Here is a 273,164-nt window from a genome sequence, read left to right as displayed (position 1 = left end):
AATTTGTTTTCCGTTTTCTGCTTTCTGTTTTTTGTTGGCGCGTGCCACTTTTACAGGCGCGAATTTTTTAAGTTTTTTCGTTTTTATTTTCCGTCCCTGCCACACCGCCTTTTTTATTTTTGACACTTTATAATGTTTACATTATGACGTCACGGCCAGTGCATCACTGCATATGCGAGTGTGTGTGTGTGAGGGGACTGTGTGTATGAGGGGGGACTGTGTGTGTGTCCTTTTGATGCAGGATTCTGGCAGCAGTCGAAAATCAGCTGTTTGTCAGCCGTTTAATTGACATTTAATCGATGATTACGATTACGTTGCATACGTTTCAGCAGCTGCAATGAAGGGTGGGGTGGGGAAGGGAGTGTTGACCCACCCACTCCACTGGGCAGGAAAGAGTACTCCAAGGGAGGGTCAGGATATAAAAAGGAGAGAGATGGAGTAAAGAGACGGCAGAAATGTGAAAGTGAAATGAAAGTACACCACAATTATAGTTTGCCTTATTATTTAGCGCATAGTTTAAGCGCCCAACCAACATTAGTAATGGCGAAATATAAGGTAAATCTACTGCAAATATTCCTACCAGAGAGACACCACTAGAAGTCTGATCAAAGCCACAGAGCTAGCGCACACACTTTATATGCAAATAATCCCAAGAAATATAAAGTGAAGAATGAGTGGGGATACGAGTTTGTGTATGTAGAAACCCCCCCTACCCAATTGTGCCGAGCTGAAATTGGAGCTAAATCTGAAGAGCCAGGCAGCTGGTGTGGCAAGTGCCAAGTGGCACAGCGTCAGGCGCGTACATCAAGTGGAAAACTTATTTGATGTTCGAGTGAAAATTGCGAAAATTTAACCAGACCAAAGCTGAAGCTTCCCCTGGGTGTTGGTGGCACTGCCTTCCACCTGGCCCCTGGCCACGCCAGGCTGCAGGCTTTTGCAAAAACAAAAAAAAAACCAAAAACAACACAAAATTTCCATCACACTTCAAAAAATGTTGAATTTCATTTTTCATTTTAATGAATTTTTGTTGTTGTTGTTGGTGCTGCTGGGCCGCTGCGGCCATGGCGTGGGCGTTCTGGTGCTGTTGCTGCTGCTGCTGATGTTGTTTTTCGTGTTGGTTTTTGTTTTTGTTGCTGGTTGCCCCATGGTTGCCCGCTGGGCTGCCGCTGGGCCGGCCGCACACACAAATTACCTTATTTAGTGCACACATCGCCGCATATAATATAATTTACTGTACGAGTACATAGACCTTTTTTTATACCCATCCCATCAAATGTATATATGTACAGGATATACAGGATATACATATATACATATATATATTTGCATAGGGGAGGGAGTGAGTGGGTTTGCATTACCGTTGCTGTTGCCACACAGTCATTACTGTTGTTGTTGCTGCTGTTGTTGCTGCTGTTGTTGTTGCTGCTGCTGTTGTTGTTTCTGCTGCTGCTGCTGTTGCCATTTTCTGTTGGCGTATATAATTTACTCAACTGGTTTTTGGGTTTGGCGCTTTTTTTTTTCATGTTTTGTTTTTGCCATTTGCGGCCATCAGTCCCGTCCCACGGCTGTTGCCACATTCCCTCAACCATTTCCTTTCCTCTGCCTCACTCTTTTTTTTTCGCTCGCTCTAACCTTTATCGGGGCTGTGTATTTGCTTGTGTGGGTGTGGGTGTGAGTGAGGCTTGCAATTGGGATCGGATATGCGCCCTACGTGAGAGTCAGGCAGGCATTGGGTATCAGCATTATCATTATGTCTGATGAGTAATTGAGGGTCCATGATATGGGGCAATCAAAGGGGCTGGGCACTTTGTAGAATTCTATTGCTTTGGGATAATTAAAAGTAGCCAAGGAAAGTACATTCAATTCTCCAAAAGAATTTGATCTGAATCTGAAATCTGCTCTCATTCTCATTCATAAGTAAATTATTGCCAGAAAAATGTCTAAAAAATTCCTATATTTCCTTCGTTTATCGACTGCAGGACTCCATTTGCTGCCTTGTAGGACTTTTTAGATTCGTTGTGGCTGGAACTTTGTGGGAAAACTTCTCCCCTACTACTTTTTGCGTCTCGGCTTAAACTAAAAATGGTAAAATTTTAGATTAACGACGAACACACGCACACGCACACACACCTATGCATAGAGAGAGATAGATGATAGAGTGAGAGCGAGGCATAGACAGAGCAGTGAGCAGAGAGAAGAGAGAGGCAGAGGGAGAGGGCGCGTATTTGCGTGGATATTTTATGTAATGTCGTCTGTAATTTGACGTTGAGGCTCGCCTCGTTCGCATACGCAACGTGCATTTAAAATGAATATATATATATATATATATCCCCCGCTGCTCCCCCTCCCTTCATCCATACCACACACACACACACATGGAGTTTTGCGGATAAATATGTGCTCCAAAGTGGACTTTTGTGCGGCGCTGAAGTATCTGATGGATAGATGAATGGACGTGATGAAAGCGAAGCCCTGCTGCTGCTGCTGCTGCTATGCAATATCCGCCATAGAAAATGCCATTCACATTAATCAAGGGCTTGCAATCGGTGGGCAAGAGGGAGGGAGTGGGAGGGAGAGGAGCATCCGTGTCCTATGCTGAAATTATATCCTCATTGACGGTCGCTCGATCCTTGACTTTGGCAGCTGCCTGCGAGGATCCATCCATCCGCTTTTATTATTTAAAGCTTTAAATAATTGCAGAAACGCAGCTGCCGAAAAGCAACCCTTTTCGCCCGAGGAGTGGGCTGTGCTTAGGCATTCCGCATGGGGCATGGGGTGGAAAGCTAAACAAACCCTTAAGCAGGCAGCAGGCGGCAGGAGGCAAGCACAAAAAAAAGGGGTAACTTCACTTCTTTGTGGCGGCCATTTTGGATTCCCAGAAGCAGTACAAAGGCTGGAAGGAACGACAGGGATAGGGCACCTTTTTTTTAGAGTAATTTTTGTTACTTTAAATTTAATTTCAATTTGTCAAAAAGCCACCAGAAATGAATGCAATCGCACACGAGTATCTGCGAGTATCTGTGTGTCCCTCTGTCTGTGTGTGTGCGATGCATGCGATTAAATGGCAAAAGGTATCAAAATTTGCCGCACATTTTGCTTTGTTTTGTGTTCTGCCAGCAGCTGCTCTACGGGTTCCCTCCTCATTTCGTATCTGTTAGATGCAGAGATACAAAAGGCCGCCGAAGCTGCATGCCCCCTACGGCATCTTCCTCCTCCTCTGCAGTAAACGCGTTTTAATGTCGCGGCTAATGCTGCTGTCTGTCTGTCTGTCTGGTCTGCCGTTGCAGTTAATGGCTTTTCCATTTTCCATTTGCCATTTCCTGGCGCTTGCCCCTGGATTGTGTGTGTGTGTGTGTGCGTTCAAGATGGGGCAGATTACCTGATTGCCATTATCTACACGCGAGTGTAGTGCCTCCTCCGATCCGTGTGTGCCCCAGTCGCCGGCAACAGCAGAGGCCACATCCGAGGCAGTGGCAGTGGCGATAATGATGACAATGTGAAACGGTGCAAACAAGAAAAACTTATTAATGTAATTAATTAAAACAAACAGCTTCAATTGAAAAGCTGACAGCGAAAGAGGGAAGGGAAGGAGGGGAGGCCACGCAGAGGCGTGCCAGCGGTGGCGGCAATTAAAGAAGGATGCGGCTGTCGCCTGTCTCCCGTTGTCCCCCTGCCTCATGGTGCTCCGCACATTAAAAGCAGCCACACACAGATACACAGATACTCCTCCTCCGCCAGCAGCAGGAGGAGCGGAGCGGAGCAGCGAAGGACTCTTGGTCTTCACACCACGCGCCTGAAATTTAAATCATAAATCATGAGCTTTTCCTCCTCGACATTTTTCATCCTTTTGTTCCCCTCCAACCGACCAACCAACCCAGCCATCTGCCCCTCCTCTCTCCACTCACCACTCTCCACTCCACTCTCCTTTCTCTGCTCTCTTTTGCTTCGCTCTTTTTTCCCCCCGTTCTTTTTTTTCTCTCTCTGCTTTTTGTTTTTCGCATTTTTCTTTGCTGCGAACTGTCGGACTGGGGCGCTTTTTAGTACGCATAAAAAGAGAAAAAAGAGCCGCCATTTTGTTTTTCTTTCCTTTTTCTGTTTTTCGCATTTTCCCCCACACACCGTTTTTCGACGCTTTTCTCTCGCATATAGAAAATAAAATGCCGCAACATGCAACAACAACAACAACAACAGCAACAACAACAAACGCAAAAATGGAAATTGCTGCATACAGAAAATGCCTCCCCCCCCAACCACCCCCCCCTGGTGGCTCATTTATTCTGCCCACTCAGCCGCGCCCCCCCCGCGCGCTGTCGTTCAACTTATTGTAAGCTCTATTTGGGCATTAAGGGTTCTGCCTTCCTTTCCTGCGTCCTTCCTTCCTCTCCTCTCCATTCCTTTCCTTTGCCATCCGAAGGGTTTTCGCTCCTGGGATGTTTGTCTGTTTTTCTGTTGCCTGCTTTTCGGGTTGTTTTTTGGTTCAAACGCCGCTCCAAAGATCCTAAATTATTCACGCTGTCCCACACCCCCACTGCCCTTCCCCCATCTCCTATCCCCCTGCCATGTGGAGGGGGAAGGGGCAAACTCTGACATGTAAAAATTTCGTAATTCAAAATTAACATTTAAGGATGACTTGGAGCTGGTGGCAGCCACCGCCATAGCCATCTCCTTCTCCATTGGCGTCGTCGTCGTCGTTGCCGTCATCGTCGCGTACGTCGTTGTGCGTCGTGGCGCGGCAGGGCAGCGGGCGCCGCAGGGGAATGCGAAAGGATGCGAATGTGTACACAAAAATTAACGAAAAAAGAGAAAAACAGCAGCGGCAGCGCCACACACGGCAAAAAGGATAAAAAGGCAGTACAGTTGCGACAAAATGCGATTTTTACTTTGCATTTTCGCTGCGAATTTACGCAGCATTTGGAGATTGTTTGTTGAGGTTTGGCGCTCTCTTTTTTTGCCTTGCCACCTTGCCAATGGGGCCAATGGGGATGTGTCTGAGAGCTGGAGTTGGCATCGAAGTGAAAGATGTCGTGGGGGGAATACTCCAGAAATAGTTCAAGCTGGAAGACGAGCAGTGGGTCATAGGGGGTGAAGGGATTTCGAGAGGAATTCTTTCATCTTTCCCTTTCGCTCCTCAATTCCCCTTCTAATTGGGGAATTTTCGATCAACTTTAATTCTTTAAATGTTTTATTCTGGCATTAGCGACAAAAGTCAATGCCTCTGCTGCTGCTCCCCTAAATGTATCCCCCTCTCCCCGCCTTCTATGTGACTATTATTGATTGTTCAATTAATTTAAATTGAAATCAATTAATTTATTCAAATATTTTGGTTTGTTTTTCCCTTCTTTTTCTGTTAAGTCTTCTCTTGCATTTCTCGCTCTCTCTCTCTCTCTCTCTCTCTCTCTTCATCTGCATCTTCAATTCACAAGCCAACAGTTTGCCATTGCAGTGTCTCGCCTCCCCTCCACCTGTGTCCCGATTGCATCCAGAAACACACACACAAAGAGACACAGAGAAAGAGAGAGAGAGACACAGAGAGAGAGAGAGAGAGACAGCCAGAAAGAGATCCAAAAAGAGAGCAAATGGCGAGAGTTTGAATAAAATAAAATCACATAAAATGCGCGGCCCAAAAGCAAAGCAAGAAAAGCGCCAACATCCTGCCCCACCAACTGCTTGCCCTGCCCCTGCTCCTGCCCCGTCCCATGCCTCCTCCTCATGTAGCGGCGAAGTCGCTCAGACGCAGGTCCTGTGGTCCTCAGGACTGCTGTACTCTGTACTCCACATTCGCCGCCTCGTCTGCAAGCCGGCTGCTTCGTATAGAAAAACGTGGCAAAAAGTCCACACAACACAACACAACATCCACCTGACCCTGCCCTCCCCCCAGTCCAGTCCAGTCCCTCCCGCCCTCTCTTCTCTGGCCACCCGCTCAAACAACATTTTTGCTTTTTTCGCTCGGGAAATTTTTTGTCTTTTTTTAAGCTCCACCTACTTGCTGCACTGCCATTGGCTGTTGCTGTTGCTGCTGCTGCTGCCGACGACGTTGTGGCAGCAGCAGCAGCAGAAGTGGCAGCATCACAGCAACGCCAGAAAACAGGCTAAAAGAGGGGGAAAAAAAGGCTAACTCGTAGCATACAAAAGCCCCCCAACACACACACACACACATAGACATCTCTGTGTATTTGTGTGTGTGTGTGTGTGTGTGGGGGGGATTTTTCCTGGTTTTTTCCTGCTGCTTGCTGCTGCTGCTTTCCTGCCTTTGATTTTGTGTTGTTTGCTTTTTCACATTTTATTTTTAACATTTATATTTTTGCGTGCTGCGTGTTTTATGAACACAGAGACACAGTGCGGGAGAGAGCACACACATAGAGAGAGAGAGAGAGAGAGAGAGAGAGAGAGAGAGAGAGACGGAGAGAGAGAAAGAGAGAGGGAGAGGGACAAAGATAGAGGATATATTTTATAGTTAACAGCATTATGAAAAATGAAAACGATTTCTCGCCCCCCGTTTTGCTCCTTTGCTCCTACTTCATCTACCTTCTCCGTCTTCCCGCCTGCCTGCACTCCTGACTAGACGCGTCTGTGGTGCGTCTCCTGCCTCTCCATTGCCCCATAGGGACGGTCCATGGCAGCATGGAGTGTGTGCTTTGGCTGTGTGTGTGTGTGTGTGTGTTGCCATTGCCATTGTTCTTTTTTGTATGGCTGCCTCTGCCGCACTTGGTCACGTTGCATCCGCATCCGCATCCTGCCACAGCATCAGCCGAGAACTACAGCAGCAACAACTACAGAGGCAGAGGGATTCTGCCTGGCTTCCATCGCAGAGTGTCCTGGCAGTCGTGGCAGTCGTTGAGTGTTTAGTAAGTGGTTTAGTAAACACATTTAGTTATTTGCCAAGCGGCGACCAGGCAAACAGAGGAGCATAATAGAAGAGAGAGCAGAGCAGAGCAGGGCAGGGCAGGGCAGGAGTTGGAGGGGTGGAGAGGTGCCTCAAAGGATGCGAGGATGTAAGGATGTGCGTATGCGGATGCACGCACTGAAGGCCATTGAAGCAGAGGCAGAAGGCCTCTGAACCTCTGAACCGGAGCACTTAATGACACTTAGTGATACTCAATTATCACTACAGCGCGGCTCCGCTCCTCCATCGTCTCCAGCGGCCGCTCCTTGTCCAATTACTTGATGAGGCAGCCATCGGCTCATCCCCTCGGGGGCAGGGACGCCCGCCTGGATGCCCTCCCCCTTGTGCAAATGTAATCCAAAAGTTGAGGCAAAACTTTTTGCTATGTTCCCCCCTGTGCAGTGTTCACTCCTGTCTCCACTGTCTCCCCTGTCTCCCCTGTCTCCCCTGTCTCCACTGTCTCCCCTGTCCCACTCTCCCTCTCTCCCTCCTTCGATCTGCTTGCTGTTGCAGTTTTTGGCACAACTTTTATTAGCTTTCCCACTAATTGCTTCTAATTTAATTAAATTAAAAAACTTTTCCACGCTTTTAGTTGGAAAATATTGTTGATGCGGAGGATTTTTTGGAGTCGCTACTCGAGGGGCAGGCCAGGGCAGGGCAGGCACTCCCGAAGGGTGCGGCAGCGGCAGCAGCAGCAGCAGCGTCCCTGTGTGTCGCATAATAGTTTAGCTATAAATTTTATGCGTCTGCTTGCATTTTGCAGTAAAATATTTTATAATTAAATATTTGTTTAATTAGTGCGAGTGGCTCGCCGCAGCAGTCGCAACGTTGCAACGTAGTCGCAGCCTCCTGGCAAGGGGAGGGGAGAGTGTGGGGTTGGGTAACTGCTGCGGTTCCCAAATATTTCCCATTTAATAAGTGTGCAAAATATTAAATTATTTTCACTGCAGCGTTCGTTCCGTTTCGTTGCCGCTCTCTGCAAATCCAATTTCAAATTAAAGTCTGAGAGGGCGAAAACTGATGCAGCCCCGCGGGCTAGGCAGCAACTTTTTTGCATTTGCTGCTACATTTCGTTGCATAATTTTAAGCGGCAAATTAATTTATCTTGGGGTACAAATTTTGTGAGATTTAAGGGGAACTCTATTGATTATAATCCAACAACAAATCAACTTTTAAATAAATAGAAAAATATAATAAAAGCCTGAAAGAACTTTTGAGAGATTCTAGGCATTTTTAGAGCGAATTTCCTTGATGTCTGGTTTCTGCCCAGAAAACATATTAATTGTGCGAATGCAATTTTCCCATTTTCCCCATTTTTTGTTGCTTTTGTTTTTCCATTTTTTCCATTAGCCGCTTTCCACTCTCTGTTTCTGATTTATGTGCAAAACAGAGCGCTTTCATTATTATCTTTGGGACTATTTGTTAATGTCGATAAACGCCATGAACACGGCACTAAGAAGCTGCGCGCCGAAGGAGGATCCTGCGCCCAAGGATAATTAATAAGCGAGGCCCCCATTCCCCCATCCATTCGCCGTCGCCCACTCGTTGTGTTGCATCAACTTTCAGCCATTTATCAGCTGTTGTCTGACCCCTGACCCTGGCCATATATCAGCTAGCAGCGACAGCGATGTGATGTGGAAAATACGCTAGAAAACCATTTTGGAGGCCAAAACAAATTGTGGAAAAACAGCACAGAAAACAGAGCAGAACAGGGAAGAGAGGAGAGGAGAGCCGAAGCAGAGGCGAACGAACAATAAGTAAAATTAATGAGCCAAATGTAATTTTATAAATTGTAAAAAGCTTCCGGCGCATCCATTATGCATCCCGTGGGTGGCAGCGGGGCGGTGGGGGGATGCCTAAAATGGAAAATGGAAAATGGCAGCTGCTGGACAGGGAAGAGGGCATGGGTCGTGGTTTAGGCGGCACAACAACGGAGCGGACCCAGCTGCCCGGACTGCCAGTGAAGAGGAGATTGAAAAGAGTTGAAGGGCAAATTATAGCAGCCATTTTGCAGGAGAAAGGGGAAGCAGGAGATGAGGCACGGCCAGCAGGCATGGCCAAGGAGGGAGCCAGGTGGAATGGGAATGCGAAACAAAGGGTGAAAGTGGATTTACTTTCGTCTACGTGACACGACCGAGTCCTTGCCCCGTTACGCCGTTGCGGTTGCCAACGCCGCCGCCTGATGCTGTTGCTGATGACTCCCGGACTCCCGGACTACCGGACTCCCCCAGGACCTTCATCTGCTCCTCCTACCCCTTGCAGCAGGAGTCAAGCAGGAGACACGCATCGCAGGGAACGTCTGCAAGCAGATTATCGTACACATACCCACCCACACGGGCACGGGCACGGGAACAGGCACAGGCTCGGGCACAGGCACAGCCACTCGCACGTCCTTGCGTCCTGTCAGTGGCAGGCAGCAACTCAAACATGGCAGTAGCCGGTGCGGTGTGTGCGGTGGGCACCCTTGGCAGCGGCCATGATTTTCGAAATTAATTCAACTTGATTTTGCTTTCTTTTGCTTTTTGTTTTGCTCACTCTCTTCGTCTGCCTGTCTGTCTGTTCATTCATGAGTGGGTGAGGGCAGGGGCAGGGGCAGGGGCAGGGGCAGGGGGAGGTAGCACCGCAGACAAGAAATTAAAATTCATTTCAAAAGCAAAAGCAAAATGGTGTGGGGGGGCAGGGACAGAGAAAGGTTTTCCCATTTGGAATATTTAAGGCGCAAGCCTAAAAGTATGCAAAGGGAAATGCGGCAATGGAAAATGGCAAATGGCAAATGTTGTGCGGCTTCTTGCAACCAAACCAACACCAAAGCAACACCAAAGCAACCCTTGCAAACAACCCTTCTTGGAGCTCAAGCTGCTGTGCAGGGGGGGGCTGCTTTTTTAGGGCGGCTGACTCTTTCACAATGGCCGCCATCGTATCCGTCCGTATTCGGTTTTGGTTTCCTTTTCCTTTTGTCTTTCCAAGCCCGAAATGCCGAAATGCCGAAAGCCTGAAAGCCTGAAAGCAGTTTTCTATTGTTTTTCAGCTGTCATGAACTTTTCCGTTGAACCTTTGTTCCGTTCGCATACTTTTGGCAACAAATTTCCGTAACCCCGTAACCCTCTTCACCTCTGTGAACAAACCCCTTCCCTGACATGCCTTCCCTGCCTTGACAATTGGCTCTGCACACACACACACACACACACACACACACACACACATATTTTATTCTGCTCGACTTAATGCGACGCCGATTGTCATTGCTCTCGACTGTTCTCTGTTCTTTGTTCTTCTTGTTGCGTGTCTGCCAGCTGTCGTCTTTATGGCACAGATCCATTAATATTCTCCGCTCCTCTGATTCTCTATGCCTCAGGTGCAAGCTCTGCTGCTGCCCCTTTGTGTGTTGTCTCTTTTGGTGTGCGTGTGCCCTGTTATCCTTGTCATTGTTTGAGACGCTGCCACATGAACTTGTTTTCTGTTGCTGTTGCTGTTTTCTGTGTCTGTTTGCTACCTGCACCAATTGAGCCGTAAGCTGTTCAATTGCGAGCGGCGCAGCCAAGAGGAAATCTGTAACAAATCATGGCCGCTTTTCCATGCCACTCTCCTCCGCCTCCGCTTTCTGCTCCTCCTCACCCATCCTCCATCCACTTGCTTGCCTCGTGTGCCTTGTGCCCCCTTTCTGTGTCTGCGAAAATTGTTGTGGCGTTTCCATTTTATTTGCATGTCTCCCCATTTTATGTGCACAAGTTTTTAACCCTGGCGAGTCATAAAATTAAAACCCTCACCAGGCCAGACTTGTTCTTCTCCAGGGGGTGCGACCCACGGTCCGTGGCCGTCTGCCTGGTTCCCTGGTCCTTTGAAAGCAGACCCCCCCCACCTCACCATTGGGGTTGCTTCTTTTACTACACCTGAACAGAGCCCAGCCCCATGCCTCCTACGCCGCCGCTGCCGCTGCTCCTGCTCCTGCAAGTGAAATCTGAATGCAAGCCTAACGACCTGGCATTGTCGTTGATAAGGTCCCAGGCCCCGAAAACTGCTTGTCTACCAACTTTTATTTTTTTTTGTACTCAGAGAATGCGAACGAGGATGAGGATGTGGATGTGGATGCGGTGGCTGGAATATCTGCTGCCTAATGTTTATGCAGCAGGAAGCCAGAGGCAGCAGACTCCTCCTGGGGTTCCTGGGCCACTACTCGGGCGGATTCACTCAGTCGAAAAGAAGGTGCTGCCCCCCCCCCCAGTCTCTTATTTATAAGCTAATCGCCCAAGCGAAATTCTTGCCTGGAACAGGCCCCCCCCCCCACGCTGAAGGATACCCACGCCCCAAGAAGTGCCCGCGAATTCTAATTAGCATTTTGCACACTTTTTCGGTCTCTTGAAAGCTCTGCGCTTAGAGCTTTCTGATTTGAAATGTTAGAAAGCATTCCACTGGCTGGCCACCCCTTTGCGTCTGTCGCGTGTGTGTGTGGCAAGGGTTGCCACGTGGTGCGAGCGACAGGCCACAGATGGCGCCACTCGTAAACTTTTCCCATGCATTAGGACAAATTTCTGGAGAGATTGAATGTAATTTTGAAGGGTAGAAAAATAAAGAGGGAGGGAAGGAACCAACCTGTGTTATAGTCTGGCTGCTGCTGCTGCTGCTCCTTGGATCCTTTGGTTCTTTGGGAATTAGCGCAACGATTAAAAAAAGCAACAACAAAAATCATAAAATTTTGCATTCAAATTTAAAGCATTTTATTCAAACGATTAATCATAGAAAGAAAGCATTAAATGTACTAAAGCCAAAAGCAGACTACAAATATCAAATATCTATTGGGTTTTCTATGAAGCATTTCTTAGGTCTAAGGGGGAGGGGGGTTAGTGTTGGAAATCCTCTCGCGGTGGCTGGCTGCGCGCTGGGAAATCTGCAATGAGATGAGAGAACAGACAAAAAGAAGATGAGTTGAGAAACAAGTTAAAAAAATAAAAAACAAAATGTGTTTTGTGTTTTGTGTGTTTCGTGTCCTTGCGACATCGAAGACAAAAAAGCCACAGGAGACGCGGAGCAGAACAGGGACGGGACGGCACGGAAAACCCTGACCAGGCCAGGACATCTCCGCTTTATCTACTTTCAGGTCCGAGGACATGAAAGTTTACAACAAATTAAACTCTTGTGTGCTTGTGGGCAGCAAAGTTGCAACAACATCAGTGGCAGTGGCAGTGGGGGGGCTCTGGGGTGCCATGGGGGAGAGGCAACATCGGGGCAAAGTTTTCGTTTCAGCGAAAAGTTTTAATAGAAAATTTTAGTTAATAGTTTTGTAACTTTGCCGCTGCGGTGGATTTGATAAGGGACCCCGTACTGACCTCCGCACACACCAACAGCAGCAGGAGGAGGAGCAGCACACAACACATGTACGAAACTTTTTGGGGGAAAAGACCACAGAAGAGCAGCAGCAGCAGCAGCAAAGTGGGGAAGGAGGCTAACCCCTAAGCTCGCTCTCACTCTCTCTCAATCTCTCCTCCTTCAGCTGCTGCTTCTCGCCCGTTCTCTGACGACCAGCGGACTGTCTCTAATTAATTAAAATCGCTTTTGTGATGTCGTCGCCGTCGCCTTCGAGCAAACAAATTTCCTGCCAAGCCAAAAGATAAGCAAAAATCCCATCCATATTGCCCTTCTGTGAACGATAATCCGTAATCCCTGAGCCACAGGGTATTGGGTGCTGTATTGGTCCTGCTGTGATTGAGGGATTGATGCTTGAGAGGTTCCTCCACCTCCACCGCCACCTCCTAACGAGGGAAGAGCAGGTCTGGGAGCTTCCTTTGCTCTTATTTGGGTAGAAGTAACTCTCGTGGCGATCCTTTGCTTTAGGATTGCTAATTTCCTGTTTGCTGATAAATAATGCCACCCCCTGCCACCCCAAGCAGCCATAAAGAAGGAAGGACATGGCCATGGACTCATCCTGGCGTGATGTAACTTTAAAGCACCTAAAATATTAAAACCACCCTCAAGTCCCTCAAATCCCACGTCCAGCCAGTAGAATCAGCATCAGGCAGGAGGCAGCAGGCAGGAGGCAGGTGGCAGGTGGCAGGAGGCAGGTGGCGGCAGACGGAGCGAGCTGGAGGAGCAGGCAGCGGTGGCGCTGAAGATAAGGCTGGAAGCAAAGCTGTAGCACGTTCCCTCGGCTGCCAGGATGCGCAGGATACACACACACACACACACGTTGCCAAAGAGCTTAAAATGTGGCCCTAAAATAACTTTGACTGACCCTCCCCCTGCGCCCTGCGCCCACACACCCCTCCCTCTGGGCAGGCAAACAAACCCACAGATTTTTGGAGCGCTCCTAGGATTTAGAGTACACGCCTCCGTCCCACTGGCTGCTGCTGCTGCTGCTGCTGCTGCATGCCACATTTTAACTGCTTGGGGCATACATCAAAACTTTGGCTTACGCTTAGGATTTATTTATTTTCATATTTACGGAGGGCCCCGCACACACACACACAACACACACACACAGGAACACGCGCCGCAAAATGAGTGGGAGGCAGTGGCAGGGGCAGGGGCAGGAGCAGACAAGGATCTCAAGGATTTGCACCTTGTGGCAGGAGCAGAAGCAGAAGCAGGGGGCTGGCAGTGGGAGTGTCCGCCTACATCTTATTCGGGTTTTGTGGCGCCACTGGCCGTAAAATGGACGCAGAACGACAGAGACACAGAGAGAGGGAGGGAGAGAGAGGGGGGCGTGGCGTGGGCATGGTGGCATGGTCTGTGTGTGTGTGTGTTTTTTAATGACTACGTGACCATCCGTACGCAGCAGCAGCAGCAGCAGCAGGAGCAGGAGGAGCATCCCAGGCGGCGTGTCCATCGCTCCACGAAGCGGCTTACGTGTCGTATGCGCGTTATCTGAGGGACGGCATCTTCTGGACAGAGTCCAGTGGCGTGGCGAGGCGTGGCGTCGCGTCGCCCTTCTCAGATTTTATATTTATTCGAAGCTATTAAGAAATGACATTAAAAAACGAAGCGCGCATCCCCCTTTGCATCCCTCCGCTTCGCACCGCTTCGCTCGTTTCTGTATTTAAATGCGCCATTTGCATATTTATTAGAAGGGCAGAGAGAGAGAGAGAGACCCGTGCCACGGCCCGCCTTTCGCTTGAAATTATTAAAATAAGACAGCGGCTACATAATTATTCTCCACCCTCGCATGGCCCTGCCACACACCCTTCGAGAACTCCACATTTATGGCAAGGCAAACAAAAGTTAATTTAGACGCTGCTTACATTTTACAAGCAATTTACCCGTACACCCACCCACACGCTCCCACACGTCCCTCTGGTCGACTCTTTTGCCTCCTGCGACTCTTGTGGATTTCGCCTTTGGCCCAGAGGATTCGCCTGCCACACTGCCACTGGCAACTGGAAACTGGCAGTCGTGTCACTGCTTTGTGCCGCTTCTGACTGCTGAATACTTTTCGTCCTTTTCACCAAACAAATTTGCACTTCCACGCATTCATTAATTTGCTTATTACGAGCGGAAAGGCGGAGAAAAAAAAGCACGGAATAAAAAGGATAAATATACAACTCGCTCGCTCGCTCTCTCTCCCTCTTTCTCCTTCTTTCTCCCTCTCTCTCTCTCTGTGGGGCGATTTGATCCTTATTCCGTTCTTAAAGCTCTCATGGGGGCGGGCCCCCTCAGCTTTAAGAAAAAGTTGATGTAGAAACGGCAGCTGCTGCAAAACTTATGCCAAGTGCCACAATAAATGCATATGACAGCATATCCTTTTGGCTGACAAGAAGCCGCTCTACCCTGCTGCTGCTGCTGCTGCTCCTGCTACTCCTGCTCGTGCTCCTGCTGTTATCCTGGCAGCCAAGTCATGTATAATAAAGTCCACTGCTGTACTGCTGCAGTTTTACATGTCGAGTGGCACAAACAGAGCAAGAACCAGCACCAGAGCAGAGCTAGTTGTGGAGGGAAGTTCTAGCAAGGAATTCCGACAGGAAATCGCCACAAATATAGAGGAAGATACGATGGCGAAGGGACACTCTATATGCAGGAAGAAAATTTAGCTAAAGATTAGAGCTTCCCGAAACAAAACTAAGAAAGTCCATGGCAGCTGGGGAGATGCGGTACCCTGAAAGAGAAGCCCTTTAAGGAGGAAATTCTCTGAATTTCGTAGCACCCGATTACACCCCGAAAAAGCTGCGAGTCTGCCGCTCTGGCAGGGCACACGATCTTAGCCTTTAGATAGCACCGAAATGGCAAATGGAATGCGAATCCTGGATGAACTCTTCGTATGTAGTGTGAGTGCGGATTGTAGCTGCGAGTGGGAGTACGAGTACGAGTACGAGGCATGGCTAAGTAAATGAAAGGCAGTTAAAACTACAACTAAAACGCCAATGGAAGAACTTACGCAGAGTACGCAGAGGAGGAGGAGAAGGAGGAGCAGGAGCAGGAATAGTAGAAGAAGGGGATGCTGATGCTGATGGAGATGGACAGAATACCAAAAAGAAGAGCAGAGAGAGAGGGGAGGGGAGGAGAGCAAAGGACAAGGCCAGTCGCAGAGGCATGTGGCAATTACAAAGCCAAAGGGTTGTGGCATGGAGCAGGGCGATGCGGCAGGGACACATAGAAACTTGCGAATATAAAATTGCACAATTTAAAACGCAGACAAAAGACGGAGTGGGCGGAGTGGGCGGAGCGGACTAGCAGTGGGCGGTGGATGGATGAGGGCGGGGGGAGGAGGTGGTGGTGCTACGTGCAAGAAGGAACAAGCCACCCAGAAGCCCAGAAGTGTCCCTGTGTGTGTGTGTGTCCTGGGTGTCCTGGGTGTCCTGTGCGCCATTTACAATTCACATTTCTAGTTTTCAGTTCAGTTGAGTCATTATTTTATTGCCAAGATACGGAGCGGGGCCGGCAGGGGGGCGAGTCCTTCGACTCTGCGTCGACTCTCCACTGGACTCCCATTCTGCACTGCGCCCTGACGAGGACAACGACAATGTCGAAGGACACACAAGGAGCAGGAGAAGCAGCAGGAGCAGCAGCAGGAGCAGCAGCAGGAGAAGGTGCTGTAGCTGTAGCTGGAGCTGGAGATGGAGAGGAACAGGGGCAACGTCTAGCAGCAACAACACTTTTGCTTTTGCATCATTTAGAAGGGTGGCAGGGGGCAGGTGGAGGGTTGGGAATGTAGTCCAGGAGGTGGTGTTCCTTTCGTTTTCGTCCTTTTTGGACATTTGCGGTGGGATTTTGTTCCCGTTCCCTGTAGCTCTGTAGCTCTGTATGGGTGTGCGTGTATATCTGTCTGTGTGTGTGTGTGTGTGTGTGTTATTAGATTGTTTCCACTGAAATGTTATTAGAAAATTTTAAATTCAAATTCAAATGACTTCATACTTCCTGCCGCATGCCGCTTGCCCCTTGCCGCACGCCCCCACCCCCTTTGGACACTCCTTTTGAGCACTGCAAAGGACGTGCACATCTTTTGTGCACTTGTGTGCATTGCTATCTGTCTGTCTGTGTGTGTTATGTGTGTGTGTGTTTCCTATGTGTGGGTGTGGGTGTGCGTCTGTCTCTTGCATAATAACATGGCGGAACGTACTCCAGTGGATGTGACTGCCGCCCGCCTTCTCCTCCATTAAGCGTAAAATGCTTGGAGTGCAATTTGCGTACGTTGCCGCAGAGTCCTGCTAGCAGCGGAAGGAGGAGCAGCTAGCAGGCAGGCAGGCAGGCAGGCAAGAAGGGGTGTGGCAGTCCATCCACAAGGGTGGATTACTCGGGCATCAAAGAAGGGAAGCTTCCAAGAAGCTGCCACAGGGCATGGGGATGCCAGCGGGTGCCTACCTTGAAGGAAGTTGGGCTATTCGAGGACTCTTTCAATTCGATTAGAACTGCCTCGCATCAGATCTCTCTCTCCTCTGCCCTCTGACCTCCTTGCTGCATTATACAATTTCGCAACCTGCAATCCTTGCCCCTTCCAGCCAGGAACCAACCAGACAGCAGCAGCAGCAGCAGCAGCAGCCGCAAGAGCAGGCGGCGCTGGGTGGCGGTAGGTGGATGGGAGAATTTCAAATATTTCCTTCCTACGTTTGTGGCCAAAGAAAAGTTTCAATAAAATCCAAGCACACAGCACACTGCTGTATCCCAAGCTTAGTCCTCCAGTCTCTCCTCCTGCACCGGTTCGGGCCATGGCCAACACCCACAACACCCACAGAAACCGCAGTCGTAACATGCCAAGAGGGGGCGGGCTTAGAGTGGTGGTGGGGGAGCAGAGATCCTGCAGCGTTGGCAAACTACTATCTGAACTGAGTTTTCAGTTGGAGGGTTCACTTCGTTCCATGGAACAGAAGGAGGGGGGGCAATAGAGGAATGTCGAGGAAACAGAGCGGCAGAGCGGCAGAGGAACTGCGGTAAAGTTGCTAACGTAATCATACAAAACCTTGCTAGAAGCGAGAAGAATCAAGGGGGGTAGCAGTGGGCTCTCCCTCTCTCTCTCTGTCTCACTCTTTGGTTCATTCAGACAAAAGACGACTTTTGTTGCAGTTGCTGCCTGCTGCCTGCTGCTGGTATAAGATGGAGGAGAATGGCAGAACATGGAGAAAGGAAGGAGAGACAGAGAGGCAGAGGCAGAAACAACAGAGGGAGAGAGAGGGAGAGGAGGATATTTTATATTCAAATAAAATGAAATTACATTGTTTTCAGCTGGCAAACAATTTGAATAGAATTTTAACTTTTTACTATTATTTTATTTCAATGCATACACAAAGCCAGAGACAGAGGCAGAGTCAAAGGCAGAGACAGAGGCAGAGTCAAAGGCAGAGGCACAGGCAGTGGCAGTAGCAGTGGCAATGGCAGGCCGAGAGTCCTCCTGCCTGGAGGAGGAACACAAGACGCTGCCGGGTATGAGGCGGCGGGTTCGGTGTGAGGGCAGTTGCTGGACGCAGGACCCTCTGCACACAGAACTTTGGCTTTGGCAAATGGCTGACGAGGTAAGGCAAGGCAAGGCGGCAGCAGCAGCAGCAGCCTCTGCTCTGCCCTGCTCCGTTCTGTTTGGATATTTCTTAATTAGAAAGATTTTCGCAAAAGGGTTGTTCGACAGTCACCAGTGCCCACTCCCCCTGGCTCTGCCTCTGCCACTCCCAACTCTTGTGGACTCTTTCTTAAACGTCATTAATTTCACTTGTAAATTTATGTTGCCCCTGGGTTGTCTGCCCCCCATCCTCATGCTCGTTGGAGAGGAGAGGAGAGCAGGATCATTTCTAATGCTCTGCCAAAACATTTCGGCGCGACCCTTTTTGACATTTTGGGGGTAACCTTTTGCTCTGCTTGGATTCGCATCTAATGCTTCAGGGTTGCCAATTCCTGGCCGCTCCTGCTGCCCCAAAACGTGACATTTCGGGCGATGATGAGGTCCATCCTGTGGCGACTCTGGGGATAATTTATCGCATCGCATGGAAATTTCGGGATTTGGGATTGGGATTTGGGATTGGGATTTTTTAGTTTCTGATGAAATTGTTCCGGTCAATTAATTGTGGAAATTGCGTGGGTCCAACGAACGTTGTTGCCGTTTAAAGCTTTAAGTTTCGAGAATTAGAGAAGCCCCAAAACTGAGAGCGAGCCACGCCCAGGAGGGTGGGGGGCGGCTTGTAATCCCTGCCAATCCATCTGCCATGCAACAAGAGAGGCCTGGCATGCAAGCGGGGGGGTGGGGGTGGGGGCAGACATGGAGACAGGAGGAGGAGGCGTGCAATAGGCAGAATGCAGACTGCAGACTGGCCGACTGGCCGACCTGCCCGACTGGGTTCGGTACCGAATGCATTTTCCCCAAACGAAAATTTCCCAGGCTTTGAAATTGCAAAATGCAGAAAATGTTTTGCCATCCTATTTGGCTTGGCACCGATGCCAGGCGATGGCTAAAAAATTTGCATTTTTCCAAACGAGAGGGAGAGAGCGACACGAGGGGAGGGAGCGCCCAAAATGAATGCACATTGGCACACGCACACAGAGAGACGTCTCCTACATGCTGCACATAGATGCAACTCCACAAAAAATACATAGATGCAGAGAGGGGGGGGGGAGTGGGGAGGGATCCATGTGAATATCCACTCCTCTTACTCTGCCGCTCGCCTTTGCCTTTGCCTTTGTGTTGCATTTTTGCCTAGATTGCAATTTTTTGTCAGCCCCCCCCAATTGAAACTGGAAAAACGCCTCGCAACCAGAGGCAGAGGCAGCACTAAAAATATTGTACATCAAATGTGTGTGTGCATGTGTGTGTGTGTGTCCTGAGTCCTGTGCTCCATCATCAGGACGAAACCAATGCATTTGTCGAGAGCCCGAGAGCCCCAGAGTCAGCAGCCAGAGTCGGAACCCACAGAGCCAGAGCCTAAAATGCAGTTTTTGGTCATGCAGCAGCAGCAAGAGGGGGCGATGGGCCTTAAGAGGAATGGAAATGGATGGTAGGACGGTAGGACGGAGGCAGGAGATGATGGGTGGTGCACCAGCCAACAGGACTGCAGAAGAAGTTGTGGAAAAAATTTTGAAATTGCATTTCAAATGAATAGACGAACGAAGGGGGAGAGAGAGAGAGAGACTCGAGCCCCCCTCCCTGAAGAGTGAATTGAGTAGGGGGTGTGGGGGTGCTACATACATATATACAGCGACAGTCGTCAGTCAGGGAGCAAGGGGAGTGGGGGAAGTGGAGGGTGGGCAGCTACTGGGTTCCATTCGCTGGTAGGTTCGCTTTGGCTTTGGCTTTGGTGCTGTGCCCAAAAAATGCCATTGAACAGCAAACGGATGCTGTGACGATAGATGGCCTCTGTGCTACAGCCCCATCCCAATCCAGGACACTCCAGGACTTCCCTCTGGTTATGTGAGTGTCATGCATGGCTAGCGAAGCATTGCGATGCGATGCGATGCGAGGAGCAGCCTCATCCAGGCAGCCATTTTGATGCAAATGCAACTCAAAGTTGTGGTGTGTTGGTTGTGTTGCAGTGAGGCAGGGTCAGTAGCCCAGCCCCTAAGATGCAGGAGCAGGAGTAGGAGCAGGAGTAGGAGCAGGAGTAGGAGCAGGAGCAGGAGTAGGAGCAGCAGCCAGTTGCTGTAGGAGTTGCTGCTGGGTGATTATTTTGCCTTAATGGCATGCAAATGCAAATGCAAAATGACTTTGCTCAGATTTCTTGCACGCCCCACAAGAAAATCTCTCCGCAAAATGTCTGCACTCTGTGGCCATGGGATCGGATTTCTTCTTGTGGCATGTGTGGCACAGCAGAGTGGGCTGCACAGCTGCAATTTCTTCAACGAAATAAACCCACAACTGGTTTTAATTTAAAGTTTTGCATGTGCTGTTGTTGCCCCATTGGCTGTGTATCTAATGCCTAAATACAATCCTCTGAGGCATGCCTCCTCTGTTGGTTGCAAATGCTGCATTCGTTGCCTGATTGTTGTTGTTTTTGTTTTTGTTTTTTTTTTGGCTCGTTTTTCGCTGGCAACTTTATTTGCTTTGCACTTTTCGTTGAATTGTTTTGCCATTGCGGGCGCTTCTCTATTTCCGCTATCCGCTTTCTGCTCTCTGTTTTCCCTTTCTGTTTTCTCTTCTCCCTCTTCCTTTTCTCTCTCTCCCTGTCTCTCCTCTCTCTCTCCCCCCTTTGTGTGCTGTTTATTTTGAGTGGCAAGTGGCAAGTGGGCATCGTGTGCCCGCACATTCATCGCATTTCTATTAGTTATTTGTTTTCTGTACGTTTTTGTAATTATTTGCCCGCCTGCCGCATGCTAAATTGCCTGAGTAAATATTTGACAATTTTTCATTTGGCTAAAGCGCAGCAGCAGCGCGCCCCACGCAGCAGTTGCCACAGCCTAATGACGGGAGGTGATGATTGGAGCGAGTGGCAGAGGAGTAGGCCTTGTGTGTACTTTGCTATTCGGTTCGATTAACCGACCGACCGCCCAAGCATTCAATTGACTTTGCAGTGCAGGGAAATCAATCTGCAGATCGATGGAGCATCGCTGGAGATTTGCCTCTCTAAGATCTAAGCTCTGTATGTAAAATATTTTGCAATTTGCATTTCAATTAAATGCTTCAACTCACCCAATGGCAGGGCGGGGCTGGGGCAGGGCCAGGGCAGGGCAGCATGAAATCTCTGTGAAATATCTGCAAACAGAAGAACAGTTTATTCCATTAAAATAATTGAATAACTTGGCAGCAGCAACAGCTGCCACATGAGAGACAGAGAGAGAGAGAGAGAGAGAGAGAGAGTAAGAGAGAGAGAGTAAGAGAGAGTGATAAAATATGGCTTAAGTAAATCCCCCATCAAAATGTGCAGCAGGAGGATGTGGGGCAAAGTTATTCCAACGTTAGAATTATATTCTCCATGTGTGTCCATGTGTGTGTGTGTCCATGTGTGTGCGTGTTTGGGTGTGCGTGTGTGTGTCTGTGTGGAGCGTGCAACTTTTTGTTTTGTTGCAGTTTTTTGATTGAGTGACTGAGCATAATGGAAATAATGGAAAATTTGCCATGCGAGTGCTTCCTGTTCCGTCCCCCTCCCCCCCACACACTTCTCAGCCGCACTGTTTCCGGTGGCGGGAGGAGAGTGCATTCGGCCGCCAGATTAGGGGTATGTGGCACTAACAAAAGGATATGCCACAGCAGCCCGGGGGCCGGCAGCAGCAGTTGCCTTTACCATCGAATCTATGGAGTCGCCTAAAAGCTGGCAACGCTTTTTTTCGCCCACGAATTTCTTTTCTTTTGCTTCGACGTCTCGTCTAGTGCTCCCTGCCCCTCTGCACCACTCGGTGGCAACTACATCAAAATGCATTTTGGCCAAAAATTGTTTCGGCTACGAGCCGCCTGCCGCCTGCCGCCTGCCTCCTCCTCCTCCTGCTCCTCCTGCTGCAGGAAGAATCCCAAACAAAGCATCGGGAAGCACTCGACAAAAATTGCAAATTTACAATGGAACGCGTGGAAGGGGGCAGCGGCAGCGGCAGCGGCATGGCTGAGTCCATGGATTCGTTCATTTCATCTTCTATCCGCGAATCCGGCAGCCCGTTGCCGCCCCCTCGCATAATTTGTATGCGCGAGCCGCATAACTGTCGTCCATTCCACTGCCACTGCCACGCCTGCCACGCCTGCCCACTGCTCCCCTTCTCCTTCTCCTTCTGCAGACTCCATGGGAATCAGTGCACTCTACCGCTGCCCTTCCTCGCCTGTCCACATGTCCCTGGCGAAATTACAATGAAGAAAAATTGCATTGCCGCGCGGAAAGGGGCACAGAAGACGGTGGGGGTGGTGGTGCGGGTGGGGGGAGGCAAGTCTCAAATCCCTCAAGGCAGACGTCTGAGTGAGCAGTTTTTTCCACGCTATGCGGCACACACGACACGGGCCATGCGGCACGTTACGGGCTAGACATCGTCACGTTAGCTGCTGCCCCCACCCCCCTCCCCACCCAAAATGTTCATCAAATCAACGTTGCAGTAGCAGCAGCCAGCCAGCCAGCCTGCCTGCCAGCCTGCCACTTCTTCTGCTTGCACCTGCCACTCCTACAGCTGCTGCTGCTGCTGCTGCCTGCCTGCCTGCTGCCACTTTTGTTGCAACGTTTTATGCATTTTTTCAGCGTCTGCAATGGGCAACGTCTGTTGTTTCAGGACTCGAAGACAAATGCCACAGTATTAAGGCCTCTGCCATGCCACCCCCCCCCGTTGCCGCTGCGCCCACTTCCCCGCCAGACGCCAGAGATGCTGCACACAAAAAATTGCCAAGCTTAACAATTCGCGTGGATTCTGGACTCGGGATTTCCATTTTTTGTGATCTGTCCCGCGTACGTGCCTCCTCCCCTCCCCCTCTCAGCCAGAGGCAACTGCAGCAGCAGCAGCAGGAGGAGGAGCAGGAGGAGCAGCAGCTTTCCTTTGCAACCACTCACGCATCCTATCCACCATTCGTGCCACACCATCGGCCCATGTGCCCATGCCCATGCCCCTGCCAGCGACTCGTTCGCAGGCCGCGCCTCTTGTGCAATAAATACAAAATGCAGAAATGCCAGGCATCTTCAAGTTGCCACCCCCTCGTCCTGTGCTGTGCCGGTCCGGGCCCCAACGGAGTCGCATTTTTTGCACTGTATGAATTGCATTTGCCACCCGCTTCACTGCCTCACTGCCTCGCCGCCTGCTCCTGCTCCATCTGAGGCAGGCGTCTCGACGACGACGAGTCTGTTGATTTGGCATCGCTGCAGCAGAGCAGAGCACAGCAGAGCCCAGTAGTTGGGGGGGGGGCAGTGGCAGTGGCAGTGTCCAATGTCCAATCCAATTCCATTGCCCGGGCCTAACAATGTGCATCCTGCGACTGGTACTGCGGGGTCTGCGGGGTCTGCGGGGTCCCTCCTCCCGCTGATTCGTCGTCCTTCTCTTGGTTGCTGGCTGCTGGCTGCTTGGTTTGTTTTGCTTTGTTTTTAGTTTTTTGGCCCTGGGATGAGTCCCAGTCGCAGTTGCTTTTGGCTTTTGTCCTTTTGTGCCATTTTTACTGCAGCCTCTGCTGCTGCTGCTGCCTTGCTGCATTTTTTCTTGCTGCCTTTCACTTGGAACTGAAGTAGAGAGCCCACCCTCCCACCCCCGCCCCGCTCACGCCTGCTCGTGCTGATCCCTTCATACAGCGTTGCTGCAGTTTTTGATTTCACTTTTTCCCATTCCCCGCCCGCGCCGTGCGAGTGCGAGAGTCCTCTTGGACTTGGGCTGCTGCTGCTGCACTGTGTTTCGATTCGTACCCGCCACGCCCCTTTGGCGTCATGCAACACTTTGGCGTATATGCTGCAGACTTTTTTTTTTGCCTGCCCCATGCATCCCCTTCTGCAGCAGCAGCAGTAGGCAAATAGCAACATTTTTTGCTCGCGACTTTCTATTTTCCAGAGCTGCAGAGTTTTTCGCTTTGTCGTGCCTCTCCTGCGCCACCCTGTTGGAGTCCTGCCTGCCTGCCTGGCAGTCGCTTCTGCAGCTACACTGGGCGACAAGCGACTGCACTTGCACTTGCACTTGCTCTTCCACTGAGCGAAATATCTAACAGAAGGAGGCAACCGCAGCAGAAGAAAGGCAGGAAGCAGCTTCTGGTCTCCTCCCTTGATTGGAACTCTTTGCTCTGCCGCTGTGCGGAAATCTTCAGTGGCAAGGATCGAGGCATGATCGAAACCAGTTGCAGTTCCATTTCCATTTCAAGTTCACAGTCCAAGGATTAGTTCATTCGTACGTGTCCTGGATTTGAGAACCAGAACGAGGCAGAACCAAGAGACAGTGGGGCAGGGGGAGTGCTGTGCCCAACAAAAGCAAAACACATTGCTGATTGCATTTGCTTTGTCTGCCCCATGCAGCCCCCCCTCCCCACCATGCACCATGCCCGAGTCTCAGTGTCTGCCTCGATGCCTTCCTCTGCCTCACTCTCTTTGCCTCTGCTGCGTGTGTTTGTGCCCCCAACTGCAGTGCCAAAAAGCAAACTTGTTGTTTGCGTTTTGTCGCATCTCATCCTCGTCCTCGTCCTCATTCTCGTCCTGGTGCTCATCCAGCGACTGCTGCTTTTGCGCCTACTGCCTCCTGATGCCTCCTGATGCCTGCCTCATGTGCAGTCTTATGATGCTGACAGTTGTCGCCATTGCTGCTGCTCCACACAGTCCCCCTACTGCTGCAGCAGCAGCAGCAGCAGCAGCAACGTTGCCATTTTGAAATGCAATGCAGGCGTGGGATGGGAGGGGAGGGGCTGGGCTGGGCTAGAGAGTGGTGGCAGGTGGAGAGGGTGCAGGACAGGCAGAGAGAGAGGGAGAGAGCCAGGACATTTCATTTCTGAAGAATTGCTTTGTCGGCCCGGCAACGTCCACGTCGTGGGGCTCATCCAAAACAACAGCAACAGCAATGGGGCAACAACAGGAGGCAGGAGGCAGCCACACATTGCATTTGCCTCTGGCCAGGGCTCCGCATCCTGAGGCAGCGAGTGTGGGGCGGAGCGTTGGTCCCTGCCAACTGCCAACTGGCAAAGGAGTGGCTCGCCTTGCTTGCCCCACGTTGCACAAATGAAATTTTGCATTTTCAATTTTTTGAAATAGGCTTTTCCTATGCCCCATGCCACATGCCCCACCCATCTCTTGCAGCTGCAGCACTCGGTCGTCGGTCGTCTGCCGTTGGTCGCTTGTCCTTGTGGCAGACACAAGCACGAATGTGGCAAGAAAAAAACTTCCCCCCCTCCCTGCCCCTTCTGCTGCTGCTGGAAAAACCTTCGACTTGTTGTGCCCCCCCCACCACTCTTCCTCTTTTTTTTTAGCTTTTCTTTTTCGGCATGAAATTTTATTTCTTCTCGGCATTTGATTTTGTCGTTTTGTCTCCCCTGCCACACAACCACCCTCCCCCCCCTGGAGGTGCTGCAGTTAGTGGAGGGGGTGCGGGGACTGGTGCTGGTGCTGGGGCAGGAAGCAACCAACGATGGCTGCAATTTTTTTCCTTGCCAACTGCACTCGGGGCCCCAATGCATTTCTCTTCCGCAGACTCTTTCATTTCTTTCTTTTGCAGCCCAAGCAGCAGCAGCAGCACAGGAGGGTGCATGCAACAGAGGAGGTGCAGAGGGGCAGTAGGGTTTGCTGTGTGCGCACTTGCTATTCAAAATGGTGGCCATGCCATGCATTTTGGATTTTTATTTTTATTTTTTCCTTTGCGTTTGCTTATGTTTTTTCCCAGTTTTTTCTCAGTTTTTTGTTCAGTTTGTTTCCATGGCTGCCCGCTGCTGCCCGCTGCCATTGCTGTGTTTGCTCTTTGGGCCCTGATTTGTTTGGTTTCTTTTGCCCTGTTTTGAGCTGCAGCTGCAACAAGGCAGGGGAAGGGGAGTGTGGGCTGCGGGCTGCGGTGTGCGGGGTGGTGCAAGCAATGCAGTTATATATAGCCAACACGACAAGGGAGCAGGCAGTGGGAGAGCAAGGAGCGAGGAGCGGCAGTTGCAAGTGCAGTTAGCGCACGATATTCTCACCATTTCTTTTTCTTTTTCTTATTTTTTGTTTTTTTTTTGGAGAGTTGCGCTCAAGGGACCGGCGCCTGCAATCGATAAATTGAAGAATGCCCCCATCTCTAACCCCCTGCCATGCCCACTCTCCCAAGAGACAGAGAGAGAGAGAGAGAGAGAGAGCGGGAGAGGGAGAGGGAGAGCAGCCACTGCATTCGCTTTTATTAGTTTCTCGGCTGAAGGACAAAAACTGCATTCTGGCTGGCATTTGGCGAGCGCTTTGTGAAAAAAGCGGATCACCATCACCATTCCCATGCCAACCCCTCCCTCCCTCCCGACCCCCTTTCAGCACAGAGTTCGTTAGCGCAGTGCATCCTTTGGAGCAGGTTTGGGTGCCCAATGGAGGTGCCTCTATCGACTTAAAGTTACATGCGGGCGAGGCCCAGGCCCAGGCCCAGTCCCAGGCCCCGTAGTTTGATTTTCAGTTTACTTTCGCAGAAACTTTGCCCAATGCTCTTCCACATTTCGGGATCGGAAAATGCTCATTATGGAAACAGTTTTGGCTGCCAGGAGGCAGCCTCTTCTATGTTCAAAGGATAATCTATTAAAGGTGCAGCGACAGGCAGTGGGCGCTTAGATAAATACGAAATATACAGGAGAGAAACGTGTGGCTGCCCACCCCTCCCCACCCGATATTAGAGTGTATTTTGGGTGTGTGTTTTGTTGTGCGGAAAATGCAGCAATTAAAGGCAGTTGGAATGTTTTGGGGACTCTACAGATATTCTCCCCGATACTCTATATAGCATGGGAAAATGTCAAGAATTTTGTTTGCCATCTAACAGAGCGAATCACAAGGAGGAACTTTGTGAAAATTGTGAAAATTCGTTGCTTCAAGTTGACATAAATACGAGCATACCTTTTCATGCCGCGAAATACCCTGTATAATTAAAGCAGCACGGACATGCTATCAACCCCAAAACGCAGCTGCAGCCTGCCCCCCCCCAAAACTTTGATTAGATAGAAGTGCATTGCACTGCTCTGGGGCATGGGCTGGCGGCGGCTGTGGTGGAATGTGGTACATGGGGTCGGGATCCCAGGATAACGGCTCCATGCTGCATGCTGCATGTGCGTGCCTGGGTGCTGGGTGGGGGAGTGGAGTCCTCTGTATGTGGAGTCCCGCATGGTACATGGGACGGCAGTCGAGAGTCGAGTGTAGGCCGCTGGGCGTTCTGTTTCTGGTTCTGGCTTACGTGGCGTATGAAAATGCATTTTGGCAAAAACATGAATACCCCCATGCTGAAGCAGCGTAGGGGGTGGGGGGTAGGCATGGAGTATCCAGAGGATGCACACAACAAAACCAAAGGGCAAACAGTGCAGCAGTGCAGCAGTGCAGCAGCCATCTCTCGTTCTGTGCTCTGTGCTCTGCCATCGTTTTCCATCGTCCGCTGGCCGACAATGCAAATAGAAAAGCCGGAAAAACGCAATGAACACACACACACACACACACACACACACACACACACACACACTCGGTCATAAATGTGTGGAGGAGGAGGCCTATAAATTGGCAGCAAAAAAGGATTTGCCAGCTCCATGTGGGTGCTAAAGGATTCTCGACTGCTGCTGCTAGTTGTTGGGGTGTTGGGTTGGGTGTGTTGTGTTTAGGTCCCTCGTTCGTGGCACAATGGACGCAGACGCAGCGCACAGATGACATGCATAAATTGCATATCAAAGGTGCATCAGGAGCAGCAGCAACAGCAGCAGCAGCAGCAGGAGGAGTCGAGTTACCTCCACTTGCAATCTATAGATTTATGCAGCGCCCAAACCTAGTCGTACCCCGCCCCAATACTTCCCCATAGTTATGATGCATAACCCAATGCGCCCTCCCGCTCTCTCGCTCCTGTTGCTGTTGCAGCTGCAGCTGAATGCTGCTATGCCCCATGGCTATGGCCGAAATGGTTTTTGTTTGTTTGCCGATATCGTCGTATCCCAAAAATGTTGATGAAAAATGATGCACTTGCCCGGGTGCGCCCCCATACCTCCCATACCCCCTCCCACTCGCACTGCCACTCCGCCTCGCGGGCAGAGTGCACTGTGCACTGTGTGCACCTTCTGTGCTGTGCCGTGCTGTGTTATGTTTTGTTTTGGCAAAATTTTCAATTTTCCGGCATCCAGCGGAGGCCCAAATTGGAAAAATGCCACGGCCAGAGGAGCACAGACTAGAGAGCGGTGGATAGAGCGGTGGATAGAGCGGAGGACATGGCCACAGAATATGCGGCGGCTGCACCAGAATATTATTAATGAAAATCAATACATAAATTCTCGCCATATTTAGATTGTTTCGGCTATGTGTTTATTTTGTATTATAGTTACGTTTATTATGGCAGCGAGACGCCACAGATTGGGGGGACAGAAACAATGCCGGTCATAGGGCAACGAGTTGCATATGCGTTGGGAGTGAAGTGAAGTGGAGTGGAGTGGAGTGGAGTGGAGTGGAGTGTGTTCTCGCTTTTAATCTGTCGCTGTGAATAGTCTTTAATTTATTTGGGAAATTAAATTGCATGCCATTCATTCACTCGCGGGCTTTCCATTCAACGCGGAACACACAATACATAGATCATGGCTGGAGGATTCCATTCTTTAAATTATGGAAAATATTCAAGGGGTATGCGTATGCTGTGGGAATGGACTGGGATGCTGTGGCACTAGGAGATTCACTTTTAATGTGGAGTGAGACTCTAGAGGAGTGGCTCTGATCAATGCCATCTTTTGGAGGGGAATCACAGGGTAAGATGTGCCCATTGTTCGGCGAGTTTAATCATTTTCATTCCTGCAGTTTAGCAGCTACAATTAAAGGTGTCTCCACGGAATTCTTCTACTTTTAGGAACTCTATCAGTTGTTCTGTTCTGTTCTAATGGAAATCATGGGATATCATTGGAATTTTCGCATGGAATTGGAAGGCGATGAATGTGCTGCGGCAAGTGCGTTATCCCTTTGGCTAAGACGCCCAGAAGACGCCCAAGGGTAAGGAGACAAATGAGAAACATCTCCCACATCTACACGACAAATAAATTATATCCTTTTATGTCTTTATGCTGCGTGTTTCTGTATGCATATGCCATAAAATGCGAGTAAAAAAAGGATAACGACAGAATTTGTGGAATTTTTGTTGTGTTTTGCGTTGGCTAATGTCCGGACGGGGCGTACGGGGGTACGGGCAGCCGAGTCGGAATCGCAATCGTAGGCCCGAGCCGAGTAGAGCCGAATGGCAAGCGGCAGGGAGCCTCGTGTACATAGAAAATAAAAGAGGACGAAAGACCAAAGAATAAGAAGCAGCTGTGGCAAGGGAAGGGGAGAGGACAGAGAGAGAGAGAGAGAGAGAGAGAGAGAGAGACTGAGAGAGAGAGATTCCAAAGTCTAACCTTAGTGACAGTCACTAGTAGCAGTACCAGAATATGATCTATTGAAAATCAATTCCCCTGGCCGGCCTTTGGATCGATTTAATGTGTCCCTCCCTTTGCCAGCACATACCCTGCCCTACCCTGTCTGCCTGCTGCCTGCCTGCCTGCCACAGTGCGTCTAAAAAGTCAGCTGCCACCCACTTAGAAGCTGTCAGTGTGTGTTCGTTCTGCTCTCCCTCTCTCTGTCTCTCTATTCGCTCTCTCTTATTCGCTACTGCTCGCTCTTTCGCCTGTTTTCTGCTCCTGCTGCTCCTGCTGCTGCTGCGCAAGGATGCTGCTCTCGTTCTCGCTCTCATTGCTCACCAATACCAATACCAATGGCAGTCAGTGTACATGTAGCGTTTTTCTAATATCTGTGCTTCTCTTTCTCGCGCATTAGTTTTTAGTGTTTTGCATCTCGCTTTTTTTCGTTCGTTTTTGCCAGGGACACACAGGGACATGGACATAATACGCACACAGCGAAGCTGCGCATCGCATGTAAAGGGCTGCCTGCCTGCCTGCCTGCCTTCCTTCAGCCTCCTACTGCTCCTTGCCCCCGCCCTCCTGCAGGACCACTTCTTGTACATAAAACATGGGCGTGTTTGTGCGACTGTCGATGCTGATGCTGCTGATGCTGCTGCTGCCTCTGCCAACGCTGGCTGCTCAGCTGGCGCATACAAATTTTGTGTACTTTTTTAGGATATCAAATAGGGATACGCCACACACACACACCCAAACACACACACACAGCGATACATTCGCTGCTATGTACAGGGTAAAGCATGTAGAAAAAGGGAGTAAAAATGCATTCTGCTTGCACCAACTAAAAATGCGCTCGACACCCCAATCCAACACCAACAACCCTCCCACCAAGGGAGTAGGGGATTGAAACTGCATACAGCAAGGGAAGGACGTGCTCTGCCCTCCCGTTTAGGAGGCATCTCCATCTGCAGCTCTGGCTCCTGGCTGCAGCTTCAACCTCAGCTCTAATGCAACCTCTGCTGCTGCTGCTGCTGGCGCTGCTGGCGCTGCCGCAGTTGCAGTCACTGCTGCCACTGCTGCCATTTGCCACACCCAGAAAAAGTGCATTTTTCTACAAAAGTTTTTGGGATTTTTGCTGCTTTCTGTTGTTGTTGTTTTTTGCCGCTTTTCCCGCTTTTCCCGCTCTGGTTTCTGGTTTCTGTCTCTGTTTTTGATTTCCCTTCGCCAGCCGAAACTGCTGCCCCATGCCACATGCCACTACCTATGCAACATCGCTATGTACAACAAATATTCACTTGCCACACACACGCACACACACACCTACACTACACTACACTCGCTTTTTTGCTGCTCTTTCTCCTTTCTCCGCGGTGTATTTAGCATGCGAGCGTGCATCCCTGTGTGTGTGTGTGTGTGTGTTGCATGGATGCTGCATACGTGTGTGTGTGTGTGTGTATCGGTGGGTGTTGCATGTGTGCGTGCAACTGCATTCGGTTGGTGCTAAAAGTTGCACTCTATATGCACATTTTGTGTGCGTGGCCAAAGCCAATCGGGTGCCGTCTGCTGCTGTCCGCCCGTCTGCCCGTCTGCCGACTGCCGTCTGCTGCTGGTGCAGTTTTGTTCTGCTTACTTTTTCCTCAAACTTTTATCTGGCCAGCCGCCCAACCGCCACCCGCCACCCGCCATCCGCCTGCTGCTTGCATGCACCCAACTCAGGCTTGGATTCGTGCAACTCAACTCAACTCAACCTCCTGCTGGCCTCCTTGACTTGCAGCAGCAGCAGCAGACAGTAGTGGCATTCCTTTGGTCAAATGCTTGGCCTGCAAAATATTTTCAAGCCTCTGAAGGGTGCGCCCCTCAAGCCCCGCTTCCAAGCTCTGTGCAGATTGCAATCTGTACATTATTTTATTAAGGCTTCAATTTAATTTTTCTTTCTGAGTGATTGGAATTTTGTCTTTCATTTGATTGATTAAATGATTCAATTGAAATTGAATAAAGGAAGTTGTTCCTCATTTTTAGCCCTCTTCTATTCTTTATCTTCCTGGATCAAGGGGGGCGGGGGGTAGGGCAAATGGTGTCAACACCCGCATTGACAACAAATCGCATCGACAGCAATTAATATCGAATTAAAAACTCCTGCCGGTAATCGACCCCAGGATTCTAATCAAACAAATACGAGCAGCAATACGAGACTTCGATAATGGGGATGCCCCCCCCCCGGGATGCCGCAACCCACAAGCAGACAGCAAAAAGGGGCATCCGTTTTCCTTTTGCTTCATCATTCACCATTAAAATATATATATGTATATATATTTTTTTTTTCTATATCCTATGGACTCACACACGTGCCGATTGTGTGGGGGGTCCTGCTGCTGATTTTTTCGCGTGACTTTTGTTGGTTGGGTAGGGGGGGAGGTTTGAATTTTTTTGTGCATGCTGAATGCTGGCTGCCATTTGTTTGTTTGGGTTGTTAGAAAATATATTTTTTGCGAAATTTACGACGGGGGCATGGAGCATGGCCAAAGCGGCAAAAAAATATGCGATATGCGATGCGGCAAGGGGCAAGTGGCATGGGGTACATGTGGGGCATGCCATGTGTGTGTGTGTGTGGCATGGAAGGAAAAGGAAAGCGGCAACCATTTTTTTTTCTATGCTGTTGCGTTTCGTGTTTTGTTTTGGTCTCTGTGGCTCTCTTCTCAGACTCTCGCTGTGGCTCTTCCCCTGGCTTTCGTTTTGGTTTTGGTTGTTTTTTTTTTTGTATTTTTAGGCGAAGGCGAAGGACGTTTGAGTAACCTTGTAACCCTTTTCTACCCCCACACACACACACACACTCTTTGTCTGCTTTCTCCGTGCATTCTTTCTCGTGCCGTTTCCGCTTTCCGCTTTCTGCTGCTGCGGTCTGCCCTCGAAAGTGTGTCCCTTAAACGGGCCCCACAACTTCCGGCTTTCACTTTAAACAGCGCTTAGTTGCGCTGGCTCTCACTCACCAGCAAAAGGATCCTCCATTGGCCATTCACTCCGGACTCTGTTGCGCTGCCGTTTGCGCCGCTCAGAGATCACAACGCGCTCGCCGTCAAATTCCAACTGATCCTCGCGGCGCGCCAGCAAAAGCTCAGAGCCAAGGAGTCCCAGAGTCTCTGTCTCTGGTGGCATCCTCATCCATGCAGTGGAGGGGAGTGGAGTGGAACCAGTTTCCAGCGGAACTGCGGATTTTGGGTGCAAAACATTCATTTTCATGAGGGAAAATTTTTGCTTTTGTTTTGGGCGCAACAATTGATGAGGCGACGCTAGGATCTTGGCCAGCAGCTTCGCGCTGTCTTCAAACTAGTTTCTGCCCATCGCAAAAAGCGCCTCACCTCCGACGACCCTTGCACCCTGTTGTTGACCAGCAGAACGAGCCCGTTCCCCCCCTCTTGCCCTGTTTTTCAACAAACGATTTCGGTTAATAACCTTGACAGGGGATGAATGGGTGCTAGGGGTAGGGGTTGGGGTTGGGGTTGGGGTTGGGCTTGGGTGGCTGCTGTGCTTTGTGCCTGGGAACCAAAATGCTGCCAAACGAGTTTACTGGATGCCTCAAAGGACGATGAAGAGCAGAGCATTTCCATAGAGTAAGCCAGCGAAGAGCCAGAGAACGATCGCTAGAACATTTAACTAACTTTAGGCTAAGTCCCGCTGCTTCGATCTGCTTGCCACTAATTGGGGGTAGGGGGTAGCATCATTCCATGCCGCATAGGGCTAAGGGAGTGACAAAAGTCATCGGAAGTCAGGGGTTAATTGCTGTGCACCCCTTTGTGGGATATCCTATATCCTCATTTGGGACACAACATCAACCCCTGTGCGTGTGTGGCATGCGCCCAGCACGCGTGCGCCCTCCGATCTTTGGCTATTCCAAAATGGGACCCGCTCTCAGGGCACAGCAATGGCAGAGGTCTAGAGTTGAGGGGAGAGATGTCTCCTGCTGCAAATGAACTCCACACAATGGAGGGAACCAACTGTGATTCGGCAATGGTAACTTTTGCCATTTATGCCAGAAGGCAGCCAGCCCCCTGCTGCATCCAGGATCCAGGATCCCCACTCCGGTGTCTAGTGGTCCATTCATTGGTTGTTTTGCATTTTAACATTTAAACATTTAGAGAACTATGCAAAACTCTGACTGCAGGCAGTCAGTCTCTTCCCCCCCCCCTTTTCCCATTCCCTGCAGCATATTCTAATTTCTAATGTAGAATCTCTGGGGGTATAAACTTCATCTGCAACGTGGACAGACTGGGCAGAGGGAGAGGGAGGAACAAGGCTTTTGGGTTGCAGCAAAGTTTTGGTTTACGCTTTCAAAAATAATAATTATGAATATGATTTGTTGGAGGTACTCCTCCTCCTCCTCCTCCTCCATATTATGAGCAACGCCTCACGGCCTGTCCTCCCACACGTAACTCGCTTCCCCACTGGCAGATTCAGTTTCCCTAGCTATACTCCTCCCACACCTCCCACACTGCAGGTTAGTTTTCATGTTATTAAAATTCTAAATATAAATTTTGCGCTCGTGCCACATCCTTTGGCAGACATCCCTTTTGGCGCTGGCTGGCTGGCTGGCTGGCTGGCTGGCTGCAGTTTCGGTTTCGGCGTAAAGGTAATTCACTAGAAAATTTACTTTGCAATTAGTGCAATTAAAAATGTTGTTGTGTGTGTGTGGAGCGAACGAACGAACGAACGAAAGGCGAAGGATTAAGCAGGGGGGGGGGGCGGCAAGCAGGCGGATGCACAGTCCAACAGTTTCACAGTTTGTGCTTCAGTTTTGTGCTTCAGTCTTGAGCTGCTTTAAAGGATTAAATAATGATGTTCCCACATCGAAATCGATCTGTTGTCCTTTCAAGGGTTGAAGTTAAACAAAGAACCAACAAAAACAACAATTAAAAAACATTAATAAGAAATGCGCCTCCTCCTGGCTACTGGCTACTGGCTACTGGCTCTGCCTTTGGTTGGCAATCGAATCGAATGGAATGGAATGAATTTTTCGTGTTGGTTTAGCAATTTGATCCGTGGGCGAGGGCAAGGGCAAGCCCCCAAGGACCCAACTTCTTAATGTCATTAATTTTTTAAGCTTACTCTTGGAATGCAAATGCGCTGTCCCCTCCGCCCCTCACCACTCACCCCCTTTGGCCGCATAAAAATGGCAGGCCATCAAGGAATCGCTGGGGCGCAAATGGAGCAGGCAACGGGATCGGATCGGAACGGAACAGAAAACGGAACGGAAAAGGGTTTAATTGTTTTGGGCGTCTAACGGAAGACCAGCAGCAAGTGGCATGGTGCAAGCAGAGCATGGCAGGGCAGGGGGCTTGTGGGGCAGGCAGCAGATTTAGTTTCAAAACACACACTTGAGCCTACGGAGGACGGTGTAATTAAAGGACTTGCTCTGTCTCTCTCTCTCTCTTTGCCAGGCGCCACCTCCTCACGGCCAGGCCCTGATGATTTATTGTTTGACAGACAGAAGTTTCGTGCCCCACCCACTCGCCGGCTACAGCTAAGGTTACGGCTACGGCTACGGCTTTGGCTTCAGCTTCAGCCTGTTTTGTGTTTTAGGCAAATTAGAAAGGGTTCTTAGCTGTCGGCGGCAGCTGGGGAAGGACACGCTCAGCCTAAGCAGCACCCGCAGAAACCAGGAGGCAGAAACCAGGCGGCAGGAGGCAAGAGGCAGAAGCAGCCTTTCGGTCTGTTTGCTGTCACGCTGTCTAGCTATTTATTTATATTTAGTGTAATGTTTAATTTAGTAATGGATTAGTGCTGCCGAAAGGAGGATTCGTTCATTATGGCCAGTCACGTACTGTCGTAGAGTCGCAGATGGAGGGATGCAGCCAGGGGTTCACGAGGGGGTCAGAGTCTCTCCCTTTGTCCTTTGGGGCCGAAGCTGAAGATTTATTGTGACAATTTCTTGGAATGCGCCAAATGTTGCGGCAATATGTTGATGCCGCAACCCCACAGAAAAGATGCAGTAGGACTGGACGCACCCAATCCTCCGGCAAATGCAAAACGGAAGCATAATGAAGCATCAAAAAAGGGTGGGCAGGGGAGCAGTAAGTGAAGGAGGACGAGAGCTCCATCTACCCTCCACATAGATTGCTTATTATGTTTGCAGTTCAGTGCATAACTTTTTCACTCTCCATGTAAATTGGATGCCACACGCCGCAGGAGCCACCGCACCGCTGCCACCGCTGCCACCGCTGCCACCGAAAAACCAGAGTTTTGCCAATGTTGCTGCTCCGTTGACTGCTCGCTGCCACCCCCTCGCTAGCTACATCCTTGCCCTACTGCTCCCCCCCCACTCTCCTTGCACATCCTTTCACCTTTCTGTTGAACAGTTTTTCGCTGAAATTATTTTATAATGAATGTTCGTATTTAGCTAAAGTTTTATGAATGGCTTTCATTATAGAATCGCTTGCCAGGGACCGCCCACCCACCCCCCACCCACCACTTCTGGCGCCAGAAACTACAACTACAGACAGCTGCCTGCCTGCCTGCCTGCCTGCTGGAGGATCCTGTGGATCCACTCGCAGCTCGGGGCCAGAGCCCAGCACTCACTGAAGTGAACCACAAAAATATGAAAACCACATTTATATTGTACATCGGGCAGCTGTTCCACAAAACTTTGTCTATCTCTGTAGCCCCACCCCCATACCCCTTCTGTGTGTGTGTGAGTGTGTGTGTGGTATTAGTGTAGCTCTCATATGGTAGTTCGCGGTGGCTGTAGTTCTGTTTGTGGGTGTCTGTGGGAGCTGCCAGCGCTTTTTGGGCCAACTGTAGCTGAAGCTGCCACCAAAAGTACGTGAAGTGAAGTGGAGTGGAGTGGAGACTGCTGCACTGATTTCCATTTGCCCCTGTTCGGGGGCTTTCCATCTAGAAAATGTAATGAAATGGTTTGGTTTGGTTTGGAATATGGAGCTCCCTCCCCCACCCACCTCGCCACAAAGAAACGAAAGTTCTGAATGCTTTTCGGGCCGCTATAAGCTGAGATGCGAATCCCAAAGTGAAGGAGGAACATGTGCCCGGAACATCTCCTCCTGCACATAAACCCAACGGCGAGCAGTGACGCAAAAGCGGAACGAATATTTCTACTTGAGGATGAGCAGGGTAAGGGGAGCGGCTGTGGGTGGGGATGGGGTGGGGGGCTGTGTTGCTGACAACCCTTTCACAGAATTTCAGAATTTCCGACTTGACAATTAAGTAAAATAAATGAGGAGCTTTCCTCTTTGGCAAGCAGACGGAGTTACGGAGGCTACGTGACGCAGAAGATGCGAGAAGAGCGAGAGAGAGAGAGAGAGAGAGAAAGGGAGAGCCCTCGCCTTGCCGCAACTTTGACACCCCACAAACAGGGGCACAAAGGGGCACAGGCAGTGGGAGTGTGCACTGAACGGGTAGTATTTGTGGCAGATTGTACCCCAAGGTACAAGCTAAGTGCCACACAGCATCCTCTGTGCTGCTGTTGCTGCTGCTGCCGTTGGCAGCCATTATGGATAAACTTATATTTGCACTAGAAACAAAACACACACACAACAAAGGAGTGGCTGCCACCCTGCCACTGCCCCCGCACCCACTGGGTGTCCTTCTGCTCCTCATGCTCCCTTTTGCCGCATGTTTTGTGCGCAGTTGCCGAGGTCACTAATGTCGTAAGATGAATCCTTTCGGCAAATGCCTTCAGGGTGCAAAAATAAAACATGCCAACGGTAAGCCCCCCCCCCCACCCACACATGCTTGTGCCACCCAGCAGCCACCCCACCAGGCCGCGCTTTAAATGTAGATTAGTTGTTGTTGCGGCAGACGGGCGTGGGGAGTCCGCATCCGCATCCGCATCCTTGGAGAGCAAAATAATGAAAACAGCAACTTTCATAATGAAGGTTGCTGCTGCTGCTGTCCTTCGTCCTGCGTCCTGCGTTACGTCTCCTCTGTGCCTTTGCCTCTGCCTTTGCCAGTGCCAGTGCTTCTGAACTCTCGGCTCAACTCAACCGTTTTGCATGTCCTTTCGTCTCTTTTGAAATTATAATCTGCGCCATGGCACCATATCCTGGGCCCCATCCACATCCCCCTTGCTGCTGGTTCATTCCGTTACTCTTCCTCCTGCTGCTGCTGCTCCTGCTGCTTCTCCTGCTCCTGCGTTTATTTAAGGACATGCGCTCGCTTTACACGCTTTTGCTTAGAGCACTCGAGGGTACCACGTCCAGATCCTGTTCCTCCTGGGGCTGGGGCTTTCGGCTGGGTACTTGGCTGCCCGCTGCTGCTTTTGTTTTTCCTGGGTTTCTCCCGTAAATAGCTTTTCAGTTTTCGGGCTTCTTCTTGGCAGCAGCAGCAACGCCACTCCCCGCACCATTGCCATTGCCTTCAATTTATTCAACAAATGTCCCGACCGAGTCGACTAATTTACATGCAGAAATCAAATAAGCTGCAAGTTCTCTCGTTCTCGTTCCTCTTCCACATAATGAACACACACAAATGGCCAGGAGACAGGAGATGGAAATGGAACTGAAAGCGGGCAGCAGGCAGGCAGGACCTGTACGTATATGTATATGTATGTCGGTATATCCTGCGCTCAAATGAGAAATGTGAAAGTACTTCAGAGTTTCACTAATTACTTTGATGAACAAAGCAGCTCTCGAAATTTGAGTGACGCAAACAATGGCCCATGGAAAATCAACATAAACGTGGAAATTGAAAAGTTGCAGAGAGAAGACAGAGGCACACACAGGCACACAGGATGCCTTCCCTTCCTTGCGCTCCCTTCTCTGCTCTTAGCCCTTTTCTCTTGGGCCAAATTATTTGCCAACTAACATGTGAAACTATTCAATTTCCTGGCGCCTGCCAGTGGCCCTGCCCAAACTAATTCAATTCCCACTCGAAGCAGCTCGCAAGTTTCGGCTTTTCGCTTTGAAGAGAGCGAAGTCTGGTAGGGGAAATAAGTTTCATTGCTGCTCACAGCCAATCGCAGGAGCGGCAGGAGCAGGAGCTGGAGCTGGAGCAGAAGCTGTGGCACTAGCTGTGGCTGGTTGCTTTGGTGGCAAAAGCCAATCCCGCAATCGTCTGAAGTCCGAGAGTCCCCGGATGGATGCCTGCGCAGACAAAAGTCACAACTATCCCAAGTGTGGCATGCGGCATGCGGGCCAGCCTTCAGCCTCCAGCCTCCAGCCTCCTGTTCATTGTCCCTTTTGCCTTATCCCTTCTCACCCTTCTTCGGGGGGGGCACTTGCGACTTTTTGGCCACACCGAAGACGCCATATTAGAATGGTTTTTCCCCACTCCAGAGGGAAATGGCAGAACAGAATGCGGGGACTGGGGCATGAATTCAATTTGCATTTTACTGCTAGTTGCAAATATTTGTCTGGGGCTCACTGGCCGCAGGGGCAGGGGGAATGAGTTATTGAATTAGTCAAGGGTTTTTCGGGGGTCTCAGGGGGAGTCTCAGGGGGAGTCTCAGGGGGAGTCTCAGGGGGAGTCTCAGGGGGAGTCTCAGTCCTTTTTCCACAGACAGAGAGAGTGAGATATTAATTTAAGGAAAAGAAATAAAAGGACTCCTCTGCTGAGTTTTTTGTTTGATGATCTTCAGAGCAAACTAAAACTAGAAATTCCATTAAATTTTCCTCTGCTTTTCCCAGGCTTGGGTTTGCAGCAACTTCAACTTTGAATGCTGCGCCCTTTGCTGCTCCTCTTGCCGCTCCTTCTGCTGCTCCTTCTGCCGCTCCTTTTGCCGCTCCTTCGATGTGTGCGTGGATTAACCCTCTTGCTTTGCCTTGGCATCGAAAGCGGAGTGAGGCAAAGCGGAGACTAATGTATGCACCGCAAATATTGCCTCAGACAGCCGCCTGAAACTCAAGGATACACAGCGGAGGAAGGCTGCTGGGAGGGGGGTAAAGCCAGACAAACATTCAGAGCAGAAAGAAGGATCGAAAACAGGCTAGACGACACGGGGAGGCTGCATGGACAGGCCGCCGCAGAAAAAAAATAGTGCAAAGCAAAGCAAAGAAAAGCAAAGAAGAAAACAGAACGAAAAGGAGACGCGACGCAAGAAGGGGTGCGCTGTGGTGCTGTTGCTGGGTTTTTTTGCTGTCTTTGGTTGCCCCTCTTTATGAGGTTTTCCCTTGCGTCTGTGGCTAGAAGTCTATTGGCCATCATCATCGTCGTCGGGACTCTATCAAGGTCCCATTTGAGAAGATTGTTTTGGCGCGTGCCACAGTGCTGTGCCACTGTGGCTGGATCAAAGGTGCATGAACTTGCTGCAGGCTGCAACAGCTACAGCAAAACCATAAATGCCGCCACCAAATGCAACCAGAAATATGCTAAAAATGGTAATTAGTGAGTGATTGAGGGAGTGAGCGGAGTGAGCGGAGTGAGTGGCAAATCCATAAATAATCCATAAAAAATGATTAATTACTGCCAACGCCACAGTGCCTGCCGATCAAATTCTGTGTGCTGTGTGCCCCACACAGCCACCCACAGTCACCCCCACTCCACCCCACAACCTCCCCCTGCCTGCAGTTGTTGTTGCATTTCGCAAAAATTTAGCAATTTATGATTATAGAATGTATCTATGAGATGTGTGTAGCTGCCGTCGGCAGAATTCGGCATCAGTTTCTGATTGCCACAGTCGCTGCCTTCCCTTCTACTCTAACGGCACATGCGCACTCCCTCTATGTGTGCTATGTATCTATGCAGCTGTGTGTGTGTGTGTGCGTGAGGCTAAACAATGAACACTACAGCAGCAGCAGCAGCATCAGCATCAGCGTCAGCCATGCCGCCTCTCGACACTGGCAACGTTCAGGTTTCCATTTTAGCATTGGCGGCCATGCCGTGCAGTCATCGCGCAGCACAGTCCGCAGCTGCTGCCCACGCCTCCCCTCCCCAGCCAACCACCACACACCCCCCCCCTGCTGCAGCATTTGCAACGAGTTGGCAACACACTCCCAGCCACCACCAGCCACCACCAGCCACCCCTTTAGCTGCAGCTTAAGAGCTGCCGCTGCCCTTAGAACTCTGGCCATGGGGCCCATAGTTTCTCTTCGTTTATCCGCTGCTCGTTACCCATTTCTCTTAATTTCTCCTCCCACCCTCCGGCAGCGCCATAGAGGCTTAGCTATGTAGCAATAGATGGCGCCAGAGTGATGGCAGAGAGAGAGCTAGGATAAATTATGTTAAGGGATTTTTTTTGTATCTGCTGCAAGCGGCAACCAAAGGGGAAGCGAACGAACGAACCAGGCCACTCTAGCATTAGTTTTTTCTGGGAATTTATCTATGGGGAAATTTTCAGAAATAAATTTACTCATTCCCTCAATCATAGGGATATTCCTTTTAATGATTCGCAGGAATTTGTGGGAGATATTTGATTGCACAAGAGCGTGCATCGTACAATAAAGTATTCTAAAGCATGTTTTATTTATAAAGTAATTTTTATATTTATTTATTTTATTATTTATATATTTATTTATTTATTATTATTATTTATTTTATTTATTTATTTTTATATATTTCTGTTTCTCATTCTCGCAGTGAGGGCTGTTTAATCAGCAGCTTCAGAAAGATATTGGAAGATTAATAAATGCGATTAGTTAACTAAGTTTTTATCATATTTCCATATTTCTTAATTTTAATTATTTATTTATTTATTATTAAACTTTTTGCAGAATTTCTTTCTTTCGCTGGTAAATAATATGCAGCATAAGTTTGAGCTGTGCAAAAGGTTGACTGGGGTTCCCCTAGTATAAAGTTTACTATACATTCTCTTTCCCATTCCCCCCCTTCTATAATCTTTGAGTACCAATTATTTGTATGCTCTCAATTATGGAATATATTTTCAAGAGACGATCCACAAGCTTGAAAGCCATAAATATTTCTATAAATATATTTTTATCAATCGATTCATTCAACCTGTACATACTCCAGCTCTCTACCCCTCTCTCAACCCCTTTCCCAGTCTCTTTTGCACTTCAATTGATTTTCATTGGCAAAATTTGTGCAATTTTCGCTTTTCTTCTGTGCTTTGGTATTTGTATTTTTTTGTTCGTATATTATTTTTCCTCTATTTACCCTGTCATTGTGTTTGTGTTTGACTTTCGACATTTTTTTTTCGATTAGTCCCGTGCCCCATGCCCGCAGTATCCTCCTGCATTATGTTTGTTCTTTTGCTATAATTCTCATTCTGCCGTCCATTGTCTCTGTCGCTGTCTCTGTCGCAGCAGCGGAACGGGAGAGGTGAGGAGTTTGAGTTTTGAACAATTGCAGCGCAGTGCCAGTGTTCGTTTACCTGGTGGGGGAGGATGTTTTTTGTGTCCTTTTTCGGTTTGCTAGTCAATTTGCTGTTGTTTTACGCGATTAATCCACCGCTTGGTTCCGTTGCCGTGGAATGTGTGTGGCCGCCACTTTGGCGCACATAATTGAGGTTACGTTCGGCTGCACAAATTGCCAACATTAATTGATTATGGGGCAGTTGGCAGAGGGGTGGGGGTGTGCAGAGTGCAGAGTGCAGGAAAAGCGCACAAAAAATGTAATAATCGGATTTTCATGGCTGCATTTTGAACCCCGTGTGTGTGTGTGTGGCACATTTATCGTTTGCGGCAAGGGTGCAGAATGTGTCTGGGGTGGAGGAGGTGGAGGAGGTGGCTACAATTTCGGTCAATCCTGACCCACGCAACACAAAGCAATTCCAAAGCCAAAGCCAAAGCGCGACATCCTGCAGCAGGAAATCAACCACCGAAAAAAAAAAAAGAAAAACTTTTGTGGCATGTGCCACACGCGCTCAGCTCATCTTTTTGTTAACACCTCTCTCCCTCCCTCCACCCTCAAATTGATGGGCCATTCGCGGGCATATCGTTAATTGTCTCTGCCCCAGCGACCCATCCCCCCCGGCGGCTTCATCTTTCGATCTATTGCCGCCGAATTTCGCTTCAAGGTTGCGGCTCAAGTTGCCACAGCAGTTGCAGCCACAGCTACATAAAAAGAACAAACCAGGGGAATGAGCCATGGGCATGGGCAGTTTGGGTGGGTGGGGGAACTGGATGTCCATTTTTTATGGCCAAGATGATGTCAAATTGGCCAATTAAACTTTTTTCATATTTGTTTCGCATTTTGTTTGGCGGCTTCTTAAGTTGCAACTTAATGACAAATGACACAGCCGCAAGGATGTTTTATAGGCCTGCCGTGACGCAGCTCACAGATTTAATTGTTGCTTGCCCCACCCCCACCCCACCCATCACAAAAAAACATTTGCTGTAAATTGTCGCTGATTTGACGTTTATTTATTTTTTGGTTTATTTCCCCGCAGCTGAACGGACGATGGACGATGGCTGCGATTAAAGAGGCCAGTTGATGGCTGGCCCATAAAAGCGTGAAAATGCAGACAGATGCCGCCACAAAGTGAGTAAATTCTATGAATCGAAGATAAAGTGGACTAGCTTTAAAATTATTCCATGCGGGAGACCCCGCTGGCATTGCTCATGCGACAGGTTGCACGGCAGGGGCAGCAGAGACAACAACGAAACGCACAAATTGCAAGTTGATTTAGCTCTGTGTGTGTGAGTTGCCTCGAGTATTTGCCTCAAGTGCAGCAGCAGCAGCAACAGCAGCAGAAGCAGCCATCTAAAAAGCGTCGAGTCCCAGCCGTGTCCCAGCGCATCCTATTTCAAAGAGTCGGCAGAGGAGGCAGCTGTGGCTGTGGCTGTGGCCCATTCCGTGGGTGTGAGCGCGTTTTCAATCAAAATTGCTCAGACTCTTGACAGGAGGAGGCAGTGGCAGCAGTGGAGGCGGCGACTCCATCAGATTGCACTCGTTGGGCAGCATTTTGGGGGCAAAACCCACTCGCAAAACTCTCGGGGGCTCACATGAGCGCATAAAACAAACAGTTAGATTTTGCTGCTGCTGCTGCTGCTGTGTGTGGCACTTGCCTCTTTATCTTCTTTTTGCCTATAAACGTCGCTCTGTGCCTTTCCCCCCCCACCATTGCGCGCCTTGGGTGCTGAATGCATTTTTGGTCAAGCGACTGCAGCGACGACGACTCTGAAGCTCTCGCGCCCGCCGCGACTGGCATTTTTTCTCGCTGCACTTTAAGTGCAGTTTACCTCTTTGCCATTTGCCAGAGAGTCCTGTTCGTCCTGTACGTCCTGTTCGTCCTATTTCCTGTTCCCGCCAGACGAGACGTCCCCCTACTGTACTGTACTCCCTACCCCCACCCACCACTGTGGAGTGTGTGGCGTTAGAAATTGGGAAAAAAAAGTTTCGCTGTGCAAATGAATTCTTACAAAGGACATGGGGCAGGCAGCAGGCACTCATACACTGAGGCCTGACCAACGCACACTCGACTGCATTTGCAGCACATGGTTGGTGGGGGAGGGGGAGGGGTGTGGGGGCGAATGGGGACAGGGTGCATTGCATTTTTGTGCGTCCTTTGGTTCGTTGACGACCAAGTGGCAGGTTGGATTATAGCGCTGTGTGGCAGCAGCAGGAGGAGGCAAAGGAGCAAGAGCTGGTCTGGGAGATGGAGTGCCGCTTAAGTGCCACTTCCTCCCTCTCCCCCTCCCACCGTCCCTGCCCTGACCCAACCCTCTCTGGGGGTCTGCCTTCTGGCTGCGTTTCTTTTTCATTTAATTAAAATTATTTGCCTTTGGCAGCGAGGCCGCGGGGCCGCGAGGCCGCTCCTCTTTGGCACTCTTGGGAACTGCACTCGGAATTTAGCCTGGCCACTGATTTTGGCCAGCCGACAGTCGCCATTCCGCGTCAGTCTTTGCCGCGTTAAGTGCGTGTCTGCTGCGGGGCGGGGGTTGGATTGGGTGGGGTGGGGTGCATTGTCAATTAGCCAGGATTCAGCAGTGCCCCCAGCCCCCTGCCACAGCCCCCTGCCGCTGTGGTGGCACTGCCAAATGCAGCGATGCATTCAAATGGCACTAACCAAAGCCCGAACCACGCACAAAAGTACGATGCGATACGTGTGTGTTTCAGTGCAATTATTTTGCATCAAACAGCACAAAAAGAGAGCCAAGAGGCAGGTACAAAAAAAAAACATAAAATAAAAATAAAAATAAAAAATATAAAAATCAGGCCCCCAAAACGGAAACAGAAACAAATTCTGAATCAGCAGCAGCATCGGAAACAATTGCTGGAAATGTTTTTCATGTGTTGCCAATTACAGCGAATGCTGCACGGACACGGACACTCATTGAAAGCCTTTGACGGTGGCATGCCACCTGTGTGAAGCACCTGTGGAGTGGCAGGAAGCAGGCAGTAGCAGCAGGCAGCAGCAGCAGCAGCAGCAGCAGCAGGGAGCAGGCAGCAGAAGCTTCCTTCTAGCAAATTACTATTATCCACACATTAGAAAGAAAGGCAGGAGCACAGCACAGGACGCTCTCCTGGCGCTCTCCTGGCGCTCTCCTGGCGCTCTCCTGGCGCTCTCCTGGCGCTCTCCTATTAATAATTTCCAAGATGCGTAATTATTGATTTTCCATTAACACTTTGAGGATGCGATAAAAACTGCAAAGCAAAGCAAAGCAAAGCAAAAAAAAAGGAACACATAAGAGGATAAGAGTGTCACACACGCAGGTACAGCACGCATGTGTGTGTGTGTGTGTGTGTGTGTGTGTGTGGTGTCCGCACTTTGAACTTAGGGCCACAGGGCCAGAGCCAGTCGTTGTCTCACAGCTGGAAAAACTCTTTGAGGCCTTGTCTGCGTTGCCTGCGTTGCCTGCCTGTCACCTTTTGTGACAATTAGTCGCCGCCGCGGAGGCGTGTGTTTATTTATTAATAAATATTTTACACTCGGACGCGTGGGCTTAATTGCTGCAGGATGAGCGTGAGTGTGGCAGGGGCTAGAGGGGCAGGAGCTGGAGCTGGAGCTACCCAAGTGAGATGAGATACTTTAAGCCTTTGGCCGCTGGCCTGACACAAGATACACTCACGTCTCCTGCCCTGCCCTCCCTCTCCCCCTCCCGCTCCCTCTCTCTCTCTACTTTCATCGGCAGCATTTCGTAATTAAAAACTGAAGCCCCCCGCTCCGCCTGCTGTGGATCTAGGAATGGTAATGGCTGTGGCTGTGGCAGTGGCAGTGGCGCTGCGTCTGCGTCTGCCTGTTGGCTTTGTTAGTAAACTTGGACGCAAATTAAAAGTCAAACTGTTTAAGACAATGTACAAACATACTTTAAGCAGAAGATTGACAAGGGTAGCGCGTACAGAGAGAGAGACACGGAGGCAGAGGCATGCTGCCTCATGCTGCGCTGGATCCACTCACAACCCTTGCCCGATGTCCAGCCCAGCCCAGCTATCCATCCAGCCATCAATCCATCCATCCAGCCATCCATCCAGCCATCCATCCAGCCATCCATCCATCCAGCCATCCATCCATCCATCCACACTCGCCACACGGCCGGCTGCACGCAACGTGGCGCTAATTTCTTTGATTACATGTACGCTGCAGGCAGAGACTCCCAGACGAAGGACGAGCTTGAGCTTGAGCTTCAGTCCGAGTCCGAGTCCGAGTGCGAGAGAATCCTTTGTGCTCGCGTCTTACGGGGGCTGCTGCACGGAAACGAACTGCCCGCTGCCCGCTGAATGACCAACTGAACTTCAAAACTTTGACTTGAACGCTGAACGCTGACCAGCCCTTAGGGCATTGGGCATCGGCACTTGCCTTGTATTGCCTTGCCTTGCCCTTAATTATTGAGCAGAAGCAGCGGATGCTGCCCCTGCCCACCACCCCTACTGCACACACAGCACCCCTTTATTCGATTCGTGCATCATCCACCAACGTTCGCTCGCATTTTCCTATTGCGAGGCAACTTTAAAATGTGTTAATTTCGAATTAGTAGACACTGCCCCGAGAGGTACGAGTGGGACCAAGTGGGGGGGGGGGCAAATGAATATCTTAATTAGGACCCTGAATGACCGAACGAACCCACCCACTGACCCATCCATCGGGCTGGTGGGGGGATGAATATCGCTAGGAAATCGAATCTTGACAGCCTTCGGCTGCGGCTGTGCAAATATGAAAACACTTCTCGAGCTGCAGCAAGGAACAAAAGACAAGCAGACAAGCAGACGCCGCCCAGAGGCCAGAGGCCATGATGATTGATGGCAGTCCCATAAGCAGGCAGCCGCCTCCTGAATTCATATTTATATCCTGTTTTTGCATATGCAAATGTGCCTCTCCGCCTCTGCCTCTCTGCATCTCTGCCTCTCGTAACTAGCTAAGCAGAACAAAAAGAACACAAAAACGAATGAATGGCCACAGAAAGGAAAGGAGAGCAGAGCTTTTGCTGCCTGCCACACACTGCACTGGCGGACTCTGCTTCTGCTTCTGCATCTGAATGAATGTCCCCCTGCCCAGTGCATGGCAGGGGGCAGTGGCAGGTGGCAGGTGGCATGTGGGGATTTGGAGGCCAGCTACTACTTTGCAGCTGCTTTTTGTACAGTGCAGAGTAGCGGAGCGGAGTGGGCGTGGCGTGGCGTGGAGCTGCTCCCATTCTCGCGTATGTGGAAAATGCGGAAAATGGGAATTCTTTGGTTTGATTTTTGTGTTTGTGCCTCCAGCAGCCATTCGCCACTCGCCACTCGCCATTCGTCATCGCTAAAAAGTTAATTGCACGAAAAATAAGTTAATACTCGACTTGCACAGCCACCATGCCACTGCCACTGCCCTAGTCCCTGCCACTGCCCCTGCCCTAGTCCCTGCCTCACTTTCGTGTCTCCACTTCGATGGTCGCTTCAGCCATCGCTGTTTAATTTAATTAGTCGCCGTCCTTCTCTGTGCCTCGCCTTCTCATGCATGTGTGTGTGTGTGCCTGCCCCCGTCGGCTCTCCTGTTGGCCCCTGCTTTCTGTTGGTTCCTCCTTTCTGTTGGCCCTCCTTTCTGCTGGTGCCTCCTTTCTGTTGGCCCTCCTTTCTGCTGGTGCCTCCTTTCTGTGTGTGTTTTCGACTGTTTGTCAATACGATTCCATCCTTCCATCCGACATCCTTCCACGGCCTGCAAGTCAATTAGCAAGTATTTTAATTGCTTTAAATTTGCATAATTTCTGTCAACAAGCGGCTCCTTCTGCTGCTGCTGCTGCTCCTGCTGCTCCTGGACAGCGACTTAATGGCTTGAAGCCAGCAGAAGATCCTGCGTATTAGTTTCAATTAGCAGTTGACCCCCGTGACAATGGTCAGAGGTCACAGGCCCAGGCCCAGGCCCAGGCCCAAGCCCAAGCCCAAGCCACGCCCTAACTCGGTCACTAATCCCACCATTTGAATGCCCCACATACATACGAGTATATCCTCACATATCCTGGGAGCCTGCTCTGCCTGCTCTGGGCATTTCAATTAACCCTGGACGCACCTTAAGCGCTTTCTGCCAGCACACAAGACACAATTCCACAATTCCACAATTCCACAATAGAATCCATGTGCCCCCTGCACACTCAGACGACGACAATCTGACCTCGTTTTGGATTCGTTTCATTTCAAGCAGAAGAAGACGTCGACGACGCACAACTAATTATGCCACATGCCACAGCGATGGACATTAGACACACACACACACTACATTTGTAGCTGTAGCTGTAGCTGTGTATCTGTGACTCTGACTCGTATCTCTGTCTCTCTGTCTGTCTGCCTGTCTCTGTGGCTGTGACTGCTTGACCGTACGCAAATTACTTGTGCCATAAATTCAACGCAAAGCAAAAAAGGCGACAAGAAAAGTCGAGCAGCAGCGGCAGCAGCAACCCGAAATAATACCCGAGGCTTACGAGCGCCCCACAAGTGGGTCGAAGGAACACGCGTCCAACGCGCAGCTTGGGCTTGGCCCTGTCGCTTCCACTGCCGCATTTAATGGCCACAAAGTTTCGATAACTCAAAGGAGAAGCGGAGGGTTGGAGCTGGAGGTGGTGGTGGTGGTGGAGCTGGAGGTACATAGTTATGGAGAGGAGCACACAACCTTCATAAAGATCTCAATCTTAACGATGACAATGCAAAAGTTTTCGCTTTTCAGGTTGTCCCGTCCCCCTGCGCCGCTCAAGATTCGACTGAAACTAACACTAGTGGCTGCCCCGTGCCGCTTGCCCTTTCCACACTGTTTGCCGCCTTTGTCTTTTTGGCTTAGAAAACCCCAAAAACCAAAGGGAATAACCAGCCAGCGCACCTTTACCCCCCCCCCGAAACCCACCCAGAAATCCGCCCGAAACCACTGGGAAAACTATAAACCGGTTGCTTATCGACGAAGAGTCCTTTCAATGCCGGACTGGGCCAAAGGATGGCCAACGATTGGCAACGGGGTTGAAGGCCGAGATGCAGGCGCTTGCCGGCGATAAGCCTAATATGCGTTTTCCTCGGCTGCTCATTACGCCCCAACCCCACACCCCCCACCACCAAGCACATGTGTGTTGGGGGCCAAGGACACGCCAGCAGCTGAGCAGCACTAAATTCATAAACACTTTTGTGGCTGTGGCAGCACAAAAGGGGATAATGCCATCCAACCTTCTGGGGAATATTTTCTTAATTTGCGCTACGTGACGGAGTGCACCCCCCACCCACCACCCCCCTGAAGTACCTTTTGTTGGCATTGTTTCTTAAAGATTAGCATCGCATCGAGCCAAATTTCTTGCATTGAGTTATGGCCAAACTTTGCAACGTGTCGAGGCGTCCTGTCCAGTCCTGGCCAGTCCAGGCCTGTGCTGCTCTCCTCCAGTCAATGAACTGACCTTCCGCCTGCTGCTCTGAATTAATGGCGTGCGGATTCATGAATGAAATTGCGTGAAAGTGGAGGCCACCGAAAAAAACAAAAAAAAACAAAAACAAAAAAAAAAAAAAAAAAGACGAGCGCGAGGGCCAACAATCGAAAGTGAAAGCGTGTGGAAAAATAATAACAATAACGGAAAACAACGAGCACAAAAAAAATCGCTGCGCAAAATGAATTATTTTCGCATATTGAGTAATCAATTAAAATTAACCGAAAAACAGAATAAAATGAAATAAAATGAAATGTATCTCTCTCTCTGTCTCTCGTATGCAGCGGATGTCAAATAAACTACAGCAGAGAAGGCGGCGGGGGCGGGGGGCTGGACATTGTTGTGGCGCCTGTGGGCGGGCTGGTGGCTGGCTGGCTGGCTGGCTGGCAGGCAGACAAACACTGCCCGTGACCCCATTCCAATGGGGTGCGTGTGCTTCATTAACCGGCACACACACACACACACACACACACACAGGCAGAGAGCAGCGAGCAGAAGGGGTGAAGTGGAAGGGGGAGAAGCGCGTACGCACAACTCATATACATAAGCATGCTCCTGCTGCTGCCCCTGCTTCTGCTCCTGCTGCTGGTTCCTCCTGCACTGCACTCTTCTTACTCCCTGCCATGCCATGCCCGTGTGGGTCACCGTCCTGTGTCCTGTGCTGTCCAGTCCTGGACACTGACTGGGGACCCCCGGCCAGCATTTTTATTTCATTTTATTTTCGCTCTCTCCCACACCATTACGCACACACACAGACACATCATAATAACAGCAACAATAATAGCGGGAATGGAATCCACCCACCAACTACCCATCCCCATGCAACCCAATGCCACACACGCTCCCAAGGTCAAACCATAATCGTTGATAATGAAAATTATTTGCATTTCGTGTTTCGTTTTTTTTCTTTCGTTTTTTCGGCTTTTTTCCCCATGCACTTTTCAGTTCTCTCAGGGTTTTTTTTTTTTGGTAGTCGCGCGTCTCATTTCACGGCCGCTTCGTCCTTGCATCGCGTTTCGGTTTTTGTCACTCGTTTTTGCTTCTTTAATTTCCATTTAATGCAATTCGCGGCTCATTGTCGCGTTCATGCCGCCCACACCCGCACCCACACCCAGCCGCCCCTGTGACCTTCTGCCACCTGCTGCTGCTGCTGCTGCTGCTGCTGCTGGGTGCTGTGGGGCGCCGCCCCACTCATTGTGTAAATTATTGCCAAAAAATAAAGAGCCCAACAAAAAAAAACAACAAGGAGCGAAAAAATCACGCGCGCCCCGAAAGTATGCAACATAATTAAAAATCAATGGCATACAAACAGATAAAGGCCATCGCGCCGCCATCGCCCATGCAACGTCACAGCGCGCGCGGTGTGGAGAGTGTGTGTGGGGCAGGGTGCCTGATTTCCACATTAACAGCGCGAACAGGCCCGAACAGCAGGCCCCCCTGCTACCCCCACCGCCCGCACCACACGCCCTGCTTGCCGGCTGCAATTTATTTTTGATTGTTTTTTAACTTATTTTTTATTTGGCTAAAAAAGCGCAAAAAAATTATGGAAAAAGAGAGAGCGGGCGAACAGACAGCAGAAATCAACGAAAATGCGGAGAGCGCGCGAAAAAAAATAAGCAATAAAAAATGGAAAATGGCAAACCGAAAGCCGAAAAAAGAGGAGGACAACAAAAAGGAGGCCAAACAACGCCGTGCGGTGCCATGCCGTGCTGTGCCGGTCAGCGGCAGCCAGGACCAGGACCAGGACCAGGACCAGGACGAGCCCACCACACGATATGCTCGCCCCTCTGCTGCTGCTGGTGCTGGTTCTGTGCATATTTTTGGCGGTGTGGCGGCCAATGAACAGTAAAACTGTTGCTGTTGCTGCTGCTGCTGCTGCCGTGTGACTGTGTTGCAACGTCAGCTGAAAAGCGCCGCAAATAAACACAGGCACCAAAAACAGAAAAAAGAAAAGAAAAGCAAAGTGTCGAAAATATAAAAAGGCCAGTGAAACGAATGAGTGGCAGAGTGGGGCAGGGGCACGTAGAGAGCAGAGATCCTGTGCATTTGAAAGGAGCTGTCAGGAGTGGGTAAACACATTTGTGGTGGCAAATAGATAAATCATGACACCCGCTGAGTAGCGGCAGCGCGGCCATTTATGCAGCCATCAGAACTGCCACAGATCTTCAGCAGCTACTTTCCCCAAGGGATTATTTTACTTTACGCACTTTACGCACTTTCTCGCTTATCTCTGACGCCTGGGTGGCGGGGCAGGAGGAGTCCTGCCAGCTGGTTGCAACTGCTCTCGCCTTGACTCTGACTTTTCTGTGGGCAATCAGCTTAAACACCTTCTCACGCGGCACGCAGCGGAGTGCAGAGTACAGAGTACAGAGTCCAGAGTCCAGAGTCGGAGCCTGAGCCGAAGTGCAGAGCTCAGAGCTCAGAGCACAGAGCCAGAGCTACGTAGCCGTAGCCGTAGCCAGAACCATGTGTTGCATGCTGCCGATAAAGAGGACACACCGAAAAAAAAAGGACACGCTGTTGCCTTTCCCATTTCCTTTTTTTTTTATTTGCTCTTATTTTTCGTTGGCGCCACACACAGACAGCCACACACCGAAGCGACGCTCGTCCTGCCCTGGCCACTGTGTCCTGTGCGCTGGGAAGTTCTCCTGCCCCCAGCCCCCAGCCCCCAGCCCACTGGCCACATTTTTATTGCCTCTTTTTTACCGGCTTGTAAAAATCACGTGAAATTTTTAAAATTGCAAAATAATGCCGGTCAAACTCATTATACATACGAGTATATATACTATATATATATATATTTAAATATATATGTATCTGACTGGCCCGCTCTCTCTCTCCCTCCCTCTCTCTCTCTCTATGGACAGTTTTGAATGGGTTTGGCAGTGGCATGCAACAGCTGGACGACCCCGAAAACAGGGGCAATGATTTTAAGGGGGCAGGGCATCCGATTCAACAGATTAAGATTAAGATTCAGCATTCTCTTTGGGATATTTCTCTGGGGGCCCAAAACTCTTTCTTTCTTTCTTGAGGTTTTCCTGTGGCACTATTAGACTTGCAGCACTGGTGGGTGGTGAAGGGTGGCGGCAACACTAATCAAATTGTTATCGGGTCGTTAGCCCCCACCCAACCTTAACACAGCCAAGCCCCCGCCACGCCCTTCCAACCAACTGCAGTGGGCTGTGAAATCAGGAAAATTACCAACCAAGAATCACCCGACAAGACCCGCTCCAACTCGGCAACTCTTCACCTGGCTGGCGGGCGTTCGTTCGTCCCTTTTTGTTTGTTTGCCATCAATGGAAGGAAGGAAGTTTTTAATTTGCTGCCCCGCCACTCCGTTTAGGCGGTGTGCAGGTGCAGGTGGAGGTGGAGGCCAAACTGCAGTTTTGGCCTGCATAATAAGTATGCACTTTGCTGCTGCTGCTGCAGCTGCTGCTGCTTGGTCCCAAGGGGTGGGTTGTTAGAGGCCTCTGGCCGCCTGCAACTGCTCGTTCTCGTGATTGTCTATGCCTCAGACGCATGCCAGGCCCCCGCAGCCCGCCAGAACGCAATTACCCGAAACAAAACTCTCACCGCCCTTTCCTAAGCAGCAAGCAAGGATGTGCAAGGGCTGGATGGGGTAGGGGTAGGGGGGCATGTGTGCAATTTTCGTGCAACTTTGTTTCGTTTCGTTATTTTGGCAAAAGTTTTGTAAATTGCATTTTGCGAAAAGAAATTTTCAGAAATTGCCTTTAAGATTAAAGTTTGCGGGGGGAGGGAGAGCTAAAGGTACAGTGGGGGCGGGGTAGGGGTAGGGATAGGGAATGACTGGGAATTAGTTTTGGGGGGCGCCAGGTGGGCGAGTCACTCGCATGTGTAATGTGTGCGATGTGCGCTGTGCGGAGCAGGGAGACGCCGCCAGTCATGACGCCACTTCTTGACCCCAAAAAGAATGCGAAACATTAAGTAAGTCATACGAGCAGAGCGAGCCCCAAGGAAGGTGTGTCCTTGATGACTTAAGGGTTTACGTACGTGTGTCTGTGTGCTGTGTGTGCTGTGTGTGTGTCCTGGCGACACTTGTAACCAAATTGACACTAAAACCTTGGCGCTGTAACTCCCCGTCCCACACCCCGTTCCACTCCCCACTCCCATTCCAGCCTCAAAGGCAACTCCCAAAGGCTTCGAAGACGGCAAAGGCCACGGCAACGGCGACGGCAACGGCGACGACAACTTGGTGCCGCACCTTTGTGTCCCGGGGCAGGCAGCACATGAATAGTGTCCGCTGTGTGTGTCCCGTCCTTGTATGCAAAGTAAATATTCCAGTCGCAAGGATTTCATTATCCTTATCACATGACAAGCGGAATTTTTCCACGCAGCCAACACACAAACACACACAAACACAACAAAAGAGCAAAAGCAAGGCGAAAGCAGGCGAAAGATGTCCTTTAAGTCCTGTTCAACTTTAATTACACTCCACGCCGCGCAGTGCGAGGTATGCGCTGGGGGTATATGTCCTGGTGCCTGAGTCTGCCACAGCATATCCTTGTGGCAGGATATGCAGCGCTTTCATTCGTGTGCCTCTCTGTGGCTTTGTAGTTTATGTTGCTGCTGTCTCTTGAGATATTCCAGCCCCCCCAACCCTCATTTGAGCCACTCCTCGCTGTGCTTATCCTTAACGGCGCTTCAGCCAGCAACTTAACTATTTGCATGTTTGTCCTTGTCGCCCCATTGTCCTGTTGTCCTGTCTGTCCCATTGTCTTTCGTCTGTTGTCTGTTGTCTGCTGGCGTTGTCGTTGTCGTTGCTGTGGTCTGCCGCCGTCGCTAGTTTAGTGGCCCCGCCAAGATGACGTCGTTCGGGGTGTCCTTGTAGGTAATTACTGTTGCAGGACCAAGGCGTAAAGGCGCCTCTCCCTGTGTGTGTGTGTGTGTGTGTGTGTGCGTGCGCTTAATTGAAATGAAGTGTTCGTCCCGCTAATGTCTTCATTAAAGAGCAGAGAAGGAAATGGAGATGGCGAGGAGTCCTCTATGGAGCGGAAGCAGGGGGCATGTGGTGGTGGCTGCTTCTTTCTTCTCAGGCATGTCCTTGCCTCCTCTAAGTGGCGTGGCAGAGTCAAAGCAAAGGCTGCACTGCCAGTGGCCAGTGGCCAGCGGCCAGCGGCCAATGCCAATTATTTGTCAATCAGTTTGCTGCTACTGCTGCTGTGGCGGCGGAAACGAAGTTCGCCTGCAAATTGTGGCTAAAAGCAACTGCCGCGCTCTGTCGCATAGACAACAACTGGCAGTAGGGGTAGGGGTAGGGGCGGGAATGGAGTCTGAGGCATGGCCAGTGGGCAGTGGGCGGCAGTGGCAGTGGCAACAATGACAGCGTACAACAAATTGATATATATGGACAAGTCCGCGGATTGACAAAGCAGCTGCAGCGTAAAAACCCAACCATGTTGCATGTCTCTGCACAAAGCCACCCCACCCCACCACCCACCCATGGAACATCCTCCAGCCATGGCCATGCCCGCTGCAGCCTCTCCCGCACAGAGCGAAACAACAAAATGTTGTAACATTTGATGCGGCTGCTGTTGCCGCTGCTGCTGCCCGCTGCTGCCGAAAAGTGCATTTTGTTGAACGTTGAAGGGGGGGGGAGGCGGTGGTGGGATGGGCGCATGGGGCGTATGAGCAACGCAACGCAACGCAACGCATCGCCTCTGTCGCAGTTGCATTCAATTTTTCGCCATTGCAGCGATGGCTGACAGACGCCAGCCATCAACGGAACTCCCCCTGAAAGCCGCCCACTGCCACTGCCACTCCCACTCCCACTCCCTCTTCCGCCTGCCTTTGCTTACGCGCAGTAGGCGGGGCATTTTTGTATATTTTTTTTTGCCGTTTTTCAAACGCAAGCGCGCATTTTTAAATGCAACAACAAAAACAAACACACAGCATAAAGTGCATGCCAGAGAGAGAGACAGAGACAGAGAGAGAGAGAGAGAGAGTGGGTGTGAGTGTAAGAGTGAGAGCGAGTTACAAAGAGAGTGAATCAATGGCAGCCCCCTCCACGGCACGACGACCACTGCAGCCAGCCAAATGCGGGCTTAGTATTTTGTTTTTGCCCTTGCCACCCCACTCGATGGATGGACGGATGATGCACATTTCTGCATATAGAATTGTGGCGCTGTGGGGGGTGGAGGGAGCTGCAAATATTACATATCGAAAGTTCAAAGTTCGGTTGTAGGGCATCCGTTTGCATGGCAATGGCATGTCCTTTGAGCATCGCGGCATGCACTCGGATCCGCTTTCGTTTCGTTTCGTTTCATTGCGATGCGATGCGATTCGCTTGATTAATTAAAAGCAAAATATGTTTATCGTCGTGCCAGCAGCAGTGGCAGTGGCAGTGGCCACCATGGCTATTCCTTGGGGGATTGGAGTGCGGAGTCCCCCAGCAGCAGCAGCAGCAAAAAATGAGTCGCATGAATTATGCAGATACTTCGGACAGACAGAGACACACATAGAGCGAGAGACAGAGAGTGAGAGAGGGGGAGAGAGAGTGCGCTGGTCGCTCGATTCCCTTTCAAGTGCGACCCTGCCACATGTCGCAGCCAAGTCCTGGGCCAACTGTACCGCTTGACACTTGGCGGAAACCTTTTGCTCGTTTGTCCGTTCTTCGCCTGCTTGCCCCCACGCCAAAGGGGCAGAACAAACAAAAAGCAACTCAGACCAAAGTGGTGGCATGCCCCATGCCCCATGCCCCTCTCCTGCTCTCTCTCTCTCTCTATCGGTGGCATCGCTGATTGCATTTGCTGCTACATTTTTTGTGCTTTGCTTTGTTTGTGCTTTGGTGGGGATTGGGGGGTTGGGTGGGAATTGGCTGCCGTCGTTGCAACTGCATTGGTGCACCATTGCTGCAATGTGGCTGAAATTCGAATGGACTTTTGTTGTCGCCCCAAACTGCAGCTGTCGCCAGTCCCCCCCCTCCCCCACTCACCACTCCCTGTACCCTTGCCTGCTGTGTGTGTGTGTGTGTGTGGCTTGTTTAGTTTTTCGCGCAATTTTCCGCGATGCCTTTGTCATTTTTGGGGGATTTTTCCTCCTCTGCTGCAGCTGCAGCCTCCTGTTATATAAAGCCCTGGACACGGGCCGGACCGTGCTCCATGTTCCATGGCCCATGCATCATGCTCTCAGGCCATGCAAATGCAACTGCAACTGCAGCAGCAGCAGCAGCAACTGCGCTTTGGGGAATATGCAAATCAGCCATCAGCAGCAACAGCAGCAGCTGCTGCGACAAAGGCTCTCCACTCAGCGACATAGGAACCGACCGACCGACCGACCGACCGACCAACAACAACCAACTAAAATGCACCACATATAGGTGATGCAGCAGGGGCAGGGGGAGAGGGACAGTGGCCACCTCGAGCGCATAATTAATGAATTTCGGGCCAGATCCCTGCTCCATTTGCCCACCAACAAATTGCAGCAGCAGCAGCAGCAGATTCAGCTGGATAATGCGTTTTTAATGAAGATCGGATATGGCAGGCAGCGTGAGTGGCAGGAGCAGGCAGGATGCAGGCTGATTAGCGGCCATCAGTCATCCCAAAGAAAAGAAAAAACCAAGAGCAGCAGATCTCTATTTGTTGGATGATTTGAATGCAGATTTATAGATACAATACTGCAGGTCTGCTGCTGTTGTTTCTGTTGCTGCTGCTGCTGCTCGTAGCTCATTAATTAATGATGAATCCAGTGCCAGACCGCAGCAGGTGGCCGTCAGCACTCGTCAGCCCCCGCCCTATCCGCACCCCGTGCACCTTTGGCTTTTGTGCATAACAACTTATGAATCGAATCCATAAGCTACGCGTATCTGGCAATCTCTTTATGCGCCTCACCGCGGCGCATTCATTCATTCCCAATTCCTGGCCGCCCAAACCGAAACGAAACGAAGCCAAACTCAAAGCAGTGCAAGAGGCAAGAGGCAGGGTGCAGTGGGCAGTGGGCAGGGGGCAGGGGGCAGGGGTGCAGGCAGCAGAAGCAAAGTCAATAGCCAATGCCATCGATAAAGCCATAAACATCCATATATCGCGGGAGGGTGGGGTCCGGCCTAAGCTGACTGCTGCCTCCCCCGCGGCGGAGTACGCGGCGTATGAGTAACGAGCGAGTGAGATGCGTATGTCGCTGGCCATAGGATTAAATGAACGGGCCCACGGACAGGCAAAGCAGGGCAGGGCAGGACAGGGCAGGGCAGGGCAGGGCAGGTCCGATTGCTGTGCCTAGTTTTGACTGACCATCGCTGCCCCGTGCCAGCCCCCCCTACGATAACAGTGTACATATATTCATGTGCATGTATCTTTCAGATACAGATACAGATACATATACACATTGCAGTGGCTGTGTGTCGCTGCATTTACCGCTGCCCACAAATTTTTCTCCGCTTTTTTGATGCGCTTTTCCCTGCATCTCCGCCCTCGATGACTGACCACTACACCCCATGCCATAGCCTCCCCCCCGAGTTAGTGAGGATTTGTTGCTGGTGCGACGAGGAAGGCTCTGCTCTGCTCTGCTTTGTTTTGTTGTTGCTAGAATGGGGGCGGGTGGCTGGCGCTCTATATTTTTTCCCAATGCACTTTTCTTTGCGTGGATATTTTAATGTGTGAGCTTTGGCGATTTTCCAATACACCAACACCAATACAACTGCAATACAAAAAAAAAGCGTTGAAATAAAATAGAAACAAACAACAAATACAACAACAACAACAAAAACGAACGTTGTTGCAGCGGCAACATAGAAAACTTTTACGTTTCGTTTCGTTTCGCTTGGGTTTTTTTTTTGTGTTTTGTTTTCGCTGCTTTTGCCTTTTTTTTTTGCATTTTGTTGCTTTGCTTTAGCAAATGAAAACGAAAAAATTGCATTTTCCAGTGTGTCTGTGTGCCTGTGTCAGTGTGTGTGTGTGTGTGTGTGTGTGTGTGTGAGAAAGTACGAAATCAAAACAAAACATGGCCACATGGCGCTGTCTGTGGGTTGGGATTGGGGCCAGTGCCCAGTGGCTGGTGGCTGGATGGTGGGGGGACAGTGGCTGGATGGGCATGTGTGGTGTGGCAATCGAAATGAGCGCGCGAGAAGAGGCCGCCGCCATCGCCATCGTCAGCAACAATGCGCAGCCAGGAGCAACAGCTCCCACAGCAACGTACGTGGATCTCTTTGCCCACTCCCCACTCTGACCGCCCTCCCTCCCTCTCTCCCTGTGTGTGTGTGTGTGTGGAAGGGGGGTTGTAGTGGGGGGATAGGCGAAGGGTTTTAGGTACACTTTTAGGCTCGATAGCTGCAGTTTTTTCCCAACGCAGCTGCAGCAGCAGCAGCAGCAGCAGCAGCAGAGCAGCAGCATCATCATCATCGCCAGCGTCTCCCTCCACCCCCTTTTTGCCACATGCATCATCCTTAATAGTCGTCGGGTGTGGGGGTGGAGTGGGGTTCGGGGTGTTGCATACTTTTTGGCGTTGTTTGATTTTTAGGCGCAGCAAAATGCGTTTTGCTCTTGATTGGACACCAAGGGGAGGTGTGGGTGGAGGGGGGCGGTTATGAGCGTGTGTGTGTGTCCCCTATGTGGCATGTGCATTATCTGTGTATGTGTGTGTGTGTGTGCTGCTGCTGCTGCTGTCGTTGCGCTTTGTTTTGATTTTTCGCGACTGAACGCGCGTTTTGCTGTCTGTTTCTCTGTTTCTCTATTTCTGTTTCTCTCAGTGTGTGTGTGTGTGTGTGTGTTTTTGGATTTGTCCAGCATTTCATATGTGTATGGGTGCACGAGTGTGTGTGTGTGTTGCATGTACATTAGCAGGAGTGACGCTGCCGCTGCCGCAGTCGCAGAAATTTTTTTTGCGCCAAAGCCAAACCAAAGCAAACCAAAAAAGGAAAAACGATGAGGATGAGGACAATTCTGTTGGCGCTGCTGACGCCACTGCCACTGACGTTGACGCTGCCGCTGCCGCTGCCGCGGATTTTTTTTCGCGTTTCGCGCCCAGCCACATCAACGCGCACGGCCAGCGGCCACTTTCATCCGGGGACAGCAGGACAGCAGCAGCAGCAGCAGGAGCAGGGACTTCATAATCAACGCGCTGCAGCGACATCGACAGCGACAGCAGCGACAGCGGCAGCGGCGACGGCGGCGGTGACTCTGGGGCCCGTCATCGTTAACAATTTTTGCAGAACATTGCAACAGAAAACTGCTAAACGCGAAACAAGCTGCGGCGTTTTTTCTGCTCCTCGGCTTCTTGTGTGCTCCTTGTGTCCCAGTGTCCTGTGTGTCCGGTGCTGCTGCGAGAAGGCATCACCAGCAGGCGGCAGCAGGCAGCAGGCATCTGGCAACTGGCGAGGCAAATTAGCAGGCGGCAGTGCTAGGCAGGCAGGCAGGCAGTCGGCAGGCAGGTCGTTCTCGCAGCTCTCGCAGTCTTCGCATCTGCATAAATCACCTAAAAAACCCAAGCCGAAGGCACAACCAGCCAAACAGAACTAGAAGCAGAAGCAGAAGCAGTTTCCCCACCCCACCCCACCAGGCACACCACTAAAAGAACTAGAAAAAGAGAAGAAACAGAAAGCAGAAAGCAGAGACAGAGACAGAAGAACGTGGGATCTGTGGGGGGAATAAGTGGCGTCCGAGTGCAAAGTGCAAAGTGAATGTGAAAGTGAAAGTGTGTGCAAAATGACTTGAAGTGCAACCAAAGAGTGGAACCACACACACACACACACACACACAGAGACACAGAGAGAGTGAGTGTGAAAGAGAGAGAGAGAGAGAGAGAGAGCGGTAGAGGTAGCGTAAGAACATTAGAGACAGCTACCTACCTACCTACCTCCCAGCTACTCCTACTCCACAGCTACCCCTCCTCCTTCTACCCCCTTCAAAATGCAGCCACCTGCGGGCGAGCCAAGGCCTTCTCCTCCCACTCCATACGCCCTGAGGGCCGCCGCCGCAACCGCCACCCGCACCGGCAGACTCGCGTCGGGGCTCGAGTCCGGCTCCGTCTCGATGCCGTCTTGAATGCAACACAAAGACAAAGAAAAATCGAAGTAACAAAAGACAATGTAAACGCCGGCACCAGAATGTAACGCAGTTTTTCCTCATTTCCCAAAACAACAAAACAACAAAACCAGCCAGCCAACAACAAATCAACAAAATAGACAGAGTTACATTTTTGCCACCAGTCGATCGTCATCGATAGATCGTCGATACAAATAATAATATCCATCATCTTGATAAACAAAGCAACGGCGCAACATTTCGTTTGTAAACAACAACTAAAACAACAAACAAGAGTCCAGATCCAACAAATCAACATATATATTATATATATATACAATATATATAGCTAATAATAATTGAAACAAATATAAGCAGGCATCAACAGATCAGCACAGCACAGCAGTCCGTCAGTCCAGAAATATAACAAAAAGATATACAAGCAAAAAATATTCGAAGAAGCCAAAATTAATTAACGAAAGGAAGGAAAGGAAAGGAAAGGAAAGGAAGAAAAGGAAGGAAAGGAAAGGAAAGGAAGTAAGCAGAACTCCAGTTTCAGTTTTTGAGTTTCGCATCGATTTCGATTTCGATTTAGCAAAATTAAAGCGTCTGAATTTGATTTCTCGATCGTCTCGTCTCGTCTCGTCACCGTTCCGTCGCATACCAAACGTCTCCAACGTCTCGGCCCAAAGGTTCGTCATCGTCTCGACTCTAGTTTTCTACTCAGTTTCTACAAATTCAGACGTAGATCTTCAGTTCATTATCATTATACGATTATTATATATTCATCATTAAATTGTGCATTTCGGCCACAACAACAACAACAACACACACACATTTTGGAAGAGCAACATAAAGAGAGATCGATCCAAAGCACATCCAAAGATCGATCGATCCATTCAAAAAAGAGAACAAAAGAAGAAGAAAAGAAAGGAAAAAAAAAACTACTACGAAATTACCTGAACATTTTTAAACAACAACCAAAAAGTCTACGAGAGCAACAACAACAAAAATTAAACGCTAAATTTTACAAGTGCAAAATTTTCTTATATTTATTTACCAAAAAAAAAAAAAACTAAGCAAAAAAAAATCGAAGAAAATTAGAAAAAAATTCCAAAAAAAATAAATAAAAACGGAGCCAGGGAGGAGGAAGAATAACGAGAGAACTGAAAGTGAAAGAGAGTGGCAAATTAAGCAAATTTTATAAGCAAAGCGAGAGAACTAAAAAATATGCAAAACGGAATATCAAAAAAAATTGTTGTGATGTGATATTTTTTCGATGTACTTTTATTTGCGGGTAAGTGCAACAAAAATACACTTGAAAGCCTTAATAATATTTAATTAGTCGGTAACCGATTTGCTAGCAGTATTTTTAAGCCATATAAAACGATCTTTATGGGTTCAAACAGTACTTGAAAAAGGGGGTGTGGTAAAGTTGTGCCTCAAAAGAGATTCTATGATCATTTCAGTTTAAATATTTTGAGAATTTTTCTTATGTTGTGCCCATTGGCTGAAATGTATGGGAATTTCTATGAGTTTTCTTTTATATGAGACCACTAAATATCGTAGCAGCATCAGTTTCCCAGTCCCCACTGCCATCCACGCTTAAACCCTTTGAAGATCACAAAAGGAGGCCGAGGCCCATCGGAGACAACTTCGATTCGTGTCGGTTTTCTTTTGCACTTCGTGGCAGCCAGCAGCCAGCAGCCAGCAGCCTCATCGTTGTGGCTCTGTTGTGGGGCGGCGGCGTTCAGCTGCAGTAGCAGCATGCAACAGAGCCACAGCAGCATTCCCGATGCTGCTGCTCCTGCTGCTGTATGTGTGTGTGTGTGTGTGTGTTTCCCTGGCTTAGTTGTAGTTGTAGACTTTTTGCTTTTCTACATCCACACACACACACAGAAAGTTGTACGGGGAGTTACTCCCACACACACACACACACACAATTGCAATGAGGCGCCGCTTTGGGGGGCCGTGCACATAATGTAAACAAGGACATGCGCAATGCAGCGGCAACAACCATCCAGGAGTAGCAGCAGCAGCAGCAGCAGGAGGAGTAGGAGCAGGAAGCAGCAGCAGCGTTTCCCCTAACAGGAGAAATGCAGTGCAAGGCAATGCAATTGCCAACTAGAAGATAGCAAGGCAGTGGCAGTGGCAGTGGCACAGGCAGGGGGCATATACTAGCGATTGCAGCACTAGTAAATAGCAGCAGCAGGCGGCAGCAGCAGCAGCATGCGTCTGCGTTGGCATCGCTGTCGACGCCACGACTTGCCACAGTTTAGATGGGAAAAAAGGAAAAACTCAGGGCTCCCCCAGCGCCCCACCGCCCCACCGCGAACTTCATGTGCAGCAACGCAGAGCGAGATGGAGCGAAAGGACAGAGAGGTAGATGCTGCGCATTTGAGCCAGAGAGAAAGAGTGACAGAGAGGAAGGGAGCGGGGGGAGAGCTAGAGCGAGAGAGCTGCGAGTGCAGCCCGAAAGGATGCAACGCTGCAAGGCAATGCACTTGAAGTGCGACAGCACGACGGCATGACAGCACGACGGCACGACGCTTGTGTTTCTCTTCTTTTTTGGTTGTGTTGTCTCTTTTCGGCTTATTTTTAGAAGTTGCACCAGCACCCACCCACCCACTCAGACCCCCCCTCACCGACCCTCGATGCATCTTATTTACTCGTAACTTTTACATGGCTGCTGGATGCTGGAGGAGCAGGAGCCAGGCTCCAGCCAGCAGCAGCTGTTCATGGAGGCCCAGCACGTGCAGCAAGCAACTGCCTGCTGCCTACTGCCACCCCCCTCCCCACCAGCCCTCGCATCTGCGTGATTTGTGCGTTGCAAGAACGATGATGAGAATGAGGATGATGCTGATGATGCTGGGAGTAGGCTGTTGTGTGGAGCAGCCAGTGGGCTGCTGTGGGTGTTGGAGCTCGGCTGCAGCTGCATTTTCTTTGTCGCTTTCGTTGTCGTTGCCGTTGTCGTCGTCGTCGCTGTGCGTGGTTGGTCGGCTCGAAAAAGGGGGGGAACGGGCTGTGTGTGTGGGCGCTGGGCCGGAAGTGTGGTCGCGTAGACATTGCGTAGAGAGTCAGAGCCAAGTTTTTTCTATTTCTTGGTGGGCAGTGCAGCCAGCCCACTCGAAACCATTCGAACCCATGCCCTGGCCGCCCTCCCCCCTTTGGCTGGCTGCGCTTCATTCGCACATCGAGTGTGGAGTACATAGACGACGACGCGTCGTGTCGGGTCGGGGATACATGGAGGGAGGATTCTCCAATGCTTCATGTTCCGCCTCCCCATCTCTATGTCTGTATGTGTGTGTGTGTGTGTGTGTTTTGCGCGCGCGAACTTTTGGGAAAGGAAAAAAACTTAAACCGAGGAGATGCTTTTACATACAACAGGGTGGAAGGTGTGGAAGGGGGTGGGTTAGAGTAGAGGGGGCAGGGGGGCAGGGCGCTGCATTTTGCGCGTCTGTAGCTTTTTTTGGCGGTTGTCAATGGGTCGGCGCTGGGGGTTGGGGGGGTGTGGTGGCTGGAGGCTGGAGGCTGGAATCCATGTACTGGAGCTCCATCCGCGATGATGGAACGCCGAACGAGTACGCAACGCAACGCAAACGCATCTATCGGGCATCGGGAAACGGCCGTGCACCGTAGTGTAGCATTGGCATACGGCTTTTGGACGTCTTTTGAGTAGAACATTGCTTTTTTATATTCTCGGCTCGACGCACCGCCGCAAAGCTCCGCACACACATCTCTCCTCTCCACCGAGCATCGAGCATCGAGCATCGAGAGCACCGAGCCAAAAAAAGGAAAAACGCACGCGGCGGCGGCTCAGTAGCCTGAGTTCGAGTAACGGTATCTGCCACGGCAACGGCAACGGCAACGGCAACAGAAACGGCAGCGTCAGACAGAGTTGGTTGCAAGTCGTCGACGGACGGTTCGGTTCATTTTCGGAGTTGCTTATTTTCTAAAAAATCAGCTGCAATCTCCTCCGGGAGCATCCCACACAACACGCACACACGCCTCCGCCTCCCGTATTTATTATATATATATATATATATAATATATATATTGCATATATATATATAGAATATATATATATATATATATATATATAAATGGGTGCAAAGTGCGCGCGCGTTTGCCCCCCACAAAGTCAAAGCCGTCGCCGCCTCCGCAACGCGTCATCGCCCGCGCCCATCGTGGGCGGCTGAAGCTGAGGCTGAGGCTCCGTGGCTCCGTGTGTTCGAGTGTCAAATACTATTTATATACAATAAATGAAATAAAATATATATGCACAAAAATATATATGTATATCTAATATATGTATATATCCCCTGCCTGACCCCCAACCCCCACTACAATGGGTGTGTGTGTGTGCCTGTGCGTGCTCCTGTGCGTTCGTTCGTGTGTGTTGCAATAACAACTCCTTCGATTAAAAGCAAATTAAACAACAACAAAATTCTAATCACAGAATCATTTGATGGATTTTTTTCGACATCTCGAATTGAATTTTTAATCGCCACTTAAACCCACAAAGACCGCACAAATTATAATCAGAAATTAATCGCACGCTTGCCATCGACTTCCACGACTGAATTCCCCCGGATATTCCCCGCCCAGTCGTCCGCGCGCCAGAGTCCACTCGTCTGCGTCGTCGTCCGCTGTCATCCATTCCCGCCACCCGAGATCCTCACGCACCCCTTCAGGATGGCTCCCCCAACGATCTACCGCCAGAGAAAAGGATTCCAAGGATAAAAACAAACAAAAAAAATAGATATAATTTTGAAGCAGGCAACCGAACACTAGCCGGCGGTTCGTGCTCTCTCATGTTTGCATTCCCACTGAGGCTGTCGCAATCCGATAAATACTTTGACGCACTGCAGCTGGCAGGGGATCCGCCCCACACGGAGGATCACTCGCATCGCTCCTCGTTCACGGCGACGGCGACGCAGACAACGATGCTCGAGTGGCACTACTCCTCCTCCTCGTCGTCAACCACAACAACGAACCGCAACTGCCTCAACCAACGACTGCCAGCACCAGTATCAGTACCAGTACCAGTACTAGCTGTAGCTGTGGACACGAGAGAGAACCTGAACACTGCTATGGATAAATAACATCAGTAAATTGTCCTGTACGTGATCGATCTACCCATTTTCCCCCACATATCTCCAGCATAAAATTATGTTTGAGGCTATCAACAATTGGGTATAGTCAGGTCAAGTCTCAGTTTTGGGGCATCCATTTATCTTGGTTTTAGCTGGGAAAAACTACTTGTTAGCATCTGCCAAGAACCAAACCAGCCACGTGTTTGCACACCAAAACATGTGCGAAAACTTGCCAAAAAAATAAATATAAAAAAAGATATAGCGCACGTTTTTGGCTCTCCCAATCGTGCATCTAAAACTGCAGCCTTTTTGCTCAGCATCTGAGCATTTCCCCAACATTCGCCGTGAATTTTGAAATGCCGACGGCATTCACCGCACTGAGAACTGTACGGAGAATCCCTTGTCAGCATCCCGCTCGAGAGTATCTGTGTGGGGCAGGGCAATCTTCGAGGGGCTTCGATTCGCTTGTGGGAATATCTTGAGTGCAGGAATCTTTGAAGGCTTGAAGGTGGCAAAAATGCTGGGGTTGCACACAAACACATACTGTGGCCTTTGCCTTACCAGACACACACACACACAAAACCTCATACTCCGTTCTCCATTTTGTTGAGGTTGCCCCAACCGGCAGCGCTGTCTACGTCGCTGTCGCTGTCGCTGCCAACGCAGGCTTGCTTGCCCCTCCATGTATTTGGAGAGTATTTGAAATGCGCACTAGCTCTAGCTCAAACGCAGAGAGACAGAGAGAAGAGCGAAAGAGAGAGAGAGAGAGAAAGCGAGCGAGAGTCCCTGTCCATGCCAATGCCAATGCTCCCCTCCATCGCCTGTGTGTGTGTGTGTGTGTGTGCGTGCATCCTGTTTTTGCATTCACATTCCCTTTTTCGTGTGTGGGTGGTCGCTGCGTCGCTGCCGTGGATTTTATTTGCAAAGCCCCATGTGGGGGAGCTGGCTGCGGCCTGCCGCCTGCTGTGTTTGCTGCTGCTGCTGCCTTTGGCTTTGCGCTGCCCTCTGCTCTGCCCTCTGCCACTGCCAGTGCCAAATCCCCTGCCATCCATGTCCTGCGTTCGCGTATTTTTTCGCGGCTGCGGCGGCGGCGGGCAAACATTTTTTTTCCTGCTGCTGTTCGCTCGCGTTGTTTCCCCGGCTGTTGCTGGTGTGGGACTGCTGCTACACATTCATCCTTTCATCCTGCCTGCCTGCCTGCTGCCAATACATGTATGCCCCACACACACACACAGAGAGCCCCCCCTACCGACCCACACACATGCATCGCATGCCGGGCGCTGGGGCAGAGAGTCGCGACAACGACACCGTCAGCGGTCGTCCTCACGGCCTATTCGCGGCGAAATAATTTTTCGCATTTTTAGTACAAAGCTTCACATCAACGTCGTCGTACAAACAAATTTTTATTTTCGGATTTTTCAATTACGTTTTCATTTATTTTTAAGTATTAAGTTTGCGTGCACTCAAAAACTCAACCAAAAACAACAACAAACCGAAAACAAACCAAAATCAGCAACTAAAACTAACAGCAAAAATTCCTCCCCCTAAGAAAACGAAAGCCATTCATATCGTAGATTAGATTTGATCGTCAATCGAATCGACTTTCCTCGCGAATCACCAAAACAAAAGTCTGGCAACGAAAATCGTACGAAAGAAACATTTACCCGGCTTTCCCGAAAACGAAACCAAAAACCGAAAAACCGAAAAACCAAAAAACCAGAAAAACCGAATACCGAAAAAAAAAAAAAAGCGAACTAAAAATTGAAATTCGAAACGATTCTCAAGTGTGTTTTTTATTCCAACAAAGTCTCGACCAACAAAAAAGAACTCTACCAGGAAGAACTCTCTCGAAGATTTCTCTCAGTTATGCGTTTCTCAGTTATAGTTTGAATATCCTGTTTGCCTTTGCCTTTGCCGCCTCCTACTCCTCCGTTTCCGTTGAACGTTCCGAAACGCTCGCAGTCATCAGCTCATTTTTAAGTTGTAAACGAAAAAAACTCGAATAAGCGAACAAAAAACTAAAAACGAACTAAAAAAGACACTCCAAGTAAACAGAAACAAAAACGAAAAAAAAGAAGAGACACAAATTACAAATTACAAAATTTAAATGTAAAATCAAAAGTACAAAGCAAAAAGATTGTTGGCAACATTTTTATAAGTATATATACGTATTATATTATTATTTGTATATATTTTTTATACGAAATCAAAATCGAAGAACAACACCACAAAAACAAAAACAAAACAACAAACAAACAAACAGAAAGCAAAGCAAAGCAAAGCAAAGCCAAACTCAATTTTGATACTCACGTGTGTGTGCTGGCTGGCTCTGACTTGACTCCTCCGAATCTTCCACGAATCCTCCGATTCCTCCGACGGGTAAGCAAAATGTGAATGTGTGTGTGTGCCTGCGAAGGAGAAGACGTTGGCAGAGAGAGAGAGAGAGAGCGAGAGAGAGCGAGAGATTGTGTTGGTAAAATGCAAGAGAGAATTCTACTTTCAGATGTTGCTTGCTGCCTGCTGGATTCCCTTTCCGTTTCCACTTCCGTTTCCGCCCACGAAGAATGCCTTCGGCCCTTCGGCCTGATGATTTTCGGCTGCTTCGTGTCTCGTGTCTCTGCTTTCTAATTGCGTCGTCGTCTCTCTGTTGGCGTCGTGTCTGTGTGTGTGTGCATTACATTATCATGAGGCAGAAGTATCAACAACACCTACGCCTGCCAGCAGCAGAGTCGGCAACAGCAGCAGCAGCAGCAGCATCACGTCGGCGCCATTCATCCTGCTTCGTGGTGCTTCGTGCTGCTTCGGCTGCTGCCTGCCTCTGCCTTTGGTTCGCTCTGTGTGAGTGCGTCTCTCTGTGGCAGCCAGCCTCCGCCTCGAAGCTCGGTGCAAGGCTGTCCTGTCGCTTGCTGCTGCCGCTGCCTGCCTGCTTCTTCTCTTCTAGTTCTTCTTAAGCTACGCGCGCGTACGGTCGCCTCGCCGCCTCGCCGCCACGTCTCGCCTTGCCCACCCACAATTCTCGTGCCCCAGCCGCCACCAGTGGCTGCTCGCGGACTCGGACTCGGCCTTCGGCTTTCGTACGTACTGAGGCTCCTTCCTTGGTGGATTTCTTCGTGTGGGTGTCTGTTTGTGTGTGTGTGAGTGTGTGCGTGTGTGTGTGCTGCTGTTTGAGTGTGTCTGTGAGCAGGCGCACACTTACTTGCACTTACTGCGACTCCTTCTGCTCCTTGATTCTGCTTCTGCTGCGTGTAGGAAATTATCTGCTGCCTCTGCTGCTCGTTGCCGTTGCCGTTGTCGCTGCCGGCGTCGCCTAATACATATATAAATAATATATATTATTATATGGGATATACATATATTTAAAAGAGCGAGCGCTCCCGTACGGAGAGTATATAGAAAAGGAGCTGCAGCTGCTCGTTATCGCTAGCTAGGTAGATGGTATGGGTAGATGGTGTTGCAAGTGGATTGGATTGGAGCTGGGGTTGGGTTGGGGTTGGGGCTGGGTTGGGGCATGGCTTGCCTTGCAAGAAAGTGTTGCATACTTACGGGGCATACGTTGACTGCAGCAGCAGCAGCAGCAAGCAGCAGCAAGCAGCAGCAAGCAGCAGCAGTGTGGCAGGCAGCGCCTTGGACATCTTTACTTTCGAATCCTAGAATACGAAATTCAGTACGTTTCTAGTCACGCGCGCTGGCAGAAGTTTTGCTTGCGTTTCTGCCTGTCTTCTCCCGACAACGCCGCCGACGACGACGACGAACGCCGTCTCTCGACTTGTGTAAAAATTACTAAATAAAAATAAATCCAATCCAGATTAAATTGCAATCAACAAAAAAAAAAAAAACCAAATAAATCAAATTGAATATCGAATATCGTTCATGAGTGAAGAATTAATTTCAATTTAAATTAAAATCAATTTAAATTAAAATAAAATCAACAATAAAAAAAAAAATATAAATAAATTAAAATAAAATAAAAATTAAATTATAATAAAATATATATTATATCATCATAATCAATTTTCAATCGCTATCGATCATCGTATTCCCATCGAAGGGCTGCCCACAGATCCTCCTCAATTAGAGTCTCCTCGAGTGCCTCGATTGTCGGCGCTCATTCGCTGCTGTCTTGTGGTACGTGGAATAGACGTGGGGCAGACTCGACTCTCTGTTAGGCGCTCGATTAGCCAACCAAAGTGGCAACCGCACACACAAACATACACATACACAAGGCGCCACTTGCTGCCTATTGCTGTGGCATTGGTGGCACACACAACACACAACATTGCGCATACGACAAGTTGGCCAGCAATTATCCTGCCTGCGCATTGGCTTCCACTGCCAACGCCATCGCCAACGCCACCGCCACCGCGTCTTGGGGCTTTGACGGGGAACAAACTTGGCAGGAAATTATCTAAAGCGCCCTAGGAGACGCCTCAGATTCGCCGCAGCGCTCTGACGCCCGACTTTGTCAGCAACTCACACACACACACACACACACACACACAGTCCATACGCCACACAGTCAGTCAGAGAGACAGGGAGTCAGGGGGCCAGAGTCGTGGTGGCAATACTTATATAGTTGAATACACACAGAGGCATGCCTCTAATTTTATATAAATACTCTCACACACACACGGCCACACGCGGAGCAGGGACTCGGAGCCGAATATAAAAGCTTTTGCTCTTCGTTTCTTGTGAGACATTTGATCGTCTTGGCCAGCCGCAGCAGCAGAAGTAGAAGCAGCAGCGACAGCAGCAGCAGCAGCGAGCGACCGAAGTAGCGGCAGCAGCAGCCAGTCAGAAGGTCCTTCGTCCTTAGTCAGTTGGTCACTCAGCCAGGGAAGAACACAGCCAACAAAACACGGCAGGCAGTCAGTTCTGGCCGTGTTGCCATTAATCAGAAGTATTTAGCATTTCATTCAGCGATGGTACCATGGTACGTCCGAGGATTGGGGGAAGGACTTCCAGGTCCATAGGTGTCTCTCCAGTCTACAGAATATTCAGTTGAAGAATCTACAAAAAATAATTAAACAAAATAAAGTGACAAAGTGATCCCCAAGCAACAAAAAAAAATGAAGCAAATTGAACTGTGAAACGAAATAAATCAAATTAATGAATTCTGTGAAGCAAAACAGTGAAGCAATAATCAAAAAATAAAAAAACAATACAAATATTATAAATTTAACCAACAAGAAATCAAGTTTTAATTTATTTCTAATAATATTTATTTTATTAGTTTTAATTTCTTTTTTATAATATTTATGGGTTTTTATATGAGGTTTTATTTTCACTACCATCCAAAAAAAAAAATAATTTATATAAATTTCTTAATTTTATTCATTGTTTAATTTTCTACTGCAAACGTGCAAAGAACAATTTAACATATATAAATTTCAATAATTTAAATTTATTTCATTATAATTAATAATCTATAATTTCTTTGTTTTATTTCATTTTAATGCCATTTAAGTTTATACATTTATGAAAATCAACTTAAATTATTTGTTAAATGTTATTAAATTAAATCTTGTATTTTTCTTCGATACTTCGAACAGAAATTCCAAATCAAAATCCAACGAAAAAAGAAACACAAACGAAAAGCACGGAAATAAGTTTTGACAACACAAAAAAATCACACAACGAAAATGCTCGAAATTCTAAATTAAACTCGCAACATGAAAAGCGCTGCGGCAACAAAACCTCATCTTTGGAAAATCCTAGAGGATGCAACAAATACGAATAATCGAATAATGCAATTAAAAATTAAAAAAAAATAACCAAAAAATATTAACTTAAACTTAAATGAAACTTAAATCCCAAACGGAAAACCAAAGCCTGAAACAGAGTGAAAAGTGAAGCATAACTTTAGGTGTGCGCCGGAATGTAGTGGCGGGCACTGTGCAACACATGTGGCATGCCACGCGGCTGTGCCTTAAATGAAATGAAAGCAGAAATTATTTGATTTGTTTTTGTACCCTCGCCCCCATGAAAAGTGCGTTTAGTGACCCCTGAAACACCCCACGACTCCCGTTGACCGCAGCGCTTCAGTGATTTGTGTTGTCCCCCATTTTCGAACCCACGACCCCTCGGACCCTTGTGCGAATGCCCCCCAAACGAAATTTCCCTTTGACAACGACTCGAAACGGCGCCAGAGAAATGCTCCGCCAACATCTGAATGTGAATCCGCATAAGCATACGCATCCCAAACTGCATCTGCATCACCCAGGAATGATGCCTCTGGCTCTGCCGCTGCATCTGCATCTGCCAGGTGGCGGAGCAGAGTCCAGTCCCTGGACTGCTGTTCCTGCTCTGTCATGAGCCCCGCACTCGCCCACTGATGGCTATGTAACTGTTAAATTAAGGGTAAAATATCGCAAATGGTATTGGTGCTCTCAAAAAGCATAACCAAAAAAAAACAAAACAAAAACAAAAACTTTAAAAAATCTTTAACGATTTCTGAACAATTTAAACCCAAAAAAAAAAAAAACATAAACAAAGCCTATCAATAATCCTATGCAGAGAAATTCAAGTTGAAAAGATAAACCTTTTATGTTTCTGTAGCGGAAAGATTACAAACTTTTTTAGTTCTCATTTAATATAGTTTTGAATTAGATGCCTAGACTATTTTGTTACCTCCCAGAGTTTCCGGGTGGTGGTTATGGCTCTCAAGTTACCGATTTAGTGAGCTTAATTTAGGGGAAAGTAGACTTAGTAGACTTCGCTTTCACTGCAGAGCTGCAGAACTTTATCCACCAATTTTTCCCACAGCTATTAAAAATTACTTCCAATAATTGCTCAGATTACTAATCACAAAATTACGTTGCCGTCCGTGCAATTGTTCTGCTTTTTGCTTGCAGGTTACACCATATCGAGAAGTTATCCAATGAGAAAGCCGCTTAAATTTTGGTAAGTAATCCGCATGCATCTGAACAATTCCTCCTTCTGTTTGCTCTGTTTTAACTTTAAGTCTGAGCTGAGTCCAGTCCCTTGGTCTAATGAAACGCCTTTGTGCTCGAGTGGACTTCATTTTTTAATTAGAAAGTCAACAGACACACACACACACACACACATAAGCACACTGAGACACACACTGAGACACAGACCAGCCGGCTGGTTCGGGGTGCATGGGGATGCAGGATCCTTAATCGAAAAGTGCCTGCCATATGGAGGAGGCGCCTTTGTGGGCTGGCCCTGCCGCTGCCTCTGTATCCCAGTGCTATGTGCTGCCTCGTCTGTTTGTTGGCTTTGCTTTTGTTTATTTGTGTGCTACTTAAGATGAAATGGCAAAGAAAAGTGACGGGCAGGAGCGGCTGCACTGCACTGCCCTGTGTCCGTTTCAATTTCTGCTGCTCTGCAAGCCAGCCCAAGCAGCAGCCCTCTTCACGCAACATTGCCCCGCACTGCTGCTGCTGCCGTCAGACACATTTTCTTTGCATTTTGCCACAGTCGTTAGAAGAAGGTGGATACAAAAATAGACAAGGATATGGAGACGGAGACGCAGACGCAGATGGAGATGCAGAGGATGAGATGAGATGAGAGGCAGTGCAACAGCAACAGCAACAGCAGCGGAAACGGAAATTGCTGAAGTTGCATGTGTGTGTGTGGGGGTGCGGGTGTCGTGTGTGTTTGTGGCTGTGTGTGTTTGTGTTTGTGTATAATGATGCGCCGTGTTATCCTTTTGCTGACAGCAGACGCCGCCGCGTTATGCCGCTAGTTACTGCCGCACTTACAATTGCCTGCTCCTCCTCCTCCTCCTGCTCCTGCTCCTGCTCCTCTCCTCCTGCTATGTTAGATGTACAAGCAACAAGCAGACGGAGGCTGCTGCTGCTGCTGCAGCTGCAATTATTTTCAGCTTAAGCGACAAAATACTCGCAGAAGGAAGCAAGTCTTAAGCATTTGCCATTCGCATTCGCCAGGCTCGTTATTATCCGATGCTCGATGCCGTGTAAATGAGTTTGTTGCTGCTTTAACCTGCTGCTACTGCTGTTTTTATAGGCCCTTCCTTCCCTTCCTACCCTTCCTCCCTCCCCCCCTTACTCTTGTTTCTTTATTTTGTTCTGCTGTTTTTTACTTTTTATTACCAACTTTTGTGCCGTTCTGCTGTTTGTTCTGCTGCACACACACACACACACACACACAGCCCCACACACATGCACATTTTCAGTGGGAACTTTGGCCTCTTGGCTGCTTGCGTCCTGTCGTGGGTGGATGGATGGATGCTCATGTGCCTCCCCCCTGTTGTGTTGCTGCTTTGCCAGTTTTCTTTTCACTCGGACGGACTGCTGTTCCTCCTCCTGCTGCTGCTGCTGCTCTTGTGCTTGGCATAAGTAAGTGCACCTAAGGCTACTTATGAAAAATGCAAAATTAAAGTTGACTTTTAGGCGCACAATGGGGCTCATTCCCACTCCCACTCCCACTGCCACTGCCTCCTCCTCAAGTTGTTTGCTTTGTTTCGTGGCTAAGAAAGTTTCATTTCATACGAGCCAATCCCCCATGCAACGTGAACGAAGCCCCAGCATTCCAGCATCCCAGCAGCCCATCAGCCAGGTGAAATTTCTAATGTAGAAAGTTTATTTGGAGCTACGTTTCGCCATGCACCGACAACTCCTCTGATGGCCCGATGGCCGATGGCCTAGCCGGAAATCGTTTTAAGAACGGAAGTGAAAATTTCTACCATGCAACGTAGCGCAACCATCTAAATGTACATCTAATAGCAGAATACCAGAACAGCCGCCCAGCTGGCTGGCCCTCAAATAATCTCTTATGGAGGAGCTGGACAATAAATACAAAAAAAAAAAAAAACATAGGCAGAGGCAGTGGCAGCCAACAGCGGCACCGAAACGCAAATTCATTCAATTGCAAAAAGAAAATTACCCTAAAAAGCAGCAGCACAGACACAGACACAGGCAGAGACACAGACAGAGACATCGGACATCGGACATCAGAGAGAGGCAACAAGTCGCAATGATTATCTGGAATTAAATAAAGCACTATATACTATATAGCCAGAACTGCTGTAGCTGGTAGCCTGTAGCTGGCAGCTCTTGCTATATCTGGCACTTGTGCCCAGCGCCGGCCAATGGCAATGCGCTACTCACTTGAGCGCCGGACAAAGTTGCACGCCTCGCTGAGCAATTGCCCCCGCCCCCGTACAGCAGTGATCCCCGATCCGAACCGATCATCAGCCCCAAGCCCCATCGCGACGAACGAGTCTGTTCTGCGCTGCTCTGCTCTGGAAATTAAGTCGCTAAATGACTTGTAGAACTTGTCATCAAAGCCGTGTGTTCAGGGTCTGTCTCTGCACCTCTCTCTCTCCTCTCTGTAGATAATAAATACACCAGAACATACATAGGTACAGCTAGTAATAGAATATATGATCCAATAGATTAATTAGAGCTATGAGGAAAGAAGATGGACTACCAGCAGCTGAAATGGTTCAAGTGAGAGAATCTTGCGAAGTTCTCTGGACAATTGTTGAGTGAAAAATATGCAAGCTGCAAGCTACAAATATCATTTAAATTCTGCAATAATTATTCAGTAATTTATTTAGCTACTAAGATCTATCACTAAATTTATAAACCTTCTCTGAGCCCCCTAGAGGGCATCTGATCTTCGTTTTGATGAGTCTGCGAGCGGGCGACATTTAATCTTTCTTTACTTTTGTTGTATTTCGGAAATTGGGCGGCAGAACGCTATTGCAGCAGCAGCCAGGCGGCGCGCAACAAGATAATCAAGTGTAATTTATTTCGTATTTGGTGCGCGGCATGCATGAGCTGAGCTGAGCTACAGCTACAGCTGTTGCTGGACGACAAGTACGAGTACGAGCATCTGTCTGTGCGATGCCATCTAATGTATCTAACTATCTAGTATTTAGTATCAGACAGAGAGAGAGAGCGACAGCCATTTAGCTGGTGACTTATATAAAAACAAGTAACAGGCGAATCAAGCCACAGCCCAACCCCCAGACCCCACCCCAGAACGAACCCAGAGACCCCCAGACCGGATGCACGAGCACTTGTCTGGGGATGTAGTCTCTGATCTCTCGAATCTCGTATGGTGCAAAATCATTCAAGCATCGCCCCCAGGTCGCGCTCCATTCTACGATCTATCTGCCACGCCACTCGCCCACTCGCTAATGCAATTTCCACTACGAAAACGGAAGCCTAATGGTCTCCTCTCCCTGCTGTACTGTACTGTACTCTTGTGCTGTTCTGCTGTTGCCTTCCATAGTGTGACAATCGAGCTGCATCGATAGCCACTTGCCACTTTCCCACGTGCTTTGGGCCAACAAGTGGTCGTCGAGACACACCCTCTTACTCCAAGCCCTCAACCTCACCCTGCCCCAATCCCTGGCCATATAGCACGCACCAAAATAACAGAACAGAACAGAACAGAAGAGCAAACAGAATGAACAGGCAGGCAGCCAGGCAGGCAGGCAGACGGGGGTAAAGGCAGCATAAATACGTATTAAAACGTTAATAATATGCGAGGGGCAACAACTCATGACAGACTCAGTCGCAGCCTCGCGTCAGTGCCAGTGCCAGGGAAGTTGCCACAGCCCCTGAAGCTGATGAAAAGCCACAGACAGCCGACAGGGAGACAGAGAGAAAGAGAGAGACAGGGAAAAAACCCAGAGGCAGCGACAGGTAAAGGTGGCCCACGGTGGCCCATGGTGTGCCAGTGGCTGTCCAACGCAAATCTTTCAAGAGTAGTTCCGCTTTTTTGTTATGCCACGGCGACACTTCCGCTTGTGGGTATGGTAGTGGGAGTGGGAGTCGAAGTCTGAGCTCTGAGGTCTGGGGCATGTGTCACGAAGAACGCGACACTCCACTGCTGCTGCTGCTGCTGCACCTGGAGCTGTAGCTGTTGCTGTTGCTGTAGTTGTTCTCCTCTTGTCCACGCACTGATTTCGGGCCTCTGATTATCTTTCATATTGTTTACAATTAAAACAATGATAGCAGCAGCAGAGCAGCAGCAGCACACTCGCTGGCAGGGGGCCTGCCACTGGGGGGTGTAGGCGTGAAATGTGCGGCACAGACCAACAACTTGAAGGTTGACTGAGCTCCGAGAGCTCCGAGAGCGAGCTGCTGCTGCTGCTGTTGCTGACTTCAGTAATTACTTTCGGGCCGGGCAGCGGAAGTGCTCACCATTTTGTTTCTCGTCTTTATTTCTTGCTGCGTATTGGCCAGGCCGAAACGCCACGGCACTGAAACGGCACGGAACAATAATAATTATAATGTAGTTGTACGAGCAGAGAGTACTTTCGTGGGGGGCCCCCCCGAAAAGTGGCAGAGTGGCAGACTGGCAGAGTGGGCTGGGTCCAAAGTTCTCCCGTTCTGCCCGCTGCACAGGGGGCGTGGGTGGGTGTATTTCTTTGCGCTTCCGTAAGCAGGCGAATCGGCTTGATTTTTCCTAGTCTTTCCAATTCCACTTTGGCCACACACAGAGAGAGAGAGAGAGAGAGTGAGAATTGATTTCGCCGCGCTTCGCATTTGTTGTTGGAAGTTGCCTCAACGCTTGGCTGCCCCTAAACGATTTAGTGGTGCCCCTCCAGGGAGAGGCAATGGCACGGGCACGGGCACTTATCTGCTGCTGCTCCACACGGAACACAACGCTCGACGCTGATTAACCTGCAAGTCGAGCGGAAGCCCCATTGGCTATCCACGGAGACGTACGTCTCTCTAGCTTTGTCTCGCTCTGTCTTTGAGGCGAAGAAGGCGGGTCGGCAAGTGGGTGGGGGAGTGTGGGACGGCGTCGAGGCGTCTGCGACCACAGAAAGTTTGACCAGGACCAGCATCAGGCAGCGGAGAGCAGGGACCTCCTCTAATCAATAAATCACTTCAAGGTTTTCTTAATTAAAAGTTTTGCCTGGCACCCAAACCACAAAAAGACTTGCTTGCCCCACCCCCAGCCTACTGCTGGCAGCGCCCGCAGCTTGGGGAACATATTTCTACTTGTAGCATAAAACTTTGCACACAATTCAGAAGGCCAAAAAAAAGAGGAGAAAAAAAATTGATTAACTGCCAGGCGACCACAAAAAACAAGAATCAGGAGGAGCAGGAGCAGGAGCCGCAGGAGCAGCAGCATCCGATACCCATAGACAGGACGAGCGTCGCAAAGTTTCGAATCCTCTTTCCAATAAGAAAAAGTTTCGGACTTGAGGAAGAAAAGTGCAAGGAAAAGACAAGGGAACACAGGGCACAGAAGGGGGGAGGGGAAACTATAGCAGACTATAGACAAAAACTGAAAACTTAAAACTATTAAGCGCTTAAGTCAGGCAGAAAATGAGACAAAATAGTTGCAAAACTAAAGCCAAGGCGAAGGCGGATGGGGTGGTGGAGGTGGAGCAAGAGGCAGGGCTGGAGCCATTAATTAAGGGTTGCGGCATAAGCAAGGAAAAACTCCAAGGATTTCGAGTGGTGGAATCACAGTGGGGAAAGGGGAGTAGCTAATTGGCAAGCGCGAAGAGAACCAAAACAAAAGAAGCAAAGATGAAAATACAAAAAAAAACGAAAAGAATAAGAAAGATGAAAAGATGAAAAGCCTGGGAAAATGTTTCTTAAGCGACCGCAAAAAAGGCAAACGACTGAGAAATCTGTGGGCAAAAATAAATCTGAAAAAAATCAAAAGAAGCTCAAAGCAGTCGTCGACCCCACTTGACCCTCCCAAGCCCCCGCCACCCCCACACACACAAAAGCCACGAATCGTTTTCAGTTTCTTGTTACACTTCTTGGGCCATAAAATATTTACCCAAAACAAACAATAAAAGCAACGCAGGGGAAGCAGGGGGGGGGGAGGGGGTGCAAGAAGGTGAAACGACGGCGGCGACAGTCAACAGAGACTACGGAGCAAAGCAACCTTTTGTCACTGCCAAATCTGTGCCGGCCCCCCCCCCAGCCTGGCTGGCCCCCCATAAAAACTTGGCTATTGACATAATTGTGGGTAGGCCGCCAGCAACCCAAGACCCAAGACCCAAGTCACACTCAAGGCGTTGCCGGCAGACACTTGAATGGCGGGCCAAGAAGCAGCAAGAAGACCAGTTCCAGTTCCAGTTCCTGATTCACATTCAGATCCAGTTGCACCCTCAATTAGATGTCAAGGGTCCCCCTGGCAAGACGCCGCCAGGATTACACTTCCACTTCCATGCCGCTGCCCTGGGTCTCACTTACAGTTACAGTTACATTGACAGTTACAATTACAATTACACTTGCAACAGTTAAACTTTCGTTTACATGCTCGTTACGAGTTGTTGCCGCAAATTAGCCCCCAGCCAGAGCCACAGCCACAGCCCTTAGCCCCCAGCCCTTGGCACTGGAACGAGGCCTGCCTTTTGTTTGTTCTCCAAGAAGGAGACGTCCGTCTCTGATTAGCCGTAGACGTTGGCCTTTCTTATTGGAACTTCCGCTCTGTGAAACTTTTGCCAGCATACTTTTGGGAGTTTAGCAGACAGAGAGTGTGTGTGTCGTGGCAGTGGGATAGGATATCTTATCGGAGGAGTGTGCCAGTCCTTGTCTACCGACTGTCGCTCGACTGTGTCGCCTCTATCTAATCGAGGGCTCTGCTATTTGCATAGGCACTTTTATTTGTGCTTCAAGTGCTTCATTTGGTTCGATTTATCAGCCAGCATATTCCATATTCTATTCTATATGTATCTGTTGCTATATCTATTTGTGTGGTTTGTGTGGGGTTTACTTTACCCTTTGGGCAAACAATCGAGGCACGTTAGGGGGCGGTCTCCATTGCTCTTCTAGTCCCATGCAAATAGGGAGAGAGCGCGCGCGAACAGTTTTGTTTGCATTTCGGTTGTGGCCCAATCTTATCAGGCAGCCACATAGCCACGGCAAGGGGGCAAGTAACCAGAGGATATGGGGTAGGGGTAGGCTAGGACTGGGTGGGTGCTTTGCTCACATTAATGCACTCTCATTTGCAACCAAATTTATGTGCGACCTGTTACTTTTGCTTTGCTTCGCGCTGTATCCGTTGTGGCCAGCATTCGTCTTCCGCCAGTTAACAAATTAAACGCTCGCCCCGTTCCACTTCCACTTCCGCCTGGGAGTCCGCCTGGGAGTCCAATCAGTCCACCTGAAGCCCACCCTTAAGCCCTCCTCTCAACCCTCTCTCTTGCCTATATTCTTGCACCCATTTTCCCTTCGTTTTGGTTCCCACCAGCGGCCCTTCTGCGGAATTTTCCCGTTTATTGGTTTCTTTCCGGATATTGTTCCTGGCTGCGGCGTGGGCTCTGTCGCTGTGTGTGTGGAACGCCTTTTCCTTCCGCCGTTCGACGCCTCCAGTTGCCAGTTGCTGCCTCGAAAAGTGCAAAATGATTGCGGTTTCGTGTTGCTCACACGGGCTCTGCACTCCCCACTCCGCACTCCCCACTCCGCACTCCGTTCCACCCACCCCACCTTGTGGCATGAAACCACTTAATGCCGAAGCAACACGCAAGCGGCAATTTAGTCGTTGTTTTAATCGTTGTTTTTTTTATTTTTAGTGCTGTTAATGCAGCCCCCTACCCCCCTCTGACTGGGCATGCCATACAAAAGTTGAGCGATCCATTTGATATTTCTGTTGGATTTTCTCTCCTGATCTCGATCACCTCTTACCTATACAGAATTAATCTACTTGCACTGATATTTGAATTGTTTTGTCATTGTTTATTTGTTATGCTTAAAATTTAAATTGAATATGTAAAAGATCCTAGCCTAAAGATCTACCCACAGAGACAATAAATCGGTGGTCCTTCTACTCTACTATCACTTCCATTCTTGGCAGTTTTGTGTTCACTTTGATGCAGTTTACAGTTTGATGTGCACACACCACCCACCCACCTACAGTTTGATGTCGGTTGGTTGGCTCGCTGTCTGGCTGGGTGGCTGGTGGCTGGGTGCATTGTCTGAAACTTTCTCCTAAACTTAAAGTATATTTTTTTTTTCAAAATTCGGCTACAGATTCTAGTCTGGTGCGATAAAAAAACGACACACATCTGATAACTGATCCGATCCGATCCGATCCGATCTGATGATCTGTTGATGGATCATGGATCATGGATCATGGATCTACTTGGTGAGGTTCTTGCGCTGCTCGGACACATCCTTCTCGTTCAGGTGGATCACCCTCCGGCCAAAGCGGGCCGTTAGCTTCGAGAAGAAACCCACGCGGGAGGCGGGCTTTGTGTCGTCTGCTGAGAGCGGTGGCAGCTGCTCCTCGTCCGCACCGTTGCCGCTGGCCACTCCCCTGCCGTTCTTCCCACTGCGCCCCTGGCCAAGTGGAAGGTGGCACGGGCCGCATTCTGGCGCGTGAAGGGCTTCTCGCTGGCCTCGAGCCGCTCCAGCAGACGACCGCCGATGGCTGGCGACTTGGGCACCACCATGGGCGTGTTGGCCGGGGGCGTGGCATGGTCTGCCTTCTCGTAGAGCGTGGTGGGGCGCCGTGCGGTGCCGGGCGTCTGCACCGGACTGTGCGTCTCCCTGAGATACTGAAAGCGGGGCGGCGTGGCGGCGGACATCTTCTGGGCCTGCGCCATCTGCCGCTGGGCGCTGAGCAGCGTTGGCTTCACGTCCACGGCTGCGGCCCCACGCTTGCTCGACTGCGTCGTGTGGGGCGAGCGGGTGCGGGCACTGATCTCGGAGCGGACGGCGGCCGTGGTGCCCTTTCGAGCGGGCGTCCGACGGGTGGGTTTGGCAGGTGCCACAGATCCTCCGGCGCCCGTGGCCGTTCGCGTCGCTGACTCCGCGCTGGGACTGGTCGCAGTCGTCAGAGAACTCAGAATATTGGCCATTCGCGGCGCCATGGGGCGAGTGGTGGCGCCCGCGGAGGATGACGGAGCCACCGATGGCGAGGGTGTGACGGCGGGCAGTGCCGGCTCCGTGCCGATGGAAGTCTCGGACCGAGAGCCCTGCCTGGAGGCCGTGGCCGAGGCCGAGGCACGCGGCTTGGCCACGTTCAGCAGCATGTAGCTGCAGTAGATGTCGTCGAAGAGCTGGCCCCGCACGGAGTGCTCCACGTCGCTCCTCTTGTGGCCCATGCCGGTGAGCAGGTCAACGCGGACGGGATCCTGCAGCTCCATGGGCTTCTCGCGGTAGACGCGCAGCTTGTCCGCCTCCTCGTACCCGAGGTTGATCCACTTGTCGCCCATCACAGCGTTGAGGGTGGTGCGCTTGGCGGGATTCAGCACGAGGAACTTGCGCATCAGATTCTCGCAGTCCATCGAGATGTAGTAGGGCACCCGGTACTTGCCGCGCAGCACGCGCTCCCGCAGCTCCTTGAGGGTGCCCCCGTCGAAGGGCAGCGAGCCGCTGACCAGCGTGTAGAGCACCACGCCCAGCGACCAGGCATCCACCTCGGGCCCCGCGTACTTTCTGCCCATGAAGAGCTCGGGCGCCGCGTACGGCGGACTGCCGCAGAACGTCTCCAGCTGCGCATTGGGATCGAAGGTGTTGCCGAACCCAAAGTCGGCGATCTTTATGTTCATGTGCTGGTCGAGCAGCAGGTTCTCCGCCTTGAGGTCGCGATGCACCACGAACTTGCTGTGGCAGTACTGAATGGCGGACACCAGCTGCCGGAAGATCACCCGCGCGTCCCGCTCCCGCATCCGGCCGTTCTTCACCAGATGATCGAAGAGCTCGCCCCGACTGGCGTACTCCATGACGAGGTACAGCGATCGCTCCGACTCGATCACCTGGAAGAGTCGCACGATATTCGGATGGTTCAACAGCTTCATGATCCGCACCTCGCGGTACAGCTTCTGGCGGGCGCTCGTGTTCAGCTGCGTCTTGTCGATCACCTTGATGGCCACCTCCCGGCCGGTGGGTATGTGCACGGCCAGCTTCACCTTGGCAAAGTTGCCCTTGCCGAGGGTCTTGACGATCTTGTAGACGCCGTTGCCGTTGCCATTCACATACGACTGGAACTTGAGATCCGTGCTGCTCATTCCATCGCCCACATCTTTGCCGCCAGCTTTAGCAGCAGTAGCAGCAGCTGTGGCATGGGATCTGCCGCCATTGGCACCCATCGTTGTGGGTGTGGCTGGCTGTGCCGTGGCTCCGGTGGTCACAATGCTGGCTGTGGCTGTGACTGTGTCGCCGCAGTTCTCCTTGTCCGACAATGTGTAGCAGCCTTTGGGCTGCTGTTGTGTCTGTGCTTCCCGTTCGGCCGCTGCTTTGGCTCCGGCAGCTTGCTCGCAAACCAAACTAAAATCTATAATTCCTAAACTATTTTCAACCGACATTGCAGCACTTGAAATTTAGTCGTTTTTTGTTTAGTAATTTTTGTGTATCTCTGAGTGGAGACGCCCAGGTGTTTGCTCACACCCCCTCCCGCCCTCCAGTCGCGGAAAGCTAACAGCAGCGGGAAAGAGTCCCTTGGCTAGGCATGCCGCGCACGCGTCCTCTAAATAGAAACTGCTCTGCCCCGTAATTGTGGGCTTCCCTGCTGCACATCTGCTCGTTTTTTTTTTGTTTTTTTTGGTTCCGATGGCAGGCACGGGCAGGCAGCACCCTCCTCTCTAGCCAGCCAGCCAGCCAGCCCAAGCTTTAAGATAAGAAGAGAACCGAATCCCCGACGACCCTTAATTCAGTGCAACCCTCCGGCCGACATGGCTGATAAGCGATAGTCCTACGCCTGCTCCTGCTTCTGCTGCTCCTGCTGCCTGGATCTCCTCACTGTGTCTCGACCCTCAGCAACCGCATGAATTGTGGAATCGGAATTGGAATTCCTTTAGGAGCGTCTCTCCCTATCAACAACAACCCCCCGGTGGCACTTATAGCGGCTTAATGCTTCATATGGCACGAGCCTTTTATGATCCTGCCTTCGTTCCTTGCTTCCTTGCCTCCTTCCCCCAATCCTCTGTGCGATCGTCTGCCTTGTGTGTTTGCCGTTCAGTTATTGGGGCGACTCTGTCGTTCGTTCGCTGCCTTTCAGCTTTGTAGATGGCATATTCAATTGGGTTCTTCGTTGGGTGAGAGAGCCGTCAGCAGCAGCTGCCTTCTGTAAGTGGAAAATGGAAAGAAAAAAAAATGAAAATTAATTGAAAGACTTAGCAAGTTTTCATGGGCGAAATGTCACAGCTGAAAACCTGTGATCTTGATCTGGGAACTTAAGAGAGGGAATTACCATAAGAAATTTAAATATTCATTTGGGATCTACATATCTATATTCTCAGTGTTAGAGATCGTTGGAAAGAATCTAAAGAGAGGAAGAAAATTTTAAATGAATAAAAATTTCACTCCACTAATAATCCTCCTTCTGATCTGATCTTTCGTGGCCATTTCGAAGAGACTTTAAACCACTGTGCACTTACCCTACCAAAACCCAACCCCCACCCCCTGCTGATGTTTCCCAACCCTGCCCCACCCCTCTGCCAGTAAACTCGAATCATTCCCTTTATTGCCGAATCATTTTCTTGTGTTCTCTGTACTCTCTTTTTCTCTGTTTTCTTCTTGTGTTAGTTTTTGCATGTCCCAGCCTGCTCGATCTGCTGCTGCCTGTGATCCTGCCTGCCTGTGGTCCTGCCTGCCTCTACCTGGTCGTGCACCTCAGCTCTGTTTATGCCTTTAGCTACCCTTATGGGCACCGCTCTCAATCTGCCTCTCGCCTGGCGGCTGCCTACCCAACAGGCTACAGGCACAACAAAAGGAACTGGTCCTTAATCTGCCTTTTCTTTGCGCTTCTCTTCGTCCCTGTTCGCGTTCGTGTAACAATTTCTGGTATTCGTATGGGTGGTGTGTGTGTGTGTGTGTGTGTCCTTGATCCTGTCCTTACTTGTTGTTGCAACTTTTTCTTCGTGCTCATCAGCAACATCAACATCATCATCCCCTGGCCTAGCCTGCCCTGCCCTGCTCCCTGCCTGACTGCCTGACTGCCTGCCTGTTCTGTTCTGTGGCATTGTCATCGCGTCTCTCCTTTTGTCTTCTTTTGCTTATTTTTTTCGCTTACTTTTCGGCTCCTTTCTTTCTCTCTTACCCGCTTACCATCTCTCTCTCACTCTCGCTGTTTTTTGCTCTCCCTCTTTGGTGTGTGTTTATGGCTGAAATAATTCAATTGCAGCTGCCACTTTTGTGCCTTTGTATGGGTATTATTTCTCCATCTGTGTGTTCGCTTCTTCTGCTGCTGCTGTTGCTGATGCTTCTTCTTGTGCCACACCAAAACAACAACAACAACAACACAGAAGTTGCACCAAAAATTAGCTGGAAAAACAGCAAAAAAAAAAAAGTAGCTGCTGGGTTTTTGGGCAATTTCCGGGAATCGAAAACTGAATTGAAAACTGAGCTATGATCTGGGATTTAGCTCATGCATATATCGAAGCTCGCTCTATTGCCCCCCGCCCCTTGTTCCATGCACCACCCCACACACAGAGTGGTGCAACCAACACCCAGTCTCTGTCCCTGTCGCTGCCCCCTCTAAAGACACATGTAAACACATGCGGGTCGGGGTCGTTCCTCCAGTGTGCCCTTCCCCCCTTTTTTTTCTGGTTTGCTTTGACTCTCCATGGGATCTTCTCTGCGTCTTTGTTTTACACTTCTTCTTCACTTCTTTGTGCCGCTGCTTCTTGATTCTCTATTTTGATTCTTGTTCTTGCTGCTGCTCCTCCTCCTCCTCTTTTTATTCTGCCTCTTCTTGAAGATCTTTATCGAGAGACAGAGAGAGAGAGAGAGATGGAGTGAGAAAGAGTGAGAGAGGGGGGAGAACAAACTCCACTGAGTCATCATTTGCCCATCGCAGCGGCGACTTTAGGGGAACTGGCCGCGGCGGCGCCTCATGTTTTCATGCCTCAGCATTTAATGTGCCCCACACACAACACACACACACAACACACACACACACTTGCACTTGCACTTGCATCACTGCTTGGACAAATATTTCTTCAACAAAAACTGCCGACTGAACTGAACTCAACTCTTGGGACTCTTGGGGATCGATCGGATCGGATCGGGTCGGTTTAATTAGTAAAACGCCTCTTGAATCACCAGAGAAGAACGCCCCCCACAGACACACTTGGAGACTCGTTCAGGCAGAGATTTAGATATCCGGCGAGAAGAAAATCGTAGGCCACAGATAAGGCACGACACAGAATCCAAAATCCCCATGGACTGTGCGGGTCCGCTGGGGTTCAACTACACTACACTACACTACACAGCATTACACTGAACTCTACTTACACTCGGCCTACGCCTGGTCGGTGCCGTACCGCCTGCGACCCCGTTCCACGATATGTTTTTGGGCCCCCTGGCGGCAATCAAAAACGAATTAGTGTTAATCCCGAAATGTATCTCGGCGTATCTTCTTCAACTTCAGCTGGAGCGTACAGCGAACAGCAAACTACAAGATACAAAGCGCGACGTGGAAATGAACCAACTGAACGCGTCCGTCGATCTGCCAGGCAGCAACAAGCACAGACGGCGGCTCTTTCTTGCCTCTTTCCTTGCCTTCCTCATTCTCATTCTTTTCTTGCAACACAGGTCTCAGAGAGCGCAAAGAGACACACGCAGAGAGAGAGAGAGAGAGAGAGAGAGAGCGTCTTCATTGCTCTTCTTCTTGTGTTACGCTCCTTCGCTCTTCTTTCGTTGCCTGCTCATTCGCTGTGTTCGTTCCCACTGTGGCTAAAGCAGGCCAAACTAACTTATATCTTACGAATAATTTTTTCGAATGAATTTTATTTTATTTTAATTTAATTCATTAATTTAGTATTAATTTTTGCCTCGAACCTTAAGTTTTTTCAGAATTCAGATAATTGGAATATGACTCTGAATAATATTTTACATTATGTTATTTGTCGTATTATTATTTAAAAAATTATACAAAAAATAGCCATCCACATAGCAATGACTTTCTATGATTATAGCTTATATTTTCGATTGAATTTCCTTCAATTTAATTCATTAATTTAGTTTCATTGTTTGCCTTAAAGCGTTCACTGCCAGAATTTAACAATCGTTAAATCGTTAGTCTGCTTTGGGTTTGGAATATAGAACCACAGCAACTAAAATTTGATGCTGAATTACATTTTATTGGTATATTTTTATTATTCTATACCAAATTTCTTGTATTCTATATTTTAGATTATTATTTAAAAAATAAAAAAATAAATCAAAATATATTACAATAAATAAAAAAATAATATGCCGTGCAGCTAAAAATTATATGATTTATATAATTCACATAGAGAAAAACATTTAGACTTTAGCCACTTTTTCGACTTTGAACGATTCATTTTTATATGCTAAATGGGCCGCTTTAGCCCACGGTGCGCATTCGAGTTCGCGTTCGTTCGATCTCCATGAAGGTCGTTTGCTTCCTTAAGCGTTTCTTGAGGCGTGACGTCACACGAAGCGATGACGTCGCCGTTTGGGAGGGGAAACAAACGAAACGAAGCCACAACAATGCTCGGCAAAGGTCTTCGTGGACGTTGTATCTTCGTTTTTGGCTTCGTCTTCGGCTCTTTGGCTGTTTGGCTGTTTGCCTCTTTGGTTCGTTGCCGCTCCAGTCGTAAGTTTTTGCGGCGAATTTATCTATCGGATTGGACGGACGCATTGGTGTGGGTTTTCTTAGGGTGGTTAGGCGCTCGTTGTTGTGGTTCGTTCCACTGCCGCTGCCACTGCCACTGCCGCTGCTGCTCTGCTGTTGCTTTCTCTTTCTGTCTGCTTTCCCCATTCGTCGTTCGAGTGTATCTGATGGATACGTATCTGTAGTGTAGGAGTATGTATCTGTGTCTGTGTCTGCCTCTGTCCGAGTGAGTGGTGGTGCACCAATAAGAGTCGTTCGGCCAGTGTTTCTTTCTTAAAGTGTTTTTTTATTCAAAAGGGAACGAACCTCAATCCACTCTCTAGGCGTGGGGCAGGGGCAGGGCAGGGGAATGATTAAAAAGTTACCACAACAAATAATAATAATACTCGTAATAATAAAATGCATTTCTTCTTTTGGGCCCTCTTGCTTCGTTTGGCCCTCCCCCCCCCCATGGCCCCATGGCCATAGCTACGGCAAAATCTGCAAAAGCTGAAAAGAAAAATTATAATGACAAAGTAGGCGACAAGCAAGCAAGACGGGTGGCCGGAGGAGGGGAGGAGTGGAGGATGGACACTTTGTAGACGATGATGATTATAATAACAGTTTTTCTGTGATTTTTCTCCTCGATTCCCGATTCAGTTTGTACCCTGCCAAGAGGGCCAAGGCAGAGGCTTAATTAAAAAGCTTTTGGCCGTTTGTGTCGGATGCCTCTTGGCTCCCGCTCTCCCGCTCTCTCCCGCTCTGCTTTTGAGTGGCGCCTCCGCTGTCCCCTGGCCAGCCCGTCTCCTGAGATGCCAGTCACTTGGGGGCTCCAAATGGAATTGGAAATGAAAGTGGAGCTTCAGCTCAGCTCAAGCTCAAGTCAGAGGCAGTGGCAGTGGCATAGGCATTTGCATGCAAGACACAGACAGAGGCTGGGGGGAGGAGGGGGGCAAATGTAGGCCAAATGTAGGCAGGCGACATGTTTATAATCAAGCGGGTAATTCCGCATTCAGACACCAATTCGAGGCAGCGAAGAGATAAACCGCTGAGCCAGAGACGCCGCATAGACACACGTGGCAACACGCAACAAAACGGAACAGAACGGAACAGATGACGAGGCTGCTGCCACCAGAGTAGACAACAGAGTAGACAATGTAGGAGGCGGCAGGCAAACAAAATCACAGTTGGCCACAAGCGGACACGCGCCACCTGACTAGGACTGGGACTGTGCGATGCGCGCAGGGGAAGAAAAAGTGAAAGACAATATTTCGGCAATATTTGATCGTGCTGCAAAACAGATTGCGACAGCAGCTGACTTCGGGGCGGAGAATGGGGCATGAGGCAGAATGAATCCAGCAGCAACAAAAAAAGAAAAGGAACGAGCTGCTGCTGCTGCTGCTGCTCCTGCTGCTGCATCTTTGGCAAACAATAAGGCCACAGGATATGCGATACAGGCACTTTTGCACATTGCCAATGCCCCGCCCGATGAGTTATGGCCACGAGGCTGCATCTTGACAGGGAGCGAGAGATAGAGAGAGAGATCCACACAGACTCTATGCGGGTGCATATCGATTACGAGCCTGCCTTGGAGCGGAGCGGAGTGACTGACTCCTTGGCCCATGATCTGCATTTTTGCGTTGCCGCATCGACACAAAAAGGTGCAAATCCGCAGGCAGGCAGGCACGCAAGAACGTGCGGTGGATGGTGTGTGGCGACTTAGGATTTAATTGGGTTTATGTCTCGCATCGATATTCAATAATGCCAGAGCCACAACCACAGCAAGAGCCACAGCCAGAGCCACAACACAGACTCAGATCTCAGATCTCAGCTGTCAGCTGTCGCTTTTCTTCTTTCAGCTAAATATACAAATTAACCCGTTCAAACAAAAACTGCCCCTGCCACTGCCACTGCCAAAGAGATGGCTCCTCTTAAAGTGTCAAATGCAAGTCCTGTTCCTATCAAGGAGCACAAACAATGGCCAGCCAAATGAGGGAAATGCATACATATGTGAATAGAAACCAAAACCCGAAACAGAATCAAAATCAGGCACCGCCGCCGAATCACACGGGATTGCTGCTGCTGGCATTTTTCAGCTGCTGCTGCCGAAAGGGGGCAAGGGAAAGTGACTCGCTTTTCATCAAGAAAATGCACGAATTTCTCACAGTTTTCCTCGGCATTTTCAACACAATCATTTGGCTAAGTCTGAAGTGTTCTGAAGCCTTCCCCCTCTTTGGCACTTACTTTGCATGGCTTGTGGGCCTGGGCTTCGGCTTGGGCATTCATTGGGCTGCAGATCGATTCATTCATTCATTCATTCCGCTGCTCGCTCCTTGCTCTGCCGCTCTCCGCTCTGATCCCTGGCCATGGGACATACCCACTACCTGCTTTTGCTATTGTCAAAGAGTTTTCCTTTTTCCTCCTTTCGATTTGGTCGCCGTTTCTGTTTCTATTTCTCGGTTTTTTTTGTTATATTTTTGCATAGTTTTTGGGCTTTGTTCTGTGCTGGGAAAGAAGAGGGTGAGGAGTGCCAGGAACTGCTGCTTAGGGATAAACAATATTAGCAGAGTGAGGGATTTGCATTCCGCTGGCATTGTTTCTCGTGCTCCCAAAGAATTGTCAATAATATTTTGCCCATGCGGCACTTGCAAGCGGAAAGGCTGTTTGGCTCTCCCTGCGACACCAGCGACACATAGATAATGATGGAACTAATCCTTTGCCTCCGCCCGCCTGTGCCTCTCATCCATGTATCGCGATGGCTTGGCCTAATTGAAAAAGCAGCCCCCAACCACCGGCCCTCAGACACTGTCGCGGCCGCGTGGCATGCCACAGCCAGCATATGGAAATGGAATGCATTTTTCGGCTATAAACTGACAAACGGAAATCCCTGCATAATGCAAGTGCATCTGGGGAGCCCATCTCAATCCCCTATCCGTAGCCGTAGCCGTTGCTGTGTAACTGAGATATGCCAGCAGAGTGGTCGGGCGGGGGAGGGCTGGGGGGGGATGTGCGGAGCAGCTTATTAGCAAAGATTGTCAGTCAACGAGCGAGCGAGCGAGCGGCTGCCACAGCAACAACAGAAATTGATTACCAAATGTGCTGCCACGGCTTTCGAGTGCCTCGAGTGGGTTCGGGCAGGAGGCAGGAGGCAGGAGGAGTGTTGCATGGTGCACGTTGCATGCTGCATGCTACATGCTGCATCCTGCAGATAGGCAGCAGCCTAATAAGCACAAAAATCCACATAGAGCAGCAATTCCTTTTAATTGAAAATCTCTCTCTCTCTCTCGCTTCCCCCCTTTTTCCCAATTTGCCACCCATTGCCCCATCTCCTGCCACGCCTCTCCTCACCACTTTTCTCTCTCTTTTTTTGTGTAGCAATTTCTTTGCGGCTGCAGTGCGTTTTAGTTGATACGCGCAGGATGGTTGGGGGGGTGGTGGGTGCATTCGATATTGCATTTTTGCCCGTCTGGCAACGGTGGGTGGTGGGTGGGTGGTGGTGGGCGGAAGGATAATAAGGACTTTAGCCGTAGCTGTAGGCTGGCTACAGGCTTCTGGCTTCTGGCTTTGCCTCGTTGTTGTATTTTGTTGTTGTTGTTGTTGCTGTTTTGTTTTTGTTTTTGGACTGATTGACTTGCGAAGCGTCCGCTTAACCATGCCACACAGCCCACACCGCCCACACAGCCCACACAGCCCACTCCTTCGCCCACTCCTTCGCCCTGTGTGGTGAGTCCTCCGCTGGCAAAGTTGATTGCAGCAAAGGACCTGCGTCTACATTGCGGCCCGAAAAAAATTGCATTGGATGCATTTGCTTGGCAAACAAACTGAGGCAGGCACAGGCACAGGAGCTTGGGGGAGGGGCAGGAGCTGTAGCCGTAGCTGGAACTGGAACTGGAGCCGAAACACTGCCGAAACAACAGTCATGAAAAAAGTTTCGCTGCGGCATCTCTACTCCTGCCACTGCCACTGCAGCACTGCCACTGCGCCTGCCTCTTCCTCTTAAGAGCCGCTGCTGCATGTGCAATGCATATTAGCCGCCGAGTTGCGCCTCTGTCCCGCCATATCCCGCCGTGTCCTGTGCTGCTCGTCCTGTGCTGCTCGTCCTGTGCATTGTCCTTTTGGTCGAGCGCCTTTCCCCATGCCCCCATGCCTCCTCCTCCATTGGGTTCTGTGTTTTTTCTGCGGCTGCCTTTTGTTTGATTTGCGAAATTGCAATATGCTGGCTGTCTGCTGTCTGCTCTCTGCTGGCTCTGGCACTCGTCGCATCTCAGATACGGTGCTCCCCCTGCTCCCTCTGCTGCTGCTCCTCCTGCCAAGGATCCTTGCCTGCAGCAAAACGCATGAGAACTGCAGTTAGACTGCATTTTGTTGGACTGTTTCCTTCAGCAGTGCTGGCCACTCTGCTGCACAGATTATCCCCCCCATTTATAATATTTTAATTTGATTCCAAAATCCACCCCCCAGCAGCAGCAGCAACAGTGCAGTCGCCCCTCCCCCTTGCCAGCCATACCCCCGCCCCAGTCGCTGCTGTCAGGTGGATGTCCGGCCAACCCCAAACGTCTCTCCCTCAAACGAAACCTTTTAATTCGAGTGCGTTTTTCATCATCATCATCGTCGTCGTCGTCATCGTCGTCTCTTCTCTGCCCACTCTTTCGGCCCGAACCCCCCCTCCAATCTGCCACGGCCCCTGCCACAGCCACAGCCTCAGCCAGATTTCCGTTTAGGTCGAGCCGCAATGAAAGTCTTGAGGCTACGCCGGAGACCCTTCAACGACTGCGCCAAAATGCAGCACAGCCTCCACTCTGCCCTCACTCTGCCCTCCATCTGCCTCCTCCACTGGACACTGAACACTGGACGCTGGTCACGACGTGGAGCAGAAATCAAACAATCAAACAAAATGAAATCGCCGTCCCCTGTACACCAGCTACCCCCCAACCCACTCGCTCCCCTTCTGCAGCCTCTTCTCGTTCTCTTCTCCACTTTTTGCTTTTTTTCTCCCTTTTTTCGCTCGCGAGTTTTTGTTGCCTTTGTTCTCCTGGAGGCTTTTGTGCCACACGCCACGCCACGGCACGCCCCCCTCAAAGTCCAGTTTTTGCAGTCATCAAGTTTTTGGATTCCTCCCCCCCACCACCCACTATACCAGTGGGCAGTGGGCAGTGGGTTTGGGCTTCCGCTGCTGCTGCTGCTGCCCCATGCTTCTTTGGCATGTCTTCGCATCCGTTGCATTCAGTTTTGGCCACGGGGCGCGGGCGGGCCTTACAGGGCGTCCATCTTGCCTCTGCTTCTTCGTCTGGCTGCAGCCCTTCCACCCTGCGTGGCCACCCCACTCTCAGCTCCACTCTGCCACCCCCTCTTCGCTCTCGCTCTCGCTCTTCCCTTCTCTCTCCCTGTCTCTATATATATTTTATTTTTAATTAATTAATGCGAATGCAAAGTACAATTTCTACAAGGAAAACTTGTTTTGCAACTCGCAACCCTTTTGGGCGCCCTTCTGCAGCCAGCTCAGCTCAGTCCAGCCCTTCTGCCGTCCTTCTGCAGCCACATACACAGCCACCTGGAGCCAGGCAGCCAGGCAGCCCTTCAGCCTGGCTATGGCGCCTCCAAATATGCAACGACGAGCAGCAGCAGGAGGAGCAGCCACTGAAGAAATGCAGTTAATTTACTCAGAAGTAGCAACGAATTGCAGCGGCTGTCGGCTAGGATGGGGGCTAGCAGTGGCTGGGGCTGGGGGCTGGGGAGGCTGAAGAAAATTGCTGCTGCAGAAAGTTGCTGCTGTTGCCGCTGCAGTTTCTTTTGTTTTTGTGTGCACGCCGTAATGTGTGCAACATAATTTTTGCGCTCTTAGCTGCCGCTGGATGAATTTTTGTTAGTACTCCAAGCCTCTCAGCGCTCCACCCCCCACCCAGCTGTGGGATATGCAGTCACCTCCTTTCAGGCATAGCCGAGATGTGAGCCGTAGATGTGTGTTCATTTTCTGAGGTAGTTGCTGCCGCTTGCAGTTGAAAAAATTTGCACCAATGTTGCAGGCCTGCTGGAAGGTGAAGAGTCGTCGTCGCAGCAGCAGGCAACTGCCAGGGGGGGGGCAGCGAGCAGAACTTTGGAACCCTTTTCTGCTGGCAGGCAGGCAGGCAGCAGCACTCGTTTTCTAGGCCTCCGAGTTACGGGGATTATTCTCCACTATGTTTGCATTTTTTTTTCCCTTTTTTTGGGCGCTGGAAAATGTAGCAAAAGTTATTTCTTCTGCTGCACTTAATGAAATATCTGTATGCAGTGTGTGTGTGTGTGTATTAGTGTGTGTGCGTGCCACACTGCAGTTGGCAGCAAAGTGGTCTCCATGGGTTACTTAATAGGCAGCTGGGATGCCAGCTTGGAGCATCCCATCCATCCATCCATCCATCCATCCACACACAGGCAATAGACTTCAGAACTTTGGGCTTTAAAAGTTCTTCCGCTGCTGCTGCTCCTGCTCCTGCCCCAGTAGTAACCTCTGTAGTTTTTGCCACGCCACACACAGAATGGTGCAGCCTTTCGTGCCACAGTTCAGCGACACGCAGCCTCAAAAGGAGGCGAACGCCGTGCGTCTTTCAATCCGTTTCCTCCCATATGCAAATAGACGCGACCCCTCCCCCTCGTGCCCCGTGCCGCGTTGCACGATGCACCTTGAGCAAAGTAGGATAAAAAGAAAATGCAGCAAAAGCTGCAGCAGCAGCTGTAGGGCTGGGTGGCAGGGGTGTAGAGGGGGGTGCTGCTGCAGACACATTTTAATGATGCATGCAACAGTAAACTGCAATCAGATATGCGCACATCGTTAGTCTTCAGCATCAGCCGCCGTTTGTTGATTATCTTAGAATGGAGAGCACGAGGCAGCACGAGGCAAGAAAGAAAGATAACTCATACGCCCAGTGGGCCGGCCCCCATCTATGTGTGTTCTTCCTATGCCACCACAGAGGCGCAGCACCTTCCCCCTACCACCCTCTCTGGAGGGAGCACACTGCCATTGCATGGAAATTTATTTGCCAAGCAAATAAACTGCAGTCAGAGCCGAGGCTCTGCTCTGCTCTGCTCTGCTCTCCTTTGCTCTCCTTTGCCTGTGCCCTGTGCCTGTGCCGTGTGTCCTGTTTGCCAGGAAAAGAAGCCAGTATTCTTCTCCTTGCTGCCTGCTCCTTGCTGCTGCTTGGCCTCCACTTTATCCCTAAGGACGGAGTGCACCGAGAGGAGTGCAGAGGAAACCCCTAACGGAGGCACTTTTTTATGCAACTTCTTCAGCTCGAGTGGTTTCCCAAGTTGACGTTTCAAATGTCAATTGTGTGCTTAACTGCATTCTTTTGACTCCCGAGTCGACGTCTCCGACGTTCCTTATTTGCTTTCGAGTGTGTGTGTGTGTGTGTGTGTGTGTGTGTGTGAGAGTAGGGCAACGGCAAACCCTACCCGACCCGAGTCGAGTCGAGTCTCGTCTCGAGCCCATTCCCCGAGTCTTTGTCTAATTTTGGTTTCTTTTTGTTGCCAATTGCGGCCTAAGCGCAGGCAGGCAGGCTGGGCAGGGCAGGGCAGGTCAAAGGGGGCACGGGCTAGCAGATCGTTTACGCTGCTAACACACATACAGCATTGATGGACCCGTTGATACCCTAGCATTCACACAGCAATTATGGGCAGCACTTTGCCCCGAGAACTTTTCTTCCAGGGATAAGAATTCCCTGAAGTCTCTTCAGCTTTTCCCTTCGCCGCACTCTTCTTTTATTTAATTCTGCTGCATATGCCAGCCCCTGCCTTATATGCCCCTTGCTCTGCCGCCTCGCCAGGGTGCTCCTCATAATTTCTTTTCTTTGGCTTTCACTTTGTTTGAGCAACGTTGCAGTGACTTTTGCCAAGTCGTTGGGAAAATATGCCGCATTCATATACACAGAGTGGGAGGGGGGAGTGGGAGTGGCAGAGGCAGAGGCAGATGGGAGATGGGAGAGGGGTGAAAGTCAGACTGCAATCTTGCCTTCAATTAAGCTTTGACAAGTGCATTGCACACGGAGATGGAGACGGAGATGGGAGACAGAGACGGAGACGGAGTCGGGGTTCTGAGACAAGAAACAGAAGACGGAGCAGCAGCAGCAGCAGCAGGCTCGCTCCACAAAGCGCATAAATATGAATGAGATGAGATGAGGCAGCTTCAGGGATGAGGGTGGCGGTGGGAAGGGATGCTCTGCTCCTTGCCTCGTTACCCAAAAAAAAAAAGAAAGAAAGAAGCAACAAAACAGAAGAGAAGAGTGTAGAAAAAAAGAGGCTGGAAGCGGCCCAAAAGAGTTGAAGCCCAGGATGGAAGGGGATGGGATGGGATGGGATGGGATTGGATGTTGCCAGGTGAAGACTGCCATTGGCACAACTGAAGAAGGAAACGCAAATAAATGAATTGCACTTTTCCTTTGCTCGAATTTTTCTACTTCTTCTGGGCCACGTTTCAATGGACTCGCTGGGCTCAATGGCAGTGGCAAGAGGCAAGTGGCAAGGGAAGGAAAACTTTGCATATTGTGTTTATTCTATGCCCAAAAGAGAGGAGAGGGAGAAAGAGAGAGAGAGAGACTCAGAGATAAAGAGCTGCCTGCAGAGGCAGCCTTTAATTAAGCGGGCCCAAGTCGCAGTCCGATGCCATTATGCTTAGATAATGGCAAGGCCGAGACGAGCCATAGAAGGCAGTGGGAAGTGGGGAGTGGCAGTGGGGGAGTCATGGAGCTGAATGGTGGGAGGGAGGTAGGGACTGACAGCAACAGATATGAAATGCAAATTATGCGGCGAATTGTGTGCTCATTAATTAAAATTGAACCAAATTGACAGCAGCAGAAGCTACGAGCAGCAGCAGCAGCTACGAGCAGCAAGAACCAGGTGAAGGAGCCTCTGGCCTCTGGCCTCTGACTCTGGCTCCATCTGCAGCCATCAAAGAGCTGCTGACTGCCGACTGCTGTCTGCTGCCATCATCATTAGAATGAGACGAGAGGCTGGCCAGCAGCAGCAGCAGCTTAGCCAACAGAATCCTCATCATCTCTCCAACATCTCTCCCTCTCTCTCTCTCTGGCCAGCCATCATCTCCCAGGCCCCCGGACGAGTGCTCACTGTCCACGCCAGTGCACTTTGAGGTGAACACTCAAAAGTTTTTTTTTTTCGTTACGGCAGAGCAGCAGTGGGCTGGGCAGGGCAGGGGGGAGTAGCAGTGGGGGGGGGCAGCAGTAAAATATTATACATATATTACATTTGGGTGTGGGGCACGAGGCATGCGGCATGCGGCATTGACGGCTGGTCTGAGTCAAAATGCAAATCTTGCAGATTTTTAATTTCTTTTCAACGAAAATTTTTGTATTTTCTGTTTGCATTTCTTGTTGTTCGCCGAAGGACGAGGCACAACCCCTTTTTGGCCCTTATTTGCTAGCTGCTAGCTGGCAAGGCTGCTGCTCCTTGTGCTGCTCCTTCAGCTGCTCCTTCAGCTGCTGCTCCTTCCGCTGCGACTCCATGCTGCTTTTAAGCTTTATTATTATGTATTATAGATTCATATTATGCACTTTTTAATTTCTTTTGTCTCCGCGAGACTCTCCTTACAGCCGACAGGCCCCAAAAGGGGTAACACCCCTGCCGCGGGGCTAACACCGAATCAGGGCACACTCTATGGCCAGCCAGTAGCTCAGCTTACGCGTCTGCTGCTTGTTGCCCCTCACTCGCTGCAGTGTATTATCCTGCAGCCAGGCTGCGTCGCCTGCCGCATGCCAGAGCCACCCTCTGTGTGTGGCATTTCAGGGCGCTGCAGCAGCAGTGTGGGCTGTCTTCTCTTCTCTGCCGGTTGCATTGCCACAAGTTGCTGCTTGCCACCCCACCCCACCCCAACCGCTTGCCGCTCCATCATCTTGTGCAATGCCTTTCAAGATGCTTTTTATATTTTTTTTGGTTTTTTTTTGCTCGATTTTCTTGGCTACATTTCGGGGGCTGCTGCTGCGGCTCCACTTTGGGGTTGCATCTGGGAGATACATTCGAGTAATGAATTCGGCCCGAGGGTGGCGACAATGAACTTGCATTTGATATCCAAAAAGTGCCAGGGCGTTGACACGCAACAAGGCAAACGGCAAGCAGCAGAAGGAAAAGCCAAAGCCAAAGCCAGTGAAGGAACAGAAACAGCAACGGGAACAGGAACAGGAACCGAAGCAACAACCAAACCTTAACTTCACGCTTTACTTACCATTCAGCGCCGTTCTCACAGGACCTCAGAAGGAGCACCAAGTAGGGAGGGGAGGGAGTCCCAAAGTAAGGGTGTTTAGGGAGGAAAGTTAGTTGGGCAGGCAGCGGGCAGCTGGGAACAAACGAAACCCGCCGAATCATGTAAAGCTATGCCGCATAGTGCACCTTGAGCCGCCCCCGGAAGGCGCCTTGAAGCAGAACCAATGCCCCGAAAGCAGACCAGAGGAAGCAATTTCCATTTCCATTTTCACAAAGATCACAGCTACCCGTATCCGGGGGGGTGGAGGAGAAGGCGAGGGTGCGCTTTTCACACGGCCAAAGGGTCGCTTGATCGCTTGGTCGCTGGGTAATAATTTTTAATAATTTCCTTTTGCGTTTAAATAGTTTTTCCTTTGAGGGGGGGAGGTAGACAAATTCCCACCGCTGTGGCTGTAGCTGAGGCTGCTGGACAATTGAAGTGTTAGATACAAAGATACAATTGCCAGCAAGTGGCTTGCAGCACTTGCAGCACTTGCAGATACGCACAAGATAAGTTGATTGCACTAATTTGAATGCAGCAGTAGCAGTAGCAGCAGCCGCAGCAGTGAGTAGTTCCCATGCCCCATCCATGCCACAAGTGACAGCAGCAGCTGCCCAAAGTTCTGTGTGTCGTGTCCATACATAGTTATAGTTCCGCATTCGACAATTGCTGGTTCCTTCTTCGATGGCTGCTGAGGCCTGAGGCTGAGGATTGCTCTGCTAGGGGCTGCTTCAATCAACATCTGACAAGAAGTGTTAAATCTGCATCGACTCGACTAGAGGAGGGTCCAGTCCAGTCCAGTGCAGTCCATCCACCGTACACAATTGCAGCAGCAGCCATGAGGCGGGAGGCGGGAGGCTAGAGGCTGCAACTGGAGGCTGATGGCTGCCTTTATTAGAATATCCGGCAGCTTAGACCGCAGCTCTGTAGACAGTCTGTCTGCAGCGGCAGCAGCAGCAGCAGCAGCGATCATCATTGCCATTATCCAGCGCTGCTCTCTGGTCCCGAGTGCTGCTCTACATTGTCATAATTCATAAATCAACTAATTCTGCTGGAGGAGTCCACTGTGCCACTGCCATAACAAATAGAGCCACCCTTCCTTCCTTCCTTCCTTCCCTTCTTCCTCCCTCTCGCTCTTTTCTCAGTGCCCGAAATCTGTGTCCAAACTCGGAAAAGTTCTCAGGCTGCCATCCATCCATCCGAAGAAGCAGCAGCAAAAGAAGGGGGCAAGCAGCAGGCAGGGAGCAGTGCGGGGGCAAGTAGAAAAGACAATTAAAGGGTTTCGAGTTGCCTTAATGAACCGCAACACAAACAAAAGGTCAAGTCGAAGCCGTAAGACAAACCCCCAGCCGAGAGCCAAGAGACAAAAGGCCAAAGCCAAAACCAAAACTCAAAAAGTGAAAAAGGTGCAAAGGGGCGAGTGGAGGGGGGGGCAAAGGTGCTGGCTGGTGGGGCGCGGGTTGGCAGCTACAAAAGGAGCGAAGAAGAACAAGGGAAACGTCACGGCGGTTGCCTGCACTTCCTGGAGAAGCAAACCGAGAGAAAAAAGAAAAAATAAAGGAGAAGACGCCAGCAGGGTTTCAATTACGTTCCAAAGATTCTTCTTCCACTGTCGCTCTCCAACTGCGACTCCGACTCCAAGATGCCTGCCGCGAACGAGTGACCTCTCCACTGCTCTGCTCGGCTCGGCTCTCCCCTCCCTTAATTGAGCATGAAGCGTCGCATTGCGTTGACACCTCACCTTGTGGGACAGCACAGAGCCAAGTCGATTGACATCCGAATCGACAGAAGCGACAGCGACAGCGACAGCAGCAGCAGCAACATCGACAGCCCAAATGGATATGGATATGGATGGCGGGCGGGGGGATGGGTTATGGGTTATGGGTTATGGACAACCCTAAGATATGGACGAACACTAATGAACATTAATGTTCTCGTTCGTACGAGTATTGTGTAATGTCGCGACTTTAATGTAAAGTGCAATGAAGCAATGCAAGGCCACTGCAATGGGCAGTGCAACGGGGCAACGGGGCGGAGTGCATCCACCGGATGTGCTCATTAAGTGCTGCAAGCAGCCTTCTGACTCTCACTGACTGCAGCCGTAAGAACCGAACCAAACAGAACCGAACTGGACTCGACTCGACTCGCCTCTTGCCACAAAATGCCAACTGAGTTATGATGCCAGCTGACGACGAGCTGTCACAGTGCCTGAAGCGGAGAGGAGTGGAGTGGAGTGGGGGAGGGGGAGGGGGAGGGAATCAGAGGCCCCTGCAGCAAGTGGTTGTTAAGGTTGAACCCAGCCCTCGCTCATGATGTACACTGCAGCACGTGGTGGCCATCGGCCACTCAACTTTCTATAGGAGACACGGCACGGCACTCCCTCTACCTCCCCCCCCCACCGACCCCTTCCTCACTCAATAACGATCTGAAACTGAAACTGAATCTGAATCCCTTTCTAGTTCCCCTTGCCACATAATGCAAAACCATTTTCCACAAATTTAATTCCATTAATGTCCTGCGAGTATCTGCGCGTTTTCCTTGCTTTGGCTCTGGCTGTAGCTCTGGCTGTGGCTGTAGCTGCTGCTCCTCTGGCTGGGGGCGGCTCTTCAGAGTTCTTCAAATGTCAAGCGGCGCGCAGCTTCTCCAGCAACTAAATTATCATAATGAATCCCCCGACCCGACCCAACGTCCACTGGACGACTTTTGCTCTTTGCTCTCTTTCGACTACTTGAGTTTTGTTTGCCCCACGAAGGGACTCTCTCTGGCTGTGACTCTGCGATTAAGCGGCTGCCTGCCTGCCTCTTAGCCCTATTCCTCTAAACGTATTTTTAATTGAAACTGTCACTTGTGGAGGAGCTGCCAGAAGACCTGCCAGAAGGCAGTCCTGTGGGGGCCATTCCAGCCATTGATTTTCAGCAGGCCCCTTCCTTGCTTGCCGAAGGTAGTTTTTTCATTGCAATTATGAGAAGTGCCAGCCAGCCAGCCAGTGGGGAAAAGGCTTCAAAAGTTTTCCAAGAATTTCATCTCCAATGCATAAATCAACAATTTGTGTGCCTCGCCCTCCCTCTCCCTCCCTCTGCCATCTCTCCGTCTGCAGCTATGGATAAAGAGTGTCCAGACGACATTTGCCATTGTTTGATCAAGAAAATCTTTTTGTCATTTAAAGCAAAAACACACACAAAGCAGGAGGGGCAGTGGAAGACTCTGCCTCTGGATGCCTGCAAGATGGGTGCTGGCTGCTGCTGCTGCTGCTGCTGGCTGAACAATTGAAATTGAATTTTATGCTTTACAAGATTTTATTGCGACTTTTTGACTCGCTGTCCCTCGGCCCTACACTGCCCCAGCCCTGTCCCAATTCCTTTTTGAACTCAATTTGTTATGAAAACGAAACCCATTCGACAGGAGAGGCTCCTTCCTTCCTTCCTTCCTTGCTCCGCTGCTGCTGCCTGTTCCGAATGCCATGCCGAATCGCAGTCCGCTTTTATTAGCAGCAAATTTCATTATTCAAGTCAATTTGGTGCCCCCTCCCGCCACCCAACCAGAGAAGTTCTCGCTCGCTCGCTCGCCCGCTCGATAGTGGGTGTTCCTCACTGTGTCTCTCCCTCTCTCTGTGTCTCTGCCTCTCAGTGTCTCTGCCTCTCAGTGTCTCTGCCTCTCTGTGTCTCTGCCTCTCTCTGTGTCTCTTCCTCTCTCTGTGTTGATGCCTTTCATTTGAGTGGACTCTTCACATGAGTTCAATTGAATTAAATACAATCAATTTGTTGATACGCAGATGAATTTAAACAAATTTAGTACGCCTCCGAGTCTGAGTCCGTGTCCCGAGTCCGAGCACTCGAAGGTGACTCAGCCTTAGTCACATCACAGCACTACAAAGTGGAGGCAAATGACACCCAAGCTGTGTCCAGCTCCAAGGTTCCAGACATGCAATGGCGGGATGTACCTCTGTGGCTCTCTCTCTACCTCTCACTCCCTCCCTGCTCTGCTCTGCTCTGCCAAAGAGAACACCAGATTTGTCCTCAGCGATAAGCAAAGCAAATTGGAATATGGGCAGATAGGGTGTTCAAAGCGGGGTGGGCTGTGGGTGCTGTGGGTGCTGTGGGTGCTGTGGGGCTCCACTGTAAGGTACAACCTCTAATTATCTCAAGGCATGACATGAAGTCATTTCTCTGTGGCAGGCAGGCAGGGCATACGATACTCGACTCGCACTCGCACTGCGACTATATGTATTCTATTAATGCGCGCCTCTCGCGCCTCTCTCCGCATGAAATTGAAACTTCAAATATTTGTACGCGCGAGCCTCAAGGACTCAAAGGACTCGCCACGCCGTGGGCCCCAGCTCTATGCCATGTGTGGGTAATTTCCTTAATAACCGACAGACAGACAGCCCGGCAGTCAGCCCGGCAGTCCGCCTATCGCATTAACATATCTCGCATTTGTCATAAAAATAAGTCAACCAACAGCACCACCCACACACAAAGGCACTGCCAGGTGGTTGCCTCGTAGGAGGAGGTGGGCTGGGGCGGAGGTGGGCTAAGGCTTAGGTGGGCTGAGGCGGAGGGAGGCGTTTTGTTAAGGAAGTTTCCCTCGGTTTGTGGGAAGGAAGTGTTTATGCCCGCTCTGGGGGCAAGCGTATGCCATACGCGTCTCTTAATGACCCCGACTAAATGGACACATTACGCACAGGACATTCACAGGACACACAGTGGACACACACAGGAGAAATTGAATTATTCAGAGCACAGGCAACCTTTGGAGGCGTCGCGCATTGCGTGCCAGCACTTACACTCCTTAAGCTCCTTCCACGCCCCCCTCTCCACCTACCCAAAGGTAAAAGTTAAGTAAGAAATAGACGCCATGAAATACGTTACAAAAAGCCAGAAGGAAAGAAGGCAGCGAAGGCAAGAAGCGAAGGCAAGAAGCGGCGGCACTAGAAGTGGGCATGGAATGGGCATGGGTTGGGTGGTTTTGGGCTCAAAGTCTCTGCTACTTCTGCAGTTCCACTGAGTGACTCCGTTTACGCTCCATGGCCATACAGCACACGCCATGCAGCAGGCCAGCTAGCGGCAGCAAACTCCTAAATATAACGGCCGAACGATCGACGACAGTTGGTTTCCCAGAGCGTCTTGAAGACGCTTGCACCACCACCACTCCACCACCACCACCAGCACCTCAGCCTCGAGAAAATGTGTGTTGCCGAGGGAGGGACCCATGGGGTGACTTATTAAGGAACGACGACGATGACGACGACGACATCTGCCAGCTGCATGAAGTCTACCTTTGATTGCAACGTTAATTTCAGCAGGGTAGGGTAGGGTAGGGTAGTGGTTAGGGGGTAGGGGTAAGGAGCTGCTGCCACGCACCAAAACGGAAGCGAAGAGAGAGAGGGGGCAAATCAGTGAGTGAGCCTCTGAAGGCAGAGCTAGAGCGAGCGATGGGACAGAGAATGTTAGCTGGCAGCGCGCGCGACTGTACACGAAATTAGCTGGAAGCGAGTGCAAAAAGCACTTACGATTAAGTTGTGGCGGGTGGGGGGTGTGGGCCGTGTACAAGTAGGTGGGTGGCAATAGGGTGCTAGGTGGTCAGGGGGCCAGGAGGAGGGTGGAGGAAGTATCATTTGGCTAACGCTTGAAATTGGCTTCGTGACGCTTATCGCGATCAATAAATAATATATGAGCGACGACGACGACTGCGACGAGAGACAGAGAGCCAGAGAGCCAGAGACGAGGCAGAAAACAAAAAGTATCTGGCAGATACATTTGAGTAATTTGCGTCGTTAGTGGCAGGACAGCAAGAGAGAGCGAGAGAGAGAGCGAGGGAGAGACAGAGAGAGAGAGGGAGAGGCAAAATAATAATAATAAAAGAAAGTACGCTTGATTACAATGAAAATGTTTTTAATGCACCCACACACACACAGAGCCACAGATACATAGATACACTGGGATACAGATACAGAGGAAGAGAAAGAGAAAGATATCTGCATAGATAGGAACCACCTCCAAAGGCAGGACACTGGACATGGGACATGGGACACGGACACACACGTTAGGCATGCATTCAGCACCAGCACCAGCACCCCCTCCCCACACTCTTCGTACGCTTTTTCCTTCTGTTGTTTTTTTTTTTTTTGTATTCCGTGATATTAAAAGCGCGATAAGCACTAGAGACACGAAGCTGGCTGAGGGGGTGGGGCAGTGGGTGCACAGGTGCCTGCCCTGCCCTGCCCTGCCTGACAAAAGCCTCACTCATCGACTCGACTCGCCTCGCCTCGACCGCTGGATGCATGTGAAAAAGCCAAAGGAAAACCAAGGCATCGGCCGTTGTCCAAACAAAACAAAAAAGTCCGAGGGCACAAAAATGAGCATGAGCGGGGGTGCAAGGTGGGAGGTAGTAGAGGGCCAGCAACTTGGCCACATATGGCCATTTTCTGTTGCTGTTCCTGCTGCCATTGCGTGCTTTCTGTCCTGTCCTGTCCATAGCCGTATCTGTAGCTATGCATGTCCCGGTGCCTGTGTATGTGTGTGTGCCTGTGCCTATGCCTGTGTATGTGTGTCTGTGTCTGCGGTGTATCTATGTGCTATCTAATCAAGCGCTGAAAGACAATAAAAAGCCAACAGAACTCAGCCACAGCCACAGCCACGACAAACAGCGACCACAAAATGTGCTTATGTCTGAAAAGCAACAGCACGACAAGAAAGCAAAAGGGGTAGACCAAAGGCATACCCTATGCACCATGCATTGCCACAATTTGTGCTCAGATCGGATATACCCCCCCACCCAGCAGCTACTTCAGTGTGGCGGCGGCGACGGCGGCGGCGGCTAAGTGCAGACCCAAAATGTCGTATCTATGGCCCGCCATATGGCGGGCAAAGCACCAGGCACAGCGCCCGCCGATATCTCTGAGAGTGTGTTTCCATGTATCGCACGAGTATCTCTGTATCTCTGTATCTGTATCTTATCTGGCAGTCGAGGGCTTAGCCAAAAGGAGCCTACTCCATGGCTCCATGACCGCATGCCTGCCTCCACATGCCTCATGCTCCTTTTGCAGCACATCGGCATTCATAGCCATAACGGAGGCTGCAATAGAATCATAATAATTCGAGTTTACTGCATTGCAAGCCCCAATGAATGCAAGGGGGTGGCCAAGGGGTGGCCAAGGGGTTGCCTTTTGGCAAGTGCCAGGCAAAAGTTTTCGCATAAAATCCTCGCCCTGAGCTGAGACACAGCCGGCGAACACCGAGAAGGACATTTTCTTTTAGCACAATTCTCTCTCGCTTCAGTTGCTCACAAAGTTGTGTGCTGCCAATTCTCATGGAATGGAAAACATGCAACGAACACACAGAAACGGCTGCCAGCAGAAAACTTTTGCGGGCAACATAGCAACAATTTTAATGTGTGTTGTGGCAGGATTATTAGAACACGCCACACAGTCCCCTGCCCCTCTGCCCCCCTGCTTCCCCTTCTCCTACTCCTTCTCTGTTGCTGCAACTGAGACTGCAATCTGCTGGCACTGCTGGCACTGCTGTGGCAGTGTGCAAATGAATGCCAAAACAAGTTGAAAGGTGTTTTCTCAAAACTTTATCGACTTCCACTTCCGACAACGCCACCATCACCCGTTAGGGTAAATATTCGCTACTAATGCTGCTAGCCAAAAAGGAAATGAGATCAGGTAAAAATCGGATCGTGCAGCGGGAGTGGAAATGGGAATACGAATGTTGGATGGATGGTTGGATGGATGGTTGGATGGATGGATGAATGTCAACCACCGCCGTCTAGAATGCAACGCCCTTTGGTTCTGGCGTCTGCCTGGGTGCCCCTCGCTTGCTCGCTTCCTCGATTCCTTGCCCCCACTCCACTCCTCCGATCGCCAGCTTGTGCGCACGCGCATTGAGGCATAGACGAGAGTCCAGGTGTGCTTGTGGCACGTTCCCTTTCCCCCTGTGTTCTCTCTCTCTCTCTCTCCCTGTCTCTCGGTTATCAGCTGTTGGCCCTGGCGATCGTCAATATAGGGGCCCATGGCGTTGGCCTGGCGGTCGCAGATTGAATTTCAGTTCCGTATTCGCATTCCTCGCTCCAATCTCCAATCGTGATTTGCCATTTGCCATTTCCATTGAAACTCTGCTGCTCTCTGGCATTATCTACCGAAATGGATCTGCAGAGCGCGGCATGGAATCATAATGCCTAATTGGTACAGGGACAGTAGGGAGGAAGGGAGGTAGCTAGAAATAGTTTTTTGTTTTAACGGATTTCCGAGTCACTTGACCGTAACGCAATTCCACTCTGCGCCCCCTCCTCCTACTCCTGCTGCTGCTACAACCCACTTTTTCATGTGGCCAGGTCCAAGTGTCGCCAGACTCGAGCTGGAGTCGAACTGTGTGGCTGTGGCTATGCGCCCAAAGCATATTTTAATGATGACACCCGTCTGCGACAGAGATACACAGAGATAGGCGGAGGGCACCATGAGGGGATAGAGTCATAGAGGGGGGGCAGAGAGAGAGAACGCGAATGCGAACACATGGCTGGCCGTGCCACACTTCGTTCAACGACGAGTACATTACCGTGTGCCGCGATCTGTGAAGGCACATTCCAAAGCACACTTTGAGATACACCCTGCCCCGTGCCCCGTGCCCCCTGCCCCCTGCGACTCATGCCTCATCCCCTTTTGGCATGCAAAGTACGAAGCAGCAGGAAAATGTGTTAAGGTCGTAATTATCTGCGCTGCTGCTGCTGCCGCTTGTAGGTGGAACTTCGCCTCAGCTGCAGTTGCCGTTGCCGTTGCAGTTGCAGGCAACTTTCTTTAGCTCCTTTTTGTTGTTTCTTGAACCACCGCCACCGCCACTGCCATATGCTGCCTCTCTCGCGAGGGGTTGCTGCTGCTGCTGCTGCTGCGCCTATTGATAACGCACTCCTAGACCCAAGACCCACGACCCATAGACCCATAGACCCAGCGGACCTTAAGTGCATTGAACTTGTGTCTCTATCGACGTATCTAAGGATATACTTGGCTGGGTAGCTATAGCTGTAACTGCAACTGTAAGGAAAGCATTCACTACGCTCTGCATTGAAGTCTTGCGAGAAGTATTCATCGAATGCCAACTGTCTATGCAGCGAAATCTTCAAGTGCGCTGGCATATGGCAGGGCTCGAATCAGAGCCTGGCACAGAGGCTCTCCCTTTAGCCATCTATAGCTACTCTTTTTATGCCCTCAAATCACTCTCCGACTAACTTTAATTTCTCTTCTCTTTGCAGGAGGATCTATGATGGACGACAGAGAAAAATAAGGCTTTGTTTGTGGTAAATTTGACATATTCAGAGAACCCAAAAAGATCGGCGCTCTCGATCCGAAATGCATTGGAATTCCGTCTACCTCCGTCTACCTCCCCAGCTTAATAAGTCCTGAATATATGCCCTAAATAGGGGTGGCTGTTGCCTGTTTCTTCCCTCTGGACGCTCCTTGCAAGCTGCAGGAGAACGAGAAAGTACAGTTGCCCAAAGGCAGGACCCGGCAGGGCAGGGCAGGGCAGGGCTCTTGGGCATAATAGGGGTGGAGTGGTGTGTCGCGGCGCGGCGCGGCGTGGCGTGGAGAGGCCCTTCTGTTGACATTGGCTTGGGCCTACGGGCGGGTTGCTCTCACCCGTCCTGCATTCCAATGCAATTGAAGTCGTCCCGAAAAAGTCGTCGCTTGCCCCGTCCAAGGGGAGGATTCTGTGCGGAGTGGCTGCAGTTCTTGGAAACTGCCCAAAATGGCAAATATTATTATGCGTAGCATTCGTAGCAGCTACAATTACAGCCAAGAGATACTCCTGCTTCTGCTTCTGCCTCTGCTCCTCTGGGCATGATCGATAGATAGTTAGGCCCTTCAGCAGATTGACGCATTTCGGTGCTGTGGGTTTTGTGGGTTCCAAAGTTCTCTTATTGATTATTTCCAGTGCTTACGCATTCGACTCCATTCGACTCCATTCGACCCATGGCCATATGCAAAGTATATACTATATCTATCTTTTTGTCTGTCCATCTATCCATCTGTCTGTTTGTCCATCTATCTGTCTGTCTGTCTGTCTGTCTGTGTGTATCTGTAACTGCTCTCTGTCCCTCTCTCTCTCTCTCTCGCTCCCCCTTGCTGCGTGCACGGAAAAGTAAGTCAAACTTGTTTATCAGCGAAAACGAAATGACTTATCTTTATTTGTTGCTGTTTGCTGTTTTGGGCATAGAAAAAGGGGGCGGGTATCTGGTGACAGAACACCCCCACCCACACACCCATACATACACAAACACCCACAAAAACAGACAGACAGACAGAGAGAGAGAGAGGGAGAGAGCTAGAGGGAGAGGGCGAAAATAAGCTCAAGTGGAGAAATTAGATAAAAACCTGTCTGGGGGGTTAGAGAGGGTTGGCTACTGCTGAATTAAGGACACAACACCCCACCACCCCACGCCCCAGCAGACCCAACCCACAAGCCAAGCCCTGCCACCCCTTCCATGGCAGCCTCACAGCCACCCAACCACCCACCCACCACCTTCTTCAGGCACCCCCCCAAACCGAGCACCAATCAAGTGGTGCACCCAAACCAAAAGCTTTTGGCCTGCCACTTTTACTTTCCATTTAAGAAGCAGCTCCTCCCCCCTGCCACCCTGCCACCCTGCCCACCGCCCATACATTCGCCCTTTTTTTATTACTGCTTATAACTGACTGAATCTTCCTCTACTTGAATTTGAATTTTGCAGAAAGATTTTTGAGCGCAAGCAAAGGATTATTAAACGAAAACCAAACCAAAAACAAAAAACCAAAAAAAACCAAACGAATAAAAACCACGAAAAACGACAAAAAATACGACAAAAAAAAAGACTCAAAATTTTCGAACCAAGCAGCATCGAAAAACACTTTTTGAGAATCTTTTGAGAAAATCGAAAACAACTGGAAGGGAAAACGGAGAAAGAGAGAAGACCAGGACCAGGACCAGGAAAAGGGAAGCAACAAACGGGAAATTAAAATCAAATCCAAATAAAAATTAAATGCAAAGGACATTCGCATGTGTGTGGTGGTGGAACGAAGAAAATTCAAAACAAAATTCACAATTAGAAAACGCAGAAAAAAACGTAGAAAACGCAGACGCAAAATCAAAGTGTCCGCCGAACTGTCGAGCGAACCGTCAACCGGTCAAGGAGGAGGCACTTTGAGCTGGAACATTTCGGCCAACAAGTTGAGCGAAAGCAAAATTTCAACGTTTTGGCGCACAAGGAAGCAAGGGGAAGCAGGGAAGGAATCTCTGGAAGGAAGGAGAAGGGCCAGGACTAGGACCAGAACCAGAACCAGAACCAGGACTGCCGCGAGCAGGAAAAGTTTTGAACCTGAAGCTAAGCACGACGCACACAGCGGAGAAACAGCAGATAAAGATACAAATACTCTAATACAGATACGTATACAGATACGTATACGTATACCAGCAAGTAAACCCCACTCGGACTAGACACAGATACAACAAAAACAGAGAGAGAGGCAAACGAGGCGAAAGATAGATCTATCTATCTATCTATCTATCTGTCCACAGACTTAAACTTGAAATCACGCATACGGCGACTCACTCGGAGGGGTACGACGAGCAGGCCAGCAAATCGCAGCAGAGGGTTGCTGAGGGGCAGAAACAACACCAACACAGAGAGTGAGAGAGAGAGTGAGAGAGAGCGAGAGACACAGAGACACACAGAGACAAAGAGCAGAGAGCTCGGAGAGCTGTGTGGCAAGAGAGAGAGCTGCTGCTGCTGTTTGGCATCATCTTATGATGTCATCAGAGGAGTACGACGCGGACTGTTTCGGTTTGTACAGCGATGAGAGCAACGTGCTGCTGAAGGCAGTCGTGGAGCCGCAACCACCACACTCAAGCAGCAACGGACATACGACACCAACACAGATACAGACACAGCCGACACAGCAGACACACGCACAGTCACAGATAAACGGCGACGGCAGCAGCAACACGGCGAATTCCGGCGAGAGCAAAAGCGCGGCGGAGAAGGAACAGAAAGAGAAGGAACAACTTCAGCAGCCGAACGACTGCGATTCGGACGACTCGGACGACGTCGTCGTCGTGCTCGAAGGCTGCGAAGGCAGCAGCAGCAACAGCAGCAGCGGAAAAGCCGCCGCCGTCGCCGCCGCCACAGCCACAGCCACGAAGGCAAACAGCAGCACCGCCAGCACTCGGAGCAGTCGCAACCATCGCAGCCCGCGCAGCAGTCGGCAAATCATTCAGTCATCGGCCGTCGGCAAGACAACAACGTGCGCGGCTAAAAAATTATTAGTGCCAGCGACAGCCACCTCGAAGACTTCAAACGCGAGCGTCGTATCCGTATCCGTATCCGGTAGTAGTGCCAGCAAAGTGAATCGTCGTTCGCGCCACAGATCCTTGAGCAAAGACAACCAGCAACAGACAACAAGCAACAGCAACAGCAACAGTAACAGCAATAACAATAATAACAATCATAATAGCAACAACGGCGGCACAACGGCAACCGCTGCTGGCTTCATGAGTAGCGCTGCTGCGGCCGCTGCGGGTGCCGCTGGTGGAGCCCTGTTCCAACCCCAACCGCAGGCCAACAGCACGGCCAACACGAGCCCCACGCTCAGCCTCAATCCCAGCCACCAGTCCGCTGCAGTGGGCGGTGGGCAACAGTCGCCGGTCGCCAGCAGCAATTCACCCGGTTCCGGTTCCGGATCCGTGTCGGGCTCCGGCTCCGGCTCCGCCTCGTCACTGCTGACGGCTGCCTTTGGCAACCTGTTCGGCGGCTCATCGGCCAAGATGCTGAACGAGCTCTTTGGCCGGCAAATGAAACAGGCACAGGACGCGACCAGCGGGTTGCCCCAGAGCCTGGACAACGCCATGCTGGCCGCCGCCATGGAGACGGCCACCAGTGCCGAGCTGCTGAGTGCCGCAGGCCTCGTCGGCAGCCTCAATGCCACCTCCAATGCCACATCCAAGCTGCTGCTGCACAACAACAACAGCATTCCGGGCAGCGGCGGCACGCCGCTGAGCAACGGCCTGAACGCCTCGATCTCGCCCGGATCCGCGCACAGTTCGAGCCACTCGCACCATGCCACCTCCTCGCCCAAGGGCGGCAGCAGTCGTCGGGTGTCGGCCTGCAGCGATCGCTCCCTGGATGGGGCGACCTCCGCTGCAGCCTCTGCCGCCGATGTGGCCGGAGGATCGCCGCCGCGAGCGGCTTCGGTGAGTTCGCTGAACGGCGGCGCCAGCAGCGGGGACCAGCAGCTGCAGCACGACCTGGTGGCCCATCACATGCTGCGCAACATACTGCAGGGCAAGAAGGAGCTGATGCAACTCGACCAGGAGCTGCGCACCGCCATGCAGCAGCAGCAGATGCAGCAGCAGGAGAAGGAGCAGCAGCAGCAGCAGCAGCTCCACACGAAGCTCAACAACAACAATAACAACAACAGTGTGGCAGCCACAAACAACAACAACAACATGGACTGCATCAACCTGATCGAGGACACGGAAATGGCGGACATCAAGATCAAGAGCGAGCCCCAAACGGTGCCCCAGCCGCAGCAGTCGCCGCACGGCAGCAGCCACAGCAGTCGCAGCGGAAGTGGCAGCCACAGCAGCAGCCACAGCCTGGCCAGCGATGGCAGCCTGCGACGCAAGTCCTCGGACTCGATGGACAGTTCGGGCCGCCCGCGAAGAGGCGGAGGCTGATGGCGAGGACGAGACGCCAGTCGGGGAGAGCAGCGCTGTGGAGGAGCAGCAGCAGAAGCTGCAGCAGCTGGCCACCAAAAAGGAGTCCATCGAGGACATGCTGGACGAGGCGGAGCTGCTGGGCATGCACTCGGCGCGCGGCTCGGACCTGGAGTCGCTGGCCTCGCCCTCGCACTCGGACATGATGCTGCTGGACAACAGCAAGGACGATGTGCTGGACGACGACGAGGACGACGACTGTGTGGAGCAGAAGCGCGACCAGGGCTGCCTCAAGAAGCCCGGCATGGAGCTGAAGCGCGCCCGCGTCGAGAACATTGTCTCGGGGATGCGCTGCAGTCCCTCCTCGATTGTCCAGGCGGGTCAGCTGCAGGTGAATGGCTGCAAGAAGCGCAAGCTCTACCAGCCGCAGCAGCACGCCATGGAGCGCTATGTGGCGGCCGCCGCCGGCCTCAACTTTGGCCTCAATCTGCAGAGCATGATGCTCGACCAGGACGACAGCGAGCAGTCGAATGAGCTGGAGTCGCCGCAGATCCAGCAGAAGCGCGTCGAGAAGAACGCCCTCAAGTCGCAGCTGCGGTCCATGCAGGAGCAGCTGGCCGAGATGCAGCAGAAGTACGTGCAGCTGTGCACCCGCATGGAGCAGGAGTCCGAGTGCCAGGAGCTGGACAACGACCAGGACGCAGAGCAGGACATAGACCCCGAACAGGAACAGGAGCAGGAACAGGAGCAGGAGCACGAACAGGAACAGGAACAGGAGCCAGAGCAGGACAATGGCAGCAGTGACAACATTGAGCTGTCGCCCTCCCCCACGCTCACCGGCGGCGACATCAGTCCCGCCCACAAGGAAGAGGCTGGCGGACAGGACGGGCGGGCGGGCTCCAGCTCACCGAAGCCCAAGACGGCGCTGAGCGAGAGTGGCGCCCCCAGCAACAGCACCAACATGCTCTCCCAAATGATGTCCAAGATGATGTCCAGCAAGCTGCACAATCCCCTGGTGGGGCATCCCGCCCTGCCGCAGGGCTTCCCTCCGCTGCTGCAGCACATGGGCGACATGTCGCATGCGGCGGCCATGTACCAGCAGTTCTTCTTCGAGCAGGAGGCACGCATGGCCAAGGAGGCGGCCGAGCAGCAGCAGCAACAGCAGCAGCAGCAGCAGCAACAACAGCAGCAACAGCAGCAGCAGGAGCAGCAGCGTCGCTTCGAGCAGGAGCAGCAGGAGCAACGCCGCAAGGAGGTGCAGGAGCAACAGCAGCAGATCCAGCGCCAGCAGCAGCACTTGCAGCAGCTGCAGCAACAGCAAATGGAGCAGCAGCAGCAGCAGCAACATGTGGCCACGGCGCCGAGGCCCCCACAGATGCACCATCCGGCACCGGCGAGACTGCCCACGCGACTGGGTGGAGCCGCCGCACACAGCGCCCTCAAGTCCGAGCTGTCGGAGAAATTCCAGATGCTGCGCAACAGCAACAACAACTCGATGATGCGCATGTCCGGCACGGACCTCGAGGGCTTGGCGGACGTCCTGAAGTCGGAGATAACCACCTCGCTGTCGGCGCTTGTGGACACGATCGTGACGCGGTTCGTCCACCAGCGGAGGCTGTTCAGCAAGCAGGGGGACTCGGTGACAGCCGCCGCCGAGCAGCTCAACAAGGATCTGCTGCTGGCATCGCAGATACTCGACCGCAAGTCGCCGCGCACAAAAGTGGCGGACAGAGGAGGACCCGGAGCCCAGAACGGCCCCACGCCGACCACACAATCAGGTAATAATGGTTCACTACTCCTAGCCCCTAGTCAAATGCCCCCCCAGCCGCCAATGCCACCAATGCCGCCAGCGGTGGTCAGCGTGGCCAATGCACAGCAGCAGCAGCAGCAGCAACAACAGCAGCAGCAGCAGCAGAACGTGCCACAGCAGCAGCAGCAGCCACCTCAACAGAATCCCCAGCAGCAGCAGCAACAGCCGCCGAATGTGCAACATCTCCATGCCATGCCCCCCAATTGCCAGCAGCTGATAGCCGCCCCCCGCCTCAATGGCAACCAGCTGTCGTTTGCCTCCCCAGCCGCTGCTGCGGCGGCAGCGATGGGTCTGCAGATGCACCATGCGGCCGCAGCGGCAGCAATGTCCGCCCAACAGCAGCAGCAGCAGCAGCACCAACAGCAACAGAATGTGCAACAGCAGCAGGCGGGGGAGAGTACTAGTACTAACCAGAGCCCGGGGAATCCGACTAACAACAGTAGCTTAAGTACCCTTAATATACCACCTCCTCACATTCGTCCTTCGCCCACAGCGGCTGCCATGTTCCAGGCGCCCAAGACGCCGCAGGGCATGAATCCGGTGGCCGCCGCCGCGCTCTACAACTCGATGACCGGACCCTTCTGCCTGCCACCCGATCCGCAGCAGCAGCAGGCCGCCCAGCAGCAACAGCAGCAGCAGCAACAGAGCTTGCAACAGCAGCAGCAGAGCGCACAGCAGACGCAGCAGCAGCTGGAGCAGAACGAGGCGCTCAGTCTGGTGGTGACGCCCAAGAAGAAGCGCCACAAGGTCACCGATACGCGCATCACACCGCGCACCGTCAGCCGCATCCTGGCCCAGGACGGCGTCGTCCCGCCCAACGGACAGCAGAACTCCACTCCCCTGCAACAGCAGCAACAGCAGCAGCAACAACAGCAGCAGCAGCAGCAGCAGCAGTCGAACGGAGGAGGCAACAGCAATGCCACGCCCGCCCAGAGCCCGACAGGCAGGAGTCAGAGCGGCGGAGGAGGAGGAGTGGCTGGAGGAGCCTACCATCAGCAGCCGCCGCCACCACCGCCGCCCATGATGCCAGTGTCCTTGCCCACATCGGTGGCCATTCCCAATCCCTCGCTGCACGAGTCCAAGGTCTTCTCGCCCTACAGTCCCTTCTTCAATCCGCACGCGGGCGGCCAGCCGACAGCCGCCCAGATGCACCAGCACCAGCACCACCACCAGCACCAGATGAAGCTCTCCTCCAGTCCGCCCGGCAGCCTCGGCGCGCTGATGGACTCGCGCGACTCCCCGCCGCTGCCCCATCCGCCATCGATGCTGCATCCCGCCCTCCTAGCTGCCGCCCATCACGGCGGATCGCCCGACTACAAGACCTGCCTGCGGGCCGTCATGGACGCCCAGGATCGCCAGTCCGAGTGCAACTCGGCGGACATGTCATTCGATGGCATGCAGCCTACTATATCCTTTTACAAACAGCAACAAGAGCAGTACGAGCAGCAGTCCATGCTGATGGTCAAGTGAGTTTTCCACTTAGTTCTATATTGTGTGTGTGTGGCATAGAACGAAAGAAAGAACACAGAGAGAGAGAGAGAGAGAGAGAGAACAGAGCAGAGTGGGCTAGAGATGGGGAGAAGGTACTTAACCCGTTCGACGGACAAAATGAAACCAATCAAGTGTCTTCTTCAGTTTATTTATTTTCCCCAACTAAATTCTTTTATAAAATGTAATCAAAACCTTATTTATTGGCAACCTGCGCCAGCAACCCCACTCTGGGGAGAGAGCGAGACCCTCAAGTCAGCCACATTCACATCCACATCATCGTCATCATCGTAGCCAGTAGCTGTAGCCAGTAGCCAGTAGCTAGTAGCAGTCATCGTCGTAGACCCTCTTCTGGGGTCTGGGGGCTTGAGTTGCATTTCGCAACAGCAGCAGAGCAAAGCAGAGAAATCGGAAAAACCAAACGGAAAAATCAATGATGAACAGGCCCAGGCCCAGACCCAAGCCGAAGCCCAAGCCAATCGACTGCACTCGTTACCCTCTTTTGGCTGGGCTCTTGGCTGTGTGTGTGCTTTCAATCAGTTTATAAGTCGGAGAACGGGCTGCACATTTGCCTACCTTCTGGCACCCTTAGACGTTCATTATTGGCACTCGAAAGTGCAGCGCCCCCCCGCCCCACACGTTAGACATTTGCCAATCGAAGCAGCAGAGCAGAGCACAGCACTCTGTGCCCCCTTCATCATCATCGTACTCAGCGTTCTTTCTGTCGTTCGCTGCCACACACGAACATGGAAATTTGGAAAGACAATCGACCATCATAACAACAACACACCCACCCTCTCCTCTATTCCCCCATTTACACACACAAATCTAGCAAGCATTGCGAATCCTTGACTCCCCTGCACTCTTCTACATTGACACCGATGCACCTGCGCAAGGCCAAACTGATGTTCTTCTGGGTGCGCTATCCGAGCTCCGCGGTGCTCAAGATGTACTTCCCGGACATCAAGTTCAACAAGAACAACACAGCACAATTGGTGAAATGGTTCTCGAATTTCCGGTAAGTAAGCTGCACCCCTGCCCCATGCCACCATGCCACCATGCCTTAACCTTAACCACATTATAACTACTTACTTAATTCTATATATATATTACCCAAAAAACAAAAAGAAGATATATCTATGAACAGCATTCATTTTTATGATTTCGTTTGTCTCTTGACTTCACTTTGAGTTTGAGTTTGATTTTTAGTTTGAGTTTCGAGTGTCGAATCAACTGTCGAAGCCCCAAGCCCCAGATCCCAGACCCCAGATCCCAGACCCCAGCTGTCATTCCTACACGTGCCCCCTCCTGGGCTGTCAGTTGTCTATGTCCATGAAATTGCGCAAGAAGTTGCCAAAAAGAGCACAAGGAGCAGCAGCAGCAGCAGCAGCAGCAGCAAGGGAAAACGACAGCTGCTCCTCCATTCACTTCATTCCTGATGTGAGGTAGGCCCAGGCCCGCATGCAGCAATTGCCGTGATTTTCGCGCCAAATCCATGCCACATCTGTCTCTCAAAAGACAGAGAGAGAGGGAGAGAGAGAGCGTGTGGCAGTGTGGCACAAAGGTTCACCTGGATTTTTTGGTTTTCACCCCTCTTTGAGGCGGCAGCTTAGCAGCTGTCCGTACGTCCGCAGTTGCTGCGTTACCGTCTCCGCTATGTCTAAGACATGCGCAACGTCTTAAGGAGTTGTGTGTGTGTCGTCCTCCCTTAACCTTAGCCTTAGTCCTTTTTCTGGGGTTTTTCCCTACCTGCGCACTGCGCAAGAGTACAATGCCAAAAGACAACAAATCATAGCGTGGCACGCTCGGGGTTCGGGCTCGGGAATGTTCCTCTGTCGGAATGTGCTTGCACCTTTTGTTGTGCTGTGCTGTGCTGTGCTGTGCGCTGCTCTCGGATTTTGAGCGGCGATTAAGGGATTGGAATGGGATTTCTTGGCAATTGGGGTAGCAACCCCTTTGGATTGTCCCCGAATCACGTAGGACTGACTACTTTGACTACTTTTGCATGGGAATAATCATCATCTTCGGCTGCGTTTGTCTTCGGTCTTCGGTCTTCGACTTTGCGGGCCTGGAGGTTAAAATGGGTGGGAATATTTTTTGATTTTGCTAGCGGCTTTCTGATTGTTTACTTCCTGCTTTTTTTGTTTGCCCCCACTCCCGGTTTGCTTTTAGGGTCGGTATTATTTTGTAACGGCTTTTCCTTTTCTTTCCCTTTCTTACATTTCCACTTACATTTCCATTTGTATTTTTGAGCTTGAGTTTCGTTTTAGTTATGAGATTTAGTTTTGAAACGCCTCTCTATATATCCGCCCCTATATATCCCTGCCAGCACCACCCAAGGAAACGAATACTTGCAACAGTTTTCAGCTCTCTCTTAGCCATAGTCACAGCATATAAAATATAGTTAACATTTATGAGTTTGCCCCACACACAAACACACAAAGACACAGACACAGATACAAATACAAGACACAGCTAAAGATACAGCAGATACACAGCCAGAGACAGAGAGAGAGACACAGACACTGGGCATGGAGTGGCCTCTAATAACATGTTGCTTGAAGAGGCTGCCACTTGAGTAAGATGCCTCTTGCCACACAGTTTTCCCCCGCACAGTCATGGGGAGGATGGATGATGAGCTGCCACTTGAGCTGGAGAGCTGGAGAGCTGGAAAAGTGTGAAACGGCGGCTAAGAAACTTGCAGCATGCATATTAAAAAGTGTTGCCTACTTAAGTGCTGCACCCATCCTCAGCACACAAACACACACAACACCCACACTCAGACATACAGACACATATGTGCTGCTGTTGCTGCTGCTGGCTAATTAACAAAAGTGCCTTTTGTTGGGCTTTGGTCCTCAAGCAGGCCACTTATATAATTGCATTAGCTGCAGTAACTTCTTTTTGTGTGTTGCTTTTGATGCAAATGCAAATAATGAAAAGAAAGCAGCCAAAGGACATGTATTCACACACACACACACACCACACACAAAGACACACTCCTGGCAGGCTAATTAGTTTGTTTGCCAGGCAGGATTCGAGCGAGCGAGCGGGGGCCCAGTGTTGGCTTTCTTTTGGGCCGCTTTTCAACGGCGGCAACACACAGCTACTTGAGAGTCGCGTCGAAGAGCCCCCGAAGAGCGGAGCGCCCTACTGCGAAAAAAGGCGCTCAAGGATGCAGGCAGCCCCACACACACACACACATACACACACACACACACACACACATACACATAGATACTGCTGTTCTTTTTACGTGTTTTGTGTTTCTCATCGAGCCTCTTCTCTTCTGTTTTTTTTTTGTTTTTGTTTTTTATGAGGTTAAGTGTCCTTTTGGCGCTCAAGCAGGCCACTTATAATTGCATTAGCTGGACCCCCCACACGGGCGAGCCACACGCGGCCCCAGGCCCCACACACAAAAAAAAAAAAAAAAAAAAAAAAAAAAAAAAAAAGGTTTTTTTTTGTGTTTTGGGGGTTTTTTTTTCGCGTCTCCCCTTTTTTTTTTTTTTTGTTTTTGTTTTTTATGAGGTTAAGTGTCCTTTTGGCGCTTCCCCCGTCCCTACCGTCCCCCCTGTAGCCGCGTGAAAAGATCTTGCTGACAAAACAACAACAACAACCACACATATACACTCTTACGGTACACACCACACTCTTATGACACTCCTCTACACATACATACATACATACATACAACAAAATATGTTCCATGTTCCTGTATGTATTTAGACGTATATGACTTATACCAGATGCCTCTATATATAGATACATATAAAGTGTTGTCAATTACTTCATTAATGTATGAGGTAGAGATGTCTGCATATGTGTGGGTGAGTATGTGTGAGCTTATTAATTTAAAAAAAAAAAAAAAAAAATGCAAAAAAAAAAAAAACATTCGTTCTACCGTTCGTTCGTTCGTTCTACTTGCTCTACTCGTATTTGTATCTGTAAATTGTACTTCCGAGTGGCACTTCTGAAGAAAGAAGGCGAAGGAGACGCGAAGAAGGAGAGACACATGCACACACACACACACCCACACACACACACACGCATACATACATAAAGAGATATTTGCCATGGCACCTAGCCCACATCCTGCCACACAACCATACACCCACCCATAGAGAGGGAAGCACCCTCGAAAGGGAAACGCTTGCCTGCCCCCCACAACGGGAGGGGGGCGGGGGCTCTCTGATGCATTCCTGCCATACCAAATAAATGGGCTACGAAAAAAGTAACATACGAGCATAAAACTAATTAGTTGCAAGCGCCAAGCACTTCCGTCAAGCCTCGACGCCATTTTCAGTTGCAATTGCAATTGCAGTTTCAGCTTATTATCTAAATTAAGTGGCGCATTCCATGTGGCAGCTTGTTGGCATATTGCTGCAGTGGAGATGCGCCAAAGCCAAAGCTAAAGCTAAAGCAAAAGCAAAAGCTTCCTTTTCCTGCCTCACGTGTGCTGTGGCAGCATCATCGCCTCAAGCTCTTATTCGCACCCGGCCACAAAGCTAATTGCATTAAAACAAACAAATTTTCAGCCCAGTCCCAACCCTCGAAACACTTATCCCCCTTCCACACACACACCCTTCCAAACAAAGAACTGAGGCTACGGAACGAGATGAGATGAGGGCAATCCCTAATAACTATGGACACAATCGCCCACCCCACCCCACCCCCTCGATGCTCGATCCAGAGACAATGAACTGTCACACAAAACTGTCACACAGCGATTCCTTTCTTTGGCCCGGCCAAGCCGTCATCGCCTCATTATGATGCCTCGCTTCAATTGTAGGAGCTCCAGCTCCCGCCTCAGCAACAGCAACAGCCCTAGCCCCAAACCCAAACCATAGCCAGAACCAACCCTTCTGCTCCTCTTCTACTCCTCGCCTGCTGTTCAAGTGCGCGTGGCTGCCGCCTCCGGGGAGCTGGCGACAGGGACTGGGGACCCTTGCCAGCAAACGGCAAAGATTTTCTATTTGCACATTTTCTGCGCTTATTGTTTGGAAAAATCAACACGAGCGCACTCGCACAACATGAGAAATGCATTTGCTACTGGGAAATCTTGAAATTAGCGCGATTATCGGAGCGTTGTCAAGTGCGGCCGGGACAGGGGCAGGAGCAGGAGCAGGGAAGCGCTGTAGCTGTGGCAGGACACCCGATGCCTCCTTTCCAGCAGAAAAAAAAAAAGACAACAATTAGTGCGAGGCACACAATGCAGTCGGAGTCGGGCGGCTGCCGGCAGGCATTAGGCAAAGACAAGCAATCACTTACAGTCTCCAAGCAAGGCAGCAGCACCACACCCCACCCCACCACCACCCTCTGTTGCGCCCACTCGCCTGACTATCCCCCTGCGAGTGGCAGGGCCCCGCCGCACACAAATCACTTGACTAAACAAGGCGACACAGAAGCAGCAGCGGCAGCAGTGGCAGCAGTGGCAGCACCAGCAGCACACTGCACTTGCTAATTAAATCCCCAACCCCCAGTAGAAGCCACCACTTCCCAAGGCACCCCCCCACCCACCTAGCCATCCTACTGCTCCAGCAGCGACCGCAATAAGAAGACGCCACTGCCTGCCTCGACTTGCAATTGTTATTGCACCACCACCACCACAGACTCCACCACTAGCCAAGGCTTCAGCTTCAGCTTTAGCCTCTGCTGCTGCTGCTGCCGCTGCACATTTGAGATTTATTAAAAATTCTTTACACACTCACACACACAGGCACAGAGACACAGAGACACAAGTACACAGCGACAGACAGCAGAGAGGAGTCTTTTGGGGCGCGCCTAAGAGTATGCAGCAAATTATTAATAATGTCATATTCAAGCAGCGATCCAATATAATGCATTAAGCCAGCAAAGATCAAGGACCACCCAGCCCCCCACCCTCTTAGAAAACAAAGTACTTGAGTGAGCGAAAGAGAGACAGAGAGATATATGTGGAGAGAGAGAGAGAGAGAGAGTTGTGTAAGAGAGAAAGAGAGATTTCCTTTGAATTTGGTTAACTAATTTAGGACTGTTTTTCCTGTGTTTCGCTCTTTTGTTCCGATACTTTTGGTTTATTTTTTTTTAATTTGATTTTTGAGTTTTGAGTACGATTTTGTAAATTTGAATGCTGACAAAAAATCCTCCCGCCCCTTGCTGAATAAAACCATCCACCCACCCAACGAAAAATACCAACCCACATCATAGAATAGAAAAAAAAAAAAAACAAAAAACAAAATTGTTGTTACAAACTCCAACAAGCTGATACCAGAATACTGACCAAAACCAAACATATTCCTCATCTACGCATCTGCAGAGAATTCTACTACATACAAATGGAGAAATATGCACGACAAGCTGTCACCGAAGGCATCAAGACACCCGATGATCTGTTGATTGCTGGAGATAGTGAATTGTATCGCGTGCTCAATTTGCACTACAATCGCAATAATCACATTGAGGTATGCCAATAACCACGCCTACACCCACACTAACTCTAACATTAACACAACGCCCCTATTGAATGCTGCGGGTAAACACTGTACAGTGGGTACACATCCCTTATAGAGTGTTTACCCCTAGAGTCAATCCCACACACTCACACACAAACACTCACACTAAAACTAAAGCCAAACACTAAAACCAATACACTTACATAACTGGGAGCAACGTTGCTAATCGTAATCCGTCCTTCGGCCATCCGACAGGTACCCCAAAACTTTCGCTTCGTCGTTGAACAGACACTGCGGGAGTTTTTCCGTGCAATACAGGGTGGCAAAGACACCGAGCAGTCGTGGAAGAAGTCCATATACAAGATAATATCGCGCATGGACGATCCCGTGCCCGAGTACTTCAAGTCGCCGAATTTTTTAGAGCAGCTGGAATAAGTGGAGGAGTTGGCTTTGCCAGCGCTGCCAACAACGCTGCCAATGCCCCTGGCAATGCCAATTCAAATGCCACCACCAACCACACATACCACGATCCCAGCTACTATGAATACTACAATATCTACAACAACATCAACAACTACAGCCACAACATCGAGGGCCGGCAGCAGCAATCCGAAGGCGAGACGCAGACCAAAGCTAAAAGGCTAAATCTGCGCAAGAAGTACCACTGGATATGACCACCAAACTACCCGAACGAAACAAAAACGAACAAAAACGAAAGAAAAAAACAAAAACCAACAACAAGCACAGAATAAGTTAGCAAAGAGAGAGAGCTTAGAGAAGCAGCTGAGAAGTTTACACGAGTCAAAACCGCGTTTAGGCCACGAGCAAATTCTGGGAAGCAGTCTCCCGAGCCGCAAAATATTTTTCAAAAAATTTCCAATACACCTACACCAACACACCAACACACACACACAGTACATACACTCAGCGAAAGAGAAGAAGAAATAAGAAATGAGAATAAAAGAAATGAAGAAGAAGATAAGATGCGAGCTTCGATCGCATCCAATGCTAAAACCAAAACTAAAAAACTAAAAAACTGAAAAACAGAAAAACTGAAAACAAAACATAGAGCAGCAAGTCTTAATCTAATGTGAAATAGTGAAAATTGAAACCTGAGCCACACCCACACACACACACACGCCGAGCGCGTACTTTGTAGGCAGTGTAAACTGTTGAGAAGCCTGTACTCGCCGTAGCCGTTGGTTTGTTAGATGAAATTTTTTTGAAAATATTTACAAAACATTTACGTATACAGATATTTAACAAAATAGTTGAGCCGTCTATTGATCTACCGAAAGTTGACACACAAACAACATTCCACACACACAAACAAACACACATTCCACCCACACACACACACAAATTACACACACACATCGGTACAAAGTGTGTGTTCATTTGAGAGCGAAGAGCGCTCTGCGAAAGCGGCCAGCCTGCTTGGCCTACTTGGCAGACCGCTCTTCGGTAAGCAGTTTCCCTGCAGTTGCGGCGTTCACTGCTTGCGCTCTGCTTTACAAAAGCAGGCGCTGCACTGACGCCGAAAGTATGGGAATATAAAGGAAATCCCCAATATAAAGAGGCCCCTCCCCACCCCTCACCCCTCACACACAATTCTTAACCCTTAAGCATATATTCGATGTCTATTAAGCGAAAAACTAAACGAAAACAAAAATTACCAAAAAAAACAAAGAAAGGTTAAGAAAAAGCAAAAACTATTTAGATTTATAGAAGATATATGCGGACAGCGGGCGTTAGGGTAGATAATTGATAATTTTATGGTTTACGTTATGCGAGAACCCCTTGACCAAAGTTAATTGTTAACACGAATCCCTTGAGTGCGGTTTATTTTTAATCAATTCTTTTACTTTAGTGCGCGCCCATTTCAGCACGCCTCTTAATTTTTATGGATCACCCCACACTCACTCACACCACACACACACACACACACACACACACACACACACTAGTCTGTTATTTATGTACATAATTTATGAATTTAGTTAAGTTAAAGTTTAGTTGAATTAATTTACTTTACATTACATTACTTGGCCTTGAGTTGCAACAAAAACAAAATATACACAAAACACCAAAAAATTCAATTAAAAAATATGCTTTTTTCTTTATTGTTATTCTCCAAATATTGTATGGTTATATTATCCCCACATTATACCCGGCTGGCTGGCAGTGATAAATGTCCTCGATCATGCACTCTCACTCATCAGCAGCACAGCAGACTCAACATGGAGAGTGGGCGGGTTAAGAGGGATATGTTTGCTCTCTCTTAGTCCTCATCTTCTGGCGCTAGGAGTGAGCAAACCTTACTGTTGCCACACCAGCGGCAAAACATCATCAATTACATCATCGAATCATCGAATGTTATTACATTTCAACATAAAGCAAATACCAAAAGAATATTCCTCAAACGAACGCACGACGAAAGAAGCGAAAAAGTAACCTTTTCGGCCCCATATTTGCTACGAGGACTGTCATCAGCCAGCCAGCCAGCAGTCAGTAAACCAACCTATATCGCAGCCCTATCGCCCCCTGTTGCAGGTTTAGATTAGATGGGAACACCGCCATGAGGCAAGTGAGAGAGATCGATGGAGATCGAGCACCCAGCAAACCTTTCGGCCACACCATGCATACGAAATTATTGAACAATAGATGAATTTTAGCTAAAACTAAATTGAAAACGAATAAACAAGTTTTTAGGCATAACCAGAGAAGAGTTTCCCCTTCCAGCAAAAGGGGAGCGGAGCGAAATTTGATTGCACTTTGGCGTAATTATGACAAAATTAGTCGAGTATAAGACGGTAGGTTCCTAGTCTGACGGGAGAGAATTTCCAATTGATTAGAATTGAAATTAAAAATTGAAAATTGAAATTTGGATACTTACGAGTAGAATGAACAAAAACAAAAATGCATTTGCAAAATTAGTGTTTAGGGAATCGTACAAAAAAAAAAAAACAAAACAAAAGCTAATCGAACTGCAGTTTAAGTTGAACCCAGCGCATTATCCATTTATCCATTGAGTAATTGAGTTATACTGATTTTCCTTATACATATAAAGCCCCCATCTGAGCAGACAGAAGTCGAAATTCCAGTCCGGAGATCGTTCGTTGATTGTTAATGCCTTTACGAAATTTATGGAGAAGCAACTTCTTTTTGGCAATGAAGTTGAAGTTTGATCTAAATCTAAATACAATTGTAACTGATTTTGTGATAAAAAAAAAAAACAAACAAGTAACTAACTAAAACAACATCTAACTAACTAACTAACTAACAAACAAACAAAAATCGAAGTAACTGCAATTATGTTTCGGATAAAACCCAATATGGAGGGTGTCCCCCTCCATACGAAATTATTGATTGATTGTAAAAATAGTTAATTGAGAAATGAGAAAAAATTGAAGCGAAATTGAGCGACAAAAAAACCCTTTAGGCAATTTAAGGCGTATTAACAATAAACGTTTGGCTAACCAAAAACTTTAGGCAAAATTTTCTAATTAAGCAAAATTCCAAAAACGAAAACGAGAAATATCGAGAGCAGAAAGAAAACAGCTTATTAAAATCAGAGTTAATGTTCTGTTGAGTTTCAGTTTGTATCCGTATCCAAATCCGTATCAGTATCTGTTTAAGCCCATCGCTTTCTTTCCTTTCCTTAACCAAGTGGATGGATCGATGGATCGTAGGAGGTGAATGAGAAATGAACCGAAATACATACATACATACTTGCGTACCACTTACACACACACACTTGAACACTTGAACACTTAAACACATTGAATACTTGCGTATATATAATGCAACATACAATACCTACATATTTCATACATTTATACATACTAACATTAACATTAACATTAACAAAAAACATACTTAAACTTAAGTCAAATCAAGTCAAAACTTAAACAAAAAAAAAAACACAAAACAAGAGACGCGTCTCTAACGATAATTGGTTAATAAAAGCGAAATTCATTGAGAAAACAGAAAACCACATGACGGCGCTTGGATTTTTCTTTACCAAAATTAAAAAAAAAAAAAATAAAACCCCCCACAACCCTTTGGCTATTTATGAAACCCCAAAAACTTTTACGTTCAACTTCCCCCCATCCCAACCAACCTCCGTCAGAAGCTTTCGGCAATTGTCACAGATCAGACACAAAATTGGAATTGATTGGCCACCCACTACACAACACACATCACTAACCGTTAACCAACACTACTACCAACCACAGCCCCAGCGAAAGCTGCAACAACTAATCGGTGGAGCGCTGAGACGAGAGAAAAGGGTAAGCAAAAGTAAGCAACTAAATTTTAATCACTTCCTGTTGAGCAGAGAACAAACCAAGAGCGACAAAGAGCGACCACTCCTGGCATATCCACACGGGCAGCAGCAACATTCACGCCCCCACAGGGGCAGCCACCAAAAGTTTGGCCCCGTCTTTCGAACAGCCGTAAAACAGTGTTTAGTTTCTACACAGCAATCTTTCGGTGTTGGTAAATTCCAAGAAAACAAACAGAGACCAGCCATAGTCCAAGAGCAAAGTTCGATTCTAGTTTCCAATTGCTGCCCTGTGGAGCGGCCAGGTACAGTTTACACCTGACCCAAAATCAAAGTCAAAGCACGGCAGAGGCCAGGACATAAGTTAGCCTAAGCATAGAGAATATTCTTACAGCCAGCCACCATCCAGCAGGATCAACCGGAATACGCACACAGACAGAGCCAAGCCGGAAGCGGAAGCGGAAGCATCCAGCACATCAACCCAATCAAAGATCAATGAATCGATATCATTCACTGATCAAACGAAAGCGAGAGAGAGAGAGAGAGAGCAAAGCACAGAAAACTAAACTTAAACCATAATGAAAACTACACGAAAACCGAAAAAGAAAATAAAAAACGAAACGAAACGATCAGACAGACAGACAGAATGATGATCGAAGCAGCAAATGCAGAAGCAGAAGCAGAAAAAGAAGCAGAAGATGGAAGCGAGATCGAGATCGAGATGAAAGAAGGAAGGCGAGGATAAGTATATACCTACTACACGTAAACCAATTACCAAATATAAATGCAGACGCAGCCATATGCAATTTTAACTAGATTTTAAAAGCATTAATACAGCAAAATACCAAGAAAACCAAAAAACCAAGAAAACCAAAAACAAAATACAAACAATTACCGATTACCGATTACTGATTACCGCATATACGAGAGAAAAACCGATACAGAAATTGATCAGAATTGTACATAGCGACATTTAAATACAACTACATACACGTAACTTAAATATTACTACAGTTTAAGCATAAGCAGATCCCTCTGAGAAACCCCCTCCCACCCCGCCCCACACCATATCGAAGTTACTCAAAGGCCAGGGCCAGGCGAGGCTTCGCCAATAGCTTTACAGCATTCAAAATGCGCGCAGGACGATTCTCAGAAAGAAAGATATAGCAAGAGAGAGAGAGAGAGTGTGCCAAACCCCCCTCAATCGGTATATATATCAAACAGACTCCCCCCAAAATACACACACACTCCAGAAAATACACACACACATATGTATGTAGTCAAGTCAAATGAAAATCAAATCTATTCGTAACTTCAACTTCAAAATAAATAAAAAATAAGTTAATTAAACATCCTTATTTAAGAAAACATCTGATCACAAGCGAAAGAATGAAACAACTAAAGCAAAACAACTAAATCGAAAATCAAACGAAAATTTGCAGTTTTGGTATAAAAGAAAAAACACACACAAAAACAAAAACAAAACGGAAACTAAAAAACTTAAAGAAAAAGAAAACATGAATAAATGATTGCGTTTTTTTAGTAGCAAACGCGATTCTCAAAATTCCCAATAACTTTTGGCCCGAAATCGAAAGAAAATCAAAATCAAAACAATGTTTGAAAGTAAAATTTTTATCACTTATTTGGCGTAGGAAAAATCACAGAAAGCTAAAGAGAAGAAGAGATAGAGAGAGACGAAGAGAGAGACATTTTATGGCGGTGCAGTGTCCCCTGCAGTGTCATCCATTAAAGTGGGGGGGACATATGTATCGCCATTTTTTGTTACAACAAACTGCAATAGAGCAGCGCACGGTGCCCATACACTTTCGGCCAGCACTGTGCGTCTGCACCAAACGGATTAAGTTCAACAATCAAAAATATTATTAAACATATATTAATACAACAAAGAAACAAACTTAAGCATCCTCAGTTTAGACGTTTATGAAGAAGAGGTTAAAACTTTTGGCTTATGACGTGTAACCCCAGCATTTCGGCAAAGCAAACGGCAAGCGGAAGCTGCCATCGGAAATTCCAAATTAAAAAAAATTGATATATATACCACAACAAAAACAACAACAACCAACAAAAAAAAGCACATGACAAAGTATAAAAATATAAAGTAAAAGTTGCATAAAACCCAAATAAAACCCCATAACAGAAATAAAAAAACAAATAAATAATAGAGATACCAGATAGCAGATACCAGATACCAGATATCGAAGCAGAAGCAGAAGCAGGATTACAATTTAGTTTTAACAGCCAACAATAGCCAGGGAAACATACACAACTCGTATGTGATATTTTTGAGTTAATCTCTCACAGTTTTTCACAAGTTTACAAACGAAAAAAAAAAAACCAAAAACAAAAAAAAAGAAAATAAGTAACAGAAACAGAAACAACAACAACAAGCCCAATTAGCAGCGACAATATACATAATTATATTCGATAGAAACAACAACAGCAACAGCAAACAACAACACAGAGCACTTCCAGCAGCAGCAAGCAGCAACTTTTTTTGGGTTGATTGTCTACACATATCAGAGATATCAGAGATATTGGTAGCCGAATGAATGGCTCTATATATACATATAGAGAGATCAGATCAGGCGGAGAGCGGAATGCGGAAGGGAGTGCAGTAGTACAGGAGTGAAGAGTGGGGAGAGAGAAACAGATTTTGTTTGTGTTGAGTCTTTAAGCCATCCTGAGTTCAAAGTTTACACTGAATAACTGAATATTTACCCATGATCAAATACGAATATAACAAATATATATATACACATAAAGCAATACAAATACCGATAACTAATCCATAAGTGTTTATAGTTGAATTTTGACAGACAGACAGCGAGAGAGAGAGAGAGAGAGAGACGAAGACGAATCAGATTTTATGCCACAGTTTCATTTGCAATAGTCAAGAGCGTGCCACGCACGCACCAGGATAATTTATAGTACAATACAATGCAACCAGCAGACAAACAACAAACAAACAACAAACAAACACAACAACAAAAGCAAAGCAACAAATAAACGAATAAACGAATAAGCAACCAATAACTTTTTACAAAACGATTTATATTTTTATACTCAAATGAAAATGAAAAACCAATCAACCGCCACAGCAACAACAATAGCCAATTAGCCAAATAAGCCAAAACTTTTAGTTCGTTCACAAGATATTTACGTTAACAATTAACAAACAACAGCAACATTTAAGTTTTTATTTAAGCAACAGCAACCGAAAGAGCTCCGAGCCACGAGCAACTGATTGATTGATAGACAGTGGAACCCCCCAGTCAAAATCCCATCCAGGCAGCCCGTACAGATCCGCGCATGCCACACAAGAAATTGCCAATAGTAACATATGTATGCAACCAAGTTGCACAGAAAACCAAGAGAAAGATATAGATGGAGATGAAGATGAAGACGAGGACCCAATGAAATGATGCCTGCCTGCTGAACCCAAGGGAACCTACGCCTGAGCCCACAAGAGGAGACACAATCCAAAAAACCATTCGCCAAACTCATGCAGGACTCTACGGGATCTGGATGGAACGCTGACGTGGCGGGGGCAATAGATCCATCAGACAGTCAGTCAGTCAGTCAGTCAGTCAGTCGGAACGGAGCCTTTCACATAGGCAACAAGAATAAGTGATAAAAACCTTTTGTTTCACAATTCTCTTACGAGCAACTCAATCAATCGAAGAACAACAACTAAATGAGCCACAAAACTTTGCGTGCGTTAAACTGGCTCCATCTCCGGCAGCTGCTGCAGCAACGGCAACAGCAACAGCAACAGCAACAACAGCAACAACAAGGACTCGTGGGGCATGCAACTGACTGCGAAATGAACTGCAAAACTCCTTTGGTTTACTCCAACACACACAATCAAACAAATAAACAAACAAACAGATACCGATAAACAGATGCAATAAACAAGAGAAAATTGACAAAGATTGGGGCGCCACCCCAGCACAATGGGGGGCGGCCCCAGACAATAGCCCAGTAATATTATTATTATTTCCAATAGGTCGCATCTTTGTAATCCCCCGAGGATTAAAGATGCGCCACAAGAACCGTCGTCAACAGAAGTACAACCAAAATGAATCGCACCCATTGGCACCACCAAGAATCAAGAATCGAGCAGCATCAGTTGCCACTGCCCTGCCCTGCCCTGCCCCGCCCCGCCCAATGTTACAGTTGCAGTTGCCGGAAAGGGAGCCAGACGTTTGTCAAAATTCTACACGAAATTTTATGTAAAACAGCTGTAGGAGCAAACGAAAAACGCAATTCCAAACGAGCCGCCCCCGAACACGCGAAACACGCGGGAAAACAATCGATTTTCAGTTTAAAGTTTTTCCTTCTCGGCGATCGGTCCAGTTTCGATCGGTCGCGTTCCTATGATTTATAGACGGAGAGAGAGGCATGCCCTGGGTTCCGCACCCCAGCCCCAGACCACGAGGGGGCAGCCAAAGGGGGTGGGTGCCCCGAGGCATGTGTAAGATATGTACTATAATAAAAGTAAAAAAAAAAAACGTAAACGAAAACGATAAGCAAACAAATGAAACAACAATATTTATACAGAGACTGCAAACAAATGTGATCAGATATTTTATAATATATAAGTTTACAGAGCAAGATACAGCAAGGAGCATATAGCCAGAATCAGAGCAAGAAACAGAATCAGAATCAGAACCAGAAAACTCTAGTTATATAGCCGAACGATCAAATCAAAAGCGAAACAACAGCAACACCAACCACAGTAACAGTAACCGTAACAGTAACAGTAAAAGAGTACAGTTAGCATAGAACGTAACGAGTAACGAGTAACGAGAGCAGTAAGATCGTGAGCAAGGACTCGCAACGAGTCGAGTAGTAACACGTAAGCAACCGAATAAAAACAAAACAAAACTATTTATAATAATATTTTTTACAATAGAATATACAACTAAATATAGCAAAACAACAAACAAACCGAGCGGGAGGCGCAGCAGAGCATGCAAGATCCTAGACCTTATCCAGTTCCAGACACCTTATCCCTGAACCATATACTCCACCATATACCCTCATCCATATTTGATCCACATGCACGTGCTGACGCCTCTACGCGCAACAGTTGCCTTTCACAGAAACAATTTACCATTTAAGTTTAACAATAGTGAAATAGACAAGCCAGAACGGTGCCACGCAGTCGCAGTGGTGCCGCCGTTTTCCCCACAGCCAGTTTTCAGTTGAGCATCTCTTTTGGTTATTTTCGAGTACTACAAAGCAGAGCAAAGCAGTGCAGTGCAGTGCAGTGCAGTGCAGTGCAGTGCAGACGATTTTTCATTTCACGGTTCATACAAAGGTTCTATTTAGTTCAAGGAGTAGCAGGAGTACAGAAGCAGAAACAGAAGCAGAAACAGAAGCAGAGAACTAACCAGTTATATAATACACACACACACACACACTATCAGATATCAGATATACTAAATGTTTGATATATAGTTTGATTTGAATCCGTTGAGTGAGTCAAGTTTATCAGTTGGATCAACAAAGTTTGGAGACATTATCGTATTGAGTTGAAGCATTCAAGCATTCAAGCATTATGCAAAATTAAGCAAACCCTTGAGTTCTGAACAATAGTGCCGGAAATATTTATAAGATAAGTGAAACTATATATATAAATACATAGAAATATATATATATATAAAATACATACTCTAGACGTCGTAATCCGTAATTTCAGCATAGCTAAAAAAATGTTCTAAATGTACACTGAATAAAATCCCCCAATAAAACAAGAAACAAGAAACAAAAAACAAGCAACAAACTGAAATAGCAAGAGAAAGTGAGAGGGAGAATCGCCTGCGCAGTGTTTTCCATGCCGAGATCGCAGATGGAGGGAGACTGCCTGTCCTTGAAGTGAGAGAGTAACTATACCCAAGACCCTGCCCCCGCCCCCAGCACACGAGCCACACTCTCAAACAACACATTACGATCCACTAACACACACACACACAACCTTATAAATATATATAACTTATTACTTACATAAGGGCATAAAACTCGAAGCAAAAGAAAAGCAAAACCAAATAATAATAAAATACAAATACAAGATAATGGTAGTTGCTATTTTAAATATTTAAACAAAACCCATAAAAAGAAAACCACAAAAAAAAATCAAACAAAACAAAAGCAAAAGCAGAAGAAACAGAAACAGAAAATCAATCGAAATAAACAAAAAGAATCTTCAAGTATGCAAAAGTCTCTAACTAAAACATTAAGCAGGACAGGAACCAAAAGCCAACCAAAAAAAAACAGAAGCAAAAAAACAGCAGTCAGACATACCCACATACTCGTATATACTACATATATAAACGCAGTATATATGCAGTTTGTTCCAAACCAAAATCATTACGGAAAATATATATGATATTTGTATGCTTTTTTACTCACACCATATAAGCCGAATGGAAAGTGGAAATTAGAAATTGGGATAGAAAACAGTTGGAGTTCCTCCAGCGTCGCCTTTAGGTTTAATTTACGCACTCAGACAGACAGACACACACACACACACACACACACACACAGAGAGACACACAGAGAAACACACAGATACAAAAAATGTCAGCAAAAGTATGAAGAAAACTAATCGTAAAAAAAAAAATACAGAAACAGAAAACAAAGAGAAGCAACTACAAATTTATAATCATAGTTTAGCAGCCGCCGTAATTGATTTTGTCAGCCACACACGAAGGATAATAAGTAAAAGGAGAACAAGAGAAAGAAAATCAAACCGCAGACGCAGACCGAACTAACTAAAAAACCAACTAAGCTAGATACAAAAGATACAACAAATACGCAGAAAAAGATACATAACATAGAACTCATCATCCGCCAAATGCAGTACTCAATGCCGTTCAATCAACAACCAACAGAGCAACCAACCAACCAACCAACTAACCAACAAACCAACCAACACCAGAAGATGAAGATCAGTTCACAGATGCATCAATCAGCTTACTTATAGTTTTCAAGATACACAGAGTCCAGTTCAAGATAAAGATAAATTAAGGATACATACATACACACCTCTAAGCATAATGATAACCAATTCAACCCCCCTCCCCCCAAGCCAGTTCAGTGACAGAAACAGAAACAAAATCAGAATCAGAGTAGAATTAGAGATGGAGGAGCTTAAGACAAGGAGACAAACATTTCGATTAGGAGCAGCTGGCTCGAGTGGTAGGGCATTTCGAAGAACGTTTGAATATTTCGGCTTAGATACGTATATATATGTAGATATGTGTATGACATATATACAAATATATGAGAAAATCAGAACTTTCGGCTCAAAAGCAACGCGCTGCATTTTGAAAACTCAAAACAAAAATAAAACACATAGGGAAAACACTTGCAAATGTGCAAAAACAAAAACAAATGAAGAAGAAAACCAACTCTCGGCCTAGACTTTGGCGTGAATTTCGGAATAAGAAAACCAAAGGGAAAAAACACACACACACAGACGGACAAACCAAAAAAAAAACCAAAAAGATGAAAATTCGGGAAAAGAAAACCAAATGTGACCAAAAAGACGCGCTGCAAGTGGCCCCGCATAACGCTTCTCATCGTCCCGAATCGAGCTTCGCAGACCCCCAAAAAAAAGAAACCAGTTTAGGTATAAGTGTAAAAATTAAATGTAAAAGTATTTCGGTAATGTTCCTATATAAACATAACACACACACACACACTGACACACACACACGCACACACTGACACCCACACAGGCGCATACGAGTAGTACATACATATGTGCATAGATGGGAAAAGACTGTACATATGTATAAGGGGAAATTTGAAGTTTCGGACACACACAAAGCAAATTCAGCATTTAGCATTTTGGCAAACTAAAGTAAAAAAATTAGAGTCGAAAAAATAGGAAAGAAAAAACTGGTCTGCAGGCTCGATTCAAGTGGCAGAAGAAGCGTCGGACCACTTGCAAAATAATACAAAAAATAATAATAACAAGAGAAAAGAGAAATTAACTTAATTTACAGGCAGCATTCTATGAGAACTATGAGAACAATTGCAGATTTCTTTCGATTCGATTTGATTTCCTTGTTTCCCATTGAGGAGAAGAAGATAATTGTACTTTTTAGTGAACACACACAACACAACGCGTTTGAAAACCCCAGGACAAAAAAAGGATAGCACAACAAAACCAAAAAAGAAAAAGAAACAAAAAATCAATGAAGTACTTCAACAAATGACGAAATGAACAAAATTGAAAATCTCTCGGCCATGTTTGGATAATTATCTCTCGGTGTAAACGTTCAGGACAAATTTACAAAAAAAAACAAAACCAAAAACAAAACAAAAAACTAAAAACTTTAGAGCAAAAAAAGAAACTTTAGGATTAAAAGCGGAAAATGGAAAAATTACGAATTCAAAATCCAAAAAATTATAAGCAAAATCACTAAATTTTGGAACAAAAAAATTTCGTATGTAAGAACGTAAATTGTAAGAGGAAGGAAGGATAGAGAACAAGCTGTGCTTGCCGCAGCAAGCAGTAGACGAGGAAGCAGTGCGAGCAGGCGGAACAGCAGGAGAACAGAACGGGGAATGGCAAAACTTTGAAAGAAATTTTGAAAACGTGTTGGAAAAATATCAGAAAAAGTACAAGCTTATTTTAAGCACCTTCGCGCCTTATCTTTAAGAACGTAAATAAATCAATGAAAAATACGAAAAAACGAAACAAAAATGAAAAACGTGAAAAAGAAAAAAAACCTAAAAAAAACATAAACTTAAATTTAAATAAATTTAATACGAAAGAAACACATTGTACATTTAGAAAATACGAGCAAAATTATGCGGGAAATTGCAACTTTCGATACAACTCCTGGTAGTTAACCTTATCTAACCTTAAGTTTCATCCGCACCGATCTGATCCGATCCGATCCGACTCAGATCAGACTCGGGCCCGGAGACCTGCAGAAAGCAAGTTTTTGTTTCCCTCAGTTCGGGTTTTGTGGATAGTCTGCCTATTATTGTAAAGCTCAAAACACAGCACACAAAGATGCAGAAGCAGAAGTAGAATTAGAAAATAAATAACGAGACAAGTCAACATGGAAAAAAAAACACTCCAGCGGATGCTCCAGTGTACGGGCTCCAGCTGAAAATGAAAAATTGAAACCCAACAAGCAACAAAAACCAAACAAAATTCAAAATCATTGCAGCAGCAGATTTCAAAATTACCTAAGAAGCGAAGCAAACGAAATTAAACAAAATTCTCAACTGCGGTTCGGAACAGAGAACCACAACAGACAGAAGCAGAAGCTGAAGCAGAAGCAAAGGTTTTCTAGAAAAGTAAGGAAAACCTATGTAACTTTATGTTCCCCCAAAACAAAACTCTGTAAATGTTTAGATATACGAAAATCCAAAAAGAATCAAAGTAAAACAAAACAAAGAAATGAAATGAAATGAAGACACTATTTAAGTTAGGTGTTGGTGTGGCTACGACCGATTTTCAGATAAGATGTGTATGTAAAAAAAATTACTATAAAATGAACTAGATGGCTCCTAGCCCATTTACCCAAGTGTTTAGTTTTAAAATTTGCTATGTATCCACCACTATCAGTATATATACCCGTACATATGTATATGTATGTGTGTAGTCCTGATCCCCTTCCCTGAGTTTGGCCGACAATCGATCCAAGGCGATCCCTTGGTTCGGACACTTGCCCATCCCAGCGTGTGAATGTGTGAGGGGCCAGAGCGTTGACAGTTCTCAAGCCTCGAAAATAAACCCAAATGCTCGGCCAGGCAGGGCCAGGAGATCGGTCCGGGCTGGCCGGGCACCTCCAGGACATCCAGAACCGTTTCGCACCATAGAACTCAAGGCAATACAAGCAATCCAGTAAGTACGAGAGAAAGAGAGAAAGAAGCAACAGCATAAGCAGAAGCAGAAACAGAAGCAGAAGCAAAGAAAGCAAGGCAAAGGACAAGTTTCGAATCAGAATTTCGGTGACATCTTTCGGCAGAGTTTCGACAACTTTCGATTAGGCTTTTGTTGTTAATTTGTTTTTTTGCGACCACGTCTCCATAGCACACGAGCAACATGCAGCAAGCGGCATGCCACATACAGAAGCAACAGTAGCAAACAGAAGCAGCAACCAGCCACGTGATAAACGAGTTGAGCAAAGTGAAAAGCAATTTTGAAATGGGGCCACAACGTCCGATCTAAAGTGCCTTCAAGTAACAATGAAAAACAAAAGAAACCAAAAAGGAAAAGTAAACAAAAGGAAAACGAAAACAAAAATACCAAAAAAAAATTAATAAAAAAATAAAAACTGTTAATTTTTTATGTAACTAAAGCAGCGCAGCGCGGAGGGGGGAAATTATAAATAAAAATTGTATAAAGAAATTAAACGTGTAAAAAGTATAAACAAATTTAAAGAACTAAGCGACGAATCGAAGAAGATATCGATGAGAAGCGAAAGCGAAAAGGGCTCCAAATAGACCGGAAAGCAAAGCAAATACCAAAACTGCCTCACACACTCTGGCCTGGACTCACACAATCCGCCCAATGCAAGCGATCCGAACCGAACGGGGGGGCACCGCACCGTACCGGAGATGTCGCTGCCAAAAGCTGCAACCACAGATCAGAGATCTGATCCCATCACATCCTCCCCTATCCAATATCCCTAGCAAAAGTTGTAATTGACTACCTAAGTAAGCGATAAATATGTATGTATTTAGTTATAGTATGTAAAACGAATGGAAATTAACATAAAATTAAACATACACACACACACTTTATGTATGGAGAAATTAATGATTTAGAGAAGAGAAGAAACATTGTGTGAACGGCAACAAAGGTTTGGACTTATGAGAGAAAGTATATGCATATACCCCCCATATGTATCCCCCTTTTAGCATACATACGCATACTATAGCGCTGAGTTGCTCATTTAACATACACACACACACACACACATTGAGACACACACACATTAACACTCACACAAAGCGAAGCGAAGCGAAGTGAACACTTGCATAAAAGTATGCAACATTTAATTTAGATATAGAGCGAAGCATAAGTATTCCATTCCACTCAAAAGTTAAGAGAGAAAAAAAGATGATTGCAACTGAAGAACTAAGAACGAGTACGAGTACGAGAACGGCATACTGAAGAGGCGGCAATTAGGTATTATAGAGAGCGAGTACTAACATTTAAGCAGAAATTCAGAGATGCATTGCGATATGCATAAGTGTGCGTGCTGGCTGGCACACACAGATACGTATACTCGATACACACACACACACACACCACACAGTCACACGCGTGCGTCTGCTCTGCGTGCAGAGTGATGATTAATGATGATGATTGATCGCGTATATAAAATAAACTATAAGACTTTCTGGAATCGGAGGAGGCAAGGAAACCTCTACCTACGTTTCCTACTTTCGTGCTCTTTCCTACCACCCCTAACACACACAGATGATACATACACACACGCACACAACAGATCTTTGAGTTGACAAACGTCGTAATCGTTTCTTTAGTCCATGATGGGAAAGAACTAGTAAAAATTAGCAAAATTTAAAATTTAAAATGACATCCACGGGATGTCAATTATGTAACACACAGACACGCACACACACACACACACACACACACACACACACCATTATGTATATATAAGTATGTAAATTCCTTTGAGCTGAAACATTGTATAACCAAAAGATTGCGATTACAAAGACACACACAAACCCACACACAAAAATAAAAACAAAACAATACAAAACAAAAGAAAAAGAGAGAGAGACACACACACACACATCCTGTAGAGGTGTGTAAAGGGTTCTTTGCTTACAACTTTTCAAACGTATTAAACAGTTTCGGCCAACCTTTAGGATTGATACAAGATCGCCCCCGAGCAAAGGGGCTGGCTGCATCGTTTCGGTTGATGGATGCAAAACGTTCAAACGTTCAAAATTACAACAACAACAAAACCCAAATCGAGCCTAGAAATTGATTTATGTTCCATTAAGCAAAAACTAAAAGAGAAAATTTGTGAAAACAAAAATAGGAAAAATGAATACTTTTGAGTTAAAATACAACAATAGACCGGAATGATTTCCAAGCAATAGTACAAACAACTTAAGAGATAACTTTTATAATGTAATTGTAAACTAAGTGGAAGAAGAGTGGAAGAAGCGGCTCTGATTCGAGGGGCAAGAAAGCCGAAAGCCAAAACCCAGTCCTCCCCTCCGCCCAGAGCCGAGAGATGAATTGTAAGAGAATGGAGATGAAAATAATCCCTCGAATGCATATATGTACGATTTCCCCTGAGTTCCCCTAAGTTAACAGATTTAACACACATTTAGTTGAACTTTGATGAGTGCGATGAGTAAGCGAAATTAATGGACCAGGAACAGAGCCACGGAACAGAGCCTGGTGCCATGGATATTTTCGGAGCATGTGCAACAAGACATTCCCTCCTACAGACAGAAGAAAGATGCATTGAAATTCGAGTCACTTCACACACACACACACACACACACACTACACACAGTTTAAATTTATAAGTATATGTAATAACAATAGGAGACAACACCCCCCGCCCCACAGACACACAAAACTCAAACATTACTATTTACCACAATATTGAAATGAAAAACCAAAAGCAAAAGCAAAAAGCAAAAGCATACTCGTACATACGAGAGAACATTTCGAAAACAATGACTATGTCGCGTATACCAACTAGCGATAGTACGATATACTAACTTTATATGATTAACTAAGCTCATTTCGAAATGAACCATAGCGATATATGTGTATGTGTAAGCTACGTTTTGGTTACGGTTTCGGTTTCGTTTCCGTTCTACGAGTATACTTTGGTTTGGTGTACCAACCGCCCAACCCCCACAAACCCCCCTTTTGGAAACTTCAAAAATGCATTCTGGCCCCCCAAAATGATGAGATTCAAATTGAATTTTGATTCAAGCAAATTTCGAGCAACAGCTAAATCGCACAAAATTGTACATTTCGCGCAAAAAAAAAAGAAGCAATTCACACCACTCCACCACCACATCACAACACATTACATCACAATGTCACAACACACGCCACGCAGAAAGCATGATACATGATATATGATATGATAAACCGAAAATGTGTAAGAGTAAATTTCAGTATTTGGACAGACATCGTAAGCGAATATAATTAAATAAAAAATTTATATTGCGATCGAAACAAAATCGAAAATACTAAAAAAAATGTGTAACGGGAATGGAGAAATGAACAAAACACTAAAACTACAATATGACATTTTTAATCGAAAACAAAAAAAACAAAACTTATTTTATTGAAAATTATGTAAAATTTACTAAGGAAAAAATACAAAAAAAAAAAACAACACACAATAAAAGTATATTATATTGTTTATTTTCATCTTTAAAAATAAAGTTTTAAAATCGTATAAAAATAGTAATTGCCAAAGTGGAATTGTCATTTTTTTGGGAAAGTCGGCGACTTTCTGGATCCTAACGGTCCAGCGAATGTATGGGAAATTAAGGCTTATTTGGCCGAGCTATAGCTATGCCAATCGATAGGCACTTGAAAAGAGGAAATCGTAGCCGATATTTTGATCATCGCAGTCCTGCGAAAGTATATCTTTCGCTGATCTGGCCATGATATAGCAAGCACTCATTCGATAGTTTTCTGAATCGACACGTTAACCTGCACTGGATGTCACTATCGACAATCGATAATTCGATGAACACTAATATCGATGATTGCGCACCTCTAATTTACACATTACGCAAAAGATAGATTTATTTTTGTTTTTATTAGAAAAATGTCGCTGTTCAGCGCCTTTGCCAGGTAAGTGAAGAGTCTCTAGCCCATCCCCTGACTGACGGTTCTTTCTGTCATAGATTAGGATTACAGAGAGGTGGCGCAGCCGGCACAGCCGTGGCGGCACGTTGCCTGCATACAACACCTGTGCTGTGTGCCGAACCGCTGAAGAAAAAGAAGAAGCTGGACCCGCAGGTTGTCAAGCAGAGGGAGGATCGCAGGAAAAAGAAGATTGAGAAGCAGATTCGCCGGCTCGAGAAGAATGCGCGCCAGCTGAAGCCGGTGGAGGAGCTGGAGGTGCCACTGGAGCTCATCGACGAAAAGGAGTAAGTGCCCCGCCGTTGATTGGAATCCACTGGTGGTACAACCTGTTCCCATTGCAGCAAACGGCAGCGAAAATTGACGCCCCTGGGCAGCGCAGAAGTGGAGGAGCGCGCCCTGCTGAAGAAGGAATGGGCCCGCTACAAGCACGACGAGAGGGTGGCCGACTTCCAAATCATTGACCGCCTGGTGCAGTCGCAGAACAAGGCCCTGGAAGAGCTCCGCCGCGAGTCCGAGGAGCTGTATCAGGCAGCCATCGAAGTTGACCTGCAGCTGCTGCCTGTATCGCTCAAGGGCCCCGTTGCCACCCCAGCCATCAAGAACTACGCGAGCCCTGATGGCGACTACATACACCAGTCTATGAAGTGGGAATGAGTCCCATTCCGTCCCGGCATGGCTGGGTGCTGTGCATATTAGGGTGTTAGGTCAAAGATTGTTGCTTACATCAGAAATACAAAGAATAGTTAATTAATCACCCAAAGCATTTCCTTTATCTGCTCCTAGAGTCAGCACTTTTCACGCACGGCACGGTGCTTGTTTACCTCAGTCGGCACTAGGTGGCTGGCAAGTTCCCGCGTACCTAACAATTTCCGTACTCTGTAAACAGATTCGCTGCCGGTCATGTCCGAGGCATACTGTTGGCTCTTGATTTGGCTTTATCTGTTGCCCAGAAAAGGAGGCATGTAAGTAGAGGGAAGGGCCAACCACAAAAATACAAGATAAAAGACAGACATCTGGACAGGTGTTCTCCCTGCAGCGAACAGGGTCCGGCCACAAGGCCGAATTGCTCGTCGTCCTTTGGAATCCGCTGCGGCAACAGTACAAGGTACTTCTGCCACCTCCAGCTGGGGGAATACTGCACGAGAGACAATGCGGAGGACCAATGCCTGCCAGGACTGACGTGCAGCTGCCACAAGTGCATGGGCTGCACCAGCTCGGGCATCTGCTTATTGGACCTGTGTCCCTACTATTGGATGTCCTGAGCAACACAAGCTTCATTGTTGGTTGTTGGTGTCGAGATAACTGGATGCGTTGTGTGGCGGATTTATTATTATCATCTGTGGAGAACATGAATAAAGCAGGCGAGAGACTGCAATCAGCTCCCGATAGCAAGCAGGGATCGCAATGCAAAGGATTGACCGGTTTTTTTTGGTGAAGTTTTGACATAAATAGTGGAGGTGTGAGACGTAGATGGATAGCCACAGTGTACTTGTCTTACTTGTGCCTGGGTTTAGGATGGCGTACTGCTGGCGGTGGTTTTAGCTGCGGCCTGCCTCTTTTTGACGCCCCAGTTGTACACTCGCGCCATGTTCACCTCCGTTGTGGTTATTTGATCACTGCGAAATAAAAGTCAAGAAGATAGCGAGTGTTATTTAGGCATTGCGAATAGAGGGGAATCTGCCACTGACCGTAGAAAGTCCTGGTCATGCTCCACCGACTTGAGATTGCCCACGGCTGATGTGACATTTTGCTTGAGCAAGGTCTCGGCCTCGTCCAGCGGATACTCCAGCATCACGCTGGCTCCGAGCCAGAGGTAGACTGTTTTCGTGGGCGGCACCAAGGTTTTGATGAACACCTGATCACTGAGCAGGAATTGTGTCTCGCGCTCCTCGTCCTCCTTCCGCAGCACATTAACCATCTCCAGCGAGCGCTCCAGGTCGGGAATCTGCGATTTCAGCTTCCGGCGACGCGCCTCGAGGTTGTACGCCATAAATCGGTACTTGCCGTGCTGCTCGTCCAAACGCTGCAGCACCTTCTCGCAGTTCTCGTTCTCGGGCTGGGTCATGAACGTATCGATCTCCTCCTGCGAACACCAACCCAGGCAAGGATTAATTCAGATTTTCCATCGCAGCTGCAGGTGCAGTCAAGTCATAGGCTGCAGCCCCAGCCAAGAGCTAGGTTAGAATACACCCACTCACCAGGAATACTGCCTCCGGTATGCCGGCAAAGGTCTTTTGGTTTTCCGGCAATTTGGGCATTTCCACCGAGTCCATGATGCCAGTCATCTTGTTCCGCTGCTCTGTATTCTTTCAATTTACAATTAAATTTACAGCAGGAGTGCGTGCTGTCTGATAAAATATACTGTCTGACTCAGAAACATACCGAAATATACCTTGTCACTTTCGGAATACACCGTAAATATACCGAGGAAAAATACGAACTTAACCCACTTAACACCGTTTTATTTGGACAGGTGAACAACTTTAACCGCGGAAGAGAATACTGTTTTACAGGCTCCTTGTAGCTCCATTTCTTCCTCTTCACCTAAAAAAAATATTACCACGATCACTTTCACCTGAACTGCAAAACAATTCTTCAAGTTTCATAATTTTCGTGTGAATATTTAAAACCCCCCTGGTCAAAAATGGGTTAATCGGTCTCTGTCCATGGTCGGAAATCATATTCGTTGATTTTGATGTTCGGTTTAATGTTTCTAGCTAGCTGGGACTCTCAGCCCTCAACATATAATTTTATCCGACTAATGAATCAATTTTCCCCACGACTGGCTAGTATTCAGAACTCCCCTTTGTTGGATAGCTCACAAAATAAGCTTCCAACTAAAAAGGTCAAATCAATCAGCTTTAAACCCGGTTTCCGCCATGATAATGGATATTTGTACAGTGCAAAATTTAAATTCTTATATATATGTTTATGAGTTTATTCATATTTAACGGGGTGGTATTCAAGAGAAAACAAAAGCAACCAACAAAAGGAACCCAGTTAGCATAATCTTCTTATGAATTAGCAATACTTATGACTAATACTTTTAATTTTAACATCAATTTACATCGTAACTCCTGGCTTCTGCGCCGGCAATCAAAGCCTCTATGCGCCTTACCATTCTGTCCTTGGTCGAAGACTTGGGCAACTGCACACCAAAGTGCTTTTCGAGAATCTTCTGCAGCTGGGCGACTGTGCAGCTGGATAGACGCTCCTCCGCGATCAAATACTCGACATATTGGTAGCTCTGGAGTTGCTCCGCATCGATTTTAGGCACCTTTGAAGAGCTGGCTCCATCCGCGGAGGATTTGGCCGGTCGCTTCTTAGCCGGCATCTGCTCTACTTCGAAGAGCCTCTCGTAGTCGGGCATATATTTCTCAATTCGTGTGTCCTGCACCGATTTATCCAGTAAGTCGTCGATTCCCTTCCTTTCGGTTGTAATGTCCAGGGACAAGGCCAGCAAATTGGCCTGCAGTTCGTCCAGACTGGGATCATTGATCAAGTTTGGCTGATAGTTTACGCGGAGCCTCTTGATGATCTTCTGGAAGAAGTCCACCTGCTCATCGCTACCCGAATTGGCAGTGTTGTTCCAATCGCACATGTCGATGTGGCGAATGTGCTTCGCTTCCGGCAGATAGACGATCTTGAAGCCATCCCCGCAGAGCTGCGAACGATAAGACTTCGACTCTGATTTTTCCACCTGAACAGGCACTAGAACCACATAGCGCGGAATCGACTTGCGCTTGGACATGAACAGGCACAGGATGATCTTCTCTCGCTGCAAGCAGCGCTCCCACAGCCCCCGGAACAAGCGCTTCGATCCGATGATACTCTCATCGTCGGGGTACATAAAGTTCGAGGGCTTGCTGTAGATAACCTCGGGCAGGGCTGAGCGGTGCTTGAAACCCAGGAGCATCATGTGGGGCTTGTGCATGTTGCGCACCCAGTCCATTCGATTCATGGAGATTGTCAACGGTTTCGCGCCCAAATCGAACTTGTACCAGCCCTCGTTCGCCTTTATCTGTTTCTCGTGCTTAATTTCGTTCTTCTCCTCGTCGTACTTTCGCACTATGATCTGCCGCTTGGTGCTCACCACGCTGTTGTCGCGCCGTATAATCTGCACCTTGCGCGGAAGGGCGCGACGCTGGAAGTAGTTGTAGTACTGCACCGACATGGCCAGATTGGGGCCCAGGTGGAAGGCGAAGTGGCCCAGGCAGCGCCGCAAGAAGTCCTGCTTCAGTTTGCGATCCGCCAGCATCTCGCGCAGCATTGAGGCATCGGGTTCAACGAACGCATCCAATTCGATGGCTGCAAGAAGATAAATGAATCGTTAGCCGACAGTAAGGGCGGGGGCAGGGGACAGGGGCATTCTGTTGCTGTGATTTGTGAGCAGATCCAAAACCACGTCCAAATTCAACTTCACTTGGACGCGGGTGAATGATGTGCTCCGATTGCTCTGCGAAGTCTTAAAACCTCCAAGGCGAACTCTGGACGCCAATGAGGGGAACAGACTTCGCATGGGACATGACAGTATGAGGTGCAGTCACTCACCTCGCGACAGGGTTATGAACTCCTTGTAAAAGGGCGCGTAGTCAAAGTCGTCGTTCATTGGTATGACATGGAACTCGAACTCCTTGCCCTCCAGATCGATGGCCTTCTGCAGAGCCGCCTGGAACTCGTTGCTCGAGGGCAGATGCGGCGTGTCCACATCCGTCACGTACACAATCTTTGCGTTGTTCAACTTTTTGCCACACTTCTCCAGCAGCTCGATGCACAGCCTGATCATGAGATCGAATTTTCCACGCCCGTCTGGCTCCGCCAGGCCATACTCGGTGGCGAACTGATCCTCCACCGTTCCCAAAAACTCCAAATAATGCTCCACAATGGGCTTGGTCAGCTGTCGCAGCGGCAGGAACACGGCACAGTTCTCGGGCACAACGATCGTCTCCACGCTGGAGGCCTCCAGCGGCAGCGGGCTGTGCTTGGTGTTGGCAAACACCAGGCCTATCAGGTCCTTGTCGTTGACCAGCATTCCCGATATGAATGCCGTGCGTATGATGGTCAGTGCCCCCTTCAAGCGGTCCATGCCGGCCGTCTGGAGATTAGCGTCCACCACGAACAGTATGGCCTCGCGCCCATGGTAGTCGCGCTTCATGGCAATGTCCTCCTCATCCTCGGAGGAGAGCAAGTCCAAATCGTTCTCTGGATTCCAGGTGCTCATCCTGAATTTAATATTCCGCGAATTTCACAAGCGGGATAAGAACTAATCGAAGCTAAATGTGCTATCGGTCATCGAAGGCGGAACAGTGTTTGTGAACCCAGTCTGAGCAGTGCTGCGAAGCGAGTGAAGATATCACATGTAGAAGGCCGCCGGTTTATGTTTTTTTGAGCATTAATATTGATATTATTTAGTAATTAACGTGTGATAGCATATAATGTCGCTTCAATTTCAAAACGACTGCGGCGATTCGGTCAAACTGGCCATCATCGAGGAGCTGCAGAACCTTCTCAGCGCGAACACCAATGTGCTGCAGCAGGCGGAGAAGCGAATAAAGCAGCTGGAATACACGGAAGGTGCGTAATTTGGCGGGCAGAGGGCTTGGGTTGGGTGGGGTGGGGTTGGGTTTCCTCGTGCTGTGCTCATGTGGACCGAATATGGCATTTCAGGGTATGGCGTCTACCTGTCCGAGATCATAATGAATCAGTCGCATGAGCTGCCGCTGCGACAGATAGCGATCGTCATGCTGACCCGCTACGTGGAGAACCACTGGACGGACGTGAACGCGGAGGGCCTGAAGAACGACAAGGCGAACAGCTGCATGGCCAGCGAGCAGGCGAAGCGCACCATTCGCAACATACTGCCCAACGGGCTGTACGATCCCAACTCCAAGATCCGCTCCTCTGTGGCGCACACAATATCCACCATAGCCTCCACCGACTATCCGCACGGCTGGTCGGAGCTGTTCGACATCATTGTCAAGTGTTTGGGCGGCAACGAGGACTCCATACACGGGGCCATGCAGGTTCTGCAGGACTTCAGCTACGACGTGGAGCAGATCAAGGAACTGGGCCCCGTGGTCATACCCGAGGTGTATCGCATCTTCGACTCTGAGCAGAACTACTCGATTAAGACGCGCGTCTCGGCCATTCGCATCCTGAAGCCCCTCTTCACGTCCATTGCGGCGCTGATCACCAACAAACAGGAGCAGGCCACCATGATGAACTCCATCCTCAACAACTTCATGGACAAGCTGCTCCACTACCTGAGCATGAACAGCGGGGCAGGCTCCAATTTCCTGCTACGCTCCGAGATCATCAAGGGTGAGCATCCCCGAGTGGTATCCCAGTCCGTAGCCCCTACGATTATCCTCTTGCCTCCCTTCTGTTGCAGTCTTCACGCACGTGGTTACCGATTGCTCGAAGTACATCAATCCGTTCATGGAGCGCATACTGCCCATCATCTGGCAGCTCCTCACGCAGATAGCCGAGTCCTATGTGAAGGTGTCGGTGAACCAGACCGAGCCCAATCCCCTGCCCAGCGGCGACAGCGAGGACGATGACGAGCAGACCAATTTCCAAACCCTAATCATTCAGATCCTCGAGTTCATCAACTGCATCGTCACCTGCACCAAGCTTCGGGGATGCATCAAAAACGTGTTGGCGGACCTCATCTACATCACGATCGTGTACATCCAATTGAGCGAGGAGCAGCTGGAGGACTGGCAGGAGGACCCCGAGAAGTTTGTCGACGACGAGGATGACGGCGGCGTGGAGCTGACGGTGCGCATGTGCGGCCGCGATGTCCTGCTGGCCATCAACGACGAGTTCGGAGCAAAGGCCATTCAGCCGCTGCAGGAGGCGCTGGGCAGGCACTTCAGCGTGGCCGAGGCGGAGAAGGCGGCCAACAATCCCAACTGGTGGAAGATCCAGGAGGCCTGCATGGACGCGGTGCACGGCTTTCGCGACATCATTCTCGAGAGCGACTCCAAGTTCGATCTGCTCAACTATCTGACCATCGTGCGGAATCTGCTGGTGCACCAGGAGTCGCCCCACCTGGTGGGACGCGCCCTCTGGACCCTCAGCACCTACTCCAAGTCAGACCTGTACAATCCTCAGATGGTGGCCGAGATCCTGGACGTCACCCTGTGCAGCCTGTCGCCGGAGAAGTCGCACATCCTGAGGATTAGTGCAGTGCGCACGCTGACCGGTTTCCTGCAGGCCAACGAAAAGACCGAGGGCGAGAAACGCACGCTGCTGGTGTCCAAGCTGCCGGGATTCTTTGATGGCATCATGGCTCTGGTCTCGGGCTGCAAGGCCACGGTCCTGGCCCTGCTCATGGAGGCACTGACGGTCATGGTTCAGGTAGGACCAGCGCACATCCATCGCGGATTCCTAATCCCATTTCTTCCGCTTTCTCGCAGTTTGATGCGGACTTTGCCTATGCCGCTAATGGCAAGATCACTCCGCTGGCCATCGCCGTCTTCCTCAAGTATGCCGAGGATCCGTACGTGTTGGAGAACGCGCAGGATCTAATCAGAGCGCTCTGCCAGCGAAAGCAGTGCCTGGTGCTGCTGCAGGAGAAGTTCATTCCCACAATCGTGAGCATCCTGGGGCTGCCAGAGCAGCACAACTCTGAGAAGCAGGACATTGCCCTGGACGTACTCAACACGATTGTGAAGTACACGGAGCCACCGCTGAGCTGTGCACTGCTGGAGACGGCCTTTCCGGCCGTCGTGAACTGCCTCCTGCACACGGACGATCACGCGGTGATGCTGGCAGGTGGGGAGTGCCTGCGCAGCTTCATCAACGTCTCGCCCGGCCAGATATGCAGCTACAAGAACGGCGAGGGAGTCAACTGCATCATGCAGGTGGTGGCCACTGTCCTGCTCAATCCCATGAACAGCGAGATGACCGCTGCCGGTCAGATCGGCCGGCTGGTCATCACGATCATCACCAAAATGGGCAGCATGCTCGGCCCGAATGTGGACATGCTGCTGAAGGCTGTGATCAGCAAGATGCAGAACCTCGAGTGCCTTAAGGTGATTATGAATCTGGTGCTGATCTTCGCCCATCTCTTCCTCACCCAAATGGACGCCGTGCTCAACTTTCTGTCCACTGTGCCGGGGCCAAACGGGGAGCCAGCCATGCAGTTCGTCCTCTCCAACTGGCTCTCGCGCCAGAACTCCTTCTTCGGCATGTACGAGCGCAAGGTCACCACCATGGCCCTCTGCAAGCTGTTCGAGTACGGCGTGGCCACGCAGGACAACCGCCTGACGAGCATCACCTACAAGGAGCTGGTGGAGGACCCCAACGATTCCCGCAGGCGCACCCGCTCCGTGACCGCTGCCAATCAGAAGTGGACCACGATTCCCGCTCTCGTGAAGATCTTCAAGGTGCTGATGTCCGAGTACCAGCACTTCCAGGAGAGCAAGACGGACGAGCCGCTCACCGAAAGCGATGAGGAGGATGCCGAGCCCGAAGATGAGGCGGCCAGCTCGGCCAAAACGCGTTTCATCTCTGACCTGTACGTGGTGGAAAGTGACCACGATAATGCCGAGGACGATCTGCTGCTGAAGGAGCTGCTCAAGGAGACCAACTACACGGGCGACATAGCCGAGAATCTGCAAAAATTCCTCACGAATTTCACTCAAAACGAACACTTTCCCAGCTTCTACGAGCATCTCAGCGAGGCGGAGCGACTCATTCTGCTCAACAAGGTGCAAGAGCAGCAGCAGCAGCAACAGCAGCAGCAGCAGAAGTAGTCGCTGCTGTGCACAGAGGAGGATCCATCACGGGGTACGCAGAGCAGCATTGTGTTAGTCGTATTTATATATTGTTACCTAATCCCTTTGATTAAACACAGTTGTATTTTTTCTACGCCAAGCACCAGCGCGAGTACGAGTTCGGGTGAATAGTTAAAAAATTCGTTTAATGATGGATTATCTACAATTGGATGCTGCGTGCGGTGTTCTCCAGGATGTATTATACTTCAGAGAGCCACCTCATCGTTGCGGAGCTTGCGCTGTAGTGGAATGTCGGGTTTGTAGGCATCCTAAAGCAGAGCAAAAACAACAGACGGCATTCAGCATTCGAATGAATATCAATCACAGCGGCTAAGAGGTGTGTGCTACTTGCCAGGGGCTTGTCGCAGCCAAAGCTGAAGAACCTTCGTATGCAGGGCGTCAGCAGTACGGGATCCACTTTGTTTGGATTGTTTCTGCCGAACGCCAGAGAGGCGATCAGTGCCACAATAATGGTGATGGAAGCGCCAAAGGTCGTGTACCACATGTACGAGATGCGGTACAGTGGAAAGATGTCCCTTTGGGCAGTAAGAAGTTAGAATGGAAGCAGCATATAATGGGGGAGAGGCCGAGACCCTTTGGCTTACTCTGTGGCCGATCCTGCCAGATGCAGGCTGCTGTTGGCCGCACTCGTCGTGGTGCTGGTGAGGTTGAATCTGTAGTCGCACTGCTCAATGTTGAGCGGCTTCGTGTGGTAGCTGATGGCACCCGAGGCGATGGCCCACTGGGCATTCAGGCTCACCCAGGACATGGCTATGACGCCCATGATGCCGCCCAAAAGTGCGCTCTGTGGCAAAGAATTGGAAATTATCGTAGCCTGGGGCCAGGGGGCACTCCACTCCACTCACATTCCCATTGATCCAAGGCAGAAACAGGCCAATGGTGAAGATGCCGAACAGGGGGCCGTTGGTGATGGCCTCCAGGCTCATGGTCAGCTGCAGGACAGTGCCCATGTGCTCCACCACATAGACCAGGCAGACGCACAGGGCACCCACACCGACGACCACCAGACGCATGATCCAGTTGGTGGACGAGCTGGAAAGCGGCTTCTTCACGTATGGCTTCACAAAGTCCTCCAGCACCACCGCCGACATGGAGTTGAGGCAGGTGGAGAGCGAGCTCAGGGCAGCACTGAAAACGCCGGCTATGAAGAGGCCCGTCATGCCGGGCATTTCGCCCAGCGTGTCCATCACGAACAGCGGCAGGAGCTGATCCCGAGCCTTGGCCAGCTGTAAAGGAGATCGGAGACTAGCAAGTGTGCACCCAGGAGGGGGGAGTAGGGCTGATCTTGCCTTGGTGGTGAGCGGGTCACAGTTCTGGTAGGTGGCATAGATGAGCAGTCCATTGTAGCCGCACAGGGCCATCAGGATGAGGACGCCCACGCAGAAGATGCACAACGCCTTGCGAGCGTCCGCGAGTGTGGGCAGTGCGAGGTATCTCTGGATCATGTTCTGGGAGACGGCATTCGTCTGTGTCCAGTACACGATTCCTCCGAAGAACAGGCACCAGAACGTGTGACGGACTGTGGGATCTATGCTGAGGCTGCAGCACAAAAGTGGAGTGAGATTGAGATTAGTGTTTGCAGCAGTCAATGTCAATCCTCCACTTACTCGGGCCCCTCCAGGCGATCAGAGTTCCAGGCACGCTCCAGGACAACGCTCACGCCGCCAATGTCAAGGCTACCCTTGATGGCCACCAGGCAGAGGGCTCCCAGCATGGAGACAGCCTGCACCACGTCCGTCCAGACCACCGCCTTGAGCCCGCCGAGGCTCGTATAGAACACACAAATGAGGCACACAATCGGCGTGATCGTGTGCACACCGATGCCAGTCACCTGGTTGAAGGCCAGCGCCGGCACATATATCACGATGGGCAGATAGGCGACCTGTTTGGATTGGCATTCAACGGCAACCTTTCAAACGGAATGCAACGCACATACTCACATTCATAACCGCAAACATAATGGCGCCGTACAGGCGCAGCCTACGATCGAAACGAACTTCCAGATACTGCAAGGATAAAGATTCATAAAAGATTCATTCTCTCTCTCTGTGTGTGTGTGTGTGTGTGTGTATCCTTGCCTCGTAGGTGGATGTTATGTTGAGATCGTGGAATACCGGCAGATAGAACACGCCCATCACAATGCCCATGCCAACGACGCCGCAGGCCACGTAGAGATACTGCACGCCGTAGGAATACACCTCGGTGGGCAGTCCCAGCAGCGTAATGCCCGATATGAAGCTGGCCACCAGGGAGAAGGCGATGGGAATCACCAGCATCTTGCGGCCGCCAAGCATGTAGTCCGCCTCCGAAACGGACTTGTTCATGAACCCAAAGTAGATGCCAATGCAGATGCATAGCAGGAACATGGCCACAAATGCCGCATAGTCGGGCCACGAGAACCGCTGCAGCTCCGCCAGGATCTGCTCAATGTTGTGCATTTTGTTTTGGGTTGCGCGCTTTGCTAACTAACGAGGAAAAAGGATGAGAGGAGGAGAGGAGTAGAGCAGGATATTGTATGTCCAACGCCTAGGTCTGTCTCCGATTAACTAAGCTCAAGCCCATCTAATGCACACACGGGCTGGCTCCTCTGGCTGTGATTCAATTCAATTTCGCTCAATTATCAATTGTCGAGCAATTTAGTTTTTGGACACAGGCACAGGCACAGTCACAGACATAGCCCCACAGCAGCACCACCAGCAGCAGCAGCAGCAGCACCCACACCAAAATCCGTGGCGCACATGTGCCGAGTAGCAGGCAGAATTACGACACTTCTGTCTCCAGTTGAATCATGGACCCGCCGACCCTAGAAACAAGCGCTGTGATTCCGGGAATAGTCAACATCAACATCAAACAGTGCTCCCAGCAGACACCGCGAATTGGCATAATCTTCACGAATTAAGATCTCCCAGAGATCCCACAATGACGTACAGCGATTCGCCTTGTAAACAATTATGTCACAGATTAATCTACTCTGAAGAACTGATCTTGAAGAAAAAGCACCCACACAGGACCCACTTAATGCACGGCCAAAATCAGAGATGACGACGAGCCACGCTGGCATCGACCTTCAACGTCATAGCGAAACACTTTCGGAATTATTGCCACTTTCGGGAATCGGAAAACGGAAATAGGAAATATGACTACGCTACGCTCTACGTTTGTCTGGTCATTGCCACCGCGTTGCACAAGAACTGAGCGTGGCGCACGCGGAGCATCCATTTTATAGTCATTCATTAAATGGCCCAACTGGCAGCGAGCCAGGGCAGCGCCAGAGCCGAGCAGAGTAGAGGAAGATCAAGTGCAAGATCAGCGAGAACAATGGCAATGCGAATCGTTTGATAACTTTAATACTCTTTCGCCTTACATTCTCTTTGATTACTTTGATTGGGTGCCCTCTTGCAGCTCGCTCTTCAGTATCCAGGATGCGGCACGCATAGCAATGGCGGCGATGACCGTATTGGGATTCCCCGAAACGGGACGAGGCAGCACGCTGGCATCCACCACTCGAATATTGGGCACACCCCGAAATCTGCAAAGGGGACATCACTAGAGAGAGAGAGACGAGACACTCCAGAGAGTGGAGACCCACCTGAGTTGCGAGTCCAGCACAGTGCCCAGGGCACAGCTGCCACCTGGATGGTGCGAGCTCAGGCCAATGTGACGCATTAGACACTCCAGATACACATCCGAGGGCTGGTGCTCGAGGAAATCCCGCTCAAAGGGCCCAAAGTTGGAGCACTCCTGCAGCTTTGGCCAGTGTATGAAGGGTCGCAGCTGGGCAAACGAGGATGAGGTGACCATCTGCCGTACACAATTCTCTGTTATTCCATTAGAATGTTCACTTCAATAGTCATTACTCGCCTTTACAGCACTTCGTATGGAGGCCATGGTGCAGGCCACATCATCGTCGTGGCTGAGATAGTTCGGATCGATCAGGGGATTCCTGCGCATGTGCTTGTTGAGGAGTCCCACCGAGCCCCTGGACTTTGGCTGCAGGCAGCTGGAAATCACCACGAATCCCTCCTGCGAGGCATTGTGGTACCGTGGAAAGAGCGCCCGAAAGGCGGCTGCTTTGAAATTGGAAATGGACATGAGCGCAGCCTCGTCTATCGCCCCCGCCCCAAAGAAGGCGATGCCAAAGGGCGAGGGCTCCTCGTGGCTGGCCACATGGCCCAGCACTCCAAAGTTGCCGAAAGGACCCGTGCCCGAGCTGAGGAAGTTGAGCACGCTCGTTGGACTGAGGAGCGTGCGCTGGTTGAGGCTCGGCCCGGTCACACCCATCGAGACGAAGAGCGGCAAATTCAAGTGGTCGTGCAGATTGCGACCCACCAGTGGGGAGTTGTGCAGCACAGGAATCCTCAGCTTAGCCAGCGTTGAGCCGTTACCAATGCCAGAGGCCTGGAGGAGCTGCGGTGTCTGGAAGGCCCCGGCGCAAAGGATCAGCTCGCGTCGCACCTCGATGCTGAATTCCAGCTCCTTGTTTTCGGCATCCTTCAAGCCCACCAGAACGGAGCTGGCACGAAGAGTGGGGCTGGACGAGAGCTGTATGCGCTTGACCAGCGCCTCGGGAAGCAGCCGGAGATTGCGATTCTGCAGCACGGGCTGCAGGAACTGCTGCACCACCGAGTGGCGGAGTCCGTTCCTGATGTTATAGCGCGAGCGACGGAACACCCAAGGCTTGTGCGTGAACTGGCGCTGGGCATCGTCGAGAGCCTCCGTAAGCTTCGAGTAGCCACTGGGTATTTCGAACATGTCGCAGGGCTTGGCTGTGGCGGCCGCCATGAAGGGGCGCATGTGCGCCCAGCTCCAGTCGCTCAGGTTGTGCAGCTGGTGCCAGGCGTCAAAGTCCGGGCCATGTCCGTCAAAGTGGAGCATGTAGTTCAGGTTGGCAGATCCCCCGAGGCCCTTGCCCCGCGGCAGACACTGCCGCTGGTCGATGAGACCCCTGGAGGAGTGCATCTGGGGCACTGAGAGGAATGACCAGTCGTTGATGCCCTTCTGCTGGAAGGTGGTCAGCAGCGGAATCCGGCTGAGCAGTCCAAAGGCGCTGCCGGCTTCAATGAGGAGAACGCTGCCATTGCTGTGCTTGGCCAGCAGCGAGGTGAGCGTACTGCCTCCAGTTCCAGCCCCAACTGGCGGAAAAGCAATCAAAACATAACACCCGGGGCAACGACTGTAATCCACTCACCAATCACGTAGTCAAACGCAAACTGTCGTTCCTCTGGCGCCAAAACATTCGGTATCGACTCCTTCAGCAAGCTGCCGACCAGCATGGCTAATCCGGAGAGGAGGCCTATCACGATGCTCCCAAGTAGCAGGATCTCTGCAACGGGAATCTGGTTAAAATCAATTTTTTTTTTTGCTTTTATTTTTGGCAATTACTTTGGGTATGCTGCCCCATGCTGTTGTTCGCTGTGGATGATGAAATTCAACTAGTTTAGCGGAGGAAACAACTGACTGACATCAGCGTTTGGTCTAATCCAATTACCGCGAGTTCTCACTTTGGGGAATGGGACGGGCGGCAAATTTGAATTGAAGTCAGCGAGGGCATCGGCTATCGGTTCGACGATAGCTTTGTCCCACTTTATAGCACTGGCTAGGTAGGCACCGGAACGGACCAAAATCCCATAAAAATAACAAACAAAAAGCGAACCATGCGGGCCGTTATACAGAGAGTGAGAGCCGCAAAGGTTACGGGTATTTATTGCGGCAGTGATTTCCATCTTTTGGGTGCGCTCACATTTGTCTTTCCCCAGTGCTGGATGAGCTGGTCTCCGCCATCGGGCCGGGACTGTGCGTGTTGATTGGAATTAAGGCTGATGACACAGCCACAGACGTGGAGTATATGTAGGTAATTCCCCGGATTGGATACCATTGTTTGAATACACTTTCATTATTGCCCCATCAGGGTGCGCAAGATACTCGCCCTGCGGCTGTTCGAGGACGAGGGCAAGCGGTGGCAGAAGTCGGCGAAGGACCTGCAGCTGGAGATTCTCTGCATCTCACAGTTTACACTGTATCACCGACTGAAAGGCAACAAGCCAGATTTTTCGGCGGCTATGAAAGGAGACGACGCCCAGAAGCTGTACAAACATTTTCTGGACCGCCTCAAGCAGTCGTACGACACCTGCAAAATTAAAGGTCTAGAATCTCTCCCAGTATGGTCTTACCCTGACTCACATTTCCCCAATTCATTTATCTGCAGATGGCAAATTCGGGGCGAACATGCAAGTGCAAATAGAAAACGACGGCCCCGTGACGATCAACCTGGAATCGCCCGACAGGAAGCAGCCGGACGACTGCGTGGACAAGTGAAGCACGAAGCATTTGACCAAAATATACACAAGAGCTACCATTTATGTGCCACGGGGTTTTCGTTAACTATATTCTCGTTAGCAGCTTAAATCTAAATCAGTGTACAAGTCCTTAGGCTTCTAACATTTCCAAATCGTCTATGCCCATTCCCTCCTCGAGACGCTTCTCCAACTCGCGCGCGTCCACATAGGTGATCTTCTCTTCGGGCAGATCGTCCTCGTCCATGAGAGCCGCCTCCTCGGCCTCTTCCTTGGCACGGCGCTCCTTGAGGCCGGCGGCGGGCGAACGAATCAGTGACATGTTACGTTGCACATTCTTGACATCCATCTGGATCTCAATCTCACGGCCCTTGCGCAGACGCTCCATGACAAAGTGATCCTGGCGACGCTGCTTGATCTCGGTAACCTTCTTGATGGCTTCCAGGGCCTTCTGCCAGGTCTCGCGGCTGTATTTGACGGGCACATTGCGACGCTTCTCGAACTCAAAACTGGGATCGATGGCCAGTTCCTTGCCAGCTGTCTTGCGATGTGCCTTAGTCCAGCCTACCTTGCGTGGGTTCTTCTTGCGCTTGAAGGCCTTGTGGCATTTTCCACGACAGAACTTGAAGATCTACACCAGCGCCAACACAAACAGAGAAAATGTCAGGTTTCATGTGTATACAAACATGGCTGCGCAATAGTCGAAAAACGCATCGAACTGGGCCTCACCTTGCAATCATTTCGTACGAAATCTACCCCATGGCCGGGATATATTTTGCTGGAGCAAAAGTAACACGTTTCGATGCGCATTTTCACAAATTAAAACAAATTTGCGAAAAACAAAGCGCAGTACTAGCACGTGTGCAGCTGAAGAAGAGTGTGACCGCGTATTTATTGATGAAATATGCCGTCTGACGCTCAAGAATATACCCAAATATACCTTCGCATTTCCAAAATATACCGTAAATATACCACGGAAAATCATATTCATCAAATTTGAGATTTAGTTTAATATTATGAAATGTTATACATATGTCGATGAATATCTGCAAGCGTATTGGCGGGTGTTTGGCATTTATTTCATTTGCGTTTTCCACTTTAACATTTGCAACATGTCTCCTCAAAAAAAAACGAAAAAGACGTCCAAGCCGAAGCCTAAAAGCAAGCAGTAAGTCTACCAACAAATTGTGGAAGTTCGCTTAGCTCGAGCAACAATACGAAAATGTATTCTCCCTGCAGGGATAAAATTAGTCAGCCAATATCATATCAGCAATTTGAAAAACTAATAGAGAACCTGCCGGACATTGCATTTGATGTTCAAAGCAACCAACGTGAGAATGATGTAGGACCCCAGAAAACTCTGGACGAGTGTGCATTATGGTATTACAATGCCTTCTACAGGGACGCCACTGTACGCGAGCGATACCCCTTCAAGCTGCGCGCGTGTCCCCAAAAAATCAGGGACAAGTTGCTGACTATGCCGGGAAAAGCAAAAAGCAGTGAGGATGTATCGCCCAAAGAGTGTGCGGATGAATCGCCCAAAGAGTGTGCGGATGAATCGCCCAAAGAGTGTGCGGATGCATCGCCCAAAGAGTGTGCGGATGAATCGCCCAAAGAGTGTGCGGATGAATCGCCCAAAGAGTGTGCGGATGAATCGCCCAAAGAGTGTGCGGATGGTGGTGTAAAGGTCGGGGTGGACAAGTGAGTACCGTACATTTTCGGATTTTCGGTTATCCGTGTTTGAGCGCTTGGTTGTGTGAGTGCATTTTTTCGTATGTATGTAGCAACAATGGAGTCAAACTTACTTATTAACGATAGGATGTCTCCTAAGCCCATGGCGCAGCGTACTTAGTGGCCGACTGCAAAGCGAAGTTTTAAGCGAGCTCAAGCCTCACTCGGTGCAAGTTGATTAAAATTAATTCTTTTTTTTTGTTTTGTTTTGCTCAGGCAAACATTTCCAGAATTGATTATACCATCGCCGGATCTGAAGCGACCCCGAAGCCCCAAAGTGGTCACAGAAAGGGCTGTTCCACCTGTACGCTTTGGCTTTTTCAAAAAGTACATGAAGAATCTGGATGCAATCAGCGATAAAATGCGGAGCTGCGACGAGTATAAGCATCTATCCAAAAAAGAGTGTGCCAGGGAGTACTTCTTGCAGTTCTACAGTTCGCGAGATATGCGAGAGCGATTTCCGATCATATTAAAGCCATGTCCTGGAGTGGTGCGCGAAAAATTGCTGAGTCCGCCGAACTGCTTATTGCCCGATGTCATTGCCGAGAGTCCTAGCGAACCCAAGGAACTGTATAGCTCTGGTCAACCAATTCCAAAGACCAAAGATCAAAGCCCATCGTTAGCCAGGTCGTCGAAAAAAGTTAAAAAGGCACCCGAACAGATTCGAACAGCTCCAATAGTGGCAGTCCCGTAAGTATTTCTGTTTTCCTAGTTTTTGTAGTTTTCGACTGTTTAATTACGTTTCTATTTATGTTTTTAGCGAGCCCAGGATATTGAAAGACAGGAAAGTGGCTGAAAGGTGTGTGGAGCCCGCAGTGCAGTCTGAAAACATCCCGCCTAAGAATTTGATGTAAGTATTTTAGCTAGCACACTGCTGGATTAGAGTTTGAACTTACATTACCTTCTTTTAGTGTCACATCCAGCCAGCCGACTTCGTTGAGCTCCGCGAACCAGTATGATGTGATTGTCAATTGGGAAAGGTAAGACTCACTCTCACACTCTTTCTGGTACACCTCTTGTGTGTGGGTAATAACTCTCATGTTTCACAGCAGTACCTGTAGCTTCCAGTATCCCGTGTCGTTTGAACTGTTCACGCGTTGTATAAATTACGACGAGCTCATCGTCACCTTGCTGAGACAATCGATCACAAACAAGTCGCGGCTGTCGGTCCTGATTGCAAAACCGAAACACCATCAGTGCAAACAAGTTTTCAATCTGTTTTATCACTCGTTCTACGTTTATCCCCGTACTCGAAGACAACACAAATACCGATTCGAGTGTGGGGGAGACAAAGAACTCCTGAAGAAGCTGTGCGAACATGCCAAGCCATTGACTGAGAGTGCTAAGCAGAAAATGGAAAAGACGTCGATGCGCCAAGGACTTCAAGCACCCAACAAGGCAGACAGCCAAAATAAAGATCTCTGCATCATCGTGGATGATATGGAGTACAAATTTCCTGTTACATTTTCTACCTTCCTGATGTGCATCAATTACGATGAGCTGAAGGTGCATGTGGTCAACGAATTCACCGAAAACGAGCAGCGAAGGGCTGAGATCCTGCAGGAACAAGATACCTGTTCGCGACTGATCCGTAGCTACTATCTTTCGTTCTATACCTCCAAGAAGTTCCGAGAAAAGTTCAATTATAATTTCAATAGAGCAACGCCAGAGCTTCGTGCCAAGTGTCTGGAGTTTGCACCAATCGCAACCGATTTGACAAGAACGAGAGAGTCGGCGGATTTGGAAAGATTGTATGCGGCCAGGGTAGCCGAGGTTGAGAGGTAGGTAACTTGAGTTTCCTGGCAATTGAGAGTATTTATCTCTCCTTCTTTCAGCAAACAAAGAATTAATGTAGTTCACTACGAGTCCCACGATCTGACCGCCCACTTAGCTCGTATGAGCATAATGAAAAAAAACAAGGACTTAAATGAGGCGGTGGCTATCAGCAGGAAAGAATCGGATACAGCCAGCCAGTTAAGGAAAACTACAGCACCGAATCGTGCAGAGCCTGCACAATGTCCAACAGGGACAACAACAGCTCAGGCAACAGCAAGCAGCACAGCAGAAAAAATCCATTCTGAGGAATCTGCACTCACATTGAGCAACCCGATTAGTTTTGAACAAATGATGGGAGTCTTTGAGGCGCCGAACATTCAGGTAGGATAGGCAAACAACTGCCATTGGGGCAAACCAATACTAATCCCGCTTGTCCCTTAATAGAAACACAATATCAAATATTTGATCTACGGTAGCCAAGGCCTAAGGAGGACGATTTGGCGCATACTCTTCCAGCTTAGCCAAGAAGAGTTCCGCACCTACACAAGCTTCTACAACGGCGAGGCTCTCTATGATAACGAGAGCTTTCTACAGCAATGTCATCATCTGGTTGTGGACCAAGGCCATTGGCCACTCAATTTGTACGTAAAGCTGACCATGTTGCGCTACCTGTTGCACATCAAGGGAGTGGAACTGCAGTCGCTCGAGCTGAGTCAGTTGTCGCCGATGATCTTGCACTGGCGAGATCTAATGCTGCACACCGATTTCGATGGAATAGTAACGCAAAATTACACGGATCGTACCGGCAGGAAGATCGATGATAATGAATTTCTGTCCCACGAACGTGAGGAGCTGTATGCTCGCTGCTGGACGCACGATCAATGGATACACCAAGTGCCGCAGATCACGAATCCAGCAATAAATGAGGCAGTCATTGCTGATGCTCCTGCTCTTGCAGAAGTAAAATTAAGTGAGTATTTTATATTTGGATATATATTAGTGGATATTTCAAGTGTTCATTTTCTTGCCAGAACCCCTCTGTGGTGTTCAGAGCCAGGACACGGACATAACTATTGAATCAGTCAGTATCACATCCTCACCATCTGGTAAGTTGTTTGTTTGCCCAATTTGCTTGCCCACGCACTCACTGTTCTGCACTTAGTTACCGTTGTGACCATTTGCCCGCCCACCGAACCCAACGCTCAATCTACCAGCTTTGTGGACATGGACGAAGTGGATCCGGCCTCCCAGATCCCAAACACACAGAACGATCCGCTTATGGAGAGCATGCGGGTTCAGGTCAAGCAGGAGCCAATCACGTTTCTCGACAAGATGCGCGGCAGCTGCCTCAACAGCGAGGATTTCCTGTGGGAAAGCATTAATACGGAAGATCAAATTATTAAATTGGACGACAGTCAGAAGTCGCTTTCGAACCTGGCCTGCTTTGCCATTCACACAGTTCCGACAGCAGTTCCGCCATTGAACGCAGTTACAACTCCACAGTTTCCAGAAAGTGATGAAGAGATCGCGGAGACACCGCCTGTTCCACCAGTTGTGGAAGTTAAACAAGAGGAAGAACTAGACACTCTGCCTGCAGCTATCCATACAGAATTGGATGCGGCGGCGCTGCCTCTACATGAGCCCACAAAACGCAAAAATATAATGCCAGTCGCAAACCCAGGTTGCATCAAGAAGCCGCGTCTGATAAAGGAGACGGTGCCACAGCTGCGACACGAATTCCGGGCCCTACCACTACACGCCGTGGTACGCATCGAATTGCCCGACTTTGATTTCGGCTCAGAGAATGAGCAGCCAACGACATCCTCGGCACAAGTTACTGAACAGCCAAGCACATCCTCGGCACAAGTTGCTGAACAGCCAAGCACATCCTCGGCACAAGTTACTGAACAGCCAAGCACATCCTCGGCACAAGTTGCTGAACAGCCAAGCACATCCTCGGCACAAGTTACTGAACAGCCAAGCACATCCTCGGCACAAGTTGCTGAACAGCCAAGCACATCCTCGGCACAAGTTGCTGAACAGCCAAGCACATCCTCGGCACAAGTTGCTGACCATGCCACGGAGATAACAGTAACCCCTTCGCAGGATTTTGCCTCGGGAAATTCTCTTCTAGCATCCTCCCAGCTCGACGCCCTGTTGGATGCTCCGAATGTGACGCATCGCAAGGTAAATACTGACAATGTAGCAGGTAGAGATACGGATAATATTATCGACAAGGGGCCCCCGCCCGTGCTGCAGTGCTGCATTATATTTCGCTGCGTGGAGCGGTATCGATGCTTTACGGCACTGAAAAAAGAAGAAATAATGAAGTACATGATCGAGGGGCATATCGAGGGCAGTTTGTATCAAGATGCTTTAATTAAAATCAACGGAAAGTTGTGCAACTTGCGGGGCCCGCTGATCGAAACGATCTTTCCACACATGTCCGCCCGACTGCGCTGTGATTTTCTGAAAATCCTCCGTGACCTGGGCTCATATGTCTACAATAGCCGCAGGAACACGTACAAGGATTGCACGGAGGACATTCGGGTTCGGGTTTTGTCCATTTTTATTGATGTGGCCCCCAAGTTTGTATACTTCTGCGCGCAATTCGAGAATGCGACCCGCGAGTGGGCCACCTGCCGCACAATGGATCGATGGGACCCGAACAACGTTCGACGATCGCCCAAGTGCGATGTAGCGGCGGCGATCAAGCCGGGCATACTCCAGCGCATGAAACAAATAAAGAAGCAGATTTGTTGATTTTTGTTTGTGCTTTGTTCTTAATAAAAATTGTTCTGCATTTACTTTAAGCCTAAAAAATTGTGTTTGTATCTTTTCAGAAACGCTAACGCCAGACTTAAAAAAAATGTTAAATTTTTCCAATTAAAAGTGCCTTTTTAGTTAATTTTAGAAAGTCGCGCCAATATATTTTGATAGCTGAGTATCGAAACATCAATGCGCTGCTCTAAATAAAACCAACTGTGTTTCTGTTGATTGTTTATGAGGTCCTTGATAGGGGCCGTCTACTTAGATCCTCCGCAAAGGAGCTTGGCCCAGAGGCGGAACGTGTCCTCGGGGCATGTCGCCTCTATACAAGTCCGCGCTAGCAGCAGAAGACGTTGAAGGTGAACTTTGTTTGGCATTTGCTAACCGCGGAATGGCACTGCAAGAATACGGCTACCACCAAGAGGTCTACGACGACTGCGCCAATGCCATGGAGTTCGTGTATCCCAGAAGACTGCAGCACAAGATAATTATACGGCAAGCTCACTGTGCCTCACTTTTTCTCAAACGGAGCGCCTCACAGTCATCAATCTACCCTATCTGTGGTAGCTAGGAGAGGGACGCTGGAATGCATTTAAAAGTTCTGCCGCACTCCGCACTTAATGTTTAGAAATTTAATTTCATTTATTTGGTTTAAAAATATGCTTGTAAAATATAATAATATACACCATGTGTGCACTCTGCCATTTGCTATACACTCATAATGTACTTGAAGTTCTCTTAGTATCGGCGAATGTGTGAATCCAACCCGCATCGTATCGCATCGAATCCATTCCTATATATATCCCTATTCCTAATACTATTTGTCCGGCAATGGTTCTAGACAACAACAGATAGCAACAATTAGGCGGTAGTTGGGGTGAAGCGACTAGAACTTAGAAGCTATCAAAAAAATCAGCGGAGCGGGAAGTTCAGCCAGCTTAAACCAAAGAAAACAAAAATAAGGGATTAACAGAAACGGCAGCCAGAGTACAGACTACAGGATACTATTTACATTTACTCCGGCAGCTGCACGGGCGGCAGCCAGGTGTAAAAGAGAATGTAGGCGGCACTCGAGACGACATTCGACGTGTCCAGCACCGAAACCACTTGATCGTCAAACTTATACCAGCGTCCGTAATTGACGCTCTTGCAGAAGGCCGTGTAGTGGCCGCCCTCCATGGTGCCGTAGTGATTCGAGACGGCATACAGCTGATAGGTCTTGGGCGTTACAGCACGCGACTCGGCGCGTGCAATATACGGATTCATTTCCAGGTTCTGCAGGGGAAAGCGCAGATAGTTTTGCTTCTTGACGTAGGCGCCCGTGTTGCTGGGATCCGCATAGAAGCTAAGGTGGAAAGATGCATGAATAGGGAATGGATCCATTGCCGCGGCGTCTACTTACCGTTTCAAATGCACCACCAGCACGGGCGGCAGCCTGGATATATCCAGCTTCTTGATTGCATCCCGCTTCGTCTTGCAATTGGGACAATTCCAGCCGTGGATGCGCTCCCCACTGAAGTACATGTCCATGCACTGGTTCAGCTGGCACTGGTTGGCGTTCGGCGGCAGCTCGAGGCTGAGATTCGAGAAGCACTCGTAGGTGGCCGACTCCTTGTGGCAGGCCACGCACTTGACGGTACTCTTCATTTGTCCATAGAATAAATGCAATATAATGCTCTCCTTGGCCTTGGTGAAGTCCAGCCAAGCCTTCTCTGCCGCGCCGATCGTTTCCCGCATTCGCGTCACATCGAGCGTCTGCAGGTCAGAGTGCAGCCAGTCCATCAGTATGGTGAGGAACTCGTGCGAATCCTGCTGATCAACGCCGCGAAAGATCTTCTGGTACTGCCCCACCACATACTACAAGAGCCAAGAAGTCGTGAGGTGGAGGTGTGATGTTTCCCAAAGTTTACCAAAGCTCACCCTCAGATCCCGACTGGCCACACACTTGTATTGGCCATTCCACAGCTCCTTGAGGAGAGCTGCCACCTCCTCGATGACCTGGCCATTCGTCTTGTTGCTGCGACTGATGTAGTTCTTGTATTGGTCCGATAAGCAGTACTCCGCCAGGTGGGGCGTGTTGCTCAGGCACTGCAGAATGCTGTTCATGTAGCAGGTATTCCCCAAGTTCTTCAATCCCGTGAGACCCCTTCCCTGCAAACACACAAGAAGAGGGATTAACGATTGGAAGGCCCAAAAACAAAGGGAAAACATTGTGTTACACGTCGAAGGGGAAAGATGGAGCTATAAATGCTGTAGGGAGGCAAAGCCTTTGGCCGCTGAAACTTGACGCCTGCCACGGAAATCATTCGGGGATTCCGATTCCGAATCCGAATCCGGGTATATGCTGCTGTTGCCAAACAGTTTCGCGATTGTACGTTGCTTTAGCTTGAACATGCTTCGAGTGCGGACAGCGAGCGACTGCTGTGGGGGGCTTTCGTTGGGCGTCTTCAAAACGTGACCCTTGGCTATTGATTTCCCCCTAGTAGGTGGGCGGGGCTATTTATAAGCCGCGAGTGAGTCAAGACACCCACAGCCACACACCCCCTTCTAGCGCTAGCCATATTCCTAGCCTAGTCCCATTTTCATCCCCCATTCGAACATTCTCCACACATGCAAATCACTCACCACATTGTGGCCTACAACGGGGGAGAAATCACGATCCCGTGACGCTGTCCTTTCCTCACTCCTGGGCCTTGCCGTCGGCTTCGTCGTCCGATCGAACGTGGGCTTGTCGGCCAGACTCCCTTCCAAGGCCAGATCCAAATCGGCATCCCCATCGGTGGGCGACTTGAGGAGAGATTCAATGCTTCTCGAAAGCTCCTGTGTCGGTGATGGCGGTGGCGACGGTGGCTTGTAATGCTTCTTGGCCGCGCGGGCAATGGCCAGCTGTTTCTCCCGCTCCTGCCGTTCGCGCTCGTGCTGTTCGTCCAGCCGCTGTCGCTGCAGAATCCCCAATTCGATGCGCCTGGTGGCCTCCGCCTCGTTGGGGGTCACCTGCTGCGGTGCCACCGTCTGGGACGTCTTTAAGCGCTCGACATCGTCGCGCAGGCGATTGTTTTCAATTTTCTGTCGAGCAAAGAAAGATTAAGACAAAGCGTCGATTCGCCCTGCGGCTTCACTCACATAATCCTCGGCTTGGTTTTCCAGCTGAAGGATCTTGTAGAGCAGCTGCTGCTCCGACTCGCTGAGGTCGCCCGAGGGACTCTTCCGCTGGATGAGGCGCTTCCACGACTTGGCCGCATCCTCCAGCTGCTCGTCGTTGTGCTGCGCCCGCTGCAGGAACTCCGCCTGGTCGCGCATGATCTCGGCTACGGGCTTGGCCTGATCGTAGGTGCGCAGAGCGGCCTGCTTGCTGGCCCGATTGATGTCCGGACGAGGCCTGAAGTCCCGCGGACTGATGTCCTCCTTCATGGTAATGTCATTGATCGAAGGATACTCGATGTCATCGATGGTTTCGATGTCGTTGTTGTTCTGCTGCGGCGCCTGTACACTGGGATTGGTGCAGTTCGCGGGATACATCATGATGAAGTACTCGTAGCCACCCTCGACGATTTGTATGGGCGAGCGGTAGGTGACATCGGGATCCCACTGCAAAGGAGAGCAAATCTCTGGTTACATCTTTCATTTTGGGATATTTTTTCCACATTTTTACATTTTTGAGTATGTCCAGGAGCGTGGCTATCGCTGTATTTGCCGCTGGCTGGGCATCCTTGCTGTTCCAGTCCATCAGCACCACCGATTCCTTGACAGAGCGCGACGCCCACGAGGCCTTGGCGCTGCTGCTAAGCCGAGCCTGCAATCTGCCAGCCGACATTCTGCACGGGATTACAGAGAATGAGAAGAGACGTCTTTTAGTGCATATTCAGCACTTACCCTGGCGCTATAAGATCTTCGGGCACATTGAATGCACAAAAGTAGGTGAGGTGCGAATCTTCGTAGTCGGCACTGGAACGGCAGTCCATCACCAGCACGGACTTCTCCTGCATTCGTCGGAACAGCTCCTTGCACGAGACCACGCCCAATCGAGCATAGTCAGCGGCATGTGTGGTCGCGGCGCCATTTCTGAGAGGCTCCGTCTGGTTGGGCAGGGGGTTCGACTGTTTCTGCAGCTGGCTGTAGCGCTTTGAGAGCGAGTCGGTTATCACCTCGAGGGAGTCCATAATTCGACGATTCGCTTCGGTGTCGCCCAGCGCCTCACGCACCTGCACTTTGTGGCTCTGATAGTCGGGCCTGTGGTGAATGGCCGATATCATGTTGAAGTACTTCACGTAGTTGATGTAGGCCAACTCCTCGTCGCCATCCAGTCGATTCTCCTCCGCCACCATAAACAGTTTGCGAGCAGTGCCGAGTAATCTAGGAACGGAAAATGGAAATCATTAATTTCATTGATGATGGAAGTCTTGACACTTACATTTTCATGCTCTTGCCGCGCAAGTCTATCTTTATGTCGGACAACTCCTCCAGGGTACCAAGGTTGTCGGTCATGTGCAATTTTTTCAATTGGGCCATCTTTGGGGTGTCTTTTTTTCCGTCTCTGTTTGTTGGTGTTGTGGTGGACGCTACGTGGAACTGGGAGTGGTGGACAATGACGCCGCTGTAGGGGTCATAGCAGCAGGAACTTTTTACGACCTGCGGGCTGGCTGGGCTGCATAAAACAATAAAAACCACTTGCTTCAGCAAAAAAAAATTCCCAGAAACTACAATCGGTGCAACTATCGAATGTAGCTATCGATTAGTTGCTATATTCGATGATTCGCCCACTCCAACAGCTGATTGGAAGATTGTTTATTTACAAACTTAATTCTAGTTTTTTAATTGTTTTCAATGGGCAAAGACATCGAAGGACAAACGTGATATATTCTACCGCCTGGCCAAGGAGCAGGGATGGCGGGCGAGAAGCGCTTTCAAGCTGCTGCAGGCCGAGGAAACCTTTCACCTGCTGGACGGTGCGTCGTAGCCTCGTGGTGAACAGACCGAATCTTGATTTTATTTATTTTCTAGGAGTCACACGTGCCGTGGACCTGTGCGCCGCTCCCGGCAGCTGGTCCCAGGTCCTCTCCAAGCACTTGTACGAGCCACGTTCGCCCGAAGAGCGGGAGAAGGTGAAAATCATTGCCGTCGATCTGCAGGGAATGGCGCCCATTGACGGCGTGCATCAGCTGCGGGCAGACATCACAAAAGAGTCCACTGCCGAGGCCATCATAGAGTACTTTGAGGGAAAGAAAGCCCAACTGGTGGTCTCTGACGGCGCCCCCGACTCCACGGGAATGCACGATTTCGATGTGTACATGCAGGGAGAGCTCGTCCTCTGCGCCTTGAGCATCTCCACATTCATTCTGGAAACGGGCGGCACTCTGGTGGCGAAAATCTATAGAGCAGACAACATCAGCCGCCTGTATGTGCAGCTGCAGCGCTTCTTCAAGGATGTGTGCGTGTTCAAGCCCTCGGCATCGCGCAACTCCAGCATCGAAGCCTTTGTGGTGGCGCGCCAGTTCTGCCTGCCAGAGGGCCACAAGCCCTGTAATCTGACCACAGAATGGCACCAACATCCCGAAACGTGGCTAGTACAGAGAACGGGGAACGAGCCAAAGCCCATTGTCCACGTACCCTTTGTGGCCTACAAGGGTGATATGGATCTGGATGCGGATCGCAGCTATGCATTGGTTCGTACATCTCGCACATCTCCCTACCGTTGGCACGTTTTATTATGTGTGTTTCCAGGATGAGGACTATGTCTATCAGGAACCTGTTCAACAGCCCCTGACTGCCGCGTATCAGGATGTGCGTAGGAAATTGGGCACCACATCCGTTAAATATAAACCCATCATTGTCATACACGATGAGCAACTGACAAAGGAATGGAGGGAGGAGCACAAGGAGCCTGCTGAGGAGCCTGCTAAGGAGCCTGCTGAGGAGCCTGCTGAGGAGTGACCCATGCTCTCAATAAATCAAATTCCATTTCATACATGTATATTTCTACTAGGAAACTAATTAACTATTTACAATTCCATTGGCAGGCGGACAGGCGGCTCTATAAATGCTGCGTACTCAGCTTTTCGGCTGGTTTAACGCCGTATTTATAAACCTTGTTGAGGCTCTCCGGGAAATCGGGCAGCAGATTGTTAAAGTTCTCCACATGATGGGTGTGCTGCTCCGTCCAGATGCCATCGCCGGTGAAGTGGAACTCCGATTCGATTAGATAGAGGATGAGCGTGAGAATCTCGTTGTTGCTCAGATCATAAACGTCGGACACAGGCAGCTGCAGTTCCTCCTGAATTTGGCCCGACAGCAGCAGCAAGAGCTTCTCCTCAATGCGTTTGCTAGGCGAGAATTTGCATAAGAAATGGTTTCCATTTGGAAGTATTCCCGAGCTTACATGGGATATAAGAGCAAGTGGATGTTGTCAAAGATCTCCGACAGCTTGAACTTCTTGCTCTTCAAGTACTCCAGGCACTGCTTCACATGCAGCAGGGGTATGTGGCACCAGTTGGGGTGGCGGGAAAGCAGATTGCGCAGCACGTGCTCTTCCTTGGACATAACATTGCCCAGGTAGACCACAATGTCACGACCCTTGGTGCGATCCGAGCCATCTCTAGCGAATCTGCACGGGACAGAGGTGGTACAAGTATGATTAGATTGGATGATTCTTCTCCACTTACTTGGCAAACGCTTCGGAGCCGCAGGAGAGGATGTGCAGGGAGGCGCAACGCACCTTCAGCTGCGTCAAGTAATCCAATCGAAGGCGAGCCTTGTTCTGGTAGTGGACCAAACGCAGTACGCGCGGATTGGTGCCCAGCACCTGGAACTCCTCGATCTCCTGTAGATCCCGCAAACGCTCCAGCACTGTGTCCGGCCCCAGGGTGAGCACCTCCAGGCAACGCAGCACTGCGCCCTCGTTGATGCCAAACGAGCGGACATTCTGGAGGGTCTGCTTCAGGCTGTCGCAGGTGGACATTAGGATCTTTGGCCGGCGGTAGCCAATGTCGCGTATGTCCTGCGAATCGATGGTGGGTATCTCCTGGATGATGCGACGCACATTATCCGCGTCCGCATGCAGCAGAAAACTGTTTTTCCGCAGACGTTCTGCGGAAAACTTCAGCTCTTTGGTCAGCAGCTCAATTGTGTCCTGCACTGAGCGGAAACTTTTGTGCCGCACACGGGAGTAGACCCTCCACAGCTTTACGAGATCGCCGTCGTCCATCTGCAGTCGCTCGCGAAGATAGGCGTTCAGCAGCGATTGGCGGAGGATCTTCAGGGTGAGACTCTCGCTTTCCAGCTCCAGCGTGGGCAGCGGTAGGCGGATGTCCGTGAAGAGGCCAGCCAGACGCTCAGGCACCTTCACGTCGAAGGGTATGAAGCCATGGGCCTTCAGTATGTCGATTGGCTTATTGACCACCGTCACATACTTGGCCAGCGTTTGGATGGTCACATTCTGGAAGCCGCACTCCAGCAGTACGCTGTGGCGATTGGACAGTGTCGTCGCTCCGTAATAGATGATCATGGGCTTGGTGATGATGTCGTCCACGCTGTACTGCAGCGATTTTAGTATATCGTAGGAGTTGAGCAAATCTTTGCGCTTCACCGTCTTCAGCTCGGGATGCTTCTCCAGTGCAACGGCCCAGGCCCGATAGTTGCTACCTATTCAATTAAATGATCATTACTGAACGATTCTGTATAAAGCACGGCATAAACTCACCCAGAGTCTTTGACAAATAGCTGGCATTTAGAGACTCTTCCATGGGCATTTCTATAGACGACGGAGACTTCAGTTTTGGCTTCTCCTTTTGACTGGTAGCCTTTTTCGCCGTGGCCGCTCCTCGCGATAGCTGGCCCAGGCTTCGCGCCAGCAGCTGCGTTTGATGCTTACCGTTCCTAAGCATTACTTCAGCATTGCCATAAAATAAACCTTTCAAAAACAATAAAGAGATAAAAATTAAAAACATGTAACTTTAACCCGTTGTTGACTAGTGGGTATTTAATTTAAAAAACTCAAATTATGGAACTTTAGCGCAGTTCAATTAAAAGATATTGCAGTTTTTTTTGGAAATAATGAGGATGGATAGGATTGATTTACAAGCTGGGTTTACATCAGTGCTATTTTCCGCGGTTTAACTCAAGATGTTCAACTGGTTTGCATAGAGGTAGTTAAGTGGGTTAAGTTCGTTTTTTCCACGGTATATTTACGGTATTTTGAACATGAAGGTATATTTCGGTTTATTTTTGAGGTTTGGACGGTATATTTTTTATTGATAGCCGCGGTCCTACTGTTCTACACGTGCGTTCTTCGGGTTTTTTCGAAATTGTAATTTTTTTCGTTTAGTTTTCAATAAAGAAAGCACTTAAAAATGTCGCTGTTACGCATCAGGTGAGCCTTAAATCATGAAATTTAAGAAAATAGTTAAATTCAACTAATGGAGCTTTCAGGAAACCCAAAACCCGCAAGGGAAAGAAAATATTAATGGCCCGGGAGCCGCAATTGATTGAGTCGGCCCGCACAATGCTCTTTGTGGATGGACGAAAATGCGGTGGCAATGTAAAGCAATGCATGAAGGATCTAAATCAATTGAAGAAGCCACTGGTGAAGGTCCTAAACCGCAAGAACGACATAACGCCCTTCGATGATCCTTCCTCCTTAGAGTTGTAAGTGAAATGTGCAGTAAAAAGTTAAAATTTCTCGTTTATCAAAAAATTCTTGCCTTTAACTTTAGCTTAACCATGAAAAACGATGCGGCACTGTTCGTGTTTGGTTCCACGTCCAAGAAGCGTCCCGACAACATTGTTCTGGGGCGACTCTTTGAGAACGAAGTCCTGGACATGTTCGAGTTGGGCATCAAGCGGTATCAGGCCATTTCCGAATTCAAAAACGAGAAGATCGGCGCCTGTGTGAAGCCCTGCCTGGTCTTTAATGGACCCCAATGGGCACAAACTGAGGAATTGAGGCGTCTACGCAATTTGTTCATCGACACGTTCCAGCGTGAGAAGGTGGAGTCCATACGCCTGCAGGGCGTGGAGCATGTGATGAGCTTCACGGTGACCGATGACATGAACATCTTGCTGCGCTCCTACAAGATCCTGCTGAAAAAGTCGGGCCAGAAGACGCCACGCATCGAGCTGGAGGAGATTGGACCCTCGGCCGACTTTGCCATACGCCGCACAAAGATTGCCTCCGAGGATCTGTACAAGCAGGCCCGCAAGCAGCCCAAGCAGCTGAAGGAGGGCAAGAAGAAGAACATCAGCAGGGACGCCTTGGGCAACAAGAAGGGACGCGTGCATATGGGCAAGCAGCTGACGGGCTCCATTCAGACGCGCCGCGTCAAGGCCCTGCGGAAGACGCCCGAGGAGAAGAAGGAGAATCGCCAGAAGAAGAAGGTGGCCCTGAAGGCTGCCGCCGCCGATGCTTTGGCGGCATCCCAATGAGCAACGAACGTAAGCCGCCCCCTGTCTATCTTCTAGTTAGCTTTAGTTGTAATAAATTGGTCCAGATTAAAGTAGCGTTAAAACTACTCCGAGTATTGGAAACTTCAATGAATGCCTTCGACAATGTTGCGGATGCGCCGCGTCTTCGACTCGGCCAGGGCGTCCTCCAGTGTTCTGATCATGTACAGCAGGCTACTGATGTCGGTCTGAACTAGCAGATCCTTGCGATGGCGTCGTTCATCCTCCTGCATGGCCGCCAGCTCCTGCTCGCTACGTCCTGATTCGTCTACCTCCAGCAGCTCGCGGTTCTCGTTCTTCGGCTCTCTGTGCAGGTAGAGCTTCATGGTGATCACCACACTGCACTGCTCGAGCAGGGTTCTTGATGCCGTGCGCACCTCCAGTCGCCAGTCCAGGTCGACCAGTCGATAGGATCGTATATTGGCCGACTTGATCGACCCCTCCACAAAGTTACGCTTGCTCGTCACAAACTGTTCCAGCACCTCCAACACATCGTCGCTGAGATCGGGGAATGTCTGACGCAAAACTGCCTGCATGTCCACGCCACTGCCACCCACGCGGGTGGTCACGCTGATCAACAGCGAAATCAGGGCTTCCACTGTCCGCTGTACTGCCTCCCTGTCGACGGCATCTGTCGAGTACTTCTTGGCCAGCGTTTCGTAGCGGGTGGCATTGGGTCCATTGATTAGGTAATCGAAGGCCGACTTGCACAGCTCCACGACATCGCTGGCTGGTCGCTGAAGCAGCGTCAGGTGATCCTTTTGATGCTGGGTCAGCCGCAGCGAGGACATTTGGCTTGAGTTAAACTGAAAGCAAGGGGAGTTTGGATCATTTCAGCACCACGGGGCACTGCGTAAATGCTTACCATCAATAGTTAAGATTCAGGACTATGTAAGGATTTAGGCACAGGCTCATGACGCAGCTAAATTAAACTACAAGTCAATGAATGAATACAAATACCACAAAAATGATTCTCATTTCTCACCTCTCTGCATCTGTTTGACCACTGGTCATGGAGATTCAGACAGACCTTGGCACTTGTGGAGATTGTTGGACACCCTGGCTCCTACTTAATTGTATTTCTTTGCCTTTATCTTGCAATTATATTATTTATCACTTTTATTATATTTAATTGTTGGAAACAAAAAGAAAAGATTGTGCGCCGGCTCACATAGGTTGGTGTTGGGCAACGTCTTTTGCGTTTCACGGACAAGAACGTAGTGCTGCGAAGTGTGCAAAAGTGGGCGCCCTCACCGCAGCAACACCAGCAGCAGCAGGCGACTGTTGCATTTCTTGTTTGTGTGTGGAAATTGTTTATTTATTGCAACAAATAGGAGGATATAAAAAATGGAATTCGATAGTCCTGAAGAGAAGGAGTTCCCGGGGCTGTATGCCGCCGAGGCAGCCGATTCCAAGTCCAAGAAGAGCAAGGAGGAGAGCGATTGTGAGTATGCTGCAATGCGTGGGTGCATCCAAAACGGCGGAAAATCAATTCCCGGGATCTTTGCAGTCGACGAGGACCATGAGCACAACAAAATGGACCTGCTTATAGGCAAGCGAAAGGACAAGAAAGATAAAGGCAAGGATCGTGGCTATGCAGCGCTCGAGGGCGAGAGTTCGCCCGAAGAAGAACTGGAAACAAAGTAAGGTAGTCGCCCAATCCCGACCAGAATGTAACTAACCCTTGGCATCCTCCTGCAGGAGTCCCTCGAAATCAAAGAAATCGAAAACATTCAAGTTCGTCAGCTCAAAGAGCAAGGAAAAGCGTGAAAAGTCGCGCGACAAGGAAAAGTCCGTGGAGGAGCCGGCGCACAAGGCGAAGGACACGGATAAGGACAAAGACAAGGAGCGAGAGCGTCACGATGAGAAGGAGCTCAAGAAAAAGGACAAGAAGAAAGACAAAAAGGACAAGAAGAACAAGCAACTGTCGCAGCAGCAGGACGAGGACGCCGAGGAGGAAGAGCTGGCCATGGGCTATCCGGTGTTCGGAGTATCCGTCAGCCTGGCCACCGAGAGATCGCGCTGCCACGACGGCATTGATCTGCCGATGGTAGTGCGGGACTGCATCGACTACTTGCAGGAGCAGACCCGAAACTTTGTCATCTACAAGGTGGAGCCCATCAAGGCGGAGCTCCTCAACTTGAAGCGACTCTACAACAACCGAGAGCACGATGCTGCGTTGGCTCTATTCAATGTGCCATTGGCCTGCAGTCTCCTGAAGCTGTTTCTCCGCGATCTGCCGGAGCCCATGCTGACCACCGATCTGATGTACGACTTTGAGGACGTTGCCAGAAATCGAAAGGGCAAGGAGCAGCGGATTGGACTGCAGCAGCTGATGGAGCAGGTGCCCAAGTGCAATCGAACGCTGGTCGGTTGGGTGCTGCTCCACTTGTATGCGGTGACCGACCAGGAAAGGTACAACAAACTGAACCACGAGTCGATTGCCGTGCTACTGAGCCCAACGCTCCAGATGTCGGCGCAACTGATGGTGGCGCTGCTCCGTCACTGTCGCACGCTCTTTGCGGACATTCAGCTGATACCGTAAGCAAACATACGCTTGGATTGAGATAAGATTCGCGGCAGCAGCAGCCTGGAGCAGCCGCGCATCTCCTCTGATTAGTTGGTTGACGAGCATGAGCTTGGTGCCCCATAAACGGAAGCGCTTGGCGCGCCTCGTCAGCTTCCTAAACAGGCAGAGACTCATTCCGAGAAGACTATACCATACCAACTAACTTGACTCTCTTGCAGATATGTACCGCCACTCACGGCTGCTTCCAAGCTGCCTGAATACCCGGAGGACATACAAACGGAGTTGCGGAAGCAGGACAGTCTTCTGACCCAAATACACAGCGAAATGAATGCGGGCTTCATCACCAAGCAGCGCGAGGAGCAGCTCTGGGAGGTGCAGCGCATCATCACCCAGTTGAAGCGAAAATTGCGCAGCTTCGAGAAGAAGCAGGAGAAATCCATCGAAGAGCTGGACGTCAGCGCTACGCAACCTGTACCTGCAACTGCACCTCCACCCGTTCCCATACCTGTTGGCGAAGACACCACCGACTCCGGTCAGCCACCCGCTCCCCCCAGTTCCACGGTGACAACCATCAGCACAGAAGAGCACAAGCCGGGCAGGCGGGCATCCAGTTCCAGTCCAGTCACACACAACATAGACGTGTCCGACTGCATCCAGGTGCACAGGAACGAGGAGGAGTCGTCGAGTCCCAGCCCACCGCTGTACACCATTGACGGAGAGTCTGGCTTTGTCCTGTTGCCCGAGACGAATCCCCACCGCGAGGAGCTGCTGCGCCTTCAAATTGAATACGATGAGCTGGTCGCCTTGCAGAATGAGCTCAAGGCGCGCATCATGACCGAACGCAACGAAGTGTATCGCTTGAATCGGCTGTGCGAGAAGCAGCTGGCCAAACCCCAAGCGGCCGCTGGTTCACAGCCTCCAAAGGAGGCCGACTACGAGCGAATAATCGAGCACTATAAGCGGGAGAATGCACTGCTGGAGCACAAAAAGCAAATGCTGGGCAAAGAGCTGAAGGAGGAGCGTCGAGGCGTGCATTGCCCTGCAAGTGGAGCTGCGACTGCAGCAGTTTTAAATTTATTAACCAGTCTAGTTTTACTCCTGTTCAATCTCAATGTGCGTTAAACGAACAAAAAGCTGAAAGAGGATAGGTGTGGTGAGGAGAGGAGAGGAGAGTAGAGCAGCGTTGGGGGCCTGCATAGCCCAGCAAGTGGATGGATGGATTATCATATGCAGCAATTTTAAATGTATTAACCATTGAAGTTTTACTTCATTTCAATCTCTATATGTGGCGTTAAACGAACAAAAAAGCTTACGTTCAAATAAAAGCTCAAATGTTTGAATGGCGCGTCGACTTAAGTTGGCAGGGCGAGAACCACCACCAGCAGAGAGAGAGCCAGCAGAAGCCGCTAATAGCCTTGCGTGCTTTGCTTGGCTTTTCGCGAAAGCTTCTTGCTCCATTGGCTCTTGGGATTTCGCTGGTGGCGTTGCTAATTTGATTGTGTTGTTTAATATATTTCATAAATAAATCATCCGAAAATGTTGAAGCAAGTAACCAGGCAATTGGCCCTCCAGGGAGTGCGCAACTTCTCGGTCAGCCAGCAGGTGAGAGCGCATTCCAAAGCCCACACACACACACAAAAAACAACCCAAAATCTGGCTGCAGCTGTTTACGTAACAGCAGAGAATGCATCACCGGAAAGGCAAACTGCAAAGCCTCTAATATTACAATAGTTTCCCCTGCCCCCACTGATTTTAATGCTCTTGTGGGCTTGATTTCTCTCCACCCCCGCAGAACAACTACAAAGTGACCGTCTGCGGTGCCTCCGGCGGCATTGGCCAGCCCCTGTCGCTGCTGCTCAAGCAGAATCCTCTGGTCACGGATCTGTCCCTGTACGACATTGTGCACACGCCCGGTGTTGCCGCCGATCTGTCCCACATCGATACCAGGAGCAAGGCTGTCGGATTCATGGGCGCTGACCAGCTGGGCGAATCCCTGAAGGGTGAGTAGAGGGCAGCAAGTGAGGTTATGTTCGATGGAAAATTTACATGAGCAGAGTGGGGGAGGGGTGTGGTATGCTTCTTGGATCTCCACTTGCATGGAGAGCGAAGAAATCATGCTCTGTGATAAGATAGTGGAAGCAGTGGAACCGTTATTGGTATATATGTACATACATATGTATGTATATAGCTACGTAATCAGATTCAGTCCACTGTCCGTCCACTTATCAGCAGTAGCCGCCTGCGTGGATTGCAGCCCATGAAAGCGCAAAGCTCAAAATGTCAGCAGATTATCAATAAGCACCTTTCCATATCTTATTCCCACACAGGCTCCGATGTGGTTGTCATTCCCGCTGGCGTTCCCCGCAAACCGGGCATGACTCGCGACGATCTGTTCAACGTGAACGCTGGCATCATCAGGGACATTGCCAACTCCATTGCCAAGAACTGCCCCAAGGCCCTGGTGGCCATCATCACGAACCCCGTGAACACCTGTGTGCCAATCGCTGCCGAGATCCTCAAGAAGGTAATGAGTATGATGACGGTTGCCCATCCATGACAGAACATTAGCTTATTCCAATACCCTTCTTTGTATTCCATCCCAGGCTGGTGTCTATGATCCCAAGCGTCTGTTCGGTGTCTCCACCCTGGATGTGGTGCGTGCCCGCGCCTTCATTGGCCACGCCCTGAACGTGGATCCCCAGACCGTGCAGATTCCCGTGATCGGCGGACACTCGGGCGTGACCATTCTGCCCGTGCTCTCCCAGAGCCAGCCCGTGTTCAAGAGCAGCCACGATGTCATCGAGAAGCTGACTGTGCGCATCCAGGAGGCCGGCACAGAGGTTGTGAAGGCCAAGGCTGGCGCTGGTTCAGCCACCCTCTCGATGGCCTATGCCGGCGCCCGTTTCGCTGGTTCCCTGCTGAAGGGCCTCAACGGCGAGAAGAACGTGATTGAGTGCTCCTACGTGCAGTCTTCCGTCACGGAGGCCACCTTCTTCTCCACCCCGCTGGTGCTGGGCAAGAGCGGTGTGCAGGAGAACCTGGGTCTGCCCAAGCTCAACGACTACGAGAAGAAGCTGCTGGAGGCCGCCATTCCCGAGCTGAAGAAGAACATCCAGAAGGGCATTGACTTTGCCAACGCCTAAGATGTTAGCATACCACCATCCCTCCATCCATCCATTCGCCCCACGAATTCCTCTTGATTGTGTACTTCATTAGCGCCTATGTCAAGTGTGGCCACATCCCCGGATTGGCATACTTCCAATTAGCAAATCTTTCATTTTAAGTCGGAAAAGTGTGCAACGCTTAGCGTGCCAGATCTGCGCTCTGTGTGTGGTAAACAATGCAACCTGTTGATATCTGAAATAAACAAACTATGAAATTGGATATAGCCATTAAATAATTTCTCTGGCAGGATCCAACTGTAAGCGCCTGCTCCAAGTCCTCTCGATAGAGACGCTTTCGATTAAAGTTCGATATCTTTCCTTACACTGCACGAAATGTTTATAAACTCTCATTAAAATCTGTCGATAGAGTCGCATTGCAACCGTTCGATATTGCCGAGTGTTGGCAATGCCCACTGATTTCTCTCTCTCTCTCAAACAAACAAACACAATGCTCTCACATACACACCCATACAGTTGCATTCAATTAAGCTTCGTTAAGATCAATTTAGAACTCTGCTGCCCGCATGTCATGCTCTCTCCCTCTCGTCCCTTCCAGCCCGGCTGCCCATGGCTGTGTCTCAGCCTCCGGCCAGTGCCAGTGCGTACGCATTTTGGAATTTCTTATTCGATTTGTCTATATGTATGTTCGGATGGGATGATTATTTTATGATAGACTTTAGATAATGGAATTTTTTGGACTTTAGTTGGAGCAAAAGTATATATGATATTTTCTTTGATATTGGATAACACGCTTTTGCTATTCAGCAAGTTTCAATCTATTTACACCTTTGGCTTGCATTAGCAAACAATAAATGGCTGGATTATGATGTCTTCTGGGAGTTTGATCGCAGATCAATGTTAAGTGATTCGAATAATAGCGGTAAGGGCGAGCTTTTATTTCTACAACCGTTTATCGATCATTTCTCAATCCCCAGTGGTTTTGTTAAATTGTTTACATTCCCTTAAACTACCTTTAAGCGATTGATTTGCATTGATTTGCCCCACGAATGTATCAATCGCCAGGCTTCAATTGAATGAAACACCCACTCCTCAATCGTTTGCACTTGTTTCATTCCATCAATTAAAATGCTTGGCCACCAATAACACAACTGAAATCAAGTCAATTGGATTACTATTAGACAATTTGATTTTGTTCATTAAGCCACAGAGCAGACGCAGACGCAGATGCGATGCAGACCGGCCCAGTTTCAATAATTCTAATCTATTTAGCCACCAACCAACAATAAACGAAAAGTCCCATAGAGGGAGGGGTGGGGAGGGGAGGAGACCAAACACACCCCCCACACTTAATTATCGACGATCAAAAGGCAACGATAACAAGACCAAAACAATCAATTGATACAATTCCCATTCATGAAATCAAATCAAACTGCAAGCGAAAATCACAGAGCAGAGCACTCAAATGGCCGCAGCGCAGAGACAATTGGATAGGCCAGGCGCAGAGCTTGGACTCGGAATTGGCTCTTCTTCTGGTCTGGTCTGGTCTGGCCAATTGGCAGAGAGCTGCTGCTGCTGCTGCTCTGCTCTGGTCTCTTAATGAAATAATGAGCAGGAATCAATTTCCAGACGCCACACGTACTACTCTCGTACGTACAATACAAATTAAATTGCCGGCCGGCATTTTATATTAAAACAAATTGGAATCCATGGATTTACCAGCGCCCAAGCGCCTGCCTGCCTGACTGACTGCCAGCCTGGCTGCCTGCCACTGTAATCGACCTTGAACAATTTTATTTAATTACAAACAATTAGGTCGGCGCACAGGCCGCAACGCCAAAAACGATAAGCGACGCCCACCACAATGCCACGGCCGACTGCAGCAATTAATTTATTAAATTTTAGCACACAAAAAGATTGACAAGTTCATGCATAAATTCAAATTTAAATTCCAATTGAATCTCCAGTGCAATCGTGTGTGCCTATCGATCGCCAGAGCGGCTTAAAGCTTAATCCAGCGAGTTGGCAGCACCGCTCGTACTAAGCCGCGCTTTGAGCCCAGACTCAAATGTTGTGGCCTGCCACAAGCATCGATTTCCATAAGCCCATAAATTGCACTCTGAAAATGATCTGACTGCCCCACCCCCACCCCAACTCTCTGATCCCGCGCTCTAGCCCCGTTTTGACTGCATTAAATGGCGCCTTTGCCTTAAATAAGTCACAATTGTCGGCAATTAATTTGAATTACGCGTACTGTGTTGCGATTTTTGTGAATCGACAAGACCCAGAGCCAATTACATGGCCCAAGCCCAGCGGTTGACATCTTCAGTTATCTCTGGTTGCGCTCTATACGAGAGTTACGGGTTGTATGTATGTACATACATATGTGTTATGTGGCGATAGCAATTGTCCGATTGTGATTGGCTTTAATTTATTGGCGTCTTTGCTCACTTTCACTTTGATTGCATTAAGCTTTTTGTGGGCTAATTGGTGGTGGGTGAAAGTGAGTGTGGATGTGGGTGGGACAGGGGGAAGGTATGATACGAGAGAAGGATTTAATACTCTAAATCAGTTTAAGAATCGATTAAAAATCGATTACAAATTAGGGAACGATCGATACTTTTGGAGAATCATCAAATACCTGCATTCCTTGCTTCTTGATTCTTGATTCTGATGATGATCACCAAATTCCTTGAGAATTACAGAGCCCAGAGTACGATTCTTGGATGCCAAGCATTTTGGTACAGTCAGTCCCAAATAAAATCTCATGTAAATGATGGCAAGAAATCATAAAGCAGCACAGAATGGAAAGCAAAATGCATAAAACAATTTGAGTCGACATTTTGTGATCGTCGCTCGTCGCTCGTCGCTCGTCGTCTGGGTCAGATGTCAGATACGACGTCTCCCCCACCCCACCCCACGCTAGTAAGTATCATCATCATCATCATGTAAAGGGGGTAAGTAGTAAGTAAGTACCAGGCAAGTGTGGACCCGGACCCGGGACCCCAAAGTGCCATGGAGAATTAACGAAACAACAAAAAACACTATAAAAATCGTCGTCAGGGTAGAGCCACAACCAGAGCCAGAGGCAGACAAGAGTCCGAATCCGAGTCCGAGTCCGGGTCTCGACTTGCAGACATTGTCTCGGGCTTGTGGGTTTGTGGGCAGTAGATTTCGAAATTGTGTGTGTGTGTGTGTGTTTCTTTTTGTTTCTACTGCTGCTGAAAGAGCGAGAACAAATAGCGGCGGCAGCAGGGGCAGAAATGGAACTAAAATACAAAAACTATTTGATATTTTATGCGGGATTTTAAATTGATCTTAACGAAGCTTAATTGGTTGCACTGGTATTGGTACTCCCAGCTGGACTCTGACACGATCTTCTGTGTGTGTGTGTGTGTGTGTGCGTGCGTGTCTGAGCTTGAGAGCGCACGCCATATTGGAATTCTGTTTGTAGCCGCAAGGCGAGGCGAGGCGAACCGAACGAGCAAGCAGATCACAATCGCCGAACCAAACCAAACCAAACCAAAAGCAAAAAGCAAACCGAATGGGCAGGGAAAAACATTGCAGATATATGTACAGATATATGCTATGCTGTATGTGTATGCTATGTGCATGTAGATATATAGAAATGCATAACAAAAAGTCGTGACTGTCTCCGTTCGTATCGTAATACAATGGTGATAATGTCGCCACTGTGGATGGGCAATGGGCAATGGGCATGGAATGGGATGAGAGAATATTTCTCGCTGGACTAGAGGATGGACTGTCACCACGAGACGATGATGCTGATGATGCTGATGATGATGGGTCTGAGTATCTGTCCCTCTGTGTGTTCGTGTGTGTTTTTTGTATATTTCTTAATGGTTATGGAAAAAATATGAACAAATATATTCAACAAAAGCTTAGGCGCTCACTTGGCTTGGGCAGCGACAACTGTACCAAGTACATTTCCAAGTATTTTCCACAGAGAGGATGCTAGCAAATCAAATGAAAGAAACACACACAAAATACACAGATTTGAGTGGCATGTAAAGGGTTTCGGGAAGGTTGCCTAACGAGCCCGATTGAAACCCCAACAAAAATGTTCCCTTACATTGCAAATCTTTTTCGGTTCGATTAAGATCCCTCGTCCTATCCCTCATATATGTATGCCCCGCCATCTACCTTTTGCCTTTCGATTACCTTGGATCGCAGATTTAAACCCATTCAAGTTCAAGAGTCAATCGTAATTAACTTTTGATCTTATCCGAGATGCCATCATCGTCGTTTGACTTCTTTGCACTGCGGGATCAAGACATCCCATCCCATCCCTTCCCCATTCCCGCTGCTCCCTGCATGTCCTGGCAGCCTCAAGTCCTCAAGCCCACATAATTGGCGCCGTGGCAGTGGCTAATGCAAAATATTGTCTGATTATTCACACGCAACAAGAGTTCCGTTCCCCCCACCCCACCGCACTGCACTACCCATCGCTTGCCACATCCCTCCCATGCCTGTCAGGGACGGGGACTTGGACTGGGTCGCGACCCACAGTATGGGGTGTATTTATTTGTTTTCATCTTGCGCTCTGATCGCGTGCCCTAAGTCCATTCCATTCTCTCATGACTCGCCTCGCCTCGCCTCGGCTCGGTTCCGTTTCCGTTGCCCGCATTTTCGAGACCTGCAAATCGACCAAAAAGTATCGAATTGTTCGGATTCGGATTCGGGTTCTGTCTCTGTCCCTGTCCCTGTGCCTGTCCCTGTGAGAGAGAGAATGAGATTTTTGTGTAGTTTCTGTTTGGAATTCGATGAGTTTTCTTCGTTATGATGGGAAAAAATTGGCTGATCCTTCAGAGGGGGGACCCTGGGAAGCAAGGAGGAAGTTCTTATGCTGCCAAGATCAATGCGGGTTCTGTTTGCTGGATGGATTTTAGCATTTTATTGGGTCAACAGCAGAACTACAGGGATCTGCAGCAGAGGAATCTGAAAGTTGATTAGTTTTATGATGTTAATAGGATCCATATTGGGGAGTAATTGTTCGAGGAATCGTAAACTTGTTAAGGATTTCTAGCAATTAAAGTCATATTTTAATTTTATTTTCTATTGTCTGTTTTCTCTGCCAAGATCTTTGTTCTATATATCTTCTTTCTATACCCCCACATGCATCCACCTTTTTGTCTCTTTGCCGCGTGCCTGCCCACATGATTCTACTGCTGCTTCGCTCTGTCCCATGCAAATTCCCCGTGAAATCTTTGCCCCTAACCTAACCAAATGACCCATAACTTAACGCTGACTAACTTAACCCCCTGGCCCAGCCCTGTGGCCGAGCCAAGTACCAGCATCTAGCCATCTAGCCAAAAGGTCGCACACGCAACACAACACGCAAAAGTGAGCCGGTCCTTCAGAGGGCAAACGAGTGAGATTGGCTCTGAGGGGTGACACGCGCAATTGGAATGAAGAAGGTCGCGTCGCGAGCGTGCCAGCCGATCCTTCACAGGGGTTGCAAGCCACTGTCTATGCTTCACCCCCATGCGTGCAACTCCAATTGGAATCTCTCTCTCTGTCTCCAGAGCCGTAGCTGTGGGCATTCCTCTGCAGGGAGAATGCGGTAATCCGTTGGTTGCAGGGGAAGTTAATTGTTGGCTCAACATGTGCGCACATGTAGGTGGATTGTTGATGGATGGATGGATGACCACAAGGCAATAAAGTGGCAGTTGGAAATGGGAAAAATAACACAACTATTGGGAATCTAGGAACCACAGGAATGTGCAAAGTTCTCTTTTTACGTATTCAGATGGTAGCAGAATGTAGAATTTAATTAAAGGAGTAATATGAGAGGAGAAATATCACCTTTCCAAAGCTTATACATATATGCAGCAAATATATAATGTCTATAGATATCACTTTCAAGAACTTTTTAATTCGGATACTGAATTCTAAGACACCTAGGAAAATCCCACACAATAAATATAAATGCACTTAGATAATACAATTTGGAATATTAAAAATATTTCGCTTAGTAGTTTCCTCATCCTCATGTTATGCCAGAGGATTCCCCATACTCTCACCTTCCACCATCCGTCATATCCATGGAAAACCCAATAAAATCCGTAAAGAAACCTTTCCAAGAGTAGTAGATCAGATCCTCTGTTCCCACTAAAAAAATCCCGTTCCCAGGACCTCCCATTACCCGTGCTGTCGAAGCTGTCGGAGATCTGCTGGTAGCAGTCCCAGAAACTGGACACAAGCAGCTATACCCAGTCCAGCGCAGCAGCAGCAGCAGCACGAGAACCAGCAGCAGCAGCAACAGCAGCAACAACAGCGGGTGGGAAGAGTAAACCACACCCCGAAAACCCAGCAAAGGCGCGCAAAAGTCACACGCGCCAGCATGAACATGCATCTCGCTCTGGCGGCAGGGGAACGTCGGCCATTGGCGGCACCGGATTGGTCGCTGCCGGCGCTGCGGCGGCGCTGCCAGTCGCGCCGGTATAAAAGGGCAATCATCGCCAGTAGCGGACTCAATTAAGGCCAAGACTTGAGCGGTTGACAACCGAGAGAGAGCAGGCTCAAGGAGTGTGACAAAAATAGAATAACAAAAAAAAGAACAGAAACCAAAGCGAAACGGAAAGAAATGTTGTAGCCAAAAGTTAAATAAACCCAAAAAAAAAACCAAATCAAAGCAAAGGCAAAGCAGCCATATTTGATTCGATCGAAGTTCGAAGTTCGAAAGTTCGGATTGCGAAAGCTTAAGCTGAGCTTGCAATACGCTGTTGTGTCTGTGTCTGTGTTCTAGTGTGCTAGTGTGTGTGTGATTCGTGTGAGCAGGATGGAGCATGACAGCTTTGATGATCCGATCTTCGGGGACTTTGGCGGGGGCCCCCTAAATCCGCTGGGTGCCAAGCCCCTGCTGCCCACCTCGACGGCCATGCATCCCGTCATGCTGGGCAGTGTCCACGAGCTGTGCAGCCAACAGCAGCCGCAGCAGCAGCAGCAGCGTCTGCCCGACTGCAACACCATACTGCCAAATGGCGGCGGTGGCGGCGGCAGCGGAGGATCCCCCAGCTATGTGCCGAAACTGGATTTTGGCAACAAGATTGGTTGCTACTCGCCCAGCCAGAAGTACGAGTACAAGCTGGTGGATCAGCATCAGCAGCACCAACAGCAGCAGCAGCAGCAGCACCACCATCACCACCAGCACTACGCCGTCACGCCACCGCCCAGCCACAACGGCATCCTGCACCACAAGCAGCAGGCATCCTCGAACCAACAGCAGCAGCAGCTGGTGGGCATCATGGACTACCATCCGCTAAACGGAAAACTCGACTACTCGCCCAAGGATCAGTACGAGCCGCAGCCGCAGCAGCATCCGCAATTGCAGCACCTCTACGGCGGCAGTCCGCACCACCACTTGGACCACCTGGAGCACGGCGATGGCTTGATCCAGGACTCCACGCCCGTTTTGATAAACGGCGGTCCTGGCTCGGCCGGAGGCAAGCTCAAGAAACCCGACGAAATGTGCGGCCAGATGCAGGATGCGGGTGGCTCGGGCGTCACACCACCAGCCACCACCTCGTCGGGCATCACCAATGGCGGGACGCCCAATGGCAGTGGCAGTGCCAGTGTCTCTGCTGGGGGCCAGGGCGCCGCCTCGGTCGCAGTTGTGGGCGCCGCTGGTGGCGTCGTTTCTGCCGCCGCTCCCAAGAAGGATGGCGGCAACAGCAGCAAGAAGAAGGGCGATCCCAATGGCATCAAGAAGAAGAAAACGAGGTAAGCATCCCCGCATCCCTGCATCCCCATCCATTCAGACATTTACTCGCTGATATCCTGCCATGCCAATTAATTTAACGACGGGAAATCAATGAAGTTATGTGGCACATGATAATAATTTCCTTTCACCATCTATGGGGCAGCGAGCCGGGGGGCGTATGCTTAATGGTGGATAAAAGAGAGCAGGAAATCTTTGGGGGGCTAATTATAGATAAAAACGTATTCCTGATGCCTGGGGATGAGCCCGAAGTAAATGTCCTCCAAGGATGTTAAGAGAGAATCAAATGCAGAATCCGGGACAGTTCTCGGAAGTATCTTTGCTTCCATAGAAGTATTAGAGGAAAATCTTTGGGATCCTCGGCCAAACGTCTTCCAACTGCCAGATATTTTGGGGGAACTTTTAGTTCTATAGTTCCCTAGGAGTTCTGTATGGAACCTAGGGAAAAGTAACACTAAGCTCTCATTTCAATGACTCATAGATCTTTGTTAGCAGATCCTTACCTGCTACTCCCACTTAGCTCCATTGCCTAATCCGCAAACCCTTCTTTGATTTGCAGAACCACCTTCACAGCCTACCAGCTGGAGGAGCTGGAGCGCGCCTTTGAGCGTGCCCCTTATCCGGATGTGTTTGCGCGCGAGGAGCTGGCCATCAAGCTGAACCTGAGCGAGTCCCGGGTGCAGGTGTGGTTCCAGAACCGACGCGCCAAGTGGCGGAAGCACGAGCCGCCACGCAAAACGGGCTTCATCAAGACGAGCACTCCGCCGACGGCAACGCTGAACAGCAGCCTGGCGCCGCCCTTCACCAGCTATCCGCAGACGACGACAGTGACGCCGCCGGGCAGCATGGACAGCTGGACCAGCTACCAGACGCCCTACGAGCTGACGCCACAGTTCAGCCTGCTCTCGCCGGCGGCCAGCCCCTATGGCACCTACTCCGGCCAGTACGGCACCTATGTGCACGAGAGCCAGCTCTTTCCCATGCGACACTTCGACTACGGCAGCAGCCCCAGTCGCATGGAAATGGGCGCCACCACGGGCTCCGTGGCGGGTGTGTCCGGCGGCGAGGAGGCAACGGGCAATGGCAGCCAGTACCAGCCAGCAGAGCTGCAGGCCACACAGCAGCAGATGGCCGACGGCACGCTGGTCACCCTCATACCCGATCACGCTGATCCGCACCAGCAGCAGCAGCAGCAGCAGCAGCAACAGCAGCAGCAGCAGGCGCAGGCGCAGCTCAATGGTAAATATCTGAGCGCGGAGCAGGCCAAGTATGTGCATCTGCAGTGCCATCAATCCTCGACGGGCCTCGAGCTGAGTCCCGGCTCCAACTGCCATTTGGTGGAGGCGCAGACGCAGCATTATGTGACAACGGGCGCGGGCTCTGGGGCGGGTGCAGGGGCAGGGGCAGGCAATGGTAGTGGCAGCAGCGATGACAACGACAGCGGCCTGCAGACTGTGATCAAGAGCGAGGAGTCAGCCCAGCAGCAGGCACAGAGCTATGTCCTGCCGCCTTTTTTGCACTAAGAGAAATGCTCTCACACCGTCGCCAGCAGCAGCAACAACGACGCTGGGCATCGCCCCAAACTCAAAGCGCAGCACGCAGCTTCCGGCGGCCATTTTGAATGTGGTGTGTGTGCAGCATTTCTAACTGTAAACTGGGTCGTCCCTAACCTAACACGTGGACAGCAGAAACTACCAAATACTAGTGGACTGAAAATACCAGAGTGCTGGTAATTTTTGTGGTTTTCTGAGGGTCCTAGCTAATGTTTTCAATCTATTTATGTACGCTATGCCATAGGTTCCTTTTTAGTCTTTAGTTTACGTAAGTTGCAACAACAACAGAATCAACAAGTCTTGCCAAAACTTAATGCGGTTTTTGTTCAGTCGTAAGTGTTAGGATTAGTTCCTGGGTAGGGTGCGCGAACCCGAACCGTACCCCCCAGCATGCATTCCAAATGTGCCTTACGGGCGACGGAGGAGCGCAAAGAGAGTGCTGCGTCCGTCCCCAAAACCAAATTTAGCTATAGTCAGCCTTCGTCTCTAAGTTAAACCATAAACTGTTGTGTAGTTAGACAATAAAATGCTTTTTATATTCAATTCTATTTTAGCTCATTTGGCTTTACAAAGTTTACTTTACTTACTGACTAATTTATACCCATAATCGTATTCGTATTCAAACAGCATTTTTGTATATCAAAATTATTACATAAATACGCCTGGATTCTAGCCTAAATTTTATATATTTGTAGGCAATACTTTAGAACATTTCGCAAATGTAAATAATAGATATTAAATAAAGCCTATTTTTTAACAAAACAAGCAACGAAAACTATAAAACAAACGATAAAGGATATATGCCATGCCCCCTACAAAGGATTTGTTCTATAAAATACTGGATTAAATAAGCAAAAAAAAAAGCACGGTAAATGATCAAAGAATATTTCGAATATTGAGAAGATTCATCAATAAAAAAAACGCCCCATCGTTGTTTTGTCTTGTCCTTAGATGCCGCTTTCCAGCACCACCTGCCAGTCGATGCCCTTGAAGAAGGGATGCCCCTGCAGCTGCTCATAGTCCAGACGCAGCTCCGGATTTAGCTGCAGCAGCTGCTCCAACAAGTCCCGGGCATTATCCGAGATGTCTAAGGTTTCGCTGGGATACTGGACACAACCGTAGAGCTCCAATTGGCCAGGATGCGTGGACTTGTAGGGCTAACAAAAGCAAAGGGCATGAGAGACAGAGAGATAGAGATTGACTAGAAGAAATGCCATTCCTTACCACTCCCAGCAGAAGCTGGTAGAGCACCACGCCATAGCTCCACCAATCGGAACGGAAGCTCAGTGGTCGCTCGGGTGCCACAAAATGATTGGATATAGCCTCCAGACTGAGAGCCTTGTGCACGTAGTTGTCGTCGGAGCTGAGGCCCTCGTTCTGGTAGAAATACGTGAGCAGCAGCTGTCCCTTGGAGCCCAGCAGAATGTTGTTCATGTGCAGATCCCGCAGAATCACACCCTTGCCGTGCAGACTGTGGATGGCTGTGGCCAGCTCACAGGCCCACTGCCGCAGGCACTGCTCGGGAAGGACACGGGCTTCAGTTGCAGCCGCCTTCTGTCGCCTGGGCGTAAGGACGCCAGCCTGCAGATTGCTGAGGGTCTGGGAAACCGATTTGAGCAGCTGCTGGGAGCTGCGCACCAGGTCGCTGACATCGCTGTCGGCGGTGAGGGGCTGCTCCACTGGCTCCTTCTCCGCTGGAAAGAGCTCGCCATAGTTGATGGTCTTGGTGCCCGTGGGAATGTAGCTCTGCAGGTAGTCGTACAGACGCCCGCCCTCGGCCTGCCTGAGCAGCAGGAAGATCTTCTGGTCCGACTGAAAGTAGGCCAACAACTGAGCCATGTAGGGTACCTGAGCGAGTGGCTGGCCGGCTTCTCGATGCCCTTCATGATGGCCGCCGGCTGCTGGGGCGTCGTGATGCACTGCACCTGCATCACGCGCTCGTCGAGCACTTGCACCACCTTGTACTTGGCCAGCTGGTTCCAGGAGCACTCCAGTTGCGCGACACTCGCGCTGTCCGCCATGTCCAGCGACAGCTGGAAGTGCAGCTTCTTGGCGGAGTTGGCCAGGAAGTTGGCGTGTATCTCCTCGGCGCGTGCCAGGTACTTTGATATCTTCGCTTTGGCTATGAACTTGCGCTCTTCGTTCGAGTCGTGCTTGGCCCCAACGAGCAGCAGATCCACGCCGTGCTTGTAGCGCTCGTGTGCCTCGGCGTACTCCAGATTCACCTCCGCCTGGACGGCGTGACTGAACTCCAAGGCCGCCTCGTAGATGTAGTCGCTGTCGTCACTCTCAATCGAAGCCATGGGCGTGAGCAGTCGCAGGTAGTCCCGTTTGGCCTGCCCCTCATCCGGACTTGTCTTTGGCTCAGCGTCTGTCTCGGCCTTGGCATCTGGTTCATCGTTGCAGCTTACGAGCTGCTGCAGCGGCTGCTCCTTATCGCATCGTGTATCCAGTGGCAAGATGCCACCAGCGCTGTGCGGGTCATAGGGCAGATCAAGTTTATCGCAAATGTCCGCTATGGCGCCTGCCCCCGTCCCAGTCACGCTGCCAGCCCCTGCGCCACTGCAGCTACCCTCAGAGTCTGGGCAGGTCTTCAGCTTCAGGGAGCGCTCCACATAGAGCTTCTTCAGCGGAGAACCATTCGGCGAGTGCGCCTCGCTGAAGAAGTGAGTAAAGGTGTTGCACTTGTATAGGGCCGGATGCTGGGCTGCAAAGTCCAGCAGCTGGAGGATGTACTCCTTGCGACGCTGGATGACGACCGCGTCGAAGCGCTTGAAGTAGCTGCTGTCTGTGGGCACGGGCAGCTTGCCGGGCAACTGGAGACTCTTGTGCCGGCGACTCAGCTCTCGATGCAGCCGCTTGATTTCGTGGAAGCGCTTCCACACAACCAGACACGTGAGAGCTTGGGGCACCGATCGTGGGAAGACCTAGCAATGAGAGGCTTTTCAGTAAAACCACAGTTTCTGCCACCCACCATGTTTCGTACTCACGATCGAGGTAATCTTGTAAATTGTGTATCCTCCTTTGTGCTGCTGCGTGTCCGTTACGGTGAAGCTGTGGATCCAGCCCCCCAGGTTGAGACTCATTGTGGCAGCTGCTGCGGTTATATTGCGTTATGTGATAACCATATTTCCTGTATTATTTATTGTTTTCCCCCCACTTTTTTCGCATATTATTACCAGCGGCACCAGTGTTGGCAAACTACCATTTCAAACGGGGCGCCATCTGTCGGCAGTTACGAAATACCGAGGATATTATGAAATTGAAGATATTTTTATTTTTATAATATGTTTATGTTCCAAACAATGGAACAATGGATTTTTATTGTTTAATAAATTAATTTTTTTGGTTTTTTAAATTCATAAAATTTTCCCGCTCTCCGTCTGGAATATACAAAAAAAAAACAAGTTGAACAAAAAAATACCAATGTGGTGTGGTTGAGCCGCATGTATCCTACGGGAAAAATAATGGAAGCTTTATTAATAATTAATTTATTAATTAACTGTGAGTTCGTCAGTGTCTCTTTAAAATGTAGATAAATATATATAGTTAATAGTTCCAAATGTGTAGTTAGCGTGTAGGTACCATGTAAAACATAGACTTTGCCATCAAAATACCATTTTCAAATGACCGCCAAACTCCATTTAGCGCACAAAAAATACCGACATTTTTCGCTCTCAAATCGTGGTGGTTTTTCGTGGTGAAGAAATAGCTTTCGTGGTGACATTCGCTCTTTTTCGTGGTGTGAGCCACATGTATCTAACGGGAACCGTAGCAACATGGGGAAATGAAATAGCAGCATTGTTGAGCAACTTTGGCACGGAATGAGCAACAATCTGCATACCTTGGGAAAATGGATATTATGGACCTGAGGTATTGTTTGTAATTTCAGGCTCCAATTAATGCAGAAACTACTCAGTCTCTGTTTTCAAGATATTAACGAAATTTGGCAGCTCACGGGTTCCAATAATAGGTATCAGAACCGGGATAAATGTATTTATAAAACACAAAACATATACATTAAGAGATAAAAAACATGTCAATCTAGGATAAAATCATAAATAATGTTTCAATGGAGCTTGGAACAAAACATTTAACACCAATTAAAAGAAATAAGGTATACAAAAGTACATACGCATAGAAGAAACTTGGTTGACCTGCAACATGTGACGTCACATTTAGTCAACATTTGGACGAATTTCATATCCAAAAACACGGTTTGGCGCCCGCCGGCGGGCGGCGCCGCCAAAGACGACAAACTTTTATCTTTTTGTTTGAACCTTAATATGTAAATAATCCAATAAAAAGGACTTCTAAAAACTTGCCAATCTCTTAAAAAATGTATGTATCTATCGGATAAAATTATTTGCTTAGGGCTGAGATGGCCAACTACCTTGTAATATTAAACGGAATATTAAAATTGATGAATATGATTTTCCTCGGTATGTTTAAGGTATATAATGAAAATGACGTTTCTGAGGTTCCAGTCACAATCGAAAAAACAAATCAAGTGAAATATTTATTTTTCCAAATATTAAGACACATTTCAAATTGACCGCCAAACTCAATTTAGCGCACCAAAAATACTGACATTTTTCGCTCTCAATTCGTGGAGAGTTTGCAAAAGTCGCTCTCAATTCGTGGAGAGTTTGCAAAATTTGCTCTCAATTCGTGGAGAGTGCTCTCTTTTCAGTGGAGAATAGAGTGTTTTTGTGGAGACTTTCCCCTCATTTTCGTGGTGTGGCAGCATGTTGCTGAAATTTTTCCCATACAAAATCAAATGTATCTTACGGGAACGCGTATGGAATAAAGATTCATTGTTGCGTCATTCCATACGCGTTCCCGTATGATACATTTGATTTGTATGGGAAAAATTTCAGCAACATGGGGAAATGAATTAGCAGCATTGCTGTGCAACTTTGGCACGGAATGAGCAACAATCTGCATACCTTGGGAAAATGGATATTATGGACTTGAGGTATTGTTTGTAATTTCAGGCTCCAATTAATGCAGAAACTACTCAGTCTCTGTTTTAAAGATATTAACGAAATTTGGCAGCTCACGGGTTCCAATAATAGGTATCAGAACCGGGATAAATGAATTTATAAAACACAAAACATTTGCATTAATATGTGAAAAACATCTGAATCTAAGAAAAACACAATATTAATGTTTCAATGCAGCTTGGAACAACAAATTTCACATTAATTAGAGGAAATAGGGTATACAAATGTCCATACGCATGCAGAAACTTGGTTGACTAGCAACAATGACGGAATGTGACCGGAGTTCACACTCACGTTTTATGCTTTGGCCGTTTTTCTTTGAACCTTTTTATGTAAGCAATGCAATGAAAAGGAGCTCTGAAAACTAGCCAATCCCGAACAAAATTTATTGAGGAATTGAATAAAATTATTTATTAAGGGAGGAATGGGCTAACTAGCTAGTAATATTATACCGAATATCAAAATCGAGGAATATCAATGCATATTGTCAAGACCGTCAGTATATTTGCGGTATATTTTGAAAATCATATAGTATATTTCGGTATATTTCTGACGGTCAGGCGGCAGATTTTATCATAAATCCCCGGTCACACTCAGAGTAAAAAAAAAAGGCGACGGCGACTGCAGCAAAAAATTTCGACGCCGCACGTACCGGGAGCATTTAAATAATTTTTTCTGTGGATTAATTTAACTAAAAAGGATTAAACATAATGACTGAACGCGAGAATAATGTCTACAAGGCAAAATTGGCCGAGCAGGCCGAGCGCTACGATGGTGAGTAGATGAAAAATGCAGAAAGAAAAAATTTTCTCGTCCGCGGAGCGCCAACGTTGGGGAGGGGTCCGTTCGGTTGCGTCGTCGCGTGGTCGCTGAAAAATCGCCCCGATTGTCCGCGTCTTGTCCAGAAACTGTCTCTCGCCAAATCAGCGCAGAATTGTTGGCTATAGCCGCAGACTGTGGAAAAATTGGAAATTTTCAATTTGGCAAAGACATTTGTGTAGGTGCAGCCGCTGAAACGACATAGCGTCGCGTCGCAGCGCCGCCGCTGCCCGCAGCCGATGAGTAGTATTTCTGCGAAAACGAAAGACCGAATCAAGAGAAACGGCAAGAAGAAGAGCGCGCAGCGCTGTAAGAATGGCCACAAGAAAGACGAGAAGAAATGGAGAAAAAAAAATGTTAAACCTGATTTTTACCGGCAAAATTTCGCGTGGTTTTCTCGCTGGCTTTTTGCGAAAAGAGAAAGATCAAATTGCGTATTAAAATTTACAGTAAGGTGGGCCAAATAGTATATAGTTGGGTATTCCCAGGTTCTCTGGAGTAGAGAGGGGCGCCCCCTCTTCCATTTCGAGTCGAAATTTTGTGTATTTAGTGTTGCGAGTGAGGGCTGCGCGGAGCGGCGCGTTGCTAAGGGCTGTTTGTAGTAGTAGTAGTCTGTCGGTCGGTCGTTCGTTCGTTGTTGTTGTCAAGGCGAATCTTTCTGGAAGGAAACGCAGCGTCGTCGTACACTTTATTAATTTTATATTTAAATGTCGGACGGCGGCCGCTCTCCACGCCCAAAATCAATGGTGGAAAAACATTTTGGGGGAAGGAGTGGGTCTGGTCTGCTGTCTCTTTTTTACCCCCCATCCCCCCATTTTATTCGTATTTTCTGCTCAAAATGTGCTTTTCATGCGCAGCAGCAGCGGCGTCGTCGTCGTCATCTGCGTCCGCCGTTGGGCTGCGAAAAATCGATGAATGAATCGATTGTGTTCCGTGCGACGCAGAGTTGTCGCCGGCTACTGCTTCTCCGACTCCCATTTTTCTCCCCTTTCCTTATTTATGCAAATTAGCTGCTGGGATAGTTTATTATATTTCTTTTTTGGCATCGTCGCTGAAATATTAGTCCAGCCAAGTGGCAACTCTGCCTGATAGTGCAGAGGGGAAGAAAAAAGATTTTTCTGTTGCCTTTTGCATTACTCATGCTCACGCGCATGTGTGTGTGTGGGGGTATGAGTGTTCGGCGGCGGGAGCTTTCATTCTGGCTGCTTATTTAATTAAAAATACTCCAATTAATTAAAACGCTGCTCAAAATGCAAAGAGAGTAGAGCAGGAAGAGAATAGCATAGCCCAAGCGGCAGGGGGGGAAGCGTTTGTGAAAAAGCGCGCGCTTGGCAATTCCCGAATGCTGCTGCATGCGTTAAAACGAGATAACTAGAGTGTCGGAGTGATGTCGGCGACGCTGCACAGTGCCTGGCAAAAGTTAGCAAACAATGTTCTCAGCCGTTTTGGCCAAGTACATTAGCAGTAATAATTGCAGCAAAGACAATGGCAATTCTGCTGATAATTGTCTGCAAAACTGACAACATTAACGGGCGGCGTCTCTTTATCGTGGTTGTAGCTGCCGTGTGGCTGTTGCCGCAAAGAAGTCAATCAACTATTAGCAGCCACTTCGCACACATACACATGGACGTTTTTGTGTCTGTATCACATGTTTGTCTTCTTATTTTCGCCTGCGTGCGCTCCAAGGCAGAGTATATGAGAGCTGCGACTGTGTATGTCAGTGCCTCTGTGTGTGTATGCATGGAGCACTTGGGGTTGGCCTTGTCGCACTCGGACAGTTTTGGCTGGGGTCTCTGGCTGGAACACCAATACAGGCGCAGGGAGCGCACAGGCTAATGCCGCCGCCAGCCGGCAATGTCTGCGCCCCCAATCTGAACTTGCCCGTTCCGCTCTACCCTCCCACCACTCCCCTCCTACTGCCCTTTCCATATACACATTAACGTCAGCCTTTAAGTGTGCTTTCTCAGGTGCTGCCGCTCCCGCTCCCACCCCCTGCATCTCGTCTTGTTCTATCTACATTTTTTTCGAGGTCGCGCACTGCTTTTTCAGTTGATGTTCTCTCGTCAATGTCGTCGATATGCGAAAAAAGAGCATACATAAAGTATAAAGTTGATAGATGAGCGGAGCGGTCATAGCTGTAGCAAGAAGTGGGGGGTGGTGTGGGGTGGGGGTGGAATAGGGGGAAAGGTGTGTTTTGTTTGTCTGCTTTTTGTTGTGTGCACCATTTAACCGCTGGTCAAATGGTCGTCGGCCAGCAGCCCGCTGATGCTCCACTCTGATGTTAGTTTTTCCTTTGTCTAATTACACGATTCTTTGTTGTAACGGTATGTGCGCATGTTTTTTCAACTGCCGCTGCTGCTGCGCCCTTATGTCACAAATAGACACACCCACAGGCCGTTGATAAGGGTGGGAGGAAGAGCGTGATAGAGGGTGGGAGAGAGGGAGTGGATCCAACAACCTCCTTCCTCTCTTTTATTCAAAACTTTCCTTCCTTTTGGTCCCTCCTTTGCCTTAATCTTTGAATACATTTCGCGTGACGCCTGCCGTTTTTTTTTTTAGGTGTGGGTAGATTGTATGTATGCGTGTGTGTGTGTGTGTGGGTTGATTGTGGGTGGCGGTTGGATTTATGTGGTTAGCTTTTCCTCCCGTTCTTTTTTTGGGCTGCATTTGATTTGTCATTTCATATTTTGGGCCGCCTTTATTGATTTTCGCTTTATACGCTACGCGATATTCTCTCCCTCGCGCATGTCTCCTAATTCGTAGTAGATTGAGTAGACTGAGCAACATGTGCTGCAGGAAGATGGATGGATTTCTCCCCCATCTACGAATGTATGCTGCCTGCCACCTCCCTTGCCCTTCCTCCGATTTCAAGTTCAATTTGCACGTTCTGTTCTGTCCGTGACAGCCTTGGCGTTGGCAGTGTTGTAAAGTGCAATGTGCACATATATATACACATGTAGAATGTACGATGTGCCAATGCCAACAACCGTTTTTGAAGTTCAACAGAAACATCAGCGGCAACGGCAAACGGCAGCAGCAACAGCAACTACAGACGGGACGCATGAATCATGCAGCCCAGCCATGCCAACATTAATTCCAATTTTCACATCTACGTGCCACACACAACAACAGCAAAATGTCCCGCTGCGTGTGAGTGTGCGTGCCTGTCTGCCTATTCTGTGACTTTGGGAGTGCGCGCTGCTGCCAGTGTGTGTGCGTGTGTATGTGGGGCGAAATACGTCAGCAGCTGACTGTGGGTAGCGGGAGCAAGGGAGAAGACACGAGGAGCGGAGCACACACCGTTGAAATGCAAGGCAAGCAAACGGCGACAAAAGCAACAAAAACGGTAAAATTACAATTTTGTAGCTCTGATTTTGTTTTGTTATCAACACTCACATAAACACTGGAATCAAAAGCAGCTTGCCAGCTGTCTTTCCCGGAGTTCCAGGCACGTGATTCATGACACGGTTTTAGGATATGATGATGGTGATGCAGGCAGGCAGGCGCGCAGGAAGAGGAGAGAGCCAGCAGGAAACCGTTATCACCATTGGCTGGTTCTGGTTGGCTTTGTGGTATGACAGAAGCGGCTAAAACAGTCCGAGTTATGCCTAAACACCTGACAAAGCCAGACAGAGGGAGGTGGGGTTGGGTGGGGTGGAGTAGAATAGCTACCCTAGAATGCTTCCTAGGTATTTTCCATCTCCTTGGACCACATAAGAATCGATATTAAGTAAAGATGCCACTTTTAACCGCCGCATTTCTTCCTTCCGTTAGAAATGGTCGAGGCCATGAAGAAGGTCGCTTCCATGGACGTCGAGCTGACTGTCGAGGAGCGCAACTTGCTGTCCGTCGCATACAAGAATGTGATTGGAGCCCGTCGTGCTTCGTGGCGCATCATCACCTCGATCGAACAGAAGGAGGAGAACAAGGGGGCCGAGGAGAAGCTGGAGATGATCAAAACCTACCGCGGCCAGGTGGAGAAAGAGCTGCGCGACATCTGTTCGGACATACTGAATGTGCTCGAGAAACATCTCATTCCATGCGCCACATCCGGCGAAAGCAAAGTATTCTACTATAAGATGAAGGGTGACTACCATCGCTATTTGGCCGAGTTCGCCACCGGCTCGGACCGCAAGGATGCGGCAGAGAACTCGCTGATCGCCTACAAGGCAGCCAGCGACATTGCCATGAACGATCTGCCCCCAACACACCCCATTCGCTTGGGCTTGGCATTGAACTTCTCGGTGAGATTTGGCCTTGCTATCTTATCTGAAATTCGACATTGCTAACTTGTGGTAACTTCTCTTGCTATTCCTCCAGGTGTTCTACTATGAGATTCTCAACTCGCCGGATCGTGCATGCCGCTTGGCGAAAGCCGCTTTCGACGATGCCATTGCCGAGTTGGATACACTGAGCGAAGAGAGCTACAAAGACTCGACACTCATCATGCAGCTGCTGCGGGACAACCTCACATTATGGACGTCCGATATGCAGGCAGAAGGTAAGCACCATAGCACCCCTCCCCCCCAATTTGAATAATTTAATTGACGATTTTAATTTTTATGCTAAGAAGTAGACCCCAACGCAGGTGATGGCGAGCCGAAGGAGCAGATTCAGGATGTCGAGGATCAGGATGTGTCGTAATTTAAGTAAACCCCCGCCCTTCCATTTAAAACACATAATATACCTTCTAAAGTAAATATAATACCATATAATATATATGCATACATCAAAACACAACAACACGACAACAGAACAACAACCAGAACCACAAAAGAGGTCGCAGAAACCACACTACGAAACAACAGCCGATCCTTTGGATGTTTGACTATCGAGAAAAACCGATCGATACTCTACGCTTGGAGCATTCAAATCCACAGAAACGGAAAAGCAACAGCTACAAGAATAACACTTAATCCCCCCAACCAGAAGCAGCCCCAACACGGACAAGCACAAACAAAAAAAAGAACACATTTGAGGCGTCGGCGGCCTGGTGGGCGGCGGCGTGGTTGTTTGCAACGCCATCTCCAAACACTCCTCGGTGAGCGGCAAGTGTGCTGGCAACCTCCCAACAGCAGCAGCAACATCAGCAAGAAACAACTCTACTAAATTTAACATTTTGCATTCGAGAAACAAGGCATTATATTATATTTAAATAAATATTATATTTAATTATGAGAAGCAAAAAACAAACAAATAAACTCATTTAAACCACACGAAAAACACACACGAAACAAAAACGATAACGAAAGCAAAAGCAAGAAGAAAAGATCGGAGAGTTGAGAAGCAACAATCAGAAAGTAAAGCAGAAAAGAAGGCAATTTCAACGAGCGGAGTGGCATGTGCGCATTCATTTCGAAACTAATTCACGAGTTGGCATGCATTAATTTTAACAAAACTAATACAGCAGCAAATCCACATCAAAAGAAGTTTAATAAAACACACAGAGAAAAACAGCAACACTTAAAATACAACTTTAATTTTAAGCCAATAATAAAACGAAAAAGGAAGAAAGTATAAAAAAAAAACAATTAATAAGCGCAAACGTAAAAGTAAAACATTAAAAAGTCGAAAATGTAAGGAAAAATACAGCAATTAATTTAAATTTAATACAAATAAAAAAAAAGTTTAAAATGAGAGAGGCAAAACAAACGGAATAAGAATAGAGAAGGAATGCGAAATAATGCTAAAAACTATATTAAACGAGAAAAGGGAATGTTAGTTAAGCGAAATTCAAAAAACGAATTCTTAAGCTTAAATTTGTATGTACGTAAGTGTATTGTTCAACACTGACACTGACACTCGCACACTCACCTCACCAACACACAACCGTACACACACACATACACACGCAAACTCACTCGCATACCGAACCGTTTGTTTTCTCTTTCTTACAACACTTATCGAACGGTACTTTAGTTGATTTCCGTTATTTGCCTTTGCTTCCTGTGTTTTTCCATTTGCAATCGCAACCAAAAGTTTTCTCATCTCTTTCCTTGCGCCACAAAGAAAACATATTAATAAATATAGAAAAGTATTTGTATTTGTAGTTGCTAAATACAAGAAAAAACAAAATACAAACAAAAAAACACAACGGTACATATATATATTGTATACATACATATATACTTGTATATTTTCTATGCCCTACCACTTATGTAATTTGTAGAGATTTCGAATTTTTCCAAAAGTCCCAAACAGCCCCGCCCCGCCCCCTTACCATACACACCCACTCCTGCTCCCTGCTCAGGCGATACAATGTCTGCAATTCAACAGAAACTCCTTATACAGAAAAAAAGCCGAAACAGATGAAATATCATTTTATTTAGCCAACAAATCGAAAAGAACAAAAACCATCATTATCTGTAGGGTGTTTTTGCGTGCTTAACGAATGAATGGCAAATAATAGCAAACCCAAAGCTAGAGGAAATATTTTCGCACGAGCTTTTTCACAGTTCATTTTATGATAAATGAGGCGCGCAGAAAGTGTGCGAGCGAGCGAGCGGGAAGACAGACAACAAATATTTCGCAGTCGCTAAAAAGAAAAGCCCGTGCAGAAAGTTAATTAAGCATAAATCAGGCAGCAACAAGAACAACAGCAACTACAGCAAACAAACATTCTTGAACGGAACAGCCAACACCAGAAAACCAGCAGCTAAACTGACATTCGTATTCATTTCAAATAAAAATCATAAGAAAAACAACAACCATTGCGCATCACAATTTATTATTAATTGAATTTTGGATAGCGGGGTGCTGAATGGGGAGGGGGGAGCAGGGTGCGGTGTCCAATCAAGGCGAGAGAGATATGATGAACAGATACTTGGTTTTATCAGGCCCAAATATATGATGTTGATTGCTTCCGAGGGGCACTTCTGAAGGTTAACCACAAACGATCCAACTGTTTTTTTTTTGTGTTTTACTTTCCACGAACTGTACGGTAAAGCTGCATTCCACATTCCACCCACTCTCCACCAACAGATCCAACTACATGATACTACAAGATTTGTGTGACGTCACGCTAAATAGAACTGTTTTCCCCTGTCGACCAATTAGGCATAACTATGTGACGTCACGCCGCACTCAATTCTTGTGCACACACTTGCCGGCACCTTAGTGCGTCCGCACCGTGCTGATAAAATGGCGGCAGCAGCTAGGAATTGTTGAGGAAACTAGGAATTGACAATGACGCCCAGCAAACTGTGGGTTGTGCCACACATTTTCTGCTGCTGCACAGCGGGCAGCAGAAAAGAACGAACACGATGACGACGCCTCTCTGCGTCAAATCACAAGTGTCCACTTAAGCTCAATGTCATTTTGCCAGCACTTTCATTGGCCCGGAAGCAACAACAAATGTGGGTCTAGTGGCCATTGTTTTGCATGCACTGCGGCGCACAATGGAAATACAAATGCTTAAATATCTATATTTGAAAATCTAGAAAGAAAATGGGGCAAAGACAGACGGGCAGAGACCGTAGCGTCCAAGCAAGGCTAGGCCCAGACCAAACCAGACCAGACCAGCGATTTAGTTGTGAAACGTTGCTCGAGTCTCGGAGATGGCACTGCAACTGCAAATCGAGAAGCTCAAAGGTTTGGACAACTATAAGGCCTGGTCGATGACGGTGCGGGCCTATCTGGAGTCCGAGGATTTGTGGTCAGTGGTGGACCAAGGTCCCGAGAACAACGAGGAGGTGAGTGTGGCCCGAAGCCCCTTTCTCAACTGCTGCATCTGCATCTCTGTTGCAGTCCCTGCTCAAGGACAAGCGCGCCAAGTTCATCATACTCTGCCTGATCGAGACGAAGCTGTGCCAGTTCATGGTCAGCATCCGCACGGCCCGGGATCTGTGGAATTATTTGCGTACCCAGCACTCGTTGCGCTAAAATCAAATCGATCGAATTCCAGTCCGTGTATTGCAAATATAGGAGTACAAGAGACGTTTCGTTTACATGCAAATGGGAGATTCCTGGGCTTCGGGAAGTTCTATGATGACTGGCTGCTCCTCGGGGTCCTCGTCAAGCAGTCCCTCGAAGTACCAGCCCAGCTTCTTCTCAAGCCGCTTCCTAAGACGCTCGGCACTGACGCTCAGTCCGCCCTCATGCAGATTCACCAGCAGCTCTCGCACATCCTTGAAGACGCTGTTGTGGGGGCTGGGAACCATCAGCTCCTCGGGAAGGTAGGGCAGCTGGTGGGCCAGCACCTCGCTGTACTTCATGTAGGTGAGTCTGTGCTTAGACACTGCCGCCTCCGAGTGGGCCAGCAGGCCAAGCAGCTTGCGCCAGTGGGCCAGCGACTCCACCGAGTAGCCGACCAGAAAGAACACGTAGGCCAGCTGCAGTTCCTCGATCAGTGCATCGGAAGAGCCGAAGCTGTCGATCAGGTCATCCACAGCTGCAATGCAGTCCATGGCGTGACGTGACACATCCGCTGGCAGAGCATCGTGTGGAACGCGCAGGGGAATCGCACTGAAACGAGGGGCTGTACCCTCCACGGGCTTGAGGTCGGGCAGGAGTTCGCTTTCGTCCAGGAGCAGCCTGACGGCGGCGTTGCGCTTGCTACCGCTGCTGGAGGCGGCTCCGGGTTCGCCTCGTGGCCTGTCGGCATCTGGGCAGGACTGGAGCTCAACGTTTGTGCGTATGGTGCCCAGGGTTGGGCGGCAACGATCCACGCACGGCTCCGTCACGCTGCCCGTGAGATCCTTCCACGGGCAGACATAGCGGTAGTCGTAGGCGGCCAGCATCTTCTCCAGCTGGCCCAAGTTCTTTCTTATGCGGTCCCGCTCCACCTCTGGCTCGGCAATCTGTCGCGGTCGCAGTTCCTCCAGGTCCTTGTCCCATTCGCGCACAAGAATCTCGTTGGGATGGAAGAAATGAACGAAACCGACACGTGGCGCCGCATCTCCATAGAGTCCCTGGGAGGCACACCACACATAGTGCACGCCGGGCGGTATCATCTTGACGCCTCTGAATTCCGGTCCAATCGTGTAGGCGCACAAATCTATGCCAAACTCTGTGCCCACTGGTACGCCGGCTATGACCAGGACGGCGCCATCCGCCAGCAGGCGCAGGGCCAGCTGCGGATCCATGTTCATGCTGCTATTGTCCTTGTTCATCCTGAAATCTGTGTCCGTGGCTTTTTTCAATTTAAAGAAACCAAAAAGCAAAACAGAGAACACAAAATTCGATTGCTGTTATCGATAAGGGCAGCTAGTGGTGGGACTGGGGCGATGTTTGTAGGCGCAAAAGCGGATTTTCGATTCGATTTTATTTTTCAGACAATTTTTATGATTAATTATGCTATAGTTAATTGTAATACGAATTAGTATTGCAAGCTACGTTTAGTGCCGATATCGTCCAGTATTTGGCGTAGCTCCTCATCCTCGAAACGACCCTCCAGCGACGGTATCAATGCCTTGGCCTCCTCGGGCGCCTCCGGGCAAAGATTACCCAAGGCAGCCAGCTCGAATTTGTGCAGTTTCTTCTGCATTAGCAAGCTGAGAATATAGAATATAATATAATACAATAAAAACAATTGTTAGGTATTAATGGTTACCTGCGAACGGACATGATGGTCTCCTTGTTCTTGAACTTGCGAAAACTGTCCGTATAGGCATAGGTTTTCATAAAAACCTCAGAGAACTCCTGCTCCTCGTCGGCGGACTCGTTTTGTCGCTTACGATGGTCGAGCAGCATATGCACCTCCGATATTAGCAGCGTTTCGGCATTCTCAAACTCTGAAAATAGCCAAAACCATGCGATTCATTAGGTCCTTGGATGGCAGGGGGGGACAGGCATTGTTGCTGGTTGGACAATTTACAAGTGAAACATTGGGGCAGAACTAAGGGCTAGCCATAGGACGGGGGCCTGCTGATGTGGCCATTCTCCAGCAGGAAATCATAGACCTGACGCGTCTTGTTCACGTCGATCTTGATGAGACGCCGCGCATCAGCCAGACGCAGATGCCCAAGCTTTGCCTGCTCCGAGATGAGTTGATTCTTAATGTCCAAATAAGACTGTGGCACCAGACGGACCACACTGCATAGCTTGCGCTCGGCATCGTCCAGCTTTGAGTAACCGGGAAGATCTGCAAGATAAACCAGAGTTAGATATCCTAATATCGTCGTATTATCACCGATATTTACCTCCAACCTCCATGGGACTGGCCTTCTTGCGCGTGTTCTGATAGATTTTGGAGCCGAGGCCCGCGGCCAACTGTTCGGCGTTCCCAAAGTTCCTGCAGTTCTGCACAATTTGCTGCAAGTCGAGGGCATTGCTTTGCCTTTGCCTGGCGTACTCTCGCTGCGACTCCTGGCGCTGTCTGAGCAGACGCGCATACCGTGCCCCCCCGGACAGTGTACGGACACCCTGCTGGCGCAGATCGTACAGTTTGTACAGGCGGTTGTGCAGTTCGCGAAAGTAGCGCAGCGACTCCACCAGCATGTCGAAGTGCATGGGCTCGCACAGCTGCATGAAGCCCAGGAAGCGCATGCAGCTGGCATCGCTGCTGAATGCGTGCACATATTTGGTGATCCAGCTCACAGTGCGATTGGGCATAATGAGACCGTTCTGCCGCATGATATTGTACCGACGCCTTCGCTCTCTGTGGGATGGGCGCAACATTAATCCAAGATTTTAGTTAAATAGGCGGGATTTTCTTACCTCAAGCGATTGTTGTAGGCACGCACCAGGCCCAAGTGCAGCACCTCGGTCAGCTGTCTTTCCCTGCTGCTTACCTCGTGCTGATCCTCGCTGCTGAAACTCTCCTCAGCCACCATAATGGAGAGAAGGCTCTCGGCGGACGTGTCGTAGGGCGTATCGAAGTCGCCGCGGGCACAGCGATAGCCTGCACTCAGCTTGAACTGCATGGAGGCGATGTCATCGTGACGCGGCGGGTCCAGGCTGCGCATCTTGAACACGTAAGGCATTCGCTCTGGCAGGTAGCTGTGCCGCGCGTGCTGCAGTCCCAGCAGACGCTCAAAGATCCCCCCAAAGTAGCAGTCGTGGTAGTGACGACGAATCTCTGCTTGGCTGTGCCGCTGGCCCAGAGCATGCGAGACCGCCTCCCAGTTGCCGTAGCCCTGCGTACGCAGCGTTTTCAGCAGGACACGCTCGTCCCGCGCCGTCCAGTCGGGCTCGTCGGCAAACACGCGAATGTCGTCGCGTACTATGATGTAGGCGTGGCAGTTACGATGCGTGGCTATCTCCCGACCTCGGGAAAAGCACTGCAGGCACAGCAACGTGTCCAGGCACTCGGAGCACTTGATGTACGGCTCGCTAATGTGGCAGCGACACGTGGCACAGCTGGGGCCGCCGGCGTCGGCAGGAGGAACACTACAGTTGCTACTCTGATCGCGCGCCCTTTCCTCCAGTTGATCCAGCTGCCTGTGCAGGGCATTCGCCTGGTAGTAGACGGTGGTGCACTTTGTCTGGCCATCGTGGCGGGCACGTGCAAACTTCACCGTCGCACGCTGGACCTGATCGGCTATGAGTTTGTCTAAAAAAAGGTCATTCAATTGGTAAACATGTGTGAGGGCGCCCACCCCGGTACTAGCATTTAGCTCTGCCTGCTTGTGTCACTTGTAATTTGGGAATGCGGTTAGTCGGAGGGGTGTATATTACCTTTGGGGAACTGCAGGTCGGCGGCATCCTCATCCACCATGTCCACGGGGTTCATAAACGACATTTTCTGATATTACTTGATAGAAAAGTTAACGAATTTAAGAAATGCCGCTGTTTTTGCTCGCAAGCACTTGGTGATGGGCGTCCACCGATAACTGTCGTGTCATCGCTCTTTGCCGATATGGCAGCACTTCCACTTTGTTTTATGCTCTGCACAACACTTTGCGCGCAGAGGGTCTTCTTCTTCCTTTTTCCGGAAAATGTTTTTGCGAAATGAGCCAAGAGCGCGAAGTTGCACCGTCGCCGCAATATACAAACTTCTTTGAGAGCCTGCTGGTTGAGGAATTGGTGCTGGAACCCAACTACCTGAAGCTACACTACGGTAAGTGCGCAGTTATTGGACGTCTCACCGTGTTGGCGGAAAGATACCGGCTCGAAAACGTGCGTGTAAAGAGCTTGCCACGGTAAGATATTGCACAGTTTATACGTGAATCTGTTGAGACTCCTCCATTGCACCCTTTCAGAGAGTGTTCTCTGCCCGGAGGCATTCTTTCCGTGCTTCTTTTGGGCCTAGACATCACCAAGGTTAGCAAATTGAACCTGATCAGCGGCTGCCATTGCATTGTGCGTGGCGAGGTGGTGCTGTGCTGTTTACAGTCCCCCAACAGCCCCACACTGACGTCCGGCGGTGTGTTCAATCTCCTGCAGGGCATGACCGATGATGAGGCTGCCTGCAAGCGTTACCTGGAAAAGCTGCATCAGACTCACATACCGGCCATCGACGTGTGGTTCGCGCATCCCATCGACAGTTTCGAGCAGCTTATAGACAGCAGGTTGCAGATTAAGCAACTGAGTTTTCACGACAGCCGCCAGTGAGATGCATACACACTACCTGACCTCATCGCGTACCAATCCACAATTCTACATATTCACACAGCTCTTTGAGGCTGAACACACTGATAGCTCGCCGTTCGATCTGACCAGCATACAGGAGGCGAGTTGGCTGGATTTCTGGCAGCGCGAGGGCCACCAGCTGCTGGAGGAGAAGTGGAACAAGAGGTTTCCCGAATACAAGGACATCGGCGAGGCTGGTGGGGACTGTGACGAGGCGGAGAGAGTCAGCTGGCAGGCGCTCTGGGAGGAGCATGCCAAAGAGCTGAGTGCTCGCTTTTGGCACATATTCAGCTGCGCCTTTGAGAACTATCAGCACGAGCTGCTGAAATCTCTATCTCCCATCGATACAGAGAATCTAGAGGAGGTTGAGCAGGAACTGGAGCAGCTGGAATTAAGCGGTAACCAGCCCAAGGGCAAGCGAAAGAAAAACAAAAAAATCGATGCAAAAGAGCCTTATTTGATTTCCAACGACGACCCCGAAGAGGCCTATTTGAGTGCCAACGACGATCCCGAAGATATGGGAGAGGCATGGCGGCGTAACCTCCACGGCCTGCCGGACTCCCTTGGCGCCAAGTCAAAAAACTCCACACAACGTCAGCCAAGAACAGAGTCCTGGTTTGAGCAGTATTCCAGTAGTTACTACGACCCCGAAGACATTGAAGAGGAAAAGCAGCGTAAACTCCTTGGCCTGCCAGCCTCCTTTGGCGCCCAGGCCAGTAACTCCAAGCGACGCAAGCCAAAAACAGAGTCGTGGGTTGAGCAGTACTCCAGCAGCTACTACGACTCCGAAGATATTGAGGAGGAGGAGGTGCAACGTAATCATCCCGCCCAAAAACTTCTCGCCTCCTTTGGAGCCCAGGCCAGTTACTCCACGCGTCGCCAGTCAAGAACAGAGTCGTGGCTTGAGCACGACAGCAGCTACTACGACTCGGACCTAGACATCATGACCAGCGACGAGGAAGCAGAGCCCCTGCATGGCGTGCGGCGCGGCTTCATCAAAAAGAACAAGCCAAAGAAGAAGAAGAAGCCCAACAAGAAACTCGTGGCCCAGATGCCGGAATTCATGTTAGAGAACAAAGGCAAGCTCTTCAAGTACTGGCTGAAGCGCTTCTCGCTGTTCTCCCGCTTCGATCAGGGCATCCGCCTGGATCGCGAGAGCTGGTTCTCGGTGACACCGGAGAAGATTGCGAAGCAGACGGCTCGTCGTTTGGCCTGCGACGTGATCCTGGACGCCTTCTGTGGCTGCGGCGGCAATGCCATCCAGTTTGCCGCCACCTGCGGCCGCGTCATTGCCGTGGACATCGATGCGGAGAAGCTGGCCATGGCCAAGCACAATGCTCGCATCTACGGTGTGGCTGATAAGATCGAGTTCATTCACGCCGACTTTTTGCAGTTCGCAGCCAGCACCAAGCTGCGTCCGGACGTGGTGTTCTTCAGCCCGCCCTGGGGCGGGCCCAGCTACATAAATCAGGCAACATTTGACATCGAACGGAGTCTGCTGCCTGTGGGCGCCAGCCATCTGATGCAGCTGGGCCGTCGGCTCGCCAACAGCGTCGGCATCTTTCTGCCCCGCAATGCCAACATGAGTCAGGTGATTGCCCTCAGCGGCGTTGGGCAGCAGTGCGAGGTGGAGCACAACTACCTGGATACGCGCCTGGTGGCCATTACGGCCTACTTTGGCAGTGGACTGATCAAAAATCAGCCAAAACTCAAAACTCAAACTGCAGCAGTAGGAAATTCGTTCCTATAATTAAGCAGGAACAAACCATAGAAGGAAAACAGAGTAAGCTGTTGCTTAAGTTAATCCTAAGGCATAATGCAATACAGATTGCACTTTTAGAAGAGCGAACTTCATGTTTATGGTTAGATCAAGTAGAGATCCAGATTTTCTTAGATGTAGCGACCATTCGATAGATAAATGAACGAGAGGAGAAATGAATACTGGCAGTGCGATTCAATTAAAGTATTTAGACTGTAAGTAATACTGAAACCACCTTCCCATATTGACATGGGCTGGTTTCAAAAGGTTACACGATTTGTAAGAAATATTTCTGAATATTTGCTAAGTTCTCGTGAATGTGAAAAAGCAGAAGGAGCAGAGAATACATCGAACAAGAAGTAGACTTAAATGTTGTCTTAGTTTATCTTTAGGGATAATGCAGTGCAGGCTGCACTTTTGGATGTAGGAATTTTATTTTGTTTGTTACTGAAAGCACAAATTATTGTTTTACTTTATTTAAATGTTGCGACCATCCAAAAGGATATTGGATGGTTCAAATTGTCGAGAGAACAGTCATACATTAACTGCGTATACCACGGTTTTTCCTTCAATGAGAAATTAATACTTGCAGTTTGATTAAATTTAAGTAGTTTGTAAGTCAATTATAGCTATGCTGAAACCACAATCCATATGGATATGGGCTGGTTACAAGATTTGTAAGAGATATTCCTGAATATTTCCTAATTTCTCTCACTACGAAAGTCCTTAATTTTTAGTTTGTCTACTTTCGGCTAAGAACTACTTCTAGCTAATCTAGATGTACCAAAGTCTTGTAATCCCTGACTTTTGTAAGCGCACCTGAAGCACAAAAAACTATTTCCTTTTTATTTGGTTTGCCACAACTGTACGTTTTTGCGTTTCTGTTTCTCTGCCACAGGCAGAGGATAAAACTTGACTAATGAATAAAGTCGTATCCTATGTAACACACACAGCACACACGATGTCCACTGTCCACCGCCCCCCGAGCTGGGCCCATCCGCACTGGGATTGTTGCCAAGTCACCGCCAATGTCAAAAGAGTCCCAAGCTCTTTAGCCAATTTAGAGAGCTTAACAAAAGCTCAACTGACCAATGGTCATAACCATAACGCACTCCATCCATACCATGCCAGACCCCACCCCCCCCCCCCCCCGCCCCATTTCCCTTTTGGACTTTTAATTAAAAAGCAAACGAAACAAAACGTGCGTCAATTTTTAAGAACTTTGTAAAACAAGTCTAAGCCGGAGACGGCGAAGGAGAGCAGAGCCGTCTGGTGGGACCCAACCAGAGACCAGAGTTGAATCCTGAATCCTGGCAACGCAGAGCGGTGGCAATTAACATGTTCCTGTCACAGCAGCTTCTCGCTTCTCCTGAATTCCAGCGCAGACACAAGAGAACCGAACGGATGGGGTGGGCACACACACAACAACACAACAACACAACTCACAACCCTTTTGCATGGCTAACAACATACTTAGGGACCAGGCCATGCCATGCCATGCCATGCCCAGCTGGAGTACGGTGGTACGGGGGGGCCGGTACGCATTTGCGGAATTTATAGCTGGAATATTTTGGCTCGTTGTTTCGGCTTGGCTTGTGGCAAGTGGCTCTGTCTGTCTGCTCCACCAAACTGCTGCAATTAGTTTGATTAACTTATTAGTGTGCGGCGTTCGGGGAGCGAACTTGAGCGAAATTTAGAGCATACTTTTCAGCGCTGATTTGTGGCCAACTTGAGGAAGGAGCGCAGAGCAGAGCTCTGTCCTTAGAGCTGGTAAAGGAATGGCTATAAAGATGTTTCTTGGGTGATTTGTTTTATAACCGAAGATGCGCGATGCGATGGGGATAGCTGGGTGCCCAGGGAAGTTCCCTGAGGGAAAAGATACAAAATGGAAGCTTGAGTTTCGCAGTGTTTTATTAACTCTACAGCCCTGCCATAGATTGCCATCGATTAGCAGCACTAGCAGCAACGCTTATCTATCAAAGGGTCAACTTATCCATGTACATCCCATTAATGGGAGAAACTTGTGTTCCCTGTGATTAAACGACAGCCCTTTTTATCGTGCAAATTGTTAATAAAATACCAGCAAATAGCCCGTCACGCGTCAACCCATGGATTATCAGCCACTTAAATCGAAGCTCTCCCTGGCTCAACGGGTCTCCGGTTTTCGACTCTAACTCCGTCGCCGTCGCCAGCTCTCCTGCCCTCCTTCTTCCTATATTATTAGATACGCGTAATTGTCGTTTTAACTGTCGCTAGCGCAAGCGGGACGGGGCGAGGCGGGGGTTGGTTGACAATGCCAACAATTTCAATATCCTCGACTGGCGGCCTATAAAAGGCAACGGGACGAAGCCCAAGCCCAAGCTCTTTAAATATATAGAAATATATATTTTATTGCAAGACAAACACGTGTTCGCAGCTCATCTCGATCCTGTGTGCGGGCAAGTGCTTTGCCTTGGGTTTGGCTCGAAATCGGGGGCGGGGGCGCAGGGGGAAAAAAAAACAAATTAAGTCACCCTTTTATGACGCTATTTAATTTGCAGCGTAATGTTGTCAACCTTCCTGACAAATGGTCACCCAAAACAACGGAGCAGCAGCCCAACCCCCATTCCCATTCCCATTCCCATTCGATGGCATGCCCCCTACCCTACCCCTGGAGTAGCTGCATGTTTGATCTGTAATTTGTGCCACTTGATGAGAGCAGGACGAGGAGGAGGACTTGCTAAGCGGCGGGGTGGTTTATTTGTGCCACAAGTAGCGACAATGCCGAAATGCGATTACGCCGTAAAGTCCATGGGAACACTGTGGAAAATGCGATTGTTCAGCTCCGGCTGCAGGTGCAGGTGCAGGGTGCTTCACAGCACATCTAATTAAGCGGGACGAGGGCACGAGGGGATGAGCGGGGATGAGGATGGGTGGTGCAGAGTGACGCCAGAATTTGCAATAATTGTCCAATGATTTATGATCGATTCTCTACGAATCAACCACTTTTGGGTTTAAAGTTTGACTCTGAAGCTGCGGCTGAACATGGAATGGGTTTGCTCAAGTGAATATATTTTATGCACAGGTATTTCTGGCAAACTTTTATCATTAAGCTGAAAGTTAAACCTGGCTGTAAGCACTCAAGACTAATAGTTCTAATGGAAGCAGAAGACTAATAGTTCTTATGGAAACAGAGGACTAATAGTGATGAAATAAACTTCATTTAAATAGTTTCTAGAATGAAATTCACTGGAAGTACACAATAAAGTGGAATACTTTTTATAGCTGCCCACAATCAGGTATGATTTTTCATACAGACACACAGACAGACAGTCGAATTTTGCCTCACTTCACAGAGAAACTTTCCCCCAAATGTATCCATCCCCCCCAAGTGCTGCTGCCCTTCTTCTTCATTTCGTTTCGCTTTGATTCGAACAAAATGGCGACACATTTAACTTATTGATTAACCGTTATTCATTTGGTGGCAGCCATTAAAATTAATAAACGCCACAAGGACACAAAACAGCGTTACAACAGCAACAGCAAGGACTCGTAACGGGGGGGACAAGCACCAGCAGGAAACAGAAAACAGCAAAGCAAAGGAAAGGACCAGCAGCAGCAGCAACAGCAGCAGCAGCAGCAGGAGAGAGAAGTGGAAGCGAGATACCAGTTATCCGCCCACTTTGCCCATTGATGGGGCAATAAAAAAAAGAAGCCAAGTAAAGCGCAAAATAAGAGCAATAATATTTAATAAATGTGCACATACACACACACACACACACACACACACACACGTGCACCCTTCAGAGGGCTGGAAGGGGATGGATACAATATTTATATGTACATATATGAATGTTCCATGGCTGAGCTGATATTGTGGTTGAATGCGAAAAAAAAACACACATAAATAAATATACACACATCCAGCAGCTCTGTGCACACCCACTCTTGCCCCTTTTGTATAGGTGGGCGCACAGGGTATAAAAAAGCTAAAGGTAAGACAGCCAGTAAGAAGTTGAATTGTTCTTTGTGTATCTGGTTACAAGCCCAGGATTGCCTTGCCTTATATTTAGCATAGACTATTGCCATAGTCGTGTCTCACCTTCCTTGCAGACACACCTTGGCACTGCCTGTGTGTAGGTGCTCTTGTTTGTGTGTGTGTGTGTGCCTTGCATTTTTGGTTGAATATTTCAGAGAGTGAGTGAGAGATAGCCGCAGAGTACAGCTAACTTACAGCGTACAACCCACTGTCCCACTCCAACCCACACTCCACTCCACTCCACAGCCATCCCCCTCCCCTCCCCTCCCCAACCACCCGCTGGGAGCAGCAGCAACATCATTCTTCATGGCATTTCGGTGCAAAAAGAATGCTTTTGATCTTCACAAGCGAATGATTTTTAATATGACTCTTTTTTGTTGTGCTGAGGTTGTTGCTGCTCAGCAGAGGCGGTGGGTGGGGGGCTACTGAAATATGCTTATCCACCCCGAGGGGTGGGAGGGGAGGGTGGAAAGTAAAGCAAAGTAAAGTGCGTTGGAAGTCAATCAAAAGCAGCTACAACAAAAAAATATGTTTTGCATTTTTATTGTAAATTTCGTAATTACCATGATAATTAATTAGCTTAATTAAATACCAATGAACAGTACACACACAGAGAGAAGAGAGAGGGAGATGGAGAGAGATGGTCAACCGCAGCGCCTAAAATTAGACAAAGTCAAAGCGTGGCGTGGCGTGGCGTGGAGCTCCATTTGAGTTTCGCAAAGGTCAGTCGGCAAACGAACCTCTGCGGTACGTACCCCAAGGAGAGACAGAGACAGGGCTAGGCAGAAAGAGAGCGAGATATATATGGAGTGCTGGCTGGGGGGGTGGGTGACTGCCACTGCCACCGCACACGCATAATGACGGTAATTTGTTGGTTTTGGCAAAAGAGCAGCAGCATCCTTGGAATTTCAATTAATTTCCATAATTTCCAACGCTTTATGAGCAGCAGAGCAAGACAGAGACACACAGTGAGAGCGAGACAGCGAAAGATGTTAGGCGATATCACACAGAGCAAGCGAGACAGAGAGAGAGAGGGAGAGAGAGAATAACGACCTCGCGAAAGGGGATGATTTTTGTGACCCACACTCCAAACGCTGCCTGTCATGGCGCTGATTCCTTGTTTGTGCGGGGGGCCCCTGCTGCTGCTGTCCTTTGTGTGTGTGTGTGTGTGTGTGTGTGGGTGGATTCAATGTCCTTTCCCTTTTAGGCAGAAACATTACTGGATTACTGGGAAGACGTGGCAGAGCCGCCGCGACCCAGCAAAGGTAAAAGAGGGAGGTGCTAGGCGCAGGAATTGAGGCAGGATAGTAGCAGATTGCTGAGCAACATAAGAGAAAGCTTTAAATATAAATCAAAGTCACATGCTTAGAAATAATAATTCTGCAGCAATTGTAGTGGGCATAAACCTGTAATTGAGATACTTAAGAGAGAGAATATTGCTCAGCATATTGTTTTTAGTGAAAGTTCCACTTGAATCTGACTCATAGAGAGAGGAATGCCTTTCAGCAAATGCCAGCACTTGGGCAATGACCACTCATAATCCCGCGAATGATTCAAATCTGCATTCCCAACGTCAAAATTTTTAATTAAAATCCAAACTAATCTAACCTTTTGGGTCGCCCTGGCTCCGCCCCGCTCCCCGGCAATATGCAATTAAAAACGCAGTTATTAGAGCCGCGAACATAACCAAATAAATTTCCAATTAAAACAATGACAGGACGGACCATCGCAACCTTCGGAGAGCGGACTGCCAGCGCGATGGAATCCTGTTTAGGTTTTTGCATTATTTTTGAAAATTAAAATTAATTTTCGGCTGCCCCGGAAACAACGGTGGAAACAACGTTTCGAGTGGCTCGCCAGCGGCGTAAAGTGCAGAAATTTGGCCAAAAAGCCAAAAACCAAACGAACGCAGCCAAAAACTCATTTTGAATATGATGGGGGGGGGGGAGGTGGGCAGAGGCACAGTCGGGTCTGTGTTGTGTGTCGGAGGGGAGTGGCACCACGCACTCAAGAGCCAGAGTCAGTGCCGTGTCCATGTCCGTGCTCGTGGCATGCCCCTCTCTCTGACGCATCTCTGGAGCACCGACTGGAATAACAGGATTTAATTAAAACCCAAAATGGCTGCCCTTTTACCTGATTTCCCATTTGTATTTTGCGGGCCAATTGAGAAATTTCTAATTTGCCTCTCATTATAAGTTTTGATTTTGTAATTAGTTTTCGGACCAACCATTCCGTGATCGGATTGGGTTTAATTTGGGGCTTGGCGCTTGGGCTTTTCGGGGACCTAAATCTTCTGTATCCATTTGTATCTGTATCGGTATACAAATCTTCTGTATCCCCAGGAAAAGTTCAACCAAAAGCCAGGCTGGGGTGGGGTGGGCCATAAAAAAGAGATTAACATTTCATTTATTTCGACCCATAAAAGGAATTCTCTGTGAATACATCAAAAAGAAAAAAAAGGAGCAGGAGAAAATGCGAGCAAAAAAAACAGGACGAGGAAATAAAATGGGAAAAATCAACATTATAAACAACATTATTAAAAACATGCCGCAAATGTTTTGCTCCTCTCAAATTTTTGAGTCCATTTTGTTGGCAGCCACTGACCGGGCAGAGGAGCGAACAGTAAGGAGGGGAGGGGAGGGGTCTGGTCTTGGCTGTGTGTTCAACCTCATGATGATGTTCCTCCGGCCCTGGCAAATGAATGCCTTCCAGCAGGGTGGGGTGGGGGCTTGGAGAAGTGGCAGCAGGAGGCTAATAAAATTAAGCTCTGTCAGGGAGCAAGAAGAGAGGCAGAGAAAAGGCAAACGAAAAAATATGACCAAGAGGGGAAGGCGGCCACTTAGGCACTTTGTGTACGTCGCTGTGTGCCTGTGGCATGCAACAACCTCATCCAGCTCAATAATAATAAAAATATTTTCATTAAATGAGAAAGGGAGGAGCCAAGCCAAGCCAAGCCAAGCCAAGGAGCGTTCCTGCAGGAACAGACCTCACTTTATAAGCCAGAAATGGCATACCAAAAGTGCTTTGCTGGGTATTCGAGGGAAATTTCGACTTATCCAACTTAAAGGTATAGAAATTTGGAAGTTTATAAATGTCAATGGCAGGAACACTACCATTATGCCAATTAATGTGCAGGAAATTATACCAAGAAGTCAATCGAATCGTTGGATCCTGTTGCATCCTTGCATCTTGTAATGAAACCCGCAATGCAGCCCTGGGCACGGCATGATGGGGCAAACAACGGTAATTTCGTTTGGCATTTTGCCCAGCCTTCTGGCCTGCTCCCCCCAGCCACCCATTCCTTATGCCTTCAGCGTAATAATTCATAATGAAAAAAGTTTTCTCCCCGCTTGTTTGGGCTTTTATTTATTATATTTTATGTGTGTTTAAAAATAAATAAATATTATGGCTATGGCTATGGTTATGGTTATGGGCAGGGCGAAGGGACATCATCATCATTATGCCGGGAGCAGTGGGAACAGAAGGAGCAACAGCAGCATAAGGAGCAGGACTTGTGGCAACCGGCCACCATTCTCCATCCTCTATTCTCCATTTCTTCTCTGCAGAGCAGCAACGACGATGACGACGAAGTTTATCAAAAGGCCAGCAGCAACAAAAAGCAACAATGGCGCTGGCAGGGTATATTTCAGAGAGGGTAAGGCGCTGCCAGAGAGCGGCCTCCATGGCGGAAGCTTTAAGCGGCTGCGAGTGAGTGATAGAGAGAGTGGCACAGAAACAACGGCACCTTTCCATTTATTTTCACTTTGCTGCTGGCAGCAGCGACGCCGGCAGAGCTGCTAACCTCACTCCCTCTCTTGAAGAACATGCGCAGAAGAGAGCAAAGAGACACACACACGTATCACAATGTAAGCGGCTGTGTGTGGGTGGGTTGTAGCGGGGATTTGGTTGTGTTACCGTTAACTCGTTGGCCCAGGCAGCAAAAGTTATGCAAAAATATTAAAATTGTGGTAAATAAATAAAAAATAAATGGTGTACATAAAAAATACTTGTACATATGTATGCTTGTATGTACCTCCTATATATAATGGAGACAGACCAGACTTTAGTCTCTGAAAGCGCCGCCTCCCACCGCCTATATCTCTCTGCCGCTGCCCCTGCCCTGCCTCTGCTCTCTTTTCGCTGCTGCTGCTCCCGCTGCTGCTCTCTCTTTCTCTCTGTCGCTCTCTGCGGCCATCGTCATTGCGATGCCAAGTGGCGCCCAATTCCTGTGGGTACATTAGGACTAATGATGATTGAAACGACAAACGTGACGCCCGAAGCAGCACCCGAAAGGATCCTCCGTTTGCTGCTGGCTGCTGCTGCTGGCTGCTGGGTAGTGCCTCCCTCCTCCTACCCACACACTCTCTCCCCTCCACTCGTTCTGCCTGCAAATTCCTGACTTTGATTTTTGAATTTGTCTCTCTTTTGTAGTCTGACTGGGCGGGGGGAACGAACGGCGAACGCATGCTCTTCCTCTCCTCTCCAGTTACCCACAACGATTCATTTCATTCCCTTTTGGGGTTTCGTTTCTCTGCTGCTTACTTTCGTCTCGTCTCATCTCGTCTCGTCTCCTTTCGGTGCCGTTCCATTCTCCTGCATTGATTTACTTTGATGACCCGCTAATTGTGTGGGTAGGGTGCCTGCCGCCGCTCCCGTAATGATCGTTGGCATTCCGCGTAGTTTATCAAACGGTAAATTGAAGACGAGCAGCGGGGAATTTCCCCCATTAGCGGAGAGTGGGTGCTAATTAGGGTTTAGTTGGGGTTTTGTCTGTGGCCAGGGATAGTTTGCTCCTCTGGTTAGGATTTTAAGCAGCGCAGCTCCGTGCACATCTCAATGGGATATCAAAGTAAGCACAAGGCAGGCAAGAAACTAGTGAGTGTTTATGGATCAATGAGGGATCGCTTGTGCATAGTTCTATCTCTATTTTGTTCCTTTAAATGCACATCAGGGGAGCACCTTGGAACACACTTAATTGGGGTTAAGCGAAAATCCTTTCTAGCGAGATCTTTGGCATAATCTCGCAGCCCAATCCCCGCACTTCTTTCCCATATTATTGTACAGGAATTTAATTTGCTTATTGCTTCATTAATTATGTCTGCCTCCACACCTATCCCCCCACCCCGAACCCATGCAATAACCCAGCGCGCACTTAATCACAAATTATTATTAATCCTGAAGCGCCATATTGTTTGAGTTTTATTCTTTTATTTTTTTCATTTTGCTGAGCACGAACCGCCCCCTTTTAGAGGGAGAAAGCGAACGGAAGAGAGATAGAGAGAGAGAGAGAGAACCAGCCAATTATCCATTTATATCATAATTTCAATAACTTTTCATACACTCGCCCTCAGAGTGGCGGCACACGCGGCGTCCAGGAATGGCACTGGTGGCTCTGATAGGTGGGTGGATCGGGTGGTTCGGGTGGTTCGGGTGGGTGATTCAGTTTTTATGTAACTGCCCGCCCGCACCATGTCATGTCCTTCCTGCCCCCGGGTTGCTCCTGGCTTCTGAATGACAATGATCATAATGAGGTTTCCGCTGGAGGATGATGACGTTGCCGTTGCCGTTGCTGTTGACGATGTTGTTATGCCGGAAGGCTGTAAGGGAGGGATGGGTGGTGAAAAGAGGCAAATCCAAGGCAGGATGAGCAGAAAAATCACAGAGAGAAAGAATCAGTTGCTGCGCTGCCAGCGTCAACGTCTGCTGTTGCTGCTGCTGCTTCTGCTGCTGCTAGTTCCGACGCTGCTGCTGCTGGCTGTCTGCTGGCTGGGGATATTGTAAAAATTTACAGCCACGAACTTTTCATTCGAGTTTGCAACACGTCCGCGTTCGCATGCGTCTCCAGCGAGCGCCTCTTTCAGCCCACAAAAGCTCTGATTCGATTCGATTCGAGTCGGTTTCGATTCCGTGTTACATCCGCCCCGGAAGGCGCCGCACTGTAGGCAACACTTTGTAGTGCCGTCGGCAAAACGGAAGTAGCGCAAAATCAACTACCGGATGTGCAAAGCGGAAGTGCCAGTGCATTAAGGGCAGCAGAAGAATTGAGGATTACGCGTTGAGCAGAAAACTATTGGCAACGAATTCGATGCACTGAGCAGCTCACAGATCAAGAGGTGGGTCTCGGGGGCTTTTGTTTTTGTTATTGGAAACTATTCAAAGAACACAGCCCATAACGTTTGTCTCCATCTCTGTTACCTGTGCGGGCCACGCTTCAGTGCGGTGGTAGCCTTTGGAGAGGTTCATTTTCCCAGAGATCTGTGCATAAACTAATATTGAGCGAACATTTCTTTTATTATGTGAAAGTATAAACAATTTGGGGACTATCCAGGAAGGGGGCAACACGCTTGAAGAGCAATCTTGAGAATACTTCTTGTTAAAGATGTTGCATTGAGTTCAGAACTTTAGCACTCTTGCCAGACCATTCATAAACGAGTAAAATGCACATGGAGCGAATAACCTCATTTAAAGTCATTGCTACAAGTTGTTTAACAAGGGGATTCAGTGATAAAAATAGACTATACATAGAAGGGAGACTCTCTTTAATGGTTAATCATAATGATAGGTATAAAATTTGGGCATTGAAAGTAACTTCCATTGAGTGAAAGTGCGAGATTCGTTTCTTAAAACAAAACCATCGCTTCAAATAATTTTACCTTAAAAAAACACAAGCTTCGAGCTTCCTACTATGATAAATACTTAGTCTTTAATTTGAATTTAGTCACTCCAAAGGTTTAGGGGAGTATAAGCCTGGCCCGTATGAGGAACACTTTGTACAAACAACTGGCTTAAAGGAGCCACAGCTGAAATCAGGCCAGCCAGATATATTTTCTATATTTGACAAATTAACAAAAATTCCTCTGATGGTGGGTACTTTATGGGCTGATTAGGCTGGGCTGGCAGAAGGTGTCACCAGAGAGATGGCGTCCAGGAATCCACTTGTTACACCAAAATTTGCATATTTCGAATGCTTCATTAGGGCAAGGGGGAATGAAAATGAAGCTCATTGGTGAGCTACGACAAAATGTCAGCAATTTAGTTAAATGTGTTTATAAGCAGCTAAAGATACTCGGACACTTGGACACTCGGATGCAAATTTAGCCAACAAGAGACGACCACAGAGAGAGTTGATTGTGTGTGTGTGTGTGTGTGCTGCCACACATGGGGGCAGCTGATAGTTCACGCACCTGGGACTGGGAGGGCAGCAGAGTGAGAGCTGCCACAATGAGGCAGGCAGGCTGGCAGGCAGGCAGGCAGCAGCTAACTGTGACAAAGTCTCAATTAGGCTATCACATTGCCTGCCACTGAGCGACAGAGATAGACAGAGAGATAGATGGCCCGGAGTGCATTGCGTTGCGTGTGAAAGAGAGGGAGTGCAATTAGCCGAGGAATGGCAGGAGAGTGCAGAGGGGCACGGGGCAGCAGCCTTAACCTGTTGTCGTCCCATGGTCCACTCAATTGCCTGCTCTGTCGAGCGCGTCACGGTAGAGCAACTGCACAGCTCGCAGGGATCGCATTTCACTTAATTGTGGGTATAATCAGGGAGTCGGGAGTCGTTGACACTTGGATTGTGGGGAGGAGCAGTGGCAGTAGCAGTAGCAGGAGCAGGAGGAGAGGCATGCGACAGACACAACAATTAAGCTCAAGCATTTCTCTCCTTTGCAGCAGCAGCAGCAGCAGCAACGACAACTCGGAGACAGCACAGCGTTGGCACAAATATCTCTAAGCATGTTGCAGAATCCTTCCAAATATCACGCAAATCCCTTGTCACACTTCCTGGCATTGCATAACACACAGGCAGGAGGTGCCGCTGCAGCAGCAGCAGCAGCCACTGCCGGTGCAGGAGTGGGCTTGGGTGTGGGTGTGGGAGGTGGCATCCCTGCACATGGTCAACCGCATCATGCATTGCCCACAGCAGCTTTGGCGGCGGCTGCTGCTGCGGCGGCCGCCGTCTCGGCAGGTCAGAGTTCGTACCAAATGGAGCAACAGCAACAGCAGCAGCAACACCATCATCAACATCATCAGCATCATCATCAGCAGCACCAGCAGCACCAGCAGCACCAGCAGCAAGTGCAACAGCAACACCAACTACCCCACCCAGACAGCCACCACCCACCGACAACAGGCAACAACAGCAGCAACAGCAACAGCAACAACCACCGGGAACAGTTGGCGGCAGCCACTGCGACGTCGCACGCGCAGCTCTTCGAGGCGGCAGCGGCGCATTCCTCCCTCGACGTGGGCAAGTCCTTTACAATAGCCGCCATTTTGGGGCTGCAGAGCCAGGGTCGCAAGGACTACAACAATGCCATCAATCTGTCTCTCAATGGCGCCGCACGCGATGCCATTGACCAGGACAACAGCCACAACCACAACAGCAACAACAGCAACAACAACAACAACAACAACAACAACAACAGCCAGAGTGTAAAGAACTTCAATTGTGATAGCAGCAGCGGCGGCAGCAGCATGGCAGTGGGTCGCTACCAGCCCCCCGCACCATCATCCACCTGGATTTGCGGCCGCTGCCGCCGTGGCAGCTGCCGTTGGGGCAGCAGCGCCCTCGGCCCTGCAGAGCCTGCAGCAGCTCCACCAGCAGCATCACGCCCAGCAGCAGGCCACGCTCAGCTTCCAGCGGGAGAAGCTCAAGTCGGGTAAGATCCCCAGATCCTGCTGCACTTCCTCCATTACAGCTAAGACAATCGAACCGAACCGAATCCCCTTTTCTCCGCCACACAGACTCCCACAAGAAGAGCTCGCTGAAGAACAAGCGCGTGCGAACGATTTTCACGCCGGAGCAGCTGGAGTGCCTGGAGGCGGAGTTCGAGCGGCAGCAGTACATGGTGGGACCGGAGCGGCTGTATCTCGCCCACACGCTCAAGCTGACGGAGGCGCAGGTGAAGGTGTGGTTCCAGAATCGTCGCATCAAGTGGCGCAAACACCACCTGGAGCTCACCCAGCAGCGACTGGCACTGATCCGGCAGACCCAGCTGCCGGGCACGGTAATGGGCCCCGGCTCCGTGTCAGTCGGCGGCAATGCCGGAAACTCTGGGTCCACGGATCTCACTGCCGGATGCAGTGCAACCTCGCCCAGTCTGCAGGAGGATGACAACGAGGACAGCAAGCAGTCGTTGTCGCTGACCATACCGCCGCTGAGTCGAGCCCAGTCCGAGTCCGATCTGTCCATTTGCAACGACTCTCTGGACGGCGACAGCCTCATGGATGGCAGCGAGGAGGCCTAAAGTATGCCTGTGCGCAGCAATTTTCTGTAAATATAGCCAAATAAATATGTACAATATGGGTTTTCTTTAGTTCTCTGCGTCTGTGTGTCCTGCGGATCGGCAATATATAGCATTTGAGAATTTTAAATGGCAGCGGTGTATAATAATATCTACATGATACATGCAGTGGCGTCATCTTTAAGAGTTTAACAACACTGCCAGCGGCTGCAAATGGTTGCCAGACCACATAAAAATCTGTTGCATTTAAAAATCAAATCAACAAACAAAATAATTAAAATCATATTTATTAAACTTTTGATTAGGTATATCACAAAATAGTACATATATATATATTATTGCTGGGCGGCTGCCCGCGCAATGCGATCGTGGCAGGAGAGATGCACAATCTGGCCGTTGGGATAGCGCACAAAGGCGGATTGGCTGGGAAATCGCTTCTTGCACTCGGGACACACGCTATTCTCGTTCAGCTCGAAGCTGATGGCTCGCTGCGCCTGCAGCGCGGCCTCCAGCCGATTGGACTCTGCCTCCAGCAGGCCGCACATTATTTGCATATGGTGTTTATCCGACAGCTTTTGGCGCACGGCCTTCTCCATGTACTTTTCCAGCTGGGACATGGGCATGTCATCGGGAAGGAACTGGAAGTAGACGAAAGATACTTAGCTTAAGGGGGTGCATGGAAAAAGGACTTCCGGCTCACCTCAAAGATTTCAATGGGATCGATTTTGACGGCGTAGGTGTTGAGCAGCTCCAGAAGCACCTCCCGATTGACTTCGGGACTGAAATCCGGATGCAGGGCCACACCCTCATAGATCGGCTCTGTGGGAGGCACCATTATGGTCTTGACCAGTGTTTGGAATATGGTTGTGTCGGTCTCGTAGTTGGCCTCTGCATAGGCCCTGGCCTTGGCCACATCCCCCAGCACTTGGATGTAGATGGCGAGGACCTTTTCGTGCTTCTTGAGACGGCCCAGGATGAGGGCACGCTCCTCCAGCAGCATATTGGTGGGAAACTCTTCCAGCACACGATCCGGCGAATAGACATTGGACTCCTCCAGCATCTTGTAGAGCTTGGCCCGCAGCGGCTTGAGTTCAGGCACTTCCTCGCTGCAAAGGGCAAGGCAAGGATTGTTTTTAAAGCCAAAGGAAAGACTTTGCTCACTCACCCCTTTTGTTGCTGGAGCAGGAGACGCTGCACCTGTTCGCGGTACTGCTTGATGAGGACATTGTGGCGCAGGGTGTTCGTATCTGACCACTCGGAGATCACGTGCTCCAGATACGGAATGATCAAGGACTTGTGCTTGGTTATGAGAAAGTCCAGGACCTTGGCGCGCGGCAAGGACTCCACCTCGATAAGTTCATCGGTGAAGATGGACAGGCCCTCCTCAGGGTGTTCCATGATCACCCAGTCGGCAAACTCAAAGATCAGCGGCAGATGATCCGTTCCCAGCTCTTGCAGATAGCGGATGGTTCGCTTGCGGCCCTGCAGCACGGATCCCTCGATGCCCGCCTGCTCCTGGAGCAGCTTCAGAGCCTCCTTGTGCTTACCCTTCATCTGGTACAGTATGATGAGCTCTGAGATCTTGTTGTGCTTCTTCAGAGTCTTCTCCGACTCCTCCAAGTGGCACTGGTTGAGACGCAGCAGCGGGGCCACCAGGGAATCATTCGTCTGCAGGTAGCACTTGAGCAGCGTGGTGTCTATGATCTCGAGCAGCGACTTGGAGCTGCTCTTGGTGTCGCGCAGCTTGACCACCTCCCGCTGCCGGGCCAGCGCCAGGAACTCAATCAGCGCCAGGTAGGCGTTTTCCAGGTCGTCATCGTCCAGCTGGGGGGCAGTGGACACAGGCACAGTGGTGTCCTCGGTGCCCGGCTTGGGCTCTGGCACCAGATTCGGAAACAGTCGGATCACATCGTATGGATCGATGGCCGCTCTCTCGAACTCTTTCATGGCCGCTGAGTACTCCTTGTTGGTGAAGAGCTCCTTGGCGTAGAGCATGTGTATTTGGCGTATGGTCTGGGCCTTGTCCTCTGCAGGTTCGTCGGAGATTTGCTGCCGGATAAGCACAGGTAAGAGAGTAGCAGGAGAGGAGGGGGAAGAGACTCTGCGAGACTCACCGTCACCTCGATGGCCAGTTGAAATTTCTTCAGTTGCAGCAGCTGCTGCCGCTGGATCGGGATCTCCACCTGCCGGATGCACCACAGCTCCGAGGTGGCGGCCGCAAAGATGGTTCCCTTGTCGGCGTGCACCAAGAACCTGGTCTTCTCCAGCTCTGGAATGCTCTGGACCAGCGTATCCTTGCCCACCAAGCTCCTCACTTCGATGGCATTGTTTACACGTCCCACGACAAAGGGATCGTCCCAGACTGCAATCAGAATGGCGATTAGCTGGGCAAAAGACTCGGAAGAGCTAACAAATTACCCAAATTCAGCAGGGGACTTGACCAGAGCAGCGGTGGCAGGGAGTTCTGGCTCTCCATGCCCCCAGGATGCACCTCGTCCACGGAGGTGGCGCCGCCATCATTGTCCTTCGACTTGTACTGGCCGGGATCCACAATCACCAAATACTTGTCCTTGGATATTCCCAGCATGTTATTGCGTATGAGACAGATGCAGGGATCCCTGCTGACGGAGGAGGAGGTGAGGAAAAGGTTGTGTTTCTTGGGCGTATTGCAGGATATCTAAAAGAATCCATGATCAGTAGAGCTAATGATACGCTACGCATATTCCAGTGTAGATCTCACATCGTAGACAACATATTCATCCTTGTAGCCCACACAGACGGCATGGCCCACCCAGCAGAGGGTCTTGGGCACGTCACTCAGCTCGATGCTCAGCTGGAGCGAGTCCAGCTTGTCTTTCTTCCAGAAGAAGAACACCAAACGACGCTTGATGGCGCAGCAAACTCGTATGAAGGTAGCCACCTCGCCCGTGGTAGACTTTTGCGAGTCCACGTCCATGGTGAACAAGGTGCAGCCCTTGGTGTCCGCCGAGCTGTGCAGAAATGCAAAGTTGCTCTCCAGCCGCCCGATGTCGCACACCTGTACCAAGTTGTCGGTGAGGACAAAGAGTAGGTTCTCCGCGGCAATCACCTCCATCTGCGTGATGGGCTTGCGGCTGAAGTTCTTGTTGAACATGCGCATGTCCACGCCGCGCTCGTCCACGGAGTACATGATGAGCTGTCCGCTCCGCGTGCCCAAGATGACATGGTTGCCTGGAACACATAGAACCTGCTTAGGACGGGACACAATGGAGGATCTATAGCCTTACCATATGCGGCTATCGACTCTATTTGCACGCCCTGCTTCAATATGGAGTGCACATTGTACGCCTGGTGCATCTTGGATGCTTAATTAGGACACAAATTGCGCTTTATGTTTGGATTGGCTGCTATAAAATACGAAGACACATCTTTTTTTAATAATTATTTCAGCCCGATACTATCATGATAGTATCGATTGTTTTTTTCAAAACATTCAAGGCTATCGATGGATCAACTAGGCTAGCAGCAAAGTATCGATACTATCGATAGTGCCCTCTTTGGTTTGACACCTCTATTAGCGAGGCAGAATTGTCACATTTTTTGACAAAATTGTAAGTTTTTGCTTAAATTGTTCCCTTGAAATGATTGCTGTTACTCTTAACGTTTAGTGCAGTTTGTGATTCACGCTAGAACATTTGAATTCGTGTGGCCCAGGCAGCGCCATAAGCAACAACACCCCAGACAGCAGCAGAGACTCGGCAAAGCAGCAGCAAAATGCCCAAGAATAAAGGTAAAGGTGGCAAAAATCGTCGTCGTGGAAAGAACGAGAATGAATTCGAGAAGCGCGAGCTGATCTTCAAGGAGGATCAACAGGAGTACGCACAGGTGACCAAAATGCTGGGCAATGGTCGGTTGGAGGCAATGTGCTTTGATGGCGTCAAACGCCTGTGTCACATTCGGGGGAAACTTCGCAAGAAGGTAAGTACAACGTTGAAAGTGCCTCTCTTTGTCTGGTTCTCTTAATCTCTTTTTTTTTTGGCATGTGTCATGTGTGTGTGCGCGCTCTCTTAAAAGTGCACGCTATTTAGCATTTGGCATTGATTGCCAACAAATGCGCTATATATGCTATTTAATTATTGTTGCTGTGCATCGTATTCGCAATATATATGTGACTTTAGGTGGCAAAAATGTGTTTATTATAAACATTTAAAGCCCATTTTGGTGGCGACCAAGTACAATGTGCCGTTATGATGGTCTTCTCTTTTGCCAGCTCGCAAGCAGTTCCATTGTGTGGGAGGGAGGTGGAATGCAGTGCATTCGTTGTCCTTGTCTAAGATAACAAAGGAAACGCGTGGGTCGGGGGCAGCCATTGATTAACTATGTATGTGCATGTACCAAGAGGTGTGTGCGCCCCTCAGCAGTTTACTCTTTCCTGATGCCAGCCATGCCTGTATTTCTTAATCATCCCGCGAGTATTCCGTCTTTAATCACAGCGGACCACTATCATATGATAGCCATAGACCATCAGATTTTAGTTCACATCTACATATATTCCAGGGTATTTTCCGTCTGCACCCCTGTGGATAGTCCTATTTTGCTTCCATCTTCCTGGAATTCAATGAAGTTTCTTGTACAGTCTTCTCAAAGCAGAATGTTAACGGGAATTGCCAGGATTTGCATTGCAGCTGCAGTACCGCAGTTCATAGCCACGATACTACCTGCCTTGGTTTGGCCTTTCCATGGCCTTGCGAATGGGATTGTCCATAAACCGATTAGATCTACCTATTCCTACTATACCTAGTCGTAGTATGAGCGGCAGGTTGTCTTGAATTGTGCTTCACACGGACAGCGAGAGGTCGTCATAAATAAGATTTCGAATCAGTAGCTACGTCAAGATTTCTGGAGTTAGTACGTCAGCACCAGTTCCGTCGTAGATGTCAGGGCAAAATACCCACAAGCACCCGAACAAGTATCCAATCAATGGGGACAAATCAGACAAGGTGCCATTTGCCATATAAATAGAGAGAGAGACAGCAACCTAACCGAAAAATAAACAGTCTAAAAAGTGGGGGGACGAAAGGGCGGGACTTGTCCACGTCTAATTGATTGATATGGAAAGTAAACCAAAAATGCAAATGTAAATCAAAAACAGAATCTGCCATTTCAATTCACATGAAATTCAAAGACATTCAAAGCACGTGCTCTGGTGCCCATAAATGGGCCAAATACTCCAGCAACATCCTGACTTGGCACTAATTTGCTTGTCCTCAATGCTCAGAGTGGGGGCGCCTATGGCATCCACATTTATCTAATCTACAATGGAAAATTGAAAGAAAGCGTTGCGTATATTTTGCAGGCTGGCTACGACGCAGTTTTCCTCATACCGAAATGCGTTTTAATCCCTGTAAATGGATTTGTAATACCACCCACCGCCCACTCCACACACGCGGCATGAACACAAGTTACACAAGGCCGTCTGGGGGATGCACTGCTTGAATGCGGAACCCTTTATCATTTACTTGAACTCTAATCTCTCAAGTAGTTTCCCTAAGGAATTTATATTCGATTGCACAGGTGGATCTATGGCGGGAGCGGAGAGTCTTGGAGTGCCTCCGTGTGGCCTAGACAATTGAGCATTTTTCACGGGACATTGCACGGGACCACAAATGCTTCAGTAGCGTACTAATAGCTCTTGGCACATCTTCATTTTACCATATAAAAAACCCCAAAAGTCCTTATCATATAATGGGCAACCCTCTGCCCAAATTTGAATGCCATCAGTGTTGGGGTTTCACCCTTCCTTCCTATCTGGGTCATCTGTTGTCACATGTTAGCGCAGTTCCTGGAAATTAGGAATTACATGCGAATTAGCTCCAGAGTTTGTTTTTGGAGGCAGCTCAAGGTGCAGACAATCGAGACTCAAAGTTCAACGAGTTCTGTTCTCTGATGTCTAGACCTAAATTCGCGAGGGCCGTAAAACACAGAGCTACAAATATTCTGCACAGACGACAGAGTCTGTCAGTCAGTTAACAAAAAAAAACTCTCTTGTCAATCATACGGCAGTCAGCTGATCCACGTAATCTGCGGCTCCTAATCGGCACGACGTGGACACGCCTCCCATGCTCCATCCGTGCTCCAGGCATACTTTCTATGCCCTTTGCTTTTGGCCAGACGTTGACTTTCTGGGCATGACTAATGCGTGTGGTTGGGCGCCAGCCCCAGGCCAAGGTGTGTGCCCGCCCGTTCGTTCCCCCCTTTCAGCCCGGCAACAGGCGCGCCGGAATATGGAGCGAATCTTATCTCCAGCTCAGCAGCTTATTTCACAATTAAAGACGGTAGTTGTTGGTTCTTTCTAATCACATTCGAATATTTTATTCATGTTCTCTCTTTTGTACTTAAAACTATAGCCTATATTGGAATGATCTGGGCAGTAGTATATTCTTTTTCTTATGCTTAATCCTAGTGAGATTTTATAGAGAATTTTTGATATATTTTTTCTTTGGAAATTGATGATTTTTTTTGGTCTGATTTTTGGGTATATTTGATTTTCGTTTTTCTTTCGATTTTTTCACATTCGAGCTCTTTGGTGGGGTAGTCCTCTCTCTCTCTGCGTGGCTGTGGCGTGGCCGGCCTCAGCTTACATGATGTGTGTGGCCGAACTGATGACCTGATGGATCCAGTCGGTGAAGGCCGAAACCCGCACAAAGACGGAGGGCGCGTTCTTCTGGCCGCAGGGCATCTTGCCCCAGGAGACGATGCCGATGACGATGTTGCCCTGCTCGAAGGACTCCTCGCAGCACTGCTGGATGAGCGGACCGCCAGAGTCGGCGGTGCAGATGCTGACGCCGCCGGTGAGCGGGCCCGTGCAGAGGTTCGTCTCGTGCAGCTGGAGGCCGGAGAGGGCGAGAATCTGTTCGCACAGTTCCATGTCCAGGATGGGCATGTTGGCCTCCTGCAGCTTGTGCGGATAGTTGGGCACGGCGGTCATCGAGACGTTGCCCCAGCCGTACAGAGTGCCGTAGCCCTCGGGCAGGGCATCCTGCTCGGGCAGCACGGCTGGCTGGACGTACTCGTCGAAGACCAGGGGCCTCTTCATGTAGATGAGCGCGATGTCGTAGGGATTGACGCCTCCGAGGTAGAGCTCGTGACGGACGTAGTGGTCGATGTGTCGCATCTGGATGTTGGCTGCCTCGCCGCGATGGTCGTGGATGTCGTGGCTGCCGGCAACAATCACCGAGCTCTCGACGGTCTGCGGCGAGTTGAGGCAGTGGGCGGCTGTGAGGATCCAGTGCTCGTTGATCACAGTGCCGGCACAGTAGTGGACCAGGCCCTGGTCGGGGGTCATCATCTGAATGCTGACCACGTAGGGCGCCGTGTGGGGCGTTGCCTCGCGCTTGGCCAGAAACTTCTTGCTCCAGTGCGTCTGTCGCGGTGCTTCCAGTGTGCTAATCCGATTCTCCAGCAGCCCGTAGGCCGCCAGATTCATGGCCATTGTGTGGGCCGATGATCCCATCACGCTGGTGGCACCTCCGCACTTGCGGACGGTGGGCAGCAGGGAACTCGGGGAGGCACTGCTGCTGAGCACGACCATAATGCTGGCTATGGTCGTCAGCAGCATCGAGTATATGCATCGGTAGGATAACAGCATAATGTCCTCGTTCTGGTAGCACGCGCCGCACGTATTCGTCGAGTAGTAGGTAGGAATTTTGACACTTGATGGGTCTGTGGACGGGACACGCGAATCGCGGCGTCTCGATTTGATTTTGATTTTGCTTTTGCTTTCGCCTTGGCTCTGGCTCTGCCTCTGGCGTATCTGTGGTAACACTTCACTTGTATTCCGTTTGGATCGTTCATGGAACACACGTTTATTTCTCAGCGGTTTCTCCGGGCTGGCTGTTGCTTGCTTGATTGCGATTTTAAATTTGCAGAATACGCCGGAATGTTGGCTGTATTTATAGGGAGAGAGAGAGAGAGGGAGAGTCGGTGCCAGTGCCTACCTTATCACAGACACAGAGAGAGAGAGAGAGCCCAATCTAATCAGTGACGAGTAACGAGATAAGGCCCGAATTTGGCGAGTGCCATTCCGATTGCCAAGGTTCTGGGCCCCACAGGGAATGCCCTTACTCTGTTGCTCCTATCCCTGTCACAGGAGGGGTAGGGTGGAGGAAGTTGTCCCTCTTTGCTGAAACATAATACCTGCCTACACCCGCCTGCCGTGTGTGATGTAATGTGCCCGATGATAACAGCTAACTGTCGTGGGAAGAAAGTTCTCCAGTACTCCGTCTCGCCTTTCATGGGACATATCTGGGGTGTCACGAACTGCCTGCAGCCTGAGGAATTTTTTGTGACGCATTGGCATTGGATTTATATTACAGCGAAATAAGTCAATCAGAAGCACTTTCTGTGATTCAGTTTATAAAAATGCAATGAATCAAACGCCTCAGAGAACCCCCAGGGAATTTCTGTATGCAGAAACTTCTCCTTTTTGGGCCACAACCAGAGCAAACCAGCGCCAACTGCTGTGCCATTAATGATGATGATATTGCGATAAGAATATCTGTTTTAGTTCGGTTCGGTTCAGTGATGCCTGTGGCTATATATAGTATTCCAAGAGACCTGCTGCCTCAAATACCAAACCTCTGACGGAGCGTACCAACTTACTCACCCGCACTCCTGGGGAGGAGCACCTCCCGCCTGCCCACGTACAGGTGCTCGCAATCAGTGGGTTGTGCGATCGATCGGGGGCTTCCCACTGGCCTCCAAGTAAAGGTGGCGGTGGCGTTGGAGTGTGCCGCCTGCCTGCCCCAGGGGTTCGTTCGCTCGCTTATCTCTCGTCTGCCTTGGGGTAATGGTAATAGCCAATTTCGATTCGATTTAGTCACAACTTTTGTGTATCTCTGCCTTCACGGTGTTTGCCTGCATGATCTATCGTGTTCGTTCGCGTTCCCTCAGGCAGGGAATCCAAGTGTGCGGCACCACGCCATCGCCATATTTGGGCCGTATGATAAATGCTCCAAAGTTCAGGGGAAGAGGGTTTATTTAAAGCGAAAGACGTAATGTGGCGCGTCTCTGATTTTTGTTTAATGCATTTTTAAGCCGAACCCCTGCTATCGGGTCTTATCGACGTGGCGACGTGGCTGGTCAAGCACTAAGCATACGTACATACGTATACGTATGTATGATATATGTACATATGTGTCATCTGAAATCGGAAGGGGAATGGAATTTATATTGCAGCTAGTACAACCGACAGGAAATAGAGTTCTGCTGCTGCTGCTGCCATCGAGGGAAATAAATTTATGAATGGGCTTTGAATCATTCATCGAATTGGAATCAAGTGCAGCTTGTCCTAGGTCGTTGACTCTCTCCCTCTCTCTCGGTTGAGTAATAAAACAAACACCTATGGGGGCCTATGGGGGGTTTCTCTCTCTCTGTAGTTTTACTGCATTCATATCGTTTCGTATCGTATCGTAGCGTATAGTACATAATACATTCCACATAATCTTCCTATGTTTCCGTTGACGTCATGGGGGGTGTGTAGAAATCTCTCAATCTGTAGTCAGGCATTCGCTGCTGCTGCTCCTCCTGGAATCTGAAATCTGGCATCTGATTAGGCAAATATTTGCTCAAGAGCATTGTTATTGCTCGTTTGCGGTTGTGAGATATCTCGATATAGCAGCCTTGCCTTATCGCAGCCTAAACGCGCATTATTTCCTGGAACTAAGAGCTCAGGTTTACCCAATTTTTGGCTTGCACATTATCACTGATACGAGTATGTGACTCGCGACAAGTTTGTGCCTGTTCTCCTCTGCTGCTGCTGCTGCTTCTGCTGCTGCTGCCCAGCTCTAATCTACATTCCTTTGGCTGCTCTACGCGCTGGCTATCAATGTTTTGTGATGACAGTTCAAGTGCTTTCGAACTGATTGCGATCCATGAGAAGTTAATTACGATAAAGCCCTCACGTGAGTAAGTTTGAGGAGCTGCTGGCTTGCTGGCTGCTCCTCCTACTCCACAGATAGGCAATTCCTATGGGCTCCTTGTGAAATGGTGTGCCCAAAAGTTAGCCAAGAATGGAACCTTCTTGTTGTAGGCAATCCCTGCCTTCTGTTGCGCGTGTTTGTGAAATACCCAAGAAATTTTAGAGAGGCACGGGGCCTGCCCCAAAAGATCAGTTATCTTTTATCTCTTACACGGAATACAAGACTGCAAATTGTGTTTGCTGTTTGCTATTTCTGCCGCAAGAATTACTCATAGCACAAAGAGAGAGAGTAGACAGACAAGGAGAAGGAGAAGGAGATTGTGTTTTGGGCTTTTCCCAATTGAATGATGAGATAAATGATTAAATGTGTTGCTTTCTTTTACAGGTCTGGATCAATCAGGGCGATATTATATTGGTCGGCTTGCGCGACTATCAGGACTCGAAGGCCGATGTCATTCTGAAGTACACGCCCGATGAGGCCAGGAATCTGAAGACATACGGCGAGTTCCCCGAGTCGGTGCGCATCAACGAGACAGTCACATTCGTGGAGGATGGCTTCGACGAGGACATTGAGTTCGGCGATGAGATCAGCTCAGAGGACGATGCTGATTCCGTGGACAACATCTGATTGACAAGAAAACAAAGGAAGATGTTATCTGGAGCAGCAGCAGCAGCTGCAGCATCAGGAGGGGGAGGGACGGCGGGTGCGGCAGGAACGTCCGGCGGAGCAAAGTCAGTTAAAAAGTTAGGGAATTAAACAAATTGTAAAAAGCAAAGCAAACCCCGCCCACAGATACACAGATCCACATTCAGCAATCAGCAATCAGCAACCAATCCAGCATGCTCCCCCAACCATTCACAGAGCGCGCGACGGGCCAACACTAGCAACAACAACAACAAACAACCGACAGACAGCCAACAAAAACAACAATTACAGAAATAGCCCACAGTTTATCAACAACTTCCAATGTTCAACAATATTCTTCGCTGTAACCTTTTCTATCTAACCTTTTGGTAATTTTCTTCGACTAGGTTCCAAATTCAAATTGTCTAATTTAATGCTCGCGTCTCAAGCGGCACAACAAAACTAAATATGATCTATGTATGTAATAGCTACAGTTAGTAGAAACTATTGCGCTGAGCAGCAAGTAACATGCCACACAGTGAAGCAAAGTGAACACTAAACACTCTTTATGCAATTAAACGAAACAACAGAAAACAACAACAAAAGAAATCCCACAACCAATGGATACTAGTTATTATTCCAACCCAACAAATTCACCCCAAAAACTAAATGAGAAAATCGCAAAAAAAAAAAAGAAAAAAAAAGCAAAGAGAATAATAAAGTAAATTCATAAATCATAAATAATAGAATAGGAGTTTAGCAAAACATTTATGTGTAAATGAGAAAGCGGACCGTAGACGGACGGTATAGCAGAGGAGTTTCCATTGTAGCTAGCGAGTAAGCCAAAAATCCAAAACAAATTCTACAGTTTTTGCCCATCCCCATCCCCCCCAAATGTGTTCCTTTCCCGTCTCTATCTCTATCTATATACTTGATACTTGTGTGTTATTTTTGATGGTCTTCATAGCGATATATCATATACTCTATACCCAACGCCCCTTTTGTTTTTGCTGTCGATGCATTCAGCTCCCTTCGTTACCCATTTAGTTGTAATTTAATTCGAGCCTAACGAACGTGTAAAAACTAAAGATTGATCATTGATTCTTTGTACTGAGTTGAACTCCAATAAATGGCGTTGATTAACCCGAATGCAAAACAGCAAATCCATCCCCCCACCAAGGCGTTTCTTCTCGTCCTTTTTGCAATTCAAACTACGTATTTTTTGTATTATTAAATGCATAATTGTAATACACTGTTTAGATGGATAGAGAGCATTGCCGTGCCATGGCAGCTTACAGCTCCTCGTGCTTTGAGGGGAACTTCTTGAGTATGGCATGGTAGAGATTGTAGAAGGCGTACACCGAAACCGTGATGATCACCAGCAGGGCACCGCCAAAGGCGATGCTCAGGAAGTTGCCATCGATAATGCCCTCGGAGCGTTGTCGCTTGGTGGAGAAGATTTCCTCGGTGGATGCAGGATTATTCTGCTGCTGGGCCGTGCGCTCGGCCATCAGGCGCTTCATGGTGCTCAGCCGCTCCCGCAGTACTTCTACGGATTCTGTGTCCAAGTCCGATGCTCCTGTTCCTGTCAGGTGCAATAAATCGTTATTTTTTTCACTGAGAATTCAAATGAATTGAAAGCATCTCTTTTACCAGTGGGCTGGCTGGTGGAAGTACTTGAGTAGGCGGACATTGTTTGTTGTTTAATACACTATTAATTGAGCAGAAAATGCAGCAGGAGCTAGTTTAAGTGTATATTCTATTCCTGTGTGGGGTGGTATAATAAATACACCGAGCAGCGCCTGCGCAGAACCGCCATCAAGTAGCCCTGCCAGAGTGACCGCTTACGGTATATTTTGAAATTGTGACGGTATATTTCTGCGGGTCAGGCGGGGTATATTTTATCGACAAGTCCGCGGTCACACTGGGCTAACACGTGAAACGCGCTCTTTGATTTTGTTGATTTTTAAATGTTAGAATGGGTTTAACTAAACAATATTTAGCGTATCGGGCTATAGACAGCTTTAATATAATCACATCGGGTCGCGCCAATGTGAACTTTGCCATCGTTGACAAAACCGAGGGGCGGTACGTGGCCGCACCTGCTGCCGAGAATGTCATCATCTGGGATTTGCGGTGAGTTTTGACCGCTCTGGGCTCTGGACACCAAAACAGAGTTTAACTAATGTTTATCCTTCAGCATGGGCGATCGCAAGCTGACGCTGCGCCGGGAGAAGTTCGAGGTGACCTGCCTGCGTGTGTCGCCGGATCATCTACACATTGCCGTGGGCTACACCGATGGCATGGTCCAGATCTTTGATCTCAGCTCGGAGAGGTACTACGAGGCCATCTGCACGTTGGCCCTGCACAAGAATGCCGTGAGCATTCTGCGGTACGACCAGCAGGGCATGCGCCTGGTCAGTGGAGGCTTGGACACAGAGCTGGTGGTCGTGGATGTGGTGGAGCAGGCGGGTCGGGCGAGGCTGAGCGGACACAATGCTGCCATCACGGATGCCCACTTTCTGCAGCGTGTGGTGGACCAGAGCATTGTGGTGAGCTGCTCGAAGGACACACAGATCAAATTCTGGAACCTGGAGACGCAATTCTGCTTCAAAACCGTCGTGGACAATCGCACAGAGGTTTGGGCACTGGCCTTCATCGGCGACCTGATGGTGGCGGGAGCCAGCGAGAGTGGCATGAATGTCTATCGCTTGAAGAAACACGACGGCGCTGCCAGCGAGCCCCTGGAGTCGGCCGTTGAGGGCCTAAGCATAGATGATGAGGATACGATAAGTCCCATAAGCGTCAGCAATTGTGGGATTATCCAGCGAGCCGGCAAGGGCCGCACTGTCAACCTGGTCACGGACAGCAGCGAGCGCGTCTTGAGCTGCCACGGCACCAACGATCTGATTGAGAACTTTTACATATGCACGGCCGAGGAGGTAAAGCAGCGCCTGGCCAAGCGCCTGAAGAAGGAGAAAAAGGCGGCCGGCGAGGATGACAGCGCGGAGGCGCAACTGTCCAAGCAGCAATCGCTGAGCGATGAAATCAAGCGACTAGAGAGCATCCGAACCAAGCAGAAAATCAAGTCCATCGATGTGGTCCTGGGCCAGAGCAAGGAGATGCGTGTGCTGGTCAGTCTGGCTAACAACAGTCTTGTGCTGCACTCCCTCGAGGCCTCGCCCAAGACCCGCAAAGCAGCCGATCCTAGTGTGAAAGTTCTTCGTTCCCTTACGCGCCTGGGCCACCAGTCCGAGGTGCGTTCCGTATGCTTCAGCAATGACTCGCTGGCGGTTGGCTCCGGCGCTGGCGAATCCTTCAAGTTCTGGGACCGCGACGCCATGCAGTGCCTGCGCACAGTCCCAACGGACTACATTCTGTGCTCCAAGTTCGTGCCCGGCGATCACTATGTGCTGCTGGGCATGAAGAGCGGCAAGCTGCTCATTGTGGACGTGGGCGCAGCGGACATTGTCGAGGAGATTCCAGCCCACGAGAGCGAGCTCTGGTCCATTGCCATGCTGCCGGATCAGAAGGGATGCATCACGGGCAGCGGTGATCAGACTCTCAAGATCTGGACCTTCGAGCTGATCGATGCCGCGGAGGGAGCGGGCGAGACCAAGGTGCTGTCCCTGCTGCACAAGAACACCCTGAAGCTGGAGGAGACTGTACTCTGTGTGGGCGTCAGTCCGGACATGAAGTATCTGGCCGTGGGCCTGCTGGATGCCACCGTCAAGGTCTTCTTCCTGGACACCTTCAAGTTCTACCTGTCGCTGTACGGCCACAAGCTGCCCGTGCTCTGCCTGGACATCTCGTACGACTCGAATTTGATCGTCACTGGGTCGGCAGACCGCAACATCAAGGTCTGGGGCCTCAACTTTGGCGACTGTCATCGCTCAATCTTCGCCCACGACGACTCGGTGATGTCCGTGCAGTTCATACCCAAGACGCACATGTTCTTCAGCTGCGGCAAGGACGGCAAGGTGAAGCAGTGGGACGGCGACTCCTTCGAGAAGATCCTCACATTGCCGGGGCACATAGGCGAGGCCTATTGCCTGGCAGTGTCGCCCAATGGCCGCTTCCTGGTCACCTGCGGCTCGGATCGCACACTGCGAATGTACGAGCGCACGGACGAGACAATCGTGCTGAAGGACGTCCAGGAGGAGGAGCGCGAACAGATGGAGAATGAGCAGCTGGCCACGGGGGAAGACAACAGCGTGCCGCTGCTGCCCAGCCTGAAGATGGCCTCGCGCAAGACGGTGGGCTCGGAGAAGGCGGCCGAGTCCATTCTGGAGTGCCTGGAGATATCGAAGCAGTTCGAGCTGGAGGCCGAGGAGAAACCGGAACTCCACCCCCTTATGCACGCGCTGCAGGTGAAGAATCCCGTTGACTTTCTGGTCAACACATTCATGCGGATACGCGCATCCGATCTGGAGGAGGCGCTGCTCCTGCTGCCCTTTTCCGTTGTCTGCGAGCTGCTCGAACGCCTGCCCATCCTGCTCACCCAGCGACCCGATCAACTGGAGCTGCTCTGCCGCGTCACCATATTCCTCTTCAAGGTGCACATGAAGCCCATTTCGTCGACCAAGAGCATGAAGCCTCTGCTGCTGAAACTGCTCACAATGCTCAAGCGGGATGTCGGCCAGCTGCGGGACATTCTCGGCTGGAACCTGCACGGCCTGGCGCTGCTGCAAACCGAAGTGGAGCAACGCGAGGGCGTCCAGCTGTTCAGGGACGCGACACAGGCTCGTCGCAAACGCGACAAGAAGCGACGGGAGGCGAGCAAGCGGCGACTACAGATCCAAATGGTCTGAGACGTCGCCCCCTGCATGGAATCCTTTAGGCTTAGGTGTATGACTCCAAATAAACAATTTTAGTTATTTTATGATACTAAGTACAAGGAAGGCCGATCCTTTCTATGTATCTTGGGGGATCGGGGAGAGTCCTGCCCATCGATTGGCAGCCGACAAGCAGCAGGCATGTACCCACATCCCATTGAAACGAGAAAGATGTCTCTTTGGCTGCACCCATGGCATTTATTCTACAACTCTTCAGATCCGCCACGTGGCTCTATCTTGACCATTTCCACATCGAAGACCAGCACGGAGTTTGGCGGTATCTTTCCGCCACCGGCACCACTTGCTCCATAGCCCAGCTCGGGGGGAATGGTCAACGTGCGCTTCTCACTCTCGCACATGCCCAACAGTCCTTGGTCCCAGCCCTTGATCACTTGCCGGGCACCCAGTGTAAACGAAAATGGAGTGGAGCGGGTGTAGCTGCTGTCGAACTCTGTGCCATCCTGCAGCGAACCCTAAATGCAGACATTTTATGGGTTAGATCAAGCCGGCCGACAAGCAAGATGCGATGCTTGTTCCTACCTTGTAGTGCACCTGGACCAGATCGCCACTTTTGGCCTTTCTGGTGCAATTCTCGACGCGCTTCTTGATGCCGATTTTCACCTTGGCCGAATCGTTGGCCACTGCTGTGGCCAGAAAAGCGAACAACACAAAATAAGCTAATTTCATCTTTAAAAAATCAATTCGAGTTGTAGAGGTGTCAACCGGGGGCACTATCGATAGTATCGATATTTTACTGCTAGCTTCTACTATCGCGGGTTTTGCGACTATCATGATAGTATCGAGCTACAGTCGTTGCGCTTTTGATATGTTTGGATTGGCTGCTTTAAAATACGAAGACAAATTTGTAAGAAAATAGACAGGTGGCATCTAATTTTTACAGTAGACAAGTTCTTAAAAGGTTTCAATGGTTTTTTAATAATTATTTGAGCCCGATACTATTACGATAGTATCGATTGTTTTTTTCAAAATATTCAACGTAGATATTCCTCGAATTTGGTATTCCGTTTAATATTACTAGCTAGTTGGCCCTCTCAGCCCTAACCAAATAATGTTATCCAATTTCTCAATGAGTTTTTTTCAGGATTTGGCTAGTTTTCAGTACTATTTTTTATTGGATTGTTTACATAAGGTTCAAACAAAAAAAACATAAAACGAATGTGACGTCGTTTTTGTGGCGCTGCCAGACTCGTGCAATTCGTAGTTTCGGGCTGCCACCATGATATTTTTCTATCGGTTTCATTACCGATTCGCTTTGAACCGTTGAACCGAAAAGGCCCGCGCACATTTAAAAGATTTTGATGCTTCGATCGATTGGTTCTTTTTCTTTGTATTTCGCAATAATATGAGTGTTCAATACAGGTTTTCGCTTACTTAAGTTATAACTTATGTACATTAAAGCTCGTTTAAAATAGATACATACAATAGATTGATTACATAATGACTTTCTACAAATAAAATATGGAAAAATTCCAATTACAAATTTGCCTGCATCGCATATACACATACACACGATCCAGTGCAAAAACAAACAAAATGTACATTATAAATATGCAACAGATTATCAAGAGATATACGAAAATGTACGATTATATCACAATAATAAAGGAATACATACATTTTTTTTTGAAATGATATTCAAAGCCCGACAAAATAGCTACGACGACGATAAATCAGGTGCAAAAACATTCAACGTACGATACGGTAGATACGATACGATAGATACGAGAGTAATACTAAACTAGAATCATATTTCTGCATACATATATGTATATATATATATACTCTATAGATAAAGTTGTGTTTTGCTCCTCAATTATCATTGGATAAATTTGTGATCTTTGTGGCGTACATGTTGGCCACCTTGTAGATAAATTCATACTGCTCCTTGGTCTGAACGGCGCTGGCACGTCCCCGTCGCACATAGTACACCAGCTGTGGTATGTCCACGGACCGCTTGGGCGTCTCCAGGCTGCGAATGGCCATGTCCGAGGCGATGATGGTGCCGGTACGTCCCGTACCTGGAGAACAATGAACGGTTAGCGGTCTAAAGGGGGGATGGGACAAAGAAACGAAACAATTAACAAGCCATGCAAGACGCCACATCCCACACTTACCCCTGCTGGCTGCGTGTGCCTGTGCCTGTGCCGCTGTTGCCCCTGCTGTTGCCCACATTGCCATTAATCTGCTCCGCCTTGGCTGCCGATGCAGCTGCCTCCGCATCCACCGATGACTCCACCGTTGAGGATTTCTCCTTCAGATCGCTGGCCTGCTGCTCCAGGCAATACGACTTGAGGGAGGAGCGCGCCTCCAGCAGCATGGCAATGATGGGCGCCTCCTCGGCGGGCACGCCCGCCTCTGGCCACTTGTACCAGTAGTGCGTCAGCTCGCGGCACTCCTCGCCATCGACACGCTTCAGCATGAGCGTGGAAATGGCATACTTGTCCTTGACCTCGCGGTTCTTGAGCGTCACCTGGTAGTCGCCATAGCTGCTGTGATTGTCCAGCGTGGCCGAGGGCGGCAGATACTCGGCACACTTTTCGATGCCGTTCTCGCTGAGATCCGTGGCCTGGATGATCACACGCGACTGCTGCTCCCAGATCATGCGCCAAAAGTCGCTCGTTGTGCTCTCCATGGGTGCCTGGCAGGCTATGTAGTAGTTGGGTGCGTCTCGTGGGCCCTGTGTGGTGTAGAAGGGGGTGAAATGACATAACCATTGATTAAAACGTATTCCCCCTACTACTCCACCTCACACACACACACACACAAGCAGCTAGCAGCTGCTGTGCTCGCGCATTTCTGATAAAAGGCGGCTATAAAATCGCACAACTGCCGCCGACTGGCTGGCCATATAAATCTCGACTGTGGCCATTGCCAGGTGCATTAGGTGTCGCCTCATTGCACTTCAGCTGGTCGCGCGTGAGTGCGATTAAAAAGCGATTCCCAAGAGCAATTCAATTCACTCCCCCTTGGACAGCAGCATCTAAGTGTGGTGTGTGTCCTGCCCTCAACGGCTGAGAGCTTCGAGCTTCGAGCCTCGAGGTTTCGTGATGTAAGGGCATTTTACTGTACACTTCGCTGGCACAACTTTCGCTTCTTTTCTTGCAATTATCGCTCATGATCATTACCTTTCGCTTCAAAGCCCAAGCCAGAGCCCAAGCCAGAGCCCAAGCCAAAGCCCAAGCCAGAGCCCAAGCACAGAGCCCAAGCCAAAGCCCAAGCCAGAGCCAAAGCCTATTTGCTTGCACCCAGAGTGGCAAAGCGGCAGAGCGGCAGACTGGAGTGGTGGCCTCTTGCAACAAAAGAAAGACTTGCTGGCTTGCTTGCCTGGCTGCTTGGCTGCTAAATCTACGAATATTTCACAGTCATGGCCAGGTCTCTCGCTGCAGTCTCATGAGGCGTGTAATTATTGGGGGGTGGGGTGGGTGGCGCCATGTTTAATAGGCCCTCCGCGAGAGTCAGAGGCATCCGAGGCACTCGTCATGCAAGGCTCGTTCCCGTAGCGTAGCAGAAACATTGCAAGATGACAAGCCACCCACCCAACCCCAACTTCAGCCCCAGCCTCATGTGTGTTGTGTGTGGAAGAAAGGGCATGGCCTGCTCCCCCCCACTCGCGAGCTGATTGTTTTGGCGACGCCTTCGCTTTGTGTGTTGCGTTACTTACCCGCACATAATTGGCATTAATGTATTCCGTTTTGTCATCATCGCTGCGACGCTGAAGCACCACACGCGTCTCAGGAAGCGGAATCACGTTGGCGTAGCTGCGGTGCGAACAGTTGCCCAGTTGAGTCACCCATTTCGAGTTTATATGTATTATATGTATGGAAAAGATATGTCAGATCAGTAATTAATCCAACAATGATGGGAACCGAAGCCAAAGTCAATTAATTATGAACTTTGTTGGGTACTCACCGATTCCTATCCTCACAGCCCGCTGGCACCTCGTCCGCCCGTGCTATGATCTGCGGCACATCCCTGAATTCCTCGAATATGCTGGAACGTCGCTCCACAAACCTGCCCAGCTCCGCGGCGGACAGCAGGTTGTGCCGCAGCGAGGGATCGTCGAAGGCCGCGTTCCCGTAGGTGCGCTTCGAGGCGCGCAAATCCCTGCCCTTGCGCCGCACACTGCCCAGCACCGAGACATTGTCCAGGGAGTAGGCATCGAGGCTGACGGGCCGACACCGCTGGCCATAGGACATCTGCTTCTGACGCTTCCGCATCAGGTAGAGGAACGCCACCAGCAGTATCAGGGCCACCACCCCAATGACGCTCACTGTGATGGCAATGATCACGTTGACGTCCGTGCCACCGCCCTGGGCTGGCAGATCGTTGGGAAACGCAGCCATAATGATGGGCGGAGGAGCAGTGGCTGCTGGTTCACTGGGCAGGATCGAAGGCAGAAAAGAGTCTTCGGTGGTGCTGCTGCTGCTGGCGCCCGGTGGAGCATAGGCCAGGGTTGTGTTCTCTGGCAGCATGCTGCTGCTGCTGCTGCTGCTGCTGACTTCTGTTGGCGTGGGGAGAGTCGTGGTTTTGGTTGTTGATATTGTTGTGGTATCATCCAGCAGGGATATCAGTGGAGGTTGCATTTCAGTCGTTGTTTTTGCCGTTGTGCTGCTGCTGCTGCTGCTGCTCCTGGTGGCTGCTTCTTCTGTTGTGCTGCTTGTGCCGTTTCCTGCCATATTTTTGGCTAACGTTTGCTTTGGCTGTGGCTGCTGCTCCTCAATAATAACTTGTTTTCCATGCACTTCATCCACCTGTTGTTGGCCTTTGCCCGTGTCGTTCTCCTCATCGTAATGCTCATCCGATGACGCAGAGGACGACGACAGTGGCGGTCCCTTTGCACCTGTTGCTGTTTTTCCTGTTTCCCTCTCGTCCAAAGCATTTAGGGCAGGAGCTTCTGGCCCTGCTGCTGGCCCTGCTGCTGCTGTTGTTGCTGTTGTTGCTGTTGCTGTTGCCAGTCCCTGGCTTGTGGTTGTGGCCGCCGTCGCTTCCTCTGCTGCCTCCCCAATGTTATTCGTTTCCAGCGACGATTCGTGTTCGTTATTTTCCTGCTTCGTGCCGAGGTCACTGAACAGCGGTGTAGCCTGTGTGCTGTCCTCTTTAACCTCCGGCTGCCTGCTAGCTGTGGCAGGTCTAGAGCTGGAGCTGGAGGTGGCAGCGTCTGCCTCTGTGGCCGCCTCTGTTATGCTTTGGGCCACACTATTATTCACAAAGTTGTTCCCACTCGTATCGGTTTTCGTTTTAATTCTGGCACTGCTGTCATCAGTCGTTCCAGTGGCCTCCTCCTTCTCCTTCTCCTCCTTCTGCTCCTCCTTTGATTTGCTCACTGGCTCTGCTGTTGCTCCCGCTGGAGCTGGAGGAGCTGGCACTGTGGCCGTTTCTAAGTTCACTTCATTGCTAATTTGGACAATTTCCGTTGGGTTTTGCGTTGGCGTTGCCCCCTCAGTTGTTGCCCCCTCAGTTGTTGCCTCCTCAGCTGCTGCTGCTGCTGCTGCTGTGCTGTTGTTGTTGCCAATGTTGTTGTACTCGTACTCGTAGTTGTTGTTGCTGCCGCTTCTGTTGTTGTTGTTGTTGTGGCAATAACAATTTCGGTTTTCTGTTCACTTAACTTTGACTGCTGCGGCACCGTCGCCGTCGCCGTTGTTGCTGTGCTTGCGCTCTCCTCGACAGTCGCTCGAATACTAACTGCCGTTGTCGTGGGGTTCGTCGCTTGCTGCTGTTGCTGTTGCTGCTGCTCCCTCTCTGGAGGCCTCTCTGACTGGGGGGCGCCTGGGGAGACCACATTGATGACGTCGTCGCTTTCGTTCGCTGCTTTCATTGCCATTTCAGTTGTGTTGGGGCTGGGACTGGGGCTGGAATTGGCTTCGTTCCGAGCACTTAAAACCCCATCGATGCTGCTCGTTATTGCAGTCGTAGTCATCTCTGGATCTGGATCTGGCTGTGGATCTGGCTGTGGATCTGCCGCCCCCACAGGTGACACATGTTGAACGGCTGACGACTCTGTTGTTGCTGCAGTGGCAGCTGCAGCTGCAATTGCCATTGCAGCTGTTGTTAGCTCCAGTTCTTCCCCTGGCTCTCCTGCTGTTGTCTTCGGAATGGCGGCGACTGTTGCAGGGGCTTCTGTCTTCTGTTCCTGTCTTAAGTTCGCTTCGGTTGTTGACTCTGCCTCAAGCTCCGCTGAACGGACACTGGTTGAGGTCTGCGCCCTGGCAGTGGATGTGAGCACCTCACCTCCTGCTCCATGGATTCCCTGGCCACAGTTGTGGTTTCCATGACACGAGCAGGCGCTGCTGACGTTGTCAGATTGAGTCCTCCCCCGCCCCCTCCAGCAGCCACTGTCGTCGTCTCCTTTTTCTCAGGAGTCGCAGACGACTCCTCCAAGGACTCTGTGGTGCCCTGCATGGCCTCTTCGGTGGCGTCCAGTGTGGTGCTGACTGCAAATTCTGGTTCGATTCTCGGCTGCTTGCGTTGCGGCTGGAGCTGGGGCTGCAGCTGGGGCTGGGGCTTGCATCAGTGCAATCTGCTGCCAGTCCAGCAGATTCTTCTCCTGGTGCAGCTCCGTTTGGTTCTGTGGCGGCTCCTCGATGTCGTTGGTGAGCTCTGCAGCCGAGCTGTTTGCGTGCAGAAAGGGTGCAACAAATATCGTTGTTGAATTCTCCGTGGCTGTGGCTCTGGCTGTGGCATGCTCTGGGCTGGGAGTAGCGATGTCCAGGGCTAGCGTAGGACTCTTTGGCACCGACTTCATGCCCGCCAGACTCCACACCTCCGCCGTGTTGGGCAGCAGCAGCTGCTGCGCATTGGTGGAGTTTTCGCTGATGAATTTTGCTCGCTTCTCCGGCATTTGGCGGATCGTCGAAGTGGACTCTTCAATGGCATTCTCGTTGGAGGCGAAGGGCAGTGGCGTCGTGCTCTTGGCCAGTGCTCGCAGCTTCATGGGCGTCACCGAAGGGGGCGGCTGTGCTTCTGTGCTGGATGCCAACTGCATGGCCCGTCCATGCTCCGTGGATCGACTGGCATTAGCGACTGCTTCTGCTGCCGCTGCTGCTGCTCCTTCCTCTGTGCCTTCTGTTGTTGCGGCAGGATTTTCCTTGGCTGGAGGTTCTTCTTCATGCTTCAGCGCCTCCACAGCTTGTGTCTCTGGCGCCGCTGCTGCTGCTGCTGTTGCTTCCTCGCTAACAATGTCAGGGTCACGGGAAGCAGCTGTGGCACTGCCAATCGAAATATTGGCAGTCGCAGTGGTCGCCTCTATGCCACCCGCCAGGCGTTTCTCTTTTCGCAATGAAACGTGCCTGCGTTACGGCCAAAAGCAAGACGGCGACCAGCACTAAGCCATCGTTTAGCCAACGGCCCGCACGCATTTTGTCTCTGTCTCTAGCTCTGTCTCTGTTGCACTCTCACTCGCGCTGTTGCTTGGCCCCTTCTGTCGTGTCTGTCTGTCTGTGTCTGTGGGTCAAGTGAACAATTCTAATTTGGGCCCTTAAACGCGCTCTTTCTGTTTCTCTTTCTGTGTTGTGAGTTCAGTGGCTTAAAAGTCCATTTTCATTGCCATTCCTTGGGGTTTTCCTCGCTGCCATGTTGTGCAACCTGCAAGAAAAGAGAGCAAAGAGCGAATTCTATTTAGTTTATTTGTGTGAAATGGAATCTACATGGAATATCGATGGATATCGATTCCCATATATTGCTATATATATGTATATTCCCCATATATTCCATTCCTACGTTGAATTATTTCCCATGTGGCAGGAAAGTTTCCCTTTCTATAATGGGCGATGGGTTTCCGTATCTGTTTTCTGTTTCTGTTTCTGTGTCTGTAATTATTGTCGCATTGAGACACGTTCGTTGACATTCCCCTCAGCGGCTCGGGCTGCACCCCTCCCTCCATCAAGTTCAAGGTCGAGTATTGGTTCAGATTGTTCCAGAGGGGGAGGTGATTATATATAGACTCAATGACGTTCAAATATAGATTCTGAAGTTGCAGGCTGTGGCTCTTCTCGCCCGCCGCCCACCGCATAAACTTCATTGAAGCGGAGCCCAAGCAAAAGTTCATTCCACTCGAGTGTCAAAAATATATCAGAGTAACGGCGTGTCAGAGTGTTTTCGCCCGCCCACAGCGGAGAGGCGATGCCATGGCCCCCACCACATCGATGTCAGGGGAGGGGAACGACGAAGCGCAGCGCAGCGCCGTGTTGGGGTTCATTCAACTGCGGGGCTCAGTTCATGGCATTTGGCATTGTACTGCACCATGGCCGCCACAGAGCGACTCCCAATAATAACTATTATGCCACGAGCACACACACAAAAATACACCGAATATAAATAGGTGCGGGCATGTACATACGAGTGGGAGGTGTGTGGCAGGGTGTGTGGCAGTGGGAGTGGGAGTGGGACTCCCGTCCATTCACCATGGTTATCTGGGCTGTTGGTGGGGTTGAGTTGCTGAGTTGCTGAGTTGTTATCTACCGATTCGCCCGATGCCATGTCAATAATGCATGCAAGCCCCTCCACCCAACCACCCAACCCTCCCCTCGCTCCCTTGTGGCACCTTCTTCCAGCCCCATGATGGCAATTAACGCTAAAAGCCTCCCGTTTTGGTGGTTGCTGCCTGCCTGCCTGCCCGCCCTCCTGCCTGCCATTAATGACATTTCCCTTTTTGGGTGTCAGGGAGGAGTGTGTGGGGGCTGGGCCGGTGCAGGTGTGGCGCCTCCATCCCTAGGGGCGGCAGGGGGTTATTTTTGCTCAATGAAGTTTTCGTTTGGGGCCAGAAATATGAACAGAATCTTAGCGCTCAGGTTCTTCGCGTTCAGGTGACTAATAAATTCTGATAAATATACCAGACAATACTCTCTGTGTGTGTGTGTGTGTGTGCGTGCCACTGATAAGATTTGTTTAAGCAACAAAACAGAGCACACAAAAGGAGCAAAGCAGAGAAGAACAGAGCGGGGGGCAGAGCGGGTTGGAGTGGAGGGCAAAATCAACGCAGCAAGTAAAATATTTTGTAATTCTTTTTTTTTTTTTTTTTTGAATGTCAACGTTGCTGCCGCTGCTTCTGCTGCTGCTGCTGATAAGAGGCAAAACGTTAAAGGTAAATCGTTGTCAGGTGGAGGCCAGAAGTAAGTCATAAATTGTGCCATAATAATTATTGCCCCTCGACCACCACTGAAGCAGATGCGGCTGCGGAATGAGCATAAGCGTCAGAACATGTGCTGCAGACTACCGCCCCCAGCTACCCCCTGCAGCAGAGCAGTCAGCATCAAATTAAAAAATATCGCAGCTTTTCCGCGTCTTTTCCCTATGATATTTTGCTAAAATGAATGCCAATCGATTGAGAAGCTTTAAGTTTTGAGTTTAACCGTTCAAGGGCATGGCCCTTTCATGCCCATGGACAGATCAGGAATATCTATGGGTCCGAATGCTCTACATGTCACAGAAATGTCAATTATACATGCATTTCTACATGCTACAGCTGAGACACCCTGAAAAGTAGGCAATGAAGTGGGCACCAAGAGATTTGCGATCCCAAAAAGTATGCTATGGAATATTTAAATTAAATAAAAAGTTAAATTAAATAATTAATATTAATTTAAATCATAGATCATAAATATAGATGTAAATATAAATTATTAATAATAAATATTAATTTACATTGATATTGGAGGAGTGAAGAGGTTCTCCTCCACACCTGTGCTTCTGCCATTAATGAAAAAAACTGCAGACGGGAAACTCGTAACCAATATCGTGTGCTACAGCCAGCGGCAGGGGAGGGTTGGGGAGCACCTTGGATAAGCTGAACCCTCCACTTAACCCAAATGAAGCCCGCAGTAGTGCCCGCAGGTTGTGCTGTGGGTTTGGGGCTGGAAACGTGACTCTCCTCAGAGATGGAGAGAGAGAGAGAGAGGCAGCCATGGCAAGTGCAACATTTCATAGCCATGCAAAGGGAGGGGTGGGGCTAATGGGAGAAGATGCAGGCGGTGTAGAAACCAGGCAATAGGCTGCTGAGGGGCAGTGTGGCAGCAGAGTTGTGGCTGCAGAGCAGTAGAATCATTTCCGCTTCAGCAGCACGCACTGAGGATGAACGAATGGCTCAGAATGGAGAATGGAGAATGCAGAACGGAGAATGGAATGGTCTGTTGGTCTGTTGCTCTGTTGAATGGGCGCTTAGCAAAGACCCCCAAAGAATGATGACGATGACGATGACGAGTCGATGATCGTCTGCTGGGAATCGCCGAGGATTATGGCAGATCGGCATCAGAATGTTGAACCAGTTGCTGCGGCCCAATAAAGTTGCAAGCGGAGCGGAGCGGAGAGCCTCGCTTCGAATTCGATTTGCAATTATGATTTGCACTTGCCGTGCAATTGCCGCAAAAAGTGGCCTGCAAACGGCAGATGGGCGTAGCTGTGGGGCAGCTTAATGGTTCTGTGATAATCACAGTAATCTGCACAGTGGCGGGGGGCGTTCACCTCTCCTCGTTTGATGGATGAGTGAAAAGATGCTGGACCCTCATCAGATGAGGGGGTGTGTCTCCTCTCCCCCCACCCCCAATTAAAAGCCAATTCCGATTCCAACTTAACCCAAATCTGTGGATTACACACGCAGCTTGCCAGCAGATTACCAGCAATGGAATTTCAGAGAATTCTAATTGGAAGTCTCTTCTGGGATGTTGGAGATTCGCGCTACGTTGCGTACACAGTGCCAGGGGAAGAGTACTTGGAGGAGGAGTAGCAGCAGCTGATGAGATGCTTATCAATAATAAATAGCAAGCGGCTCTTGTGGTGCTCCAGAATCAACCAAGTGGAAGAGCAAAGACACGAGACGCCTGCCACTGCCTCTGCTTGTGGCACTCCGTTTTTGTGTGTGATTTACCGCAAGAGACACACACATAAACTGTCTGCCTGCTCGCCTCTCCTCTTCTCTCTATAAATGAAGACCCATCCCACCAACTCCATGAAGTGCCAGCCGAATGGCAGTTGCGAATTTGATCTTCATTATTTTTCTATTTATGGCACATACAGCCTCCCTCCGCCCCCCTGCCATGCTCCTCCTTTCACTGATCTCTCCCTGCACTCCACTCCACTCCATTCGAAATTCTTTTGTGATTTGAAATTCCCTGCCATCGAAGGCCTTTTGTTGGGTGGCGGTTGCTTATATCATGTTCATGTGTGTGTGTTTCTTATGTACTGCCCATCCACAAATATTTATACAAATTTCTTTCATTTCTTTTGGGCCAAAAATCGATTTAAGATCCGTTACTTTGCCCCGCAGCTGAACTTTCGGTGCTGCGGCAGCGGATCGGATCGGATCGGATCGCAAAAGAAATCGAAATTTCCAGCTCAAAATCGAAGTTCAGTCAGCAGTTTGAAGTCCCAAAAATTAATCAATCGGAAACTACATTCAGCGGCTATGGCTGTTGCGTACCACTTGAAAACACTGCCAAATGCCGCAGCTACAGATACAGATACATTTACAGATTCATCATCATTCATCGATTGCTGACCTTGCTGGGGCCATTGCTTTTGGCGTTTATTGAACCGAACAGCAGCAGCAGCAGCAGCAGCAGCCCCTCCGTATGTATGTATGTACATGTTGATATTCCGCTGGATGTTGCCTAATGAAATCCCAAAAGTAGTTTTTGGCTTCATTAATTTTCTGTGGGAAAATAAAACATCATTTTGGCTCTTTCTTTGCTGTTTCAACTGCTGCCCTGCCTGCCTTCCCCTTCTTAGCTGCCACCCCAAAGAGCCACCCACTCCCATCCCACACCCCCTAGGCTGGTGGTCATTAGATTCCGCGCTCATAAATCGTTCAGATATGTATGTCCAGATAGCAGTCCTGGCCACGCAACCCGCAAGTTAGCCCAAATAAATCCACCAACTGGCCAAACAATTTGTGTGCGTTGTCTCCGTCGCTTAACTGCCTGCAATTACCTGCAGGGCAGATACCTTAGGCTATGCAGCAGACTTGTGCTGCATAATTGCTGCCTGGCTAATGCAATTGAACGAACAATTAAGGAGGAGGCAGGCAGGCAGGCAAGCAGGCAGGCAGTGAATGCCACACGACACACGGCACATGTTGTTGTAGCAGATGCAAATGGACAGATAGTTATCCCCATCTAATGTTGTGGCCATATTTTATGCTCCCATTCTGTCTCTGTGTGTGTGTCTGTGTGCGCCCCCTTTTTGGGTCGCGCTTTGTGCCTCAATTCGTTTCCCTGCAGTTGTGAAATTTGTCAGCTTTGAGCGTGCCACAGCCCCAACAGCCAGCCCCAGACCCAACCCCAGCATGTCTCGGAGCTGACAAATTTGCTTGGTTTACTTTTAATTTGTGCTCCTTTGTTGGAGAAAATTGCAATCGCGATCTCGGGCGTTGGATAGGCGGGGTAAGAGCAATAAGCAATAAGAAATAAGCGAGTAAGCGGTAAGCGGTTTATGGATGTGTCTCTCTCCAATTCGTTTCCATTTCTATGGCTCGATTTGATTGCTTGAGGCAGCGGCAGGTGGGGGGTGCAGGAGCAGACAAATCTGGAGCATGGTAAATCCATTTGGGGAAATTCCTCGCTGCTCTGTCTGCGGCCTGCCCTTTCGCCATCAAAATTGAACGATTTGAATGTCACGAAAAATTAACCGAAAAGAGCAGCAACGTTTCAGCGTTCGTTCGACAAATTGGGGAGCTGCCTGGCTGGCTGGCTGGCTGGCTGGCTGGCTGGCTACTGTCGCCGGACGTGGCTCTGAATGTGGCCGAAACAAAAAAAAGAGCAAGGTAATTCCACGATCCATGGCTGTGTGTTGGCCATTGCTGGCTATTGCTGGCTGTAACGTGTACTAGTTTGGCTGTTTGGCTGTTTGGCTGGTTGTTTTGTTGTCTTTTTGTTCGTTTTTTTGTTAATTGCGGGCGGGCACAGGGGGCAGGGGGCCAGAGGTACGAGGCGCTAGAGTTACAGCCACAGCAACAGCGCAGCCGCAAAGTGAACCGAATTGAGGTTACTCCATCACCAGGCAGGCAGGGCAGGGCAGGGCAGGCGGACGGAGACCAGCAGATGAGTTAACATTTCACGCATGCCCCTCGCACGCCAGTTGGGAGGGGGATGGGGGGCTTTGGTAATGCATTAGACAGACATGACTCATGGTGTCGTGGAGTTCATTGTTTTGGGGCTTGTGCGGGGGTATGGATGGATCCAACTTCTTCTCTTGCAGTTACGTATGAAACCCACACATGGGCAAAAAGGGCAAAGCAGGCAGGCAGCTGAACGGTTGGCACAATGCAAATGTTGCAGCAGCAGTGGCAGTGGCAGCAGCAGCAGCAGCAGCAGCAACGGCGCAGTTTTTGCGCAAGCTAAGCGATCTCTGCAGCAGAACTACACCGCAACGACACCTGCCACTGCCACTGCCCCCTCAGCACCTCCAGCTGCTCAATGGAGCTCAAAAGAAAGCAAAAGTGGGTGCAACCAAAGCACTTTTACTTTTCGCTCTAGCAGCAACAGCAGCAGCAACTGAGCGGAGTATCTCACAGATACATTTCCAATTTTCACAGTGGCAGATCGTTTTTCGAGACAAGTTTTCCCTTCCTCTGCTGCTGTTGCTGCTGCTGCTTCTAGCACTAAACGGGTTGCTGCTCCACGCTCCACGCTCCATTCGCTTGGGAGAGTGTCACTGATTGAGTGGCTCTCAGTCTCTCCCTCTCTCGCTCTCTCTCTCCCCGTCGCTGTCACTAGTGGGCGTTGCCGCCTTCAAGGCACAGATCGTTATATAATGCGCCCACTCGGCGACTTTCAATCGAAAGATCTTTCCCTCTCACTCTCTCGGGGGAGATTTCTCCCACGCTCCCATCCGATATATTCGTTTTTTTTTGTTGTTGTTTTTGTTGTTTGGCACTTTTTCTTTCCGGCATTCATAATTATTACTTTTCACAAATTAGCCGCACAACAAATGGCACTTTCCCCCATCTCCATTCGCCATTCTCCATCTACAACTGTGCCCCCGCTACCCCTTCTCTTTCCCATCTACCTCTATGCCCACTCTTCTCTTCCACCTCCCAGAGAGAGAGAGAGAGAGAGTGACTTATCGGAAATTAGTTTTTTCATTTTTATTTTTGTGGGTCAAGTCTTCTGCCGCTCCGCTTCTCCGCTCTTCTCTTCTCTGCTCCTCATGCGAATCTGCCATCTGCCATCAGGCATCCCATGACGAGTGCTAATTGCAGATGAGGATGGAGCTGGGAGTCTCCGCTCAAGGGTTCAAGGTCTGTGGCTCTGTGGAGTTGATTGATTAACACTTCCACGCTAACTGCCAGCCCAGGGACTCCGCTCCTCGCTCCTTCTTTTTCCCCCCATCCCCCATCCATTAGCCGTGTATAGTGGGGGGTTTATTTGTGTGTCTGGAGTGTCCAGATAATCGAATTCATATAAATCAATTTGCATATTGTAAAACAAAGCGTAAGCCGTGCGGGGAATGCCCCCGGAGAGCAGGTTTTGAGGCACTAGAAACGGGTTTTTCACTCGAGACGAGAACTTTGCACGCGCTGTGGGCTGGTGGGCTGGTGGGATGGTGGGGTGGTGTGCTGGTGGGCTGGTGGGCTGGTGGGTTGGTAGGGGGGAGTGGCCAAAGCGCAATAGAAATCTCGAGTTCATTTGCCAAATTAAAGAAAATACAACAATAAATAAATACGAAGCGGAGCCCTCGTATCTGTATGCAAATTGCAGCAAGCGATGCAAGAGTCAGTCTCTGTCGCCCGCCCCCCTTCGAATGATGATGAAATATGGCACTCACTTTGCTTCGAGCACAAGCAGAAGTACAAGTAGGTATCTGTGGCACACTGTGGCAGCTCGGAGGCAGTGTAAACAAATGGAGGCAAGAGGCAACTGCAACAAATAACTCGTACGACCCCGGGCCATGCGAAAGGTAAACAAAAGGCAAAACACATTGGGAATGCATAAGGTGCAAACATTCGTATTGCATGTGGTGGCTCTCGTTTGTGGCAAGACAACATCTGTGTGGCATAAGAAACCAAATACAGAATTTTGAATGCAGCCAAATGGCTTTCAAGCGGCGAAAACTAGTTCAGAGGCTGCCTTCAGGGCGACGCACAGAGAGAGAGAGAGAGGGAGAGAGAGATCTGCTCTGCATGAACCCAAAACGAGGTTGACTTCCTGCACACACATACACACACACACACACACACATTTAACCCTCCCCTGGCCCAACCAGAGACGAACCCCAAGATGTAACTGCGCTGGGCAAATGCTGGTCTTAATTCAATTACGTCCAATCAGTGCCCCCGCCCAAGTGTCTGCCTGCCTGGCGATTGTTTGCTTGTTATTTGTTGCTGTTGCTGTTGTTGCTGTTGTTGCAAGTGGCAAGTGTCGTTTCTAGAATGGAATTAATATTACAATGGGAAAAGCTTTGACTGCAGGCAAAAGTTCCCTCCGCCGCACCTGCCTGGGATTTGCAGATAAGGAATGCAACTTCCTGGAGATGCCACAAAAGTTGAGGCAAGTGCAGGCCAGTGGACACTCGACACCTGTGACTAAAACTAAATTAAAGATTTAATTAAATTAAGTCCAAGGGAGAGAACAGAAACGGAATGAAAAAGGAGAGAGCAGCAAGTGGGAGGGACACCACTGTAGCTCTAATGGAACGGAATGGAATGGAATCGAACGGAAGAAACGCTGCTTTAGCTGTGGGAGGGGTAAGGTAGCGTAGCTGGTGCTCTCTCCCCTCTCATCTTTTACTGTTTACTTCTGTGGATTACTAAGAAAAAGATTTCAAACGAAAAGAAAGAAAAGAAAATAAAAAGCACCAAAAAGTAAGCACAGCGCACAGAATCGAACCACAAGATAAGCGATGAAGCGATGAAAGACGAGAGGCAGCAACCAGAAAACACAAAGCAAAAGCAAAAGCCAAGAACGGAGAGCAGCGAATGCGAAACCAAAGACAAAAGCAAAGCAAATGGCAGAGAGACGAACAGACAGACAGACCGACGGAAAAAAAAGCTCATAGGTCAGGTCTCAGGTGATGCCGCAGGGGGCAAGCACTGTTGTTGGAAGCTCTCTTTGCCCTGCCACTCGATTCTTTGTGAAGAAGAGAGGCGAGGCGAGGCATGCATCAAGTATTTATGTTAGTAGTATGTGCGCCCCTACCCCACCGGTGGACGGACTGCAGCTTTACCCTAATGACAAGATATCGTGGCGGGGTGGGCTGTGGAGGGGAGGGGAGGGAGTCGTCAGGTCAGCGAGTCATCAAGGTGTGTGCAATTAGGGGCAAGAGGCAGCAGAAGAAAGAGTGTGAAAGTGGAGCGAGCGCATCCCAACCAGATACCAGATGCCATTTGCCCATTAAAGTGTGATTGAGCACGGATCAAGATCATCTTTCAGCGTATTAGAGAACGATTTGATTTGTGTGGAAGCTGTGGATAAGATCCAAACACTGGTACGTGTGCATGGGGACTTACCCTCGGGCAATCGGTATTCTAAGAAGCTTTCCATTATCTCCACACTATACTCTACTCTCTGCTATGCACTGCAGCGACATGTTACCCAATGATTCTCCTCCGATTCTCCGATTCGCCACACACAAAGCCAGGCCCAGGCACGTCTCTCGAAACTCAAACAGACAAACAGCCAAACAGTCGTCGTGTCGTTCCACACACAAATTCTGGCCACGAAACGTGACTCACTCACAGCCAGCGATCTCTTCGTGCAAGCGACAAGCGAATAGGGCACCGGCATGGGACAGCAGGAGACCATCCATCCATCCATCGACCGACCGGTTTCCTCGATTCTCTGTGGTCTGTGGCAACATTCCAGCGTACTCCTCCGCCTGCGCCTCTGCCGCCGCTACCTGAAAATCATTTTCGTTTCGTCATCGACTGACTCTCTGCCTCATTTGGCATTCAAAACGTTTATTTATTAGCTTAGCCCCTCAAGACCCAAGACCCAAGACCCAGCCCATTATCCAGCGATTTATGCTGGAAAAACCCCCGCCGCCGCCGCCGCCGCCACATACTGCATAATGCATTCTCCTCCACTCGCATTTGTTGCAGTTGCAGCCATTGTTGCTGTTGCCGTTGCTGCCTTTCGGCTCTTGCCTGCTAATGCTAAGTAACCTCTAATTAAATTGTTGTCTGTGGCAGTAGCAGCAGCGACTCCGGCCCGAGCCCGGCCTTGGCTTGCAGCTTTCGATGCTGCCTTTGCTGGGGGTTTTCCACTGCAACTCCCCGAGAGTCTTTGTTGCATGAATGACAGCACGTTAACAACACATTGCAAGATCGAAAATATGGCGTCATCACAGAGAGATTCTAGCTAGAGATCCTTCGCGCCAAGGAGCTCCAAATCATATTTGTTTTTGTCTATTTTTGGAAACACCAATGCCATGGCATTGAAGTGCGCCATAAAGAGAACTAATTTAGTTTTTTAACGCTCAAAATGCTGTTGCAGCGAACGTGCCACATGGGTTTCAAATATAAATAAAATGTGTGCAGGCAGCAGGCAGTCAGTCAGGCAATATGTTCGGTTCCACGTTTCGCAATGGACAAAATTATGGCATATTTAATAATAATTGCTCCAGCTCTAGCAGTCTTTCCACACATGTGCGAAAACTTAGTACGGATATTATATTTATTTCTGGCGCGCATAAAAATGGAATCCGAATTATAACAAAGCGCAGAAAGGAAAAGCAACAGCAGCAGCAACAACAAAAGAAGTAATTAAAAAAAAAATATCCAAGAGAGAACGGTATTGGTATTACCCAGCAGAGGGGCTGTGCATATGTGTATTGAATGCTAAAAATGACTGTTTCTTGCCAACAAAAGGTTTGATAGGGCGCGGGACATGCAACAGGAGCACGGGGTACAGAACCCTCCCCTGCCTGCTCTGACTTAGCAAGCTTTAATTGTAAATGTACACTTAAACAATATACCCTTTGTATGGGTACTGGGTATTAAAACAGCACAGATGTTGAAAGTCGTTTTGCGGGTTTGACCACTGGCCCCCGTGCTGCGCTCTCTCGCGCTGCTGATCTCTCACCCAAAAGCCGAGCTCTGCTTGCTGCCGAGAGAGGGCTTAAGCTGCCAGATTGTCAACCGCAAGCCCAGAGAGTAGGATAGAAAGAGAGGGCAGTAGTAGGAGTAGGAGAGGCTCTGATAGACTCACTCACCAAAATGTTTTTTACAGACTTCTGGAGAGTAGTGCTCCCCCCTGCCCACTCCGTTTAGCAGCAGCCGCAGGTAGCTCCAATTGTAAATGAACTATTTCAGCACTTTTGTTAACGGTTTAATGGCTTATTGTTGTTGAAACACACTTTATTTTTTTTGGCTTTATTTACTTCGAACTTTGGAGCGACTTCCGCGTTGCCAACAACAATAGAATGGGATGGAGTGTTCTTGTTGTTGTTTTATTTAGTTTGCAATTCTCCGATTTACTCTCTCAGCAGGTATTAAACACTTGTGACTCGCGCGATTTCTAATGCTAATGGCTGGAAATTGCCATCCAATTGCAACTAATGGCAATTTTAATTAACATATTTCACTGGAATAACATACACTTTCAGCAGGCGACTCTTTTTCCTATTTCTTTCCTCCTGCGCCCCCGCCAAACACACACGCGCGCTTTTTCCGGTCGTCTGTTGCTTTTTGCTTTTGTTTTGCGGGCTTTTTATTCTCACTTTACGGGACTTGGACTGCACTTCACTCGATTTCCGTATAATAGAACACACTTCGCATTAATTTTAATTTTTTGTTTGTGCCTCGTCTCTGCTAAACACTTGTATATTTATTCAACAACAAAACACACACCAAATATCCATGTACGAAGCCCCGACAGCAGCAGCAGAGAGCACACACGTCCGTCTCGTTCGATGGCCAAACACGCTTTGGTGCTGCGGTGCCTCTGCCGCTGCCACGGAGCAAAGAGAGAGCCCCAACACGCACACAGCCAGCAGAGAGAATGGCGCTGCTCTGAGTAGGCGGCGCTGACGCCGACAGCAGCAGCATTGCTGCGCATGTCTGCAAGCAGAATGCAGGTCCCTTATCGCTGCTCTCCTGTGACGAGTCCTTTAGGAATGTGTTGCCAGGCAATAACCTGACCTGTGTGTGTGTGCTACCTGTGCGCCCACAACAAATCTCAGACTTGTGGCCGGGGGCAGGCAGAACAGGTTCCACACATCTCCAGTTTCCTTCTACGCCTCTCCCCCGCTGCTGCTGCTGCTGCTGAGGTTTGTGTTTGTTTGCCAAACAAAACGCATGACTGCAGCTGAGAGAGACGAGACGAGACGCCTCCTCCAACAGGCCGGAAATCGCCAGACAGACATAAGCACGGAACGGAATGTTTGCTTTACGGAAACATTTGAAGGGCGTTCCTCGCCCGATAAGCATGGATTGGGATGGACGCCCCTCGAATTACTCGAAACTAAATGATATCCCACCCATTTTTGCCAGCTGGCGACTGGCACCCATCCAATCCCGTCCCACTTCGTTTCGTTTCGTTTTGTTTTGTTTTAAATAAATTCAATTAGCAATGCAACATTTAATTTCAGCACAAGAGTGAAAGTAAATCGAAAGCCAAGCCAAGCCAAGGCAGATCCTCTCCTGCCCTGCACGCAAATCATCGATGATTGGCTTATTGGAGAATCTCGTGCTGCCAGTCGACGGCATTCAGCTGCGGCTTGAAGCGCTTCAGGGGACCTGCAAAAGGGGTGGGGCAAATTAATCGGAGCTAGAGCAGAATTTCCCTGGATTCACCCACTTATCAAGGCATAGCGCTGCTCCTTTTGCAGGGCCATGTAGTCCACATTTGGGCCCGTCAGATGCTGCGCCAGTGTTCCGCTGCTGCCCACCAGTTCGGGTATCCAGATCTCGTCCAGGGCCGACTCCACTGTCTGCAGCAACGTCTTGAATTCACGCTGCAATGCCTGCGCCAGCGTGTCCTCGCCCCCGCCCAGCTGCAGCAGCGCTTTGCATGTGTCACGCACAACCTGCTGCTGCTGGCCGATCTTCGTGACGTGCTGGTGCAGCGCATCGATGAGCGCAATGTCTTCGAAGGGGTTGCCCGGCTTCAGGCTGAGCAACTTGCGTTCGTGCTTGCGTCGATTTTTGCTCGAGCGGAATGTCTTGCTACACCCGCGAGGAGGGAGGAGGAAGAGGAGCAAAAAGTGAAACCATGTTCGGTACTGTGGCTTTGGCCTGGCGCCTTACCCTGTGCCGCGGGATGTGCCGCTGAAGCGGGAGGAGTGCATACTGGTCGTGTCCGACAGCAGATCCACCTCGTCAATGTCCACATCGCCATCGTCAGCCTCCGCGTCAGCGCCATTCGCACGTCGCTGTCGTATGTCCAGGAGCCGTTGCTTGTAGTCCAGAAAGAGCTGCAGGTCCGACTTCAGGGAGCTGTGCATCTGTTCCGCATGGGCCACCAAAGCGGGGGCAATCTTCGCATCTGCACAGGAAACACAGGGAATTCAGGGCCGTTTCAAGCAGAAAAAGATTCCCTTTGCTTACCCAAAATGTCTCCCCCCTGGAGACCCGCCTCGTAGATGGCCTTGCCATAGAGATGTCCTTCGAGCAGCACCTCCAGTTGCTTCTCCTTATCCTGGACATGCTCCTTAACCAACTCTGATGCCTCCAGATGTCTGCCCTGCTGCTGCAGCGGCCCCACCAGCGACAGAGCCACCTGCTCCAAGGGCTGTTCGCCGAGCGCCTTGGCCAGCACCAGCACCCGCTCCCAGTCGAGGGTGTGTCGCGCGCTGAGCAGCGCCTGCTGCAGCTCCCCGCCACGCTCGTACATGAGACTGGCATTCTCCAGCTTGGCATTCGCCCTCAGCTGATCCGCATAGGCCACGCACAGCCGACGATGGAACTCCGGATGAGCCTTGTACGAGGCCAAGGCCACCGTGTAGAGGCCGTGCTTCCGTATAAACTCCATAGCCTCCTCGTGGTGCTCCTCGCCGCAGCGAGCGAGATGCTGCACCGCTGATGAGTAGCGCTTCAGATGATCGTCGATCCGGAACTTGCGATAGTCCTCGGGCAGGGCCCTCAGCTCGTTCAGATACTGCAGGAACTCCTTGGGATCTTTTTGGGATTTCTGCGCCACAAACAGGGCCATGCCGAGGTCATAGCTGCCCAGGGCCACGTTGTACAGCTCGTTGATGTCCACGAGGTACATCAGGTACTTCAAGAACTGATCCTCTTGCGCGGGACTCTCCAGATCCTTTCGTATGAGCTTCAGGGCCGCATTCACATCTCCCAGCCGCACACACACCGTCACCAAGGGCAGGCGGAAGCGACTGCGGTCCTTGGCGCTTGAGGTCTCCGTCATGCGGTCACTCAGCAAGCCGCAGATGTAGGCCACCTTCTGCTCAAACTTGAAGCCAGGCGGCAGGCACTGTGCTGCCTCATTGGCCCGTCGCGGGTACATGGCGGTGGTGTCTTCGTTCTGCAGCTCGTTGATGAAAAGGCACAGCCACTGGCTCTCCTGGATGTCGCGCAGAAAGTCATCCACATGGGCCACAAACTTCTCCACGTTCGTGTCGCAGATGATGTTCAGATTGATGCGATGCTTCCGCAACAGCTTCATGGCCGCCAGGTAGCTGCCGCGCCTGTCGTTCAGCAGGACTCTGACCTGATCCAGGACGAGTAGTCGCGGATGAATGGCCTCCAGGTTGCCACGCGGCAGCTGCAACACCAAGCGCGCCTCCTCGTCTATGGCTGTGACCAGCTTCGCTCCCCTTTCGATATTGCGCGTGGCCAAATGCTGCCGGTTGGCGGTGTCCACAAAGTGCAGAGTGTTCAGTTGGGTGTAGGCCAGATAGGTGCCAAAGAAGAGAAACGAAGTGACATCCTCGGCAATCCGATGGGGCGCCGCCCCGCCCAGTTGCAGCAGCTGCTGACGGCGCAGTGTGATGAGTCCCCCTAAAAGTATACAAAATGGGTCAATAGGAACTCGAATTCAAGGGTTGGCTCCTGTGATATACGCACCTTCGAGGGACGTCTCAAACTGTTTGGCCTGTGCCTGAGCCACGGAGAAAGTTTTGTCCGCTTTGAGGCTGACATCGTAGGTCTTTCCGCTGTCCAGTGTGTGGGCATAGATATGCCTGCAATTGTGGGTGGCCCTTGACAGGGCATTCACCAGGCCATTCATCCTCAGGGAGTTCAGCATGGAGTAGCAGAGTTCGACCTTCTGAAAGCACAGGAGGCGTGTGTTTCCCTGGACGCTAGTCGTGGCCAGCAGCTGGCCATCGCTGGCGTAGTACGTTAAGTTTGCCAGCTGGAACAGCTGCTCATCGGCTGGCAGCAAATCAAAGGAACCCCTGGGCTCTGGCTGCTGCTGCAGGCGCTGCTTGAGCTCGTAGCAGTGGAACCTTCGATCGCAAGTGAACACACACAGCTGCTGATCGTCCCAGGCCAAGGCATTGATGTAGTTGTCCAGCTGGAGCACGCGCTGGGACATGGGCGGCGGCACCACGGCACGGGCACAGTCTGTGAGGAGCAGCCGCTTGCCATCGATCACGGCGACAATGCCGTGGGGGGCATAGGGCTCCACATCGAAGGCCCAGCAGTAGACGAGCTGTTTGCCGCTCTCGAGGAGCACATGGAGCGTCTGCTCCGCACCCATGCGGGTGTCCCAGTGCAGCACAGCCACCGGATCGGTGTCTGCGTAGACCAGGACCTGCTTGAGGTACCAGTGATAGTTTCCTATCGTGTACAGGTAGACCCGCTGCTGCTGGTCCTGCTCCCTCGCCGTTCGGATGGCCAGAATGTCCGAGTCCTCGCTCCACTTGAGCTGCAGTATGGGCTCCTCCTGCAGGTCGAAGGGCAGCACGAGCTCCCGATGCCGCAGGCCGTTCTTCTCGAACAGCGAAATGGTCGACTTGTTGGGAAAGCACTGGGGCACGGCAATCCAGTTGCCCGATGGCCGCCATGCGATAATTTCCCTCAGATTGCTGCTCTTTTCGGCCGTGTGCTGCAGCTTACCCTCGCTGTCGTACACCTTGAAGGTGCGTCCGCCCGACACATAGGACACCACAAAGCAGGCGCCATCCCCTCGCCAGGCAATGTTCACCTCCTGATTGAGCAGCTGCTGCGAGTCCTGAGCGTTCGGCTGATCCGTCGACTGCTTGGCAGCCTGCTTGCCAGCGGAGCCTTGGAACTGCGTCTCCTTCTTGCCCCATCCCACGTTGATGAACTGCTGGTCGGCGGGCAGTTCCGCCTCCAGTGGCTGCTCAGCGATCACATCGAAGGTGGAGTTCATCACCACCACATTGTGGGAGCTGGTGATGAAGGCCACCACCTCCTGGTTGGGCGACCATGCCATCCGTTCGATGCCCACGTCGCAGTAGGTGCCTTCGCTGGTGGCCAGCGTATCCGGATCGATGAGCAGCACCTCACCGGCTCGCGTGGCCACACAGATGACATTATTCAGTTGCAGGAACTCTGCCGCCACGATGTCGGGCAGATCCGCGATGACTTTTGGTGGAGCATCGCCGGTCGCCGTCACGGCGTACACATGGCTGTCGGTGGCTATGTAGCTGGTCTCCAGACTGATCTCCGGGTCCTGCAGCATCTGCCGGGGCTTGGGCACCTTTGTCTCCCGCTCATTGCAGTATAGCAGCTTCAAATTGCGCATATTTCCAAAATATTGCACGTGCGGCAGTGTGACCGCGGATTTATCGATGGAAATCTACCGCCTGACCCTCGGAAAATATACGTTCTCATTTTCAAAACATACCGTATGTATACTTACGGTATATACCGGAAGGTATTTGGGATATTTCATCCATTTTTTGTTGGTATATTACGGTGTATTTGTGAGGGTCCCACTAGCGCAAGATGGCTGCTCTCGTGTGAATTTTTTGTTTTAAAAATCAAATTATTGTGCTCAAAATATTGTTTGTCCCAAAAGAAATGGCCGTGCGTGGGCTCCACTCAGATTAGATGCAAGTGCTCGGAATGCATCAGCAGACGGACAGCGAACCCAGCGAACAGTCGTGAAAAAAGCAATAGAAAATTCCATAAAACCAGCAGCCAGTTGCTGTTGCTGGCCTGGTCGTCGTCGTCGTCGTCTAGTGTATATGTATGTGGAAGTGGAAGTGGAAAAAGGCAGGAGGAAACACACCAACATCGGAAAGATCGGGAAGGTGGGAAGGTGCGTGTTATCCCTGCATCAGTGTGCGTGTCTGTGTGTGTGTTGTGCAAATGCTTATAAATATGCATAATATTGTTAAATATACATAGCGCAGGGCCATCTAGTGAAATAATGTGCATGTGTCCGATTGCTTGATGCGCCAGCAGCAGCAACATCATCAGCATCGTCGCAGACGTCAGCAGTGGCAGTGGCAGCAGCAGCAGCAGCGTTGGAGGCATTCTGGAATGTAGCAGCGCCCCCCTCCCCCATCCACACTGAGAATTGGGTAAGCTATCACACAGCAAGGTGCAGAAATGTCTGTGTTGCCTGTTGTCTGTGTGTAAATGGAGATATTTTGTTTTGTGGCACGAAACTGAAGCTTTTTGCGTCCCGAGCGAGGATTGCCCAACGCCCTTTTCAAGCGTCGCGCTGTCTGCTTCCTTAATACCCTTGTGCATGTGTGTGTGAGTGGTGTGTCTGTGGGTGAAAGTGACGAGAGCGTGCGAAAAAAGGATAACACTACTCAGCAGGACTGTGCTGTGCTGTGGTGCCCAATAAGCCAAGAGAGGCGTGGAATTTCCCTGTTAAATTTCATTGCATAAATGTTTTGCTTGCCTTGCCTCATCATTACGATGAGGATGATAATTATAAATATATATAGGAGGCAAAATTGGCAACCATTTGGCAAACAGCAAACAAAAAAATATATGTATATAAAGAGTGTTTGCTGGTTTTTGGGTCACACACTGCATCCATCGGACCCCCATTGATGACAACCAAAACACGCTCTTTTCAATATCTGCTTTACGGCCTGGGACTGGGCCTGTTGTCTGAGGTCAACTAGTTTATTCCGTAGTAGTATCATAATGCCCGATGTGGGCAAAAAACGAAAGCAAAAACTACGCATTTTTGTTCAATCATAATACGGGCAAAACAAAAACACGTTTTACAACTCCAGCGACGGCTCCGCTCCCCACCAGCGGTGCGGTGCGGCGAGGCGCGGCGCGAAATTTCGTATCTCTTGTTGTTGTCCATAGCTCCACACAACACAACACACACACTCTTGCACGTACACATTTACATATATGTATATATGCACAGCAATCGTGCCATGAATGACTACTAGTGGGGATGACAGGCGGCCAGAAAGACCAGGCAGGCCAGGCCAAGCCAGGCCGATAAATGCGTACGACAGGCAGCTCCAGCTCCAGCTCCACCTACAACAAAAACAATAATTAAAGGCAATAACCGAAGCGTAACCGCATCGTAGTTTTGTTATGGATTTCCGTTCGTAGTAATAGTGTTTGTTGTTCTGCTGGTCAGTTGGCTTCTGCGTCGTCGGCACAAATTTTCGTGCGCTGACGTCACGTACAGGCGCACCATGGTGTACTCAAACAAGGTGAGCCAGCTTCCACACTGCGCTCTCAGTACAGTTTTGGTGTCTCTTGTGCGGAGAGATAGTGAGAGCGTGTAAAGAGAATAAGTAACTGGAAGGCGGAACCCCACTTGCATACACCTTGTTGGCAGCAACCGTCATCACGGTCGGCGCCACAAAGCTCCATCTCCATCTCGCTCTCGTTATTTGTTTGTGTATTGCAACATGCGTGGGCGTTGTACCCGTTTCATTTGGTGCCTCTTCCTGGGCGTGTGTGTGTGTGTGCGTGAGGTCAGTATTGCGTGAACTTTTTGCTCTGGATTGAGTGGTGCGAGTGCGACGTATCTCATTTGGTTGGATTCGGTGGCGGGGGTGGCGGCGTCGTCTCATTATCGCTGCCATCTTCACTTTGCGCTAATTGGACTTTTGCATGCGCATTACACTCTTGTCGGTGTGTGTGTGTGTGTGTGTGTGAGGGAGGCGGAGGGTTTATATTGAATGCCAATTGGGGGTATTTATTATTCCTATTGGCTTACATCATTCTGGAATTAAACGGGGGGGTTCGATTCTTATCTGCGTTCTTTTTGTGTGCCATTATGACAGGTGGACACAGGTGGAGCAGGTAGGCAATAAATGTTGTTGCTATCTGCTCGGTTCGTGTGGTGCGGGGGGGCAGATGGCACTGCAGCACCTGCTGATTCCGTTATCGTCTTGTGCCTTGCCCACTGATACGGCATTCTGTTCATTTCCACTGTTCCCCCTTTTTTGGGTTCTGTTCTCCTTTCTGCTCCTTTGTTTGTTTTTATGCTGCTTTCGCACACATTTTAAGCGCTTGCTTGGGCTATTTTTAGCCCACGTAGGCTGCCTGGTCCCTTCCTCCTCATTCGCTTCCCTCTCTTTGTGTGTGTGTTTTCCTGATGCGAAATTCCATTTGGGAGAGAGCTGATGACGTCAAGAGATGTTCTCGTTCTGCTCCGAGTTTTCGCTATTCACGTTTTACTGTTAATGCAGTGCGGGGTGAGTGGTGATCGGGGATTGGGGGAGTCCGACTCCAATGCGCGATGCTAATTGTACTTCAAATATGCAAAAATTGCAGCGAAAAAAATCGCAAAATATCACGAACTGCAGCTGCAGAGGCAGAGGCAGCAGCCGAAACCAAAGAAACTAAAAACAACAATAAACATTTTGATGTCTACATTCCGGCATAGCCATCTCTTTCTCCCCCCTCACACAGTGGCAACAAATTGCCATTTCCAATGGAAATGGATATGAAATTGTAAACATGCAAAAATGGCAAACCAATGGCAGCCGTAGGCCTGTAATTAGAAAGGGAAATCGATCCGAACTGGCAAATACTCTGCCCCCCTGTAAGCGTTTGTAAATCTCCCATGAGACAGCAACCGCAGCTTGGCTTACTTTCAGCGAATATGTCCAAAAAGTGTGTCCAAAAACCACTGGCAACACCAAAATTGGCCCAAAGTGTGTGGGGCAACATGTGTTTGATTTCATTAGTACGTCGCTGTGCACCTGAGCTGCAGCAGAGGGGGGCAAAGCGAGAGAGAGAGATCTAAGCTTTTAAAAGGCATGCAACAAGTCGACAAATATCGCATGCGATAAAAGCAAGCCATACAGAGAGAGCAATAGAGAGAGAGCCGGCATGCACACAGTAACTGAGAGAGAGAGCAGAAAAGCAAAGCTCGCGCTCTCTGACTTTTGGCGCTTTGGGGCTCTGGCTTCAATCTTTCAGCTTTCAAACCAAAACTCGCAATCGAAGCGCGCGGTCACGAGCGAAAGAAATCTCTCAAGTCACGCATGCGCAGACTCTCCCGACACTCGTCTCTCCCCCAGGCGCATCGCCTCGTATATGTTTGTGTGTGTCCCAGTGTGTGTGTGTGTGGTCAATAATCAACTGCAATCCGCTTTTTGCAATACATAATAACAATTAATTAATTTGCGGCGGTATGCAAAGCGGCGTGATAATTGATTCAGCTATCGGCTGAGGCTTAAAGCTCAAATGTGCAAACAAAAAAATAAATAAAAGTGCAACAAAAGGTGGCAGAAGCGCTCGCGCGTGTGTGATGTAACCCCCTCGCCCGTTAATCGGTTAACAAAGCAAAATCGTTCGCTCTCCAAAGTAATAACTAATTATACAAAACGCAAAACGAATGTTCGATAGTGATCGGTGTGGTGGGGACAGGGGGGTGGGTTTCAGCCCCAAAGGAAGAGTGTGAAATGGGGGGGGCTTCCTGGGTTTGAACTTTCCAGCTGTTTTATGGATACATCCGATCTGTCGGATCATGCTATTTGGTGGCGCAATGACCTCTTCTTCTTTGGTTTGCTTTTGATTTGCTTCTCCTCTCTTTTTATTCGGGCTGGGGGGATGTCCATTTAATTATGGGGCTTGGGTCACAGATTTATTACAAATGAATGAATGATTGCCCATCCATCTCAGTCGTTCGTATGTACGAATTAAATATTGCCAAAGGCATAATCTGCTGGAAATGAAAGTGACCTCCCATAACCCAGTCTCTCTCTCTCTCTCTTGAGCCTCCCATCTTCGTCCCTTGGGAGTCTCTTCTCCCTCTCTTGCTCCCTTTTGGAACCTTTTCTTCTTCTTGGCTCTTCCTCCACTTATCCTCCTTTCCCTGCGATTTGCATGAATCATTCAGGCTGGTGGAAAAACCCTTCCTTCAATTGATTTCCACGCTAATTTCCACTCGACGTGCCTGCCACTCGCCACTCGACAGAGCGACAGATCGTGGGCTTATATATATATGTATATATTTTTTTTTTTTGTGTCGAGCTGCGAAAAGCGATTTTCAATTTTCCAGCGCATTAGTCATCGGCCAGCCTAATCGTTCCAAGCGGACTGGCGGCCTAAACTGTAACTAGTTTTTTCGCCAACGCAGCGACAGAGACGACTTGAGCTTGGGGCATGACTCCTGGAGCGGGGAGGGGGTAGTGTAGTCCGTGTCTCTTGCTGGCTGGACCACAGAGTGAAAGTGGACAATGAGCATGGGAGAGTTAGCGCTGTTGCCTGAAGACGCAGAAAATGCTGTTAGCTTTAGTTTTAGCTTTAGCTTCAAACTCTTCAATTTGAAAGACGCGTGAAACAATTTTGTAGCTTTTCTTGGCTGCCCCTCCTCTCCACTTATTCAATTTGCCATTCACTGCACACACCAAACCACCACCACACCACCACCACACCACACGCCTTCGAGGCGAATAAGAAGACGCGGCTTTAACCCCTCCCCTCCCCCCACTGCACTTTCCTCGGCCAAAGCCAATGGCGCATTTCATTTCTCATTTCTTATTTCTCAATTAATTTGGTTTATTGCGTGCCAGGCACGTTCAAAATAATTATTAAACTCTGCTTAGACTTTGATTATTAATTGAATGTTAAATGCAGAGAGCAGAGCAGCCAGAGAGAGAGAGAGAGGTCCCTCTCTCTGTTTTGACTGAGAGTGCAGTCACCTCTCTCTCTCTCCCTCACTCTGTCTTCTGGCAGGCGGCACAGGAGGGTATGGGAGTGAAAGTTTTACTGTCCGCTTGCCAAAATGATAAATGCAACCGACCAGACAGTCAGCAGCCCCGGCGGCTATCAAAACAAATGCGATCCTACCCCCCGTACCCCCTACAGTCGCCAAAGCACCCGAGGATATCCGGCGGAGTAACAGAGACAGAGAGAGCGAGGGAGAGACTCACGCATTTTGGACATTGGCCCATTCCCATTGTCTCTTTGGTGTTTCTTTCGTTTCTGTTTTGTTTCGTGACTTCTTTCGAGGAGTGTTGGTGAGGGGGGAGGCGGCGGAAAGGTGGATTGGGCCTCTCTTATTGCCACTTTGTTTTAGTCAACTTTTATGATGATTTTGCTTTTCATTTTGCAGCCAGAAAGAGCGACCAAGGCAGAGAGAGGGGAGAGACACAGTGTTGTTGTGTCATACATAATTCTGTTATTGTTTTCTTTAATTGGTTTTTTTTTTGTGCTTTCGTTGAGTTTTCTGGTGTTGACTTTCTGTGGCCCCACAGCTCTCCTCTCCGCTCCTATCTGCACCGCACACTTTTCCCCCTTCAGGTTTCCGTGCTGAGAATTTCATTTTGTGCCCCCCCACGCCCCTTCAGCCCTACACCACCTGTTTTGTGGGTCGCCCGATAAGAAATCACTTTCCACGCGCTTGCTCGGAGCTCGGCTGGCTCTCTCGATTCTTTTGCTCATTTGCATTATTAATTGTGTCGTCGCTGCTGTTCTCCAGGGGGAAAGTGAAAAGCGGGCAGAAGATGCACTCCCCTCCCCATGCGACGAACGCATGCCCTGCCCCCTCTTGGCTGCCCCAATACCCAATTCGCAATGGATTCTCCCTGCCCAAACTTTCCCAAACGCACAATGCCACAGTGGGGAAAAACAATGGCATGGGTCTGGGTCTCCTCCTGCTACTCGATGACTGTGGCATTCCCACGCCCAAATTATTTGCACAATATGTGGCCAAAAGCAGAGCTCCAGCTCCCCAGCTCCCAGCTACAGCTACAGCTCCAGTAAATTCCAATTCAATTCGTGTTCGTGTTTTCCCAACCCAAAGACAGGGACAGAGACAGAGAGAGAGAAAGAGAGAGCAATAGGGTAGTGGCATGGCATTTCGAGCAGCAGTTAGTGGAGCACTCTTTTGGCCCATTGTCGGCCTGCCTGGCTGCCTGCTGCCTGCCTGTTGACGGCTTCGAGTGTAAGCCCGTAAGCCCCATAAGAAGCAGTAACCGTTAATGTGGCAAATTGACTTGTCGAGCAGAGCCACAAAAGCAGTTGTTATTACGAGTATATACATATGTATGTGCATATATGTACATATGTATATAGTGGAGCTATCTATGTAGTATATCTATCCCTGCCTTACTATCTAGAGTTAACCCCCCCCACTCCTACTCCGTTCTACGGCGGATTCAAAGTCAATTTTCTGCTTCTGTTTCATGTCTGCTTTTTTTTCACTCTGTTTCCCCCCCCCCCTTCGATTCAAACTATTATTCCGCCTGGCTTTTTGTTTTGTTTGTTTGTATCTAGAGTTTTCTCTTTAGAAATTTCCCATTTGCACTTCTTTTTTTTTTATCCATTATTTGCACTGCCTGACGGTCTGTCTGACGGTCTGCTGGCTCTGCCTTCTGGCCTTCTCCATTGATTCCATTGGACAACGGACGACGGACGATACGATCCATTGTGTGGCATGAGGCAGACAAGAGAGAGAGGGAGAGAGAGAGAGAGCGAGAGCAAATCGAAGAGTGGCTAAGAAGAAGAACCTTAATTAGTATTATTACTGAAATGAAAACAATTTGTACCTGGACAAAAGGTCTACCCCCCACCCCACCCCCATTCACTCTGGTTCTGGGGATTAGCCTCGTTTCGAGTGAGTGCCACTAAATGGGATGTGTCTACCCCCCTCCCTGCACCACCACAGTGACTCCAAATGTTGCGCCACCACAAGCAGATACCCAAGAAAAGTAAAACCAAATGAAGGCTTCCACATCCATGGAAGGAACATGGTGACAACAATTAAGATAACCTGCGATGGGATCTTCATTCAATCCGCATCGAATACAGATCTCATGCCCACGGCAGCGGCAGCAGCAGGAACAGAAACAGGACCCAGACCAAGGGGAGAATCATCATCACCAAGACTACGAGCAGCTGCTGCTGGATCCCTTGGATCGGATCACAATCTAAACGAAAGCGACAATTCGCAGACGAGCAGCGGCAGCCAGAGCGCCTCCAGCCACAGCAGGCGAACCCATCGATCGGCAGGCGGAACGGGAGGGCGCCAGGATCCACGCAGACGTTACTATTTCGGAAGCAAGGACATCTACTGGTGCAAGCAGAGCCTGGTGCCTGGCGGGGGCGGACTGACGCGCAGTTCGAGCAGCGTCACCCACAAGGAATCGAAGTCCACGAACGGCACCCTTTCGGGCGGCCAGGTGATAGCCAAGGCACGCCGCAAGCCGATCCTCCTCTGCAGCAGCCTCAGCGCCGCCTATGCACCGCCGCGCCGCAAGGAGTTTTACTTTTGCGACAAGTATGCGCCCACGAGCGGCGGAAGAGGCGCAACCGGAACCCACACCAAGAGTACAGCAACAGCCGTGCCCCAAGCTACAGCTGCAGCTGCAGCAACAGCCCCAACGCCCCAGCCCATCGATGCCCGTTTGCTGAACTTCCTGCGGAGCGCCCATCGAAAGTTCCAGGCGGCCAAAAGCAGAACGGAGCACCAGCAGCAGCAGCAGCAGAGCAGCAGCAGCCACACCAAAGAGAGATCTTCAGAGAGAGCCAGAGGAAGGGGCCAGTCCCAGTCCCAGACGCAGACGCAGACCCATCGCTCCCTTCCGCCCATCGTGAGGACCGATGATTGGTTCGGTTAGTATGCCCCTCTCTGCCTCCCTCTCTACCTCCCCTGGACTGCAGTTCGTTGACTGTCCGCCCTGCCCCTGCTCCCAATTGCGGTTCTCGTGCGGATTTAGTTACCTGCCAAGCGGCTCGCCAGCCTCATTCTCTTTCCGCTCGCCGGCATTGGGCTGGCGTATTGGGTGTTGGCCAAAGTAGAGCCAGGGTGCAGAGTCTCTGGGGTGTCCAGTTGCATCGTTGCATTGAGAATTGAGATTGGAGATTGGAGATTGGAGATTGGCTGGGGCCAAGTTAAGTCTGTCAAAATAATTGGGAAATTAGTTCTACTCTTTTTGGGGCGCCAACCGCAGCAGCAGCAGGAGAGGCTAACGTAAGACCTCGCCCCGCTATGGCTATGGCTGGCTACTATCCGTGTGATTTGCGTGGGGTGGGGGGTATGGGGGAACAAGTGCATGTATTTATTTTTGTCTGCCACTTGGCGGCTTCCTTCTTCCTGCTGCTTCGCTGCTTTGCGGTTTTCCTGCTGTGCTGCTCATCGGCACTTCGCATGCGATATGCAAATTTCCAACCCCCCTACCCCCAACCCCCTAACCCATCCATTCCGTTCCGTCCGCACGCCACACACACACCATTCATGGACGGTGGTTCCATTCATGGCTTTTGTTTTCCCATTCCCATCATTCCCCATCCCTGCTTCTGCTGAGTCGACTCTAAGGTTACCTTTCTTTTGCAGTGGAGGGGGGGAGTAGGAACTGTTGACTGACTTTCAGCAGCAACGAAGGGTATTTACATGTCTCCTTTGTCTTCCCACCCTTCCCATTTGTATAATGTATACATGTGTGTGTGTGTGCGAGGGCAACAACAACTGTTGGATGACTTTTAGCAGAAACAGAATTAAACTCCCTTCCTCTGGTTGCTCTTGTCTCTCTCTCTTTTCTTCTCTGATATGTGTGTGTGTGTGTACAATAGATTCTCACGTATTCATTACCTCTATAGGTGTTGAACTGTTTATTGGATCCTCCTTTGAGCGCGTCCCCTGCACTTCAGTCTCAGTGCTCCGCTTTGCTTCATGGCGCGAGACGTTGCCCTGCCGCTGCCTGGCTGCTCTCTGGCTGTCAGCTGTTGGCCCATTTCGTTGCAGACAGTCACAGAGAGAGCTTTCAGAGGGGAATATAAGATTGGAGAGTGAGGAACGGGGAACGAGGAATGAAGTGAAGAATGAACCCATTAGCGTAAAGCAGAATGCAGAATGCAAAAGAAAGAGAAGAATTGGACTGGAAAATAGCTAATAGGCAAAGCATTCTACAAATTGTGCTCTTCCTCGATCCCTCCCACCGAGTGATGATGGGGTGGGGTGGGGTGTCGTGTGGCGATAGCTGGCTTGCCTAATTAGTATTACCTCATCCATTTGGCGTGGCATGGCAGCGCCGTCGAACGGGGCTTACTGCGCATTTCGCATTCGCATTCGATTTTTGTTGTTTTTTTTTTGTTTTGCCTGAACATTGAACACAACTCCCACCCGCGTCTGTGGACAGTGCAGTACAAAAGTGTAGGTACAATGAACTGCCAAATGAATCATTCACTGCAATTAGTTGTTGATTTTTGTTGCTTTATTGTACTCGCACTTTGGCACTCATGTCCGGCAGGCAGGGCAGCAGAGATCGTTGTCGTTAATTTCATATTTTGTGTGTGCATTTTTTACGATTATTATTATTATTATTACATTTGGAATTTTGTATTCCATTTTCCATACTATATGTATTCATATTTACGGCCATTTGTGGCGTCTCGGTTACTCCGTTCCATAACAAAAACAATTGTTTATTGAATGATTTATATTTGAGGAACGTGCGGTGTTGCCTGCCCTGCCCCCCTGTCTCCCTGCCTGTGCCTGCTCATTTGTTTACGAACTTCCAAAAGGAATGCCACCCCACCCTAAGTGCGCTCGCTCGTCTCGCTCGTCTCGCATCCGTGGCGCTAGAGTGAGGAATTCTTGAATTCCGATTTGCCAATCCGCCCCCGCACAACTTTATTATTAATTATGTTTTGATTATGTTGCAAGAGCTGTTGTTGTTTCCACTTCGACGGCAGCGGCAGTTTGGCAATAATGCAGCGCACCTGTCGAAGCGTACTGCACACACCTTCCATGGCCACTTCCAGTAAGAGTGAGAGTGGGAGAGCAGTGCATAGCATAAGCAGTCAAAGCAGTCGATTACAGTGTCATCATTCCCCCCTCCAGCCGATGACAGTTCGAGTGGGATTTGCTCTCTGACTCACATTATGTTCTCAGTATGAAGCTGTGACTCCGTTTCCCCATGCTGTTCCCAGAGTCAAGGTCAAGTCAAGGAGATTGAAACCGAGATAGATATATGTACATCCATATGAGGATCTCAGACCTTGTCTGTCCCATTCCACTGTTCCACAGACAGCTCACAGTTGCGTGAGTGAGTGAGTGAGCAAGAAAGAGCAAAACAAAGTCCAGGTTCGATTTATCTTCGCACAATTGAAACAATAAAAAGCAGTGGAAGAACGGGGTACGGGGTACAAGGTACGGGAGGCACGTTGTATTGTTATAAGTGGATTGGAGTGGCAGGAAGCCGCCGCCCCGCCCCTAACGATGACTATTGCTCTGGCTATGACTGGAACGATGATTGAATGCAATTTGCAGAGCAAAATCGAACAGTCATGGCAAACCAATTTGGTGCGGATAGCCGAAAAGCCCGAGCAGCACGAGCGGATGGCTGGCGGAAGTTACTGCCGAAGGTCAGGCGGGGGGGTTGCAGGCCCTGCCCACCCCCCGACAACCTGTCGCAATTAAAACAATGCCCACGCTGCCACACGGACGACTCACTCCCACGATAAATCCAGCCACGAATGACTGCTCAAAGAATGAGAATTTAATATGCAAAAAGCGTTTCCGTCACAGAGAGCGAACGAGCCAGAGCGAGCGAGTTTCGCCAAATGAAATTTGCATTTGCATATAAAATTAAGAAAAAACTTAGGCCTGGAAGAGCACACGAGCAGGCATCTATGGCCTCATAAGATCCCCCCTTGTGAGTCATCCAAAGTCCGTTACGGCATACGATTTGGAGTCCGAACAGTAGCAGTAGCCACAAAAAAAAACCGCTCACAAAGTGCGCCATAAAATGGTGTTTCAATGTTGTTTTATTACGGATGCATGTCACATGCAAAATGTTTTTACATTTTGGCAGATTGTCTTTGCCCCTCTCACTTACTCGATTAACATGCCATTTGTGTGTGGTATTATGGTGTGGTGTGGTGTGGTGTGGTGTGGTGTGGGGTGGTGTGTTGTCTGTTGGCCAACAATTAGCCATGGCGCATCTTCAATGGCTTTTATGTAATCTGCAGATCGATGTGTGCGCAGTGGAGTGGAGTGTGTGCGGAATGACTTACTGATTAAATAGACGTGCGGTTTGTCCATCAAACGAACACGCAAGAGTCCGACCCTACCCCCTCCCCCTCTCGGGGGGCCATCTGGAAATCAACGTGAAATGTGTGTGGAAATGCAGCATTTTCTACGCCAAAGCGTATCTGCAGAACACGTACGGAATCTGATCTGTTTTTATGCATTTTTACAATGGCAATTTATTTGTGATAATTAATATTTAACGAGCATTAATTAATGTGTGTGTCTGTGTGGGCGGGAGGCGGTGGATGGCTCTCGGTTTATCTAAGAGCAAAGATAACGCGTGAGAGGGAGAGATAAGATTATTACAGTTAATTACGGGCGGGGTTTATCAGGCAAAAAAATGTCCAAATAAAACGCTAACCATTTCTCGTATTTGTTTTGCAGACGAGGACGAAGCCGTAGAGAAGGAGAACTGCAGAGAGGGAAAGCCGCATCAGAGGAAATCCAAGGGGCAGCCAACGATCCAGCACTCGAGGACGTCGTCTTCCAGCGAGGGCCAGGACCTCATCACAGTTGAGATCAAGCAAGGACATTTGAGGAAGCATTCAAAGGCCAAAGATACCGTAGATACAGCAGCAGCAACAACTGGAACGCCAACGCCACAAGCAGCGTCAACGGCTATGAACAGTCACGCGACCGCCACACAGAACGGACAAACAACGGTCGTCGGACACCATCGCGGATTCTCGCAGCCATCGGTGACGGTGGCCGCCGCAGCAACGGCCACGGGCAGCACATCGGGGGATCCATGGTTCCTGCAGACAACCGGGCACCAGATGCCGCCCACAGCACCGCTGCGTCACAACAAGCGGCCGGCGCCACAGCCGAATGCAGTTGCAGGCGGCGGTACAGCAGGCACGGCCGTCGGCGCTGTGCTGCTCCACCAGCAGCAGCTGAGCCAATCGCAGCCGCACATTGTGCCGCCAAGCATACCGCCCCACCATCATCATCATCGCGAGAACAATGTGGTAATTGAGTGACCCTCAGCCGCGCCTCTGTGCCTCTCCTCTATCTATTCTAATTCTGAACCCACCTTCTCCTTGTTGTTGCTCTCGTTACAGCATCCCAGCCAGGCCGGAGCAGCGGTCGCCTTGCATTTGTCATCGCATGCGCTTAATAGTCATAATTTAATCAGCAGCAGCAGCAACAGCAGCGCCAGCAATCACCAATCGCCCAAATCCCCCAGCCAGACACAGCAGCAGCTCCAGACGACGCAACAGCAACAGCAGCAGCAGCAGCCACATAGTATACTTTCCACATTTGCTCCTGTGGCTGCCACACAACCGCCTGTCCAGCAGCAGCAACAGCAGCCAGCTGGCGCGGGGATAACCGCCGCAGCCGTGGCCGCTGTTGCCCAGCAACAGCAGCAGCAGCATCTCCAGCTGCTGGCCAACTGTGCTGCCGCGTCGTCCGGCGGCAATCTGATGTCCTCCTCGATGAATGCCGCACAGATGGCGGCACTGCATGCCGCCGAGCGGGCGCTGCCACCAAAGAGCCTTGCGCTGAGTGGAAGCCAACACGGCAGCAGCATGCTGCTGCACACTGTGGCACCTGCCGCGGGCACACAAGTACCACCACTGCCATCAGCTGGTTCGAGTGGCCAGCAGACGGCGGGCATGTCCACTTCCCTGCACAGCTTCGACATCAACGGGGCAGGAGCGGGCTGCGGCGGAGTGGGCGTGAATGTGAATGCGGCAAGCTCGTGGTCGAGCGGCTCCACCACAGCCATGAACCATGCAGCCTCCCTGTCGCCCACAGCGCTGGCACCGCAGCAGCTGCGAAAGTGCGAGGTGAAGCTGAATGCCATGCCGTAAGTTATCCCTGCAGGGAGTGCCGGACTGAATCAGTCGGATTAATGGAGATTCTGATCTGTTTTTAGTTGGTTCCATGGCAGCATAACGCGCGACGAGGCGGAGCATCTGCTGCAGCCGCGCGAGGATGGCCTCTTTCTGGTGCGCGAGTCCACAAACTTTCCGGGCGACTACACGCTCTGTGTCTGCTTTCAGTCGAAGGTGGAGCACTATCGCGTCAAGTATCTGGAGAATAAGCTAACAATCGATGACGAGGAGTACTTTGAGAATCTGGGACAGCTCGTGGCGGTAAGAAATGCCACAAATATATCCCCAATCTATGGCTAATTCTCGCTCTCTCTCTCCCTCGCCCGTTTGCTTTGCAGCACTATGAAGCGGATGCGGATGGCCTGTGCACACAGCTAATCAAATGCCTGCCAAAGCTGGGGAAGCAAGAGTTTTGCATCAATTCCAAGGATTTCGTGGACAAGGGCTGGGTCATACCCGAAGCGGAGCTCCAGCTGCGCGAGAGCATTGGCAAGGGCGAGTTCGGGGATGTGCTGCTGGGCATTCTGCGCAACGAGAAGGTGGCCGTCAAGATGCTCAAGGACGAGGGCGCCGTGCAAAAGTTTCTGGCAGAGGCATCCGTCATGACGTAAGGGCTACAAAATACTCTGCCGCTGCATGGAACTCCAACTAAATTGTGTATCCTTTCTGTTTGGCAGCACCCTGGAGCACGATAACCTGGTGAAGTTTATCGGCCTGGTGTTCACCAGCAAGCATCTGTATCTGGTTACGGAGTACATGAGCAAGGGATCACTGGTTGATTACCTACGTTCGCGCGGACGACAGCACATAACCAAAAAGGATCAAATTATATTTGCCTTGTAAGCCACAAAATACTTTAATTCACTGAGCTGCAGCTGCTTAACAGTTGTGCCCTTTGCCCTTGCAGCGACACTGCCTCTGGCATGGAGTATCTGGAAGCCAAAAAGGTTGTGCATCGCGATCTGGCTGCACGCAATGTCCTCATATCCGAGGACTGTGTGGCCAAGGTATCCGATTTCGGTTTGGCACGCGAGGAATGCTACAATCTCGATGTTGGCAAGCTGCCCATCAAATGGACAGCACCCGAGGCGCTCAAGAATGGGGTAAGTGTCGCCACACAGCTGCTGCTGCCTGCCTGATGCCTGTTGCCTGTTGCCACTGCCTAACACCCTTGACCCTCTTTTCTGTAGCGCTTCTCCAACAAATCGGACATGTGGAGCTTTGGCATACTGCTATGGGAAATCTACTCCTTTGGGCGTGTGCCTTATCCCAGAATTGTATGTAATCAATGAATCAAATGAATCCTCAAAGCTCATTCTGTATATATTTGTGTGTGTGTGTTTTCTTTTAGCCCCTGGCCGATGTGGTCAAGCACGTGGAAGTGGGCTACAAAATGGAGGCGCCCGAGGGCTGTCCACCCGAAATCTATGAGATGATGCGCCAGGCCTGGGATCTGAATCCGGCCAAGCGACCCACATTCGCGGAGCTGAAAGTGAAGCTGCAGCTGCTGAACAATGCCACAGCGTGAGGAGATACAGATACGCCGTTTCCACACAAAAAAAAGCGAACTACAAGCAGCACTAAAAGCGGTAGGGGCTGCGCACCCGCACCCAGGGAGCACACAGCCCGGGCCCTACGATCCGGTGGAACACTGGACCCTGGACACTGGACATGACACTGAACGCAACAATTTTTCGTACGATTATATACATAAATGGAATATATATATATGTGTATATATATACATATATGTGTAACAACTAATTTACCACAAAATTTATTTACATATATAATTTATGGCGTAAGTTTTGTAAGCGTAAACGTAGGCCTAAGCGAAAGAGGAAGTAGAAGAAGAAGGAGAACCCAAACACACACACAATCAAACAATCATCCAGAATGTTAGTGAGAGTCCCCAGGCCGCAAGCCCCAAGCCCCCCACAGCTTCCGACATATACAATACAACGTTGTACGCGCGACTCAATAAATTTTGAAGCATAAATTAACCAACAGAGAAGGGAGAGGAAGGAGTTTGAAGAGGCACTCGCACTCCAACTACTACTACCTTTTAATTGCAACATTAATTACATTTACATTTATTCTATATATGTTATGTGGGGGGGGTGCACACTCAACGTTTCTGCTCTACTCTGATTATTCGTGAATTCGTGAAATTGTATCATTTATGTTATAGAATACGCATACATATGAGTGCCCGCACCTCCCGCCTGAGCTGGTGCGGCAGGAGGGGGGGAGGCTGTGGGCGCATGTCTAAACCAATTGTTTATAGAATGTTTCTTCACTTAAGTTTTATATTCTACGACTCACTCTAGTTCTTTACGCAACTAAAACTACTTTTCTGTTGACCATTTCTGTTTGTAGCACAAAAAAAAAAATGATGATGATAAGCGAGTGGGAGAGGCAGGAGGAGGAGTAGGAGGAACTTGTCCAACAAGTTGGTTGGGGTGGCCAAGCAGAGCAATCAGAAAGTTAGTTAAATTTAGTTACATTTATTTGTATGGAAAATAGCGAGAGAAAAAAGAAAAAGAAAATGGAAAAAAACCAACAAAAATTATGCAATGGAAAAGGATAAACAACAGCAACAACAACAAAAAACAAAAACACTTGTGAAAATATGCATTAAAATTAATACAATACACACACACATAATTCACTTAATCGTACATAAACTATTTAATTAGCATATGAAACGGATTAATTCATTAATTAATTATCGATATACAAATACTATTCAATTAATGCAAGGCAAGCGCAAATTAAATTCCTTAATTTGTACGGTCCTACCTACATACCTACCTACATACACATGCATACATATGTCCAAGGAATCTCTCCTTCTCTGTAGTCTAGAACTCAAACTAGAACGCGATGCAGCTAGCGGAAAGGCAAAGGAATAAACAAAACAAAAACAAATTGTAATTTATTTTTTTTAAATAATACATAATAATTTACTTAACACCCGTACACCCACGTACACGTAATGTTTACGTTTATGTTTATGTTTACGGCGCATCTTCTTGTACATTTTGTATTTGCTTTTTAATTTCCTTTTAAACCCCCGCCCACACACTTTGCTTTAACACTTACATTTATATAGTTCTATATTTTATATACACAACACAAACAAACACACACACATTAATTAATTAATTACCAATTAATTAATTTTAAAGTTATTATTTTTTTAAAAACAAATCAATCAATCAATCAATTGTGAAGCGCAATGCCCCGGAGT

The 273,164-nt window shown here is 49.4% G+C and overlaps 36 protein-coding genes and 1 long non-coding RNA gene across 42 annotated transcripts; 18 read left to right on the top strand and 19 right to left on the bottom strand.

Moving 5' to 3' along the window:
• Positions 1 to 11,632: 11,632 nt before the first annotated feature.
• Positions 11,633 to 32,233, bottom strand: LOC111070236. Its single transcript, XR_002607333.2, has 3 exons — positions 32,192 to 32,233; positions 20,910 to 20,972; positions 11,633 to 11,768 (listed from the first exon to the last, which is right to left on the bottom strand). It is a non-coding gene; the product is annotated as an uncharacterized LOC111070236 (long non-coding RNA).
• Positions 32,234 to 79,605: 47,372 nt separating this feature from the next.
• On the bottom strand, positions 79,606 to 82,400 carry LOC111070186 (MAP/microtubule affinity-regulating kinase 4). Its single transcript, XM_022360555.2, is given in 2 exon segments — positions 79,606 to 80,241; positions 80,244 to 82,400. Coding segments are annotated over 2 exon segments (2,169 nt in total). The 5' UTR covers positions 82,204 to 82,400; the 3' UTR covers positions 79,606 to 80,032.
• A 25,802-nt stretch (positions 82,401 to 108,202) lies between these two features.
• LOC111070184 (homeobox protein prospero) lies at positions 108,203 to 123,952 on the top strand. Its single transcript, XM_041594924.1, is given in 5 exon segments — positions 108,203 to 110,357; positions 110,359 to 113,577; positions 114,522 to 114,676; positions 119,954 to 120,098; positions 120,345 to 123,952. Coding segments are annotated over 5 exon segments (5,604 nt in total). The 5' UTR covers positions 108,203 to 108,452; the 3' UTR covers positions 120,525 to 123,952.
• A 14,177-nt stretch (positions 123,953 to 138,129) lies between these two features.
• On the top strand, positions 138,130 to 139,007 carry LOC111070182 (39S ribosomal protein L40, mitochondrial). Its single transcript, XM_041594930.1, has 3 exons — positions 138,130 to 138,241; positions 138,295 to 138,538; positions 138,596 to 139,007. The coding sequence occupies exons 1-3, from the start codon at positions 138,216 to 138,218 to the stop codon at positions 138,908 to 138,910; spliced, it is 585 nt and encodes a 194-aa protein (XP_041450864.1). The 5' UTR covers positions 138,130 to 138,215; the 3' UTR covers positions 138,911 to 139,007.
• Positions 139,008 to 139,072: 65 nt separating this feature from the next.
• LOC111070183 lies at positions 139,073 to 139,867 on the top strand. The gene is made up of 2 exons (XM_022360549.2): positions 139,073 to 139,218; positions 139,278 to 139,867. The coding sequence occupies exons 1-2, from the start codon at positions 139,157 to 139,159 to the stop codon at positions 139,516 to 139,518; spliced, it is 303 nt and encodes a 100-aa protein (XP_022216241.2). The 5' UTR covers positions 139,073 to 139,156; the 3' UTR covers positions 139,519 to 139,867.
• Positions 139,564 to 140,630, bottom strand: LOC111070181 (prefoldin subunit 3). Its single transcript, XM_022360547.2, has 3 exons — positions 140,455 to 140,630; positions 139,945 to 140,339; positions 139,564 to 139,872 (listed from the first exon to the last, which is right to left on the bottom strand). Exons 1-3 carry the CDS (start codon positions 140,539 to 140,541, stop codon positions 139,767 to 139,769), a joined length of 588 nt encoding a protein of 195 aa, XP_022216239.1. The 5' UTR covers positions 140,542 to 140,630; the 3' UTR covers positions 139,564 to 139,766.
• Positions 140,631 to 141,182: 552 nt separating this feature from the next.
• Positions 141,183 to 143,641, bottom strand: LOC111070287 (ATP-dependent DNA helicase 2 subunit 1). The gene is made up of 2 exons (XM_022360737.2): positions 142,808 to 143,641; positions 141,183 to 142,564 (listed from the first exon to the last, which is right to left on the bottom strand). Exons 1-2 carry the CDS (start codon positions 143,475 to 143,477, stop codon positions 141,315 to 141,317), a joined length of 1,920 nt encoding a protein of 639 aa, XP_022216429.2. The 5' UTR covers positions 143,478 to 143,641; the 3' UTR covers positions 141,183 to 141,314.
• On the top strand, positions 143,586 to 147,139 carry LOC111070284 (importin-9). The gene is made up of 4 exons (XM_022360733.2): positions 143,586 to 143,830; positions 143,924 to 144,577; positions 144,648 to 145,618; positions 145,678 to 147,139. The coding sequence occupies exons 1-4, from the start codon at positions 143,692 to 143,694 to the stop codon at positions 147,016 to 147,018; spliced, it is 3,105 nt and encodes a 1,034-aa protein (XP_022216425.1). The 5' UTR covers positions 143,586 to 143,691; the 3' UTR covers positions 147,019 to 147,139.
• A 19-nt stretch (positions 147,140 to 147,158) lies between these two features.
• Positions 147,159 to 149,507, bottom strand: LOC111070289 (sodium-coupled monocarboxylate transporter 1). Its single transcript, XM_022360740.2, has 8 exons — positions 149,139 to 149,507; positions 149,001 to 149,066; positions 148,668 to 148,942; positions 148,350 to 148,599; positions 147,906 to 148,286; positions 147,645 to 147,844; positions 147,392 to 147,575; positions 147,159 to 147,308 (listed from the first exon to the last, which is right to left on the bottom strand). The coding sequence occupies exons 1-8, from the start codon at positions 149,496 to 149,498 to the stop codon at positions 147,246 to 147,248; spliced, it is 1,779 nt and encodes a 592-aa protein (XP_022216432.1). The 5' UTR covers positions 149,499 to 149,507; the 3' UTR covers positions 147,159 to 147,245.
• Positions 149,508 to 150,378: 871 nt separating this feature from the next.
• Positions 150,379 to 152,552, bottom strand: LOC111070288 (neither inactivation nor afterpotential protein G). The gene is made up of 5 exons (XM_022360738.2): positions 152,443 to 152,552; positions 152,249 to 152,383; positions 150,922 to 152,192; positions 150,650 to 150,861; positions 150,379 to 150,589 (listed from the first exon to the last, which is right to left on the bottom strand). Exons 1-5 carry the CDS (start codon positions 152,459 to 152,461, stop codon positions 150,436 to 150,438), a joined length of 1,791 nt encoding a protein of 596 aa, XP_022216430.2. The 5' UTR covers positions 152,462 to 152,552; the 3' UTR covers positions 150,379 to 150,435.
• Positions 152,553 to 152,644: 92 nt separating this feature from the next.
• Positions 152,645 to 153,446, top strand: LOC111070296 (D-aminoacyl-tRNA deacylase). The gene is made up of 4 exons (XM_022360748.2): positions 152,645 to 152,757; positions 152,817 to 152,907; positions 152,969 to 153,201; positions 153,266 to 153,446. Exons 1-4 carry the CDS (start codon positions 152,715 to 152,717, stop codon positions 153,373 to 153,375), a joined length of 477 nt encoding a protein of 158 aa, XP_022216440.1. The 5' UTR covers positions 152,645 to 152,714; the 3' UTR covers positions 153,376 to 153,446.
• On the bottom strand, positions 153,416 to 154,244 carry LOC111070295 (probable ribosome biogenesis protein RLP24). Its single transcript, XM_022360746.2, has 2 exons — positions 154,083 to 154,244; positions 153,416 to 153,984 (listed from the first exon to the last, which is right to left on the bottom strand). Exons 1-2 carry the CDS (start codon positions 154,161 to 154,163, stop codon positions 153,487 to 153,489), a joined length of 579 nt encoding a protein of 192 aa, XP_022216438.1. The 5' UTR covers positions 154,164 to 154,244; the 3' UTR covers positions 153,416 to 153,486.
• A 139-nt stretch (positions 154,245 to 154,383) lies between these two features.
• On the top strand, positions 154,384 to 159,697 carry LOC111070283 (protein telomere ends associated-like). Its single transcript, XM_041594974.1, has 10 exons — positions 154,384 to 154,521; positions 154,593 to 155,054; positions 155,301 to 155,774; positions 155,845 to 155,934; positions 155,996 to 156,064; positions 156,134 to 156,865; positions 156,920 to 157,241; positions 157,305 to 157,830; positions 157,892 to 157,966; positions 158,023 to 159,697. The coding sequence occupies exons 1-10, from the start codon at positions 154,466 to 154,468 to the stop codon at positions 159,621 to 159,623; spliced, it is 4,407 nt and encodes a 1,468-aa protein (XP_041450908.1). The 5' UTR covers positions 154,384 to 154,465; the 3' UTR covers positions 159,624 to 159,697.
• A 549-nt stretch (positions 159,698 to 160,246) lies between these two features.
• Positions 160,247 to 164,349, bottom strand: LOC111070285 (ubiquitin carboxyl-terminal hydrolase 8). 2 transcript variants are annotated; one of them, XM_022360734.2, is made up of 9 exons: positions 164,041 to 164,349; positions 163,503 to 163,982; positions 163,282 to 163,444; positions 162,753 to 163,217; positions 162,255 to 162,695; positions 161,550 to 161,780; positions 161,032 to 161,486; positions 160,642 to 160,974; positions 160,247 to 160,566 (listed from the first exon to the last, which is right to left on the bottom strand). In XM_022360734.2, the coding sequence occupies exons 1-8, from the start codon at positions 164,136 to 164,138 to the stop codon at positions 160,644 to 160,646; spliced, it is 2,664 nt and encodes an 887-aa protein (XP_022216426.2). In that variant the 5' UTR covers positions 164,139 to 164,349; the 3' UTR covers positions 160,247 to 160,566; positions 160,642 to 160,643. The 2 variants fall into 2 exon arrangements, with proteins under 2 accessions (XP_022216426.2, XP_022216427.1); XM_022360735.2 differs by lacking the exons at positions 162,255 to 162,695; positions 162,753 to 163,217; positions 163,282 to 163,444; positions 163,503 to 163,982; positions 164,041 to 164,349 and adding an exon at positions 161,849 to 162,038 and having other exon boundaries at positions 160,247 to 160,974.
• Positions 164,350 to 164,445: 96 nt separating this feature from the next.
• Positions 164,446 to 165,575, top strand: LOC111070292 (putative tRNA (cytidine(32)/guanosine(34)-2'-O)-methyltransferase 2; the record flags this gene model as incomplete). Its single annotated transcript, XM_022360743.2, has 3 exons — positions 164,446 to 164,575; positions 164,631 to 165,292; positions 165,351 to 165,575. Coding segments are annotated over 3 exons (1,002 nt in total), but the record flags the coding sequence as incomplete, so codon positions are not given.
• A 7-nt stretch (positions 165,576 to 165,582) lies between these two features.
• LOC111070290 (transcription termination factor 5, mitochondrial) lies at positions 165,583 to 167,606 on the bottom strand. Its single transcript, XM_022360741.2, has 4 exons — positions 167,326 to 167,606; positions 166,289 to 167,267; positions 166,006 to 166,230; positions 165,583 to 165,949 (listed from the first exon to the last, which is right to left on the bottom strand). The coding sequence occupies exons 1-4, from the start codon at positions 167,570 to 167,572 to the stop codon at positions 165,661 to 165,663; spliced, it is 1,740 nt and encodes a 579-aa protein (XP_022216433.2). The 5' UTR covers positions 167,573 to 167,606; the 3' UTR covers positions 165,583 to 165,660.
• A 362-nt stretch (positions 167,607 to 167,968) lies between these two features.
• On the top strand, positions 167,969 to 169,150 carry LOC111070293 (ribosome production factor 2 homolog). Its single transcript, XM_022360744.2, has 3 exons — positions 167,969 to 167,994; positions 168,054 to 168,269; positions 168,338 to 169,150. Exons 1-3 carry the CDS (start codon positions 167,975 to 167,977, stop codon positions 169,044 to 169,046), a joined length of 945 nt encoding a protein of 314 aa, XP_022216436.1. The 5' UTR covers positions 167,969 to 167,974; the 3' UTR covers positions 169,047 to 169,150.
• On the bottom strand, positions 169,073 to 170,241 carry LOC111070294. The gene is made up of 3 exons (XM_022360745.2): positions 170,050 to 170,241; positions 169,930 to 169,996; positions 169,073 to 169,870 (listed from the first exon to the last, which is right to left on the bottom strand). Exons 2-3 carry the CDS (start codon positions 169,930 to 169,932, stop codon positions 169,151 to 169,153), a joined length of 723 nt encoding a protein of 240 aa, XP_022216437.1. The 5' UTR covers positions 169,933 to 169,996; positions 170,050 to 170,241; the 3' UTR covers positions 169,073 to 169,150.
• Positions 170,242 to 170,298: 57 nt separating this feature from the next.
• Positions 170,299 to 173,196, top strand: LOC111070286 (ralA-binding protein 1). The gene is given in 5 exon segments (XM_022360736.2): positions 170,299 to 170,508; positions 170,575 to 170,707; positions 170,766 to 171,605; positions 171,813 to 172,620; positions 172,622 to 173,196. Coding segments are annotated over 5 exon segments (1,923 nt in total). The 5' UTR covers positions 170,299 to 170,411; the 3' UTR covers positions 172,667 to 173,196.
• On the top strand, positions 173,046 to 174,978 carry LOC111070291 (malate dehydrogenase, mitochondrial). The gene is made up of 4 exons (XM_022360742.2): positions 173,046 to 173,196; positions 173,387 to 173,594; positions 173,922 to 174,118; positions 174,198 to 174,978. The coding sequence occupies exons 1-4, from the start codon at positions 173,131 to 173,133 to the stop codon at positions 174,735 to 174,737; spliced, it is 1,011 nt and encodes a 336-aa protein (XP_022216434.1). The 5' UTR covers positions 173,046 to 173,130; the 3' UTR covers positions 174,738 to 174,978.
• Positions 174,979 to 181,226: 6,248 nt separating this feature from the next.
• LOC111070103 (AF4/FMR2 family member lilli) lies at positions 181,227 to 184,902 on the top strand. The gene is made up of 2 exons (XM_022360422.2): positions 181,227 to 182,459; positions 183,017 to 184,902. The coding sequence occupies exons 1-2, from the start codon at positions 181,519 to 181,521 to the stop codon at positions 183,978 to 183,980; spliced, it is 1,905 nt and encodes a 634-aa protein (XP_022216114.2). The 5' UTR covers positions 181,227 to 181,518; the 3' UTR covers positions 183,981 to 184,902.
• Positions 184,526 to 187,217, bottom strand: LOC111070102 (ribosomal protein S6 kinase delta-1). Its single transcript, XM_022360421.2, is given in 4 exon segments — positions 184,526 to 185,167; positions 185,235 to 185,863; positions 185,866 to 186,937; positions 187,001 to 187,217. Coding segments are annotated over 4 exon segments (2,007 nt in total). The 5' UTR covers positions 187,097 to 187,217; the 3' UTR covers positions 184,526 to 184,957.
• Positions 187,218 to 189,612: 2,395 nt separating this feature from the next.
• Positions 189,613 to 194,725, top strand: LOC111070098 (14-3-3 protein epsilon). Of its 3 annotated transcripts, XR_002607317.2 has the most exons (5): positions 189,614 to 189,790; positions 193,610 to 194,079; positions 194,156 to 194,336; positions 194,406 to 194,530; positions 194,590 to 194,725. XR_002607317.2 is itself a non-coding variant. In XM_022360418.2 (4 exons), exons 1-4 carry the CDS (start codon positions 189,727 to 189,729, stop codon positions 194,477 to 194,479), a joined length of 786 nt encoding a protein of 261 aa, XP_022216110.1. In that variant the 5' UTR covers positions 189,613 to 189,726; the 3' UTR covers positions 194,480 to 194,725. The 3 variants fall into 3 exon arrangements, 2 of the variants coding, with proteins under 2 accessions (XP_022216110.1, XP_022216108.1); XM_022360418.2 differs by having other exon boundaries at positions 189,613 to 189,790; positions 194,409 to 194,725; XM_022360416.2 differs by having other exon boundaries at positions 194,406 to 194,725.
• Positions 194,726 to 197,560: 2,835 nt separating this feature from the next.
• Positions 197,561 to 199,039, bottom strand: LOC111069929 (protein AAR2 homolog). The gene is made up of 2 exons (XM_022360166.2): positions 197,783 to 199,039; positions 197,561 to 197,712 (listed from the first exon to the last, which is right to left on the bottom strand). The coding sequence occupies exons 1-2, from the start codon at positions 198,943 to 198,945 to the stop codon at positions 197,655 to 197,657; spliced, it is 1,221 nt and encodes a 406-aa protein (XP_022215858.2). The 5' UTR covers positions 198,946 to 199,039; the 3' UTR covers positions 197,561 to 197,654.
• Positions 199,040 to 199,069: 30 nt separating this feature from the next.
• On the bottom strand, positions 199,070 to 202,012 carry LOC111069931 (DNA-directed RNA polymerase II subunit Rpb4). 2 transcript variants are annotated; one of them, XM_022360170.2, is made up of 4 exons: positions 201,452 to 202,012; positions 200,492 to 201,392; positions 199,975 to 200,432; positions 199,594 to 199,916 (listed from the first exon to the last, which is right to left on the bottom strand). In XM_022360170.2, exons 1-4 carry the CDS (start codon positions 201,513 to 201,515, stop codon positions 199,678 to 199,680), a joined length of 1,662 nt encoding a protein of 553 aa, XP_022215862.2. In that variant the 5' UTR covers positions 201,516 to 202,012; the 3' UTR covers positions 199,594 to 199,677. The 2 variants fall into 2 exon arrangements, with proteins under 2 accessions (XP_022215861.1, XP_022215862.2); XM_022360169.2 differs by lacking the exons at positions 199,594 to 199,916; positions 199,975 to 200,432; positions 200,492 to 201,392 and adding exons at positions 199,070 to 199,326; positions 199,386 to 199,566 and having other exon boundaries at positions 201,452 to 201,614.
• LOC111069930 lies at positions 201,689 to 202,327 on the top strand. The gene is made up of 2 exons (XM_022360167.2): positions 201,689 to 201,915; positions 201,976 to 202,327. The coding sequence occupies exons 1-2, from the start codon at positions 201,725 to 201,727 to the stop codon at positions 202,325 to 202,327; spliced, it is 543 nt and encodes a 180-aa protein (XP_022215859.2). The 5' UTR covers positions 201,689 to 201,724.
• Position 202,328: 1 nt separating this feature from the next.
• On the top strand, positions 202,329 to 204,095 carry LOC111069928 (trimethylguanosine synthase). The gene has a single exon (XM_022360165.2). It carries the CDS (start codon positions 202,329 to 202,331, stop codon positions 204,093 to 204,095), a length of 1,767 nt encoding a protein of 588 aa, XP_022215857.2.
• Positions 204,096 to 213,946: 9,851 nt separating this feature from the next.
• On the top strand, positions 213,947 to 217,407 carry LOC111070119 (homeobox protein B-H2). The gene is given in 4 exon segments (XM_022360442.2): positions 213,947 to 214,235; positions 215,785 to 216,609; positions 216,611 to 216,773; positions 216,859 to 217,407. Coding segments are annotated over 3 exon segments (1,428 nt in total). The 5' UTR covers positions 213,947 to 214,235; positions 215,785 to 215,847; the 3' UTR covers positions 217,362 to 217,407.
• A 255-nt stretch (positions 217,408 to 217,662) lies between these two features.
• LOC111070118 (vam6/Vps39-like protein) lies at positions 217,663 to 220,756 on the bottom strand. The gene is made up of 7 exons (XM_022360441.2): positions 220,625 to 220,756; positions 220,099 to 220,568; positions 219,777 to 220,035; positions 219,473 to 219,720; positions 218,524 to 219,407; positions 218,059 to 218,464; positions 217,663 to 217,996 (listed from the first exon to the last, which is right to left on the bottom strand). The coding sequence occupies exons 1-7, from the start codon at positions 220,692 to 220,694 to the stop codon at positions 217,694 to 217,696; spliced, it is 2,640 nt and encodes an 879-aa protein (XP_022216133.2). The 5' UTR covers positions 220,695 to 220,756; the 3' UTR covers positions 217,663 to 217,693.
• Positions 220,757 to 220,841: 85 nt separating this feature from the next.
• LOC111069956 (eukaryotic translation initiation factor 1A, X-chromosomal) lies at positions 220,842 to 228,681 on the top strand. 2 transcript variants are annotated; one of them, XM_022360224.2, is made up of 3 exons: positions 220,842 to 220,948; positions 221,006 to 221,315; positions 227,702 to 228,681. In XM_022360224.2, exons 2-3 carry the CDS (start codon positions 221,112 to 221,114, stop codon positions 227,942 to 227,944), a joined length of 447 nt encoding a protein of 148 aa, XP_022215916.1. In that variant the 5' UTR covers positions 220,842 to 220,948; positions 221,006 to 221,111; the 3' UTR covers positions 227,945 to 228,681. The 2 variants fall into 2 exon arrangements, with proteins under 2 accessions (XP_022215916.1, XP_022215917.1); XM_022360225.2 differs by having other exon boundaries at positions 220,859 to 220,948; positions 221,011 to 221,315.
• LOC111069955 (transmembrane protease serine 9) lies at positions 223,684 to 225,249 on the bottom strand. The gene has a single exon (XM_022360223.2). It carries the CDS (start codon positions 224,983 to 224,985, stop codon positions 223,975 to 223,977), a length of 1,011 nt encoding a protein of 336 aa, XP_022215915.1. The 5' UTR covers positions 224,986 to 225,249; the 3' UTR covers positions 223,684 to 223,974.
• Positions 228,682 to 229,147: 466 nt separating the features above from the next.
• Positions 229,148 to 229,743, bottom strand: LOC111069957. Its single transcript, XM_022360227.2, has 2 exons — positions 229,595 to 229,743; positions 229,148 to 229,526 (listed from the first exon to the last, which is right to left on the bottom strand). Exons 1-2 carry the CDS (start codon positions 229,632 to 229,634, stop codon positions 229,234 to 229,236), a joined length of 333 nt encoding a protein of 110 aa, XP_022215919.1. The 5' UTR covers positions 229,635 to 229,743; the 3' UTR covers positions 229,148 to 229,233.
• A 107-nt stretch (positions 229,744 to 229,850) lies between these two features.
• Positions 229,851 to 232,835, top strand: LOC111069953 (WD repeat-containing protein 3). The gene is made up of 2 exons (XM_022360222.2): positions 229,851 to 230,077; positions 230,142 to 232,835. Exons 1-2 carry the CDS (start codon positions 229,920 to 229,922, stop codon positions 232,750 to 232,752), a joined length of 2,769 nt encoding a protein of 922 aa, XP_022215914.1. The 5' UTR covers positions 229,851 to 229,919; the 3' UTR covers positions 232,753 to 232,835.
• A 115-nt stretch (positions 232,836 to 232,950) lies between these two features.
• LOC111070078 (FK506-binding protein 2) lies at positions 232,951 to 233,512 on the bottom strand. The gene is made up of 2 exons (XM_022360382.2): positions 233,317 to 233,512; positions 232,951 to 233,249 (listed from the first exon to the last, which is right to left on the bottom strand). Exons 1-2 carry the CDS (start codon positions 233,461 to 233,463, stop codon positions 232,980 to 232,982), a joined length of 417 nt encoding a protein of 138 aa, XP_022216074.2. The 5' UTR covers positions 233,464 to 233,512; the 3' UTR covers positions 232,951 to 232,979.
• A 592-nt stretch (positions 233,513 to 234,104) lies between these two features.
• LOC111070039 (flocculation protein FLO11) lies at positions 234,105 to 251,654 on the bottom strand. The gene is made up of 8 exons (XM_041594973.1): positions 250,936 to 251,654; positions 239,294 to 240,378; positions 238,956 to 239,253; positions 238,399 to 238,821; positions 236,707 to 238,288; positions 236,459 to 236,555; positions 234,912 to 235,474; positions 234,105 to 234,841 (listed from the first exon to the last, which is right to left on the bottom strand). The coding sequence occupies exons 2-8, from the start codon at positions 239,777 to 239,779 to the stop codon at positions 234,607 to 234,609; spliced, it is 3,684 nt and encodes a 1,227-aa protein (XP_041450907.1). The 5' UTR covers positions 239,780 to 240,378; positions 250,936 to 251,654; the 3' UTR covers positions 234,105 to 234,606.
• Positions 251,655 to 252,276: 622 nt separating this feature from the next.
• LOC111070232 (putative elongator complex protein 1) lies at positions 252,277 to 256,445 on the bottom strand. Its single transcript, XM_022360624.2, has 5 exons — positions 254,747 to 256,445; positions 253,271 to 254,680; positions 252,971 to 253,208; positions 252,522 to 252,889; positions 252,277 to 252,460 (listed from the first exon to the last, which is right to left on the bottom strand). The coding sequence occupies exons 1-5, from the start codon at positions 256,392 to 256,394 to the stop codon at positions 252,396 to 252,398; spliced, it is 3,729 nt and encodes a 1,242-aa protein (XP_022216316.2). The 5' UTR covers positions 256,395 to 256,445; the 3' UTR covers positions 252,277 to 252,395.
• Positions 256,446 to 260,051: 3,606 nt separating this feature from the next.
• LOC111070233 (tyrosine-protein kinase Abl) lies at positions 260,052 to 271,882 on the top strand. The gene is made up of 10 exons (XM_022360626.2): positions 260,052 to 260,401; positions 263,709 to 264,655; positions 268,458 to 269,041; positions 269,135 to 269,883; positions 269,953 to 270,172; positions 270,250 to 270,518; positions 270,589 to 270,750; positions 270,819 to 271,014; positions 271,102 to 271,188; positions 271,263 to 271,882. Exons 2-10 carry the CDS (start codon positions 263,791 to 263,793, stop codon positions 271,437 to 271,439), a joined length of 3,309 nt encoding a protein of 1,102 aa, XP_022216318.2. The 5' UTR covers positions 260,052 to 260,401; positions 263,709 to 263,790; the 3' UTR covers positions 271,440 to 271,882.
• The last annotated feature ends 1,282 nt before the right edge of the window (positions 271,883 to 273,164 follow it).

The sequence above is a fragment of the Drosophila obscura genome, unplaced genomic scaffold, assembly GCF_018151105.1.
Source record: "Drosophila obscura isolate BZ-5 IFL unplaced genomic scaffold, ASM1815110v1 contig_4, whole genome shotgun sequence".
Lineage (NCBI taxonomy): Eukaryota > Metazoa > Arthropoda > Insecta > Diptera > Drosophilidae > Drosophila > Drosophila obscura.
This window is presented reverse-complemented; position numbering and strand designations above follow the sequence as displayed.

Coding starts and splice junctions, on each gene's coding strand:
- LOC111070182 (XM_041594930.1), top strand. CDS start 138,216: ATGTCGCTGTTCAGCGCCTTTGCCAG. Junction 138,242..138,294: donor CTGTTCAGCGCCTTTGCCAG/GTAAGTGAAGAG, acceptor TTTCTGTCATAG/ATTAGGATTACAGAGAGGTG. Junction 138,539..138,595: donor TGGAGCTCATCGACGAAAAG/GAGTAAGTGCCC, acceptor TGTTCCCATTGC/AGCAAACGGCAGCGAAAATT.
- LOC111070183 (XM_022360549.2), top strand. CDS start 139,157: ATGTCCGAGGCATACTGTTGGCTCTTGATTTGGCTTTATCTGTTGCCC. Junction 139,219..139,277: donor TTGCCCAGAAAAGGAGGCAT/GTAAGTAGAGGG, acceptor ACATCTGGACAG/GTGTTCTCCCTGCAGCGAAC.
- LOC111070181 (XM_022360547.2), bottom strand. CDS start 140,541: ATGACTGGCATCATGGACTCGGTGGAAATGCCCAAATTGCCGGAAAAC. Junction 140,340..140,454: donor TACCGGAGGCAGTATTCCTG/GTGAGTGGGTGT, acceptor TGGTGTTCGCAG/GAGGAGATCGATACGTTCAT. Junction 139,873..139,944: donor CATGACCAGGACTTTCTACG/GTCAGTGGCAGA, acceptor TTTATTTCGCAG/TGATCAAATAACCACAACGG.
- LOC111070287 (XM_022360737.2), bottom strand. CDS start 143,477: ATGAGCACCTGGAATCCAGAGAACGATTTGGACTTGCTCTCCTCCGAG. Junction 142,565..142,807: donor GTTCATAACCCTGTCGCGAG/GTGAGTGACTGC, acceptor ATCTTCTTGCAG/CCATCGAATTGGATGCGTTC.
- LOC111070284 (XM_022360733.2), top strand. CDS start 143,692: ATGTCGCTTCAATTTCAAAACGACTGCGGCGATTCGGTCAAACTGGCC. Junction 143,831..143,923: donor GCAGCTGGAATACACGGAAG/GTGCGTAATTTG, acceptor ATGGCATTTCAG/GGTATGGCGTCTACCTGTCC. Junction 144,578..144,647: donor ACGCTCCGAGATCATCAAGG/GTGAGCATCCCC, acceptor CTTCTGTTGCAG/TCTTCACGCACGTGGTTACC.
- LOC111070289 (XM_022360740.2), bottom strand. CDS start 149,498: ATGCACAACATTGAGCAGATCCTGGCGGAGCTGCAGCGGTTCTCGTGG. Junction 148,600..148,667: donor GATCGCCTGGAGGGGCCCGA/GTAAGTGGAGGA, acceptor TTTGTGCTGCAG/CCTCAGCATAGATCCCACAG. Junction 148,287..148,349: donor GTGACCCGCTCACCACCAAG/GCAAGATCAGCC, acceptor TCTCCTTTACAG/CTGGCCAAGGCTCGGGATCA.
- LOC111070288 (XM_022360738.2), bottom strand. Junction 152,193..152,248: donor TGCGTTTGACTACGTGATTG/GTGAGTGGATTA, acceptor CTTTTCCGCCAG/TTGGGGCTGGAACTGGAGGC. Junction 150,590..150,649: donor GTGCTGGACTCGCAACTCAG/GTGGGTCTCCAC, acceptor TCCCCTTTGCAG/ATTTCGGGGTGTGCCCAATA.
- LOC111070296 (XM_022360748.2), top strand. CDS start 152,715: ATGCGGGCCGTTATACAGAGAGTGAGAGCCGCAAAGGTTACGG. Junction 152,758..152,816: donor GAGAGCCGCAAAGGTTACGG/GTATTTATTGCG, acceptor GTCTTTCCCCAG/TGCTGGATGAGCTGGTCTCC. Junction 153,202..153,265: donor CGACACCTGCAAAATTAAAG/GTCTAGAATCTC, acceptor ATTTATCTGCAG/ATGGCAAATTCGGGGCGAAC.
- LOC111070295 (XM_022360746.2), bottom strand. CDS start 154,163: ATGCGCATCGAAACGTGTTACTTTTGCTCCAGCAAAATATATCCCGGC. Junction 153,985..154,082: donor TCGTACGAAATGATTGCAAG/GTGAGGCCCAGT, acceptor GCGCTGGTGTAG/ATCTTCAAGTTCTGTCGTGG.
- LOC111070283 (XM_041594974.1), top strand. CDS start 154,466: ATGTCTCCTCAAAAAAAAACGAAAAAGACGTCCAAGCCGAAGCCTAAA. Junction 155,935..155,995: donor ATCCCGCCTAAGAATTTGAT/GTAAGTATTTTA, acceptor ACCTTCTTTTAG/TGTCACATCCAGCCAGCCGA. Junction 157,242..157,304: donor TTGAGGCGCCGAACATTCAG/GTAGGATAGGCA, acceptor GTCCCTTAATAG/AAACACAATATCAAATATTT.
- LOC111070285 (XM_022360734.2), bottom strand. CDS start 164,138: ATGGCCCAATTGAAAAAATTGCACATGACCGACAACCTTGGTACCCTG. Junction 163,983..164,040: donor CGCGGCAAGAGCATGAAAAT/GTAAGTGTCAAG, acceptor TTCCGTTCCTAG/ATTACTCGGCACTGCTCGCA. Junction 162,696..162,752: donor AAAACCAAGCCGAGGATTAT/GTGAGTGAAGCC, acceptor TTTGCTCGACAG/AAAATTGAAAACAATCGCCT.
- LOC111070290 (XM_022360741.2), bottom strand. CDS start 167,572: ATGTTTTTAATTTTTATCTCTTTATTGTTTTTGAAAGGTTTATTTTAT. Junction 167,268..167,325: donor CTATTTGTCAAAGACTCTGG/GTGAGTTTATGC, acceptor TTAATTGAATAG/GTAGCAACTATCGGGCCTGG. Junction 166,231..166,288: donor GGCTCCGAAGCGTTTGCCAA/GTAAGTGGAGAA, acceptor TGTCCCGTGCAG/ATTCGCTAGAGATGGCTCGG.
- LOC111070293 (XM_022360744.2), top strand. CDS start 167,975: ATGTCGCTGTTACGCATCAG. Junction 167,995..168,053: donor ATGTCGCTGTTACGCATCAG/GTGAGCCTTAAA, acceptor TGGAGCTTTCAG/GAAACCCAAAACCCGCAAGG. Junction 168,270..168,337: donor GATCCTTCCTCCTTAGAGTT/GTAAGTGAAATG, acceptor CTTTAACTTTAG/CTTAACCATGAAAAACGATG.
- LOC111070291 (XM_022360742.2), top strand. CDS start 173,131: ATGTTGAAGCAAGTAACCAGGCAATTGGCCCTCCAGGGAGTGCGCAAC. Junction 173,595..173,921: donor GCTGGGCGAATCCCTGAAGG/GTGAGTAGAGGG, acceptor ATTCCCACACAG/GCTCCGATGTGGTTGTCATT. Junction 174,119..174,197: donor CTGCCGAGATCCTCAAGAAG/GTAATGAGTATG, acceptor ATTCCATCCCAG/GCTGGTGTCTATGATCCCAA.
- LOC111070103 (XM_022360422.2), top strand. CDS start 181,519: ATGGAGCATGACAGCTTTGATGATCCGATCTTCGGGGACTTTGGCGGG. Junction 182,460..183,016: donor ATCAAGAAGAAGAAAACGAG/GTAAGCATCCCC, acceptor TTTGATTTGCAG/AACCACCTTCACAGCCTACC.
- LOC111070098 (XM_022360416.2), top strand. CDS start 189,727: ATGACTGAACGCGAGAATAATGTCTACAAGGCAAAATTGGCCGAGCAG. Junction 189,791..193,609: donor GCAGGCCGAGCGCTACGATG/GTGAGTAGATGA, acceptor TCCTTCCGTTAG/AAATGGTCGAGGCCATGAAG. Junction 194,337..194,405: donor GTCCGATATGCAGGCAGAAG/GTAAGCACCATA, acceptor TTTTATGCTAAG/AAGTAGACCCCAACGCAGGT.
- LOC111069929 (XM_022360166.2), bottom strand. CDS start 198,945: ATGAACAAGGACAATAGCAGCATGAACATGGATCCGCAGCTGGCCCTG. Junction 197,713..197,782: donor CAGGAATCTCCCATTTGCAT/GTAAACGAAACG, acceptor ATTTGATTTTAG/CGCAACGAGTGCTGGGTACG.
- LOC111069931 (XM_022360170.2), bottom strand. CDS start 201,515: ATGTCGTTTATGAACCCCGTGGACATGGTGGATGAGGATGCCGCCGAC. Junction 201,393..201,451: donor CGACCTGCAGTTCCCCAAAG/GTAATATACACC, acceptor ACAAGCAGGCAG/AGCTAAATGCTAGTACCGGG. Junction 200,433..200,491: donor GCCTACAACAATCGCTTGAG/GTAAGAAAATCC, acceptor CCCATCCCACAG/AGAGCGAAGGCGTCGGTACA.
- LOC111069930 (XM_022360167.2), top strand. CDS start 201,725: ATGAGCCAAGAGCGCGAAGTTGCACCGTCGCCGCAATATACAAACTTC. Junction 201,916..201,975: donor CGTGTAAAGAGCTTGCCACG/GTAAGATATTGC, acceptor GCACCCTTTCAG/AGAGTGTTCTCTGCCCGGAG.
- LOC111069928 (XM_022360165.2), top strand. CDS start 202,329: ATGCATACACACTACCTGACCTCATCGCGTACCAATCCACAATTCTAC.
- LOC111070118 (XM_022360441.2), bottom strand. CDS start 220,694: ATGCACCAGGCGTACAATGTGCACTCCATATTGAAGCAGGGCGTGCAA. Junction 220,036..220,098: donor ATGAATATGTTGTCTACGAT/GTGAGATCTACA, acceptor GGATTCTTTTAG/ATATCCTGCAATACGCCCAA. Junction 219,408..219,472: donor AACTGGCCATCGAGGTGACG/GTGAGTCTCGCA, acceptor CTTATCCGGCAG/CAAATCTCCGACGAACCTGC.
- LOC111069956 (XM_022360224.2), top strand. CDS start 221,112: ATGCCCAAGAATAAAGGTAAAGGTGGCAAAAATCGTCGTCGTGGAAAG. Junction 221,316..227,701: donor GGGGGAAACTTCGCAAGAAG/GTAAGTACAACG, acceptor TTTCTTTTACAG/GTCTGGATCAATCAGGGCGA.
- LOC111069955 (XM_022360223.2), bottom strand. CDS start 224,985: ATGCTGTTATCCTACCGATGCATATACTCGATGCTGCTGACGACCATA.
- LOC111069957 (XM_022360227.2), bottom strand. CDS start 229,634: ATGTCCGCCTACTCAAGTACTTCCACCAGCCAGCCCACTG. Junction 229,527..229,594: donor TTCCACCAGCCAGCCCACTG/GTAAAAGAGATG, acceptor TGCACCTGACAG/GAACAGGAGCATCGGACTTG.
- LOC111069953 (XM_022360222.2), top strand. CDS start 229,920: ATGGGTTTAACTAAACAATATTTAGCGTATCGGGCTATAGACAGCTTT. Junction 230,078..230,141: donor GTCATCATCTGGGATTTGCG/GTGAGTTTTGAC, acceptor TTTATCCTTCAG/CATGGGCGATCGCAAGCTGA.
- LOC111070078 (XM_022360382.2), bottom strand. CDS start 233,463: ATGAAATTAGCTTATTTTGTGTTGTTCGCTTTTCTGGCCACAGCAGTG. Junction 233,250..233,316: donor TGGTCCAGGTGCACTACAAG/GTAGGAACAAGC, acceptor GTCTGCATTTAG/GGTTCGCTGCAGGATGGCAC.
- LOC111070039 (XM_041594973.1), bottom strand. CDS start 239,779: ATGCAGTTGGCATCCAGCACAGAAGCACAGCCGCCCCCTTCGGTGACG. Junction 238,289..238,398: donor GCCGCAGCAGTCAAAGTTAA/GTGAACAGAAAA, acceptor ACAACAGCACAG/CAGCAGCAGCAGCAGCAGCT. Junction 236,556..236,706: donor GGCTGTGAGGATAGGAATCG/GTGAGTACCCAA, acceptor TTCGCACCGCAG/CTACGCCAACGTGATTCCGC.
- LOC111070232 (XM_022360624.2), bottom strand. CDS start 256,394: ATGCGCAATTTGAAGCTGCTATACTGCAATGAGCGGGAGACAAAGGTG. Junction 254,681..254,746: donor GTTTGAGACGTCCCTCGAAG/GTGCGTATATCA, acceptor GTATACTTTTAG/GGGGACTCATCACACTGCGC. Junction 253,209..253,270: donor CCAGGGGGGAGACATTTTGG/GTAAGCAAAGGG, acceptor TTTCCTGTGCAG/ATGCGAAGATTGCCCCCGCT.
- LOC111070233 (XM_022360626.2), top strand. CDS start 263,791: ATGGTGACAACAATTAAGATAACCTGCGATGGGATCTTCATTCAATCC. Junction 269,042..269,134: donor ATCATCGCGAGAACAATGTG/GTAATTGAGTGA, acceptor CTCTCGTTACAG/CATCCCAGCCAGGCCGGAGC. Junction 270,173..270,249: donor ATCTGGGACAGCTCGTGGCG/GTAAGAAATGCC, acceptor TTTGCTTTGCAG/CACTATGAAGCGGATGCGGA.